Here is a 235,623-nt window from a genome sequence, read left to right as displayed (position 1 = left end):
AAATTCCATCATAGTTATAATGATGAGATCTCACATTAAGATGCTTTTTTGGCTGTGCCAGTTCTTCATTGCAATGCACAGGCTTTCTCTAGTTGCAGGGCAGAAGCTTAGTTGCTCCGAGGCATATGGGATCTTAGTTCCCCCACCAGGAATCAAACCTACATCCCTTGCATTGGAAGGTGGATTCTAAACCACAGGAACACCAAGGAAGTCCCTCACATTAAGATCTCTACCTGTTGGTAATTTTCCTTCTTGAAACTACTCAATTCTTCAGTATTACAACTGGCTCATCATCCAGATTATTAGAAGATTTAACTCTAGTTTATTTCCCTACTCAGCAGGCATTTCAACAATTCCATATAAATTACATACCAGCCATATGCAAGGTTAAAGAGATAAAACAAGATTCTTGAACTAGATATTGACAGAACACCTCACAGCTGGATAAACACCAACTAAAACTTAGTTTTTCTTCTGTAGAAGAGTCCTTAATGACCTCTGTTGTATTTGACCTCTGATGTATTCAACCCCTGGGGTATTTGCCACTTATTTTTTATGGAGAGCTGCATGATGACCCTTTAGAACTCTGAGCAAGTAAACCAATAGAGGTCTGCATGGAATTGTGACTGAACTTCAGAGCTTAGAAGTGTTAGATAATTACCAAACAACATCAGGGAAAAAAAGATGCTATTTTCTTTATACAGTTTAAACATGTAAAATCTAATCTGTTTTATGAAGTAAAACTTCATATACACATTGAAAAAATTATGGAGAGCAGTAACCTATCCAGTTACCAGCGGTTAGCTCAAGGTGGAAGGATAAGAGCTGACTCTTTCTTTTATATGCTGTAGTTTCTTTTCCAGAATTTCTACAGTTTAACATTTGTAATGAGAAAAATAGATTCTTTTCAAAACATTATTTTAGATCTATCAATTAACTATGAAGCTGTTTCTGTTTAAATTGTTGAAATTAAATCTACAGATCACATCTATGTTAAATTTGTCTGGTTCTCATGACAATTAATGTTATACTTATGTAGGAAATAGAGAAGTAAGGCAAAAAGTCCATTTTGTATTTGGTTTCTGTGGCATCTCTAGTTTCCTCTTCCTGAACTGGTCTGTTTTTTATTAGGCTGGCTACTGTCTCCTCCATTGCATGCTCCCAGGAGTTTATAAGAGAGAAGAACCAACCCTGTGGGTTTCCCAAGGACTAAAGCCTATTATGCACTTAATGGACTTATTTCTTTGGTATAACTTTCTGCAAACAACAGAAAATATACCTGAGATCCCTGCTAGTACCCATAACACAAAAATGTTCATTTACAAACCATAATATATAAGGCGATGACTCACTTCTTGGAAAATAACAATGGCTAACATCTACCACAGGCACCTGTCGGCCTGTGTGAGCACCCGTGGTTTCCATTCTCTGAGAATGGCATGGTCCTCTTGCCTCCTCAGCCCGAACAGTAACCCAGGGCCACACGTCTAGTGCTTTACTGACTCTGCTGCACATTGATCTCAACATAGGCCCCTCTGATGGATTCATTACTACTCCTGTCTTTGTGACAGGAAAATATCTGGGGTCAGACTGAGTTACCCAAAGATACACTTGTCCTAACCCAGGGCTTTCTGACTTCAGACCCCAGTAAACCACACAGACCCAGTTCTGGCTAAAGATTAAGCAAGGTCACTTCCTTCACACATGGTTCCCAGCTTAACAAGCGAGTTGCACGAAATCCATAAGCAGCTCCTTACTTTTAAATTTAATGCATTTATTTAATGCCTTATTATCTAGATTCTAAAAATTAACATATGGAAGTAGTATCTTTAAATCATTGTGTATCAAATATTTTAGAGTCACTGAGGAACTTCTAGGTTGATACTTGCTTAAAAATTTATTTAGCTCACACATACTTCTATAACATTTGACAAAGAGAAAAAAAGAGAGCCCTTTTTAGAATTAGAAACAAGACTTTTTCAAAGAAGGAAAAAGCAACATGATTCAGGGAGCTGAGAGCAGAGTAACCAGACACTAATGAGAACTTCGCACATCACTAAAGGCTGAAGATCAGAATCAGAGATATAGGAGACTTCTTTAAAATTCTTCAAAACTGAGTATTTATTTCATTAGCTTCATTTCCAGAGAAATACATAATTTACTGCATTTGGGTTATATACCCTCTCTCAAATAACTATGGCTGGAGAAACTTATCAAATGCTGACAAAGACACACACAGGTCATTTCAAAATACACCGTCGAGGTATTTCAGTATCCTGTAAAGCTATGGGGACACAAAACAGCACTTTTTTTCTAAGGAGAGCAATACATTTGGCTGAAGGACTTTAACATTTTGTCTTGTTGCTCCTGAGAGCAGTCACACACAGAAGGGAGAGCTGGGGGACGAAGAACACCCTCTTCAGACATGGATGAGCCCCTGGCAGAAAGCGGATGGAAAGTCACTTAAAATCTATTCATTTCTGCTGTTTCCTAATGAACTAAGCCAACTGCTACAGATAATTCACATATCAATCATGGACTGAGATCATGACTGTCTCATAGGATAAATAAAAGCCTAGAACCATGTTTTTCCAATTTGGTAGCAGTTTTTATAAAACAGCACTCTAGACAAAATTTGAACAGTTTTAGTCATTTTAGTAAGCAGGCCCTCATTTATATAGTTTATATATGGTTGTTGTTCGGTCGCTAAGTCCTGCCTGACTCTTTGCAACCTCATGGACTGTAGCATGCCAGTCTTCCCTGTCCTTCACTATTTCCTGGAGATTGTTCAAATTCATGTCCATTGAGTCAGTAATGCCATCCAACCATCTCATCCTGTCATCCCCTCCTCCTCCTGCCTACAGTATTTCCCAGCATCAGGGTCTTTTCCAGTGAGTCAGCTCTTCACATCAAGTGGCCAAAGTATTGGAGCTTCAGCTTCAGCATCAGTTCTTCCAATGAATATTCATTGGATGGTTCACATATAATTGAGTCAGAATGGACTCAGTTATAACTAGTGATAGAAGGACCACCACCACACCAAGACTGACCCTTAATGAAGGATCCTAGGACCTTATTGCAGCTCTCAAATTTAACCAAAACCCTTCCTGCTGAGTCTCATCTGTGGGCCACTCCAGGTAGGTCTTGGTGTTCATGATCTTCCGCAGCTTACAGAAGCGCTGGGGGATGGCCTTCTTGTCAATGGGCTCCAGCAGGATCAGAATGGCAGCATCATTGTTCTCATCAAAGAGACGGAAATGGGAGAAGTCCAGCTCATACTTGCACCACTCGCTCTTCACAAAGTTCTCTGAAAGCACAAAGATGGTTTTGTGGCTCTTTTCGATGGAGTCAATGATGTTGTCAATAATCCACTTGCCAGGAACAAAGTCTCGCTTATGAAGACACAGCTTAAAGGGAGGGTTGAAGTGCTCCAGCTTCTGGACCATGAGGTTCTCCACCCAGTAGGAATCCCGCTCACTGTAGGACACAAAGGCGTCGTAGCAGATGTCCCTGCGGGGAGCCTTCCTGGGCTTCCTCTTGGCCTGCAGCCAGGCCCACATCATCTTCATGTACCACAGTCCATGGAGACGGTGACACAGAACCCCTGTGAGCAGGAGCAACAGGAAGAGGGCACAGCACATAGCGGACACCACGGCCGCCCTGTGGCATTCAGAAAGGGAGAGCCGGGCGTCCTGCACCCGCTGGCCCCGCACGTGGGAGGGAGAGTCACAGCGGTAGTCATCCGGCCAGTTGGCCAGGACACGGGCCAGTGCCTGCTGTCCCTGCGTGAAGGCCAGGAAGTCACAGGAGCAAGTGAAGCTGTTGCCACCGGCCTCCAAAGTCTTCAGTTGTTGAAAAGAATCAAGTTGCTCCTTAGAGAAAGTATTTATTATATTTCTGCTAATTCTCATAATTGATAACACGGGTAAGAAGGAGGCATCTGGTAGAGTCTTCAACTTATTTCTGGAAATATAAAGTTCTTTGAGTTGCGGCAAAATCAAAGAAAATGAATCGAGATTGTTATTGCTAACATCTAAAATTTCCAGGGTCTGGGGAAGGCACTGGGTTAAACTGTGTATCCTTGTGCTGGATAAGTTCAACTGTTTCATTCTTCCTGGCCACTGACAAGTTTCAGGCATTGAAAGAAAATTATTCTTACTGATATCAAGGTTAGTCAAATTTTTCAGAGTAAGCAAAAGTTCTCCAGTTTTTTCTAGTGATTTCAAACGATTCTGCCTTAAAACCAAGGTTTGAAGGAAGGGCCAGGCATTCTCACAGGCTGAGTTTTTCAAGGTTTCTTCAGACATTAAGTTTTCACTGAGATCCAGATATTCTAATGACTTTAAATGTTGTGAAAGTAAACAGGGAACCAGAAACACCTTGCTGTTCTCTATTGTGACTCTTCTAACTCTGCCTGTGAGTGAATATATGCTACTCAGATCATGAAATAAGAAAAACTGTGGAATGTGCAACTTCCGTATTGTCAACGTCTCCACGTTCCCTAGGTATCTAATTCTGTCCAAAGCCAGTGTTCTAAAATCGCCAATTCCATCATGGGTACAGTCATCAAACTCTACTTCTAAGATCCCAGAAACATAGTTAAACAGTTTGACAACTTCAACAAAACTTTCGTCGGTGAATTGCACATTTCTAAATATAAGCTTTTTAACCGATGTATTCATTTCACTGATGGATGCTTCTGAAAAATGGAAAGTGTGCAAATTAGTATCGCTCAGTTCTAAATAATCTAAGGAACTTACAATATCTACAAGAATGTCCAGGAGTAAAACAGGCTGCTTCAGATGAAGAATCAGACGGCTAATGTTCTGGATTGACTTTAAACTCTTTGGCACATATATCTGCAGATTTTGAGCACTGATCTCAAGCTCCTCAAGAAAAGTCAGTCCAGCGAAATCCTTTTCATGAATCTCAGTGAAGCTGTTACTATTTCCTACTTTCAGGGTCCGCAGATTTGGCAGATGAGAAAAAAGAGATGTTTCTCCAAGTGTATTGTATAAATTTCCCAGTAAGTTTAAGAATTTCAAGACATAAAGGGACCTGAACCAGGAGGATGATAAGTTAGATAAGCGATTATAGGATAAGTCCAAATATTCAAGACTCCTCAGGTGAAAAAAAGAATCTTCCTCCACTGTATGAATTTCATTGGCCCCCAGCCTCAGAGTCTTCAGGTTCACACACCTCTGCAGGTCTCTGTTGCCGACATAGGTGATCTCATTGTTGGACAGGTCAAGGCTTTTCATACCTGCCGTGAGACCAGAGGGGATGAAGTTTAAAGATCTGGAATGGCCATCGCAGACACCAGCTGGGTCACAAGACAGAGAAGAAGCCTGATCAGAGGCTCCTTCTGTGGACAGGCTGATGACAGCCCAGACCCATGCTGTCCACAAAGCACGTGGCATTGTCCAATGATTTGACCTACAAAGAAAAGAGGTTCAAATGAATGATTGTGTTTGACATCATGGCTTAATTCCAGTTCTTGAGAAATGTTCTGTAAGATATAAAACATGGGACTTCCCCGGGGTCCAGTGGTTAAGAAGCCACCTGCCAATGCAGGGGACTCGCCTGCATCTCAGCTACTGAGCCCATGTGCTGCAAGTACTGAAGCCCACACCCTTAGGACCCTGCTCCACAACGAGAGAAGCCACCACACGCAGCAACAAAGGCCGAGCCAGCCACAAATGAATAAGATATAACACACACTTGCACACACACATCAGTTCAGTTCAGTTGCTCAGTCGTGTCGAACTCTTTGCGACCCCATGAATCGCAGCACGCCAGGCCTCCCTGTCCATCACCAACTCCAGGAGTTCACTCAAACCCACATCCATTGAGTCGGTGATGCCATCCAACCATCTCATCCTCTGTCGTCCCCTTCTCCTCCTGCCCTCGATCTTTCCCAGCATCAGGGTCTTTTCCGATGAGTCAACTCTGCATGAGGTGGCCAAAGTACTGGAGTTTCAGCTTCAGCATCAGGCCTTCCAACGAATATTCAGGACTGATTTCCTTTAGGATGGACTAGCAGGATCTCCTTGCTGTCCAAGGGGTTCTCAAGAGTCTTCTCCAACACCACAGTTCAAAAGCATCAATTCTTCACACACACACACATATACACGAAGAAATAACCAAGAGGGAAATGGAATGTATGAATAGGATAAAAAATGAATTCCCTAACACCTCCCACAACACTAACACAGATAGACCGCCACTGAACAATGACATAAAAAGCATAGTACCACCTGGGAATATGGAGCAGGACCAATCACGGATTGGAAAATGAGTAAATGAATGATAGAGGATGAAAAAGCAAGCAGTTTAAGAAAAGGGCTAGGCTTAACCAAGTGGATTTACAACCTCCTATTTGTACCCTTCAGATCTTCCACTAGAACACACCTCTTATCTGACCTGATGCCCCCAAGTGTTAGAGGGCTCACAAAGCCAAACCACAGCTCTCTTTGACCACCTTTCACTAGAAGCAGCTCCAGGAAGAGTGTGCTCTTTAACAAAAAGAAAAAGGTTCAATGCTTGTCAACCTGTTTTGCACTTATGACTAGCAGACAGGAGGGATGCTGAGAATCCCAGGCAGAGCAAGGGGGTTTGTTGGGTTGAGGGACAATCAGACCATCAGAACTTTCTCTTCCTGAGAAACTAAGTGCAGGAAGCAGTGTTTGACTCAGTGTGTGTGTGTGCACACGCGTGTGCGCACGCACGTATGTGTGCATGTGTGTGCGTGTGTGTGCATGCACGTGTGTGTGTGTGCGTGCACACTCAGTTGCTCAGTCATGTCTGACTCTTTGCAAACCCATGGACTGTAGTTCACCAGGCTCCTCTGTCCACGAATTCTCCAGGCAAGAATACTGGAGTGGGCTGACATTTCCTCCTCCAGGGGATCTTTCTGACCCAGGGATCAAACCCATGTCTCCTATGTCTCCTGCATCGCAAGAGGATTCTTTACCTGCTGAATCACTGAGGAAGCTGTTTGACTCAGTACATTTTTCAAAAGATCGTTTTGGGGAAACAACAATACCACCTTTGCCGATACTCACACGTCCATCTAAGGCTGAGTGTGCCTCCTCAGGGCTCTCTATTCGGATCCGATGTCTACTCACCTATCTCTGTACTGGTAACACTAAATATGTGACACATCTTCATATCCAGAAGAGCAAGGCCTTCCTCCTTGTTCTTCTGTAAGTGAGCCTTGGTTAGTCTTGGCCCTCTGTATATTCTTATAAACTACAGAATTAGCTTAGCAGTTTCAAAAACAAAATCCATTGATTTTAATTGGCAATGCCATGAATCTATAGATAATTTGGGAATTATTGACATCATTACAATATTGAAGCTCTCAATTCATGAGCATGATATATTTCTATTTATTTTGGTCTTCTTTATCACAATAATACCTTATGATTTTCCATATAGAGGTCTTGAGCATATTTTTGTGATATTTATTCCTAGGCATTTGATACTTTTATTAAAGTTTTGAAAATAGTGTTACTCATATGTGGCATATACCTATAGATACAGAGAGAGAGATTCAATTAAATTTTACATATTTACCATGCATTGAGCAACCTTGCAAAACTAATTCAGCAGTTTTCACAGTTTATAAATTCCTGTTTATTTGCTACATACACAATCATATCATCCAGGTATAATGATCATTTTATTTCCTTTTTTCAATCCCAATACTTTATTCTCTTTATTAGTAAATGCTGAATTGTATCAAATTCTTTTTTTCTTCCTATAACTATTGAGATAATATTTCCTTCTTTACTTTGTTAATAAATATTGGTGACTACATGGATAAACTTTAGTGTTAAAGCAACCTCACATTTTTAAAATAAACCCACATTTGTCTGGATGTATTATCCTTTTTACATATTGCTGGATTTTGTTTCTAATATTTTGCTTAGAATTTCTGAATCAGATATAAAATTGCCCTTTAAATTTCCTTTCTCCTAATGTTTTTGTTGTTGAATACATTAAATACATTAACAGTTACAGAATGATTCAGATTTTCTTTTTATTCTTTTGTCAGTTATGCTTTTCAAGGAATATATCAAATTTTCTCCTACTTTGTCAAGCTTACTGACATAGTTACTTATATCCTCTTATTATTTTAATGTCTACAGGACCTCTATTCTATTCCTTAGATGAGTTATTCATGCCTGCTTTCTTTCTCGATTGTCTTGCCAGAGGTTTATCATCTTTACCAGAGTTTTCAAAAAACCAACTTTTCAGTTGACAGAGCCTCGATTTTCTACTTCATTAATTTCTGTTCTTATATTACTATTTCCTTCCTTCTGCTTTCTCTGGATTTATTTTAATGTTATCATTTGAATTTCCTTAGATAGATGTTTCCTTACTAATTTTCAGCCATTCTTCACTTCTAATATCTCCATTTCAGGTCATGAATTTTCATCTAAGCACTAGTTAGCTGTATCATCCACGTCTCTTTCTACTCTGTTCTTTTCATACTTTGGTCTCTTCAAGTTTCAGTCTAAACATTTTCTTCTGATCTATTTTCTAGTTTGTTTTTCTTTCTTCAACTATGTTTAATTTACTGTTAAATCCATCCACTGATTTTTAATTTTTTTATTATTACAGTTTTAATCTATATAATTTCTATTTGGTTCCTCTTCACATCAGCTATGTCATTGTCATAGTTCCAAATTCTCTGCCAAAATTTTCAGCCTTGACTTTTATCACCGTGAGCACAGTATCACAGTCTGAGAAGCTGCAGAGCACTTTTGACAGACTGAGAAGGCAGGGGGTTAAGTGTTACGGTCTGGGACAGTCATGGATTGGATAGGAAAGGCCAAATTAGAGGAAGAGAAGTCCTCACAGAGGCTCCATTGCAGCTCTGATTTATCCGGATGGCTCAGGCAGCCTCACTCTCTGAATAAGGACCAGGATCATTTCTGGAACGCTGGTGCTCACAAGTACCTAGCACTAGGTAGCAAAGGAAAATTTGCTTCAGAAGAAGACAGCATCATCCTAGGCCCCAGATGTCATTATGCAATTTTTCAGATACAACATCCAGTATAAAACAAAAAGCAACCAGGCGCTAACGGAAGCAAGGTAAAAGCACGGAAGAGCAGAAACAGCAGACAGGAGACCCTAACCCACAGAGGCCCTGGATGCAGCACTGTCCCCGCCACAAACCAACAGCGTTAAGACGAGATGACTACTACCGCTTGGGTCTGTCTATCCCAATGTCTTCCTGCTTAATCAGCTGTTGGAAGAAAAATCCTCTTAGTATAACTGTACTGAACAACCAAAATTTACTTGATTTTTGTCCACTGTGTAAGATAGTGCACAAATCTTAAGGAATTTATACCAATTTTTTTTTATTATACTAAGATTTAAGGTCAGATACACCCATTAAAAAATTTTTCCTACCTGTTTTTTCTCTTTAAAAGGTGAAATGTATATGAGTAGAGATCTTGGGCTATTTCATGTAAATATTATATGACACCTATTGCATGATCAGTTTTCAACAAACAATAAATATTGATGATGCTAAAACTATGATTAACAACTTGATGCTTAAGGTCAAAATTACTTGTCTCTCCTCACATTTCCTCAATACATTATATAGCAGGGGGCAGAGAACTCTTCAATGTAAGACACCAGGAAAGGGAAGGGCGATGCTCAAGTTAGATGGAGTGGAGTCACATCTAATGAAGGTTGTGGATCTGCACAAAGTATAAAAATCACGTGGTTAAAGAATTCAGAAAGTTGCCAGAGTGGTGAGGAATTACTGGTCCCAGACTTAGGATAGGATGGGAGTCTGAGGAGTAAGCCTGGCGTTAGAGGCGACCGAGCTGAGAGGAAGCTTAAGTCCTGTGGCTCAGAGTGAAAGCAGGACCAGACATCCCCTCCAGGGCAAGGGCTGAGACGCCAAGGTGAAGCCGGACCGGAGAGGGACAGACTCGTGGCCCGATGCTTGGCAGGGACGTGCAAGTGGGCTCTCCATAAAGCCAAGCGCAGGGAAGAGGCTACGCCTTCTGTGAACAGGGCCCTCACAAATCTGTGCCCTCTGACCCTTGGTCTCCACCTGGCTAGAAGCTAGCCTCCTAGAAATCTCCCGTAAGGTCTGCCACAAACGCTGGTATGGATCCAAAGATTAAAAGATATCAGTTCAGTTCAGTCACTCAGTCGTGTCTGACTCTTTGCAACCCCATGGACAGCAGCACACCAGGCCTCCCTGTCCATCACCAACTCCCAGAGTTTACTCAAACTCATGTCCATTGTGTTGGTGATGCCATCCAACCATCTCATCCTCTGTCGTCCACTTCTCCTCCTGCCTTCAATTTTTTCCAGCATCAGGGGCTTTTCAAATAACTAAGAATTTTTCATAACTAAAGAAAAATTTAAGTTCACAAATTGTAAATGTATGTTAAATCCCAAGCAAAAAAAGAATAGAAATTTCTCATCTAGCCTCAAAACAATGGAATAATAGCCCCAAAGGGCTGAGAAAACATACCTGTTAGTCTAGACATTTATATCCATTTAAATAATCATCTAAGAGTAAAGCAAAGACATTTCCAGCCATTCAAAATCTAAAGAAGAATTTTATGCATAGACTGTTGTTGCAAGTACCCAAACACATATGTTCTTTAGCAACACGGAAAATAAACCTGGTAAGAATAGGCAATTAAAAAAAAAAAAGCATAGGCAACAAGAAGCGACAACTGGATTTTTTTTTAACATAAAGATTTCTAAGGAAGAAGACAGCACTCAGAAACTCAGACATACCGCTGCTGTATGAGGACATAGTGATGTAAATTTTAAATGATATTGTGGAGATAAAAAATCGTTTTTTGACCAGCAATTTACTTAAAGATATTTATGAAGAGGTTACACCAAGATGCCACATATAATTAATTATGCTCGATCACCAAAATCAAAACAAGGTATTTAACCAATCAAGTCAAATTCTTAAGTAACATAATGAAAAAAAAAATTAACTGACAGCTTAGAAACTTTCAAAACAAGTTGTTAAGTTCAGGCAATGTTTGTAAAACGCCTTCAGTACAAAAAGTTTAAAGACACAAATGTTTTCTGCTCAGAACAGGAAGAAACAAAATACTGGTGAATAAGTCCTTTTCAAATAGGATATCTGCCCTTTTTTTTTTTTTTTTTTTTTTGTCTCTACTTTCAAGTCAGGTCATCCTCCCTCCCAGTTGCTTTTTGACGAAGATCTGAGTTAACAACGTTGCAAGCAGTGCAGACCAGGGCAGACGAGACCTTCTACAAGATTACAAGCATCTCACCCACCTGAACTGCTCACACCCGGAACAATTTCTCTCTCTTCTCCCAGATTTTTCCCCCCAAACAGGAAAAATATTTTCTTGCCTGGCATCGAAGTTCTAAAGACAAGTTCTCATTTATAGAAGTTGAAAGGGCGTGAAGCCCACCCCGGGGACAGAGGCCAGGCTCGGGGTGCGGGGAGCGAGAGTCCTGGGCAGCTCCGAGTCCTGACCCTGTCCCACTTCTGAGCCCTGGTGGGAAATCCCAGCCCTAGAAGCTGGGTCCCTGCGGTGAGCAGGGAGCGCAGACGCTTCCACCTGAGCCCCGTCACAGCCGCTCCGAGTGAAGCAGGCGGGAGCGGCCGGGGCAGGCACAGCGGCCGGCGAGAGGGCGGCCCTTCGGGGAACCGTAGCCAGCCGCCCCTCGCCTCTGGGAACGCGGCCGCGCGCAGCGCGGAGCCCCCCTAGGAGGCTGGAGGGCCCTGCGCCCCGCCGCGGCCCGCGGACACCCGGACGCCGAGAGCTGGGCGAACCCCGGCCGCGCCCCCGTCCCTTTCCGGGCGGCCCCCTCTCCTCCGCGGCGCTGCGCGGGCGGGGCTGCGGGAGCCTCGGGGCCGAGGGCTCCACTCTCCCCGGGACCCGCGCGGCACGACGGGGGTCCTGGGTGCCGCCGACCGGGAAGCGGGGATGCCTGGCGCCCGCGTCCGCGCTCGGCCACCCTGGGGCCCTGCCTGCCTGGCCACCCGCCCGGTCTGGGGAGGGCTGCGGAGCGGGGATGCCCGCGGATGCTAATTCCTGCCCGACGTACCTGGGACTTGCGCGGCCGCAGCCTGGCAGCGCCCTCCACAGCCTCCGGCCGGAGCGGCCCCGGAAGAGCGCGCGCCGCCGGCGCCCCCTCCTCGCGGGTGCGGGACCGCCTGTTCCGCGGAGCGCGCGTGACCCCTGTGGCCCAGCGCGCCGCCTCGCTTCCCCGCGGGTCCGGCGGCAACCGTGCCCCAGGTGCGGGCCTCAGCTGCCGGGTGCTGCCCGGGTCGGAGGAAGGCCCTGGGGCCCGGCTTGCGGGGAGACGCTTCAAGCTTCCGTGTGGGATTCCCCCACCACACAGTTAGATTTCGAAACCAACGAGAAGGCTTATTACCCAACCAGTATTTTCCTGAAGCCTCGAGCACCCAAAGCCTCTTATTACCCTGAAACACTCGGTCTTTAAACTCCACCTCTCCATTCTTCTGCACCCTTGGATGCCCAAATTCAGGCTCACCCCTGCCCCTACGCCCTTTTCAACAGTTTCCCCGTCAGCATATCGACACGGTCCACTTCCACTCCCAAGTTTATGCTCTCCGGCATTAAAATAACTCATCCATCACTATCCAAACCACCGCAGCAAGATTTTGCCTGAAGAACAGATAAGGACGACAGGGAGTTTAAAATTTTCAGTCGTGGTGGTCCCTTTGTGGTGCGCTGACTGTCCGTCCGTAGCTGCCTGCCACCTCCCATCCCTGCTCTCATGGTGGAAAGATGTGGACTCCCACTTAGGTCTACGATGTTGAACCTAAGGTCTTCCTTTGTGCATTCCATCCTTATTTCTCAAAGTGAGTAATTCCCCAAACAAACAGCCTAGTTTGGCTTTCTTCTTTGCCACAGAAACTAGTGAAGCATGTCTGTAAGGGAAACAAACTATCTTAATAGTCATAAACTGCATTTTATTTTGGTAATTACATTTGACCTTCCTAAGTTGCGATCGGAGGCTGAGGCAGCGTTCTTGTTCCTCTTTGACGCAGGAGGAAATGCCATGCAAATTCTAGGTGGCAGAAATGAGATTTGAAACCAAAATTTTAATCCGAAACCAAGGTTTCTTTCTTCCCCCTATTCTACATGCCTAGTCCTCATTAAAGGCTCCAACCTCAGGCAGACTAAATCTACAGGCATGAACGTGAACTTGAGAGGGTGGAATCTGGTTTTCTGTAGTGTACTGATTACCTGTGGACTTTTCTCTGCATTCCTGACCATCCTGCTCTCCAGTTGTCTGAAAGACTTCCTTATTACTTCAGAATCCGCCCCTCTCTTCCTCATGATTTCTCAAGTGGATCCTTGGGAAAACTTCTTTCCAATTTTTTTGCCCTGAAACTAAAACATCTGTTCTTTCTCTGTGAATCTTTTCTAGTAGAGTTGCCTAGATTGACCAATGTTATTGCTTTGTAATCCCAAAGTCGATTAGAATATTCTGACAAAGTTAGGTAAAAATCATGTATCTACCCACAACGTATTACCAGTATCATCTCCTTGCAGTGAAGATTTCTCCTACACTCTCAGCAAAACTCCACACATTCTACTCTGGCACATCTTTATAGTTCTTCACATTTTCAAAGCATTTGCATATGAATCTTTTCACTTGAGTCTCCCAATAGCAGGTGAAATAAATAGTTTTTATATTATTACACCTTCCAGTTCAAGTGATTAAAGAATTTGACTCAAGTCATATGGCTCACAGCCAAGTGGCAAAACCCAGGTTAGAGTCCAAAATACCTTAACTTCTTTTCAGCAGGATATCAGACCTTCTCTAACTCAAAACTTATTTAACCACAAAACTTATTTAAAAAAAGAAGAAAATGAACACAATATGAAAATGTATCCACTTAAATATAACTTTCATGGTATCCATATTTTTGAGAATCTGACTGAAATTCTAAAATGAAGTTACCAAAAAACACAGTCTGTGTCTTATTCACATAAAATATTTTGTACTAGTTAAAGAAAATAATAAAAAATAACATCTGTCAAAAATAGCTTAATGAAAATCTGCTGTAATCCTTGCACTAATTAATATACAGATCTTTGTACACAAACACTCATTCTTCAAAATTTTTCTTTGAACAATGTCAATAACATCTGTAATTTTTGAAGAATAGAATTTAATAGTGCCTATGTAAAATGAATATAATCAGATTGATAATATTCTTTGCAGCTGAAGATGGAGAAGCTCTATACAGTCAGCAAAAAACAAGACCGGGAGTTGACTGTGGATTCAGACTTAAATTGAAGAAAGTAGGGAAAACCACTAGGCAATTCAGGTATGTGTGTTAGTGGTTCAGTCATGCCCAACTCTTGCAACCCGATGGACTGAGGCCTGCCAGGTTCCTCTATCCATGGGATTTTCCAGGCAAGAGTACCAGAGTGGGTAGTCATTTCCTTCTCCAAGAGATCTTCCAGACCCAAGGATAGAACCTGGGTCTTCTGACTGCAGGCAGATTCTTTAACCACTGAGCTACCAGGAAATGACTGAAAAATTCCTTATGAGTATACAGTGGAAGTGAGAAATAGATTCAAGGGATTAGATCTGATAGACAGAGTGCCTGAAGAGCTAAGGATGGAGGTTCGTGACATTGTACAGGAGGTGGTGATTAAAACCATCCCCAAGAAAACGAAATGCAAAAAGGCAAAATGGTTGTCTGATGAGGCCTTACAAATAGTTGAGAAAAGAAGAGAAGGGAAAGGCAAGGTAAAAAAGGAAAGATATACCCATTTGAATGCAGAGTTCCAAAGAATAGCAAGGAGAGATAAGAAAGTCTTCCTCAGTGATCAATGCAAAGAAATAGAGGGAAACAACAGAATGGGAAAGACTAGAGATCTCTTCAAGAAAATTAGAGATACCAAGGGAACATTCATGCAAAGATGGGCACAATAAAGGACACAAACAGTATGGACCTAATAGAAGCAGAAGATATTAAGAAGAGGTGGCAAGAATACACAAAAGATCTATACATAAAAGATATTAATGACCCAGATAACCATGTAGTGTGATCACTCACCTAGAGCCAGACATCCTGGAGTGTGAAGTCAAGTGAGCCTCAGGAAGCATCACTATGAACAAAGCTAGTGGAGGTGATGAAATTCCAGTTGAGCTATGTCAAATCCTAAAGGATGATGATGTGAAAGTGCTGCACTCAGTATACCAGCAAATTTGAAAAACTCAGCAGTGGTCACAGGGCTGGAAGAGGTCAGTTTTCATTCCAATCCCAAAGAAAGGCAATCCCAAAGAATGCTCAAACTACCACACAATTGTACTCATCTCACACACTAGCAAAGTAATGCTCAAAATTCTCCATGCCAGACTTCAACAGTACATGAACCAAGAATTTCTAGATGTTCAAGCTGGATTTAGAAAAGACAAAGGAACCAGAGATCCAATTGCCAACATCTTTTGTATCATAGAAAAAGCAAGAGAATTCCAGAAAAAACATCTACTTCTGCACGTTGACTACACTAAAGTCTTTGACTGTGTGGATCACAACAAACTGTGGAAAATTCTGCAAGAGATTGGAATACCAGACCACCTTACCTGCCTCTTGAGAAACCTTTGTGCAGGTCAAGAAGCAGCAGGTAGAACCAGACATGGAACAACGGAACGGTTCCATAACGGGAAAGGAGTATGTCAAGACTGTATATTGTCACCCTGCTTATTTAATTTATATGCAGAGTACATCATGTGAAATGCTGGGCTGAATGAGACACAAGCTGGAATTGAGATTGCTGGGAGAAATATCAATAACTTCAGATATGCAGATGACACCACCCTAATGAAAGAAAGCAAAGAGGAACTAAAGAGCCTCTTGAAGAAAGTGAAAGAGGAGAGTGAAAAAGCTGACTTAAAACTCAGCATTCAAAAAACTAAGATCATGGCATCTAGTCCCATCACTTCATGGCAAATAGGAGGGGAAAATGTGGAAGCAGTGACAGATTTCCCTTCTTGGGCTCTGAAATCACTGTGGATGGTGAGTGTAGCCATGAAGTTAGAAGACGATTGCTTCTTGGCAGGAAAGCTATGACAAACCTAGATAGTGTATTAAAAAGCAAAGACATCACTTTGTTGACAAAGGCCCATATAGTCAAAGCTATGGTCTTTCTAGTAGTCATGTACGGATATGAGAGTTCGACCATAAAGAAGGCAGAGTGCCGAAGAATTGATGCTTTTGAACTGTGGTGTTGGAGAAGACTCTTGAGAGTCCCTTGGAGAGTAAAGAGATCAAGCCAGTCCATCCTAAAGGAAATCAACCTTGAATACTCATTGCAAGGACCGTTGCTGAAGCTGGAGCTTCAATACTTTGGCCACCTGTTATGAAGAGCAAACTCATTGGAAAAGATCCTGAAGCTGAGAAAGATTGAAGGCAAAAGGAGGACAGCAGACAATAGATGGTTGGATGACATCACTGATTCAATGGACATGAACTTGGGTAAACTCCAGGAGACGGTGAGGGATAGGGAGGCCTGACGTGCTGCAGTCCATGGTGTCGCAAAGAGTTGGACACAAGTTGGTGACTGAAAAACAACATTGCTAACATCTAATATGCCTAGTGTCTGGGAAACACTGGGTGTTAGATTCTACTTAATATTTGCATTGGATAAATTTTCTGGCCACTGATGAGATTTAAGTGAAGAACCAAGTGGACACTGATCAAATTCAATGTTAGGTTTTTCTAAAGAAAGTAACATTCTTCAGAGTTTATATATTATTTTGTCTTAAATGCAAATTATGTAGGGAGCATGAGGCATCCTTTGAGCTGACTGTTTCAATTATTCTCCAATCATCAAATTTTCACTGAGATCCAAGTATCCTGTGGATTTTAAATATTGTGAAGGAAGATATGGCCATTGAGTAGACTTTGGCATTTTCAACCGTGAATATCTTTAGTTAATATAAAAAGCATGTCTTTAAAGTTTTGTCATGGTGGAAAATTCTCATAGCTAAGCTCTCGTTGTTACAGTTTCTATTCGGCCTGGTCTCATCATGGAATTTCAGATATCCAATTATCCATTTTCCATTTTCCTGAAGTACAGTCTTCCAGTTCTACATCCACTGACAGATTTTCAAATCATCTTGTTTAATAACTACAGCTTCTTTTACTATTAGTTTTTTCATGGGACTGAATATAAGAGTCTCTTCTGTTACCTATGATCTCATATGAAGAGCAATATTTCTCACTTTTAAACATTTTGGAAACTTGGGAAGATTTACCAAAATCTTCAGAATAAAATTGACCTCTTCATATGTGGTCAAAAGCTACAAATTCTCAGTTATCAGATACATAAATTCTGGGAATGTAATGTTCAGCATAATGACTATAATTAATAATACTGTTATTATAACTTTGAAAATTGCCAAGAGAATAAGTCTTAAAAGTTCTCAACACAAGAAAAAATGATAACTGAAGTGATGGATGTTACTAACATAATGGATATTATGTAAAAAGGTTGTAATAATTATTTCACAATACATACATATATCTAATTATTAATAATAATAATTGCTGGGGTCCAGCCCCAGCGGAGTCCAGGGGTTCCCTTTGAATGAGCGGCGTCAGCGAAGAAAAGAAAGCAAGTCGAATCTTGGTTGAGTGCAGGATCAAGACTACTTTATTCTTTTATATCTGTGCTTATATACCCTAAAACCAATAATCCTTCAAAGAGGTTTAAGGAGAGGGGAATGATAAGATTGTATCAGGTGCATAATCACGGGTTACATCATAAATAACTTTCCAAAACAATCAATACCTACACATAACCTTTAAACAATTCAATGGCAGCAGCTAGTCAACTGTGAAAAGCCATCTAAAAACCTTATCTTGGGAGGCTCACCCTGGGCAGACTTAGCTCTGGTATGTAATCCTAAGGGTCAGAGGTCTCATGAATTCCCTCCTGATCACACCCTAAGGAATCTTCTCAATCTTGTAATGGGCTCTTATCTACTTTTGCTTATGGGATAGATAGGCCTGTTGCTAGCATGTTTGGTTTTGTGCTAGAAGGGTTTTTGTGCAATCATGAGCATTCCAGATTGTAAATTGGCAATCATAATTCCAGCAGAGCCAGCAGAGGCAGGATATTCTGTGTAATATTTTCCTTACCTCTGGCCTGTTTATTGGGGCCCATGTGACCCCAGGGACTGTGTTGCTGCCATGCAAAGGTTTCAAGGAGGGATTTTAGGTAAGAGTCAGACTAGTTTTTAGGGAACGTAGAAGAACACCAAGCATCAGAAGATGAAAGGACGAAGGCCTGGGAGTGGATGGTGGGGCGGTCCCAAGAAACCCGGGAGGTCTGGACGCCTTTGTGTGCCAGCTCCTTGAACCTAGACCTTGTCACGGGCGGGGTTTCTCTCGCCGGCTCCCAACAAATAATATCAAAATAATTATTGTTGTATTATTAAACTAATACAATATTACATGTCAATCATATCTCAATAAAACTAGGAGGTGGGACACATCAAGATACCACTTCATGCTCACTGTTGCTATTGTTGCCAGTTGTGTCTGACACTTTTGTGACCCCATGGACTGTAGCCCACCAGGCTCCTCTGTCCATGGGATTCTCCAGGCAAGAACACTGCAGTGGGTTGCCATTTCCCTCTCCAAGGGATCTTCCTGACCCAGGAATCGAACCTGCATCTCCTGCATTGACAGGCAGATTCTTTACCACTGAGCCACCAGGGAAGCTCAGATGCTCCCTAGAATGGCTGAAAGAATAAAGACTGACAAGACCAAGTGTTGGCTAGGATACAGGACGAAAGTTTCATACATTGTGCTGCAATGCAAAATGACACTCTAAGAAAGTTTGACAGTTTCTGGTAAAATTGTATTAACACCTTATCAATGACTCAGTAATCTCAATCCTAGGTATTTACCCATGAGAAATGAAAAATAAGTCCGCAAAAAAGCATGTACTTTATTCAGAGCTAGAAACAACCCAAATATCTATCAACTCGTGACTAGATATACAAATTATTGTATATCTATACCATAGACTACTACTCAACAATAAAAAGATAGAGGTACTGAAATATACAAGAACTGGATGATCTGAAAAGAATGATACTAAGTGAAAGAAATCAGACACAAGAAAATACATAGTATAGAATCCATTTATATGAAATTCTACACAAAGCAAAATCATGACAGAGAGCAGAGATATCAGGAAACTGGATAGGGAAGAGAACTGACTATAAGGGGTCACAAAGGGACTTTGAGGCGTAATGGAAACGTTCTGTATCATGATTGCAATAGTGGTTGCATGACTGTATGTCTGTGTCAAGCTCATCAAATTGTACTTCTTAGACTGATACATTTTATTTGATATAAATTATCTCAATAAAACTGACTTTAAATAATCCTCTTCTCTCCAAGAGCAAAGAATGGGTATATCAGCCCTCCAAAATAGAGGACCATTTGTCTGCTTTTTACAGAAAGAAGCAGAAAACACCTAATTTCTCCAACAGGTCATTCTGCCTTGCTTATAAAACATGTTTTTACCTTAATAAGTTTACATTAACTTCTCACTTGCAAGAGATATGACTATTCTTGATGGAAAGAAAATTATTTCTTAAGTAGCTCAGGAAGTCTAAACTACATAGAAATATAAATGATAAAGTCTTCTAATATCATATTCAGATGGCTTTATCCCTTCTGGAATGCTCATTTTCAGCTTTCTGTCTTGCCAATACTACTCCATGCATAGTCAGAGCAATTCATCACCCAGATTTTACAAAATCCATTCCATTCCAGGACTAAACTCATTGGGCTACAATGTTTCAGAAATTAATATATTCCTGGACCATTCCTGATGGCCTAAATGTTCATCCTTTAAAAAAAAAGAAAAGAAAGACAAAATTTCTCAGAGTAAAATTGACTGTTTCATCTGTTAGTCCAAGTGACTGATCTACATTGATTTCAAACTTGTTGGTACATATTTCTAAGGATCAGAAGCATCAATCTTAAGTTAATTCAGAGCATAAAGCCCATAAAAGTTTGTGTTTCTTTTTTAGTTTGAAGACTTTGTAAATATTTCAGGAATCTACAACTTGGGAAGATGAAAAAAGAGGGAAAGAGGCTTTTCTTCAATTTCTCTGATGCACTATCCCAGATGCAAAGGGCCAAACCACGAAGATGACATATGAGGTCAGTTGATACGAGTTAGATTCAAATACACAAGAATCCAGGCAAGGCAATAATCTTCTGTTGCAAGACATGTACTAGACAGCAGACAAGGAGATTTCAGATTCACACACAGCAGCTGTTGTGGCTGGATGTATATTTTGTGAGGGCGTGGCCTTTGTGCTCCTCTAAACCATGACGCCTGGCCAGCCCTGAGAACACAGGAGGTGCTGATCAGCTATCACTTGCTGACAGACGGGTTGATGAGCCTTTTCAGAGCGTTAGTCGGGTCTGGAGGAATGGAGTGTGGACAGTACAGACACAGTAAGACTGCAAGGGACAGAAGTGTGACCAGTGCCTTCCTGCACCAGCTTCCTATCCTTGCCACACGATAGCTGACCTTGTTTAAAAACAAGAATGAAGAAATGTTGGTGTAGTCTTTCCAACCACAGAGTCAGATGAAACCACTAGTGAGCAGCTGGCATCATTTTAATTCTGCATGGCCTCATCCATCAGGAAGAATATGGAAAGAAGGCAGAATTTTTATCAATTTCCCAATTCTTTGGAGCACCTGGGGAATTACATTATTTTAAGAATCAGATAGCTGCTAAATCCAACCATGTGAGGTGGCAGTCTGCATAGAAGTTGCTGCCTTCCGTGTGGATAGAAAAATTGAGCTCATGATAACGACTCAAACCCAGGGACATGAACTGTGTGACCACTGCCTTCTCTAACTTCAGCCCTATTACAAAGCAGAAACAGGGCTCAGTGTGTACCAGTCATGGTCACAGACAAGAATATCGCCAGCTTCATAGTCCATATCATTGGCCACCTCTCTATGAACGAAGCTAGTGAAGGTGATGGAATTCCAGTTGAGCTATTTCAAATCCTGAAAAATGATGCTGTGAAAGTGCTGCACTCAATATGCCAGCAAATTTGGACAACTCAGCAGTGGCCACAGAACTGGAAAAAGTCAGTTTTCATTCCAATCCCTAAGAAAGACAATCCCAAAGAATGCTCAAACTACCGCACAATTACACTCATCTCACACGCTAGTAAAGTAATGCTCAAAATTCTCCAAGCCAGGCTTCAGCAATATGTGAACCGTGAACCTCCAGATGTTGAAGCTGGTTTTAGAAAAGGCAGAGGAACCAGAGATCAAATTGCCAATATCCGCTGGATCACCGAAAAAGCAAGAGAGTTCCAGAAAAATATCTATTTCTGCTTTATTGACTACACCAAAGCCTTTGACTGTGTGGATCACAATAAACTGTGGAAAATTCTGAAGGAGATGGGAATACCAGACCACCTGACCTGCCTCTTGAGAAACCTGTATGCAGGTCAAGAAGCAACAGTTAGAACTGGACATGGAACAACAGACTGGTTCCAAATAGGAAAAGGAGTACGTCAAGGCTATATATTGTCACCCTGCTTATTTAACTTATATGTAGAGTACATCATGAGAAACACTGGGCTGGAAGAAGCACAAGCTGGAATCAAGATTGCCAGGAGAAATATCAATAATCTCAGATATGCAGATGACACCACCCTTATGGCAGAAAGTGAAGAGGAACTAAAAAGCCTCTTGATAAAGTGAAAGAGGAGAGTGAAAAAGTTGGCTTAAAGCTCAACATTCAGAAAACTAAGATCATGGCATCAGTCCCATCACTTCATGGCAAATAGATGGGGAAACAGTGGAAACAGTGGCTGACTTTATTTTTTTGGGCTCCAAAATCACTGCAGATGGTGATTGCAGCCATGAAATTAAAAGACTCTTACTCCTTGGAAGGAAAGTTATGACCAACCTAGATAGCATATTAAAAAGCAGAGACATTACTTTGCCAACTAAGGTCCATCTGGTCAAGGCTGTGGTTTTTCCAGTAGTCGTGTATGGATGTGAGAGTTGGACTGTGAAGAAAGCTGAGCGCCAAAGAATTGATGCTTTTGAACTGTGGTGTTGGAGGACTCTTGAGAGTCCCTTGGACTGCAAGGAGATCCAACCAGTCCATCCTAAAGGAGATCAGTCCTGGGTGTTCATTGGAAGGACTGATGCTGAAGCTGAAACTCCAATACTTTGGCCACCTCATGCAAAGAGTTGACTCATTGGAAAAGACCCTGATGTTGGGAAAGATTGAAGGCGGGAGGAGAAGGGGACGCCAGAGGATGAGATGGCTGGATGGCATCACCGACTCGAGGAACATGAGTTTGGGTAAACTCCGGGAGTTCGTGACGGACAGGGAGGCCTGGCATGCTGTGGTTCATGGGGTCGCAAAGAGTCGGACATGACTGAGTGACTGAACTGAACTGAGCTACAAAGGAATTCACAAATTATGTATGATGATATAATGATTTCTTATATGTGTGTATTTGCAAAGCCTGGAGGTTGCTGTCTTCTTGGACATTATATGGACAATCATGCTTGACACAGAAAGTTTTTGGATGCAAACTCTGGAAGACTTTCATTAGTACTTACATTAATATTTTGTGTTAAGGAATCTGTATTTGTTTTTTAAAAACTTGTCACATTTTCTTTTTTTTTTTAATTTGGCCTATTAGAGTCAAGGTCAGGCTTGTAATTCCAACTTAAAATGTAATTCCAACTTAAAATAAAAATTCATATATTGTGATTTTAAGCTGAAATTTTTCATTGTTTGTATAAACATGTATCGAAGTACTTGTCATACATTGAAACATTTAACAGAGTTTAAAGTTTATCATTCTTACAAGTGTATTAGTTATATAAGCATTGTTTAAGAACTCAGGAAAGTTTTACTAAGTCAAACTAATACACTTAAAGAGACTATCGAATACATTACACTTATAAATGCTGCTAAAAGTATTTAGGCTTAATTAGCAAAATTTGTAAATAGGATCAAACAAAAGCCAAGGTCCCTTTTAAAGTGATGGTTAAATTTGGTAGATTTATGAATATTGGAACCTGAACACTTAAGGAAGGACAAAGTTTTTAACTTGGCAAAGTTAGTCATTTAGATATTAAATCATACAGCCAAAGCAAATTTCCAAGTTCTCGCTTACTGCAGACAAATTCTGAAGACCTTTTTTAAAAAAGCCAACGCTGACAAAATTAAATTTGAGTCACTAACTAGTTTGTCATGCCTTTCCTTCCCTTTCTGCTGCCTGTCCCCACGGCTTCCTCTGGGCTGAGTCAGCGGCTCTGACCTCAGATCCTGTGTTCTGGGCTGCTCCTGTGTGCCCTCACAGTGCCCTTCCCTCAGCTGTGGCTTCCCCGAGCTGTCATCACTGGGACAGATCCAGCTGTGTGTACATTAGTCACCGTGTACTGTTAACAGCCTCTTAGATTACTGAGAGATGGTTTGTACTAAATCTTGGTTTATATGATGGGATTCAATCTAAAGGGTTAAATCCACAGTGTCCCCCAAAAGGCATCATCAGATCCAGGAGCTCCACTTCCTGAGCTTGAGAGCCACTGATTCTTATCTCCCCAACTGTTTTTAAGAGAACCATTTCCTCTGAAGTTCCAGGCTCACACACACCATTTGACCTCATGGCCTCCTCTGTCTCACCATCTGCTGACCTCCTGTTCCTCTCCTTTCACTTGGCAAAGGCTTCGGCACTTGCTTGTAGACTTCTTGAGATCTCCCAGGAGCCCAGATTCACTGGTCACAAAGATGACCTCCTCATCTCCTCTGGGTTCCTTTGCCAGCTCCTCCTCAGACCTCCTTCCCCACACCACCTCAGTCATTCCCCAAGCCTGGACATCACCAACGGCTGTCCAAGTTCACAGTGATTCACTTGGCCTCCTGCGTCTTTCTCAGGGTCACTTGTCCTGCCTCTTCCTCCAACTCACTTGTCATTTCTTGCCTTCTCTTTCTTCCTTCTTTAGATTCAGGCCAACACTTGGTGCAAGCTGGAGCTCACAGTGGAAGGGTTAGCAGACCCTAGGGTTCCTATTCTCTAAGCATTCTATGGAGAGTCATACTTGACCCCACATTTCTGGTTCACTAGGTTCTTCCCCCTGTTTTAAAGGAAAATACCAGCCTGGGTGTGGCCTCCAGATGGTCTGAATATGCATGCCCGCTGCACAGGGGCACCAGGGTAGCCAGCAGGAAGCCTTGGGGAAGTTGGGGTGATGCAGCTTTTCTGACTTCAGAATCTCTGAATCACCCTTACCTCCCACACAGACAGGCTCTTTTGTCAATCGTGTCACCAAACACAGGGTTGAAGGAGAGGATTTTCCTTCCCCCTAATCTCCAGAGTCTTCTCTGTCCTTCCATATGAACAATTGGAAGCACCATCACCACCACCAGTTTCAATACTGAGTCAGGAAGATGCCCTGGAGAAGGGAATGGCTGCCCACTCCAGTATTCCTGCCTGGAGAATCTCATGGACAGGGGAGCCTGGCAGTCTACGGTCCATGGGGTTGCAAAGAATCGGACACACCTGAGTGACTAACATTTTCCCTGCCCTTCCATATGAACAGCTGGAAGCACTGTCACCACCTCCTCTGCCAGCACCACCTCCACCATCTCCATCATCACACTATCCCCAGCACAACCTCCACCGTCTCCATCATCACAGTATCCCCAGCACCACCTCCACTGTCTCCATCATCACAGTATCCCCAGCACCACCTCCACCGTCTCCATCATCACAGTATCACTTGCACAATCTCCACCATCTCCATCGTCACAGTATCCCCAGCACCATCTCCACCATCTCCATCATCACAGTATCACCTGCACCATCTCCACCTGCCGTAGAGACTCACTTCTCCTGCAGGTCTCCGCTCACCTTCACTTCCTTACTCTTCAACCTAGATATGTGTTCCCTTCCTTCATAGAATTTAGCTTAGATTGCAGCTAGATTGCAACTAGATGCTCCCATGTGTGTGATTAATGCCCATCTCTCTCATGAGGCCATAAAAAGAATTGTTTGTTTAGCTCACTATTGTATTATTCATGCTTACCCAGTAACTTGTACACAGTATGTGTTCAATAAAAACTTTTGAATAAATCAAGATACTCAGGAGATAAAGAACTACAAAATGGAGCATAGAAAGAAGCTTGAAGAATGGAGAAGTCAGGAAACACTGTCAAACTTGACAGGTAGATTCCAAAAGGAGGATGGAGGAGTGGAAGGTAGTTCCTTCTGTTAAGACCTCATTTTGTGTTGCTATCTCTCCTTGTAGTTTAATGTGTATTTGTTTAATGCTTTAACAAGTCTATGAGGCAAATATGACCTGCATTTTAAATATAAAGCGGCTCAGAAGGGTTCAGAACATGCCAAGTGGCATAGTTAGGATTGGAACCTCAGTTTGTCTGATTTCAAAATCCCTACGCCACGCCTGTCATTAAATCTCTATAAACAACTTCCTATGCTTCATAATCTTGCTTGTCTTAGTAAGAATAATATTATTCAATGAGGATGAACACTCAAATAATAGAAAAGGCTAGAGTTTTTATAGTATGTGTGTATGTGTATACTCCTATTTTGTTGCAAGATTTCTTCAAACACAATATTGTCCATGTGAATTGCACAATTCAAGTGTGACTGCCTCATACGAGACTCTTAAGCAAAACAAACCTTGCCTGAAATGATACCATTTACTATTTTGAGAAGGAAGTTAAGTGATTTTTATGAATCAATATTAATTCCTGGCTTACAACAGCTTTTCACTTATTTTCTGCATACATACTAAAATAGAGGTTCATAAAAACATGCTATTCTGGTTCTAAAGGACTTACATGAATCACTGCCATAAGTCAGCTTCTGAACGGACTTAGGGCAGACACCAACCATGACCCACGCACAGCACAAACACAGATCCAAAGGCGAGTGGACTGGTTTCCAGGACTCAGCACAGCCAGTCACACGCCGCCTCTGCAGCCTTGTGGGGACCGTGCAGCACGGCTTGAGGGGGCAGCTTTGTCTGAGAGACGTGGGCTCAAATCTTGCCTCTTCCGCAAGCTAGCTTTAAGACTGAGAAAATCACGAGACTCAGTTTTTATGTCTGTTACAATGCCCAGAATCCGGTAAGAGCTCAGTGTTAGCTACTGTTTTAACAGAGGCCCCAGTGTTGAAGGGGTTTCCCTGGCGGCTCCGCTGGTGGTCTGCCTGCAGCACCGGAGACCCAGATTCGATCTCTGGGTCCAGAAGATCTCCTGAAGAAGGAAATGTCAGTGTACTCCAGGATTCTTGCCTGGAAAATCCCATGAGCAGAGGAGCCTGGAGGGATACAGTCCATGGGCTTGCAAGGCTAAACCATCACCACCAGCAGCATTTAAGTTGTGAGGATTTAGTTCCTGCTCTAGTTTGCTGTAGGTCGGTCAGTCTAATCGTTATTGATGGATCCAGAAATAAATAATGAGAACATTTGTCCTGGGGGAAAGGACCCTCACGTAGTCACTTGCTCTGCTCACGGCCACCTTTCCATTTCCTGATTCAAGGGGCCACTCCCTGTAATCCGCCCCCTTCCCCCAGAATCTGGGGAACAGGGCATTAGGGAACAGCAGGAATATCACTCACCAATCATGAACCTGCTCTGTGTACAGTGGGGTCTGGTCCTCCCTTAATTGTATCTGGTGGACAATCCAGATTGACTTTTAGAAAGTTAGGATGCCATGACTCTTGTTTGTTATGGGAAACAATATTTAAAAGTGATTTTAAAACATGTCTGCTATGACAGTGCAGTAGAGAGGCAGACAGAGGCCATGGAGTGCGTGATCCTCACCGGTTATCATCTCTGTAGGAGGAACTTTGTAGGATTGTTATGAAGATTAAGCGTGCCTTCTGCAAAGCACAAGCAGGGCCTGACCTTGGAGAGTGCTATGAGCTGTTTGTCAGTAAAGCCAAATGAATAAATGTATTTATTTTGTGGAAAATCAACTGGAGAAATGAAGCTGCCTGTCTGTATATGTACACACACATTCAGCATGTGAATAATAATAATAGCTACAAAAGTATGCAATGATAGGGTGAACGAGAAGAGAAATTGGATTGTAGGTCAATTGACTGAAGAACTCTTAGACACGTGAAAGTGCAGAGTGCAAAGCTGTGTTGGCAGAGAATAAAAATTTGGAGAGAAAATTAAATGATGTGAATGGCGTGGACATCTGGGTGGATATTTCCCCCCACTCTTTCCAAAAAGGCATCTGTTTCTGTTCTTAAACTGATTGCCAGGAAAATAACCATGTAACAGCTACCACTCAAATAACTGGATCCCAAACCTATCTTTCTGGTCCACTGAGGGTAGCAGAAGACCCAGTAGGTAAAGAAAACCGTTATTCAAAGCTGACCAAATATCAAGTCACTGACTCTCCCCTTGTTTCTCTGTGAAAGGCAAAAAGCTATCAAGAATTATTCCTTGAGGGACCTGGAAAGGACTAACTGGGCAGAAAGTCTCCATGAAAGTGGTGCCGTAGAAAGTATTCATGTGGATGAATAAGGCCCTTGGATAAAAGTAAATACACTAAGGAATAAAAATGTTATGGGCTTTCAACTTTAGGATGAATACTGCTTCCTTCTTACCAACTTTGTGAGCTCGGTTTCTCTCAGAAAATGAGGGCGTTGCTGACACGGCTGGAGGTGCAGTTTGTGAGCAGAGGGTGTGGCCTTAGGCAGTTGAGTTGGGACAGTGAAGGCCAAGTGTTGGGGAAGAAGGGGGACCCCGGGCAGAAGCAGAGAACAAAGTCCAGGAAAAGGGAAGGGGCAGAGAAAGGTGTGGGGAGGAACCCACGCCATGAAAACCTCATTTGAGGAAGCGTGTGTGTCTTTGTCAAGGGAGGGCTCCAGGCCAAACCCACAGGCCCAACAATAGCTTGTTGTTCCTGTCGGAGGAGAGAAGTCCTGGGCTCTGGGAGGGGAGGGCCTCTCATTCTCAAGGCTGTGGCCAGCTCTGCCAAGGACACTTCCCCTGGTATTGTGGACACACAGGGAAAGCTGCTGTGCTGAATTCACAGAAGGTTGGGCAACCGAGCCCGCCCCAGCTCTGCCAGGAAGCTCTGTCCTGCCGCAGGCCACCCAGGCAGTCACTGCGCTAAAATTCTGCTCTTGCCTCACACATTTCCAGAAATTTCAGTCTTAGGAAACGAAAGTGGCCGCTCCGGAGAACCTGAACGTCCTATGGTGTTGAAACCGCCCCAGGCTGGCACAAGTCACCGTGCAGGAAGCCAGCCCAGAAAGCGGGGACCTGAAACGGGAGGGTGGCAAGACAGCGGGACTGCCAGGCCCCTCCAGGCTTCCAGGCCTTCTTTTTCTGTCAGCCTTGTTTATTCATCATGTCCTTTCATCAGGCATGGAGCTTGTGGTCAGGGAAACAGCACAAAGTCGTGGCCCCTGCCCTCGAGAAGCTCACAGTTTTAAAAAAGAACAAATACAACAAGACAGACTCACAGATACGGACACCTGTCTCATGGTTGCCAAAGGAGAGAGGTGAGGGCGGCAAAATGAGTGAGGGGAATTCAGGGGTACACACCCCTAGGAATAACATAAAGAAGATATGAGGATGTAATGTACAGCGCGGGTATTACAACAATATTCTATAATAACTTTACATGGAGTATAATCTATAAAAGTGTCAAATCACTATGGTCTACACCTGAAAATAATTTAATACTGTAAGTCAAATATACTTCAGTCGAGAACAAAAATTCACGGTCTTATGAGTGCAAGTAATCCTAAGAGGAACAACATGAACATTACTAGTGAGGCGGCAGTCTCTCAGCATCCCGGTGAGAGAATTATGAACCCCATTTTGCAGATGGGCAAATAGAGACTCATAGAGGTCAGAGAATCTAGTAAGAAACACAGTCAGGATCTGACTTCCAGACACCTAATTCTTTCTGTTAGCTGAGTTGGTCTCTACCACATGCATGTCACTAGGGTGAGCACTTGAATATCTGTTTACACGGGTGAAAAGCTGCACAAATAATAGATGGATTTGCCAAGGGTAGTAGAATGGAAAGTGACAGGAAACGGTGGCCCCACTCTTACGGGGTCGGTGGTCTTGTGGGTGTCAGTGTTTCTGGGCCTCTTTCTTCAGAAAGTTACATTTATGCAGGGTAAAAACTTAGACAAACTTAGATGGTAGAGGTGAAAAGTAGAGGTGAAAAAGGAACAGTGAAAAGCACTGTTCCCATGCTTAATATTCTTACTACGACTTTTCAGCTTTGGAAGAGACAGTGCCTGCCTTGGAAGCAAAGGGCAGGCATGCTGACTGCCCAGTTGGAAAGCTGTGGGTTCCCCGGTTCAGGCTCCTCCATTACACACCCCACTGTGTGTGCGGCCTCCTCAGGCTGCCCTGTGGAAGCTGGGCTCGGTGAGCCGTGCAGAATGCTGCTGCTCTAGCTGCTGCCATTGCTGCGAGAGAGAAGCTGGTCTCCTGTGTTCTGTCAGTATCCGTGGGGCTGTGACAGCCAACTGGTCAGCTTGTGGCTGGGGGAAAATTCAGACACAGTCACTTCAGGACAGTGCTGTATTAGTTTCCTATTGCTGCTTTAACAAATTACTGCAAACTTAGTGTCTTAAAACAGCAATTTTTTTTCATCTTACAGTTTTAGAGGTCAGACACTCAAAATGGGTTGCACTGAGCTAAAATCCTTTCCAGAGAAGAGTCCATTCCTTGTCTGACTTTCCAGAGGCCAGCTGCATCCCTAGGCCATGCCGCCATCCTACAGCTTCAAGTCCTTCCTCTAACCTTATTCTGACACCCTGACCTCCTGCTTTCACTTAAAAGGACACTTACATTTACACTGGACCCACCCAGAGAATCCGGAATAATCTCCTCATTTCAAAACCAGCTAATTAGCATTCTTATGGGCTTCCCAGGTAGTTCGGCTGGTAAAGAATCTGCCTGCAATGCAGGAGACCCCAGTTCAATTCCTGTGTTGGGAAATTCCCCTGGAGTAGGGATAGGTTACCCACTCCAGTATTCTTGCCTGGAGAATCCCTATGGACAGAGGAGCCTGGTAGGCTACAGTCCCTGGGGTCGCAGAGTCAGACACAACTGAGTGAGTAAACACAGCACACAGCATCCTTAATTTCATCTGCAGCCTTAATTCTTCCTTGCCACGTAACATAACATATTCACAGGGTCCAGGGATTAAAACATGGACGTCTTTGGGAGGCCACTACCTTGCCCATCACGAGTTATGGTAGGAGGGGAATCCAGAAGTGTGATGGTTGGCAAAGGGAAGCCACTCTGCAATATAACAATGCCACAAAATATCTACACATCTGAGTCAGGCTGTCTCAATCTCCTGCATTGTTCAGCAGAATTATAACCGTCACCATGGAATAAATCCGTATAAGGTGGTTATGGCGTTCCTTGCTTGAGAAATGGCCCCACTGTAAATCGAGGCCTGTCCTTGTGGCTTTCGTTTTGAGGCTCTTATTTGACAACCAGAGGGACTGTGTGACTTCATGTTCATCATGTAGTCTATGCTGTAAACCAGACTATCCAGACATATTCTCAAAGTTTGGCAAAAATACAATTAGCCATTTTCTCATGACACAGTTAAGACCAATGGAAGTTGATTTATATTATCCTATTTTTTGTTTTAGCATAAATTTAGTTCTACCATGGATCAAATAATATCATCTTCATGCATAATGAAAACTGGAACTCAGTAATAATTTTATGGGGCTTCCCAGGTGACTCAGTTTTAAAGAATCTACCTGTCAATGCTAGAGACACAGGTTCAATCCCTGGGTTAGGAAGATCCCCTGGAGAAGGAATTGGCAACATACTCCAGTATTCTTGCCTAGAGAATCTCATGGACAGAGGAGCCTGGTAGGCTACAGTTCATGGGATCATAAAGAGTCAGACATGATTCAGCAACTAAACAATAACAACAAATAATCTATGACAGAGCTTTAATTGCTTTAGACTTTTCAAAATGTATTTAACATTGTATTTAAATGAATTTATTATGGGTAAGTATCTCTCTTAAGTTAAATAAAACAATTTTTTTCCATTTATTCATTCATCCACAAATATTTATTGAGTGCCCTGTGTGCCAAGCAATGCTGGAGAAACCAATGAAAAAACAAGTCTCTGCCCTCATGGAGCTTCTTCTCGAGTGGGTGGGGAGGCGAACACGGCGGCTTCACTGCATCCTGTGTTCAGAGTCTCATTAGTTTGAAACCCAGAGACTGACGGGGCTCTCATCACTGCCTAAGCCAGGGAAAGTCACTTCTAATATTTCTCGGGTGTTTGGCTGAATGCATTTCCTGAAGCTGTGGGTTGAGGACTTTAGTTTCTTGCTCAAATTCACTGTTGTCTCCTAGGGTGCACCTGAGTGTCTCCAATAGGACCACTTGTTTTACAACAGCTGCTTCTTCAAAGCTGGCAGTAGAGACAGAGTCACTAGCAAGACAGGGGGCTTACACAATGTGACAGGATTAGGGGACTGACACCCCATCATCACCTTCACCACATTCTGCTGTTGAGAAGTAAGTCACTGATCTCGCCCATTCTCAAGAGAAGAATCTTATAAAGGGCATGAGCCCCAAGATTCAGGTATCCTGGGGACCAGCCTCGGCTCTGTCTGCCATCCTGGGACCCAGGATGAGTCTGAAGGGGCCAGTTGTTGTGCACAATGGAGACTCTGGAACATGGCCCCATGTGACCAGCCTACATATCCAGAAGACGGAAAGATGGAAATATTTGGTGAGCAGCATTAATGACCTACGCTTCCTCAGTGACTCAGCAGTAAAGAATCTTCCTGCAATACAGGAGACTCGAGTTTGAGCCCTGGATCAAGAAGACCCCCTGGAGAAGGAAATGGCAACCCACTCCAGTATTCTTGCCTGGGAAATGCCATGGACAGAGGAGCGTGGTGGGCTACAGTCCCTGGGGTCACACAAGAGCTGGACATGTCTGAGCAAGTAAACAACAACAGCAACATATTAATGACCTACAGAAGCAAATGTGTAAATATGCAATGTGTCGATAGAAAGTGAAAGTTTAGTTGCTCAGTTGTGTCCGACTCTTTGCAGCCCCATGGACTGGGGCCTACCAGGCTCCTCCGTCCATGAGATTTTCCAAGGAAGAGTACTGGAGTGGGTTGCCATTTCCTTCTCCAGAGGATCTTCCCAACCCAGGGATCGAACCTGGGTCTCCCACATTGCAGGCAGATGCTTTACTGTCTGAGCCACCAGGAAGTCCTACAATGTGTCGAGTGATGATAAATACTACGGAAAAATTAGAGTAGCATATGGGGAGAGAGACTGACGGCATGTGAGAATGGGCATCAATCAGGACAGCTTAGGTTATGCCGCTATAACAAGTATACAGAGTCCGCCATGGGTCCAGACTAGTCTCCAGGGAATCATTGGTCCAGGTAGTGACTCAGTAACTTAGCTGATGTCAGTTGCACCATCCTGTGGTCAAATCATCTGGAATACGTGGTCTGCCCTGTGACTGCAGAAGAAGGCAGACATCAACGTTTTTCATTGACTCTGAAGTGCTTCAACCCGGGAGTAACACGATCCGTGCTCAAAGTCATCATCTGAAGCTTCCAAAGTTCACAAAACATGGAAGTTAAACCAATGCGACACTTAAGTAGAAATTAGTAACCTCACTTGTTTGTAAAATAAGTTAAACTAAGGTTGTTTGTATGACCCCTCGGGAAATGTTCAAGTCTGGTCTCTCTGTGTTTGATTTTAACAGAAGCAATAATGATGGGCAAGGAAGTACAATCTCCATGATCGATCAGGTGATAGTTGGATAAACACCTCGACAGAGGGAGGGAGTACCATGGGGCCGTTGAGCGAGTGAGTGCTTTGGGTGGTGAGAACAGCCAGGATAGGAGATGAGCAGATGGCAGGCAGGTCCTGCAGGATCTGCAGTGTCACAGCTCTTGGGCATCATGGGAAGCCCCAAGTGGGTAGATAGTGGAAGTGTGATTCGGGCCAGCATGCTGAAAGGACCCTTTTCAGTTGCTTTGTTAAGAACAGACCGTCTCAATACCCACTCTTTCAAACCAAAAGCCCCTGTACCCCATAATGCAAGCTCGGTGGACGGTGGGGCAGGCAGAGCGCTCGTGAATCTGGCTCTCTTGTAGGTAACTTTTACTTGGCCTCTGAGTATTGGCTGTTGCTGCAGTTCAGACACTCAGGTGTGTGCAACTATCTGTGACCCCATGGACTGCAGCACGCCAGGCTTCCCCGTCCTTCACCAACTCCCAGAGTTTGGTCAAACTCATGTCCCTCGAGTAGATGACACCATCCAACCATCTACCTCACCCTCTGCCACCTCCTTCTGCTCCTGCCCTCAATCTTTCCCAGCATCAGAGTCTCTTCCAATGAGTCAGTTCTTCGCATCAGGAAGCCAAAGTACTGGAGCTTCAGCATCAGTCCTTCCAATGAATATTCAGGGTTGATTTCCTTTAGATCTCCTTGCTGTCCAAGGGACTCCTAAGAGTTTTTTCCAGCACCACAGTTCAAAAGTGTCAATTCTTCGGTGCTCAGCCTTCTTTATGGTTCAACTCTCACATCCATATATGGCTACTGGAAAAACCACCGCTTTGACAAGTCGGACTTTTGTCAGCAAAGTAATGTCTCTGCCTTTTTTTTTTTTTTAACAATTCATGGCATTATTTTATATGCTCTTTCAGAATGTATCAATTCTGCATTTCACCTTGAATAATTACTGGGAAGAAGCTGCCTATTCAGTCATTCTCAGAGATCTGATCCCATTTGCAAATAGTCACTTTTCAATGATGTGCTTTTTATGATACCATCAGCTTTGGATATTCTAGAGAAAACAGAGAGAAAACCAGAGGCATTTGGTTTTCTCCTTCGGAATTCCAGGCTGAAAGAGCAGCCTCTTTCTGAGCGTGCCTTCAGTGGTGGAAGGAAAGAGAGCAAGATAAGGGCCACGCAGCACCTGTTCAAGCTTCTCTTGGAAACTAGCACACTAGCACTTCTGCCCATGTCCTGCAGCCAAAGCAGGACGTCAGGCCAAGCCTGACGACATGGAGTGTGCGTGCGTGCATGGAGTGTGCTCCTTCCGCAGGGGCTGCTGTCAGAGTGAGTGTGTACGATCTACCATGGTCTCTGAATCAAGTCAGTCTGGTCTGACATCCATGCAGGAGGTCTCCAGCTTAGAGGTGCAGGTTCCAACCCAGTGTGGGGCTCTCCAGGGAGGGGGCAAGGAGGCTGAGAGCCCAGCCACAGCATCACTCCCTCTCCGAGGCATAGAGGCCAGGAAAGGAATTAGGAGAGGAGGGGTCGTGAGGAGCAGAGGAGAACCTCCAGGTCACAGAGTTTGCAAGAGGAGAGGTTCACCAAGGAGAGGTGGTCTGCAGGGGAATAAAGGATTGGTTGCCTCAATGAGGGGTGACCAATCCCACTGGGACAATCTTTGAGCCACTGACTTCCCGCCTCAAGTCACCGGGATACGGAAAAGAGAGCAAAGCGAGCAAAGCCAAGCCACGCCTGCAGCTCAGCCTGCAGCTCTCCCTGGTGCGGCCTGCTCGGTCCCGTCACAGCACAGGGCATTTTCATGGGTCGGCTGGGAGCACCTCCAGGGGCTGGCGCTGTGCTGAGGAGGAAGCGGGAGGGTGGGATTCAGGCGGGGGCACGAGGCTCCCGCAGCAGCACGTGTGCTGAGAGCAGGTGCCTGGTGGGAAGCCATCCGAGGGTCCTGCTCAGGGGCTGAGGACAGGCGGCGGCCGGCCTCGGTCTCTCCCCGCCCTCAGGTTCCCTGCCCATGCCTGTGTGCTAGGTCAGCTTTTCTCCCAGGAATGACCTGAGAAAAACAAAAGGCAACAAAACTGTAGTCTTTAAACATCGTATTTTAATAACAAGGTGGGGCTATGCCGCAATTTATTCTTTTGGCAACAAAAGACTGGGCTGACTCACGGCTGCTGGCTGGGCCTGGATCAAAGAGCCCCAGTGGTCATGTTTTCACTTCAGGGCGACTGACCAGGATAGTTATCCTGGTGTCCTCTGGACCGTCCTGGTTTCATCCACGAAGTCTCAGTTCCCAGGAAACTACTCCGTCCTGGGCAGTTCATCCTGCAGTGAACTGTGGGATGCTGGCACCGCAAACACATGGATCTCAACATCAGGTGACCCAAGTTCAAACCCTGTCACCTCCGAGCTGTGATCTTAGGGAAGTTACTTCCTATTTCAAAGCCGGGGGAATGTTTGTGTCGCGCGATCTGTTACAAGGTCTAAGTTCTTCCCTAACCAGGCACAGTGTCCCATCACTGATGTTCTCTGTGTCACTGGCCCCTGTGCTTTTCCAAGCATGCAGAGCTCACACTTCCTGCTCCTGTCGGGGAGAACCTGGGTATTCGCACACAGGCCCCTTCTTGCCACCGGCTCCCCACACCTGTTCTCTGCTGGTGAGTCTCCGCTGCCGGCTCACTGAGGCGTCTCCCAGCGACTCTGCTCTTCTCCCCATTTCGTTTCCTTCCTAGTGCTGAGCTTGAGCTGGAGGTGTCTTGTTGCGACACCCCTTGTTGCGACAGGGGCAGGCAACCTTTGAGAATGGCTCCCTAAGAGCCCCACCACCACTTGTCTCTACCCCTTCAGTGGGGACAGGACCTAGGGATGTACTTCTCACAAAGAGAATGTGGCAACGTGATGGCACGCCGCTGCTGAGATTACGTTCTGAAGATGTGGCTTCTTCCTCCCCTTTCTCTTCCATTCCCTCTCTCTCTCCCGCCTCCACCCCTCTCCTGTTCGTCAAGCTTGTGCTGTCCTAACGGAGAGAGCAGTCTGCTGGCAACAACCTGCAAGGTGCTGAATCCTGCCAACGACTATGAGAACGAGCTCGGAAATGAACTTCACCTCCCCCACCGCCCCGCCGCTAGCTTACCTTGGAGGCGCCTGCAGCCCTGCCTGACGCCCCAGCTGCAGTTGTGGGAGAAACTCCAAGGCAGAAGGCACCAAGCGGAGCCACGACTCCTGACCCGCAGAAACTGTGACTAAGAACTTGTTATCTTAAGTCACTAAGTTCGGGCGTCATTTGCCACGCAGTAATCAAGAACTAGTGCAGTGTCGTATTGTTTATTTCTCCCTGTAGCGCCCTGGAAGGAGGGACTCTGCCTGTCTTGTTTACTCTGGTGCGTCCAGAGCAGAAAACGAAGTCTGCAATACAATAGCTGCTCAGTTTTATTGAATGAGCGCATCATGGGGGCACAGACTGCTCACAGGCATGTCAGGACAGATGAAACAGATACGTGCTGAATGCATGCATGATTTAGTGACCGATTAAACACGAGAAGAGTTGGGAAGAGAGTGTCTGGGCAGACTTACTTATGACTATCAAGCGCCCAGGCCCCTATTGTGGGCTCAGAAGATGCAGCAAGGAATATGTTAGTAACTGAACAAACTCAGGCATAGATTTAAGTCAGGGATAGGTAAGAAGCGGTGTTTGGTGTCGACACACCGAATGAGAAATATCAGTAAAACTTCTGATCGGCGTTCAGAAAGAATCTAGCTTTTTACAGAACATTAAATGCGAAAGTGTTTCACAGAAGAGTGTGCATATCCCACTTCTGTAAAAACACACACATACACAAGTCTGGGAGGAAATGGACCGAAATGGCAAGTGCTGCTTGGTGGGTAGCAGGATTACACTGGTTTTCTTTTTTTTTCCCTTTTGCTTATCCATATTTTCTACAACAGACAGAAGGAACAATAAATGTGTTTCCACTTATTCTTAAAAAGGGATGCAAGAGCCCATAGCGATGTTCAGTCAGTACCACATAAGTGCTCAATACCCAGGTGGGAGAGTGACCCAGTGACAGGGAGGGGAGAGGACTTGGTTGCTGTGGGCAAAACCCTAGGCGTTTGTAAAGCAAGATTTCTGGTTGGGCCAGTGCAAAAGCGTTTGGCTTTGACTCTCGGCAGCATCGACCCCTCCTCTGCCAGCCCTACACTCCCCATCTCTGAAACAGGCCTCAGGCCTACGTTTCAAGTTCATTTCTGGCCACCATACCAGCCTAAGCATTCTTTTATCCACACTTGCCTGTCTATTGCCTTATCGAGCATTTGCCCAGCCCTGGAGGCTGTCCCGCATTGGACAGCTAGACTAACATCCAGCATTGTTTTGATCATCCTTATTACAGGCTGGGCATGAAATCATGAGCTTAAGACTGCTTCTGCCTTCATCTCATCCCCAAATGAACCTGACCAGACTTTCACTTCCCATCAAGAAGTGAAACACAGGAAACCAACATGTTCCTTCCAGTATAGCCACTACCTATTTCTCCAAGTTCTGCCTCAGAATTCCACCAGCAGTGCCTCACTTCATGGCTCCCTGGACTTCAGTCCTACGAGTTACTCTGGCAGACTGTTTCTGAATAGCTGCTCAGCAGCTGACATATATTCATGACTGTGATCTTAGGCCTTATTTTTCTGAAGCAGAAGCCCCACAGGGAGCACACACTGTTTGAGGAGTCAGATCGCCATGGGCTGTGAGCTGCAGCCAGCTTCCCCGGGACGTGGGAGCCCGTTGGCCGGGCGCTGCCACTACCCTGGGTGAGTGACTTTGGGGCGCTCCTGGAATGGCGGGGCTGAAAGGCAACGTCTGCTGGCTCTGCGGGACCTCCTCCCCACAAGGTGGCCCAGGCTGTGTTGGCTGCCAGGGGCTTAGACATCACAGATCTCTCCAACTAGTGGGCAAAGAAAGACACTTCTCCAAGACCGTATGGTGCCGTTCAATTTTAGGAATGCTCAGCAGCATCCACTTGCCTCAGCTCTGACACAGGGAAGCCTCTATTTCATCTGGACTGGGACCACGTGACTGGTTCCAGTCAACCAGGGGGCTGTGGGCAGAAGCGACAGCCAGAACACAGTGAGTCTCTGCCGGGCCCGAGCCTGGCAAACACCTGAGTCCTGCTGCCCCTCCTGCGGGTGTCAACAGAGAGGCCGCATGAAGAGCGGGCCAAGTGCCCGGGCACAGCGGCTGGAGGCCGAGTCCCACCGGGGACCCTTGTCCCGTAGCGTCACCAGGCCCTGTTCGGGGATCCGTTCGTTTCTGCAGTGTAACCTAGCCTACCCCAACTGATACACAATCAGTTCTCGATCCTGACCCATTATTGTAATTTAATGACCTTTTTAATTAAAGAAGGCAGGCGCACGTGTGGTTGGTTTCTTTTCAGCAGCACTGTGGTTCCGGAATGCGTGATGGACTGGGGGACGAGGCCTCATCAGCACTGCTTGCTCCTTTGAGACAGGACTTGCTTTTCAGATGAAAACAGACCAAGTGGCCGTGTCAGTGTCGCTGTCCACACGGTCCTGAGATCGCGGCACGTGGCCTGTTCCTTCCAGTTTTGTTGTTGCTGTTCCTTCTATTTTTTACAGGTTGTAAATAAGTTCTTCATCTACAGTGAATAAATAAATACCCAGTAGAAATAAACATCCGTCCAGATAAAATGACGCTGGGTAAAGTTTTTGTTTTGTTTCTAAAGAGCTTTCCTTTGATACACTACATGCATTATGCATACACAAATGACAAATACATTGTTTTACTGACAGTTTCTCTGTACTCCAGTGTATTAAATTATGCAAATATCTGGGTCACACAGAAATAATTATTTTGAAATGTTGAGTTTACATAAACATATGTATTTTAAGTTGTATTTTAACTAATTATAATTAGACTGCATTACATTTGTATGTTGGCTATAGAGTGTTTAAAGACATTCTTACGTGCCTTTAATCCTAGCCCAGGTAATTACTACATACCTCATTTTATAGGATTTTTATTAGGGAATGTTTAGTGAAAGTTTCTCTTTGCCTTTGCCTTTAAATTATGTTCTTTTATAGCATGTAAATTTTATTGACTTTAGCATTTGTTTTTAGCATCCTTACTTTCAACATGGTTAAATAAAATACACATTCCCTTAAGATTTAATTAAAAGTTTTAAGAGAAAGGGGAATAATGGTAATACATGCTTATAATAGGAAATACCAAAAAAAGAAAATGAAAATCACACACAATCCCGCCCACCAGATGGTGCCCCCTCCTCCCCACGTCCAGACGGGCTCATTCTGCTCAGAAACTGCATCCTACCTTTCACTGCCTATCTCTTTCTCTTCCAGTGATCTTAGAGGCTTCCTCATATTCCAACATCTGTATGTACTGTAATTTAAACATATTCCTGTTGTAGAGTGTTTATTTGTAACTCAGCACTGTTCTAAACACTGGAACGAATATACTAATAGATCACAGGCAGAACAATGCCCCCGTCCCAGAGATGCCCACATCCTAAATCTGGAGGCTTTGAATATGTGACTGCAATGGTGAAAATGTGTGACTCTGAAGGTATGACTAAGTTAAGGACCTTGAGGTGGGGAGATTCTCTGGGTGGACCAAATCTAATCACACGGGTCTTTGAAAGAAGAGAACCTTTCCCAACTGTGGTCAGAGAAAAAGATGTAACAATGGTATCAGAGCCAGAGAGAGGCCACATTGCTGGCTTTGAAGAAGGCAGACGGGGGCCATGAGCCAAGAAATGTAAGCCGCTTCTAAAGGCTGGGGAAGTCAAGAAAGGAGCAGATTCTTCCCTGGAGCATCCAACCTGCTCTAGGTGGTAATTCCTAAAGAAATTCCTCCTTGCCAACACCTTGATTTTAGCCCAGCAGAACTCGAGTCGGACTTCTGACCTACAAAGCTGTAAGATGATACATTCATGTTTTTTTAAGCCACTAAGTTTGTGGGAACTTTTTACAGCACCAATAGAAAGAAAACTCATACCTTTTTGTGCATGAATTTTTTTTTTTTACTATTTTCCTTAAGAGTCAATTCCTAGAAGAGTTTTCAAGGTACCTAATACACATTGCCAAACATGGTACCATCTCATCAGCAATGTACAAAGGCTGCCTCACCTGGCCGCTACTCACCCTGAAATTTAAGTTCCTATGTATCCTGTTGTTTAGTGTTCATTTAAATTGATGATAGTAATTATATTGGACACTAATGGTAGCTGAGGATTTACTATGTGCCAAGCACTATCTCAACACTCAACTCATTTAATCCTCAGGCCTCTTTGATAGCTCAGTTGGTAAAGAATCCGCCTGCAGTGCAGGAGACCCCGGTTCGATTCCTGGGTCGGGAAGATCCTTCCCTGGAGAAAGAATAGGCTACCCACTCCAGTATTCCTGGGCTTCCCTTGTGGCTCAGCTGGTAAAGAATCCGCCTACAACGCAGGAGACCTGGGTTCAATCCCTGGGTTGGGAAGATCCCCTGGAGAAGAGAAAGGCTACCTACTCCAGTATTCTGGCCTGGAGAATTGTATAGTCCATGAAGTTGCAAAGAGTGGAATATGGCTGAGCGACTTTCACTTAATCCTCACAACTCTATGAAGTATGTTACCACTGTTATCCTCGTGTTACAGAAAGAGGAAACCGAGGCACAGGAAAGTTAGTTCAGTTCAGTTCAACTGCTCAGTCGTGTCCGACTCTTTCCAACCCCATGGACTGCAGCACGCCGGGCCTCCCTGTCCATCGCCACCTCCTGGAGTTTACTCAAGCTTAACAATGAGAAAGTTAAATATATGATAAGCCTGGAGTTAAGACCCCACAAAGTCTGGTCCCAAAGGGGATGTTTGCTGATAAGTCTCCCATTAAAATCAAAGCTCCTGGAAGGCAGGGTTGGCCTCCTCTACTGCTTCGCTTACTCTGGGGGTCCACAAGTTTCCCAGGTGGTAGTATTATTCAACAAAGAAACAGTTGTCATGAAGAGCTCTGTACATGGGGATGAGCATGTAAAAGCAAGGAAGTCCATTTAGTACATAAAGAACTGTGGTAATTCTCTTGCCTTTGCTTGTGGTCAGCCACAGAATAATGGAATTATTCTCTAATCATTAAGACTCACCTCTTTAGCTACCAGATGACCGTGCTCACACCTGTCCCTCCACTCATTCCTTTCCACACACTCCCGTGATTCAGACGCTACACCAGAGATGGTGAACAGGACGAAAGGGGAGGGCCGTGTCAGCTCCGAGGCTGCCACACAAACCCACAGCAGGAGCCAGACAAGCAGACATGCTGCTGCTTCGAGGCCCAGGCCCCTGCTCTCCTGCGGCTCCTGTTACCAGAGCAAAGGCCAGCCAATGTTCTGTGAGGGACGGGATGAGCATTTCAGACTGTGCGCTGCTGGGCAGACGCGTGAGGAGTCGCTCTGCCCCAGGATGACTTGATCCACACAGCAGTCCACAGGCCGTGATGTGCCACCCACAGCTGGGCATCCTGCCCCTTCTCTCGGAACTGACCCACCCTGCTCAGGTCTGCACGGCCCACCCGCCCCGGGAGATGCAGTGCCCTGCGTGTCAAGGCTCAGGTGCCTGCGGGGGACCCCCAGGCCTGCCTGCCCCCTTCCTGCCCAGCGGTCCCTGCCCCCGGCACCCCACACACGCACGCTCAGCTCCCCTGCGGGCCTTCTCCACGGCCACCTCACCTCCCACGTCAGCTGGCTGCGGCTGGCCTGGCTGAGGGCAGCGGGGCAGTCACAGCCTGACCAGCCCTCGGGCTCCTCGCCTGACCACTTTCCTGTCTCGGCGCCATCGTGGCCGCCGCCTCCCCAGCAATTTCTCCCCAGTCTTCTCTGCTGCTGCTTCCTCTTCCAAACAGGGGCCTTGGCTCAGAGCTCTGGTCCCTTCTCCCAAAGAGGCCCCTCTAGAACTGTCCGGAGGCCAAGGATGGACACCCCCACTATCTCCAGCCCCAAACTCCCACAACCTTCAGATTTCTTGAGGCCACAGTCCCCATGCTATCTGCACATGGGGTACCAGGCCTCCCAAGGCCAGCATGTACCTCCGGGGCCCGGCCCCCAACCAGCCCACTCCCCTCCGCCACAAGCCCCTGGCAACCTCTATTCCACTTCCTGACTCTAACTCTGACCACACTAAACTCATCGAAGTGCAGTCACATACTCCTGGCCCTTAGTAACTGGCTATTGCACTTGGCCTATTTTCTGAGCTCACCCATGTGGCAGCAGGTGTCAGAACTCCCTTCCCTCTGAAGGCTAACTCATACCCCACTGTGCACACACGTTTTGCTCCTCTGTCTTCAATCGATGAACGCTGAGGTTGTTGCCACCTTCTGGCTACTGTGAACAGTGTTGGCTTCAGCGAACACGGCGCACAAGTGTTTATTTCTATTCCTTCGGGTGTACACCTAGAACCTAAAATGACTTTTCAGTGTTATTCCGTGTTAAGGACGGGGTCAGGCATGCCAGGAGGTGCTCCCTGCAGGAAAGCAGTCCCAGATCACAGTCCTCTTACCCTCCTCACCCAGGCGCCACGAGACCATGAGAAAGGAAAACCAAGTGAACCTGACATCCCACTCAAAAACCTCTCCCACTCAATTTCCGACACAACAAAATGTAAAAATAAGCCGTTTTTATTAATAGTTGAAAAGTTTTCAAAGTTTATACATGTAATCAGATAATTCCACCATCACATGAATCTCTAAAATCACTGACAAGCAAATACACGTTGGCCTGGTGAACACACACCAGCTCCACAACCTGCTCAGAACTTGCATGTGGACTCAGCCTGCTGCTGTTCAGGGGGACTGGCCTGATGGAGGTGAGGGAATATCCCTGCCACGTGTCAGCAGAACAGCGCCGGGCTCTGCTCCACCCAGCAGCTGTGCCCACCAGGACCGGTCTGTCGAGGCAAGTGACTTGCAGTGAGGTTCCCCAAACTGGAGGCTTGTTTCAATCAAAGCAGCGCCTGAAACAAAATCCTCCCCACCTGAGCCATGGGCCAATTACGGCAGCATCCCTGGGAATGCTCCCCAATCGAGGTGGCATTCTGCAAGCTCCCAAGGAGCCAATGCTCATGGAGGTGGACCCGCCGCAGCCCCTTCTCTCCCCAGTCTTACCTTCTTAGATGCTGTCCTGGCTCCAATGTAAACAGTCGGCGTGTCGATGCGTTTCTGGGGTCACGATGCTTTGTCTCTATCACCGATTTGTGAAGGGTTAAAAAAATAGAGCATCCAGATTTCGTAAAAAAATTTATTTTCATATAAAAGTGCCAAAATATCCACCAACGTCAATCTATTTCAACAACCAGTTTACACTAGTAATCCAAACACAAGCCTCTTTATTCACATTGTTTAGACTCGAAACCTTTTCACATGTTCCCACAGTAGCTCGAGTCTCTCGACAGTGGGAAGTTTGCATTCCTGTTCGCTGTGCTAGTCCATATGTCCAGGTCCATGTAGGCACGGAATGGGTTAAACCCGGGGTAGTACTCCTTGCACATGACCGCCTGGTTCTCCAGGTGAGCCGAGTGTTCCGTGGTGGGGTTGATGGCGCAGCAATTCTCATACACATCGCTCTGTGGGGCCCAGATGGAACCAAAAAGTCCAGACATTGGAGACAAGCTTCGGGTGCTTGTGAGGTAGGGCTGAGGCATACACAGGGAGGGGGGGAGAAGGAAATATTTAAAGAAATAAAGACGCCTTAGAAAGCAATGTCAAGGTTGACTGCATCCTCGTGGCTACTACAGTGGAATCAACCCAGGTTGCCTGGATGTTACCACACTATTCTCAACCACCCTGGTTTCCCTAACTCCATTTTTCTCAAACAGAAGGTCAAGAAATTCCCATCCAACTAGATAAGCTCATTTCAGGTCTAATGCCCTCTATCTGTAAAAACACGGTGGAGAGGGTGTGAGCCGGGGAAGCCCTCCAGACCCGCGGGTGACCCTGCCTGATCTTCCTGGAAGGTTCATCTCCTCTCCTCCCACAGGCGGAAGGTCAGCGGGGCCACAGGCCCCCAGCCGCCTCCCGGAGGGCTTCCTGGCCCAGGTTCAGCGTCACCGACAACCCTCTCTCCTTGGTGCGTTTTAGGGCATCGGGGCTGCCAACGTCTGCAGGCCCCCGTCCATCTGACTACCTGGGAGGCCCCTGCAGAGAGTGGCTAGTGACCCAGGGGAGCAAGCCAGGCTCTGGCGCCTCTGAACCCGGCCCGAAGGCCCGGGATGACGGGGGCACCGGGAAGAACCCACATGATGCCAGGGCTGGGTGGCACTGACCGGAGAGCTGATGAGACTGGTGTGTCCCCAGGCGGTCGGCACGCTGGCAGGGCTGCCCCAGGCAGACGGGGAGCTGTGGTCAGTGAAGTCCGTCTGAACCTCGGCAGGACAGGCGAAGCTGCTGGGGTAGTTCACACTTTCTGCAAAGAGCAGAGACATCAGCAGAGGTGAACATCTTTCAGGAGAGACTGGAATTCTCACCCTCAGGCCATAAGCTTTCAAGGACTTACTGTGTTGACAAATTAAAGACAGACATGAAATAATTACTCCGTGAGACACAGCACCTGGTAAGCCCTCAGTGAGGAAGTTCTTCCTCTGGGCTTGATTTTCTGTATGTGATGATGGGGGGCGGGGGGCCGGGGGGGGGGAATGTCATACACAGAGTACGCTGTAATACTTAATAGTAGTAAATACCACTGTAGACTTAGAGTGTCATGGTTCTTACTAGTCCTTTTTTCTCTGACTGCCTGTCATGCCAGTGTCGGCCATCTGCACATACACCACATGCATTGATAAAAGCAGGAGGAAACCAAGCATTTCTCAGCTGGCAGTAAGAAGGCGTAAACACAGCCTCACCACAGCAAGAAAGCTACCACAGCACCCCCTTGTGGTTACCATAGAGCACTGCATGGATCAAAGCCCAGAGAAGTAGAAGCATCTGTACATCAACACACTTGAGCACAAGCATTTGCAATCCATCAGCTTCCCCTCCATGCTCTTTCCCTTCCTTCTGCAGCACTATCCAGGGACATAAGAGTCAGAACATGCTGAGGAAAAAGCACATAAATCATTCTACCTCTCCTGGGACTGGTTTGCCTAAATAGAATAACTAAGTTAAGACCCAGCCTCCCGATAGATAATGCACAATTCAGGTTCATGTAGGTCCAAAAGATCCTGTTCTACCTAATCTGAAGGACTAAAGAGAGTAGGGTTATTTGTACATGTCCCCAGACCCCTGGGTCTAGCAGGCTTTTTGAGGCCATATAAAATTACACACGGCAAGTGTGCGGCACCCACATGAAGGCTCAGCACACATCTGAAGATGACTCTGAAAGGCACTTTCTCTGTAGCCAGTGCCTAAGTACACACCCTTTCGGCTTTGACTTTCTGAGAATAGAAGGATGTCACTGGGACTGTCCGAACAGCTTTACCTTCTGGAAAGGCATTGTAGTCGTTCAATTCCAGGGGGCAGTACACACTGGGAAACTGGCCTTCACACGTGGCGTTCCAATCAATGAAACTGCTACAGAAAACAAGGGGTCTAGTTTCAGAAACAGATGTCGACAGAGCAAGAAAGAGGAAAAGGATCTTACTGCCCAGCATCCTCATCACTGCCAGTTCTTCAGTTTTGGAAAATAAAAGAAGCACTTTATCGTCACAGAAGCAAAGACTACCTCAAGGCTCACCAGCACCAACACGGTGCGGCAGGATGGACGGCTTGGACCAGACACCCCTCCTTCCTTCCTTCCTTCTCTTACTGGAATACAGTTGCTTTACAACGTCATGTTAGCTTCCGCTGTGCGATGACGGGAACCTTCCACGCGTACACACATGCCCCCTCCCTCGGGGGCCTCCCCCCCATGCCCCAGCCCACCCCTCTCGGTCACCACGGGGCACCGAGCTGAGCCTCCAAGGCTGCACAACGGGTTCTCTCTGCCTGCCGATTTCACAGGTGGCAGGGTGTACATGTCAGGGTGTACATGTCAGCGCTACTCTCTCGGTTCGTCCACGCTCTCCTTCCCTCGCTGGGTCCACAAGTCTGTTCTCACATGTGTCTCTATTCCTGCCCTGCAAATAGATTCATCTGTACCACTGTTCTAGATCCTACATGTATGCATGAATATACATCTGTTCTTCTCTGACCTACTTCACTCTGCATGACAGACTCTAGGCCCGTCCCCACTTCCTTTAAAGGGGACATAATTAACGCACAGCATAGGGAATACAGTCAGTAACACTGAAACACTGGTCAGAGACACTGACCTAAGACTGTATGTGGTGATCATTCTGTAATGTATAAAAATATCAAATCACCACGCTGTACCCCTGCAACTAACACAATGTTTTACGTTGATTATAATTCCAAAGAAAATCAGAGGTGGAGTTTGATCTCTTGAGTACAGTGAGTATCTGGGTGAAAGGGAGCTCTTTTTAAATGAAACAAAACAAATAAATTACGCATGGATAGCGGAATGGATCAAAACCGGGCTTTCAGTTTGCCAGAGAAGTACTTTCACGCAGACTGCAAGAAGTTCCCACCCCTAGTGAGGTGTGCACCATGTAAGCAGGACTAATATTTGAAAGAAAACTGCTCTCCCTTCTAACTAATAGCTATTATATTCTAAAAAAAAAAACAACCCAGCCAGGTTTGTGAAGTGAAACCAGAGGCAGGACCCACGGCTGTGGCTCTGTCAGCGGGGGAGGCGGGATGCCGCTGGTGGACTCTCACACACCCACACCAACGACTACCTCCACTTGGGGCCAGGCCCGCACTCATCTTGCGTGAGCCGCAACCATACAGAATGCGATCCTTGGTGGCTGCTTTGATCCCAATCGCACACTGGATTTTCATTATAGAAATAAGAAAGCAACGACTTTGTAATAAGCTGGAACCCCTAAAAAACCTCAAATGGATAAAAACATTTGATAAATGTTTTTTGATAAACACAGATATTAACATTTTCTCAAGTTTTCATCATCAAATGATAAATCCAATGGCAAGTCTAAGATGCGGCCATCGTATAACTATTTTTCAATATGCAAGCTATTCGATCTTTAAAAGTTTTAAGTGTGTTCAAGATTAATGCTGTGTAAAACGGAAATTCCTGTTCTGTTAGCGAGGAGGAATTATGAGGGACTATTTTTGTTTTTTCAGTTGTGCCTCTAATACATGAACAGCTCATCTTTTCCATTTAAAAAGGAAAGCGCGGATGTGGTCACTGGCTGGATTGCTCTCTTCCTTCCAGGCTTCCCTCCATTTCTGGAGGCTCTGAAAGGCAGATGGCAACACCCCGGCGAGGGGCTGCGGAGGAAGCTGGGGCCCGGCTGCCGTGAAGACCAGCTCCCAGCCCCGCGCGCCAGTCCCCGGCCGCCGCCGTCCTGGGCAGGAGCACGTACGGTACGGGGGCGGGCGGGGACAGCACGGCCCTCCGCTCTCTAGGGCGCAGCCAGGCTGCCGTGAGGACCGGCTCCAAGGCCTGCGCGCGCTGATCCCCCGGCCGCGGGAGCACGTACCTGCTGGGCACGGGGGCGGGCGTGGGCAGCACGGCCGGCCCGCCGCTCTCCAGGGCGCAGCCGAAGCCGCCGGTCACACACACGGGCTGCACGGGCCACAGGTCCCCCGGGGCACAGACACCTGTGGGAGAGAGCGGGCCTCTCAGCCCCCCTTCCTGCAGGGGCAGCGCACCTCCTCGCCCCCCAGAAAGCGCCCCCACATCACCCACGGGCCTGCCACGCCGGCGCCGTGGATAACGCGGTCATGGGAGTGACTCCTTCAGCATGGAGGGCCTGCTTCCTGCAAAGCCCCGTCAGGGTCCCAGGATCTGGGCGTGAACAGGCTGATGTTCCGGGGAGCAGAGAAAAACAGGCAGGAGGAAGAAGCTGGGGCAACGGCGCCCTGACGAAACACACGCTACTGCGGCAGAGGAGGGGTAGCCCACCTCCACCCGGAGAGGGACCTGTCCTGGCTCGGCTCCCCCGTGCTGTGGAAAGCTTGCCTGCGAGGTCAGCCGACACCTGGCATGTGGTTCTGAACCATCTCCTAAACCTGCCCGGGGACCGAGGCCTCTGCCCCTCCCAGCCAGCACCTGCCAGGACCTCCGCAGGCCGCCACCTTCACCACCACAGCTGCTGCTCGGCCATCTGTGGGGTGCATGGAAAGATGGACGGGCAGACACACGCCACTGGTTGGTGGCACAGATTAGAGACGAGCTGGCGATCTGCACACAGGCCGCACCTCCACAAGACAAGACTAGACTCAGCTGTTGGAAACGCACCAGGGGCCAAAAGATTCACCAGCCAGCTGGCCACACGGGGCCACCGCCTGCCTGTGCTCCTGGCGGAGGCAGGTCCACTGCGGGGGCCCAACCTGTGCACACACACTCACTTTCCAGGCAGCCCGTGTGCCCTTGGGGAGCTGGTGGTAATCACCCGCCTGCAGACCGGAGACCTGCAGCTCAAGATGGTCACAGCGACCCCCCAGCACTTAAAAAAGACACCAGTGGAGAGCAGGTGGCTGTCCCAGCAGGGGGGCCCCTCAAGGATGAGGCCTGCCTCCGAGGGCCGCCCTGGTGCTTTAGGGCCGGCTCAGCGGCTGAGCCCAGACCCTGTGCTCAGTCCTGAAGGGCAACGCATCCTGCCCCGAGTCCTGGTGAGAGCCGCTGGAACCAGATGAGGAGATCTGGTTCCCATTCTGTCAGTCAAATTCACCAAGAATTGTTTCTAGAGTCACGTACTCATGAGCAAACGGACCAGCGGCCAGGACTACGCAGAAACGAGGGGCGTGCGTGCTGCTGTGAGACTGTCTCGGGGTCTCAGGCTTCTCTACGCCCTTGAGAGGGTGCTCTGGACGCCCACATTCTGACCTGTTTTTCCAAGGACAGCCACTGAACAGGCTTGGGAGATGTGGGGAGGGTCTCAGTCTAGAGCAAGGGGCAAGTCTGCTTTGTCTAACGTGATAAAGACGTCATCTCCTATCTATTCTTAAAAACCGAAACACGTAGGTTTCCTAAGCTTGGGGCTCCCTTCCTGTAGCGCAACCACAAACCACTGCAGCTGCCGGTGGGCCCTGGGCGCCCCCCGCATCACTCCCCAAAGCCTGGACACCTGCAGAAGTGTGCTTAGGAGGCTCTCAGGCTGCTCGCTGTGCTGAGCATCCTGTGCCTCTGACCCAAGCCTCCTGCCCTCTGGGAGCGTCCACAGAATCACGGCAGGCAGACCTGAGCTCAGGTGAGCACTGCAGACCCCTCACCGGTCTCCACAGTGACGCGATCTGATGCAGGCCCAACACCACCCTCTGGTTGCAGTACTAAAAACAGACGGTGAGGTGGCAACTCATGTTAACCAGACTCACTGTGGTGACCGTTTGGCAAAATGTATGTATACTCAAACCTGGAGGCGGGCACGGCCACCCCCTCCACTATGCTTGCCTGGAGAACCCCATGGACACGGCTGAAGTGACTTAGCACTCATGCACACACATACATTGAATCGTTATATTACTCATATGCCAGAAACTAATAAAATGCATGTATCAATTGCACCTCAAAAGAAAACAAAAGACGAGACAGGGAGGGGAGGTGAGGGCAGAAGCAAAGACTTGTCAGGAGACTGTGGTGATGCCCACATGAGAAATAATGGTGGCTGAGGAGACGCGCTCAGACTCTGCGTCTATGGGAAGAGAGGTAAGGACAAGCCCCAGACTTCCGCCTGAGCACCACGAAAGCGTGCAGGCGGCTGTGAGGAGCCGGCTGAGGAAGGACGCCCACGGCCCCAAGGACAGATGGCCAACGGCGCAGAAGTGGGGGCCGGCGGGGCTGGAGGGGGACAGCCCACGAGGGGAGCGTGACCCAGACGAACAAGAGAGCGGGGTGGGGGGGTGGGGGGGTGGAAGGGAACTGCACCAGGACCCCAGGTCACAGCCCAAGCAGAAGGGGCAGGGTGGGCATGGAGACCGAGGACAGAGCAGGGTACAGACACACAGGCATCACTGCACAGCCAGCCCATGGCCTCAAGGCAGACGGGAGGCTCGTCAGCAGGCAGATGCCGCTCTGAGCGGCTCCCCGGAGCCTGCCAGGCCAGGGGGGCCACGGGAGAGAGGCTGCTGCACTCAGGCCGGGGGGGGGGGGGGCGGCCTCCCAGCGCTTCTGCTGTGCAGTGGGGGGCGGCCTGCTTGGACAGAGCCCGACAGCGGCACTGAGATGGATGGGCCGCAGCAGAGGGTGGAGGACGGGCGGGCAGAGCATCTGAAGGCCCCCACCAGCCCCTCTGCCCTGGGCGAGCAGGAGGCCTCAGTAGAGGCGCCGAGTGTGGGTGTGGGGAGGTGGGGTCCGCTGCAGGCTGGTCAGTCGTGTGTGCTATTCTCCACTCTCTCAGCCACAGGCAAAGGAGCCGGAAAACTTGGGCAAAAGCACGCGTGTGGTTTGGAGGCGCGTGCAGCACAGGGGAGAAGGCCCAGCGGGGCAGAGGGCAGGGGCTGGGCATGGGGGGTGAGGGGTGGGGCTGGCAAAGGGGCTGGGGACAGGCCTGCGGACAAGGACTGTGGATAAGGGCAGTTTCTGCAGGGACTTTAGGGCCGAAACAAGGATTTTAACAGGTCACCAACAAGTTAAGTAGGCAAAATTAATTCAACATTCAAAAAACTATGATCATGGCATCTGGTCCCATCACTTCATGGCAACTAGATGGGGAAACAGTGGAAACAGTGACAAACTTTATTTTGGGGGGCTCCAAAATCACTGCAGATGGTGACTGTAGCCATGAAATTAAAAGACTCTTGCTCCTTGGAAGGAAAGTTATGACCAACCTAGACAGCATACTAAAAAGCAGAGACATTACTTTGCCAACAAAGGTCCATCTAGTCAAAGCTATGGTTTTTCCAGTGGTCATGTATGGATGTGAGAGTTGGACCACAAAGAAGGCTGAGTTGAAGAACTGATGCTTTCAAACTGGTGCTGGAGAAGACTCTTTTTTTTTTTTTTTTTTTTTGGAGAAGACTCTTGAGAGTAGAAAGAGACTCTTTAGGCAAAGGAGATCAAGCCAGTCCATCCTAAAGGAAATCAACCCTAAATATTCACTGGAAGGACTGATGCTGAAGCTGAAGCTCCAATACTTTGGCCACTTGATGCAAAGAACTGATTCACTGGAAAAGACCTGATGCTGGTAAAGATTTTTTGAAGGCAGGAGAAGAAAGGGACGACAGAAGAAGAAGTGGTTGAATGGCATCACCGACTCAATGGACATGAGTCTGAGCAAGTTCCAAGAGATGGTGATGGACAGGGAAGCCTAGCGTGCTGCAGTCCGTGGGGTCACAAAGAGTCAGACACAACTGTGCAACTGAACAACAACAAAAGTAAATTGCAGATTATTAACAAAGATGAGGAAAAAACGCACTTGAAACACACACACAACAAGCAGATGACAAAAGATTCTCCAGCTGACAACAGAAATACACAAGAACGTGGAGGCGTACCTGCTTTGACGCAGGTTTTCTTTTTCCTCATCATGAGCTAAGTCCTCTCTCCCCTCTATCACCTCAAAGAAAAAAGGGGTACCTCCTAAACCTTTCCAAATCTTGTCTCAGTGAATTACTGAATTTAACAGTATTTTTCTCATTGAAAACACTTATTTTTACTGGACTCACAAATAACTTATTTCTGGTGATAATCGGACAGCAACTCCAAAACGTAACCATAAAGCCGCACAGAGCCGCCTCTTGCACCAGGAACGAAAGCAAAAGCAAGAGGTAGACGGTGCCCCTGAGGGTGCCCACGCACAGCTGGGGCCTGGCGAGGCAGGACGGAGGCCCAAGGAGAAAACAGGAAACGTGAGACAGGGGCATGAGAAAGGAAGGAAGGAGAAGGTAGGAGGAAGAGAGGGGAGGCCTCCGGGACAGGCCCTGGGTGGAGCAGCTTCCTTCCCACCAGCCCCAGGTCCATGCCCCAGTCACTGTCCCCGCCTGTCCCCTACCCCCGTCCCTGCTCAGAGGGGCCGCAGAGCTCAGCACGTGGCCTCGGCTCGTGCAGGGCAAAGACATGGGTGTGCTCCTTGTGGCCAATGGAGGCACTGGACCCTGGGTCTGCTCCCTGCTTTTCTGCCATCTCAGATGAGAAGGGGAACTAAAGGCAGCGGCAGACCCCGTCCAGGGGCCCCCACCCCCTGCTCTGGGGCCACAGGGCACCTGCACCTTGCCCCCCCAGGAAGGAGGCCCTGGGGATGCCAGGACAGAGGGCAGAGATGCTCAGGAGCCCAAGGCAGAGGCCTCGTCCCCCCCTCACCCCCAGACCAGCTCCGTCCACCCTCAAGCTCCCCGGCCAGCAGGGCGGTGTGGACCCTGAGCAGGAGCAGGAGCCACGGGCCTCACCTTGATCTTCAGTGGCGGCAGGCCCAGCGGGGAGGCTGGGGCAGGGAGCGTCCGCAGGCGCGGGGAGGCTGCTCACGTCCCTGGGGGAGAGCAAGGAGAGGAGGAGCCACTGAGTCTCTGCAAACAAGTCTGATTGCGGTTTGACGTAATTCTTCCCCCCACCAAAACAGATAGATGCTATAGACATGAAGGCATACACCCAAAGAAGGGTTGAAGAATATTAGATTCCTAAGACCCAGCAAAGTCTTGCTTTAATAAACAGCAATTGCACAACTTTAACTAAAGGAGCTCAGATGGTCTGCAGTTTCCAGTCGGCCTCCCTGTGGCTGGCAGCAACCTCCCACCCCGTGTTTATTCTCTACCCTGAAAAGAAAGAGCTCGCATAGAGCTTTCCTCATCCCATTTCATTCTTGTGACATCCCCTGTCCTCCTGTGGTGCCTAAAACCTAACTGCCCCCTCACTCTGAAACTCAATCCACCTACATACCTACCCGCCCCCCACTCAGTAAATGGGCTTGTTTGTCTGACGCTGTGGAAATCATCACACAGTGAAGCCATAAACATGACTGTCTACTAGGTCCTTGCACATTTCTAAGAACCATCAACGCTGTTTTATTTCAAGTCCCAGCAGAGTACCTGGCTCCCATTCTTACTATAACTACTGTTTTTCCTACTTTCAGGACAGAGAATTTTCCTAACATCCATATCACTGAAAGGACCAGGGATACCAGAGATGCTCCTGCACGAACATGTTATCTTGGAAGGAATGTATGCTTTAAATCATTAATAAAATCAATTTTACTCTCTCATATCATTAAAAGGTTTTCCTATTTTTAGCCCGCAGAACTGAAAACAAAGAAAAAACACCCAAAATGAAAAAAAACAAAAAAGTGGTACTTGAAACATATAGTCAAAGCTGGAAAACCAAACACGTGGGATTGTAGATGCTATGAAAAAGATTCAAGGAGATGGGAGCTTCAGAGGAAAACCAAACACTTACGTGGGATTGCAGACGTTACGAGAAAGATTCAAGGAGATGGGAGCTTCAGAGGAAAAGTCATTTTGTGAAACACTGTCTCCTGCATAAAAACAAAAAGATGATCAGAACTTTTTATAAGCATAATTTAACTGTATCTATTCTGCATTTTAAAAGATGCAGATTGCTAACATAATTAACCTCTATGAGTGATTTTTCACTTTTAACTGTATTCACACATTCAGTAATTTAATTAAAAAACCTTTTATGTATAAATATATGTAAAATTGGGATCACACTTTAAAAACACTTTCGCTTTTGGTCTTTTACATGATTATTATACTGGGGACAATTTCCTGACATTTATTATGCAATTTCCAAACACACCTAGGCTGCATCTAATGCCCTGCGTCACAGTAAGGCATCAATCACCTTTTCCTCTTTCTTACTGTGGGCCGCACCCCACAGGTGAGAGCCGCTCTTCTGTTCTTGCTGATGTTAAGCACCAACTTAAAAGCACTCCCACTGGCATCAACAGCCAAACTGCCCTCAATGGCCAAGCACACCAAGCCCACCACCAAACAAAATGCTGCAATCTGCCCTGCGCCCAAGCCTGCATGCGCTCCCCACGGGATGGCGTTGTGCCCGCTCAGGAGGGGGCAGGAGAATAGCTGATCGCTATGTGTAAGGCACGGAACAGTCAGAGAGATGCCTGCTCTATGCTGGTGGCACTGAAAGTTTATGGGGGGGGGGGGGGGGGGGAGGGGCGGGTCACTAGGCAAGCAGTGTCTAAAAAGATGCCTGCAGGAGGAGCCAAAAATGAGAAAAAGGCTGAGAAAAAAGACAGAAATCACAAGGGGGTGGCTGTCTTGGTTTTTATGGGCTCAGGGTCCCGGTCCCCCGGACAAGAGCTTCTGTTTGGGTATCACTGTTGGCAGGAGAGAGCACAGAGGTCACTGCGCAGAGCAGGAGGCTGGAAAAGGGGCTGGGCTCTGGGGAAGCCGTGGGTTTCTGGGCATCCAGCAAGCCACGTCTCCACTCTGAGCCAGCCCCACTCATGACCACGCACACACACAGTGAGTGCCCCAAGGGTGAACCCCTGTCTCCCCGCCTGTCCTGGTAACAGAACTCAACCTGTACCACGCCGACTGTAACAGTGAAAAGAAGTGAACTGCATCTTACAAACACAGAGCTAGAGCAAACCATGCCGAGGGAGAAGGCACAAGGACGGCACGCTTACTGAAGCACAGTCTCCTTCATGTACGTTAAAGACCATTCTCTCCTTTGTCGATGGATGTGTGAATGTAAAACAACTCACAGTGGACTGCGAGCCTCTCAAGGAGGGGCAAGCGGAACAGACTATGACTTCTTAAAAAAAAAAATGAGGGTAAATATGACAAAATAAAGAGTTATTCATTCTAGGTGATAAAAATATAGGTGCTTCATTGACATGTCCTATATCTGTAAGGTTTTAAAAAATAAAGGAGGACCACTGTTCACAGCAACATTAGTATAGTACCCAAACGATGAAAAAATCCAGGTGTCCATCAACAGATGAACAGCCAGATAAACTGTGGTATGAAAAGACAATGAATAATAAACTCAGCCTTAAAACAAAGGAAACCCTGGTTCATCACAACGGAGATGAACCTGAAGACGTCACACTAAATGAAATAAGCCATTACAGAAGGCCAGGTATGGTATGACTTGACTTACCAGGTACTAGAGTATTCAAATTCAGACAGAAAGCAGAGGAGAGGTTCACAGGGTTGCAGGGGTGGGGAAGGGAGAGCTGTGGACTTATAGGCACTGAGCCTCTGGGAAGGGGGAAAGGTCTGAAAACGGATGGTGGTGATGGCTGCACAATAATGTGAATGTATTTAATGCCCGTGAACCGTACATTTACAAATGGTTAAAATGGTAAATTTTGGGTTACATGTATCTTACCACAATAAAAACATGTACAGATGAAAAAATAAACATGGAAGTTCTTTGAACTGTTTTCAAGATACAGACTTGATAATGGAGGGAGGAAGAAAGAAAAAGGAAGTGAATAAAATCCAAAGCACAGGGGCTTCCCTGGTGGCTCAGGGGTAAAGAATCCGCCTGCCAATGCAGCAGACACAGGTTCAATCCCCCATCTGGGAATATCCCACCTGCCACAAGGCAATTAAGCCCGCGGGCCACAACTACTGAGCCTGTGGTCTGACGCCCAGCAGCCGAAACTACGGAAGCCCCTGCGCCCTAGAGCCTGCACTCTGCAACAAGAGAAGACACGGGGATGAGAAGCTTATGCACTGCAATTAGGGAGTACTCCCCACCTGCTGCAACTAAAAAAAAGCTTGTGCAGCAAGGAAAACCCAGCACACCCAAAATAAGTGAAATAAATAACAAGCATTAGAACGAAAGCAAAACAAAACAAACACTGGACGCACAGCCTCCTGCGCCTGGGCGGGCCTGGCTCAGGGCGGGTGGGGCCCTGGCCCAGCCGCGGACTTACCCAGCAGCAGGCAGCGCGGAGGGCCCGCGGCCGACTTCCTGTCCCCATCAGAGCTGCTGGCGCTGCTCCAGCTGCCCCAACTGCCCCGGCTGGCGCGCACGCTGCCCGAGGAGCTGCCATAGTCTGAGCCGGAGTCTGAACAGGACTTCTCTGCGCCCTTCTTCCCCAGTTTCGGAAAGTAACCCTCTGCGGGAAGCGAGAGAGGAGCTGGGCCACTTCTAGGAAGAGGAGAGTGGCCGAGTGGGGAGGAAGGCGGGGCTCGGCTTCAGCGAGAAGGAAGACACCCCCTGAGACTGACGACCGGCCGGAGGCAGCCTCGTGCTGACCACGCGTCCCCTCACTCCGTGGCGGCCGGGAGATGCATGCCGTGGGGGTGAGACCGCCAGCACCTGGGGTGACATCAGCCTAACAATGGTTCTGGGAACAGCAAGGATTTCTCTCCAGAAAATCAAGACTACTCTCTTGGATTGGAGACACGGAGGTCACTCTTCTATTAAAATGTCCACCAATAAATAAAACTGAACCACTTTGCTGTACATCTGAAACTTGACACAACACTGCAAATTGACTATACTCTAATATAAACATTTTAAAAAACGTTCATCCCGCATTTCAGAATATGGTTTACGTGTGGGAGAGAAAAAACCTCCAGGCAGACCCAGGTGAGCAGGGCAGGAACGGAAACCCATCAGCTCAGTGTCCTGGGTGCACCATAGTGGGCACATGGCTGGGAACGTGGGTGTTGGTAGGAGGATCGTGACTCCCCGCTCTACACCCCACCCTGGTGCTGTCAAACCCATGGCCATTCCTCCCCAGCTCCCCTCTCTATCCAAGGGAATCCTGTCTCAAGCAAGCACCCACTCTCCCTCCGGCCATCTACAGGACACACTTGAAAATGGCCAGATTTCAGGGGCGTAGGAGGTCAGAGGGGCAACGCGAGGGCTCGGGAGAGCCTCAGCGTCCCGTCCCATCCAACAGCTCTCCATTCAGGCGTGAGGACACTCTGCCTGGGAAGTGGTAACCTCTCACCCCGGTACTTCCCCGAGGAAACAAGCCCAGCAGAAGTGTGGTTCATAGCTCAATGCGGTTCCGTACCTGCCTCTCCCTGCGTGGCAGGTAAGCTGCTTCCAGTGCTGGCACCTGCTTTGCACGCTTCCCCAGGGTTTTCCTGGATACGCCAGTTCCTTACGTTGATGTCACTGCTCAGTTCAGACCTTTCAAACTCACTGCACACCAGCTTTAACTCACTCTGGTCGGAAGGCCTGGAAGAGCCACAGAAAATCCCATCTGCATGGTATTCTGCATACACACATACCTGCTCTCCTGAGCAGCGTAAGAGTGTGAATCTGTGACAACTCAAGCCCTTTTCTCTCTGGGGGTGGTGATGAGTAAGGGACAGAGATCAGGAAAAATAAGCTTTTGCCATTTTAGAACCAGAATTAAGCTGGAGTTCATTTACTCGCTTTGTATTTTACAGTGGGAGTAATACTGCACAGGTTCAATGAGTCACCCCAGGTCAACTGGTAAATGGCAGGTGCAGGACTAAAATCCACAACTCTTGGCGTGTCTTCCTTGGATTTAGTGTAAAATGACTCTGGGTGGATGACCCTGCTTCTTGGCATCTGAGGGAAGGTCTGAGTGTTAGCTGATATCTTTTCTCGTTCATTCATTTAGCAAACTCTTATGCAGTGACCACCACGAGTCACATATTGTTAGGAAAGGTGCAGTATCTACAAAGAAGAATGTTTTTTCCCCAAGGACTTCACAGTCCAACACTTACATCTCTCTAACTAGACCATGAACTTGAGGGAAGACCTGAAATACAAGTCTTATAAATGGAGACACAGAATTGTGCCAGAGAGCACTACAGAAACGCCTCAGTGATTATTTCACACACTCCAACTTCTGTACCTCACGTCAGGGACGACTGCGGGATCTGAGCGTGAGATGGAGTCAGTGGCCTCCCTGGATTCTGAGCGCTCAGGGCAAAGAGTACAGAGACAGAAGCAGGAGCCAAGGGAGCAGAAAGGCCAAGAACCATCAGCTACGTAAGCATCATATTCTCAGAAAACTCTGATTACCTACAAGGTAGTTCACAGTTACTCTGTAATAACTTAAATTTGTTTCTTTCACATGTCAGAAATCTGCTTTTAAAAATATATCTTAACACTCAATTGATGAAACTCCACCCTAACCTTTTATCTTTCTGTGTCCATATCAAGCAAATATACCACTTTAAAGGAACCACATAAGTTCATCAACTTTTTATGAGAATATAAGGGGTGACTTTCCTTTCTACAGGAGACCACATTGCAGCTTTCAAATAATGTAGCATAAGAATAATTACCCATGAAAACAGTATTTAATAATTTAATAGATCAATAATTACCCATTAATTATCTAACAGTGGGTCTCTGTCTTTTTGTTCCTATTTGCAAGCTGCTGATTGCAGGGCACAGAACCAGAGTTTAAAGGCCCCCTGGGGGTGGGGAGGGGACTACCCTAGTGGTCCAGGGGCTAAGACTCCAAGCTCCCAAGGCAGGGGGTCCAGGTTCAGTCCCGAGTCAGGGAACTAGACCCCACATACCTCAACTAAAGATCTCATGTGCTGCAACTTAGACCCAGCGCAGCCAAATAAATAAGTAGCTTTAAAAAAAAAAAAAAAAAGGCCCCCAGGGTCATTTGGCCCGCCTCCCGGTAAAGCAAGACACACAGGGGCGGTGGGGGCGGGGCATGTCACAGGGCTGCATCCCAAGGGTGCAAACCAAGGAGGAGAGATGCCCCCACCCGGGGCCCCTGGCCGCCACAGGGGCTGTTCTGGCAGATTTCCCTCCCAGCCACGAGAGCAGCCAACATGGAGTCTTCTCCCCACAAATGTGGAGCTGCCGAGAACAACGGGACAGACACATTTAACACCTCGCTGAGCTCCAAGAGCCAGTGCTCAACAGAAGACAAACCAGAGGGCGCAGGGCCAGCGCGGGAGAGCAGGCCGAGGCCACCCGGACAGGGGTCGGGGGACCCGCCAGCGCGGGGCCAGCGGGGGAGAGCAGGCCGAGGCCACCCGGACAGGGGTCGGGGGGCCCGCCAGCGTGGGGCCAGCGCGGGAGAGCAGGCCGAGGCCACCCGGACAGGGGTCCGGGGGCCCGCCAGCGTGGGGCCAGCGCGGGAGAGCAGGCCGAGGCCACCCGGACAGGGGTCGGGGGGGCCCATCAGCGCAGGGCCGCTCAGCAGGCACTCCAGGGACGGGCGGAGGGCAGGAGGTGCTCCGCGCCTGGAGTCAGGATGAACACACTACTCATCTAGTGGGGAAAACCCTCGAGCTGTGGAACTAATGCAAAACCAGGTTTAGAGAGCCACTTGTGGAAACTCAAATGGGATTCCCACAAATCCTGGTGGACCCTTCATCTGGCAGATAAGCAAGGTTTACCAACAGGAACGTCTGACTGCCTGGGGTAACATCTGGCTCTTGGCACAGGCCAACCTCGTAGTATCCGCACCTCCCTTCCTGCAATGGAGGAACCTTCCTTCTGCAAGACGGAGCAGAAGATCCGATGCATGGGGTGTTCTCTCTCATTATCAGGACCCCATGCAGCCCAGACAGCTCAGGGTCAGGCTGGGAAGGTGAGCCCAGGGCTTTCTCTACCACCTGCTCTCTGTCACTTCATAGGCAGAACAAAGGCCCTGGTGAGGTGGAATAGCTATGCTTTTCCCCTAAAACTTTCCATGGCTTTTTGCATTTTACCAGCTAAAATTTTTAAAATTTGTTCATTTTAAGGGGCTTTCCAACAACAATAAAAGTAACCAGAAGATATGTTAATTTTAAGAATATTAATTTCAACAATATATTTTCCTCTCAAAATGCAAATATCTACACTCTCACATTATTGTATCCAACTCAACAAAAGTAAGATTGGAAGGTAACAGCTAAATGTAAAATTACAAAGTAAATAACGGATGAAAACTTAAAGGAATTATAAAAATTACACACCTCAAGACCTGGGCAGCACCCCTCTTTTTGTTTTTTCTGCACATTCGATTTTTATTCCAATTTAAATTTTGTACATTTCCTTCTTTCTTCTCCTGAAGCGCCTTCTTCCTATAAGGATCTTCTTGCTAAAGAGGAAAAAAAGAAAACGTTAGTAAAGTCTTCACCTCTGTGTGATTTTAGCTTTTGAAAACGAACCCCATCTTAATTCAGAACATTCCAGAACTAGTGAAAACTGAGGACATATATTTCTCAATCTCTAGTCTTTTCATTTCCTTTCTTTTTCTACCTCCTTCAACCTCTGCAAAAAGAAAAGGAAAAAAAAAAAAAACACAAACTGTGCCTATAAAATTTCTCAGGGGCTATAAAGGAAAAACATCTGTTAGCAATTTATGGTCAGCTTGCTGTTAACCTCAGCAGCAATAAATCCTCTGACCTTCACCTGTTTATTTGGTATGTGCAATTCACATGAATTACTACTGAAGAAAAGTAATGTAAAAACTCAACTTAGAGGAGTAATTTGTGTATTTATGTTTTTATTTGTTTATAAATGAACTTTAGGAGAACAGTCAAAACTCCAGAGAATACTCCAAACTAGTTTAAGCTTTTCAAGTAAATAAAACCAAGAATATGCTTGATGTTTTTAAATATTGTTCTGAAAAACTTAATTTAGCATGAGACATATATATATTATATAATATATATCAATTTTTAAAATTTGGGTTTTTCCCTCTTTCAAATGTTGAAGGGCATGCGTGCTCAGCCGTGTCCAACTCTTTGTGACCCCACGGACTGTAGCCCACCAGGCTCCTCTGTCTATGGGACTTTCCAGACAAAAATACTGGAGTGAGCTGTCATTTCCTCCTCCAGAGGATCTTCTTGACCCAAGGATCAAACCTGTGTTTCCTGAGGCTCCTGCATTGGCAGGCGGATTTCTTTACCACTGAGCCACCTGAGAAGTCCTTTAAATGTGAGGCATGGTCACATTTTTCTGCACATTTTTCTAACAGGCCCAAGGGGAGGAGGGGTCCCCTTGCCCTTTAAATTTTTTAAGTAGCTCATCTTTTTAATGTCCTCTAAAACTTTTTCTTCTTCCTTCTACCACACTGCCCCTTTAAAGCAGAAGGAAAATAAAAGGTTTTAGATACCTGCATGTTACATGTCTGGGGCAGTGAAAGCCTCATGTATCTATCAAAGAAATATGATAGATATCACTACCATAAACGAACACTAGAAATAAAATGATATTTTTAAACTGCATATGTGGTGGGATTACGGTATTTTTGCTATCTTTAACCTGTATTTTCCCCCTCAAAAAAGTATTTTTCCTGATTCTGAGAGTACTTTTAAAACATGGCAAGTCAAACACACAAAGTCCTATCCTATAGGACTTAATGCTAAAAAGTTCTAAACTAGACACACTAAAGATGTGTGGTCAGAGAAGATGCGATTTTAAACATCAAATACAAACCACATTTATTTGAGTATTGTTCTCTTTCCAGCTTTTGGTGGGGTAGGGGAAAAGCCGGCTTCTCCCCACGTCACTCTCCCCCTACCCCAGCATAAGTTGGAAATACACAGCACAGAGGGGATCTGAGCCTTTCTGTCCCAGGGTCACCCACACGTGAAGGGCCAGCTTCTAATGGAGCCAGAAGGGTGAGCGGGGCCGGAGCCACTCTGCCCCGTGGCCGCCTTCTCCATGCAACCTGGGGAGCAGCGGCGTGGCTCACAAGAGGGGAGCGCCGGAGGGCTAGCCCAGAATGGGGGCTGCCTGTGAGCCTCAGGAGAGTGAGCTTCAGGAGAGTGAGCTTCAGGGGAGTGAGCTTCAGGGGAGTGAGCTTCAGGAGAGCGGGGACATGCTGGCCACGGTGTGGATGGAGCGGCACAGAAGCAGGATGCAGCAAACACAGGAGCGGCCGGGGAGAGGGTGAGTGTGTTGTCGTCTGTCTGTCTGTGTGTCAGAGAACCATCAGATGGTGCAGAGGCAGTGGCCAGAGGCAGCTAGGGGAGGACACGCAAGCAGTTGAGGCTGCAGGTGGAGCTGAGGGGAACCAAAGCTACAGACTTGTCAGGAAACGGGAGGAAGACAGGGACAGTGGGTCTTTGGTTTCTGGTGGTGAGGAGGCAGGGCTAACCAGGGTCTGAAGGGTCCATGCAGATCTGAAATTAAGAGTCTCTGAGGCTGAACTGCCTGACCTGAGCCCCACTCCGTGTGACAGGCTCAGTTATCTTGGGCAAGTAGCTTTACCTCCCTCTGCCTCAGTTTTCCAAGTCTTCCAAAAGGCTGTCGTGAGGCTTCAAGTACACGACACGAAGCAGGCAGTGTCCATAGACTGAGCTATCATCGTCACTGTTGAATTACCTGATCTTCCTGAATGAGGAACAACCAACTGATCACAGGGTGGGGAAATAAGGTTTCCTAAGCTTTAATAATGAAGGCAAGGGAAGAAATAAAAAAGAAATCACAGACTGCACAAAGGCATTCTTAAAGCTACTGTACGTAAGTCAAATAAAAGGAGGGAAGGGCAAACTAAGGGAAAAAATCATTTTACTATTTGACAAAGAGTCAACACCTTCACCTATGTTCTCAAAGAAAACAAGGGGGAAAAAACACATCCAACAGAGAAGTGGACAAAGGACATGAAACGCAAGTTCACAGAAGCAACAGAAGGCCAAAAGCACGAAGAGCTCCTCCAAAATATTTAACAATAAAGTGTGTTGTTAGAAAAGACAAATTATAGACCAACTTGTATCTCATCTTTCCATTTTGGCTTTAAAAACACAAGTGTGTTTACACTGTGTGTTTATGCCTGCAAAGACAGGGGCAGACTAGGGGTGGGGCAGTGCGCCGTAACAGCTTGTGTCTCCTCTCTCTCTCAGCAGGGCAAGCAAAACTGGTGTAGACATTCACATATTAACTTAGACAAAGTACATATTTTACAAAACGTCAGTGGTAGGATCTTAGATAATGGTATCTTGTGCTTTTCAGAATTTTACAAAAAGAATGAAGGAAAATCCTTACTTTTCTCTAGTAAGAGATGCAAACTGAAATGAAAAAATGCAATTGTTTACCTATCCCACTGACCAAGATTTTGCCAAAGAACAGTGCTCCTGAGACCGGAGTACAGGACCATCATCACGTACCCTGCATGAAGGGAGACAGGCACCTGCTTTCTGAGGGCACGCTGGAGGCACACAGGGGGGACCCTGACAGCTGATCCTCTTTAACTCTATTTCTAGAAATCTATAGCAAGGATATACCAGCTATACAGGCCAGACTTAGTTCACCACCCTGTTATTTATGAAATAAAAAGCTGCAAACAACTCTAATGTTCAACTGCAGGGAAGTGGTTTGGATTACGGCACAATTCAGTGATGGAATGTTATGTAACCATTGAAAACAAAGTTCCTCATTAATTTCTAACACGAGAAAATTCAAAATTATGACATTACAACAAAGCTCTGTATACACAATAATATAATTATCCCGAGTTTTTCAATGCTTGCACAGAGAAGCAAGAGAATATAGAAAAATGCAAAAAGCGATCCATTCTGGACACATCTTTTCCTCCCTTCTTTATGCTTCTATAATAGTCATGAATTCCTTTTCTAAGCAGGGGGTGGAGATCTGCTTACAAGAAAATAAACAGCCAGGGCTGGGACTAAAATTTGGTTTGTGGCTCCCAAATCTGGGCTTCAACCTCCTTCGCCAATAAATCTGGAGGAATGTTCCCCATGTGCTATAGACAGATTTATACAATCTACTAAGCTGCAAAGTTAGGCCCCAAGAATGCGCAAGAAAAACAAACATTGAGCACTGCACTCGGGGACGTGTTTACTGAGAATGATTTTCTCCAAGCGAACAATGAAATGGAAAGTACACTCAAGGGGTTTAAACAGCAGGCCCCCGAGCCAGCAGAGAGGACCGCCCACAGCCCACCCCCAGCCCCGCTGCCCCAGAAAGCCGCTCAGCGACTGTGAGGGGCCTCGGACTCCCGAGCACAGCCCAAGCCCCCAGACTCTCGGCCCCAGTGCGGCCCCCCGTGGAGCCCACTGCCTGCACGGAGCAGGGAGGGGAGGTGGAGCCGACACAAGCCCTGGACCGGAGTCCAAGGAGCGCCCGGGCTCCGTGCACGCAGGCACCGACGCAGAGGGCGAGTCTGGACGGGAGCCGGGGAAGCTCTGTGGCTGGGGGCGGGGCAGGGGGCACGGCGCCCCCCACGCGCAGACAGGGCCACACCTCCAGCCTGGCTGCCCTGCCGGGATCGGCTCCCCCCACCACCACCCAGAACACACGGCCAGAGGGCAGCGGGGTCGGCAGCCCTTGGAGTCAGCCTCCGCTTCGCCGCAGGGCAGCACAGTGTCCTGTTCCCAGCTGTGTCCAGTCCCTTCTCCCCCAGGTCCACGGACCCGACTTCTGCTCTTGACCGTGCGCCCTGTCCCCGCGGCCCGGCCGGCTAGCCTCTCGTCTGCCTGCTCCGCTCGCCCGTCAAGCAGACTCAGACTGCTGGCCTCCGTGCCCGCGTCCGAGAGCGCACATCACTCTTCAGTGCTAACCCCCACCGGGACAGAGTCCCTCTCGGACACATGCTTCATTGCACTGTAGTGGGCTGGATCCCACTACTATGAGGGTTTGATCCAAATAAAAATAAGTCCATTTGAGAGTATAAATGTTAAATAAAAAATGGATCCAAAACATACAGTTGTGGAAGTTGGGAAAGCTCATTGTACTGACTCAATGAACACAACTTTGAGCAAACTCAAAGGCAAGGGAAACCTAGCATGCTGCAGTTCATGGGGTCACAGAGTCAGACACTGCTTAGCAACAAAACTAATACCAGACTTCAGCCAGTAAGAATTTTCTCAGCTTTACACCATGCTTCCAGGTTATCTTAAAATACAGTAGGTTCAATTCTACTGTTTGGTATTTTTTAGTGAAGTGAAGCTTGCTCAGTCTTGTCCAACTCTTTGCAACCCCTTGGCCTGTACAGTCCATGGTATTCTCCAGGTCAGAATACATTCCCGTCTCCAGGGCCTGCCTCGCAGCGGCGGCTCCAGCTCCATACCTGCCACCCATGAGGCACCGCCATGCCCGTCTGGCCTCCCCTCTGTTGGCAGCGATCACAGTCACACCTGTCACCTCCTTGATTCCAACTTCTGGGCAGTGCTTCCCAAGGGCTGCTGTCCTAAGCACTTACCACTCCTCCAATCCTCGAGACCCTAAGAGGTAGGAATACTATCACTACTCTCATGTTTCATATGAGGAAACTGCGATGTTGAGTAACTCACCCAACGTTAAGGAGTAAGAGTTGGGCTGGATTCACACCAGCTGCAAAAAAACAACAAAAACAAAAAACCCATGCCACTAAACCACTAGGCAACACTGCCCTGAGATGAACATGAACGAATCATGGGGGAAGTCCCAATTCCCCACATTCTAGTTTCCCAGACTTAAAACCCTGGAGCTATTTTTGCAAATGGCTCTGCAAGAAAAGATGGCTCCTCTCCTTCAAGCACTCAGGTCCTCAGAAGTCCTGAGGTCTCTCTTCTACACTGTGCCATCCTGTACCCCTGCTCCTGCCAAGCCCAGCCTTGATTACATCACACCTCCCAGCAGAGGAACAGCCTCCTGGTGAGCACAGAGCCAGTACCCATTCCTGCCCTCCCCAACCTGCCTCCAAAACACCCGGACAGATCCTGCAGAAATGCCCTGTTCACACATTCATTCGAGCACTTGCTTAAACCACCACACTGGCTCTTCATTACAGGCACTTTGCCCAACTTTATGAAACTGAATTTAAAGATACTCAATCACAACCTTCAAGAAGACGGCAGCCTGCAGGTTGTTTTCCATTTGTTATCCTTCCCTCCCTTCCCCACCCCCGCCCCCTGCCCAGGGCAGAACCCTTCAACAGCTCTCCAAGATTCGCAGCAAGGTCCCCAAACGGGCCACCCTCAGGCCAAATCCTCCAAAGAGACTTTTTGTTTGGGCCAGAGTGCTTTTAAAAATTTGATCCTGGAATTCCTGAGCAGGCAAGCATCCCTTCCCAGGGCCTGTGCTCACTTACTTCACTGTCTCCAACTGAGATGCAGGGACTGAAATCTAAACTTTGAGTTGGCCTGAGAGCTCTTGGCAAGCTGGCCAGACTCTGACTCTGCCCTCCCCGCCACTTCCCCTCCTGACTGAGCTGCTTCCGGGTCAGACAGTCCCTCGCTGTGGCTCCCCACCGTGCTGCAGGGTCCCATGTGCCGGGTGCCCCTCTGCTGTCCCCAGCCTCTCCGCACAGCCCCCCACCCCCAACCCCGCACAAGCTCCTTCCTCCTTGGGGCTTCCACAGCCCTGCAGCCTAAGCTGACGTTCCCACCTCTGCGACCCCTGCGACCACACACTGACCTGAGCACTTGACTACATGGAAATATCTTGTTTTTCTCAACAGACCACAGATTCCTGGTTTGGAATGTCTGAGATTTTCTTATTTGGTATCACACTCATTTACTTCAGTGAAAAATTCATGCTTTGTATAGAGTTTAAGCAAAAACAGAATAGCATAAAGAAGGAAAAAAAAGAAATCATGCAAAATCCCACTTCCTGAGAAATAACCCAGTTCTCCCACTGATTATTTAGCAAACCTTATTTTTTAGCATGTCTTTTTAAAACCTATACTTACATAAGGGTGGCAGGACAGATGATGGGAGTAATTTAGAAAACTAAGACCATGCACTGTTTTTAAATAAAACTTTAAGGCTCAATTTTATTTGAACTTAACAGAAGAAAATCAAGTAGAACCAAAGGAATGCCAACTTTCAATAAACGTTTCTTTTCCACGTGATATATTAATTCCCTAAGGATATCTCTAAGGTTAAGAGAAAGACGGTGAAACAGATTTTTGTAGGTTCTCACCCTTTTAAACTACATGCTTCAGTTTTGCACAGATTTGGCTTGCTACCAAGAAAGAGAAAATTAAAACTTACTTTACACTCACCTTTCAATCCCACCTCCTGTTTTTGCTGATTTTATTACTATTTCTGCTTCATTCAAGTTTTAATATTTGATTTCTGTTCTACAATCGTAATTGACAACTGTTCAGCCTTAGTTCTGGATATAAAATGGACAGAAACCTCAAAAGATCTTTAACACAGCTTCCTCGATCCTGAGTCTATCTATACTTTTATCGTGGGTGCCTAAATTTCATTAACTTCATTTTTCAAGCAAGGCTGCCAAGTGCATTTGCATTTACAGATGCATGTTTATTGCCTTTGAGCCTGAGTGCCAGCTTCTCTGGACAAAATGTTCGCATTCACATTTTCACTGTCTCAAGGAGAGAACTCTTCTGCTCTCATATATTAGATGCTTCTACAAAGCCTGAGGCAAACCTAGGTGTGTGCCTGATTTTTCCTGTCTTTTCTTTAAAATTTTTTATTTTTAATTGGAGAATGATTGCTTTACAATATTGTATTGGTTTCTGCCATATATCAACATGAATCAGCCATAGACATACGTATATTTATTTCCCGTCTTTTCTGCACAATTCTTTAAACTTTAAGTTCAACACCTTAACCAGGATGTGCCTATGTTTATTATCACGGATCAGCATTTCTGGTGTACACAGTGTGTCTCTGAATCTTTAAACTCAGTTTTACCGTCACATTAGGAAATTTTTCTTCTATTACATCACTGAATACTTTTCTGATCCATTGTTGGGCCACTTACTAAGACAATCATTCTTTTACATTGGACTATTTTTGTCTTTGTCCCCCTATCTATTATCATCTTTTCCCTAAAATCTTCAATCTCTTAAAATTTTTCCTCCACGTTCACTCTGGTTATCTCTAAGCCTTTCCTTCAGCTCAATAAATCAATTTTCAGCCACTGTCATACACCTCTTCCAACTACATTCTCACCTATTAATTTGCCTTTAAAAGCTTGTGTTTTACTGAATTCATAGTCTACTGTGTGAGGTGTTCTCAAGGTTCCCTTCATGTCTCTGGATAGGATCTGGATTAGAACCTTGGTCTGTTTTTGGTATGTTCTATTCCTTCTCTTCATTTTTCCTACAGTATATCGGCATAGTTGCAATGCTATTTTTTCCACTGTGCTTGTGTTAATACACAGACAGCTCTATTCTGAGGTAAAGCAGATAAATTCTCCTAAATCCCTTTCCCACCTTTATCTGCGAACTTTGGTTCCTATCAGATACAGGCTGGGTTCTGCTTTTTAGACACTTTGCAGTGGTCCACACGGTGGGACAGTACCCAAGCTTTGCTCTTTCTTCTGGGAGTCTGTCCTGCCAGAGCCCACACACTGAAGCTCGACAGGCATCCCTCTCCTGTGGGACACTGGCTTGTGCTTCTAAATCAGCAAGATTTTGCCCTAAAAAGGATGCTGAGTAACAATTAGAGAGAAGATAGATGTGATCTGGTTCTACTCTGCCATTTTTACCCAGCAGTTAACCCATTTTGCTTAAGAACAGCTTCTCTTGCAAATAAAAGCTATCTGATGTCATCAAAAATTATTTTAGTATTTCCTATATAATTAGAAGATAAACTTTCTGAATACATCAACCTCACCAATTATCCATGTGAAATCAAAATATGTAACGATCCTCTTTGAAAAGTATGAAATACAAATGTACAGTTATTACATAGATATTTGCAACTTGAAGTCCTAAAACTGGGTTTTGTTCTAAAAGGCAAGAAAAAAATGAATACAGACCTCGACTGAAGGTATGTCCTGCTTCTCAGAACATCCGTCTTCTTTAGCTGCTTTGTGAATCTTCTTCTCTGAAGAAGACTTTGTGTCAACCTTTTTCAAAGTTTCACAACTGTCTACTTCATTCTTGACAGGCACTTGCTGGTTAGTCCCTTGAATAAATAAAAATGATTCAATTTCTAGCTAATTATTTCCATTCACATTCCCCAAAGTTAAATTTCCTTCCTACACCACACAATCTCATTTGATTTAATGAGGCTTAGACTTAAGGGCTGTTTCTGACATCCACAATGAACGCTCTAAAAATTTATCTTGTTTGCAGGTGAAAAGGCACTTATATTGAGTTCTACAAACAGTCATTAAGAGAGTTCATGGGAAGAGCGAGGAGGGACACGCCATTATTCACTGCAGCATTATTCATAAAAGCCAAAAGGTAGAAACAACCCAAACTTGTGCACGGACAAATGGATGGATAAATATAATGTGGTAAATACCGTGGAACACCATTAGCTTTAAACAGGAATGATTCATCGCACTACAATGCAAATATAACTAGCACTGCTGAACATACAAACAAAAATGGTTAAGGTAGGGGAAAAAAGGAATGAAGTTCCAACATATGACATGACATGGATGAACACTGACAATATTATCAGGTCAAAGTGTTGGTCACTCAGTCGTGTCTGACTCTTTGCAATCCCAAGGACTGTAGCCCACCAGGCTCTTCTGTCCATGGAATTCTCCAAGCAAGTACTAGAGTGAGTTGCCATTTCCTTCTCCAGGGGATCTTCCTGACCCAGGGATCACACCTTGGTCTCCTGCGTTGCAGGCAGATTCTTCACCACCCGAGCCACCAGGGAAGCCACAAGGGAAGACACTACACTGAGTGAAATAAGCCAGTCACAAGACAAATACCGTGTGATCCTTATAGTGCTCTTGCCTGGAAAATCCCATGGACAGAGGAGCCTGGTAGGCTGCAGTCCACGGGGTCACTAAGAGTCGGACACAACTGAGCGACTTCACTTTGACTTTTCACTTTCATGCATTGGAGAAGGAAATGGCAACCCACTCCAGTGTTCTTGCCTGGAGAATCCCAGGGACGGGGGAGCCTGGTGGGCTGCCGTCTATGGGGTCGCACAGAGTCGGACACGACTGAAGCGACTTAGCAGCAGCAGCAGCTACTTGTCTGAGGGAGCTGGAGATGTCAAATTCACTGAGATAAAAAGAAGAATGGTGGTACCAGGGACTGGAGGGAACAGAGTTCGGTGGTTACTGCTTGATGGCTTTATTGGGATGATAAAAAAGCTCTGGAAACCAATGGTTTCCAGTGATGGTTGTACAATGATAGGAATGGACTTAATGTCACTGAGCTTCATAATTTAAGATGGTAACTTTCGGCTTGTGTATTTTACCAAAGCTTTTTTTTGGCTGCATCGTGTGGCTTGTGGGACCTTACTTCCTCGACCAGGATCTAACATGCAAATTTTTTTTAATTTGGAGGAGGAGGTAAAATTCTGGGTTATGGACATGACTCAAGACACTAATCAGTTTTATGATCAGAAGTAGGTCTCTTAAGCTGCCTGAGCTGCAGTTTTCTTAAATATGAAAGGAAACACCTTCTCTGCCTGCCCTGACTGACTGTTATAAAGATGCAACCAGAAAAGACAAAAATATTAAGGGTCATCACGGACAGACACACGAACAGCTGGAGGGCCGGCTGTCTTCCTGCAGGAGGTGCCCATCTGCCCAGGGAACAGCACCCTCGGGGGAGAATTGAGCTCAAGTCACTCACGAGGCAAGGTCGGCATCAGCAGGAACCATCCGTAAGAGGGATCTCTCCACTTTCTTCCAAGTAACCTCATTCCTCAGTGTATTTCTTCTTCTATCCCTGACTTCAAAATAAGCTAAACCAACCTCAACCCCATGATAACTGGCCTCAAGACACTAATATGACTCAGAAAGGATTTCATACCTTCCCCTTTCTTCTTTAAGGAAGAATCCCTCATAACACGGCCATCTGGGGAAGTGTAGATGCCTGCCTGCAAACACATCACAGCAGAGCAGGCTACAGGCTGTCATCTGCTTTGCTGAGGGGCCCGAGGCAGCGCGAGGCTCTCAACACAGACAAGAGTGGTCAAATGCCCTCCAGATTCTGCAACCTTGAAGCTACACATCAACCTCACTCAAAGCAAGATGCATACATTTTATCAATAACACTTACAAGAAGTATTCTTTTGCTAATGGAAAATTATGTAAATATTATGTAGCTATAAACACGCTGGGAACATGAAATCCTCTGCAACACAGATCAGGTGTAAGATACCCACAGGTGAAATATACAGCACCTCTGGGACAACGCAGAGGGATGGGTGTGGAGGGAGGTGGGGGACACATGCACACCCATGGCTGATTCATGTCGATGTATGGAAAAAACCACCACAATACTGCAAAGTAATTAGCTTCCCACTAAAATTAAGTAATTAAAAAAAAATCCCAGCACCACAAAGAAGTTGAGAAAGAGCCAAGAGCAAGGGAGACAGGGTCAAAACAGAAAATAACGTCACAAAGACGTCACTTCAGGTTCCTGAAGCCATCAATGTGCCCAGAAGACAGTTATTCTCTAAAAATGTGCACGAATTTCCTAGAACCTTAATTCATGAGAAAATTATTTTCCTCAAGTTTTCTTCAGGCCAAGGACAGTACTGAAAGTATCAGTCATCAAAGTTTCTTAGAAAGGATCCAAAGGGACAAAGCACAGACTCTCAGAAAATTCCTAATGCCTACTGTGGGGGTTAAGAACCAGGCATGTTAAGTCACTTCAGTTGTGTCTGACTCTTTGTGACCCTATGGAGTGTATCAGGACCAACAATAAAACGAATTCAAATTTAGTCTTCCAGAAACTCTAACATGACAATACGCAAGATTTCAGAAATAGCTGTGAGCATACATGTGGTTCTAAAAATGGAGCCACCCCAAGGCATCCTACTATGAGTGAGGACTCACAGGGTCATACGGTCTTCTGCCACAGCAGGAATGTCTGAGCCACAGAGATAAAAAAGAAAAATAAAAGATAAAAAGGAAGATAAAAAATAAAGAACAATCGGAGAAAAGAAACAAATGAATGGGCCAGAATCCTGCTCAGAGTTTTACTGTATCAAATCTAACTGTATGCTGTATTTTGAGTAAGCCACTAGATTTTCATTTCTAGTTCTTGGTATCTGTAAGTATTAAATAAATGAGATTATAATTCCTGCAAACACTGGTATTTCAGAAATTTTGTAAGTATCTGTCCAATTCATTAAAAACTTCCATGCACTGTTAATTTCAAGGCTTTAGGGTATTAAATTTAGAAGTTCATTATCCCTTATATTATTACAAGCAGAGACAACAAAAAATTTGCCAACTATTCCTCTTTTTCATCACGCTGAGGCCAGGAGCAATTGGTCTCCAGCTTTAAGTCTACATTATTTTGATCATATACTGAAAAAATAATAGTCATAAACATTTGAAAGGAGATATATTTCAAAAGATCACTTATTTACATTACACATAAAACCCTGCTCCTGTCAGACTGTCAAGAGACTCTGGACCATATAACACACGCTTCGAGGGTGTCACTGTTTCACAGCTGTTTGACAGGCTGACAGCAAAAGACAAGTGTGTGAAACCGAGCCCTGAGGAGTCTCTCGACAGACTGCACGTCTATCGCCAAGTTTAATCTGTTATTTACTGCGGGCCTCTCAGGAGGAAGCAGCAGAAAGAGCGTGAGAGGGACGGCCGGCACACTTTGTTACTCAGAAAACACTGTCTCTCCACAACAACGGTGAGCACGCAGCCGTCAACACACAGCTCAGAAGACTGTTCTTACATGGCAGCTACGCTCAGGGAAAGCACGGCCTAGGAGGAAGAGAAGGCACGACGCTCGGGCGCTCCGGAGCCCCACCAGGTTCAGGGCATCACTTTAGGAGCTCTTGGCAGACAGGCCAGCTCCCCAGACCCTCTTCCCAAAGGCTGCCCTGTCACCGGGCGTGTTTCTGTCTATGTGCTTTGGGAGCAACAGCGAGAACGCGGCCCAGATGCTGACTGGTTCCAGCGGAGTGCTACCTCAGTTCCCAAGAGGCTCCTGGGGGCTGAGTTCTGCTCACAGGACTGAAGCTGTTCTTCAGATTCCAGAAAGGATCTTAAGATGGAAACGCAAAGTGAAATCCTTTTCAAGATAGAAAAAAAAAACTGATGCTCCCAAGTTGGAAGTGAAAAGTCAGAAGGGTCTTACACTTCTGGTTTTCTCATTCTTGGTTCTTTATACATGACGACTCCCTGCCTGTCACCATCTGCCAGCTTATCACAAAGCCATCCTTCAATATCTGACAAAAGAACCCTGAACCCTCAGTATTACCATAAACCCCATATCCTATCTTTAAACTACAATTTTCTCACCCTAGATTTCTCAGTCCTTTCTTACTTTTAAAATTCTCAATTCTTTAAAATGCTTAAATCACAAATTAATGGGAGGCCATTTGTTTACTTTATTAACCTCTTTGATATTTTCCTACAATAGCGATGTAAAGAGAACACAGAACCAAATACACATCAGTGAATGGGTTTCCCTGTGAGGAACCTCCCACTGACAGATTAATTCTGGGTAGAAATACAGGCCTGTGAATTAGCACCTTTGACTTTGCTGGTACAAACATGGTGAAAAGCCAAAGTTTGTTCATCAACTCTGATCTGATCTGACCAACAATCACCCTGATACTGCTTAACAGGCTGATGAGTCAGCCAAAGAGCAGTTTCAAAAAATTCTTGAAGTGAGAGATTTGTTTCCATTTAAAGCATCCTAAACAAACCAGTTGAGGATTCTGAAACATTCTGAAAGAGATGGGAATACCAGACCACCTGACCTCCCTCTTGATAAACCTGTATGCAGGTCAGGAAGCAACAGTTAGAACTGGACATGGAACAACAGACTGGTTCCAAATAGGAAAAGAAGTACATCAAGGCTCTATATTGTCACCCTGCTTATTTAACTTCTATGCAGAGTACATCATGAGAAACGCTGGGCTGGAGGAAGCACAAGCTGGAATCAAGATTGCCTGGAGAAATATCAATAACCTCAGATATGCAGATGACACCCACCCTTGTGGCAGAAAATGAAGAGGAACTAAAAAGCCTCTTGATGAAAGTGAAAGAGGAGAGTGAAAAAGTTGGCTTAAAGCTCAACGTTCAGAAAACTAAGATCATGGCATCTGGTCCCATCACTTCATGGCAAATAGATGGAGAAACAGTGGAAACAGTGGCTGACTTTATTTTTTTGGTCTCCAAAATCACTGCAGATGGTGATTGCAGCCATGAAATTAAAAGATGCTTACTCCTTGGAAGGAAAGTGATGACCAACCTAGACAGCATATTAAAAAGCAGAGACATTACTTTGCCAACAAAGGTCCATCTAGTCAAGGCTATGGTTTTTCCAGTAGTCGTGTATGGATGTGAGAGTTGGACTGTAAGGAAAGCTGAGCGCCGAAGAATTGATGCTTTTGAACTGTGGTGTTGGAGAAGACTCTTGAGAGTCCCTTGGACTGCAAGAAGATACAGCCAGTCCATCCTAAAGGAGATCAGTCCTGGGTGTTCATTGGAAGGACTGATGCTGAAGCTGAAGCCCCAGTACTCGGCCACCTCATGGCAAGATTTGACTCATTTGAAAAGACCCTGATGCTGGGAGGGATTGGGGGCAGGAGGAGAAGGGGACGCCAGAGGATGAGATGGCTGGATGGCATCACTGACTCGATGGACATGAGTCTGAGTGAACTCCAGGAGTTGGTGATGGACAGGGAGGCCTGGTGTGCTGCGATTCACGGGGTCACAAAGAGTCGGACACGACTGAGCGACTGAACTGAAACACACCAATCATCTGCACAGGGCAGAAAGGTTTGGGGGTGGGGGGTGGTGGAATAGCCGTCTACAATCTACAATCATACAAGCAAATTCTATGTTTGTGGGCTCCTTTATTTCATTTATTCACTCTTCCTGAGTGCTATTAGATATCACATGGTCATCTAGGCTCAACTAGATATCAACTAGGTCATCTAGGTCATCTAGGAACTGAACAGCCAGAAGTACACAAGGATCCAGGAGCATGGATCTGAATCCTCTGACCCTCCCTGGCACTACATCATTTGAAGGTCCACACCCTTCAAAGTGCTCTGACGAAGCAGAAGGTCCATCCATCCACCTGCAAGACCACAGCCCTTGCACACAGCAGACACATTTACACAGATGTCTGACAGATGCAACGGACCATAGAAGACGCACCTGTGGAGCGACAATCCCCGGAAACAAGTCTGATCTTAAGTTTGTGTGAAGTCAGTCTACGTCAAATACTGTTCTCAGGCCTATGTGACGCATGAAATGAGAAATGCTCAGCTAGACTCACTGCAAAATGTCACCCTTTGCACAGGAGTTTTGTAGCCCGAGCTGCAGAGGACATCTGGGACAGAAATGGAAGAACAGGCACCCACAGCCCCACCATCGGCATCTCAGACAAGCAACGCTGTGCCTTTATGGAGACGCAGTTGAGCGCATCATCCGAGGAAACCCTCACACGCTGGGGCGAGGCCACGGGGACAGGAGTCCTTCAAGCAGACACTGCTGCACGGAGCCCACGCCAGCGGGGCAGACAAGGGGCACCAGGAACGGTGCAAAGTGGCCCAAACCATGTTCTACTCAGGGCACCCTGGCTTCCTTCTAAATTAGAAATACCCTTTGAGGGAACATTTAACATTCAGCTGGGTGTTTTTTCCCCCTGCTAAATGCATAAAGCTCGTTAGAATCAGCCAAAACATGACTTCCTCTATAATATCAAGGAGTGAAAAATATGAATTTATTTATATTCAGATGTTTCAAGTAAGATCAGAGGTAACTAATTCTTCTGGAGTAAAAAGTGTGTCAAAAATTTGCCTCCTGAAGAGAACAGAAATGTGCTTATTAAAATGGTCAAGATGGATACACAAAAATAAGCACACAAGTAGAAAAGAACCAAGGATGAGCAGCATGCTTTGGGGGCAGCTGTTAAACCCAGAAAGTTGGGAAGTTTCATTCTATCAGAAGCATAGGCTGAGTGATCTTTGCAAACAGTCTGAAAGGCCAAGATAAAAGATACTTAGGAATAGGTGTCCAACAATAAAACATGATATTTGCCTCATTCCAGTGAATGTACTAAAAAAGTAAACTTAACCACAAAGCTCTAAAAGCTTGCTGTCCCACCCTACACTTTCCGTCGTGCAAACGGTATTTCAATAGTTATACCTGTGCTAATAAAACTTAGGGCACGAACTAAAAATTCCACAGCCACAATTCAAACTAAAGTCACAGGGGAAACGAATTCCACTAAGAACGCGCTGCAGACAGACGGGACGGAAGAATCACCGAGGAGGAGGAAAAAATTACCGTTACTTTTCCTGGAAACCTCTGGCAAGTCTGATGGGCACTGAGGGGAATTTCTCGGCACATGGTTCTCAGGCAGTCTCTTAAGGGTCTTCATCGGACAGACCTCTCGCTCCTGGAGCTCTGATAGGCCCTCTGCAATCTGAAAGTCCGTTTCCTTGGGAAACATACACGTCTGCACGCCCTCCCTCACGTGACATCCGGAAGAAGGGTGACTGGCAGCAACTGCGCTTTTGGGTGTGTTCTCGTCTTTGCCCAGCAAGCTCTTGGGGAGCGCGAAGCTCCTCTGCAGGTTGACGCCCAGGCCCCCGGCACACTTGAGGCCCGCCCAGGCCTCGCCCGCCCCTGTGGGGCACCCGTCCTCCTTGGCCGGGGCTGGCCTGTCCTCCAAGGGGGCGCCGGCGCTGCTCGCCGCGGCCGCGCTGCCTTTGTGCTTCCCGTAGTACACGGAGCACTTGTGCTTCTTCTGCGAGTGGCCGTAGGTGGCCGGGCTCCTCTTGGTCGCATTCTGGATCCTGCTCTGCGGGCTGCTGACCGGAAGGCAGCTTTTTCCTCGGCCTTTATCGGAGGGGGCGTAGGTATCGAGAAAGTTCTTGCAATTGCTTCTGAATTTAAGAAGAAAAACATTTAACATAAAGGCAAGCTGAATAAACCTCTCCTCTCTAACTCCAGGAGGAAGAGGGTGCAGCCAGTGTGGTGGGGGGCAGAGGTGTACTAAGGACTCCTCACCTTTCATTCAAGCTCCACCTAGGTATAAACTGAGCCCTCACATGAAGTCTAGCATATACTAGAAGGAATGGCTTAGCTGCCATACACTGACTTGAACAAAACTGTACAGATTCTAAAGGCATATCACCTTAACATAAAATCAGAAGTAAGTAATACCAAAGGTGAGACCTGCCACCATCTCCCCCACCCACACGACAAGAATCCTTACTTGTGAGAGTGAGGGCTGATTACGTCCACTGGACTAGTGCTTTGCTGTGAAGAGGAGCTGGCATTTTGTCTCTGTCTCGTTTTCATGAACTCCGTCAGAATGTACTGTGCTTGTTGGAAGGCTATTAGAATCACACCCAACAGGGACAAACTGAGGACAAAAACAACAGGTTCATTACTGCCCGGTTCTGACTACCGTTAAAAAGACAAACTCTACCAGAAGGGAATGAGTGGCGCGCAAGGTCTAAAGAGACACTATTCAGATTCTATAAGATGTACAACATTAAAATTTCTGATGTCTCAAAATTTCAAAAAGCAAAATTTCTAAACAGGTGAATATTTATCAGTCTGACATTTCAATTCAATTTTTATAGATTTTTCCAGGATAAAAATCACATCCGAAAGGGTCATTCTAGTCTTCTAATCTCAAACTGCCAGTGCCCTAAGCTAATAACACCATATACCATAGATGATGTTCATATATCTTAAATGTTATAGACAACATCTATATCCTCCCCTGGGACCGCCAATGAACATACACGGAGCGCAACAGTCTGTTACACTCTCAGATCCTCAAACTCCCCTGCACTGAGCTCTTTCTCCCTTACAGCTCACAGGGACCACTTCCTCTGGTTCCTGTCAGGGTTCTCAGAGCAGCGTGACCCACTCAGTCCCCGTGCTGCGACCGGCCAGGCAGCATCCATTCCCACGCGGCTCGGCTGACAGCGTCCCCCTTGGAGAGGAGGAGCAGAGGAGCGGGGCGGCCTACCTAACGGAGACGACGGTGAGCCTCCAAAACGACTCCTCCCAGCTCGGGCCCGGGACCACGTCCGCACACAGAGGCAGCAGGTGGTGCGGCAGGGTCACGTTGAGAGTGAAGCGGAACTCCAGGCCCGCCGCCGTGACCAGAGTCAGCTCGCGGATGACCCAGGAAGACGTGAAGTCCGGAGTGAACCTGACAGCAGGAGGCATCTTTGTGAACTCCTGAAGGTTTTCACTTCAGGCGCAAGACAAGAGAATCACAGTGACAGCAGAAGTTCTTACCTCCACAAGACAACTATTTACATGAAAACAGCTTAAGACACTCTTACCAGTGACAAAAGTTTTTTCCCCACAATACAGTAAATGCACCCCCGAAATGAAGTTGAAACCCAGTGCTTACACAATGCTGATGTCCCGGGACGTGTTGGGGCCCAAGGAAAACTGATGACAGTCCAGCACTTCGAATCCATAACCTTGACAGTTGTACCCATTAATTTTCAGAGCTGTCACAGTTATAGGAAGTGGTCCAATATTCTCAACCTTAAAGCTCTTTGTAATTGATAAAATTTGCTTGCTGTCTTTCAGTTCTAGTGAGGATGGAAATTGAGATTTTAGTACATATGAACTGCAAAATTTATTTAAAATAATTTCCTGAATCAACATTTACAGAATTCACAAACCATGATCCACATGACTAAAACGCAGAAAAATTCAATATAAGCTCAAAGCAAGATTCCTAACTAATTTCTAGAACAGTTCTAGATGCTGCTATATTACCAAGATATGATAAAAATACTTAACTCATTAAGGTTTTTCTGAAGTTAAATGACCTGCCTAGGTACCAAAAGTAACCAAAGCCTCTTCTGTTCTTTTATTTATAAAAGGTTAAGGTGGAAAATTTCATTCTTCTCAGGAGCCTCCGAGTTTGGATTTACCATGAGCCACCAGGCACCCAGGATCCTTTCACACCCAATATGGCCACTCAGGAAGGTGTGTGTGCTTCTGCGTAAACGCATCACAGACACGAGAAACATGGTTCAAACTCTCATTACGTGAGGGGCAGGAAGCAGCAAAATCTTTGCAAATAAATGAGAGCACATTTCATACTGGGCATTTAAAAAGGGAGGAAGAAAAAAATAAAAAGGGAGGAAGTAACAATTTGTAAAATATTCCTATATATTCATAATCCACAATCTATTCCATATTAGGACTAACATTTTATCTGGTTCCACAGATTTTCTATTCCTCCTTAATTCTAGCTTTTAAGGTCAACTCTAAACTATTTAATAAGTAAGTGAAGGAATGATTTAAAGAACACTCTGATGAAGATTTTGAATGCAAAATGGCTAATCTTTTCAGACAGTGCTCATTTGGCACAGTTTTCTTATTAAAAAAAAAAAATCCAAACAGGCATTAAAATAGTTCTACAAGTTATCCAATGGTTTCACCAATCACTTTTCTCTGTGGGAAATATACTGTTACACTAAAATACCTTCAGTGTGTTCTGAAATTAAACATAGTAGTAGGAAAACAAGACAGAATTCACCAGAAACATTTTATATCTACAGTTTGACTTTTGTCTCAGTTCCTGAGGAAGTTCTTGAAACTAATGTAAGTACTTTAGAAGCATTTATAAATTTAGAAATTTCTAATGGAACACTTAACTAAATTTCTAAATCTGCACAACCTGACACAGTTGCCACCAGACACATACGGCCACTTTAAACCAACTTAAACACTGAGTTTCTCTGTCCCGCGAGCTCTACTTTAAGCACTCGTCACCCACGTGTGGCATGCGGTTGCCGCACTGGACAACAGAGAGCATTTCCGTTACCGCACAACGTGCAAGGGACTACCGGTCAGCGCTCCCTGAGGCCTCTCTCCACTTACATTGGTGTGGTTCTCTATGATTAGGTAACAGATAACCAAATTAAATAGTTTCATACGATTGGGCTTGTATTTTAATGCTATTGGGAACTTAACATTATACTCCCCCCTCCCACCATCTATTATTTAAGCTGGGTTAAACATCTAAACTATTGTTTTGTAACCAAGTGGTACCAGACTACATATGCTCAAATACCTGCCTGATCTAATTACTTGCATCCGTACAATGAATTATTGTAAATTGTTAAAGACTCTGATAACCCTCCTTTTGCTCTCGGCGTTAGTACCCAGCCCCTCTTCCCGAGCGCCGTGCACACAGACCGCGCGCGCGCAGACTCACGTCGCCGGCAGTCCATCAGCGTGGACTCAGGCACCTTAAACCGCAGCGAGCCCCCGGTGCCAGGAAGTCTTCCACCCACTTTCAGGAGCTCTCTCGCCCCGAATCCTTCCACACCAATCATGTCGATAACAGTCAAGTTATTCCTACAGAGAGAGCAGATGCAAACAAAAAGGCAACGCAGGAGAGTTACAGGATACAATGCCTTTGAATTTAAATATTCCTAATTAGCAAAAAAACACTTCTAAAGTTTTGGGGAAAAATCAACTTAAATAGTATGGCATCTCCCTCCATCTCGGAGCAGAGAGGCACCAGAGTCAAGGCAAGCCAATTCGCCAAAAACGAGCAAATGACCATGATCCCTCTCCAATTTCCACCCAAGAATGCAAACCCGTAGTTTTCTAACCAGGCACCAGGATGGTGATCAGACGTTCAAGTGACAAAAGTGAGCAAACTGGGAGCCACAGAAAAATACTAGTAAATATAGAGAAACTGATAAAACTGTTCACAGGGTGAATTAAGGAGTTTCCACAGTAATTGTGACTATAAGCAATTCTTCCTTAGGGATATTTCTAGAAATGAAATGCTACCCTATCTTTTAAACCAAAGACTTAAAAGAGCAGCCTTCAAATAGCAAGTATCTACTCAAGTTCTTATTAATCAAACAGTAAATCAGATTAGCTTTTGCCTTTCCATTAACTGAAATCATGATTCCTAGGATGGAGAAGTGGAAATGATGTTTAAATGATGCAGACTATACTGAAAGGCAATTATCATTAATGTAAACAGTAGAAGCAGACAGAGAATTCATTCCTAGTTATACAAAACACACTGAGGTATCTTTACATCTTCATCTAAAGAACTAAAGCCTTTACTGAACCATTTAAAAGCCTTTAAGTGATGTTGGATGATTGATATTGTTTACAGAAAAATACTGTGTCTCTCAATACAGAAAGTACCAAGAATAAATTAGCCACTATAAAAAGCCAAGACTTTCAAGTCTGAGCGAGTTGAAGCTGGGATAAGGTAAAGTTTAACTCTACACTTTCCATGACCTTAGTTCTTCAACAGAGAATGAGTTTAAAGTGAAACACCTGTCACACAGCACTAAAGTGCTTACTAGAACATCAGTTACCCGTTCCACTAAGCATTAGTTGAGTGACAGTGAAAGTCACTCAGTCGTGTCCGACTCTGCAACCCCACGGACTATACAGTCAGAGAAGGCAATGGCACCCCACTCCAGTACTCTTGCCTGGAAAATCCCATGGAGCATGGTGGGCCGCAGTCCATGGGGTCGCTAAGGGTTGGACACAGCTGAGCAACTTCACTTTCACTTTTCACTTCATGTACTGGAGAAGGAAATGGCAACCCACTCCAATGTTCTTGCCTGGAGAATCCCAGGGACGGGGGAGCCTGGTGGGCTGCCATCTATGGGGTCGCACAGAGTCGGACACGACTGAAGCGACTTAGCAGCAGCAGCAGGACTAAACAGTCCATGGAATTCTTCAGGCCAGAATACTGAAGTGAGTGGCCTTTCCCTTCTCCAAGGGATCTTCCCAACCTAGAGATAACCCAGGTCTCCCGCACTGCAGGCGGATTCTTCACCAGCTGAGCCACAAGGGAGACCCTAGAACACCAGCGTGGGCAGCCCATCCCTTCTCCAGTGGGTAATCCCGACCCAGGAATCAAACTGGGGTCTCCCGCAATGCAGGCAGATTCTTTACCAACTGAGCTACCAGAGAAGCCCTAAGCATTAGTTAAAATGCTTAACAAAACAGAATCTTTTAAGAACTTTATTTTAGTGCATTTTCTTTTTAGTAGCATTCACTTGCAGAAGAATAAACTTATATATTAAACAAAGTCCAGAATAAAAAAAATTAAAAAAAAAAAAAAAGTCCAGAATAAGAAAGTCTAAGGTTGGGACCCCACGCTTCCACTGCAGGGGCGGCACAGGTTCAACCCCTGATCAAGGAACTAAGATCCCTCATGCTGTGTGGTGTGGCCAAAATAAAACATAAAATAAAAAAATATCTAAAACATCATTAATGTAAAATTAAATTTGTATTAGACATCTCACCAATGCAGAGAGAGGTTCAATATAGATCTATATTTACTATAAATTTTTGAAACAAGACTCTCAATAAAGACTAAAGAGGAAAAAAAACTTTAAGAATGAAAAACATGTAGCTGCTTAAATCAGTTGGCAAGTAAAAAGAGCCGGTGGGCTCAACTAGGCACTTTTTTCATTATCTTCTGGTGCTACCAAGAAGTACAGAGGCAAGACAGATGGGTATGATACTGGTATAAATCCAAACACTGAGGAGTGAAAATGCATACAGCAGTACTTCAATTATTCTTCTGAGCTGAGGACAGAAAAGTGCGGACGTGTGTGTGTTCATGTGTGTGTGTGTGTTCATGTGTTTGTGTGTGTGTTCTGCCCTCTGTGATGGTGGATGAGATGCTGTGTGAAGGGAGAACGTGGTACCAGGGAGGAGCCTGACACCCAGGGAGACTGAATGTGGAGCTTGGGAAGCTGCTGTCCTCAGCCGCTGCCTTTCCTGTCCTGAGACACAGCTCATCACTGGGGCCTGAATTCTTGAGAGAGTCAGTCAACAAGAAAGCAACAGAGACACACCTACCGGATTAGGATGAGGGAGCTGACTTTTCCATAATCAGCTGGAGTGAACACTACACCAACCCTTTTCCTTTCCAAAGGCTGCAAATGTAAGTGGAGGATGCCAAATCTGGATTCTTCAGACTGCACACCCTGAAAGTTATTAATAAATGCAATTAATGTATGGAGAGCAAGACTCCATCTTCATTAAATGCATAAACATGACTGCTGTTTCTTTAATGTTGGGATCTGACCATCCAAATCAACCTGTGGACCGTGTTTATCATGACAGTTCACGCCCATCAACAGTTGCTGAGCCCAACTGGGAAGCAGAGGCAGAGGCTGCAGGACAGGCCAGTGTGGACGCTGGAAAAGGGCTGGGCCTCCTGGATGGGATGGGAGCTGGGGCTACAGACCTTTATCAGAAAGCTCATCTGAATGTAAAACATCACCAAGAAAACAGACAACAGCCTCTGCCTGAACACTACAGGGATCTGACCAAAGCACTTCCCACTGCTGGACAACCCTAAATTCTCCGCATTATTGTTTAAAAAGAAACCATCTTTATTACATTTAGTCTCTCCATTCAGGAGAACGACCTATTTATTCACATCCTCCTTTTATTCTCCCCAAGATTTCTAACTTTCTCTGAATAAACTGCATTCTAAATTTAACATTCAAGATTTAATTCTTCATTATTGTGATAAACTTTCCCTCTTTCCATTGTTTTTTCCTAGCTCTTTCTCACTAAAAGAAATTTATTAATTTTCAGAGCTATAACCATGTAATCTGCCTAATATCTCTCTCTTCTGTATTTTTAGTTTTTCAATTTGTTTTATCCCTCAGTTATTACTAGCATTTCCCATACTATCTGAAAGAAGAAACAGTAATGGCATTTGATACATTTTCATTGAAATTATAAACTTCATGAAGGGAGGAATTCTGCTTTATACACATATGGATACTGAAAAAAGCTGCCAATTTAAGTATTAAAAGTATAAGAACAATGCACTAACTATTAAGTAATTCTTATATGCCAGGCACTGGACTATAATTAGGTATATAAAATGCTAAGCATTCTATAAAACTATGAAATTTTCAAACATCACTATAAGTAAGAAAGAGGAGACGTGGAGAGGCTAAATTATTTACCCAGGACCACATAGAGAAGCCTGGATTTGAAACTTTGAATGTCCAATTCCACATGCTCTTAACCAAAGGAGCTACATTTCTAAAAACAAACCAACAAAAGAAAAATGCAGGCCTTTCTGAAACAACAAATGATTCTATTAAGAATTTTAAGTTAAACCTGTGTGTCAAAAGCACTGATATTGCTCAGGAGGGAGGGGATATATGATCCTTATCACTGACTCACATTGTTGTAAGGCAGAAAGCAACACAACATTGTAAACCCATTATCCTCCAATTTAAGTTTTTGAAAGAAAGGAACACTGATACTATCCCTTTTTGTAAATGTAATAAATTAACAATGGTGACAATTTCCTTTGTCACAAAAAGTATAATAATCTATGGAAAATCTTCAATCACAGGTTAAAGACCTGTTCCAAGTGAGTTGCACCATTTGCTTAAGTCTGAATAGAATACTAACATGTAAAAGAAATGGGCATCATTTTTCGAATTTCAAATTACATACGATTAAATGGTCGTGGGGCGAAATATCTGTTAGCATAGAGGACTCACTAGTTATACCTCCCAGCACTCCTGGGAAGCTGCCTGGGTGGACGGGCAAAAAGCAGGACCAGCCCAATAGCACAGGACTCCGCTGCCTGGACCACTGACAAAGGAAAGGAGCACTACTGCTGCGTGCCTCTTACTGCAGATAAGTCTCTGCTAAAAATCCATTTAAAACTTTGCTTTGATTCATTCTGTTTTAACTCACACTGGAGGTTATCTGTGGCCTCCTTCTTTCAAGTTATTCTAGAGCCAACAGTGTATCTCTGGAGGGTGATGAGTAGAAAAAGAAGAAAAAACATCTATGACATTTAAATATGTGTGTGCATTAAAAATACAGTGATATGCACAGGTGTGTCTACATGTGTTTGTATTTTTGTAGGAGAGGCTTCATTTTTTCAATTGACCTCCAGCATAGAATGCCGTGCTGTGCTGTGCCTAGGCGCTCAGTCGTGTCTGACTCTTTGCGACCTTGTGGACTGTAGCCTGCCAGGCTCCTCTGTCCAGGGGATTCTCCAGGCAAGAATACTGGAGTGGGTTATTTTGCCCTTCTCCAGGGGATCTTCCCGACCCAGGATCTCCTGCATTGCACTCGGATTCTTTACCAGCTGAGCTACCAGGGAAGCCCCAAGCACAGAATATCCATAAGTAAAATACTCAGCGACACCAGGGACCCACAGAAGGACTGCGTGAAAACTCAGTTTCCAGGCAAGCGACGTCCTCGCCATGTGACATGCTTATTACTTACTCCCTCTCCAGAGTACTTATGCAAGACCTCATGAGGGCCCAGAGGTGCAAGAATTTCAGAGAAATCCTTTTATATAGGTAAGGTCAATATCACAGAAATTGGGTTATCTGCTAAAAACATGAAGCCAGCCTAGTAAGACTTTAAAAAAAAAACAACCAGTGTTTAATTTTATTTTATCTTGCCCCAAAAAGAATTTGATGGGGCTAAGGAATTTTAAGAGAATTATAAATTCTGGGGTCTCAAGTTTTACAGTTTTCTACAGAGGTCTGATTGAATCGTTATTTCTTCACTCACATGAATCTAAATAATCAAATTAAAATGATTTACAGGCTCACATGAACCCTGGGCTCCTGCTGTAGTAGTAAATTGGAAAAAGCTGCTATGTATACTTAACTCCTAGAATATAAAAATAGAGAGCCACATATATTACGAAAAGCCACTTGAAACATAAATCAGTGAGGCCTGTATGCTAGGAGTCAAGTTTGTCAGCATTCTTTTTTCTGTTTAAAGATGACATCCTACCAGGTAAGGGCAAGCTTTGGTAAGCTGGAATTCACTGGTTGTGAAATTAATCATTTGCATATCGGTGCCAAACCTATAAAGAAAAAAAAAACATTTAAAATAGCATTCAGATCACCAAGAAAGAGCATATGTGTGCATATACATACACATACAAACATACGTGCGTATTTTTACACATATCCAGTTCACCCCGACCTGTCACTCCTGCGCCCAGCTCCCCACACAGTACCTGGCACGGTCTAAGAGCACAGTAAACATTGTGGAATGAATAATGTTGGCAGCACAGAATGCAAAGAATCCTATGGTGACAAAAGCTCCATCTGAAGCAAGTCTTTTCCTCCAAACGGTTCAAAGCTGTGGAACCTGACAGGAGGTGACTCTCAACCAAGGAGAATGCTATCTCCCAGTGGCCATCTGCCCACACCTAGAGACACTTTTGATTGCCCAGGCTGGTGAAGTCTACCGGAATCAACTGGGTGGAAGCTAGGGATGCTGCTGAACAACCTCCAAAGCACGGAACACATCTCGTCTCTCAAACAGAGTCATGCTCAAAACACTGGCAGTGCTGAAGCCGAGACATGGGGGATGAGGCATCACTAAGCCAGAAGGGGAAACGTTCTAAGTGAAACCATGATTTCTGTACAAAGATTAGTTTAACAGACACAAATTCTGATCTCACCTTGTATCACAACACTAGGCTAAGATATACTAAACCTCCACTAAACTCACTGCTTGCGTTGCCCAGGGGTCACGGATTCCAGTTCTAAATTTTAGGAGTGTGAAAAATCACGACGGGAAAGCTTCCCTGACGAGAAAAGAATGCTCTGTCAGGCCCTGAACTTGAGCCAGGACACTGAAGAGCCACACAGCACACGGGATGGCATGAGCCATCGGGTCCGCACGGAGGGGCGGGCTCAGCGCCATGGCTGAGCCCATGCACATCCACGCACAGAACCGGGGGAAATGCAGAGGACGCTGAACAGTTGTGGGTCTTAACAGAACAGGCCCTATCAACTCCTCCCAGCAACCCCCCCCCCGCGAGGGGTCTTCACCGGCTGGGCATTACCATTTATGCAGCAGGCGCGCGGCGGCCTCGGGCTTCGGGTACAAAGAGACGGGCAGGAGCTGCAGGGACACTGGCCACGAGGAGGGGTTCTTCACCACGAAGTACTTCACCTAGACGTGCAGGAAGGAGAGTCAGTTCCGGAGAAGGTCAGCACCCCTGAGACGCAGCTGCAAAGAAAGACTCATCACCTGCATCTCCCCAGGAACCAGCACCTAGGCCATTCCAGGAACGGTCTAGAGAGTGAATGGCCTGCACGCGTCATAACAGCTGCGTAACCTGCGGTGGAGGAGCTGCGGAGGACAGGAGGAGACACAGGCCACCAGGCTGGGCAAGGAGAAGCCCTGGGCTGGAGGCTGTAACGGACGTGTGTGAGTGGGATAAGTGGGAACTGTACGGAGACTGCAGATCAGACAAAACCGCCGTGCTTGATGTTGACATCTTCTGACTTTGACAGTTTGATGTGTAAGAAGATGTCTCGTTCTTAAGAAATTCACATGGAAGTGGAGTTGGGGCATCATGCCCGACCCTCTCTCGTGGCTGATAAAAACACGCATGTGGAAAGAGAGGGGAAACAGCAAGCCAAGCACGGCAAATGTTAAAAAAAGAGACGAATCTGCATGAAGGGCAACTGGGAGTTCTTGGTACTGCTCGTGAAACTCTTTCTATAAGTTGAATTTTTTCAAAATAAAATGTCATTAAACAGCAGTCTCAGGAGGTCCTCCGTAAGTAAGAAGCTCAATGAGTACCTGAGGAAGCATAAATTATCACTCGGATCACAGTGACCTGGCTCTCAGGTAAGGAGACTTTCCAGATGAAACCTCAAGGCTGGTGTCACTGCCTTCCCTCTGCCCTCCTCCTGCCACTCAGCTCAGGAAAAGCTTCCACGCAGGAAGGGAGCTGAGGATGGAACAAGAGACAGAGGCCTCTCCCTTCTGAGCTGCAAACTCACTCACTGCTATGGAAGCCTGTGTCAGCCAAGATCCCCTCGGCGGCTGCAGCTGAATACTGTCTTAGCTGGTGGATTCTGAACTGAACACAGACTCCATAACACTTAAAGCATTTCAGTCTGTTCATGAGTTTATTCCTTATTTTGTTCTTCTGACACCTCCCTCCTAAAAGCGCTGAATGGCAAATATGTGTCACTTAAATTTCAACTAACTTTGACTCTGGAACAGTATCCCAAGGTGGAAATACTTGGTTAACGTGAACACTCAAGAGCCAAGGTGTCATGGACGAAGAAATGAGAAGACGTGGGAGGCTCACCATGCTGTTCCTCAGGGCGGTGGCGCTGAAGTTCAACACCAGGCCAGGCTCGGGGACCAGACGAGGCAGGAAGACAGCAAAAGGCTCCAACTCTTTGGGTTTCTTTGAATGGGCAAACCGAGTCACTCCCAAAACAGTCCTCCTGCAAAATGCGTAAAGAAAGAAATTACGGGAAATAATTTTGACATATAAAAAAGAAATCACTAAATATCACTCCAACTAAAAGGAACAAGAGGCCCTTGGGAAAAAAGGCTTATTCAGGGTATGCATGAATGCTCAGTCACTTCAGTTGTGTCCAACTCTTTGCAACCCCGTGGACTGTAGTCTGCCAGGCTCCTCTGTCCATGGGATTTCCCAGGCAAGAATACTGGAGTGGGTTGCCATGCCCTTCTCCAGAGGATCTTCCCAACCCAGGGATCAAACCTGCCTCTTCTGTATTGCAGGTAATTCTTTACCACTGAGCCACCCGGGAAGCCTATTCTGGGTAGGGGGAAGCAAAGTACAAGATCTTGGAACATCCTGTCTTACTAGAAAGCAAGGAAGTGCTCAAAGAATGATGGGTACACACCAAAGATCCAAAAGCTAGCCTCAACGGGCTCCCATGAGCCAAATCTGGAACAAATTGACATCAAAAATAATAATGATGGTAATGACCAAAGAATTCATGGTGATGCTCAAGAGTGTAGAATGAACAAAATAATTAGCAATATCACCATTTTTGCAGCCATCAATAACTGATCTCAGGCAATGATTATCAGTGGGAGCCAAAATCCTACGGTGAAACGTCCTCAGGGAACAGGCAATGTGTACAGACTCAAACTATCATAGCACATATTATTTATTAATTGTAAATGGAGAGAGTCAAATGATTCAACCAAACAATGTCAATAATGGGGCAAATTGATATTTATGTCCCTCCTCAGGTGACGCAATGGTAAGGACACAAGAGCAACCAAGTAATTAGTACTCTTCCCCAAAATGTTTAACAGGAATTCAAACCTGAAAAAGCAATCCCCAAAAATCCAGAGTGTTGAATGTTCCATAAGACAGCTGGCTATGATGCTTTAAAACATTACTCTATGAAAGATGAGGAAAGGTGGGGCACTAAAGAAAATTAAGGAAACATGATGACTAAATGCAATGCATGATCCTTGAACGCATCCTGGATTTTAAAAAAAGGAAAAGACAGCTATAATGGATATTTTGGGGTCAACTAGGGGCTTTTCTGGGTCCAGATGGTAAAGAATCCGCATGCAACGTGGGAGACCTGGGTTCAAACCCTGGGTTGGAAAGATCGCTTGGAGAAAGGAAGAGCTATCCACTCCAGTATTCTTGCGGAGAATTCCAGGGACAGAGGAACTTGGGAAGCTACAGTCCATGGGGTCACAAAGAGTTGGACCTGACTAAGCGACTAACACTTTCACTTTCACACTAGGGAAATGTGAATCTGGACTGTTTATTAGTTCATATAACTGCATCAGTGTTGTTTCTTGGGTATGTAATGACAGTGAAGTTATATGCAGGAGAATGTTCCTCAGGAAAGAAAGTCTTTCCTAATAAAGTACTAAGGGTTGAAGTATCATGGTATCTACAGCTTACTTTCAATATGTGTGTGTGCATATAGACACAGATGGAGAGAGAAAAAACAGCAAAAGTCGTAAGATGTAAACATCTGCTGAGTCCAAATTAGGAATATGTGAGTACTCATCATACTATACTTTTCAACTCTTCTGAGGTTTGAAATTTGTCAAAATAAAGGCTGGATATTAAAAATTCAGTATTGAAATTTCAACAAAGATCATGTTAAAGTGTCCCCCCAGTGCTGAATAAAAGAAACAAAGAGAGGTGAAAACATACTTGCAGACGTCACCATGTTTTAATTTCTTCCATCTTTCATATAATGTATTTGCAAGTTCGGAATCCACATCCCAGGTAGACTGATCCAGAGAAAGGCTCCCTTCCCAGTTAGGATTTTCTACAAGTTAGATCAGACTTACTGTTTAGATGCACAGGAAACATAATTCACTTGGTAAATAATGCCATGGGTTGAGGGCTAAAACTTCTCAAACCCAGAGGACAGTAGAGTGATCAGTGACTCCTGTCCGCTAATTGCTTTACTATGAGTCCCTCTAACTCAATGGCAAATGAGATATCAAATCAAAGAAACATGTATAAAACAAAACTAAATCGAATTATGTGAAGATAGTAACATAAAAGACACATGGCTCATGCATGAATACAGCCTGAAACAAGGTAAAAATCATACTCAGACCATGTTCAACAGCTTTAAATCTAAAAGGCTAAACTGCATCATGTAAGTGCTAGACATCTCTGAGCTGGGTCACCAGGCTTCAGAAGGCCAACGCGCAAACAGGCATCAGCCCTCACAGACGAGGGCTGCGAGCAGGGCTCAGCCTAAAGGCGCATGTTTACACTCATGAACTGGGCCCTGTCTGCTGGTCTGCCTGCCTTGTCTGTGCTACAAGACAAGGGTGGGAAAGTGGGAGTCAGCCAAAGGAAACCGCTGTGCTGTAGCTCTCTCCCTAGGTTATATATTTTAATAAGTCAACAGGCAGGAAGGGAACTTGGAACAGCTTTCTCCATCAACACCCAGGCCTCCAGTCTCACACGACAATGAGTGCTCCCTATAAGATGCTTATACTCTCCTCAAACACAATTTCAAATTATTATTATTATTATTTTACTAACTTCTAGTCAGCCCTTTTATAAAAGAATCAGAGTCCAATTGTTCCTGGCGACAAGGTTGCTATGATGATCAAACATCGAGTTTGAAAAAATCTCTTACAGAAGTGGAGATTAAGACTTAAGGGGGTATTAATTACACAGGCACCTCAGATGGTTCTGGAGGATTCTTAATAATTTCAAGTCATTCGGTTAATGATCATGCTCTTAAAGAATAGAATATGATGCAATGATGTTAAAGGACTAATTATTCCATCTACAAATGCGAATTTTCCTCACTACCTCCCACCCCACCCAAAACTAGAGTTCTACAGAAAGCCTAAGGGCAAAATACTTACCTGCTTTTGATTTTCCCATGAAATAATGCATGCCACAATGTGCTATCACTTCAAAACCCAGACTCCCTTCCTAGATTGAAAAGTAATATATGAATAACTTAAAACACAACACTCAACACAAAAATCCTAATGCACTCAAATGCATAGCAGACATGGGCCTCCACCTCCACGAACTTCCCTTTAACCAGAAGCCAAACAACTAGGAAGTGATTTCTTGGCCTTCTTTCTCCTTGATTGAGAGCTCTGACTGTCTCTCACAGCAGGGAAACTACAGTGGATTCTGTGCAATAATCAACGCCCACAGCGACACCCCCAGGGTCCTACAGACACCAAGCTGCCTTCTAAATTAAAGATTAAATTAGTCTCAGGATATTCTCAGCAGGGTTTCTAAAACACTATACTCTAATCCATCATAACTCCTAAGATATTCAGGACATTTAACTGAACGTCCCACTTCCTAAGTTGGGAAAGCACAGATCGCCTCTTCCACACATGCCTGTAGCCTGCCTGCTCCCTCCCAGTCACTCTTCTCATATGCAGCCCTTGATGGAAAAAGGAAATTTCTAAGAAACCTCCCCTACTCAAAATACGGATTAATAAAATTAACCTTACATTTTGTTCAGCATACTTTTAGAAGCCCTATCTTTAAGTTTTTAGCAAAACATGAGGCACTTCTATCTATGAAACACCAATGCTAATAAGTGAGAAAAATCATAAAGATGGTTGTATGAATGTCTCATAGTGAAAAATCAGAACCCAGCATTATACAGAAGAGCTTGGATCAAAAAGAAGCAATAACAGTAACTAAATGAAAAGAAATAAACATTAAGAAAAAATGAGACATGTTTAAGATAAGACCTAAATTAAATACAATATATACAAAGACTTTAGAAAGTATTTGCTTAATCGCAAACCCTTTCAGGCTTTAGATTAAGGCCCAGTAAGGAAATTTAAGGATTCTGAGCAGCTGAGTGTCACTTACCAGAGGTCTAAATAAAGCATTTAACAATTTAGTTTGTTTGAAATCACTGCAAATATGTGCTAATGGCACAAATGTGTTTACTATAGCAAGTACATATTCCTTGCTCATTTTGGAAATAAGTGAAAATGAGATCTATCGACTTGTAATGCCTTATTTCACTTGAAAATTACTTCATGTATTACTTTATGAAAACCAGAATCTGTTTTCAAGTACATTTCCATACTAAACAATTTATCATTTATGACTGGCCTGGTAATATCCATTAATTTCTTAGACAGCCTTAGAAAATACGAGGTCAACTGCATCAATAAAATCCAAGCACCATAAGGTAAGCTAATAAGAAGAAATAATAATTATTACAAAAGTTATAACACATATGGAGTGTGTAAACAATACCTTGGTGGGCGGTGAGTAAATCTGAAGAGGTATTGCAAAAACAGCACCTATGTTTGTAGTCAAAAATACATGGGTGAATAGATTTATGGCAATGTCTTTAACAGCAAGTTTCAAAGAAAATATTTTCCAACAGCCTGGAGGTAGAAATAAAGGGCCAGTGAAATTCAGAATCTAAAAAGAAAAGAAGTAAGAGAAATTACTTTCCTAACTAATGCTAATTATGATTAAAATCATCATACTGTGTGATATTAAAGTTCTTCTATACTTTAAGAAATAAAATGTTACTCAATTTTCCCAGGTCAAATATTGACATATTTTTCTATAAATAATAGGTTTCATTTAATATTTAACATGCAACTGTTTTTAAATTTCACAAAAGTAATCTTGACATGTTCATACCCGGTATTTTACCAAAACCTACTATTTTATCATGAATGAGGCTTATTTTTACTAAATGTAATTTTCTTAGGATAAATTATAATTTACAATATTTTCAAATAATGCTAATAACAAATATCTCTAATGGAATATATCCTGGTCCCTTTGAGCTCCTTGAACAATAGTTTGAAAAAATAGAGAGCCTAAAAGTAATTCTGAAAATGTTAAAAGAAACATACTTGCTTTAAAATTTGTAAATGAAAGGGTTTTATAAATAATTAATTTCATAGTATTTGACCTTAAACAAAGCTTAAAATAGGCTAAAACTTGAATAAAAATACCATATGTACCTTTAAAATGTGCTTGGTCTCCCTGGAAACAAACACATCATTTAATACAACACCATGGTCAAAATGGTTGAGGTACCACATTGACCAAAGCCCTGAAGCATTCTCGTGATTCTCTATGTGAAACTGGGTTGCAGAAGGGTCCATTCGAAAATACCTGTGAACACAGGCCAGGCATGCCATCAGTGCCGCGGTAGAGACAACCCGAAGGGTGAGAACGAACCTCTAACTGCAAGGCAGCAGTCGCATGTAACCCTAACCTAACCTAAGCAAAACACAATCGTTGCATGAAAGCATCGCAGAATGAGTGTCAGCGCCTTCTCCAGCCTTCCTGCCCACAAGCGGAGCATCTGAAGGCCCAAGGGTGCAGTGTGGCCAGCACCAGGACAGCTCAGAGAGGCCACCAGGCAGAATCCAGGCCCCGAATGTATCTCAGATATGTGGTGGGAATATGCTTTCCTCCTTCCATACACGGCTGCCTGCCCAGATCCAATCCACCACCTCCATCATTCAGCTTCCCCTTTCCCACCCTGCAAACCACCCTTTCACAGCCTGCTAGCATTGCTAACTCGGGGAAGGCAAGTCTAGGGAGAGAATCACGCAAGTATCACTTATGTTGTTAAATCACCCCTGGGCTGGGTCGGGGCAGGGAACCAAACAATTCCAGGGAAAGAGGAATGAAACCCACCCTTGAACCACAGGGGAGGAGAGGCAAGCTCTTAGTGTTGGAGTGTTTTTTTTCTGTCTGTCGTCTCTCACCCCACTGTCACAGGATGGAGCTGTTGGGAGGCAGAAGGAAATAAAGGTGAAGAATCAGTATCTTTTCTTTCATTTGCCCAAATGAAAATAACTGTTTTATTTATAACATTTTAATTATGCCACACTTTTGTCTCCATTAAAACTGTGCATGAGATATAAATGGTAAAATCCTTCTTGAACACTATCTTTTCTCCTTACTGATTGATTGTCAGTTACCCAGAACACGGTACTACCTCTCATTGCTAAACCAACTTCTCATTTCTTCTTTTGGAGGAAAAGAGAGAATCAATGCTTTGTGGCTCTCCTTTTGTAAAGATCTTAAGAGGCAAGACTGAAGGCAGGAGGAGAAGGGGACGACAGAGGATGAGACGGTTGGATGGCATCACCGACTCAATGGACATGAGTTTGAGTAAACTCCGGGAGTTGGTGATGGACAGTGAGGCCTGGCGTGCTGCGATTCATGGGGTCACAAAGAGTTGGACACGACTGAGCAACTGATCTGAGCTAACAGGCAAGTCCTTAGGTCTGCAGAGACGACAAAAGTGAACAGTCAAGCCCACTAGGGTGTGTGAAGAGATGAGTGTGGAGGTGTAAGCCAGAAATGAACAGGTCAAACAAGATCACGGAGGAGCCTCAGAACCAAAGTGGAACCTCGCTGCCAAAACACTGCTGATTCATCAAGCACCCATATGTGTTCCTTGAGCCAGGTCAGGACACCACCACACTGGTACTGAATTCTTAACTCTGATACTAATACCTGACTTTTTTTTATAGCTGTATGTTAATATATGTTCCCCTCCTAAAATTCAAACACTAACAAAAAGATGTGAAAATACAAGTCTACCTTTCCCTAGACAAGGGAACAAGTGGCAGCAGACTCCCAAGCATCCTTCCAGTGCTCTAACACATGCAAATGCACAGGGACCCTGAGAACCACCCTGCTGACACTGCACGCCTGTGTATGAGTCTTAATACCTAAAAAGGTCTAGTCCCCCATCCCCACGCAGATGAATTACAGTTTAACCAATCTCCTGTTCTGTTGCCACAAACAATGCATATTTCTGTTATTACAATTCTGAATATATACAAGTGTATCTCTCATAAGATACACTCCCAGGATAAACTCCAAGAGAAGTAGAATTCAGGATCAGAGAGCATACATGCACATCTTAAGTTTTCAGAGAAATTGCCAATTTTCCCTCCCAAATAGCCTGTATCAATTTATTCTCATATCAAAAAATCAGTGTTGTTTTCTTTCTAGTCATTACTAACACAGAATACTAACAATCTTTTTAATCTTCATAGACCTAAGTCCTAAGTTATATCTTACTTACTGCTTTAAATTAACATTTCTTTCAATGTAAGTGAGTTGGGTCTTGTTTTCAGATATTTAACATGCATTTCATTCCTTGGTAGAAACCTTCTGAACTATAAACAAGACTGAGGATAGGACTGAGTTAACATTCAATAGATATCCTTCATGGCATTCTATACAAAGAGACCAAACTGGGGATGCACAACCCTACCTGTAAAAGCAGTCCGTCCATCACACATGTACAACCTGGCCTTTCAAACCAACTGAGTTATGATCTATAAACTCAATATCCTACTCACGTGGCATCATAAAAGCAGCACACCACCAGCTCTTCCATCAGGTTACCTCTTAGAACTATTAAGGCTGTGGAATTGAAATGAAGCCCATTCACTTCCTAAAGCATTGCCTAGGCTGTAGCGGAGTCATCACAGAAAGAACTAGAGTCACAAGAACTAAATAACGAAAACAAAAAGACAGTCGCCAACATTTTTAAAATCTGTACCTCTGCAAGTAAAAGAAGCAATTTTTGTAAAGTTCGTTGTGGAAGTAGGTAGGAGCACTGGTTCAAACTGCAGAGACAGGACATCTCTCTGGGAGAAATGATGTACATCCTGTAACAAAAATAATCCACAATACTGCTCTTAGTGGGGTGGAGGCTGATCCAGGTAGAATCAACCCTGTTAAAATGGCTGAGTAGCTCAGACTGGCATAGATAGCAACTGTTCAGCAGAAGGGGTAATGACATGTGCTATTCTGTAATAGCACGAAGGGGTGCACACAACCTTCATCTAAATATGGGCTCAAGCAAGGGAAAACAGGTTTCAATGGAAGCAAAAGGTAACAGAGACAAGTGTTCTCTCACAAATCCTCAAGTTCTGTCATCAAATATACTCTTGTAAGTTTAAACTATGCTTTACACAAGTATTTAAAATTACCTGTATCCATATAAGGCTGTTTCCCGAATGTAATATATACATATTCACTGCCGAATCATCTGTTCAAAAGAATCAAAGTAATGAGACTAAAACAAACGGCCATCTCATTCTCACATTTTAACACTGAAGTTAAAATATCACACAACACACTTCTATTAAAAAATGCAACTCATCTTCCAACACTAAAATTGAAATGAGGAGCTGTTTTCTGTTGGGTATTCTTTGAAGTCACAAGAAAAAGGACTCTGGCAAAAAGACTGACCTGTCAACACAGGCTCTCTAATGATGAACTACTAGCAGAAAAAGTCTGAGTGCAGGGTCACACTCCTAACTCCCTTTAGACGAAACTACCCAGCTGGACAGCTTCAAATAAAGCTGTCTCCTACTGACCAGACAGCTCCTCATTTCCTTACTTGACAATCACACTTGGGAAGAATAAAACCCTGGATCTCAGGATGCAGGCTTCCCTTGAATCCTCACCAACAGAAATGCTCCCCATGCTCTAGGAGTCTTCTCTACACTGATGTCCCCCTGGCCATTCTGGGAACCAACAGAAACTAAGAACCCCAGCACAGGAAAGCTCTCCTGCTGGCCTGCGACTACTATAATCAATTCCGAGGACGGGAAAGCAAACCGTGTCTGATCAACAGTTAAGACAGCCAATGTAAGACTGTATTTTGGTACCAGAACAGTATTGACAACCAATGGATAATAGCAAGGCCGACATGATAAAATTCATGGACCATATGTCCTCTACAAAATCTCTTAGAAACTTAAACTGATAAACAAGGTTATTCTTGCTAACTAGGATGCACAATTTCAAAGGTGAAATTTATAGACAGGACACTGAAATTCACAGTACTCTAACTTGTCAGGCATCCAGAATCAAGCCATACCAGGAACATACCATCAACTATGAAAAATACAAACAGCATGACTTGGTCAACTGAGCTTCTGCAAATCATAAAACAGAACCAAGACACAAGACTTAAAATCCTGCGTGAATATTTATATTAAGACTGTAGTGCCCATTTAATTTGTTCACCATCTTCAAAATGTCAAGAAAATTATTATTTCTCGGGAAAACACAGAATGGTTTGCTGTTGCCACTTAATGTACTGTAAAATAATACACCCTTACTAGCAGACGTACACTGAAAACTAGTCACTACTGCAGTGTATTAATAATGAAAGCAAAATCTCTTTGTCTTGGATTGCAACAATGCAATCTGTGATCTATAAGTAAATGATACAGAAAGATGATGCAGGTGAATCAAAATATATTTTAACAGAAAAGTTTAAAGATTCTGCCATACCTGAGCTCTCAGATTTATCTGTAGCTACATAAATAATAGAGAGATGATCTAACAAATCTTGTGTGTTTTCTTCAAATTCTTTTGAGGTGTTTTCCATTGTTACAATTATGCTCATCTGCAGCCGTAAAACATCATCCGATTCCACATAACAACTCTGAGATTGGAGGGATGGAAAAAAAGGAAAAACTCGGAAAATCAATTGAATTTTTTTATTTCAAATTTTAAGGGGGAGAAGCACTTAGGGGAAAAGTATATGCATTTATGCAAATAAACATGCTGTTTTATTTTTTATTTCTAAACAAAGAGGCAGGAAGGAAGGCAGAAAGAAAAACACTAAATTTTTAATTTTACCTTTAGTTGCTGACACACTTTATTATGTAAACTGCATTCCAGTTGCACCTGCAAGAGGCTAGAATTAGTGATTTCCGCCTAAAAGAAGAAAAAGGAGGGAAAGAAATTACAAGGAAGCAAAAGTCTCAATCTACTATCAATAGTAAACAATCTATCACTTAATCAGAAATTAGATTTCTTCATTCATTTTATTCATTCAACATGTATTTGAGCCTCTGCTAAATGTTAGGCAAAATTCTATTTGCTGGGAATACAATAGTGAATAAAACAGAAAAATCTCTTCTGTCACTGAGCTTATATCTAATGGAAATCACAAGCTCTCCCATGAACATGAAAATTCCTGTTATTGCAATAAGCAGATAAATATGTTCTAAATATACAAAGGAACGCTGTCGCTTGGCATTTCTTATATTTTCTGAACATTCTGCTCCAACACAGGAGCCTGCTCTTATTTGAAAGTAGGTTCACTCAGTTCAGTTCAGTTCAGTCACTTATTCGTGTCCGACTCTTTGTAACCCCATGGACTGCAGCAAGCCAGGCTTCCCTGTCCATCACCAGCTCCCAGAGCTTGCTCAAACTCAAGTCCATTGAGTCGGTGATGCCATCCAACCATCTCATCCTCTGTCGTCCCCTTCTCTTCCCACCTTCAATCTTTCCCAGCATCAGGGTCTTTTCAAATGAGTCAGTTCTTCGCATCAGGTGGCCAAAGTATTGGAGTTTCAGCATCAGTCCTTTCAATGTACATGCAGGACTGATTTCCTTTAGGATTGACTGGCTGGATCTCCTTGCAGTCTAAGAGACTCTCAAGAGTCTTCTCCAACACCACAGTTCATAAGCATCAATTCTTTGGTGCTCAGCTTTCTTTATAGTCCAACTCTCACATCCATACTACTGGGAAAACCATAGCTTTGACTAGATGGACCTTTGTTGGCAAAGTAATGTCTCTGCTTTTTAATATGCTGTCTAAGTTAGTCATAGCTTTTCTTCCAAGGGGCAAGCGTCTTTTAATTTCATGGCTGCAGTCACCATCTGCAGAGCCAATGAATGGTTCTGATGCCTGGCTCTCATCAGTAGAAGGAGCTTAGATGCTGTGACAAAACCATAGGAGAAGGTCCACCATTCAACTGGCTATCATTTTTAATAGGTAGAAGAGAGGAGGATGGAAGAAACAAAAGTATATGAAAAGATCGCAGAATTTCATGAAGTTCAAAGATCTTAACACATGGGATGATATTGAGGAAATGCAAAGTCAATCCAGGCATATGGCCATTTGGGTAGGAGGGTGGGGGCAGCAACAGCGAATACACAGCAATGTCAGGCAGCGCAGCACGTCAATCTAAAGGATTCCTGCTTTTGTTGAGTCTGACATGTCTGGCACAGTGATTATAAAGAAGGCACGTGGCTTGGCAGTCTCGGTCAGAACACCAGAGAATCTCAGCAAGGCATGAAGGCATTCCCCACATCCTTGGCTGACTCACCTGGGGGTACATGTCAATTTACTCCAGGAGGATTTCGTTTTAAATAGAATCACCACAATTATGTTTAATTTGTTAGATTTATAAGAACTATCTAAGTATATTATATAAAAATACATCTTTAACTACCTCAACTGTCATTCTGCAATTAATGTACAAAACGAGAATAAAATACAGCTGATCCTCAGTTCTGAGGAAGCAGACTGGAAGGAACATGAGCATTCTTGAGATTGTGGTCCCTGTGGGGGCTCCTGGATCCCGCCCAGTGCAGACACTGAGGGACCACTGCATATTATACTTTAAAGTATGGTAAAAATAATTAAGGGGTTGAACCAAGCTGGGCTTTCCTTGCGGCTCAGCTGGTAAATAATCCACCTGCAATGCAGGAGACCTGGGTTTGATCCCTGGGTTGGGAAGATCCCCTGGAGAAGGGAAAGCTTACCCACTCCAGTATTCTGGGCTGGAGAATTCCATGGACTGTATAGTTTTCCATGGGGTCGCAAAGAGTCGTACACGACTGAGTGGCTTTCACTTTCACTTAACCAATCTTGTAAATAGGACCAAACATTTAGCCAAGGCTTTTTAAAAAAGTAACTGCTCAAGCTACCAATGGTATTTTTCACAGAACTAGAACAAATAATTTCACAATTTGTATGGAAATACAAAAAATCCCGAATAGCCAAAGCAATCTTGAGAAAGAATGGAACTGGAGGAATCAACCTGCCTGACTTCAGACTCTACTACAAAGCCACAGTCATCAAGACAGTATGGTACTGGCACAAAGACAGAAATATAGATCAATGGAACAGAATAGAAAGCCCAGAGGTAAATCCACAAACCTATGGACACCTTATCTTTGACAAAGGAGGCAAGGATATACAATGGAAAAAAGACAACCTCTTTAACAAGTGGTGCTGGGAAAACTGGTCAACCACTTGTAAAAGCATGAAACTAGAACACTTTCTAACACCATACACAAAAATAAACTCAAAATGGATTAAAGACCTAAATGTAAGACCAGAAACTATAAAACTCCTAGAGGAGAACATAGGCAAAACACTCTCCGACATAAATCACAGCAGGATCCTCTATGACCCACCTCCCAGAATATTGGAAATAAAAGCAAAAATAAACAAATGGGGCCTAATGAAACTTAAAAGCTTTTGCACAACAAAGGAAACTAAGCAAGGTGAAAAGACAGCCCTCAGAATGGGAGAAAATAATAGCAAACGAAGCAACAGACAAAGAATTAATCTCAAAAATATACAAGCAACTCCTGCAGCTCAATTCCAGAAAAATAAATGACCCAATCAAAAAATGGGCCGAAGATCTAAATAGACATTTCTCCAAAGACGATATACTGATGGCTAACAAGCACATGAAAAGATGCTCAACATCACTCATTATCAGAGAAATGCAAATCAAAACCACAATGAGGTACCATTACACACCAGTCAGGATGGCTGCTATCCAAAAGTCTACAAGCAATAAACGCTAGAGAGGGTGTGGAGAAAAGGGAACCTCTTACACTGTTGGTGGGAATGCAAACTAGTACAGCCGCTATGGAGAACAGTGTGGAGATTTCTTAAAAAACTGGAAACAGAACTGCCATATGGCCCAGCAATCCCACTCCTGGGCATACACACTGAGGAAACCAGAATTGAAAGAGACACATGTATCCCAATGTTCATCGCAGCACTGTTTATAACAGCCAGGACATGGGAGCAACCTAGATGCCCATCATCAGGCGAATGGATAAGGAAGCTATGGTACATATACACAATGGAATATTACTCAGCCTTTAAAAAGAATTCATTTGAATCAGTTCTAATGAGATGGATGAAACTGGAGCCCATTATACAGACTGAAGTGAGCCAGAAAGATAAACACCAATATAGTATACTAATGCATATATGTGGAATTTAGAAAGATGGTAACGATAAACCTATATGCAAGACAGAAAAAGAGACACAGATGTACAGAACAGACTTTTGGACTCTGTGGGAGAAGGCGAGGGTGGGATGTTCTGAGAGAATAGCATTGAAACAAGTATATTATCAAGGGTTAAAAAGATCGCCAGTCCAGGTTGGATGCATGAGACAAGTGCTCAGGCCTGGTGCACTGGGAAGACCCAGAGGGATGGGATGGGGAGGGAGGCGGGAGCGGGGATTGGGATGGGGAACACATGTAAATCCATGGCTGATTCATGTCAATGTATGGCAAAAGCCACTACAATATTGTAAAGTAATTAGCCTCCAACTAATAAAAATAAAAGAAAATTTTTAAAAAAAGTAACTGCTCAAGAGAAACACCAATACAGTATATTAACGCATATGTATGGAATTTAGAAAGAAGGTAATGATGACCCTATATGCAAGACAGCAAAAGAGACAGATGTAAAGAACAGACTTTTGGACTCTATGGGAGAAGGCAAGGGTGGGATGGTTTGGCAGAACAGCACTGAAACATGTATATTACCATAGGTAAAAGAGATGCCCAGTGCAAGTTCTATGCACGAAGCAGGGTACCCAAAGCCGGTGCTCTGGGACAACCCAGAGGGATGGGGTGGAGAGGGAGGTGGGAGGGGGGTTCAGGATGGGGTGACACATGAGCACCTGTGAGTGATTCATGTCGGTATATGGCAAAAACTACCGCAATATTGCAAAGTAATTAGCCTCCGATTAAAATAAATTAATTTTAAAAAAGTAACTGCTCATATCAGTTAAGGTTTAAACAGTAATATCATCTGTAAACTGAACCTCAAATCTCAAGGAAGAGCTAGATTTTTAAATTCGTCCTTCTGTGAGCCAAGTCCCACACCAAACACATAAACAAAGCAAGCCCACCTACTCCCTGAAACTGTTAACCAAGCTCTAAGTGACCGCGCGTGTCCCAGTCCAAAAGGAGCCCCTCTTCTGCCCGAGCCTGCTCCCCACCTGGCCATGTCCTGGCATCTCTCTGTGCCCTTTGGCGCGTCCGTTGGCTCTCCCGCCTCCGGCACCGACGCTACAGTCGCTGCAGGTTCGGTCTCTGTCCCCTGCCCTCTCGCCAGACACGCCGCAGCCACCCATGCTTATCTCATTGATGCAGGCTTCTCTGCACGCCCACACGTGAGCCAGGCTGCGGGCCGCGCCTGCACCCCACTCCTCACAGCACTGTTTAAGCCAGAAACCTGGAGACCAACTTCCCCGTGCCTTCTCGCTCAGCCTCCCCACAACCCAGCACCCAGGTGCAGTGAGCGGACGTGTTCACTTCCCTCCATTCCTAACACACACCCTAAGGATCAGGTCAGCGCACTGTGCCCAAAAGCCAGAGCCAGCCCCTGTTTGCAGATAAAGTCCTGCTGGAACATGGCCATGCTCTCTCTTTTGCAAACTGCCTATGGCTGCCTTCAGGCTAGGACGGCATAGTAGAGTCTACAGCCTACAAAACCAAAACGAAAACGCCTGTCTGGGCCTTTACAGAAAAAGCTGATGGCCCTCTGCCCTGGTGGGAGGAAGGAGGAGGGGGCGGGCAGGCTGGCACAGTAACTCCCTTCCTGTCTCTGCGCGTCTACGTCTGTCCTCTCCTCTGCACCGTCCACAATGCATCAGGAATGAGTTTACTAACACACAAACCAGGTCACATCACTACCTGCTCAGAACCCATCAGACTTCCTGCTCAGCCAAAGCCCCAGGTCCTTTACTGCACCTATAAAACCCGGCCACCTGCCTCTTCTCACCTCCGTCTTTATGCTTCAGCTTCATCTACTTTCTGCTCCACTCTGCCATCAACCTCTGAACGTGCTGTTTCTTTGCCTTGAACTCTCATTCCCAGCCCACCCTCTGCTCCACCTAACTAAATCGGATCCATCTTTCATGTCCCAGCAAAAACACTACTCTTAGGGAGGTGGTCCTTGACACCACCACGGGGGTAAATGCCAGTACTCACACTCAGGTCATAGGTCATGACACTAGAGCAACCTGTTCAAGGTCTGCCTTCCCCAGCAGACCGCAAGCACCCTGTCTGATGCTTTTACCACACTGTCTACCACTTAATCTGCACTCAGTAGACAGCTGATGTCGGAAGAGAAGTGGGTGCACAGTCACAAATGCTCGCTGGAAAGGTGCAAGTCTGCTAGCGGCAAGACACTAAAAACAAACAATGGGTCTAAAATAAAAGTGAACCGAAAAAAAAAAAAAAGTGCATCGAAACCTGCTATTTGGCATGTGCTTCTGATCTGAAACTTTCCCGAAAAGATTAAAGAGAAACCCATGTCAACACATTTACGATTAGGTTGGGTTTTGTTTAACTAACCTACAACATTTTAAGTATAGGTCTTAAACTGACAAGGCAATTTTCTTGCCTAAAATATTTCTTCACATGTTGAAATAAAGTTAAAAGTTCAAAATTATTACTTTGAGCATGATTAAAAATCCTACCTGCACAGTGATTTGATGTGATTTTAGAGCCCACTATTTTGTCATTCTTGGTAAATTTCTGGACGAATGAATTTATAATTTACTATGTTAAATAAGATTCGTCCATCAGTTGGAAACATAACAAAAACAAACTATGTCGTTTTACTTGCTGCACAACATATTTCAGAACCCCACAAGGGGGAGTGCCACCACCTCCAAACTGCCCTTGAAGATGCAGACTTTTCTCAAAGAGAAATTTAAATGTTCATGTCTCTTTCCCGAAAGAACAAAAGTATTGCACTCTTGACTTAAAAAGGGAAACTATAACCAAAACATGAGCCACTTGGGGCACCCACTGGCACACTGGGATAATAAATTCTCTCTGAAAGAACCCCAACTGAGAACATTTGTTTTGACCGCTTATGCAGAAGTGTGCCTAGGCAGGTTATAAAAGAAAAACAAAAGCTTATTTTTCTTTTGAAACCGCCCACATTACTTTAACAAATTAGTTCATAAATTTCACAGTTAAAAGAAACAATAACTCCTCACCAGGTTTCACATAAGTGTATGGTATTATTCTCTTTTAGAAGGTGGGAAAAGATGCAGTCTGCAGGACTTAAATGACTTATCAAAGGTCCCCAAAGGTTAGCTAGTGGAAAAACAGGGGGAAAATAAAGGCAGTTCTTTTTTTAAGTCATCAGTACTTTTTCCATGTAAATCTGAACAGGTCATGTCTATTTCTCAGGTACTTGCAAGCCTAAAAATTCTTCAACATGAAAACATGTTTTAGAAAACCACACCAAGAGAGAATGTAACTGTCAAGAAAATAGCTCTGTTAAGATGCCTTTTGTATGGCATGTATTTCCAAGGTTTTGTGGAGAAGTGGTCTAAACTTAGGTAATGAGATGAAAGAGAAAAAGATTACCTCCCTCTACTTGCTTAAAAAACTGGTCTTTGTGTACCAGGCCAGGGGCACAGGGTGATCCTGGGGGGCTGTGTGCAATCAAACAGGAAAGAAAACGATGGGTTGAAAGTTCTAAGTCATTTGAGATGATTTTCATTAACAAGAATAAACCATACCCTGACGAAAGTATAGGAGAGTCTATAATGCATTAATTCAGACAGAATGAACAAGAGACTTGAAATTATAATGTTCCCATTAATGCTCACACATGAGAACTTCTCATTTAAAGAATATGATGTATGAAATATAAAAGAATTACTTGGATAAACGCCAATTACTTAGATAGATTCCCTTTCATGGTTTTTCCCCACACGTATTAACTCTTTTTTAAACATGTTTATTTGTGTGGTTGCACCCCATCTCAGTTGCACCATGCAGGATCTTTATCTGCAGCATCAATGCTTAGTTGCGGCATGTGGGATCTAGCTCCCTGATCGGGGATCAAACCTGGGTTCCCTGCATTGGGGGCCCGGAGCTTTAGCCACTGGACGACCAGGGAAGTCCCCCTTTCACAATTCTGATTGCTAAACTGTAGAGGTCTTACACAGGTAAATCTCTTCTGCCCACATGTGTCTTTGGAACACAGAGCCCACATAAGTCATGTGACCGTTCCAGCCAGGGGCCCACTCACACGCTGCTACATAAAACACATTCCATACATGTGATGATTTTGTATAAAATGAGTACTTTCCTGGCCCCTTCTACACAGCACTCATGTTCTTTAACCAAAATTCTAAATTAGTGTTTCCTATGTAGCAGACAGGCTTAGCTGACTCACCAATAGGTGATGCAGGGTTAACTGACCCTAATATTCATCAGCCCTCACCACTACCACCAACCTGGTTTTCAAATATGTTTCAATTTCAAAATTGAAACAAAATTTACTTACCTTGCCAGGCCCACTCACTAAAATATCTGTAAAATCCTAAGAACTGGCTGAAATGAGTTTTTTATTTATTTTAAGGGAAAAGGGTTCAGCACACGTATCATATTTTTCCTTACCCACATCGTTTTAGAAAAGGCAGTGTGGCCAAGTGACTTTGCAGTCAACACAGATTCAAGATGAAACCCCAGACATGAAACCCATATATTCTCTATGAGCCTTTTCTAGGACTCAGCTTTCTCTTGCATAAAGCAGCAGGAATGGGCTCATAGCCATGTCAGCAGTGTTAAATGAGACACATGTGCCAATCATAGTACACCAGACCCCCAAAAGGGAGCATTTGCTTGTTTATTCACAATTAATGCCTTCAATTAATGAAATTCCACAACAAGTGACTGCAATGCTTCTGGAAAGCATTTTCTCCACGTCCAAGCTGTTAGAAGGGGGACCTCCCTGGTGGCCCGGTGGTTAAGAACCCGCCTTGCAACGCAGGAGACGCGTGTGCGATCCCACAAGCCTCAGGGCATCTAAGCCCGTAAGCTGCAACCAAGACCCAGTGAAGACAAATCAATGATTTTTTTTTAAGTTGTTAGAAAAGAAACTGCTCTCCCCCAAACCTTTGGTTTCCAAGAGAAAGGACTTTTTTTTCCTTAAATGCTTCAAATTCTTCTTGTCTTACCTCATAATTGGTTCAGAACTCAAGAAAGGAGAGAAAAGTCATTTGCTGCACTCCACCTCCCATTGCCCCACCCCTGAGATGTGCCAGGAATCATGGAAGACAAAGCGCAGCGTGGAGAGCAAGCGAACGCGGACCACGAAGACGTCGCGGGGGGGGGGGGGGGCGCCGAGCGCTAGCCGCCTGCCCTGCGCACCGCTCCTGGCCTCTACCGCCAGCAGAGCTCCCGCAGGCGGGCTGGCAGCCTCAGGGCCGCGCTGGGCTTCCACCGCAGCGGGTCACGCGGCTCAACCCAACGGCATGCAGCGACCTGATACAACTGGCTGATGCCGGGCCGTAAGCAAAGGCAAGGGAGCCCCGAAGGCCTAGCCCCGCAAGAGCTAAGGAGCAACACCACACGGCTGTGGCCCAAGCAGGCACGCAGAGGCGGCTGCGAGAGAAAGGGTGTCTCCATGGGAGACGCTACGGTGGTTCCCCAGCAAAGCGAACGCGGAACTGCAGCATGGTCCGGCGGGCCCGCTCCTGGATTCACGCCCGGAAGAGACGGGAGCGCTCCAACAGGTGTTTCTACACCTGGATTCACAGCAGCAGTGCCCACAGCAGCTAGAAGGAGACGACCCAAAACCCACAGACAGGCGAAAGAATACACACGGCGTATACACAGGAGGGAATTCTGACGCCTGCTACCGCACGGCTAAACCTTGACAACACCTGTGCTAATAAAATCAGCCAGTCACAAAAGGACAAACTTTTAAAACAATCTTTACTGTACTTTATTAGAATTTAAAATCCTTTTTTTGGCTGCGCCACACGACATTAAGGATCACAGCTCCCGGACCAGGGATCGAGCCCGCACCCCCGTGCAGTGGACGGCAGAGTCCAACCGCTGACCCCAGGGAAGCCCCCTAAAGGTCAGAAGCCGTATGAATCCACGCGTGCGGGGACACACGACAGTCAAATTCGGGACAGAAAGTGGAATAATGTTTACAAGGGACCAAGGAGGAATCGCTGCTTAATGGGGGGCAGGGCTTCAGTTTGGGCAGACAAAAACGTTCTGGGGCGGATGGTGGTGATAGCCACACAGCAGTGTGAGTGTAATTCATGCCACCGAACTGTACACTTAAAAACGGTTAAAATGGTAAACAAACTGGGGGGAACACCTAGTTTACCACAGGAAAAGGGGGGGGGGGGGCGGGGAGAAAAACAAAACGAAAAGGTATCCAGAGTCAGGGCTCTCTTCAATACAAAGAGAGCTTCCAGAATACGATCTGCTTCCAAGGCATATCTGAAGGAAACTGTGCTGAGTCCAACACCAGGCAGGCAGCACAGACAGGCTGCTCCAAATTCTGCTCCTTTTTATGCATTATCTTCACGGCCAGGAGTCAGAACTGTGAAAGGGTTTGTTTACTTTCATGTGGTTGGTCCACAGACTCAAGAATTCCTGTCTAACTCACTGGCCCCACAGCTAACAACCGTCTAAATGCTAACTGCCACTTCAGATTTTCAAGATCCAAAGAGGTAGATACATCCAGGGGTAGCAGCTCTTATACACAGAGAAGCAGTAAGGGTATTCTTATTAAAGAGACATGCTGTCATCTTGGGTTGAGCCAGAGAAGCAACCTAACAAAAGTATTGCATGTGTGAAGAAGGCAACCACTAAGGGCTGTTCTTAGAACGATCAGGCTCACTCCAGAAATCAGAGAGGTTAGAGAAACATTCTCATTTTCCTATCAGGACAAGAGGAACTAAAACAAAACAACAAAAAAAGGAAGGCAGACTGATGAAGCAGGAGGAAGAGAGGGCTGCCCTTTGGAGAAGGCTGACACCTTTGGGAATAACCAAAGGTAGAAAAGGAGATGATGCTGCCTGGTTCAATGGACAGAGCCAGAGACAGCCTGGAGTCGAACTCAAGTGAAGGAGCTGTATCTTTGTGCTTGCTTGAGTTTAAAAAAAAAACACCAAAACTCCCCTACTAAAGGAAGACAAGCAAGATCTTAGAGGACTGGAATTGTTCCTTCAAAAGGCAACAGGATTCAGTTCTAGGAGATATGGGGAAACACACTTCTAAAGCCAGGTACAGAACCTGCAGTGAGACAACTGAGGACCTATCTGCATCTCTAAAGATGGAGACAGCTCTGCCAAGGACTACACAAACTGGGAAGGCAGTGAGGCAGGGAGACAGGAGGAAGATGCCTGTGCCCTGAGGGAACACGTTTCCAAAGTTTATGGAATCAGGGCTCAGTCTGAGAGAAGGCACAGCATCGAGGAGACCTATTCAAGCGGAACCAGGGAGAACCAGGCAGACTGACCCCAGCCCTGTATTCTATATTGGTCTACTGGGAGGGCGTCTCCAACATACGAGCACCCAGTGTGGGGAAGAGAAGCAAATTTAGCACACCCAGAACCCAGCAACTGTATGTCTCTTGCTTTGGGAGAACTCACAGGAAAATATCTAGAGGAACATCTCGACGAAAAGCTACTTCTAGATCAAAAAAGAAGGAAAAGCTTAAAGGGGGCTGTGGGGTTGCACCAGTGACAGCACACCGCAGGAGCTTACACGTGTTGGGGAAAGCAGCTGGTTAGACAGCCACTCATCTGAGCATCCCTGACAGAAGTGGGGACAGGAATAAGCCAGCACAGCCTGAAGGCAGAGTGGCAGGCGCACAGCAGGAGGAGGGGGCGCAGGACTGGGCCCAGGTGCTAACCCCCCACTGGCCCCAGCTCCCAGAATGGCACCCACACTTCCCCGTCAGGAGACTGCTGCAAACAAGCTCCACCTGAAACCAGCGGGATGAAAAGGAAACACCTCCCCAAAGAGCAGATTCCAGGACTCTCTGTGAGAGGCGGGGGAAACCACATCCCACATCAGGCGCAGGTCTCAAAGTTCCCCCACCCCCCACTCCATCCCGAAGCAGCGCATGGGGCACCACTCTGCATAGCAATGCCTGCAACACGGGCTCCCTGCAGACAGGACAGGACAGACACACGGCCACCGCAAGCCTCTAACGCTGAGCGCAGACCCAGGCCTCCCGGAGTCACTTCCCGAGAAAGGAGGAGGCAGGCGCAGGTGGCTCCACCTCCAGTTCACCTCTGGATGGGCAACCTCTGCCCGTGGAGCTCAAGGGCACACGTCTCGGGACGTCCCTGGTGCTCCGGTGGTGAGGATGTCACCTTTTAATGCAGGGGGTACAGGCTCAATCCCTGGTCAGAGTTTTTTGCCTCGTGGCCAAAAAACCAAAACATGAAAAAGACAGAAGCAATATTGTAACATATTCAATAAAGACTTTATTTTTTTAAAAAAAGGCGGGTCTTGGGCTCAGAACAACTGGCACAAACTGAAACTGAAACCAGAGGATGCTCTCTCTCGGCCTCCCACTCCTCTCTTTGGCAAATGACAAAATACTGGGAACAGTTCTGCTCAGAATTCATGCCATGAGGGCTGGGGGGCATGTTCTCCAAATTTGGTGGCTGTAAGGTTGAGAATGTAATACTCCTACGTGTCAGAATTCTAGATCAAGAGAGACTTGGTGTTGACCTACTGAGACTCCTGAAGCCCCAGGGAACCCACATACCCTAGCGGGAAGGGGTGGGGGCCAGGCTGGGGCTGCTGGAGCTCCCCAACTGCACTCAGGCACAGAGCACCTCTCTAAGACAAAAGACAAAATAAGCAGTCAGGGAGGACTCCAAATTCTCTGCATGTTAACTCACAGTCCAACATAATCTGATACGGGACTAGAGCCTCCAACTTTCATGTTGTGCCAAGGACTGAATCTCTGAATTTTAAATTTCTCCCTGAGAGTTTTCATAGTAGAAGAGAGTTGATACACAAAAACTTTTTAAAGTGATAAATGCATTTTAGTTATGTGCCAGAAACTAGGTTCTAAGCTTTTTTCCATGTATTAATTCATTCAACAGCTATAGCACTCACTCCTAAGAGGTAGCACTATTATCTGTATTATAAACTGAGACATAAAAAGGTTAGGTAATCTGGCCAAGATTACTCAGAACCAAGACTTTAATCCAAGTGGGTTTTAGAATTCACTTTATTTACATTATACAGCTCTAGGATGGGGCATCTGTACAAGGCTGGAGTTATTTTTTTAATTGGAATATCTTAATTCTGTTATTTGATCCTCTTTCAAAGCTCTGGTGAGCTATATTGGATACTCAAAAAGAATCTGGGATGGGAAATATGAGGACATGAACTTTAGGTTCAGGATACAGAGGGGCTTTGGAGCAGATTGCTGATGAATTATCATGATGCATTTGAGAGCTTCCTGGGGCAAACTCAAGTGTGCACCCCAGTGGTCCACAAGGAACAAAAATGAGGGTTGGTAAATCGATGGGAGAAGGAACAGGCTCAGAAAGGAAGGTGTATGGCCACAAGCAGTCAGCTCATCTCTGTATCGGGGGCAGGGTTAGGGGGAGGCTTAACCACAGGTAAGTCCAAAGTGCCAAAGGTACAAAACCGAGGAGCCAATGGAATAAGGAAGTTAAACAGGAATACTCGTGCCCCTCTGTCCCAGCCTGCCTGCCCCTCAAAGCAGAGGCAGTCACCTATTGGTGGGCCAGACGACAGGCAGGCTGACAGGGTGGGGACTCTCGGAAGAGCTGGTTTCTTTCCTCCTCTTCTCTACATCCTGGGGAAGGGTGCTTGTCCTGGATTCAAACATCCCTTCCACAAGAGGAAATGCAGACGGCCAAAAGGCACGTGAACAGATCACTGCTAATCATCATGGGAATGCACATCAAAACCACAGTGAGGTATCACCTCACACCTGTCAGAATGGCTATCCTCAAAAAGACCACAGATAACAAGTGCTGGTGAGGATGCAGAGAAGAGGGAACCCTTGTACACTCTAGGTGGGAGTGTAAATTGGTGTAGCCTCTCTGGAAAACCAGGGCTTCCATGCTGGTTCAGATGGTTAAAAAAAAAAAAAAAAACCCACCTGCAATGCAGGAGACCTGGGTTCAATCCCTGGGTTGGGAAGATCCCCTGAAGGAGGGCATGGAAACCACTCCAGTATTCTAGCCTAGAGAATCTCCATGGACAAAAAAGCCTTGTAGGCTACAGTCCACGGGGTTGCAAAGAGTCAGACACAACTGAGTGACTGTCACATACAACGTAGAAAACAGTCTAGAGGTTTCCCAAAGAACTAAAAACAGAATTACCATGTGATACAGCAATTCCACACCTGGGTATATATTTAAAAATACAAAAACACTAATTTAAAAAGATACATGCATCCCAATGTTCCTAGCAGCATTATTTACGACTGTCAAGATATGGAAGCAACGACAGATAAATGGATAGAGTAGAGAATACTAATCAGCCATGAAAAAGAATGAAATTTTGCCACTTGCAACAACATGGATGGAGATTATTGTGCTAAGTGAAGTAAGTAAGAGAAATACAGTATGGTATCACTTACATGTAGAATCTAAAAACTACAACAAAGCAGTGAATCAGACAAAAAAGCAGCAGACTCACAGACATAAAGAACAAACCAGGGGTTACCAGTGGGGAGAGGGAAGGAGGGTGGGGTAAGACAGAGGTAGGAGGTTGAGAGACAGGAACCATTCTGTCATATAAACTAGACCACAAGGATACACTGTACAGCATGGTGAACATAGCACTATTTTCTAACTATAAATGAAGTATAACCTTTAAAATGGTGAATCACTGTATTCCATGTACACGTGTAACTTACATAATACTACACATCAACCTTTCCTCAACTTTTAAAAAAGTCCCTTCCAGTGGGCCACACCAAGGTCTACCCTTGGGGACAGGGAGTTAGCAACTCTGGCTCTCTTATGTCAGCTGACTCAGGAGAATATGGCTTATCAGTAAAATAAAGAAGGCATTTTAGTGTTCCAGCTTCTGATTCTTATCCACCAGTCAGAACTCGAGGGAAAAAGTGCTATTTATTGGACATGTTCAAACCTTCTAACAAATGCTTCTAGAATATTTGAACATAGTTAATGTTGTCAGGACAACAAAAAAGATTCATTACCTCCCTGGTAACTCATTTCTTAAGAGTCTGCCTGCCAATGCAGGGACACAGGCTCAATCCCTGGTCCAGGAAGATCCTACACGCCTCAGGGCGACTAAGCCTGCGCACAGCAACTGCTGAGCCAGTGCCCTAGAGGACTCGCTCTGCAACAAGAGAAGCGGCCCCACGAGCAGCCCACTGGCCACGATTGGAGAGCAGACCGCGCGGCAGCGAAGACCCAGCACAGCCGAAGGAAGTCAGCTAACCGAGAAAAAAAGACTCCTCTCATAGCTTTGTCAATAGCTGAAATCGTACTTTCTGGCCTTTTAAGGTGATTTATTCAGTCCTTAGGGAGGCCTGGCACACTGCAGTTCACAACTGAACAACAATTCAATCCTCAAGCATTTATTTACTACAAGTTACGTGATGAGGCTCTGTGCCAGGTGATAAGAAAAAAAATACTGATTAGAACATGACTGCTTCTCCTAAGGTGCTTATAATCTTAATGAAGGAAAACACACACAAACAAAATAACTTCCTGCATATTGTTCTTGCTATGATAGGGGTCTCTCAGGTTTTTCAGTAAGGAGTTAGTCAACTCTCCCAGCAGGCAAGGAAGGGACTAAGCAAATGCTGAGTTAATAGAGGGACCAGGAAACTGTTCTAGAACGGTGTTGTGCGCTGCCGAGAGAAGAGACTTTAGAGCTGCATGGGGCTGCTGGGTGGGGCTGGGCGGAGAGCGGGCTGACACCACACCCGCACCTCTGGGAATCTTCCTGGGCTCCACGGGGATCCCTCATGGCTGCTACTCACCAACGCTCTATCTCTTCCCAAACTCCCATCCACTGAATCATTTTCACTGGAGGCTTCAATGAAAAAAAAAATTTTTTTCTAATAAAGCAATCTCTTTGCTTTAAAAGCTATATTCTCAGGTAGGTAGGCAACGGCATATATTTTCCTAACATACAGTAATAACTCTCCAGAGGTGGACAGCCTAATGTTATTTAAAAAAACAAAAAAGATAACTTTTATCAGGCAAATTAGTGTCATTAAAAACATGATTCTACCCAGACTGTTTAGGAATTCTTAACTATCACACCCAGAAAAGCTGTGTATCTCATTTAACTAATTATGTAAGATCTCAGGAAAACACAGCAGCTACTGAGGCCTTCAACCTTTCCCTGTTTTTATTTCCCAGCTCCAGCTCCTGGTTCAGACCTTCGCAACTGGTGAGAGAGAAACCCGCCCCTTTCCACTTCTCTGCCAAACTGTGGCTGGTCCTCCCTCCCCCCAGCACAGCTGACAGCTTCCCTTGCGCCCGGCCACACTCACTTGACTGGATCAGCACCTCGGTGGTGGCGAGGCGCAGGACTTGGGGCGCCCCCCAACCCCCAGCCTGGCCCCGCGGCCCAGCCCACACCTGTCCCGCTGGGGGGGGGGGGGGGGGCGGCCAGGCACAGGGCCCGGCGGCGGCATGCGCCAGGCTTAAGTAGGCAGGAACGCCAGGGCTGAGGTCTATTAGATACCACCCAGAGCATCCAGAAATAATCTCCGCTTTACACAGTGCAGTAAGAGGACACCGTGACGGGGAGGGCGCTCCCATCACACAGGCACAGGAGAGCTCAGAAGGGAGGTGACAGACGTGCCCCTTGCTCCCCTGTGCTGAGGCACACTGGAGACCGGGTGCCTATTTCTAATTTTTCACTTCTCTGGTTTCCTGTGCTTTCTTAAAATCACGCTGTAATTTCTTATCGTCACGATCTCCCTGTGAGAGAATTCCATACTATGATACCACCTCAGGACCCACATATAAAGAAAAAGCACTTTTGGTGGGAACTGTGTGTCATCGGTTTTCCTCTACCTTTAAAGCCTCTCTGTTTCCCATATTGCCTTATAATTCCATCTTTAACAATAAATATTATTTTACAGTGATTCCAATAATAATAATTTAACTCTCTGAGACAAGGTCATTGTTATAGTGACCTTATAAGCCAGATTCTAAGAGAATGCTAATTTTAAATTCTTTTTTACCCAAATAAATCACTAAAATGCTTCTCAAATCTCAATGGCTTGGATCCAAAACAACACTAAAGAAAAATGTTTTAAAAAAAAACTTCTTTGGACTTTCCTGGTGGTCCAATGGTTAAGACTCCGTGCGTGTACTGCAGGAGGCACAGGTATAATCCTTGGTCCAGGAACCAAGATCCCACCTGCCACATGGCAGAGCCGAAAAACAAACGAATAAAAATAGAACTCCTGCTTTTTCGGGAGCCTAACACAACTCTGTTTACATGTTACATCCCAGTATACACTTTATAGTTATAATCACAGAATGCAATCTAGCTTATATTCTGCCATCTGCTTGCAGACTTTTCTACATAGCATCATAACTGTCATTTGGAGCAATGACTTAATATTGTACTATGTTGACACAGTTAAATTTATCAACCCTTTTTCCCACTGTTGAGCCTTTAAGCTGTTTCTACTGTTTTTCCCATTATACAAATGCTGCAAAAATTTTTTATCTGCATTTATCTTTCCTGGAACATGAATTACGAAGTCAACGATATGAAAATCATTACCCAGGGAAACATTTAAAGCAAACTGAGCCGGGACTGCCAATCCTAGCTGTGTCCTCAACCTCCATCAAGTAACCTAAACTCCAAAACCATTCTACAATTTCTAAAATAAGAATTTTAATACCACCTGCCCTGGTAGTAAATCTGTAGAAGGTCATCTGGTTCATGTGGCAAAAAGGTGAACGTACACAAATCTTAGATATTATGTCAAGGTGATGTGCTATTTGGGGCTCTTAACTCGGATGCCCACTGATCCATCTACCTAATAAAAACTCCGGGGGCTGCCCTTAATGTACTAACTACTGAGCTGATGCTGAGATTATAAAAACGAAGGAGAGACAGGCCTGGGCCCAGAGAGCCTCATGGTAGAGCAGGGGAAGGAGGCAGCCCAGAACACTCAGTGTTGAAGCAGGCTTGAACCACATGCCGAGGGACCAGCGCAGACGTTAGCCCAGGGATCTGACAAGGAAGGGATAGTGGAACTGGGCCTCAAAGGATGGAAACAGCAGGAGAGCTGGAGTCAGAATGGGAAAAAAAGCTTGTGAATGGGGAGACAGACTGGAGAAAGGGGAGACTGGCTGGAGAAAGGGATGACAAGGGCTGCAGGCGTGAGCAGTCTGTGAGGCCAAAGCTGAAAAGAGCAAGGTGGTATCTCTGAGGATGGAGAAGACGCTGGATCTGGGGGATGAAGGGCCTAGGGTGCCAAGTCAGGATGCTTGTGCTGGGTCCTGCAAACAACGGGGACCCAGCAGGGCAGTGACCGGGGAGAAGAGCTCTGTCTACGGGGACATCACCAGCCCATGTGGCAGGGGCACTGGAGGCAGGAAAGCCGGACCGGGGCATGATCCAGGTGCCAAACACGGACAAGACTGCAACAGAAGTGGAGTGACCTGGGAATCTCACTGAAACCCACTGTCACAGTGACATCGTGTCCACTAGGAATGCTCACTCAATAGAGGTCAAAACAAATAAAAGAGAAGGACCAAAGGAAAAGGCAACTTAACCCCCTGTGTCGGCCGACTCTCTTCCCCCAGAGCAGACACGCATGTGCAGCAGAGCAGCTGCAATGTACACCCTCCTGTCCCCTGAACTCAGCCACTGCTAGAGAACTCCCGGCCGGCACCAATTTAGATAGAAGACCAATCACACAAACACTCTTGGCTTCAGCATTAGAAAGTGAGCCATTCAATCCAGTTTGACTGAGCCGGAAAAATGCAAAAGTCAGATATGAATGGACACACACAAAAAGGGCCAGAATGAGCTCAATACTACAAAAAAAATTAGATAACCTAACAATTTTTCATGGGCACCCTAGTTTATTCCACAGGATGAACAGATTTTTTTGATATTTCAAAAAACAAACTGAGATCTTAAACTCAGGCTTTATATTAAGAGGGCAGAACCAATTATAATCTATATAACATTATAAATATTCATACTATTTTCCCCCCATTCATAGAAATAAGATCATCAGTTCAGTCGTTCAGTTGTGTCCGACTGTTTGCCACTCCATGGACTGCAGCACGCCAGGTTTCTCATCCATCACCAACTCCTGGAGCTTGATCAAACTCATGTCCCTAGAGTCGGTGATGCCATCCAACCATCTCATCCTCTGTCATCCCCTTATCCTCCTGCCTTCAATCTTTCCCAACATCAGGGTCTTTTCCAATGAATCAGTTCTTCGAATCAGGTGGCCAAAGTACTGGAGTTTCAGCTTCAGAATCAGTCCTTCCAATGAATATTCAGGACTGATTTCCTTCAGGATGGACTGGTTGGATCTCCTTGCAGTCCAAGGGATTTTCATGAGTCTTCTCCAACACCACAGTTCAAAACCATCAGTTGGTGCTCAGCTTCCTTTATGGTCCTACTCTCACATCCATACAGGACTACCGGAAAAAGTATAGCTTTGACTAGACAGATCTTCGTCGGCAAAGTAATGTCTCTGCTTTTTCATATGCTGTCTAGGTTGGTCTAGCTTTTCTTCCAAGGAGCAAATGTCTTTTAATTTCATGGCTGCAGTCACCATCTGCAGTGATTTTGGAGTCCAAGAAAATAAAGTCTATCACTGTTTCCCCATCTATTTGCCATGAAGTGATGGGACCAGACCACCTTACCTGCCTCCTGAGAAAATCTGTATTCACATCAAGATATAACAGTTAGAACTAGGCATGGAACAATAGACTAGTTCCAAATTAGGACAGAAGTATGTCAAGGCTGTGTACTGTCACCCTGCTTATTTAACATATTCAGAGTACATCACGCAAAATGTGAGCTGAATGAAGCACAAGCTGGAATCGAGACTACAGAGAAAAATATCAATAACCTTAGATATGCAGATGACACCACCCTCATGGCAGAAAGCGAAGAGGAACTAAAGAGCCTCTTGATGAAAGAGTGAAAAAGTTGGCTTACAACTCAACATTCAACTAAGATCATATGGACATATTTTATTTGACCATTTTCCCTAAATGCATGCTCTTTTAAAAATGGAGGGCAAAATATCACACAAAACCCTTTTCAGGGTACTTAATTATACTCAGTGAACTGAGGTTGGGCTCTGTCTTGGGGTTTTACAAATCAAGCAAGATACAACGGGCTCAGTGGGGAGCTCACAGGTCTGTAAACAGACTGAAGGAGGGGATAAGCTTCTGCTTTCATGGATTAGTTAAGCTTTCCTCCAGTTTGTATCCCTAAAATAAATCCTTTTTTTTTTTTTTTTTTTTTTAATTTCCCTGGCTGTACAGTGTATAAGAATCCGCCTGGGGACACGAGTTTGATCCCTGATCTGGGAAGATTCCACACACCTTGGGGCGACTAAGCCTGCTCACCACAACTGCCCGGGTGCTGAGACTCCTGAAGCCCATGCACCTAGCGGCCACGTTCCCCAACGAAGAGGCCACCAAAACAAGACACCCAAGTGCCGGAACAGAGAGCTCCCCTGCTCACTGCACCCAGAGAAAGCCTGAGTGCGGCAGCAAAGACCCAGCCCAGACGGAAAGTAATCTGTTAATTTTAAAAATCAAATAAATCCATGATTTTTAAAATTGCATGATTTAAACTTGATTTTGTAATAGCTGACTACATCTTATCTTGGAAGATAAGACCAAGTACTGCCTGTCCCTCTAAGTGAGGCAGCATGTGGTAAGCTACAAGGAAAAGTGAGCTGACGTGTTCTGACTGCATGAAACTTCTGGCTGCTACCTTAGGAAGCAAGTTTAAGTGTGAGCAAAGACCCTATCTGAAAGATCCAGGACATATTCATTTCTGCCTAAACCTTGCTCTTTAGCTTCTTTCCACCACATACGCCATCCCACTCCATCCTGAAGAAGATTCAGTTGTGAGCAATCCCTCCCACACATCCTACCCCTTTGAGCGGAAATGACTTCCCACCCCAGATGATGGTTTCTGGACAACAGGAAGGAAGGAGACAAGAACAGGTGGACAGAAAGAACATCAAAATAAAGACACTCCTTTCTGAGAAAGGACAGCTGGCAACCTTTCAGCCATTTAAAACAATACAAACACATTTTATGTCTGTGGTTCAAATGCAAAAATACTGTAATCAGGACTTTCTCTGAGGAATGCCATAAGTAAGTCTAAATTTTGTAGGCTCTTTTGTTTCCAGGTGTAGTAAACCTTGAAAAAAGACTAAAATTTCTTTTTCCGAATCACCATAAAAATGAAAGAAATTTAGTGATTTTTAAGAGAATTTTTTTTATATTTAGATCTCTGAATACTAGGCTCTAACAAAAGATCAGCCAAAAAAACTGAGCTTTATCTACAAACTCTTGAAATGTATTCTACAGTGTCACATCAGAAGAGCAGGGTCACTGTGCTGTGTTCACTTGCTCTAACATTTCCTGGAAAATTCGAGAATATCTAACAACTGTTTGCTGACCAAAGGAGGAGGCTCAGAAGGTGACTTGACTAAACTCACAGATCCCAGTACAGATGAAAAGGAAGGAGAAACTCTACGGCTGGGAATGGAGCCGAAGCTGACAGATTCAAGGACGAGCCGAGACAACCCAGTGGGGGACGAACTGTCTGTTCACCAGAGGTACTGGGACCACGGGAAATGCACGTGAAAAGAATGAACTCGGAACGCAAGCTCACGTTCCACGCTAAAATGAAGTCAAAATGGGCCACAGACCTCACTGGAAGAGACGAACTTTAAACTCTTAGAAAAAAACATAGGAGTAAATCTTCAAAACCTTGGGCCTCGCTAGATATGACACTAAAAGCATAAATGATCAAATAAAAAATAAGTAAACTGAGTTCATAAAAATTAAAAATAAAAAGACAACCTACAGAATGGAAGAAAATATTTACAAATCATGTCCTGATGAAAGTCTAATATCTATAATATATAAAGAACACTTACATCTCAACAATAAAGACAAAAAACCCAATTTAAAAATGGGCAAAGGATTTGAATACACATTTCTCCAAAGAAGATACACACATTACCAAAAAGCAAATGAAAAGATGCTCAACATCATTAGTCATTAAGGAAATGCAAGTAAAAACCACATGAGATATCACTTCACGCCCACTAGGATGGCCATAAAAAACACAAAACAAAATACAGTAAAAAAAAAAACAAGCCTTGGCAAAGTTGCAGAGAAACTGGAGTCCTCATATATTGTGGTAACATTATAAAACAACGGAACCACTTTGAAAACAGTCTGATGACTCCTCAAAGTGTCAGACACAGAATCATCCTGAGCCAGCAAAGGTTTACCTCTCCACATATACCCAGAGAATAGAAGGCATGCGTCCACACAAACTTGTCTGTGAATGTTCACTGAAACAGTCTTCCTAATAGCCATAAAAACGAAAATGAATTAAATGTCCACCAACTGATAAATGTTTAAACAAACTGTGGTGTATGTCTATACAATAGTGTAGTATTTGGCAATAAAAAGGAAGGAAAGATTGATGACATGAATGAAACTTGAAAACATTTTGCTAAATCAAAGAAGCCAGTCACAAAAGACCACACAATTCATTTACACGAAACGTCCAATACAGACACATCTATAGAGACAAAAAGCACAGTAGTGGCTGCCACGGACTAAGGCAGTGAAAACGCTCTAAAATTAGGTTGTGAGATGGGGTGATGGTTGCGCAGTTCCGTGAGGAACTGGGGAGGCACTTTAAGTGACTGAATTTTGTGGGATGTGAATTATCTTAATAAGAGCTATTAAATATAAACGAAAATGCAAAGAAGGGAAAAAAGAAACAAAGAAAAGTTTCATACCAGCCAGAGCAGAACATAAACCAAGGAGGGCCCCCGCTGTGCTGGCCACAGGGCACGGAGCAACAGCCACCGCGCCTGTGCTTGCGGTGGGGCCTGCAGGGCCTTCCCGGGCCCCTGGGACAGCAGGCTCAGGCTGGGCCGCGGAGAGGCCGCGAGGGCCCCGTCTTCTCGGGGCTTCAGCTGCACAGAGGGAAGGAGACACGGTACGGGATCGTCTCACGGGATATGAGTCCTCACGGGAAAGGGCGCAGCTGTCATTAAGTCTGACCAAGCTCGAACCAGAACGGGAGAGGCAGCAGGGTCCCTGGAGCGCTCAGTGAGAAAGGGTGGTGCGCAGGCGCACCCAGGGGACGCCGGGGAGGGGCGCCGGCGACGCGGCGGGACCGGCGGCGGGAGCGGCCGTGAGAGCAGGGGCGCGGAGGCCCACGCGGGCCGCGGAGGCGCGCTGGCCTCCCAGACACAGCCCGTGCCGCTCGGGAAGGGGCTGCTGTGATGCCCAGATGACGAAGGCCCGCATGTGGGGAAGGGCAGAGGCCGTCAAAGCAAGGCAGAGCGGATGACAGGCAAGCTCTCATCCAACCAAGGCCTCTCTCCGAGGCCCCTAATTCCACGTATCCTTAAATCAGCTCCATTAACTGAGGAAATCTGAACACCCGCCTTGCTTTTAATGCTTTTATCACCATTAACACGGCACCAGGCATTCAGAGCTCTCACTCACAGTCAGCACAGAAACCTGACCCATCATAGCTCCCTCATCTCCGGCCACCGAAGGACGTCCCAAGATAAGGCTGAAAGTGCTCATAGGAAAAGCCTTCGCTGTCAGCACATGCAAACTGAACTTTCTCTAGGCTTTCCAAGCCCTTACAGAATGCAGGTCAGATCAGCGCAGTCTCTGGCCTAAAACCTTTCAGTATAGTCCACTGATTTTAGGACTTAAAGCAAATCCAAATTTGCAAATTAAATCTTCCTTACAATGCTGAGGAAGGGCTATTTCATTTTATAAAAAATGAAAATAGGAGTAATATTTTAAATCCCTAAGAATAACATGTTTGGTGGCAAAGTGCCTAGACATTACATTATAGGTAAATTAATTTTTCTTGTCTCCCCACTGGAATGAGAGCTCCATTGAGACAGAAGTGCCAGACCAATACCTGGCCAAGAGCAGAGGCTCGGTGAGGCAGATGGTGAAGGAAAGCCTGGATACCATGACCTACAGAAGTCCAAGCAGTGGGTTTTATTTATTCACTGAACGAGTAGTAGTAGTGAGCAGTAGTAGCAGTAAGGAAGTAGCAGTAAGGAGTATATAAGTAGCAACATATGTTGATATATATAATATCATATATAATATGTTGAGTCAAGAGCTTTTGGAATGTCAACAGTTGTCCACACAAGGAAATATAAATAATCAAAGGGAAAAATGGACAACTCTATAAGCTGTTCATGAAGTGTACATTAAAAGAATTTTAAGGTACTATTACATATACCTACTAAGACATGGAAAACCTTTCTTTCTGGTGAGCCACACCCAGGCAGGACTGGAGGCAGGTGGGGAGGGAAGATATTTGCAGGAATGTCATTAGTGGTGACCAGGGAGGCTCTGGCTTCCTGAAAAGCACTCTGGCAAGATTAACAAGCTATACAGAACAGTGCAGTCTTTAACTACAGAATCCTTTTTACAAAATACACCCCAACGAAATAGGTAGTCCAAAAGAAAAACAAAGCTGTACAATACGTACACCATCTGATGACAATAATGAAAAACTGGACACACTGCAGTGCCCAACAGGACTATGCAAACTATGAAACAGCAACACCATGAACCACGCCGCCGTCACCAAGAAGTGTACAGACTCCTCTGACACTCTGCACACACATGTTATTTCCGTGTGTACCAGGGTTTTCCCCCAAAGCAGAGCATGTTAAAACTCCCAATTCTGACTATGTGAAAAGAGCTGTTGGTCCTCTCCATCAGACACCAAAATGTAGCGGCTACAAAGCTGGGTGTTTACCAGCATTCAAAATAAACGTACTACTAAAATCACCTGTGTTTGCGAAAGCTGAACGCTCTGGACCTGTGGAAGCAGAAAGTAAGCATTCAGAAGCTGCTCTGCAGACCCTTTTGCAGAGACTCTGCGAGTACCAATTCCAGATACCTGCAGAAAAAGAAAAAAAAAAAAACTGAGTTTCGAAACACATTTGACACAACACTGAAATACTTTTCCAAAGGAAATCTGTGTTCATCAACTTGGCCTTCAAGACTATTTATCCAGTTATTATACTCATCTCTGTCTACTTAAAAAACTGCAACAAAAGTTGCTGTATTTAAGCGGAGTGTTTCTCACTGTAGCAAATCTTTACAGAAATAGATAGCTTTTCTGATATGGGACAACAGTTGAATGGAATTCAGGTAGACTTAGCCACAAAAATGCTAAATCTTGGCACTTAAAGATGTCACAGACACCACTCAAAGATTTCTGACTGTTTTTGTAAACAAAAACAAAAAGACTCCTGTCCCTTGCCCCCCCCGCCATAGCTTTGTTACAACAGGGAGCCCCTGAGGACTGGCCTCCAAGCCCACAACCAGAAATAGTCCTCAGCCCAGGAAAGGAGGGGGCAAGAGTCTCAGAAGCGCTCAGAGCCTCCAGCCCTGGACTGCTTGAGGTGGAGGTCGTGAGCTTTGAAACCCCACTGTATTTTACACTAGAAAACTATACAGCGCGTTTCTCTGTTTTGTTCCAATACCCTTTCGAGATCCAAGGTGCGTTCCAGTCCTGCACTCTACAGGGAAGACAGCTGCCCATGAGCAGTGCAAAGAGGCAGGCTGGTGAGCTGAGCATCAACTAAGCAGCCTTATGTTTGAACGACACAAAACCAGGTGGCATCATTTCCAAAAGGCTTTTTTTCCTTTAATATCCAAACACCTTCATTAAATGAGCAGCCAAATTATATGACCAAAAGAAAAAGCTACTTACATGATAAGAGAGGACTCCATGTGAGGAGGTATTAATAAATAAAGAACTTTCAATGCTTCCTTCTTCAGTGGGTAAGAAAATAATTCTGAAGGAAGTTTTCCCCATTGCTGGAATTACCTGAAAGAAAGGCACTTCTTTAGCCACTTGGAATGGCCCTTCTTTGACAAATTATCTTTCACAGATTTTTTTTTTTTTTTTACAATTCCAGATATTGGCATATTCTTGCACCCTTGATTTATACATATCATGGATCCCTGAGAATATCCAAACAGATCAACACCCAAAAATCTAAAAGAAAATATCAAAAATACCGTGGACTTAGGGCAAGACTGCTCTCAGCCTGGCTGGAGTCACGTGCCCCACATCTTTCCTCTCCCCTTCTCTTCCTCATCCTCGTGTTCGAGGGCCAGTATCTACACGGTTCCACCTCTACTTAAGTAACAGAACCACCAGTGTACAAACATGCTGCTGCTTAATAAAAGCCAGGGACAGCGTTCATCTGGACAGACTGCCCAGATCTGGACAGATCTGTTCATCTGGACAGATACCAGGCTCCCCCTTACACCACTTCCTGAGTCCCAGTATTGATTTTAAGAAACGGTATCACATAAACATAGTAAGGAAAATAAGTAAACTCTACTAGTAACCTGGATTTTCATTAAAAATTAAAGGTAAAGTGAATTACTAAAATTAAAACTATTAGAAGACTAGAGTTTGGAGCTCTGTGTTGATGCAAATAAGCTTCACAAGGAACCACTTGCCCTCTCTTAGTCCTATACTAAGAAAACAGTCTAGTAGGCTGGCCAGGTTAAAAGATCTCCACTATAAACTTGACTAGTTACTACATGCTTCAGCATTTGTAGTTATCATGAGACAAACAATATTAAGTTTCTTTAACTATGAAAAAGTCATATTGAATACACACGCATTACCACCTAGTTTCAACTCTTTAAACTTTTCTTTCCACGTCAGTATCAACAGCCACAAAATTATGAATCTGAACAACTGAAAAAATAAATGCTAAAGCAAACACACAGAAGGAAAGAGCTTGGGTAGCAGAAAACGGAGAGACAGGCAGCAGAAAGTAAAAAAACTGCAGGCCAAAGAAAGCAAGAAAAGCTGGCAGCCCGCCACAGCTTAGCTCCCAAGAGCTGGTCCACACTCACCCTGCAGTGAACGGGAGGCACATGGAAATGTCTCGCGGCTGTAAACACAGAATTCACCACAACCTCACTCTCCCTGCTTGGGTTGTAAGCATAGAGAATCTTTGCTGCAGGCTGTCCCAGAAACCTAGGTGGGGAAGAGAAGAAAATGCAAGGGTTAGAAACAAAATATCCATCCATTCATCCACCCATCAATACATATACACAATCTAACAGAAAGCTGTTGATCTTTATTACAAAGTTAAAAACAATCCTATTGCTAATAGAATAATCCTACTGTTAATTCTATCCACAAAGAGTCCAAAAAACTTTTTTAATTCTTTCTTTTGTAAGACATTTATGCCAGCCCATAGCAGCATGCCACTGATTTTTGTATTAGAAGAATTCAACCCTTCTAGGCCATTATTAAATAGGCTTCCCAGGTGGCGCTAGTGGTAAAAACACCTGCCTTCTAATGCAGGAGACATAAGAGACTGGGGTTCAATCCCTGGATAAGGAAGTTCCCCTAGAGGAGGGCACAGCAACCCACTCCAGTATTCTTGCTTGGAAAATCCCACAGACAGAAAAGCCTGGCGGGCTACAGTCCAGAGTCGCAAAGAGCCAGACACGACTGAAGCGACTTAGCAAGCACAGGCTGTTAAATGCTTGCGAAAAACACCTAGAGGGAACTAGGTACCTGTCTGACATGGGTCTCTAATTTGAATGAAAATATATTTAGAAAAGAAACTGTACTCATAGAAAAATCCAATTTTCTTAGGGTTCATTTACTGAGTAATAAATTTAAATAGACTTTTGGGGGGAATGGATTTTAACTAGCAAAGAGACTTTATTAAGTCTTATAAAAGGAAACTTAATCATTAAACACCATTCTTCTGAGAAAACTGAAAACTCTGCAGCACTTTCAGCTTTGGCTCTTATCCATTTAAATCATGAGTCTTTCAAAAAACTTTAATGAAAGCTTTGGCTCCTCCATCCAAAATATGCACACAAAAGTTTTATATATACTTTCCATGACCCTCACAGTAAGAGTTTCTGTTCTTCAGCAAACACCCTAATCAGGAAACCCTGGTGCCAAATCTTTTCAGCAAGATCTCTGTCTAGAAGGCGGTCGGTCTCTCACAAAGAACTGCAAGAGGAAAGGGACTGTTTTCTGGCCTACCTACCTGGAGCTACCTGCAAGATTTCCTGGAATCATTTACTCTGATCCCTGCCACCCAATACCAAAGTCATCTAGTTAAGCGTTGTGATAAATAGACAGCCAGTAAAAACTTCACCGAAGTCATCTCTCTAGTTTTAACACCCTCAGTGGCAGAGACCCAAATAGACAGTTCTCATCAGTATGGCCCAGAAATAAAACTACATTTCTAAATTCAGCAAAAGACCATCTACATTATACTTGTGCTTCTCTGATTTTGTTCCAACTTCTCTGACATTAAAAATGTGTGCTTTAGGAAAAACTAAATGCATACTCTTTCTCTTACAAACAATGGGGTTTCCAAAATACTGTATTTGCCATCAATTCCTTGAAGTTTTTCTTTCAACTTTTCCTCCTACTTTTCATCACAAGTCTTAACTGAAGGCTTAATATGTTCAATATGTATTTTAAAAGTCCTTAACAACCAGTAACAAATAAAATATATATCAGTGTGATTAAAACTTTGATTTCTTTAGAGTGTTCTTAAATAATGCAACTAAAAATTTTCTGTACTATCATATATAGCAGGTCACCTCAGAAAGCCCTAGGTCAGGAGTACTGGGCTCGTATCTGCCTTTTTCTTCAATTAAATTAAATTAAAACTTCCATGATTTTAGGTTTTTCAGTGAATAATCTGAATCAATCAGCAAAGTTACTAATACTTATCTCATTCACATTGTTGCATATAAGATTTTTAGTTTCAAAAGATACAAATGTCTCCAGAGCAACACAAAACTGCCATGTTGCAGAGTCCAGTAGCTATGTCCCCCAGAAACCTCACCAGACCTAACAGAAAATGCTGGCCAAAACCTAGTTACCACTGTGCTATTTTTATCCTATTTTTTTTTAAACTCTATTTTTAAAAGTGTCATGAGGATAAGAATTTCCTTCACAAGTGACAACTGGAAGATACTCTATTAATTTAATACTACAAAAGAATGATTAAAATTTCTTATGAATGATTAGCACTTTTAATCTCAGGACCAGAAGAGTATTAACCCTTAAAATAAACCCTAAGAAGCAGGCAGAGGGTAACAAAATAACATGATCCTCATTCTGTATCCTAGAGAGAAACCAGAGCTGTGAGAAGGGATGAGGTTTGCTCAAGGTCAAGGTCAAAATAAACAATAGCAAAACTTGACCTAGGGCAGAGAAGAAATGAGGAGAACGTGCTGGTTAAAGTGTGTCTAATGCCTGTAAATTGGGCCATTTGTTAGAAGTAAGATAAAACCTGACTAATTTTTTTAATGCTCTGATTTGGGCTGTATTTTGTTATCATTGAATGACTGTTTTAAACTTTAGCAAAAAATAAGGTTCCCATAACCACATCCTAGATCTCAGTTATGAGAAAAATAGCATAGCACATACTGGCTTAGAAATCAAGATTTACTGCCACTTCTAGTGAAATAACCAATAACCTTGGGGAAAAATGCATTATTTCTCAGCACAAACATATGAGCATCTATAGTACATGCTCAAATATAGAGATATTTGGAAATAAATCTCTCTCTTTCAAATAACACCTATCTCCACTATCCTTCCAGGATTGATATAAGACTCAACTCACAAGAGAGAAGATTGTATTTTAGAACTGTAAACTACTACATAAACAAAACTGAATCATCCAAAGGTGATTCAAGTCTAAAACTTAGTAAAACATTTCTTTTCAACATGACTTAACAGCTATCAAAACCGGAAACTGATGTGCAGAGCTAAGGAACATATGCAGACAACGCATACACCCGTGCATGGGCACTGGCGGCAGGACTTTTATATTGACAGAGTAACTATACTTATAGGCAGCCAGTGTCCCATGAACTGGAATTGCTATCACAGTCTAACTGTATTTACTACTATCCCTCTTACGGTATCTACCAATCTATAATATATAAGTAGGTCCTGCATTAAGAGTTCTCTTAACCATACTTTGACAGAAGCAAAATAATCTCTTGGAAATTGAAACTGATGAGGTTTTATTATAAAATCTCATTCTTTACTTAAGAGTAAAAATATAAGAATTCAAAAACAAAAAAGCAGACGCCTAGAATTTTGTAAAATCAGCAAGTTCCCTTTGCACTTTTTTCACGTCTTCCTTTTAAACACTCTCCTTAAAAAGTTCAACAATGTACTCCTAAATTTAAAATTCATTATTCTTCACTGCAGCTCTGATCTTTTGACGATCAGAAGGAAATGGAAGAAGGAAACCAGATGAATGAAGGACACACCAGGAGAGCACCACTAACTCGCCCCAGATGCTCTCCCAACACCATGGTTACCTCACTCACATAACTTTTTTTTGCAACTCAGAAAAGTTCTTCATAAAGCTGATGTTGCAGGATGCTAAAACAAGCAGAGTTTTTAATCCTGAAACACTCTTTTACTTCCACCTTGAAACTCTACATGAAATTGAATCTATCCACTACAGCAAAATTCTACATCCAGTGAGTCTAACACTTCACATCTTAAACTTCACTACAACCAACATGAGTCCTAACGTTCCCTCCTGAGAACAACTTCATCCTTCTCTTAATTTCTGAGTTCCCAAATCAGTCCCTCAACTGACACTCAGATCACCCCCTTCATCTCATGGTTCTCAACAAGAGGCACTGTAAGGAATTACAGATTCCACTTTGTCTTCCCCACCTGTTCCCAAAACCCCAATCACAATAACTAATGCATGTACAATTTTGAATCCCAAAGCACAAGGATCAGTAAAAACAAGTGAATAAGTGAATCTAATTTTAAAAATTCAGAAACCATTGATATGTAGAGTTTTTCATTAAAAAATAACCTGCTTTGTTTCAGAAAAACAAGGATGTAATACCACTGACTTAAATTATAAGACATATTTATTAAAAACTAAAGAAAGGACTAAAACAACTCTTATACTCTCCTTTTCACAAGAAAGTTCCTTTCAACAAGTTCTAGGAACAGTTATCTCTTGATATTATCTATTTAAAATATATTCAGTATCATACATACATTAAAAATATCCTGAAAGTAAATAGTGTAAGTAATAAATTGCTAAAAATTATAAGGAGAAAATACTTACTGAACTCCAAAATCTAGAACTGATGGCTGAAAATGTAAGCCTTTTCCACTAAATAGCTTGTCTGAGAAGCTAAAAAGAAAAGAAAACACAGATTAACTTTTGTTTGTTATATGCTTTTGTTGAATGCCAAGTTAAGAGGCTATACACTTAGGCTGATAACTCTCACGAGATATAATTTTACCCCCTAAAACATGAGTTTGAGCTAGATCTTAAATGGTAAAATGTTAATAGCTAAATTATTTGAAGTCTAATATAATTCTATAGCTGCAAAAATTTAAGTTGCCAACGTGTGTCTGACTCTTTGCTACCCCATGGACTGTAGCCCACCAGGCTCCTCTATCCATGGAATTCTCCAGGCAAGAATACTGGAGTGGGTTGCCATTTCCTTCTCCAGGGGATCTTCCCGATCAACCAGAGTCTCCTGCTGCACTGGCAGGCAGATTCTACTGATGACTACTGAACCACCAGGGAAGCCCAAGATACTCTTAGATTGTGGTTAATACACAGTTTTTATAAGCATTCAGATAAAAATGGAGATAGATTTAATTTTGAATGGGCTTCATTTCTCGATGAATTCAGGAAACATATCTATTTTCACAAGCCCCAAATCAAGAAAAAACACAGGGATGGGAATTGAGGGTAGGGGGCTGGAGAGGGAAGGAGCTCTGCCTTCTACTTTCATCAGATTAGTTATAACAGGAAAAGGACTGGGAGCAAGGGTTGCCCCTTCAGACTGAAATCATCACCAAGGCTGTATCTTTAAGATTAACAAATCAAATAAAATATCACACAGCAGGTCATATTTTGAGCAGTTGTTAATCATTATTATGATTTCATTTTCCTTCAGAATCAAAACCCAGAAATTAATATACCCAAAAAGACACATTAAAAATAAGCCATAACAATATATATGAATAAAGACATAAAATATAAAAACTACATACAAATATATAACATATATAATATAACATATGTGTGTGTATCAAGAAACTATCAACTGCCATATAACTTTTTAAGTAATTTTTTTTAATCCGTTTTAAATCTAGCAGTGTGTACATGTTAATCCCACACTCCCAATCTGTCCCTGTCCACCACCTTCCCCTCTGGTGTCCATAACTGTGCTCTAAGGCTGTGACTCTGCTTCTGTTTCGTGAATATTAATAAGTCCATTTGCATCATGTTTTTAAGATTCCCCATATATCACATATTTGTGTTTCTCTGACTTACTTCAGAGTCATACAACATCTTAAAATCCATGTATTCCAAAAATACTTAACTTAGAGAAGCTCCTAAATGTAGCACACATAGCTGTTTTCAAAGAGTCAAGTTCTCCCAAATAACAATCTTTCCACTGTCTCCTCCCACCAGAAGCCCAGCACCGAGCACTATCCAGAGGCTGGAGTGGACATTCGCGTCCCACACCTGCCGGCCCACAGCACTGCTGTGACCTGCGGCAGGCCCGGCTCCCGCCCGTCCTGAAGGCGCCAGAGTGCAGAGACCAGAGACCCCGTCCACACCCTCAGCTCCGGGTGAGCCCTGGCTGCAGCCTCTCTTCCCTCCCCTCTTCTGACTGGACCTAAGCTTCCCTTCCTCCAGCCTCTCCCCTTAGAGGCCTGTCTCCGTTCTCTTATCTGTGTCTCCTTTGTTCTACATACAGCATCACCTCTATTAATAATAAAGGTGACACTTTGGTCTCCCCTCTGCCAACTCTTTCCTTGTGTCCATGTCAAGAGGTATCTATTTACTGGGTGCTCTCAAAGCCTAAAAGGCCAGGACTAACTCCATGATTTGCTTGCAAAAACAGGCCACAAACACATCCAGCTGCCTCCAGAAATGTTTTGAAAAGCCACAGGAGGCCAATGGTCATAAAGAGTTGCCAACATCAGATGCACCAGAGTCACCCCCACTACAGACCGAGCTGGCCAGGGCTCAGCATTCAAGAAGGAAAAGAAAACAGGCAACTTCACATGCCAAAAATTACCTTAGAAAAGTCAGGCTAATGTATTAGTAAAAAGTAAAAGAGTCAATGACAGTCTATCTCACGCCTCGTATACTGAAGGTGAATTTATCGTCAGATTTCGCACACAGCTTCTGAATGAAGACGAGCTTTGGAGGATTTAAGTAATTCACCCAAGATCACATAGCTACTGAGGAAGAGCCAAAACTCCAATGCAGATCTGTCTGGCTCAGAAACATGAACCCTGTATGGAGTTCAAGTCTATCCAAGTTCCTGTGACCTCCCCAAGGAACCAAGGTAGTCTCGCCTGCCAGGAGAGGAAGAGGCTTTGGAGCCATGACTATCTAGTACCGAACAAACTGGTCACTTAGTATCCGTAATATGAAAATGACAACAGTGTCTGCCTTATAGTTATCAGGAGGTTAAAATGAAATAATGATGTCTTTACGTCATGCCTGGCACATAACGCAATACCTATCAGATCGTGTTACTAAGAGGATGACTCTCATATAACAGAAAAGGCAATGGCAACAGATGGAGAGACCAGTTGAGCTTGGAGCAGAGAGGACCCTGGGATTTAGAAGTCCCAAATGGAGAAGTAATTACCTGTGAATAGAACAAGTGAAACAGAAACCTGGGCTGTCTTATACCATGAGTTTATGAAAGCGCACAATCAGGAAGTTCTTCACACCCAATAAAAATAAGACATTTAAGGGTCAACCTAAAGCAAAAGCGTAGAAACAGCCATAATTTCTCTAACTTCAAAGAGGTCAGAGATCTTAGAATGGAGAAGTAAAACCATGTCAATATTTCTTCCAAAAGTCACAGAACAGATACATCTTTCTCATTTGGTCAGTTTTAGCTCAACTTACTTTTACAATGTGGAAACTGGATTAAGTTACACAAGGAGATGGTGGGAAAGGACAGCCCACTTTGCACCTATAGCAGGAACACGGCACAGAGCCAAAACAGAATGGAGACTGCAAATCGAGGCGGGGCTCTGGTCATGGGCCCCCTCGTCCACCCCCACTGCTTCTGCAGACGTCCACCCCCTGCAAAGAGCCACCCCTTCCCTCCGCTGCAGGACATGTGGACAAGGAATTCCACACATGCTTTTTTGAAAGAATATCTTTGCCTAAGAGTATTTGACTTTAACTTCTCTCTTTTTTTTAAAAAAACTTTGGCCATCATTTATCTCTGTATATAAAATAAAGAAACACAGTTCAAAAAAGTGACTAATATGAGAGGGAAAAATTTCCCTGGAAATGAGAAGTGAATGAGAAGGTCCCAGCCAAGAGCTCCTATGTGATACAAGGCTTGTTCTCCTCAGTCTCCACCTCAAGGGGGATGGGATGGGGGTGGGGGCAGGGGGAAGGGATGGGTGTGCCAAGATACTTAGAAAAGGGTTTAGATGTAAATTACATCCTAGGAAAATTATACCCATCTGCCAATATCAGGCACACCCTTTAAAAAATTCAGCCCAGTAACAGGTATAAAAATGAATTACCTCTAAGCAACTGTTCTGGCCATTCACAGATGTTACCTCACCAAGGTTCCCGACTTGGGAACGAGCATCAGGGCTCAGGGGCTGGTTCCAGTCTAGCAGCCCCCGGTTCAGAGCACCCGGCTGCATGGGGTGGGAGGCGCAGCCAGCTCAGAGGAGCCCCCCCTCCAGATCATGATGCAGGGGGCCAGGCTCACGTGCCAACAGGCAAAACTCACAGATCAAGCCAGTGCAAAGACAGGGAAGGAGAAACTTCCTGCAAGAGTCATGAAAGGCTTCCAGGCTGAGGCTCCACGGACAGCTATCCTGGAGGTGCCTCCAGCCAGGCCAACAGCTTCAAGAAGCACCGGTCACTCTGGAGAACGCCATCTGAGCAGCTGGGGGCTCCAAGCAAGCAGCAGAGTGCGGAGTGCAGAGACGAAGAGGGGGTGCAAGCAGGGAGGATGGAGCGGGCGGATGGGGGCAGCCCTGAGACGGCTCCTGGACCCCGAGGGTAGGAGAAGCACATGGGGTCTGCGGGGCAGGGGCCTGTGCCTGACCTCCTCCTCCAGGTCTCACTGGTCTCTGGGAAAACCGCCGCAGCCCACAAGCGGGTGGGGGCTGCCATCCTCCCCAACCAGGGAGGAAGGAGCCTCACGTTCCAGCAGGGATCTAAGAAATGGTGACTACGGAAGGGGGGGGGGGGGGGGGCTGCCTGGTGGTCTACACCCCTAAATGGACCAGTTCTCATCTGCTCTGAAGCCCCGCTGACTACAGCCAGCTGCCTTTTATAGCCAAACTCTTTCAATGGGGGGGCAGAGAGAAAGAGCACTTTTTTTTTTTTAGGTCAACCACGACAATGGCTTTAGGCACTGGATGAGGATGAAAAGGTTGCAGCGGTCTAGATGCTGAGGTGTTGAGGAAAAACACGTTATGCTAATGAGCTCCTTCATGAGCCACTTACTGGGCTGTTTTTCTCTTAAGAAGCTGAGCACCTATTCAGATCCCAGAGCTGGGAAACCTCTGGGAAGGTAGGGATCCCTGCACTATTAATCTCGCTGGGCCCTGAGCAGGAAATAGGGCTTTCTGAGTCAGCCACCATCCCCAGGGGTCCTAGAGGAACTCAGTACCGGCCCTCCATGCAGTGGACTGGCACGCGCCCTGTAGGGAAGGAGGAAGCCCCAGCCTCCTGCAGCCCCCAGTCAGACGGGCAGCCTCAGGGCAAGACCTGCCGCCCCTACCAGCACCGCCACCCAGAGGACTCCTGGGACCCATCCGTCCCTATCCGAGGGCCTTCCCTGGAAACACAAATGCCCAGGGCTGCCTGACTGATGAAATGAGTTCTGTAACTACATGAGTTATAACATCATAATCATGGTGCTACCAGTTGCTTTCTGCTTTAAATTTAAAAAATACTTCTCCCCATAAGTTTACCAAAAGGGAAAAATATGAAATACACATGCATGTCTACTTAAGTTAGAAATGTCATTCTTCCTGGTAAATTAATTAACTTGCAAGCAACCACTTAAAAATGGAGGCAGAAACCCACATTCTTCCCCATTAAGTCCCCACAGAGGGAGAAAAAGTCATTTGGTAGAACATGATTTTCCTAGCTGCTTCTTTTTTTAAATATTTATTTATTTATTTGGCCACGCCAGGTCTGAGTTGTGGCAGAGGGATCTAGCTCCCTGACCAGGGATTGAACCGGGCCCCTGCAGTGGGAGCACAAAGTCTTAGCCATTGCGCCATCAAGGAAGCTACCCAGTTTCTTCTACTAAAAGGCCTGGGCTTCACGGTCAAAGCCGAGGGACATTCTTGGAGCAACACCAACAGCGGTGTATCGGAGGCGCCCTCACTGACAAGGCTTCCCTGGTGGCTCAGACAGTTAAGAATCCGCCTGCAACGAGGGGGACCTGGATTCGATCCCTGGGTGGGGAAGATCCCCTGGAGAGGGGAATGGCAACCCAGTCCAGTATTGTTGCCTGGAGAATTCCAAGGACAGAGGAGCCTGGTGGGCTACAGTCCGTGGGGTTGCAGAGTTGGACACAACTGAGCGACTAACATTTTCCCTGACAAGAGATCTGGGGTTGTAAGCCACCTGGCTCATCGATGGTCAAGCCCTCCAAGGCCAGGACCAAAGTCCTCCACGCCATTCTGTACCGTGAGCTGCTGATGACAGTCTCCAGCCACAGAGGAGGTGTTCTTCTCTCAGGGATGACCCCCGGCTCCCAGCCCCATCCTGCCCTGCCCGCCCCAGCGTTTTCACTGTCCCCTTGCCCGCACCTCCTCCTCCGCTTCCACACATGGAACTCACAGTCCCCCACTTGGGCAGACGCCCGGACGCTCCACACCTGCTCCAACCCCTCTTCGGCCCTTCGCAGTCAAGGTGCCGGTGAACGTACCAGCGGCAGCATGCACATTTACTGAGCACTTACAGCATACAGGATGCTGAGCCAAGCACCGGGGCATCCCACGGATACCCGTGCACCCAGTGGAGACCGTTACTACAACCTGCGAAGGCCCATTTGGTGGCTGGTGGCTGAAGGGGCCTGTGAGCAGTGCCCAGAGCCCCTCCCCATCTGCCTCCCACCCCACTTCTCTCCCACATCCCGCCCCTCCCTCACTGAGGCTGCTCGTGCCGAGGTCACCAAGGGTAACAAGCTGGGACCTGAGTGCTGAGCTGGCCCGCTCCCTCCGCCAGCTCCTCCTTCCCGAACTGCCCTTCTGTGGTTTCTGGAAGTCTGGCCCAGCCTTCCCCGTCCCCCTCCCCCGCCGTGGCTGCTCCCGCTCTGCCCCCTCCAGGCCCTCTTCCCCTGCTCACCCCTCCCAGGCTCACCCATCACCAACAGTGTGACGCTCCCATACAGACATCTGGGTTCTTCTCACTGTGCCACATCATCAGAGCTTCCTTACCCCGTTCACAGATTTCACCCCTTCTGGGCTATTTGCACAAGGGCCAGTTCCAGGTGACCCTGGAACAACACTGGGGCTCTGGGGCTCCGCCTCCACACAGTCACAAGTCTGCATGTAACTTTACAGCTGGTCCTGGGGATCTGCTCCACATTCTCAGTTCTGCACCAGAGTCAACCAACTGTGGCTCATGGAGTCCGTATTTATAGAAAGAAAGCACGTTTAAGTGGACTTGCGCAGCTCAAACTCGAGTTGTTCAAGGGTCCGCCGTCCTAGTTTCAGTGGCCCTGCTTGCAGCCAGGGGGCCAGCATACAGCCCAGACTTGGGCGGATTCACCTGCCCAAGGCGGCGCAGCGGGCGGTGGGAGGCGGGCGGTCCGGGGTAACGAGGACCACAGCCACGGGGTGGGCAGGGGGTCCCGGGGTCATGAGCACATGGCCAGCGGTGGGCAGGGGTTCCCGGGGTGACAAGGATCACGGCCAGCGGTGGGTGGGGGTCCCGGGGTAACGAGCACATGGCCAGCGGTGGGCAGGGGTCCCGGGGTAACGAGCACACGGCCAGCAGTGGGCAGGGGGTCCCGGATAACGAGCACACGGACCGCAGTGGGCAGGGGGTCCCCGGGGGAATGAGCCCCACAGCCAGCGGTGGGCCGGGTCCCGGGTAACAGGCACACGGCCCGCGGTGGGCAGGGGGTCCCGGGCAGTCTCCTTCCAGGACACACTCTGGCTGTGGGTCTAGGTATTAAGGCCCCTTTCTGCTTGTTTGTTTTCTGAGCCAGGTTCTTAAGACTTCCTCGAGATTCTGTCAGCTGCCCAACATCTCTTCAATAAATTCCTTTTCTGCTTAAATCAGCCAGAGCCGGTTTCTGTGGTCTGACTGATTCATTTCCCAAGCCTGTGCATCTGTGGCCTGGACTCCTCTGAGCTTCTGACTCTTGTTTCCATCTGAGGCAAGGCTATCCTGCAGATGCCCCCACCCTGAGCTCAGCATCTTCCTTGGTCTCCCCAGCAGTTCACAGCACTGTCTGCCCATCCTGGTGGGCGACAGCCAACCCGCCCAGCCCAGAGCTCCGCAGCAACGGCGACATCGCCCCACTTTCTAACTCCACACAGCCAATACTGACAGATACCCTGGGACCCACACGCTGACTCCATGCAAAGCGGTCCCCTCCTTCTGGTCTCACTAGCAGGACCTTACATTCAAAAGTTGTTTGATTTGCACATTAAAGAATTTTAAAATCCATAATTGGATTTACACATTTAATCATATCACAGTCCACATGCTGTAAAGAACTCCTTTAGTCAAGTGGTTAAAGAGCCTTGTAAAAACCTATAAAGGAAAAGGCTAGTAATTAGCTCATGTTTCCTATCCCTGGTCCAACTTTCTCTTTATGGCAAAGCATGGCTTCTCATCTATGATTTGAAGATTTTCCATCTTTTCCCAGACTACTATATGTTAAAATAATTAAACATTATTTTTAAACCTGCAAAATACAAAATACATTTTGCACTCTTTTTCAGCTCTAAGACAAGTTAGCATGAAAAAGTAATTCAGTCCTAGATGTCTCCAGCAGTAACAGTCTTGACCAAACGCTACACATGAGCCAAAGCAGAAATTCACACAGACGATAAGTGAATTGGAGACTGGGAATGAAGGTCTTCTCCTCCTCCATCACAGGTGGACCAAATACGTTTATGGAATACAGTAGCTATTTTCCAAAAAAAAAAACTGACTTCCCAAAGTGCCCAGATAAATTCAGATATTAGTAATCTGAACATGAACAAGCTGTTTTTTCTTAACTGAACTACTGTTGACTTACAATACTGTTAGCTTTAGATGTACAGTGAGGTTATATATATATACACACACATTTTTTTCAGATTCTTTTCCATTATAGATTACTACAAGATACTAAGTATAGTTCCCTGTGCTGTTCTGTAAATTTTTGTTATCTATTTTATATATAGCAATGTGTATCTGTTAATCTCATACTCCTGATTTATCCCCTGCCCTTTCCCCTTTGGTAACCATAACAGAAACAGACACATAGACACAGGGAACAAGCTACTTTTTAAAGCTTATCTATGAACTAAAATGGACAGGAACGGGCGAATTTAATTCAGGTGACCATCATATCTACTATTGTGGGCAAGAATCCCTTAGAAGGAATGCAACAGCCTTCAGTCAACTAGAGAGTCAAAATGCAGTACTTGGGTAGAACCTCAAAAATGACAGAATGATCTCAGTTCATTCCCAAGGCAAACCATTCAACATTACAGTAATCCAAGTCTATGTCCCAACCTACAAGACCTTCTAGAACTAACACCAAAAAAAAAAAAAAAAGATGTCCTTTTCATCATAGGGAATTGGAATGCAAAAGTAGGAAATCAAGGGACACCCAGAATAACAGACAAGTTTGGCCTTCGAGTACAAAATGAAGCAAAGTCTAGCAGACTTTTGTCAAGAGAACCCACTGGTCATAGCACACACCCTCTTCCAACAACACAAGAGAAGACTCTACACACGGACATCACCAGATGGTCAACACTGAAATCAGATTGATTATATTCTTTGCAGCCAAAGATAGAGAAGCTCTGCAGTCAGTAAAACAGGACCTGGTGCTGACTGTGGCTCAGATCATGAGCACCTTAATGCAAACATTCAGGCTTAAACTGAAGATAGGGAAAACCACTAGACCATTCAGGTATGACCTAAATCAAATGCCTTATAATTATACAGTGGAGGTGACAGATAGACCCAAGGGGTTAGATCTGGTGGACAGAGTGCCTGATGAACTATGGATGGAGGTCAGTCACACTGTACAGGACACAGTGATCAAGACCATCCTCAAGAAAAATAAATGCAAGAAGGCAAAGAGGTTGTCTGTGCGACTTTACAAATAGCTGAAGAAAGAAGAGGCGTGAAATCAAGAGAAAAAGGGAAAGATATACCCAACTGAATGCAGAGTTACAGAGAATAGCAAGGAGAGATTAGAAGGCCTTCTTAACTGAACAATGCAAAGAAACAGAGGAAAACAGAATGGAAAAGACTAGAGATCTCTTCAAGAAAACTACATATCAAAGGAACATTTCATGCAAGGATGGGCATGATAAAGGACAGAAATGGCCAGGATTTAACAGAAGCAGAAGAGATTAAGAACAGGTGGCAAGAGCACATACAAGAACTATACAAAAAAGGTCTTAATAAACCGGATGACCATAACAGTGTGTTCATTCACCTACACCAGACATCCTGGAGTATGAAGGCAAGTGGGTCTTAGGAAGCATTATTACGAACCAAGCTAATGGAGGTGACGGAATGTCAGCTAAGCTATTTCAAATCCTAAAAGATGATGCTGCTAAAGTGCTGCACTCAATGTGTCAGCAAATTTGGAAAACTCAGCAGTGGCCAGAAGACTGGAAAAAGTCAGTCGTCATTCCAATCCCAAAGAAGGGCAATGCCAAAGAATGTTCAAACTACCATACAATGCGCTCATTTCACATGTGAGCAAGGTTTTGCTCAAAATCCTTCAAGCTAGACTTTGGCAGTACGTTGAACTGAGAACTTCCAGATGTACAAGGTGGGTTTCGAAGAGGTAGAGAAATCAGAGATCAAATTTCCAACATTCATTGGATCATGGAGCAAGCAAGGGAATTTCAAAAAAAATCTACTTTATTTCACTGACTACATTAAAGTCTTTGTGTGGACCACAACAAACTAGAAAGTTCTTAAAAAAGATGGGAATATCAGACCACCTTACCTGTCTCCTAAGAAACCTGTATGCGGGTCAAGAAATAACAGAACCGAACATGGAACAACGGGTTCAAAACTGGGAAAGCAGTATGTCAAGGCTGTATACTGTCACCCTGCTTATTTAACTTATATGCAGAGTACATCATGAGAAATGCTGGGCTGGAGGAAGCACAAGCTGGAATCAAGACTGCCGGGAGAAATAACAATAACCTCAGATGTGCAGATAATACCACTCTAATGGCAGAAAGTGAAGAGGAACTAAAAACCCTCTTGATGAAAGTGAAGGAGAGTGAAAAGGTTGGCTTAAAACTCAACATTCAGAAAACTAAGATCATAGCATTCAGTCCCATCACTTTATGGTCAATAGAAGCAAAAAAAGTGGAAGCAGTGACAGATTTTCTTTTCTTGGGCTCCAAAATCACTGCAGATGGTTAATGCATGAAATTAAAAGACACTTGCTCATTGGAAGGAAAGCTATGACAAACCTAGACAAGCATATTAAAAAGCAGAGACTTCACTTTGCTGACAAAGGTCTATATAGTCCATGCTATGGTTTTTCCAGTAGTCATATACGGATGTGAGATCATAAAGAAGACTGAGCGTCAAAGAACTGATGCATTCTAACTGTGGTGCTGGAGAAGACGCTTGAGAGTTCCCTGGACTGCAAGGAGATCAGAACAGTCAATCCTAAAGGAAATCAACCCTGAATATTCATTTGGAAGGACTGATGCTGAGGCTGAAGCTCCAATACTTTGGCCACCTGATGTGAAGAGCTAACTCACTGGAAAAGACCCTGATGCTGGGGAAGAATAAAGGCAAAAGGAGAAGACAGGCAGATAATGAGATGGTTAGATACCATCACCGACTCAATGGACATTAATTTGAGCAAACTCCGCAAGACAGTGGAGGACAGAGGAGCCTGGTGGGCTGCAGTCCACAGAGTCACAAAGAGTCAGACACGACTGAGTGACTGAACAACCAACGACACTTTAAGCAACTTGGGGGAACAGAGGATGAGAAGGCTGGATGGCATAATCAACTCAATAGACATTGAGTTTGAACAAACTCCAGGAGACAGTGAAGGAGAGGGAAGCCTGGCATGCTACAGTCCATGGGGTCACAAAGAGTCAGACACAGCTGAGCGACAGAACGACAATAAGGAACTTGGTATATAAACATCATTTCTTTAAACAAAATAATTTTATTTCCTAACACATGGAGAAACACAGATATCCAATATATACTTATCTTACACATTTATTCACAGACGACTTCCAAAATACAACTGTCTTGATATTTAAGCGAGAATTAAATGTTACCTTAGTTGACATGAAAATGCTTTTGGATGGATAGCAGTATGAATATACTGGATTGATCACAACAGAATTTGATTAATTAGATTGGTTCTATAAATTTAAAGCTTGCAAAAGCCACTACTTTCACATACAATGATTTTCAGACAAATAGCATGTAGCAATTCCAGCTTGTATTCCAGAGAAACGTCCTTAGTTTTTCTGGTGATGGAACTACCATCACCAGAAAAAAAGCAGCAACATCAAATCCCACGCCACCAATGTCTTCATTTGAGCTGCACTAGCCGTTACACCTCAACCAAAGCGGTCTGAGCCAAGAATCCAAAGAAGACTAAGGCCGCCTAACTCCCACGGCTGACAGTCTCACATCTCACACAGGGAGCACAGCCCGTGCGAGGGAAAGATGCTGCAAAGCAGGTTCAGAGAAGCTTTCTGGAAGAGGCGGTGTCTCAGGGGGGTGAGAAGGCTGGACATGCTGCGTTCAATTGAACAGCGAGGAAGTTTTCGACCAAGGGAAAAACAAAGATGAAGGCACACAGACTTCAGGAACGTTGGTGACACCAAAACAGATGGACCCAAGGTGATCCTTCAGAGTTTCTTTGTAGAATGAAAGAATAATCCTATGTAAATTCATGGTCCAAAATTTTAATTCAAACACAATATACTGGTTTTTTTATTTTAATCCCAATGTGAGCAAGTATACCAAAACAATCTTCGGGCCACTACAAAGAACATCAGCAATGTTACAGGGAAATCGGACGAGAACTGCTCCAACTCTCTAACTGTCCCGTGCACGGCCCACCCCCAGCCACAGTGTGAGTGCCCTGGGAAGAGCAAGGACGCCAGTGAGCCGGCGCCCCAGCCCCTCCGGCCAGCTGGACAGCAGGCGCGAGTCAACAGTCTCAGGGCTCTCCCCTGCAAAGAAAAGGGCAAAACAAAATCCAACCTCCGAATGCAGACCTTTTTTGAGAACAGGAATAGAGGAGAAACTCTTTTAATTAGTCTGTCAGTGTCCCCGTAACACACTGGCACAGACCACACACCGGCCCGCAGAGCAGAACTCACTGCCGCCAAGCTCCTGGCTTGCTGCTGCTGCTGTTTAGACGCTAAGCTCTGTCTGACTCTTGGCGACTGCATGGACTGCATCCCGCCAGGCTCCCGGGTCCATGGGATTTCCCGGGCAAGAATGCTGGAGTGGGCTGCCGTTTCCTTCGGCACAGTTCATGGCTTATATGATATAATCCCATCACCAGAATGGCTTCAATGCTGACTTTCCTCATGTGAAGCCCAAGGCTTTCTGACACTGGAGAAACCGTCTGAATGTGCCCAGAAAAAGGCCTCCTGAACACAAGCCGCAGGGGCCAGGGTTTTCTCTTAGGGGGTGGAGCAGTGGTGATTTTAGGATGTGCTATCCCTTGGGAAATAATGGTCGCGGTTTCCTCTCCCCAGAGCTGTGTGACAAGACTGTTCTCTGGTCCTTCTGCATCCTTTTTGTCTGGGCTCCGCATCACTTCCCAGACTCTCCTGCAGCTGGGTATGGCCATGGAACCAGGCTCCAGCAAATGGGGAGCAGGTTTCTGACATGAACCCTCGGGCCCTCCCTCCACCCTTTCTTCCACCGGCTGCCATGCACACAAGGCCGCCACCTCACATCCTGAGCACCAGGCTGGTACATCCCGGGGAGGGGGGATCAGGGAGGAGCAGGGCTCCCTGAAACCTGCCTGGAACCAGAGGTGGCGCAAAGTGCGAGAGGAAAAACTACCTTGTTGTAAGGTGTTGGTATTTTGTAACTCAGTTACCTTAAAGCTTAAGTCTAACTGAAACAGCTCTCACCAGAACGGCCAGTGGTCACTGCTCCACAGAACTCACACTGTCCAAAAGCCCTACCCTCCAGCCGCGGCTTGCCCTGGGGAGGTGGGTTCCCGCATGCCAGCCTTTCACGTGGCCCAGAACCAGAGCTTCCTGACAGAGGAGGCGGCGAGATGGCTGCAGCAGTAAAAGAGTCCAAACCTGACCGCAAAACAACGACAGTTCTCAGGCTCTGCTGCCCCACGCGGAGACCAGCCCCCGTGACGGCGGGGGCCCCACACGGAGACCAGCCCCCGTGACGGCGGGGGCCTCTGGTGGGTTTGGCCAACTGACAAACGCCTGCACTAGAGCTGCCCCCGGGGGAGGAACACAGAAACCGCCTTCTGGTTCAGAACCTGCTGTCCTGCCTCGTAACTGCACATGCGCAAGTCCCATCCCATGCAGGGGACTGCCAGGACCTCTGTCAGGCACTACAGGGAGCCCAGAGTTGAGTGCCAACACCAAATACGCTGCAGGGAGGACAAAGAGCAAACATTACTCTCCTCTTGAAAGACTGCTTGGAAATTCCTCAGTTATTGATACATGGCTCCTTCCCAGGACTGACTGAAGGAGCCCTACAGCGGGAAACAGCCATCTTCCTGCCCTACCCAAAGTCCTTCACACGGTGACAAGGGCAGAGCTCCTGCAAAACCAGAAGAGGGATATCTTCTCTCAGTCATGCTTTGCGCTGCCTCTGGTTCCAGACTGTGTCCTGCTTCCTAGTCAATCCTGGGAGAAAGGAGTCCAAAAAGGTTACAGCAGTGGACGAAAGAAATCTGCTAAATTCCCAGGGCCTAGAGTCACTGGGGGAGAAGGCAATGGCACCCCACTCCAGTACTCTTGCCTGGAAAGTCCCATGGACAGAGGAGCCTGGTAGGCTACAGTCCATGGGTAGCTAAGAGTCGGACACGACTGAGCGACTTCACTTTCACTTTTCACTTTCATGCATTGGAGAAGGAAATGGCAACCCACTCCAGTGTTCTTGCCTGGAGAATCCCAGGGATGGGGGAGCCTGGTGGGCTGCCGTCTACAGGGTCGCACAGAGTCGGACACGACTGAAGCGACTTAGCAGCAGCAGCAGCAGCAGAGTCACTGGGACCCCAGCTGAGATCAACCCTCAAAAGGTGGAGTCAACTAGCTAGATGAGGACATAAGATCATCTAACAGTCATGCGACCAGAATTTCAGTTTCCACTACTGTAAAATTAAGATAACGCTCCTAGGTCCACTGTGAGGATTAAAACATAGGTACAGAGCTATGCAAAGTGCCTGGGGAAGCAGGAAGAGGACGGGGGTGTCAGCTCTAAAGGCAGAAGAAATGGCCAAGATTCATGTTCTGATTTCCACAGACTCTCCAGAAGCAAATCAGGGCAAGACCAAACAGCGTTCCAGAATTGTGTGTATTTAGGAGGGGGTGGCGGCAGAGGCTGAACTGCTTCCAAGGGTCCCGGGAGCTGACAGCTCCAGGCTGTTAGCAGCAGTGCCTCCCTTTCAGTTCAGCCCAGGGAACTTAATTGTTCTTAATTACACAGATGCCACTCACATGCAAATAGTGCATGAACGGCTTTCCTTTTAAATTGTAATTTTTCTTTCAAACCATTGAGGCACTGAAGTGTTACTGCTGAAGACATCAGAGAAGAAAGAATGGCCCAGAGGTGCCCAGGCCCAGGGGGCAGGCCCCTTTGTGCAGCCCTTGGGCTGGGTCCCTCCCACTGGCGGGCCAGCGTCTGGTCTCTTCTCTAACTCTTTCCTCTCTCCTCGCCGCATTCTCCAGCCCAGACAAAGCACTAAGAGAAGCCCACAGAGGTTCCAAAGCCCAGTGGAGATGGAGGGGAAGTCAAGATCAGCAGACCACAAGGTACCTTCAGCCAGTCAATCCTTCTATCAAAGAATACCAACTGCAAAAGGAGAGCGCGCCAGGAAAAGCTGTTCTTAAGATAATAATAGCAACCTGGGAAAAAAAGAAAGCTGTCAACAAGTAAATAAAAGGAAACACAACTGTCCTGTGCAATATGATTACAACGAAAGACTTACCAAGGAAAATGAGCAGGCGATTACTGAAATACTAACCGGCCATGTTAGGATGGGGGAGTATCAGTAACATTTCCCTCCCTCCACCCCATATACCAAATTTGTTACATGGAGCAGTGTCTTTGAGAATATTAACAATTTTCAGTTATGTGCTTTTAGAAAACTCAAGAGCAATAGGAAGGTACATTCTTATAAAAACAACTTTTTTTATATATAAAAAATTACTTTTTTTCATTAAAAAATTACTTTTTCTTATCAAGTAACATATTTCTACCTTCACGAGCTACTGAAAAGCTAACAAAAGTTTCAACTCCCAGTGTCCTGTTACTTTGCTCCACTTCCCTGTCTCTCAAGGCCTCTTTCAGGGACCCCCAGGCTTCAGCTACTGGCTTTCTTCCCCATCTACAATCACCCACTGGCTTATCTGATCCAGTCTCCAAGCTCTGTCACCTGAAATTTACATCTCCAGCCCAGCCCTCCTCTCTCCAACCCCAGCATTCCAGCTGCCCACCCACACACAGGTCTACTACTAGCAGGAGTAGTTTAGTAACTAAGTCACCCTCTTGCAATCCCATGCCAGGCTCCTCTGTCCACAGGATTCTCCAGGCAAGAACACTGGAGTGGGCTGCCTTTCCTTCTGCAGGGGATCTCCCTGACCTGGGGATAGAACCTGGGTCTCCTGCACTGCAGGGTGATTCTTTACCACCTGAGCCACCAGGCAAGTCTTCTGAGAATTCTCAAAGACATTAAAAAACAAAACCCTCCACTGCTGCATGGACAGCCATCCTGGCTCAGCTGTTCCGGCCAAGAATCTTGAAATCGTCCTTGACTGCTCTCTCTGCCATACACTCCACATCAATCTACTGGAAACCCTGTGAGCTCTGGTGCAGAACAAATCCAGAACCACACCACCTTCCCAGCTCCACCAGGCCTGGACACTTGACCACTTACTGCAATCAAGCAACCTTAAGCGGCCTCCCCACAGTGCAGGTCAACGCCAGCCAGGACGGCCTTCCAGAACCTAACTCAGAGCTTCATGGTTCTGCTCAAAGGCCCTGTGACTCCCCATTCACTGGTTTCAGGAAATAAGTCCACAGAGCCATCACCCTGTGACCCACCTTCACTTTGCTCCCTCCTTCGTACGCTCTGCTACAGCCCACGGTGTTCTGGCTGCCCTGTGACCACTCCAGGCACAAATGCCCATCTTAAAAGGCCTGTATACTGGCCATTCTGTCTGGAACATTCTTTTCTCAAGTAGCCTCATGGCCATCTCCCTCACCTCCTCCAAATCTTTGGAAAATCTCACCTCTTTAATAAGCCCAGACACCCTGTTTATAATGACAGCTCCCACCCTTTCTCTTTTTTTTTTTTTCACCCCACTTTTTCCACTTTCTCCACACTACATATCACCTTCCAAAAGCCATACAATTCAGCTATTCCCTATATTCAGGTTCACTGCCTTTTTCCCACACCCAGACTGCAAGCACCACCAGGACAGGGGTTTTGGTCTATTTTGTGTGGAACTGAACATTCTTAGGCATTGCCTTTCTTTGAGATTTGAATGAAAACTGACCAAAGAATGCTTAAACTACCGCACAACTGCACTCATCTCACACACTAGCAAAGTAATGGTCAAAATTCTCCAAGTCAGGCTTTGACAGGTGAATCAAGAACTTCCAGATGTTCAAGCTGGATTTAGAAAAGACAGAGGAACCAGAGATCAAATGGCCAACATCTGTTGGATCATAGAAAAAGCAAGAGAGTTCCAGAAAAACATCTACTTCTACTTCATTGACTACACTAAAGCCTTTGACTGTGTGAATCACAAGAAACTGTGGAAAATTCTTCAAAAGATGGGAATACCAGACCACATTACCTGCCTCCTGAGAAATCTGTATGCAGGTCAAGAAGCAACAATTAGAAGTGGACATGGAACAAGGGACTGGTTCCATATTGGGAAAAGAGTACGTCAAGGCTGTTTATTGTCACCCTGCTTATTTCACTTACATGCAGAGTACAGCATGCGAAATGCAAAGCTGGGTGAAGCACAGGCTGGAATCAAGATTGCTGGGAGAAATGTTAGCAACCTCAGATATGCAGATGACATCACTCTTATGGCAGAAAGCAAAGAGGAACTAAAGAGCCTCCTAATGAAAGTGAAAGATGAGAGTGAGAAAGCTGGCTTAAAATTCAATATTCAAAAAACTAAGATCACTGTATCTGGTCCCATCACTTCATGGCAAATAAATGGAGAAACAATGGAAACAGTGTCAGACTTTACTTTCCTGGACTCCAAAATCACTGCACATGGTGACTGCAGCCATGAAATTAAAAGACGTTTGCTCCATGGAAGAAAAGCTATGACCAACCTAGACAGCATATTAAAAAGCAGAGATGGAGAAGGAAATGGCAACCCACTCCAGTATTCTTGCCTGGAAAAGTCCATGGACAGAGGAGCCTGGCAGGCTGCAGTCCATGGGATTACATGACTGAGCATGTGTGCACGAGGGTGGAGGGAGATGGGTTGGTAGCGATAAAGTGGTAGAACTAAAAATAAATAAATAAAAAGCAGAGATATTACTTTGCCGACAAAGGTCCATCTAGTCAAAGCTATGGTTTTTCCAGTAGTCATGTACAGTATGGTCCAGAGAGTTGGACTGTAAGGAAAGTTGAGCGCTGAAGAATTGATGTTTTTGAACTATGGTGTTGGAGAAGACTCCTGAGAGTCCCTTGGACTGCAAGGGGATCAAACCAGTCAATCCTACAGGAAATCAGTCCTGTATTCTTTGGAAGTCCTATATTCTTTGGAAGGACTGATGCTGAAGCTGAAACTCCAATACTCTGGCCACCTGATGTGAAGAACTGACTCACTGGAAAAGCCCCTGATGCTGGGAAAGATTGAAGGCAGGAGGATAAGGGGATGACAGAGGATGAGATGGTTCGATAGCATCACTGACTCAACAGACATGAATTTGAGCAAGCTCCAGGAGTTGGTGATGAACAGGGAAGCCTGGCATGTTGCAGTCCATTGGGTCGCAGAGAGTCGGACACGACTCAGCAACTGAACTGAACTTGTACAGAACTGTGTCTCACAAATTTAGCAAACAGTTGCTCAAAAGCATTTATTACACAGGAGAAAAAGTCTTCAACCAGTGTCATGGATCTTTAAAACCACAATCCAAGCCTCAGAATATCTTTTTAATTATCCAGTTAAAGTCAGCCTCACCAAAATATACCAGAGACCACAGGAAATGTCATGAAAAAAGATTTCTCAAATTTCTACGTAAGCCTTGACCATATCAAATTTTCAATGTGTGAGAGAGGGGGGGAAAAAACTACGTATAGAATAGTTTTAAAAACCAATGTCAGGTAAGTTACATTTTTATTCACCTTAAAAAGAAAAAAAAAGATCTAATCAAGCCAAGAGTATACAAATTACAGTGACTTACTAAATTACAAATGCTATACTTGTTAATAAAATGCTGAGACAACTAAGACACTTTTTAAGAAGAAAGGATATCGAGTCTATTGAGAAAAATAAGGCCTTGAACCAGGCACTGCAATGTGGAGAGATTAAGCCAGGACTGTAAGAGGTCCCATCTGTTAACGCCCGGCTTGGGGAGGATCTCTGGGAAGCAGCATCCCAGGCCTGGACCTGTTAAAATTGTCTGACTAAGCCCCCAAAACAGCAAGAAGCCTGAGATGGCAATTCTGCTTCCACTGTTTGAATGAGTCAATTCATAATCCTAGAATGAAGTGATAAATCAAAACTGACACTGTTGAGGGACTTCGTTACGCCTCCACACTCCTAATGCAGGAGGCCTGGGTTCCACCCCTGGTCAGGGAAGGAGATTCTGCAAGCCCCAACTAAAGATCTCACGTGCCCCAACTAAAAGTAACAAACTAAATGAAAAAGGGATTCCCAAATGGAGCAACTAAGACATGGCACAGCCAAATTAAAACAAAAAGCTATAGACAGCAGGTACACAAAAATACGGGCAAGCTGAAGTGAGCTCAGCACCATATCCCCAGCCACACTTCTGCTACGTAGGGTGCAGCCCAGGTTCAAGCCCCAGTGGAGAGATGTGTCCCCCAGAGCCACATCCAGTCCCCCAGCTACCATGGGGGCAAATGTGGCCAATATGGGGATCAAAAACCTGAAGGATGGAGAGAAAGTCCCTGACTCTGCTTATTCCAGAAGCCATCATCTGTCCTTCTTTAGGCTATGAGAACTAACAAATTCTTTGTAATTGGAATCTGTCACTAGAGACTAAAAAGGTCCCAGCTAATCGTTAGATGAGCCCAGCAACTAAAATCTAATTTATGAGACTGGTTCCAAAAATAAAATGCAGGTAACCTCTGAAACATTAAAATGCATTTTATTGCTATTTATGAAAACAAATGCTTTCTGAGAAATAGGGTGACTGTGCAAAAGGTCTAAAAAACAAAACTGCATCTCGATCCAAAAAAAGTGTCCCTTAAAAAGTACAAACTATATTTTCTCTATAAAAGCACCACAGCTTCTTTTGAGCGACAAACATTGCAAAATTAGATTGTGGTGGTGGCTACCTAACCCTGTAGATGTACTAGAATAGCTGCACATTCTAGATGGGTGACTTGTAGGCTATGTGTATTGTATCTCAAAGCGGTCTCAGAAAAAAAAAAAAAAGGCAAGTACAGACATTAGGAGGCAAGGCCAGTCTCCTAATTCCACCTTTCTGTCAGGATTCAATGTAGGAAGGGAAGGAGGTCATTTCGGCAGACGCATCTTCTCAAACACAGAAGCCCCACAACACAAGCTCATTTCCTCTCTGCGCACACAGATGCCGCCTATACAAAATGAAAATACCATATGCAGATGCCTTTGATTAGCACGTCCACGTTTCCCATTATTATGCAGCACTCTGTAACAAGCTGCAGTTAATGCCTGCCTATTATCCAAGTGCAAAATCATTCTGCCTCATTTCAAGCAGCCTGACAGCTGCAGGGGAAGAACAGCCTTGCCCTTCAGTGGAGGCCATCTGACACACAACCCCTGCTGCTGCAAGGACCCCAATTATCTAGGGCTCATCAATTGCAATCAAGCAGGCACTCTCAGACTTCATTTGTTGTCACGGACCTTCCAAATGCCAGCATGAGAAGATGAAGAGAAAGGCAGAAATTAGGACTGGAGCAGTTTGGGGGCACAGGGGTTGTTTTTGGTGGCCCTTTTTTTTCTGGTGTGGGGGCAGGTGGGAGGCACAGGTGGTGATGAAATCTAACAAGAACAGAACAAGTGCTTCCACCGAGAAAGGACGTCCCCTGCTGTGTGCACCCCCATTCTCATCTTCACAGGCCTGGGAGCCGGGTCTTCCGCCGCCTGGCCTCCAGGGCCCAGTGAAGGCCAGCGCTACTCAGTGCCTCTGAATTTGCCAGTTTCCCAAATAATCCCATGACCTCTCCCCTCTGAGGAGGCATTTCCGTATTTCAGATAGTCTCCGTATTTCAGATAGTCTCCGTTGTGGTTTTCCTTTAACTATAAACAGAGATAAGAAAAAACACTAACAGTACTTTACACAATGAATCGGGGATTATACCGTGACATGCGACATTTACTACAATAACTACACTGCATATAAAGTATTATGCTTTTAACTCTCATGACAACTCAATTTTTATTCTGTGTTCAGGCACACTCTTTCCAAAATCTGTATTTCTTTACTTTCTTAGTAACAAAAAAAGGAAATCCTGTATATTCCACACTAGAAATACTGCCACATTCTGGCAGTAGTTACAAAATTAATCCCTGTGAATCCAAGAGAAGGTAAATCCCCTGCAGTAGAATTTAAAAATGTGTAGTGGAATTTTAAAATGTGTAGCTCCTGAACACTTCCTCCCTTTTAAGAAGAATCATTGTGAGCACCGGCTCATGGAGTGAAGAAATTATTTAGTCCACTGGAATTCAACCTGGCCACCTCTCAGGATAACCAGGAACAGCTTTTTAAAATATGGATTCCAGAAACTTCCCCAGTGGACCAGCAGTTAGCAAGTTGCCTGGTCAGGAAGCTAAGATCCCACATGCCTGCTGGCCAAAAAGCCAGAACTTTAACAACTGAAACAATATTGTAACAAATTCAATAAAGACTTTAAAAATGATCTACATTTAAAAAAAAAATTTTTTTTTTAAATAAAATAAACTACGAATTCCAGGAATCCACTACTTCCTCCTGAATCAGAACCTCTTGGGGAAGTAACAGTCCCAAGCAATCCACTGCCCTTGCACCCACTAGGAGAGCAGGAGTCGCGCGTTTGCAAACCACAGATTCACGCACCCGTCTGTCTGTGGCTCATTCCAGAACCCACTCGGTGCACTTCTGTTTCCAACGGTTCGTTCCCATTATATTGATGGAGTATTTCCATCTCAGCAAAAGTCAGGTTGCAGGAGACAAGCTGGCTGTCTTACGCAAAAAGGGATTTTAACGCAGGGAATTAAGTGCTCATGAGATCACTGAGAGGTTCGAGAGGGAAGGCTTGAGGCTGGGCTTCCAGAAAGGAGCCCCAGAGCAACATGGAACTGCCCTGCCATGGGCGCCGGCCTCTGTCCCACAGGGAAGGCGGAGCCCCTCTCGGGAGGCTGTCCTGGAACCACGGAGTCAGGGGCACCCAGGACTTGACCACCACCAGCTGTCCTGCACCTGATGGCCACTGAGTCGGAATGTGGGAAGAAGCACTCACTCGAATGCTCCAGAGGTTGAACTCACGTGAGTTGGACACAACTGCACTCAGGGGTCCCCAGAATTGCATCCAGCAGGCCAGCCCACTCTGCAGAGGCCCTCACCTCTGACACACAGCAGTCGCCACCAAGCAGTCTCCCCCCTCCTGCAACCTCCACAGGCCTCTCTCCTTTCCATTTCTCCCGCCTGTGGGGACAATGCTCACTCCACTACTGTACCTAATGATATCTTTTGAATTTCTCCTTCTAAGATTCAGCTCATAATGCCGTCAGTCTAGATCTTTTAGGGTTCTGATTTTTATCATTCAATAGGCTGACTATTTGTCCCCAAATTCTGTCATGCAACAAATTAATGATACTAACATTGAAGAGATAGAATTAATTTTTAAAATATACTAACACCACTTTCACTGGGAAATTGTAATAATCGCATTATCAAGATCTGCCCGAATTCAACCAGGCTTTTTTACATGGTATTTTCTGGACCATATGTCCAAAAGAGTATGAGATGCTACAAATGCACAAAAGCCCCTGACCACAAACAAGGAGTTGCTATTCTTAGAGGAGCAGCAGAGACTTAAAAAAAATAAGAGCAGAAACAGCAAGAATTTTAAGTGCTGCAAACAGAACATCTGACACCAATGTGAACCATGAACTACTCAGACTTGAAATAAGGATGGTGTTTCTTTTCTTAAAGCATGGTTTCATGAAATGAACATATGGTAACATCTTGTGTAACAGCCCACAGAGTCCATTTTTGCAATCAGATCTTACTTAATTCAATACACCATGTGAATTCAAAACGTGGACACATGTCAAATTCGAAAACTCTCCCACAGTTACCTAGATGGGGTGAGGAGGCAAGGGAGGTCTTCTGAGCAAATGAAATCAATCCTAACTCAGGCAGCAAGCGTGAGTTATGTGCGTGTTAAATTCTAATCTGTCTTCTCTAATGAGTAAAATTAATTTGGTACCTTATTTTTACCCTCATTAAGATTTCCCCCCTGAGGATTCAGTCTCTTCTCACTGGCTTTTCACCTCTTTCAACCCACTCCCTTCCAAAGCAGCAGGCTGTTTCTAAATGAGTCCACACAGGTCTCTTACTTCACATACTTATTTCCGGTAAGTGGAAACACACACAGGAGGGTTCTCTTCAAGGTGTGACTGAAGAGGAGGAAGGCTCACACCCACATACGTTTGCTAATTTAAGTGGAAATTTTACTTTCGTTTCTTTTGTAAATGGATTCCATCCCACCTACCACACTTTAGAAGCACGCTGTATGCGTGCTTAATGTCCTTAAATAGAAAATTCAAAGTAATCAATCATTTCTTTTACTACTGGCAAGTACCACCAACTCTATGTGGAACATTTCCATTTTATACAGATGAAAGTCAAAGTTCGCAGATGCTAAATTCAGTGTAATTTCTCATAAGCACCAAGGTAAAAGTAATCACAAAATATCCTGGAAATCGGGCTTCCCAGGTGTCACACTGCTAAAGAATTCGCCCACCAATGTGGAGATGGAAGAGACACAGGTTTGATCCCTGGGTTGCAAAGATCCCCTGGAGTAGGAAATGGCAGCCCTCTCCAGTATTCCTGCCTGGGAAATCCCATGGACAGAGGAGCCTGGCAGGCTACAATCCATGGGGTCACCAAGGGTCACACATGACTGAGCAACTGAGTGCACACACATCCCCCAGAAATCACAAATGATCCCGGAACAGGCCACAGCGGTGTCCGAGCCCTCTGGACAGTGGGGGGCAAAGGTATGCCTCCTCACCTCCCAGACCACACGAAACAGAGCCTGCCCGCAGAAAGAGCTAAAGTGCAGCACCTCCTGTGACCCAGCACACACGGCAGGGGAGAACCGGGCCGCACTCTCCCAGGAGGGCTGGCTCCCCAACCCCCTCTGAAGTGCAGCACCTCCTGTGACCCACTGCACACACGGCTACGGGATCCAGCCGTCTGGGCCGCACTCTCCCAGGAGGGCTGGCTCCCCCACCCCCTCCACCCCAGGCCCTCAGCCCCCTCCACCCCCAGCCCAGCTCACCCTCTTCTCCCTGCATGCTACTGGGCTCAGAAACCCTAGACCTGAGGCCTATGCCGTAACCGAACTTTGATACAAACGCTCTATTTGACAGGCCCAGGAAGTGAGCCAAGAGAAAAGACCAGCGTTTCCAAAGAAAGAGGGGAACACAGGAATGGGCAGGAGAAGGGTATCTCCTCGCGCTCTGAGGTCAGGCTCCCCCTCCTCGACCTGCTGTGAAGCCCACACTTGCTCTCACTGGCCATGGCGCTGCTGTTCCCCACCAGAGGCGGCCCCTACCTCTGCACAGGTGGATGGTGCGTCAGCGTTACTGCAGCCAGCCTGCACACTCTATTTTTAAAACCAGTCCTCTTTCCTCAATATTTTAAAACAGCCACATGGTTTTCTCCAGTCCCTGGAAAAGGATACACTAAATATAAAACTGAGGTTTTTCAACCCACGCAAATCTACCGAAGCCAAGTGCTAGGAGCCCAAGTCCTGATTTATTCTCTGTTCTGTTTTCACAGCCTAGGTTCTGTCAATAAATTTCCCATCTTTACAACTAAATAATACACTCTCTGAAGAGGCAAGTTCCAACCTGTTTTACATTATCCAAGGCCAAAATCTGAAAGCAAGCAGAGGCTGACTTCTTTCACCCCCAGCTCTAAAAATCCACAGGTACCACGCTGCCGCCGGTGTCGCAGACACAGAGCCCGTGGGAAGGGCCCGTCCCGGGCACGGCAGGCGGCGGCCACAGGGGCCACGGACACCCAGGACAGACCGCAGGACAGCGCAGCTGCTCACACACTGCTTCAGCAAACGCCTGAAACACACGGGACCAAAACCCAAAGAAGCCTCTCAAGTTGCAAAACTATGGGGCCAAAGAGATGAAGCTAAAGAGCAATAACTGTAGGATGTCCACGAAGGCGGGACAGGTAACACAGGGAGAGTGGCGCGCGCCCGTCCGTGCAGGGACTCAGGCAGCCCAGGGAGGGCGGCACCCCGCCCCGACAGCTGGGCTTAACAAGGGCCACCCTCCCCGGGGACAGTCCCCGCCTCCCCCATGGCACATGCCCAGAAACCCAGAGGAACACAAAGCCAAACATCTCCCACAGGAACTACAGCAGTAAAACAGTACCAAGAGTCACAGCCTGGCAAAGGCAGCGAACACAAACGCATGGCGGGGCTGCACGCAATCCTCCACACAGCTACCAACCCTCTGAGTAACACGCAGCGCTGAAGATGGAGCCACTGAAATTCTGTGCCAGACTGGCTTGACACGCCCCAGGGTCTGAAGCTCTCCTTTGCCAGGCCAGGAAATGGAAACGCAGAGGGTCACTTGCCCAGAGTCAGGAACCCAGGCCTCCTGCACACCCGTCATATGCAACTAGACAAGCTCATCCTCTTTACAGAAGTCCCTGGAGACAGGCAGAACACACACACACACACACACACACACACACACACCCGTTATTGTTTATGCTGTCTCTGTCTCACACACACACACACCCCGTTATTGTTTCTGCTGTCTCACACACACACGCGCGCGCGCACACACACACACCCTGTTATTGTTTATGCTGTCTCCAAAACAGGACACACGTAAATGAAAACATGATCCCCGCCTAACATATGTCCCCTGCCAACCACGTCAGCCGTTAAAAATTACAGATCTGTGCGCTTGTTATTAGCTACCGCTTTCTCCTTGGGACAGTTTTGTAAAGTTACAGGGTACTGGGAGAAGGCACGTGCAGAGCAGCCCTGGCTTTCGGCCATTCCTCCTGCCGGGGAGAGCTGCAGCCTCCCCAGGACCTGCCTGTGAGCGGAGGCAGGGCCAGCAGAGCCCTGGGAGGGAATTCTCGGGAGGCGAAGCTTTGAGAGAGGTAGCCTGGCACAGCCAGCGGCCAAGCTCCCCACCAGAGCTTCCGCGGGAGAGACTGAATGGTCAAAGAGAAGCGAAGCATACGGAGGGAAAGACAGTCCACACCTAGAGTAAGGCGTGCGGTTGGGCATGTTAGTGAGGAGCGTTAACAGGGCAATTTCTATCCCTGCGGTTCTCTTCTGAGTTACCTAATCCTGTTACAACAGACATGACTTCTGTAAGGAGAAATGCAGGGAGAACGCTCTGTCACGAAGTAAGGGCAGGGCTGACCCTTGACGGGGCTGGCCTCTCCTTCCAGATTGCCTAAGACCTGCTCTGATTGGCTGGAACCCTGGGTCTCTCAAGGGGTAAAAAATGAAACTTTCCACATAATGTTGGCTGCCGGACCCTGAGGACGGCTTCTTTGCTGGGTGTGGCGCCCATTCAGACATAAATTTTAATGTTAACACGAGCTAACTGCAGACCTTTTCCCACAGTGCTATTGGTAATAGTATGTTAACTAATGATCACCTGGAAATTCAACTATAACACTTGAGGCTAATTAGAAGCATGCAACCAACCTCCTTTCTGACTGCTCCCCTCAGAGCACCCTCCGGAGCAGGGAGCCAACTGACCCTGCAAAGGTCGGACTTTGCATTTCTAAACCTCAGTTCCTCTCCCTCAATTACTTCCCCTTCTTTTTACACCAAGTCTTACCTTTGGACTTGCATCAGATCTGGGTTCCTCCTACAGAAGGAAGGGATGCTTTTCCTTCAGATTTTGAATTTTTTGCTTACTATCATGCCTCTCTCCCAGCTCACTCCTGAGGGTACCGAGCCCTTCTCCAGCCTGAGGCAAACTGCCTAACCTCATGTCTTACAGAAGGAGTCCCATTCACCAGACAGCAATGGAGACGCACTGAAGGAGATCCCTAAATTTCACCAACATTTCTACTCAAGCAGCATCAGCACTCTGGCAGTTTTAATTACTGTAGTTTGCCAACAACTGACATAGTATTTGGGAATGACATTCACAGGAAACTACTTCAGGTGTTATTTTGACATGAAACGCTAAAGAGACAACAAATGTCCAAGGCACAAAATACAGGTAATGCTACAGTCACACAGTCTTCAGTTTTTTTTTTAGACCAAAGAAAACACAGTACCTCAGAAATATTACACAATGGTTAAGTCAACAGACAAAGCCACGAAAACCTACTCAATCCTTCAGTCCTGTAAAGTCTAACCACCAAGTACCAGAGCGGGCTAAGGGGAAACCCAGAGCCCGGAGCCCTGGCAGAGGCCCCGGGGATTCCCTCTGATTTTTCTAAACCACCGAAGGCAACTAGAGGCAGGGCCTCAGGCAAACCCAGGGCAGAGACGGGTCCGTGGGAAGTGGGAGCCACAGGACGGGGGAGGCCCCGTGGTGGGGGAGATGGGAACACGCTGAGGAGAAAGGGGAAGCCGTTTACCATAGGCTGGGACTTCAGCCCACGTGCTGGGACTCGACCAGCCAAAACCCACAGTACCTGGTTTCAGGACCTAAAGCAGCTCATCACAGAAAGAATTCAGGGAGAGACAAAGTGACAGGTAAGAAGCAAATTTATTCAGATTCAGAGAGAAGCGCGCTCCACAGACACAGTGTGAGCCATGGCAGAGGGCGAGGGCAGCAGCTGCAAAACATAGCGGGGGTCAGTTCTTATAGGCTGGGCGATTTCACACGCTAGTGAGTGGGGAAGTTCCAGAAAAGAGAATTCTAGAAAAATGTCTATTTCTGCTTTACTGACTATGCCAAAGCCTTTGACTGTGTGCATCACAATAAACTGTGGAGAACTCTGAAAGAGATGGGAATACCAAACCACCTGACCTGCCTCTTGAGAAACCTGTATGCAGGTCAGGAAGCAACAGTTAGAACTGGACACGGGAAAAAAAAAAGAACTGGACATGGAACAATGGACTGGTTCCAAATAAGAAAACGAGTACGTCAAGGCTGCATATTGTCACCCTGCTTATTTAACTTATATGCAGAGTACGTCATGAGAAACGCCGAGCTGGAGGAAGCACAAGCTGGAATCAAGATTGCCTGGAGAAATAACAATAACCTCAGATATGCAGATGACACCAACCGTATGGCAGAAAGTGAAGAGGAACTAAAAAGCCTCTTGATGAAAGTGAAAGAGGAGAGTGAAAAAGTTGGCTTAAAGCTCAACATTCAGAAAACTAAGATCATGGCATCTGGTCCCATCACTTCATGGCGAATAGATGGGGAAACAGTGGAAACAGTGGCTGACTTTATTTTTTTGGTCTCCAAAATCACTGCAGATGGTGATTGCTGTCATGAAATTAAAAGATGCTTACTCCTTGGAAGGAAAGTGATGACCAACCTAGACAGCATATTAAAAAGCAGAGACATTACTTTCTCAACAAAGGTCCTATGGTCTTTCCAGTGGTCATGTATGGATGTGAGAGTTGGACTATAAAGAAATTTGAGTGCTGAGGAACTGATGCTTTGGAACTGTGGTGTTGGGAAGACTCTTCAGAGTCCCTTGAACTGCAAGGAGATCCAACCAGTCCAACTGAGTCCTAAAGGAGCTCAGTCCTGGGTGTTCATTGGAAGGACTGATGTTGAAGCTGAAACTCCAATACTTTGGCCACCTGATGTGAAGAGCTGACTCATTTTTGAAAAGACCCTGATACTGGGAAAGATTGAGGGCAGGAGGAGAAGGGGACGACAGAGGATGAGATGGCTGGATGGCATCACCAACTCAATGGACATAAGTCTGGGTGGACTCCGGAAGTTGGTGATGGACAGGGAGGCCTGGTGTGCTGCAGTCCATGGGGTTGCAAACAGTCCGAAGACTGAGTGACTGAAGTGAACTAATGAGTGGGAGGATTATTCAAACTATTTTGGGAAGGGGCAGAGATTTCCAGGATCTGGGCCTCCGCCCACTCCTTGGTTTTGTAACAGTGCCTTGGAACTGTCATGGCGCCTCTGGGTGTGTCATTTCACTTGCTGATTGAGGATCAAGGTCTAGTCTTGTCTGCCATCTTTGGTCCCATTTGATTCTAACTGGTTTAAGTTGTGTCCTTGGGCTATGTCATTCTTTCAAAAGTTGTGCCCTGCCCCTTTCTCTCCTGTTACAAAGGATGGAGGAACAGAAGTGGGCGTGGTTGTTAACCAGGAAACCTGGGATCAATGACCTGGGCAGGCTCTCCCATCACTGAAAAAACATCTGTTAAAGGCACTCAGAGAAGGGTTGAGGATATAAAAATTTTAAAATAACAGAAGGATCTTGCTCTGAAAGACCTTCATCTAGTGGGTGGAGGCAAGCCAGAGACTGACACTCAAGCCGGCGGGAGGCAGAATGTTCCAGCAGGAGTCAGGGGCTGTGGAGGCCACCCCCAGGCCCCAGAGAGCAGCCTCAAGCCAGCGGGAGGCAGAATATTCCAGCGGGAGTCAGGGGCTGGAGGAGGCCACCCCAGGCCCCAGAGAGCAGCCTCAAGCCAGCGGGAGGCAGAATGTTCCAGCAGGAGTCAGGGGCTGGGGGAGGCCACCCCAGGCCCCAGAGAGGAGCCTTCTTGGCACCGCATCCACCTCGGTTCCATCATCCCGGGCCCCTTCCTCGCCCTGGGGTCCAGCATGAGGTCTTGCTCCCCAGCCCGCCCCCTCTTCTGAGGCCTCCTAAGACTCACACATAGTGAAAGCCAGCACATCTCTTTACTACAAACTCATGAACTTAGAAAGTTGAAATTAAAGGGCACAAAACAGGAACTCAAAACCCACAAGCTGAAGCTTCAAAGGTGAGAACGTCCCATTTCATACAAGGCGGCTGAGGGTTCCCACTGCTCGGCTCCACATTCTCCCCGCCGCCAACACACACTGGATTCCCCCCTGTCCTCACGACTGACGAGCCCACGACCCTCGTGGCCCCCCGTCTGACGGGGGCAGGGCCCCCAAGCGTGCAGGAGGCGACTCGGCTGCTCTGCTCTGAGACACAGCTCAGCGGAAGCGCACACACCGACAGCCAGGCGGGGCAGGACAGGTATGGTATGCTTTCTCCTTTGCATGGTTGAAAAGCTGAAATAAAGCTGCATTTCTTCTGCAATAAAACTAAGAAAGAACAAAAGGAGGCCAAGAGCAAAACAAAGCACACGCACTTCAGCTCGGATGAACCCCGAGGAGAGACCCCAGGCCGGGAAGGGTAAAGGCTGCTGACTGAGGTACCTCGCGGCGCTGGGTGTGGCCACACTCATCGAGGCCGTTGGGCTGGGGCCGGGAATGGCGGCCAGCGTGGATGAAGCGGGGCTGCAGGTCTGCAAGAAGCAGAGAGTCCCATGGACGGATGGTGGTGACGGCTGCTCATCAATGGGAACAGACTTAATGCCACTGCATGATCACAATGGCAAACTTTATATTACATATTAAATATACTATACCACTACTAAATGAATTTTGAAAAAGAACAAGCTTCAGGAATTTATTGTATCTGAACTAGAGTCCATCTGAATTTAATATATTTGTCAAGTAATGCACAATGCTTCTAGCAGTTATCAAGGAGAGTACCTAATTCCTAACCAGAACATCAAGGGTGGACGTGTGTACTGAGAGAGGCCTGCTTGAAGGGCCAGGACCCAGAGTCTTCCCTGAAGAAGCGACCAGCCCTTTCCCCCCAAGGACACGGGCACCATCACCCTCAATACGGCCTCCACCACCATTTGCTGAATCCCCAATACACAGGAACCTGATACAAGTTTTCTCTACACCCAAAATCAGTGAGGAGAGCAGGCACGATCCCCAGTCTACACGTGAAGGAATGAGGCCTGAGATGACACAGCCAGAAGAGCCTGCAGCCTGGGTACTGCCCACCTGGGGCCAGCTGCTTCCCCGCATGGACCCCCAGCACCCCCGTCACCCCTGAGTCACACACAGAACTGGCTTCCCAGGGCAGCCTGCAAGGCTCTCTACCCCCTCCTCCCACACACACGGAAACTGCTCTATACCTACAGGAAGCCGTGGACGCGCTGGATCCAAAGACTTCAGCAGAAAAAGCAGAAGCCATGACCACACCCAGGAGGTTCCACAGGCCTTCCCATTAACTAACTCCAGAGCGAAGGGAAGGGAGAGGTCTGCATGGGGTTGAGCTCTTCTCCGGCTCCCACCACTGCTCCCCTCAGCTCCCCAACAGAGAACACTCAACTCTAGGAGCCTGAGGCCTCCAAGGTCTCCTGCCTTAAATGTGAGAACTAATTAAAGGCTATAGTTGTCTATTTTTAAAATGGGTGAAAACTAAGCATTCCATCTTTAGGGTTCATTTTAAGATTCAAACAAACAAACAAAAAAATCTCCCTTCCAAATCTTAAGTAAAATCAGCACCTAGAAAGACGGACCACGGATGATGCCCAAAGCCTCCAGAGACCCCCACACCCCAGTCAGCCCAGAGAGGAGGAAGCTGACCCAGCTGTCCAGCAAACGGGGCGCCCTTTCCAGGCCTGAGAGGAACCCCTGGGCCGGTGCTGCTGCCTGCATCATCCGTGTGACCCACGCGCACAGGCTTTACCCCACCAGTTCTGTTTTCACACGCATCAGTGTAAACTCCCCATCGTCAAGGGCCATCAAACTTCCCTATTCAGCCACGGCATCGAATACTGTTTCCTACACATAAGAGAGGCTTGGCATTGCCGGTTCCGCAAAAGGCCTTGTGTGAAAGCACAGTGTCACAGGAACCAAGAGGCCGCCTTCCTGGAGGCTCGGGGAGAGTCTGTCTCAAAGCCTGCTGAGCCGCTTGGCTCTGACGGGGACCAAGGAGGATGCACCTCACCAGCGAGGAGGGCCCTCCTCCCTGCGTCCCTGCTGCTAACCTGGCCAGATCATATACGCACTGCATTCATGTATCTGACTTTTTCTGAGATTCAGTTCAGTCACTCAGTCGTGTCCAACTCTGCAACCCCATGGACTGCAGCACGCCAGGCTTCCCTGTCCATCACCAACTCCTGGAGCTTGCTCAAACTCATGTCCATCCAGTCGGTGAGGCCATCCAACCATCTCATCCTCTGTCGTCACTTTCTCCTGCTGCCCCTAATCTTTCCCCGCATCAGGGTCTTTTCCAATGAGTCAGTTCTTTGCATCAGGTGGCCAAAGTATCGGAGTTTCAACTTCAGCATCAGTCTTTCCAATGAGTATTCAGGACTGATTTCCTTTAGGATTGACTGGTTTGATTTTTTCTTTTTTTTTTGAGATATTCTTTATTTTTGGCTGAGCTGGGTCTTTCTCCAGTTGTGGTCATGGGCCTTCCCCGTTGTGGAGTGTGGGCTCTAGGGCTAGAGGGCTCAGAAGGTGTGGTACATGGGCCCTGTTGCTCCTTGGTAAGTGGACTCCTCCCGGAGCAGGGATGGAACCCGCAGGTAAACACTCAACCACTGGACCACCAAGGAAGTCCATGTATCTGCTTTAAAATTACATTTGCCTGTCGTTTCACTCCTTATGCACACCCAAGAATTAAAGTTTCAAATTTCTCATTTTCCATACTGTAAATGTGTTCACCAATAGGTAAAGATGGCCAATCTAAAGTGTCTACTCCTGCTTGTATCCCAGCTTTTCTCCCTCTATGGTGTTACTGTCACCTGAAGTTTAAGTAAAACTTCAAATTTCTGTGGCATGAGTAAGAAGTGATTGGATTTGGGTACAAAGTCTTCAGCTTCAAAAATTTGTACACAGGGCCACCAACATTAATTTTCTATCACAGCTTCTGTCACTTCAGCAACTTTTACTGAACGCCCGGCCCTAAGCAAGCGACTCAGAAAGACGATTTTTTTTTTTCTTTTCATTTTTTATTTATTTATTTATTTTTTATTAGTTGGAGGCTAATTACTTCACAACATTTCAGTAGGTTTTGTCATACATTGCAGAAAGACAATATTTACACAAGACATCAGACCAAGTGTTGATGAAATCCCAGAGAACTTTCTCCACCAAATCTCTAAGCACACAGCAGCAGCACTGTACACCTCTCCCCCATCTCTCCAGCTGGCCAGCACACCCAGGGTGCCCCCTGCAGCTGCTGGCTCACACCACCCACGTGCCAGGTTCCTCACACACACCCACCCCGCCCCACCCGTCCCCGCCGCTGGACGGCCAGGGGAAAAGCTCTGCACGTGGAGACAACACGCCGATCACAGGACATGTAAGTGGCTGGTGATTAAGAGTTGAAAACACAGCAAATAAACCACTGGCTCAAGTCTCTCAAAGTCTGTAAGGCCCCAACAAGCAGGATGTCCAAGACAGTCCCTGTCCTGACGCGGGGGCAGAGACAGAAGAGGAGGCCCCGCTGGTAACAGCTAAATGATCAGCAAGGGTGCCACACCAAAGAGCTGAAACCTAGGTCTGATACATCTTCGGGGGGCGATGGGGAGACCTCAGCTAGAGCCTGGGCACCAGGTCAAGACATCGGGTTTTAGAGTAAACATGCTTAATTAGTAGTCAGTCACTCAGTCATAGCCAACTCTTTGCAGCCCCATGGACTATGGCCCACCAGGCTCCTCTGTCCATGAGATTCTCCAGGCAAGAATACTGCAGTGGGTTGCCATGACCTCCTCCAGGGATCTTCCTGACCCAGGGATCGAACCCAGGTCTTCCACATTGCAGGTGGACTCCTTACCAACTGAGCCACCAGGGAAGCCCATAGTAAACACATACTAACATATACCAAAGCCTGTCATTCTTTTCTGAAACTGTCACACATGCTTTAATCAATAGGAAATTTCTCAATGCCTGACCAAATTCTCCCTTTGCATACTGGAGTCATACTAGAGCCTCACCAGTCAGCACACAGACACAGACCTTCTCTCCAGGGTGAGTTAATGCTGAGACAAACTCAGTTATTCACCATGTTTTCAGCTTTTCTATTCCATTAACAGTTTCTCAGCTAATTAGCCCTGCTTCTTATTTTCAGAGACCTCAACACTGGGCTCAGTCCGTTCTGACTCTGTTTTCTCTTTGGGTCTGCTCTGGGGCATCCTGCCTCAGCCCTGGCCGACATAGCTTTCCCTGAGACCAAAAACCCCGCTTTCTGAAACACTCAGCAGCATCCAGCAGAGCTCGCCAAAAGTGAAGCTGCTCAGGGGACAAGGCACTTCTGCGGTCGGGATTCAGTGCGACACCCGTGGTGCAGAGCACATCGAAGGAGCTGGCAAGGAGCCAGACACCTGCTGACCGCCTCCGTTCTAAACGCGGACCTGGTGAGGGCCAAACTACCGCCCCCCGCGTGCACCCCATTCTCCACACGGGTCTCGGCGCTCACGGAAAGCCAGTTAACAAAATGTTTGTGGGGTTCTCACCCGGTTAGAAACCCACACACAGTAAGTTTAGGAAAATACGCAAAACTAGTGATAAACAAATCACCTTGAAACGCCACCACTCAAGTTGGGCAAATTTCCAAGATAAAAATAGGGTTCCAAAAGACTCCTACTCCATGCAAAAGGCAAAAGAGGTGACTCACAGAGTGAGTTTAAAAAGAGGCTAGAAGGGCAGTGAGTAATGTGACCCGGTTATCACAGGAAATCAGTAATGTACCAAAATAGATGTTCAACTTCTGGCTAACAGAGTCTGGGAACACACGATTGCATAAATACACACACTGCACACAGAATTATCTTAACTGTTGAAAACCTTCATAGAGCACTTCTTTTACTGCTACCACAAACCTACCAGGAACTAAGCCTCAGACAAACAAAAGGTTCCTTACCTAAATGCTAAAAAAGCTAACAAGCTCTACACTTCATGGGTTCAATTCAATTCAACTCTGTGTTGAACACCAGATGTGTCTCAGGCAGGAGAAGATCTGCTTTCATGGGGCCTGAAGCTTATTGCTTGGGCAGTAGGAAGGGTGTTGTTTAATGGGAAAAAATACACAATGTATTTTACTTTCGAAAATTTAATAAAAAGCGTAACCATGTGAAAACATTCCTAGGCTCCTCCCACAGTCTTGGAAACGACTCACTGGAATGGAGAATGACTGTGTGTTTCTGCAGGTGGGGGAAGGGGCAGGAAAGCCTTCCTAGACTAGGGGGTGTCCAAGGAGAAATCAACCTGGAGGAGATACAGGAGGAAACCTCCAGGCTCAGGAAACATATCCAATGGTGGGAATAAAAAAAAAAAAAAACACTTCAACTACTCTCATTAGCAAATGAATGCAAATTTAAAGTACATAATACCAATTAGGGCCTCTTTAAAATTAAAATTAAAACACGAGTCTCTAGTGGCTCAGCTGGTAAAGAATCCACCAGCAATGCAGGAGACCTGGTTGGATCCCTGGGTCTGGAAGACCCCCCCAGAAGAAGGAAATGGCAACCCACTCCAGGATTCTTGCCTGGAAAATTCCAGGGAAGCCTAGTGGGCTATAGTCCATGGGGTCGCAAGACTTGGACACAACTTAGCAACTAAACCGCAACCACAGATTAAAATTACTAAGATTAAGAAAATATTGGTGGGCCTTCCCTGGTAATTCCGTGGCTAAGACTTCACAGATGCAAGGGGCCCAAGTTCAATCCTTGGTCAGGGAACTAGATCCCACATGCCGCAATTAAAGAGTTCATATGCTGCAATTAAAAAACCCATGTCACACAACTAAGACCTATGGAGCCATATAAATAAATATGCATTTTAAAAAAAGAAATGATTGTTCAAAGACACACATGCAGTGTGGCAGATACAGTGTGGTTGGATTTTTTTCCCCCCACTTAAATAAACCTCTTATACAAAGTATTACATTTTAAATTATGGAACATTCATACAATGTACTACAAAGCAGTCATTAGAAGCAATATTAACCTTAAAAATCAAGCTACATTAACTCAAAAGATATCTGTACCCTATGTTCACAGCAGCATTATTCAATAGCCAAAAATTGAAACAGCCTAAGTGTCCACCAATGAATGAATAAAGAAGTCATGGTGCATATAAACAACAGAATATTACTCAGCCATAAAAAATAAGGAAATCCCCGCCATTTGCAACAGCATGGACAGACCCTGAGGGCATCATGCTAAGTGAAATAAGTCAGAGAGAGAAAGGCAAATACTGTATCATCTCACTTGTATGTGGAATCTTTAAAAAAAAAAAAAAAAACTCATAGAAAAAAGATCAGACACGTGGTTACCAGAAGCAGGGGCTTAGGGAAGCGGGAACTGAAGGAAGGTAGTCAAAAAAGGTACACGCTTCCAGGGACTTCCCTAGTGGTCCGGGGGTTAGGACTCCAGCTTCCAATCAGCGCTAAGACCTCACAAGCCACAGGACAGTCACTGAGCCCGACCACTGGGCCACAGCCAGAGAGAGGCCTGCGAGTCACAGTGAGGATCCCACGTGCTGCAACTAAGACCCAACACAGCCAAATAAATAAACCCTTTCTAAAGAGGTACAAGCTTCCAGTTATGAGATGTGTAAGTACCATGCATGTATGTACAACATGATGACCACTGGTAACACTGCCGTACGATACATAGGAAATTTGTTAGGAGAATAAGCCCTGAATTCTCATCACAAGGAAAAGAATTTTTTTTTTTCATTTTTTGCTTTTTCTCTTTATTTCATGTAAATGAGATGATGGGTGCTAACTAAATTTACTGTGGTAAGCATTTCACAGTAAGTCAAATCGCTACGTAGCACATCTTAAACTTACACAGTGATATCTCAATAAAACTAGAAAAAAGGGGAAAAGTCAGGTTACAAAATTACATGTCAAATAATCCCATTAATAAGTATATAATAAAAATAATACAACAAAAAACACAAAAAAAGTGCTTTATTAATAGAAAAAAGTTCTGGCAGGATACATTAAAATGCTACAATACACAATTAAACAGAGACACAAAGAATCTAATTAAAAAATAGGCATAGGATTTGAACAGGCATTTCTCCAAAGAATACAAACAAATGGCCAATAAGGATGTGAAAAGATGCTCAACATCACTAGTCTTTAGTGAAATACAAATCCAAACCACGAGATGCCACTTCACAGACACAAGCACAGCTACAATCAAAAAGTCAGCTCATAAGTGCCGGTGAAGATGCAGAGAAATCAGAACCCTTGTTCACTACTGGAAGGAATGTAAAATGATGCAGACGCTTTGGAAAACAGCTTAGCAGCTCCTCAAAATGTTACACATAGAGTTACCATAGGAACTAGCAAATCCACTCAGATATATACTTAAAGAATTAAAAACATATGTCCACACAAAAACCGGTACATCGATGTTCACAGCAGCATTATTCGTAAGAGTCAAGAGCTTGAAATATCCCAATGTACATCAACTGATGGATGGACAGACAAAGACGATACACCCACATAAAGGGACATTATTTGGTGACACAAAGGAGATGCCCTGAGAGATGCCACAACCTGGGAGAGCTGGAGACCATCACGCTGAACCAAAGAAGCCACTCACACAAGACTGAGCAGACAGCACATGACTCCATTCACATGAAGTGTTCAGAACACAAGTCTTACAGGGGCAGAGAGCAGACCAGTGAGTGGTCGTCAGGGGCTGGAGTGGAAGGTGGGAAGTGACGGGAAACGGGTGTGAGCCTTCTTCTCAGGGTGACGAGGATGTTCTAAAATTAGACAGTGGCACTACCTGCACAACTGCTAATGGTCCAAAACCACTGGACTACACCCCGTAACAGGGTGCATTTACAAAGCATTGTGTGAGCTATATCTCAATAAAGCTACTTTTTACAAAATGTTTAAGTTTATTTTTTATTGAAGTATAGCTGAATTATGTGTTAATTCCTGCTATAGAGCAAATTCCACCCTATAGAGCAAAGTGACTCAGTTATACACACACATATATTTACATAATATATTCTTTTTCATGTCCTTTCCCATTCTGGCTTATCACAGGAAACTGAATATAGTTCCCTGTGCTATACAGTAGGACCTTGTTCTTTATCTGTATCTATATATACCATCTAGTATCTGCTAATCCCAACTCCAACCCTCTCCCACCCATTTCCACTCATAATTGATTTAAAATGTTGTGTTAGTTTCTGGTGTATAGCAAAGTGTTTCAGTACATATATATTATATGTATATATATATATATATATATATATATATATATATTCAGATATCTCTGTCTATATATATACAGTTGCTATTTTTAAAAATACAGTAGTTATTTCCATGGCTGTAATTTTCTTTAAATTTCCTAATATTTTCTAAGAAAAAATTAACACCAGGTGGGCAAGCTTGAGTTAGTACTAACTTTAACTTTGGTTTCCTATTATTAAATGAGGATAGCAGCAGTACCCATTTTAACAGCATCTAACTTACAGCTTTTTCAAAGCAGTAAATGAGATTCCAAATGTAAAGGGCTTGCTTCCCAGGTGGCACAGTTGTAAACAATCTGCCTGCCAACGCAGGAGACACAGGTTCATTTCCTGGGTTGGGAAGATCTCCTGGAGAAGGAAATGGCAACCCACTCCCGTATTCTTGCCTGGAGAATCCCGTGGACAGAGGAGCCTGGCCAGCTACAGTCCATGGGGTCACAAAGAGTTGGACACGACTGAGCGACTAAGAACGGACTCACTCGCACAAACATACCATGAAGCAAGCACTTAAAAATCAGCTATTGACTCAATGAACATGAGTTTGAGTAAACTCCGGGACCTGGTGATGGACAGGGAGGCCTGGCGCGCTGCAGTCCACGGGGTCGCGAAGAGTCAGACACGACTGAGTGGCTGAACTGAACTGAACTGAATGAAGTGAAGTGAAAGTCCCTCAGTCGTGTCCGACTCTTTGCGACCCCACGGACTATAGTCTGTGGAATTCTCTAGGCCAGAATACTGGAGTGGGTAGCCTTTCCCTTCTCCAGGGGATCTTCCCAACCCAGGGACTGAACCCAGGTCTCCCACATTGCAGGCAGATTTTTTACCAGCTGAGCTACCAGGGAAGCCCAGCCATTATTATAACCTTTAAAATTAAAAATAACTTCCATTTTGAAAATGGAAACATGGCCTCCTACTGACGTCAAGATTGCCAGGAGAAATATCAATAACCTCAGATATGCAGAAGACACCACCCTGATGGCAGAAAGTGAAGAAGAACTTAAAGAGCCTCTTGATGAAAGTGAAAGAGGAGAGTGAAAAAGTTGGCTTAAAGCTCAACGTTCAGAAAACTGAGATCATGGCATCTGGTCCCATCACTTCATGGCAAATAGAGGGAGAAACAATGGAAACAGTGAGAGATTTCATTTTTCGGGGCTCCAAAATCACTGCAGATGGTGACTGCAGCCATGAAATTAAAAGATGCCTATTCCTTGGAAGGAAAGTTATGACCAACCTAGACAGCATATTAAAAAGTAAAGACATTACTTTACCAACAAAGGTCCACCTAGTCAAGGCTATGGTTTTTCCAGTAGTCGTGTATGGTTGTGAGAGTTGGACTATAAAGAAAGCTTAGCACCAAAGAACTGATGATTTTGTTTTATTTTTAGAATTGATGCTTTTAAACTGTGATGTTGGAGAAGTCTCTTGAGAGTCCTTGGACAGCAAGGAGATCAAACCAGTCAATCCTACAGGAAGTCAGTCCTGAATATTCACTGATGCTAAAGCTGAAACTCCAGTACTCTGGCCACCTGATGCGAAGAAATCAACTCATTGGAAAAGACCCTGATGCTGGGAAAGACTGAAGGCAAGAGAAGGGGATGACAGAGGATGAGATGGTTGGATAGCATCACCGACTCAATGGACGTGAGTTTGAATAGGCTCCAGGAGTTGCTGATGGACAGGGAAGCCTGGCGTGCTGCAGTCCACCTGCGTGGACACAACTGAGCGACTGAACTGAACTGACATCACTACACATTCTTGACTTGTTTCTCATCATTTAAGAAGCAGTGCTCACGTTAGCTGAGACAAATGCCAAGAGCAAAGTAAACGAGGTGCGAGAGTAACAGGGCACTTTCTTAACGACAGCCTCCAGCTGAGTGCACTGCATGCATTTTGCATTCTCAGCACGCTCTGGGAAAGGTATCAGTAGTCCCCTCTCAAATGAAGGAAATCAAAGCTTGCAGGGATTTATTTGACCAAGGTTGCCCAGGGCAAGTGGCTAAACCAGGATTCAAACCTGGGTTTATGCTTCCAAAGCTTATACTTTGCCATATCCAAGGGACAACAGATACCTGGGGGAAGAAAAAAGCTCAAAGGAATCCATTTAAAGTCCACAAAAGTGAGAGAGAAAAAATAGACAGACTTATCTGGGACTTTAACCTTCAAAAAACTAAGCTATAAAAATAAACATTTCATATTTAACAAATTCTGTTATAATTCCAACCATGCCCTAAATCTCAGTAGAAACAAAGTCAGAAGCTGAGAATTTTCAGTATAATTCCTGACAAATACTAGCATGATATGACATAAGTAATTTTTGCTAAAACATTTAAGGGCTGTACTAATTTTCATTAAACATTATTTTCACTAAGCATAATTTTAATTAAACATTAAGGGCATGCCTTAATGCTCTGACATTTAAACCACCCTCTTCTGAAGCATCAAACGTATCATCTATGTCAATTTTCTCTTCTTCAGTTGTGAACTCAAAGACACTGGCTACCAATCAGAAGGGAACTTGATGGAACACAAGCTAGTATTAAGCAGGAAGACATGTTTGAATGGAGACCAACTTTACAAGTGTTACATTTATTATTAAATAGTTTATGTTATGACAGCTTCCGCAATACTATGCAAACTCAGTACTGAAAGTCAGAGAATAAGCAAGAAAACAGGCTTCCCTGGTGGCTTAGACAGTAAAGCGTCTGCCTGCAATGCGCGAGACCTGGATTCAATCCCTGGGCGGGGAAGATCCCCTGGAGAAGGAAACGGCAACCCACTCCAGCACTCTTGCCTGGAAAATCCCATGGACACAGGAGCATGATAGGTTACAGTCCATGGGGTCGCAAAGAGTCAGACACGACTGAGCGACTTCACACGGTCATGGTCAAGAATACCTATGCTGTTTTCCCAATACCGGATCTGCTCACATAATGTAACCAAATGTGTTCTGCCCTTTTTCAATCTTCAATTTACTCTTTTATTAAGTATATTTTGATTATTGTATCTTTTCAAATTATCAAACAATTCAAAAAAGACAGAGATCCAATCCTACCTACTTGAGACCTAGAACCAACAGAATTAGCATTTTGTAGTCAAATCTCACAGCTCTCTCTAATGAGCACACAAGCGTGCTCAGGTAATGGCGTCAGGAAAAGGCACACACCAATTCCCTCATATTACCATGACACAGAATATCTGTACACGCAAACAGCTTGCAGCAGGAGGTCCCAGCGTACCCTGACTTTCTCCAGGGCCACATCTGCTGCTTCAGGCATTCCCAATCTGTCTCGACTCCCTGATAATCAGAACCAGCAGATAAAAATGAAAATTAGCAAAAGATAAAGGCATACCTGAGCGTGACAAACTGGTGAGTTAAAACCCCAGCAATATCTGCTGAAAAATGCAAAGTGCCTGCATATCTAAACTGGAAGACATTCTCTGAGCAGGAAGGCAGAAGACAGAGCGATATCAGGAATGTTACCGACAAAGGCTCAGAGAAGACTGGGCCTGGAAAAGTTAAGCGATCTTTAAAAACAAAAAAGAGCGAGCATTTTTGGACACCATATTAAAATTTGGCAACTATCCTTTTTTGTTAAAATACTGCTGACACACTCAAAAATACTGAATCGTGTCATCTTTCCAGGTATTTTAACTAAAGGAAAAATAAGCAAATAAATGACATCTGTCTTCCTCCTCATCCTTGCCCCTGTGATGGGCCTTCACATTTGTGTTTGCATAATCCCAAAAAGGATGTGGAAAAGCTGTGTACTCCACACATTTTGAAGTTAACATTTAAAATCTCACATTGTTATTTTAAGTGGTTGCAGAGAAGATAATTTCTTACTTATTGTAAATATTGTTTTAAATAAAACTATTATATCACTTTTAAATAAATCTCTTCCAGTCTAAATTCTATCTTCTAATTACCAAGATATACCTAAAAAGTACACGAAATAACTAAGAGTTGGCAACTGTACCTAATTTTCCTTTCTCCTTGAGTTTATCTCCCCATTCCACTCTCCCCAGACTTCTGAATCTCAATACACTTTCATGCATTAAAGTCCCTCACACCTCAAAAACGTGTAAATAATTTGAGATTTACATATCTAACCATAAAAATCAGTCTTAAAAGTTTCCTCTAAACTGAGGTAAATACAATTAGTATTGTAAGGACAAAATTGACCAAAGAAATATCACAAATGATTCTAAGTAAAATTTTATTGGAAATGTACATCTGAATGACATGGATGGCACTCCCCCTCCCGTTAGTTTAGTCCGTGTAGAAGATTATTACTTATTACTGGACTAAGACAAGATGCCGCATGCATTTAAGATTGTGTTTAGTTCTTAGAGATGCACGCACTGAGAAAATGAGCGCACATCAACAGGCAGATGGAAATGGAAAAAGACTTTTCTAGCAAAGGAAAACACTACACATCCATGACAGTGATATTCAAATTCTCTCAGCTGACCACCCCATGAGCCTCCCTTCAATTTTACTGAAAGTAAAGGGGAATTTATCTGCAGAGGACCTTCCACCCAGTGCTTGGAGTCATTCACTTTCAGCAGTCACACCAGTTTTTTAACCTTCCCTTTGCTGGGCATCAGATGGTGAGAGGTGGTAATTCTGAAAGGAGAGGTGTAAAACGGGACCCAGCAGGCCACCTGGGCCACAGGCATTTCCTCAGCCAGGTCAATTTTAAGGCTGGTCACTCAAGACTGAAGACTCTGAAGTGGACTCCCCTTAAACGACAGGTGCCAGTGTATACGGGGAAAATGCTTCACCAGGCATGTATCCTCCCGGCTCTGAAGGCCGCAGCTCTAAGAAGCACAGGACAGAGATTGAGAAAACGTTACCCCAAATCTGATTCTAATCTGGGCTGTTTTACACACATATTCTTTGATAAAGGAGAGTCAGGTATCGAAACTACAACGTAAGGCTGAGTGTTCTCAAATCCTCTCACATCAGACATGCTGTCAACTTTAAATGAAAATGTAGCCTTCTACAAAATAAACATGTGGTCCCTTTCCTGACAGATCAGATTCCAGTTAGCAAGAGGAGAACAAGGGCACCGTGAAGACAGCCACCGGTCTGTTACAGAAGCAATCCTGGGGCAGCAGTTTCAACTCTGGCTGCCCATATCCTGATTCAGTCACTTTACCATGTGGCCAGTAGCATCAGTGTTGTTTTTTTTTAACTCCCCAGGTGATTCTAAAGTGTGGTCAGGATTGAGAACCACTAAACTAATTAATACCAAAATATCAAAATTTATTTTGTGTGATGTATATTCCTGATTTATAGATTAATGCAAAAATTAATTTGTAGATTAATCCAAACATTCATATATCATAAATTTTAATTTTTATGATGTATTATTAATAATTTAAAAAGCATGACAGTTCTACACAAAGTTTTTAAGTTATTTAAAAGAGGCCATTTAAAGTAAACATTATATCAAATCTTTAATTCAAGGAAACCTATAGGAGACATCTTTAATCAGTGTGTGCTGGGAATGTATTTAGTGAATAATATTATCTTCAATATAGAGGGGAGAAGAAAGGTGTTAAACGAGAAAACATTTACAAAACTTAGCACATCATTTGATGCACAGAGGAAACTCAGTAACTGTGCTTTACAAGTTCTGAATCTAGGATTCAAATGGGAGGAACATCGATATAATTTTCTAACTACACAATTCCAGTCTTCATTGCCTTCTTTCATTTGACTTCTCAGATTAAAAAACATGTTAACATAGCATGCTCAAAGAGAGGTATAATACACAGATCAAAATTTGATACTTTCACACCCCAACTTTTCTAATCCAGCTCAAACCTCAGAGCTCTCTTTGTTAAAATTATGAAAATACTGTAAGCAAACAGTCAACACAACCCATGGCAGGGTAAAAGCTGAAAACTATGTCTGCCTCCCTGTCACTTACATACACCCAAACATCCCCATCACACCCAAATCCAATCCAGAGAGGCAATGCTGAATGCTATCTGATTTTTTCCCATCAATTTCTTATCTAACCATCATTAAATGTGACTCATTGCTTCTGTTATACTCTCTTAAATCCACTCAGGTTCTACCAAGTCCATCCTAGATCAGGCCTTTACCAGTTTCCCCTGGACTGGGGCAGTGTCTTTTGGCTGACCCCCTGCCCCCACGCGGGCTTCCCCACAATCCGCTGAATGCGTGTGTCAGGCTCTTCGCTGCCAATCACAGAGTCCATTCTGCATGTTCCACAGGCATTTCTGCAGCAGAGGACAAAGCTGTCACCCCAGGCCCAGGATCTAGGCTGAACCACATTACAGGATTGGTCCTGTAAGGGAGCCAGAACACCCAGCTCTACTGAGAGCAGAAAGCTACCTATGAAGCCACCCCAGCATCAAATGGGTATTTCCAGCCTCGCCAGCGTTCCTCATACTTCAGTTTCAAATCCAAGTCTTGCCAGGGGCTCACACTCTAGCGGGTAGCACTCAGGTCAAATGTCTGCAGCCTAACAGCAAGAGAGGTTGGTAATACAATGCAAGAGGTTCTTCGGTTTGGGGGTTTTATTGTGCATCCTCAGGGAAAGGCAGAATTCACAATACAGAGAGATACCCAGATATGAAGAGGATGTTCAAAAGATTCAGGGAAACCACAACAGAACAGGGGTCTACGTCAATGAGAGGAATTGCATCTCTCTAAATGATCACTTTGACCGCAGTCTTCTACGAAAGAAAAAGGATGGTGGGCATGGAGATGCACAACCAGAGGGCGATGGGCAGACAGTCTCCAGGGTCTTCAGGGTCTGCCTGGATCACCCATCAAAAACAGGCCCTTCAAAGGGCAGGCCACACCCAATGACTGATGGAGATGGGGTACAAGGGCCCAATTATTTCAGCCCAAGCCTGGACCACTGTGATGGGCCATAAACACTCTGAAGCTCCCTGGGGTGCCGGCCAAGACTCCCGCAGACCCACTGGGCAGCTGGCTCCTCCCTCTACCCCACCCTGCTTCTGCCCCCTCCCTTCCACAGGCGTTAATCCTTCATAAATATCCCTCACACCAAACTCCAGCTCAGCATCTGCTTCTGGGAACCCACAGGGAGACAGAAACCACTGCCAAGAGCTTCCAGTTACAGTTATGAGGATGGCTTTTACTCTCCCATCCTGTCTCTTCCTCCATTTCATTCTTAAATCTGCAAATACGATACAAAATGCTCACCCTCAATCATCTTAGTAAAACTTCCCCAGACACTTCTTGATTAAATGAAGTTCATTCTCTCACAAACTCCTCCACAAGGGCATAAAGATGCAGAACCTCCTGAGGTTGTGTATGTTTAAAACTGGTTTTCTAGCTTTGATACTTGAAGGACAGCCTGTCTGGATATAAATCCATGATTATCATTTTAAGATCTTCTGCAAATGCTGGTCCACTGTGGCCTTGCTTTCTATGCGTCATTTTGAGGAATGAGATGATGAGCAAATCCTTATTGCCCCTGTGCCTTATTCAATTTTTCTGCAAGGAGTCCTTGAGAATTTTTTTTTTCTCTTTTCTTTGAAGTCTAATGCTTTTTCTTTAGAATATTGTCTCCACATTGATCTTTTAGGGTTAATTTCCCCAGGTTAATTTCCTTGATAGGCTCTTTCAATTCACAAATTCAACTCTTGTTTTATTTTTGGAAAGTTTTCCTGGATTTTAAATATTAGTACCACCAACTTTGTTCTTCTCCTTCACAGTCCAATCATACATGTTCCTTTGCTATTATCTTCTACTTCACCTTTTCTCTGACCCTTTTTGCTTCATGAAAAAGTGTTAATTCCTCACACAAGAATTCAACCTGCCCTGGTGGCTCAGTGGTGCAGAATCTGCCTGATGAGACGGGAGACACAGGTTCGATCCCTGATCCACAAAGATCCTGCAGGTCTTGAAGCAACTAAGTCTGTGCGCCGTTAGCGGCTGAGCCTACGCTCCAGAGCCCTGAAGCCCCAGCTACTGAGGCTGCAACCACTGAGGCCCGCGCACCCCAGAGCCCGTGCTCCACGACACAAGTCACCCCACAGAAGCCCGCACACCGCAACTAAAGAGCGGCCACAACAGGGAAAATGCCCACAGCAACGAAGGGAAAACGCCTGCAGCAAGGCCCCGGCACAGCCAACAGTGAGTGAGGGCTGGAGCTATTGAAACCTGGTGTCACACACCCAGACCTTTGTTTGCCACACCAAAAACCCCTCTGCTCTGGCCTGTGGTGCCCCGGCAGAATTCCAGGTCTTGCTTCCAATTTGATGCCCAAATTGATTTGATTCCTCTCAAGTCCTCTCCTGCTCACTGATGAGTCTCTCTCTTGCCTCCATTGTTCTGAATCCTTATTATTTCATTGTTCACTTCATTTTAGTAGCATGAGCTCTATCAGCGGGCAGTAACCTTATAGCACTCTCTTATACCACTGATGTGTCATGGGCTTACCACTCATTTTTCCAAACAGAATGAGAGCCTGAATACTGAGAACTATGACTTAACATTTTTCTTTTCCTTTTCAGTACATAACATGCTTTCAAGTTCTAATTCAAGTGATACACAACCGTGTGTACACTTACATTATAATTAAAGAATGAGTTTAGAGTTTAGGAGTTGATTACAGACAGGTATTACTTACAACTATTTATGGACAAAAATCCATGTAGGTTGTGCTGATCCCCTCTTCAAGGTCCGCGGACACTTGTTCTACACACTACAGTGCACACCTGGCCAGCCCCAGCCTCCCCTCTCACAGGCCCCCTGGAACCCCAACCTCTGTCACTGCTCAGCAGCGCTGCGTACTCTGGAAGACAAGCGAAGATTTAAGTGAGCACATCTATCCTTGACAAAGGCATCTTGTCAGGGTGAAGTGATGAAAAGGCTCAGAGTCAACAATTCTGCTTTTCATATACCCTAAATGTCATTCATTTGTAGAAAAAGCCTTTTGACAGGAGAAAATCTGATAACTTGGTTAAAAGAATTTTTTGCTAGTTCATGGAATGAATGAAAACACAAAAAATCATCACTTATACTATAAGCTAGTATTACAACTCAGATTAACCAAGCCACAAAATCATTATTCTAACAAGTCAATTTTTTACTTGCTTAGGATAAAATACAACCAACCAATGCATTTAGCTTTCGTTATTCACTTAAAAGCAAAGACTTCTATATATATATATATTACTGAAAAGCAGTGTGTTTTCTGTTCTCTCTTCCTTATTAAAGATTTGCTTCTAAATCTCAGCTGTGATTCTTCCATTAACATAACCTTAAACTCAAGACCCTCAATCATTTTCAAAGCACTTCCATAGCCAGCATAGTATTAAATTCTTAGTGAGGCTGGCAAGGTGCACAATTAGTCTTATTTTGCTTGTGGTGAAGTCAACTCAGCAGTCAAATGACTTGCCCCAAGTCACACCACTAGCAAGGGGCAGGACCCAGGTTCCCTCAATCCTTGTCCTGGCTCTGGCCACGAAACTGAATTAAAGCATGAATCTAATACACGCCTAATGCTTTTTCTTAACTATTTAGTATTTAGATTTATCCTATATATATCCTAACAATTCTTTCAAAGCTATATCCTAGTACTTGCTTTAAATAGAATTTAGTTATAAATAGTGACTGAATTTGAAAACGGCAGTCACTGAGACAGAATCTACTTATTTTGCTGTGTTTTAAATAGCCCTCCATTTGCGCCACTTAGCCTACTCCAGTCTACCCTACTTAACATGGTTAGTCCTGTCCCGGCTTACGTTTAAAAGCTACATTATGCTGCTCCAAGGGCAAGAAGGAATAATAACCAAGTCCCTGAAATGTGAAAATTCCCTTGCATTCTAAAAAGCTGTAAGGGAAAAAGTGAACTGAACAAGAAAGTTATAGCAATGGAAAACATCACATGAACATTTGCTACGTGTTAACAGTTCCTGAGAAATTTCCTAAGTGAAAAAGTACTTTTCGAGTTAAGTGTAAGAAAATGAAATTAGGTCTTTAGCTTCAATATACAGTATATATAGTTTAAGATGAACCTTGAGGCATCTCTTGAGTTTTTCCAACTAAAAAGAAATCTCAAGTATTTGGGTCAAGAGAAATAAACATAACCAGGAAGGCTGGGGAAAAAAAAAAGAAAGAACATCCTGCAAGACCAGACTTTGTAGTAACTGGCTTTCTAGACATTTCATCTCTAGGAACAGGGTCATGGACCCCATGGTCACCCCCCTAACACATGGGAATAACGTGAAAAATCTAAGATGCGGATTCCCCAGGAGTGATGATGGATACGCAGAGCACTCCCAGGGCAGAGGACCAAATCACACGAAGTTAACAACCACAGACCACTGTAAGCGCCTGTCAGTCCAAGTCATCTATTCAGACTGCCTTCATACCAGGAGGACAGCGTAACTGATATCAGCTTCACAAGACCATCTCAGTCATCTCCAGTGTGGTCCTTACCAGTAGCTCCCTTCAAAAGTAATGCTCAAATGAACTTTTTCAGGGGAGCTCATTTAAATGAATTTCAGCCATATTAAAAGCTTCTGTGGTTTAATGCCTGGCTTAACACATAGCTCATAAATAAACCGACTTTTAAGTTAATATGTCAATGAAGTTTTGTGTGATGTCCCAAAGAGGTGAAATCAATCTTATATTCCAGAAGTTTGGGATTTGGTTACTGACAAAAATTTACGACAAGATGCTGGCTACCAACAGCTATTTTTTCCTTCCTCCTTAAAAGAAATGCTTAACTAGGCATATGGCTGTAGAAGACTCCTTTCCCCAGCCTATCCTGCAACTGAGATGCAGTCATATGACTAAAGTCCTGGAAATGAGATGTGTGTTGAAATCGGGGGACTACCTCCAGCAAGTGACCTGGGGGAGGGGGTAGCCAAAAGATACTGCAGCACCTTCCTCCTCCATGCGACAGATACGAATGGGACCCACAACATGGAACCATCATATCAGCCCTGACCTGCCCACTGGGCTCTCAGATAAGCAGCCTAAAGGCGAGCGGCTGTCCTGTTTACCCCACTGCTATCCTGTTTACGCCACTGAGATGATCCTGGCCCTAATACACCACTTCCCTAGGGAGCAGAGCAGACACAGGGATACTAAGATCAGCAGTGACATCTGCAGACACCCCCGGACAGCGCTTACCACGCCCCAGGAAAACACAGTGGATGTTCTGCACATACTATTTAATACTTTCAACCGCGTGAGGCGGGCACCCTAAGTCCCGTGTCCTCATTAGTGATCCTGCATGGGTTGACCAGCAGTCCCCCTGTGGTGTCTTCACTAGTGACCTGACCTGGTCCCCAGTGGTTTCCAATGCCTCCCAAGAGAAGCCTTCAAGAATCATCCTTTTCTTCTTGCTGTTCTGAAGACCCACAGTAAACTCGGCGGATCCCTTCAGAGCCAGGTTGTAGGCTTTTCTTGGTCTCCTTCACCAGTCACCATCTTCATCTATTTTCAATCTTCCTGGATTTTTTTAGAAATTTCTTATCAACTGGCAACTCCTCCCCCAAACACTTGTATACTGTGGCCTTTTTCTACCTTTTAAATTTCTATCCTGTCATATTAAATGAGGTCTGGGGAGAGAGAGGAGTCTAAGTCACATGGTCATTTGGGACTCAACTTTCACAACTAGGGGGAAAAAGTGCCTCTGTGTGTGTGTGTGATTTTCTTTGGGCTCAACAGGCTAAACCAACAGGATGAAACCTTATAAGACCCAATGTAAATACTTACATTTAAAGTGTTTTTATTTTTTTAAAGAGGGCAGTTGACTACCTAAGAATATATTAAGAAAGAGAATTGGCAAAAAGAAAAAGGATACAAGAAAAAGACAGGATTAAAGGCTTTTCTCTAGTTTTGCATTTGTTCCTGTTTTCATCTGGCCGTAAGATCAACATGGTCTAAGTGGGAAGAGACTGCAGAGGTGCTAATGAAATTCTTAGGCTTCATTAGAACAAAGAGAGTCCAGGCAAAAATGAGTTCTCTCAATGTGACACCATTTGGATCTCAACTGGATCCCTTTATCCAGGACCGGCCAAACTCTCAAAAAAAGTTCTGATCGAGTTAACACCAGAGCTGAAAAACAATGAGGAATAATTTAGCCTAGAGATGTTCAACCAAGAGATGAGATCTGACGACTGTCTCTCAAGTCCTTGAAAAATTCTGTCCTCCAGCAGACAGGGCTGCCTTGCTCTGCGTGGACGCAGCTGGTGGAGGCCAAGCCAGTGGATGGAAACCCAGCTCAGGACAGCCCAGCAATGAGACCCTCAACCATGGGAAGTCAGCCTCGGAGGAGGTGCGCTCCCCATCACCAGGAGAGGAGATGAATAACCAATCAAGTGTAGAGGACACTATAGCAGGACTGACCTCTTCACTCCCATCAGGCCTGAGACTCCAGAGGACGGGCCTCGGCCCGGTAGTAGGAGCTGAGGGGGCGGCAGGCGATGGCGGCTGCCACACCTCCCAGGGGCCTGCAGGGACCCCAGCATCTGCATCTCCACATCACCAGCCCTGGGAAAGGGACCAGTGCTCACAAGGCATAAGGCGTAGTCTCAGAGCCACAAAACAGTGCATTTAGGCCTGGCCCAGCCCTAAATATCATACTCACAGAAGAAAGAAAAAACGCCTAAGATAAGCCAGATAAAGGTTTTGGACAGTCAGAGGCAGCCCAAGTTCTCTACTAAAACTGCATTCCAAGAGAAAGAGAACAGTAACAGTGCAGGCTGCCACACTACAACGCAGAGCTGGGCTGGCTGTGCAGGCCTGGGACATTTCTCTGAACTCCAGAGGGCTTTTTTTTTTTTTTTTTCCCAAGAAGGGCTGGCAAAAGCTCCAAGCTGATACAACTGCAAAGTTTGGAAAGACTCTCTTGCATATGCTGTGTAAACTTCCAAATGGCAACTTCTTGATTTCCAGCTTCTAACTACTAGTTTCCAAAGTGACTGAAAGAGGAAAGCAGGAGGCCAAATGGGAGCCCCAGCCTCCCCCAGAAGGAGCCAGCGAGAAGATCCCAGGGTCCCAGGGGACCACGGCAATTCAACTCTTCCTTGCTTGCACTCTGCATACATACGAAGGCAGGAAATAATTTGCATCTTGTGAAGACAGAGTTTAAAAGGACTGTATTCACCGTCTACCTCCTTACCCACCTCAAAAATACACACACGCTTCTCTCTCTCTCACATAGGGCAATGCCCATGTATGCTGTGCAATACCCATACTAAAGAATGAGCAGCCTCTCTTTCAGAATCTTGCAAAAAACATTTTTACGAACCAATTCACTAACACACATGCTCTGAGATTTCAAATGAAGCAGCCGGAAACAAGGGGGCGGGGAGGGGAGAGAGAGCGAGCTGGCTCATTTGAAATGAGCCGGAAACAAGAGAGAGGGGGGGGGCGGGAAAGCTGGCCTGGGCCCGGCTCTGCGGCTGCAACCTTGCTTCTCTGTCCAGAGTGGACTTTGAGGAACAGCTCCGAGCAGGGCAGGGCCTCTCACCATCTCCCTCACCCTCTTTGGGCAAAAGATGATCAAGGGCTGGAGGGAAAGGGCTTCCTGTACAGGCTCCCAGGGACCCTGTCTCTGCCCAGGACCCACTGAGCAGGGCGTGTGGATAAAGCAAGATGCTCTCCCTCCTCTCTCCTCTCCCAGCAGCCCCCTCAAACGTACACAGACTTGGAGAACGGCAGGCAAACAGAAAAGGAGCTTTGCCTTAAATCTGAAAACATGAAAAGGCAGGGAAGGCAACACAGTGTTTTTTTAATTTAGCCAGCAACTTCGAAATGCTTAAACACTGGCCTCTGCTATCAAAAGCTTTAAGGATGCCAACAGAAGCTGCATCTAGGAAATACGGTGCTGCGTGTGCATTCTGCAATGTGCCCACATTTCCTTTACGTTTGAAATGTGTCAGGAGAAGAAATTTCTGCATTTTGAGAGGCATCTCTGGGAACACAGATGAAATGGTAAAAAGTGGAAAAGAGCAAAGCCTGTGTGATAAAGATCTAGGCGCTGATGTTTGTCATCACTTCCTAATTTCAAGGCTGTGAGTTCAATGCCCAAGTTAACTTTCTTTCATAGAACAGGACACGTAGGCACCAGCAGACGTGTTTCAAACTATAGCGTGGAAAATGCTCTGAGATACAGACTTCAAAAATACATCTTTAAAAACATGGATAACAAAATATAAGGCCTAATTTAATCAAATTAACTCTCTAGGCAGACGATTCTATGGAGCAAAAAGTTTCAAACTGGGAGAGCGTCTCGGGTTTGTGATCTGTTTATTTCAAGGGCTGGAGAAGAGACACCTAAAACACAGGTGTAACAGGATGTTTTCAGCTTCAGGCAGCACGAAGCCAAACTCGAAACAAGGTAAGACAAGAGCGTTTCTCTCACGTGACTCATAGGACCCATCGTCCCAGAGTACACAGTCCCTGGCAGTCGGTCTGGTTCAGCAGCTCAGGGACACCGCGGGACTCGTGTAAACTTCCTGCCCGGCATCACAGCCTCAGCAGCGCTCTCAGTACGTGGGGAAAATGTTCCTCCAAGTCCCCAAAAGTGTTCCCTTCAAAACTGTCCTCATAATGTCCAATCTCCAATCAGTCCCGGACAAAAGTGAGGGGACAACCGTGACACGGCCGTGGTCCCTGCACGCACATCCACGCAGATGCGGCTGGACTCAGGCTGACTGCGCGCTGCCTCGGGGGCTAGGGGAGGGGCGGCCCCAGCTGAACGGTGAGATGGGCATTCATGAGAATGAATGAATGATGGTCTTGAAAAGAAAAATACCCCTGTGCCTCGGGGAGCCTCCCCAATCCCAGGGTAACAAGGCAGCCTGGGTCTATCATTTGTCTACCTGACTTCTACAGAAAATTCTGCTTAGGTAAAGCATTCAGTGATTTAAATGCTTTTCAAGTGATTTACAGTTTTTTAAAACTGTACTTCAGTCTCAGCTTCTAGCCAAGCATTATTTGATATCATTCTAAAGAATTCTTATCCATTAAATCCAGAGCCTGTTGACACCCTGACTCCAAATGGTCTTCTCTTCCACGCCCCCAGAGCCCGGGGCCCCGCTGGTCCTCAAGGGAAGGGATTCAGCTTCAAGCTTCTTCTCTGGCCAGGGCGGCATCCACTCCCTAACCTAAGGCACAGCCACATCCTCTAACAGGCCCTGTCTCCCCTGTCTGATAAAGAGCTGCCACCCCCACCCTGGTTCCCCTCACACGTCCCCAGGATGGAGCAAGGACAGGACAGACAGCTGGCAGGGTAGAGCCGGGTTCAGAGCACTGCCCTCCCCCGAGGCCACGAGCTCTCCCGCCCCTCTGACAGCCAGCTCCCGGTCACCAAGCAGCTCTGCAGCTGGAGGGAACCACCTTCAGGAGGGGACCACGGTTAGCTCCTCAGTCTGTTTCCCCTCTTCACTGTGAGTTCCCTAAGCCAAGGTGCCTTACTTTTTAATGTACCTCCTACTATAATATGCAAAACCAAAATAACATTTCACTACCAAATGAAAACACTGTAACAGCTTCAAGTATATTCTTCCGGACGACACAAGTGCTTCTGCCCAGCGTCACACAGGCAGTTCGGCCTTTGGGACAGCAGGCCCGGGAGCTGTCACAAGAACACAGTAACACACCAGGAAGTTTATCCCAGTACCTGGCGCAGACCCACTCAGCCAACATCACCGTCCAAGACAGACGACTCCATGACTGAAGCACAACTGACATACAACATTATATTAGCTTCACGTGTACAACACACTGACTTGATATTTGTATATATTGCAAAATAAGCAGCATAATACGTGCAGTTAACATCTGTCTGTAATTTTTTTGTATTAAAAATTCACTATCATGAACCTCTTTCTCTTGCAAACATTTCACGGCAACCTATACGGATGTACTGTTGGACACATATGCTGTTTCTAATTCTTTCCCAATATAAATTAGGTTGTTCCTAATTTTTTCTCACCATAGAAAGATGAATATCATTTTAAGTATGTCTTTGTAAAATAGCCTGCTGTTTATTAAGACACATAGTATAATGTCTTTGAAGTATGCACACACTCTGATAGGTGCTGCATATTCCGTGCTGAAGAGCCTCTCTTACACAGAACCCCTTTAAGCCTCACTAGATCCCGTGACTGTCCCAGTTTCACAGATGAGAAAACTGAGGCTCAAGATCTCACAGCTGGTTAAGCCACACAGACAGGGTTCGAGCTCTGGGCCCAGGGCCTTAGCTGCTCTAGTGCTGACTTCTCAAACGCAACCATTCCTTTAAAAAGCATGCTGCCCTGGAGAAGGGACGGGTGCAGCCAGAGCAGGGTCCCTTGGTATCAGAGGCAGCCACAACTAAAGCGAGGATGACCGTCTCCACCTCGGAGCAGGTAAGACTGGAGCTCTTCCACGCACGGCACTGTTCCAAATACCATACTGTACTTACTTCTTACAACAGACTCTGCAGAAGGTATTATTCATAACACCCACATTTGAGAGAAGGGGAAACTGAGGCAAGGAGAGTTCTGGCAACTTGCTAACAGGTCAGATAATAAGTCAGATCCAAACCCAGATGCTCTGGCTCCAAGCACAGCTTCAACCCTACCTGGAGGGTTGGGAAAATGTCCTCACCCCCGTTTCTGCCTGAGCTCACATCTTCCTACATAGCTCTGCCCACAACCACCAGGGTGCTGACACAAGGACAGGGCCGTGACCCTGGCTCTTGGCTTACCATCCTGGCCCCTCTTCCCCATCTGTCTCCTCCACTCCCAACCACAACTCCTCAACCTACCCACATCACACTTTCTCTGTTCCTCCCCCGCTGGCCCTAAATCAGCGTCATAGGAAGCCCAGGGAAGATGTAAATAAAAAGAACTAAGCTGACAGCCCAGGGCATAAACACACATTAATCCATGTGTCCTCAAAGTCATGTGTTCCTTCCCTTAAAATGATGCACAATCCTTGGGAGCAGATCCTGCGTTCATAACGTCCTAGTTTAACCAGCACATTTCAGGGCTTTCCAGAAACATGAAATTCCAGCTTCCTATTACTGGCATGTTATCTTTTAACCACTGAGTACGGCAGAATAGTCGTTTTCCCCAGGTACAATTTAGAAAATTTGAGCTATTTTATGCAAAACCTTAAAATTCAAACAATAATTTAAGCAAAGTTTTGAGCACATCTATTAATGTCTATTAACAGTCATTTATTAATGACTATTCAAAATAGTCGTTGAAAACATCTCCAGCAGAAACATCATTAAAATTTGTAAAATGTAAAGACTTGAATAAGGGTGGATAAAAACGCAGATCTTCAGCAAGCTCCCTCTATTTTTAATCCAGGGTGAACTCAAGAGAAAAATAATACTACACATTTAATTATTAAGAATTACCTACCATCCAAACAACAGGCTAATTTGTAAGTCACCATCACGGTGGATATTGGATCATTTCCCTTGGGCTAAATTATGTATTTTTTCACTGTTCTTTTAAACGTTAGGTCAAAGTTCCCATAACTCAATGCTGCATTTTCCCAGCTTACATGGATTAACATTTCAATACATGTAAATAAATGGCACTATTCCATCTTGTTTTTCTTATTCTACTCATCTTAGAATAGAAGGAAACTATAGAAGGAAGACAGAAACAAGAGCAAGTAAGAATTTTCTAATTCTATTAATCATTGATATCACACCTGTAGATGGGAGAAACCTAAGTCTGGTGGTTTGACAGCTGGACTCCCATCTCAGCTCCACTCCCCTCGGCTGCGGGAGAATCCAGACCTCTGGAGGCACAGCAGGATGGAGGGACAGCCACGTCCTCCTGGGAGGTATGAGTTAAACACGATGATACTTACAAAAACCACCAGAAATGTTCAAAAAAATGTCAGTTCCCTACACACAGAATCTTGGTGTCCTTACCCCATTTTCCAGATGGGGCCTCCTTTACAAGGCTATGGACCAAATGCGAACACAAAGCCATGTGCTTTACACTGGAAAGTGCTCAGGAAAACCAGTAAGCCAAAGCACGCTTAAAGAATTCACATTCTAATTAATGTCTAAGTGAATTTTTAAGGCTACAAAAGGAATAATGCTCAGTATAATAAAAACTGTAGCAAGAGGAGCCAAGTTCAGGACTTGCCCTTATGGTGCTTTCGTGCAAATTCTGAATGAGACACCCCCTCTGGAGGTCACAGCTCCTAGGGCAGCGGGCCGGTCTGGCAACCGGTGTGCAGTGGCATACACAACGTCAAATGATCACATCAACCTGCCCCCCAGCCCTCCTCCCTGAAGACCAGAAATGACTTAACTTCTCAGGTCTTTTCATAACAAATAAAAGCTAAATATTTACTTACTATAATAAGTTTGCTAAAGTCTTCATCAGGTTTCTATTTTACAGTAGAAATTACATGCGCTGAGCACCACCAGACACATCTAAAACTAGACATTACAGGGAAATACTCCAAAAGCTACCTAAGTTCAGAAGGCTTACATACTATAATAGCCTAAGTAATTTTCAGATACTGAGAATCCTTATTTGGGAAACCAGAAAGAAACATTTTAAAAAAAAAAGTACAGAAGTACAGATGTTCAATTCACCATGAGGCTACATCCAGACAAACCCATAAGTTAAAAATGCATTTAATACACCGAACCCACCGAACACCAGCTTAGCCTAGCTTACTTTAAAGGTGCTCAGAACACTTGCATTAGCCTACAGTTAAGCAAAGTCATGTAATAACAAAGCCTACTTGATAATAAAGTATTGAGTATCTCATATAATTGATGGAATACTCCACTGAAAGTGGGGAGCAGAATGGCTGTCAGTGTATCAGCTATTTCCCCTTGTGATGGCGAAGCTGATGGGAGCTACAGCCACCCCACCCAGCATCATGAGATCGGATCCCACCTCCTATCACTAGCCTAGGAAAAGACAAAAATTCAAAACTCCAAACACAATTCCTACTGAATGTATATCACTTTCACAACACTGTAAAGTGGAAAAATTGTAAACTGAACTATCATAAGTCAGAGACCAACTGTACTACTAAAAAGTAACACAGAGATAAACTATATTAAATGTGTATGGAGAGCTTTTACTATGTCAAAAAAAAATGCAAACTATACAAATTGGAATAAAATGACTAGTGTGACAACATAAAGTTGTTGCTAAACAGGAATAAAGCGATTTTTACCAACCACCTGAAGGATTTTACTTATAGAGGAACAGAAAACTGACATGGATCACTAAGAAAACAATACAAAAGACTGCAGATTTAATTTCATGACATTAACACCTATAACCACCATCTACCTGATCAAAATTCCAAGTTGCAAGGAGGGCACAGACCCAAAAATGCATGCAATCCAGACCCTCTATCTAGCTGGGTTTTCCTCTATCTAGCTGGGTTTTTTTTGTTTTTCTTGTCCCAGTTTCTTATTCCATTTACTTCCCCCTTCCCTCCTTTCATTCGTCAATATTACAGGTGTGCAGGTCTCTGGAAGCATCTCTCTCCTTCTCCAGTTTCCCCTTGAACCCCCAATTCAAAAGCAGAAATAAAAAGAAAATGTAAATAGTGTGCATTTAGTGAGAGATGCTCCTTAAACTCAGCAAGAGACCAGGTTACTTGAGAGGTGTGCGTCCACGAACTCTACACCACATGCCACAAACATACTTCCGAACTGGGTTTTGTTTTTCTCATGCCTGTTTCTTCTGGTTGTCTGCTCACTTTTTCAACCTGGAATTTCGGTTTCCAACAGGGAGCAACACATTTTTGATGGATTCTTGCTGTACCCAAGGTAACTTTAAGGAGTTTAGGCAATTAGGAATAACCTACCTCCCTTAATTATGGTCTAAATGTGATGAATTAAGGAAACCTCTTCCCAGCTACCTAAATATATCTCAAATTAAAAGGAAGCCTGAATTTACAAACCAGGTTAACTGGATTAAAAGATTAAGGGATAGAGCACAAGGGCTTTCTCCACCTCTTCTCACATTTCAACCTCAAATTACCCCGGCCCTCTAATGACTGGAGGAGTCGCTGCAAAGGCGCCTAATTACCCGTGAATTATGCCAACCGTAACCAATTTCAAGATCACAGATCAGATGTTCCCAAAGCATTAATCTACTAATTAAAGTTACATGAAAGTCAAACCAACAGGCAATTTGGATGGAACATCCATCCACCTGAAAGGAGACTGCTAGATGAAGTATTAAAATCTACAGTACCAGCATCAGTGCCTCACTGTTGGCACTCTCAGACACCTGGATAATTGCAATCCAAGTATATGAAGGCAGAAAAAGACTCATACTGATTCAAGCATTTCCAGAGAACAACAAAAGGATTCTCCCTTCAAACTGATGAATGGCTCACAAGGATCTACTTCAGCACGTGCGTCAACCCACACGGATTCACTTGCTGGGTTTAAACTGGGAATGAAACCTGTTTAAGATACGTCCACACACCCCAACACAGCACACACGGCCAGGCAGCAGTTTCAGCAGCTGTGTTTTTCTGAATTCTAACCTAAGGGCTGTGGTTTGATTGCAAGGCTTTACCTATTTGCTAAGCTTCGGTGTATACAGAAATATTCTTCCACCTTCCCACTTATTTCCACCGAATTAAAAAAAATCATAAAAAAAAAAAAAAACTTGTCCCCGGTGTCCACAATTTGGTGTAAAAACAATAAAGAATTCCCGTGTATGTGCTCTTACAGATAAAGCTGCGTAACTCTAAGTGCAGCTCTCAGAATGCAAACGCCCAGCCCAACACCAGTCACCTCCTAGGAGCCCCAGAGTCAGGGGAGGGCCGGGGAAGTGGGTGAGCAGACCCTCGGAAGGCTCACAAATGAGCCTCTGTACCTAACAGGTTGAACTGTTTCCCCCCAAGATGGCACGCTGACGTCCTAGCCGCCAGGACCTCAGAATGTGACCTTACTGGAAACAGGGCCGCTGCAGACATGACGAGTTAAGATCAGGGAATACGGGGGTAGGACAAACCCCCGACTGTACGTTGCTGTCCTAAGACAGCCATGTGCAGTTCCGGAGACAGCGCAGAGAGCAGGCACGCGGGGCACAGGCGGAGCCGGGGGGATGCAGCCGCAAGCCAGAGTGGCGACGCTCACGGCCAAGCAGCAGAAGCCAAGAGGGGAAAGGAGGGAGTCCCTGCGGTTCCGGAGGTAGAGCGGCGCTGCTCTGACTCCTGGTCTCCAGGACTGAGAAGAAATTTGTTCTTTCAAGCTACCGCTAAGTCCTTTGTCATGGCCGCCCTAGGAAGCGAACACAGCACGCTGCAGCTTGGGCTTCCGCCTCCTGCCCCCTCCGCTGGGACACGCCCCCACTGCGCCCCGAAAGAGCCCCGGGAATCCCTGTCTGGTCTGGTCGGGGGAGGCCTCCTGCCTCCCAAGGCTCAGCCGCCCCAGCCCCGGCCCCAACCATCGCCCTTCTCTCCAGCTCCCCCTACCCGAGGGTCCCATCCGGCTCCTGCAGCCAGGCCGGCACCCTGACCGCGGCTGGGGTGTGAGGCGCAATGGCCAGGTGCCCCCCAGAGTGGGCGGCGCCCCTGACACTCCCACCCACCCCAGGTCCTCAGAGTATTTAGAATATTTCTCTCAGTTTTTACTTAATATCCTCCTGCCCCAACAAACCCCCCATAGTCGTGTGCTCACGCTCTCTCATACACACACACACACACACACACACACACACACAGCCACGTGCCTAGAGGGAGCTGGGCCAGGAGGCAGATCCGCGCTCACACACACCCTGTTACCGCCGGTGGCCACTCCCCTCCCATAACTGAGACTTTCTGTTACTGGGCCAAGGTTTTCTGCCAGACTCACTTCCCTTATAATGAATGAATTATCCCCGAGAAAGCTCCTCCCTCCTCCCGAGAAGCCGAGCTCGACGGCCTGCGGGGACACGGGGGGCCCGGGTAGGGGGCCCGCCCTGCCCATCACCAGGACAGCACTCCTTTAGGACAGCCGCATCTGCCGGCGAAGGCTGGCACCATGAAGGGCGTGCAGGTATCCGAGGTTTGCGCCCACCGGGGCGGCCCGTGCTCTGAGCGCAGGCGGCCTCCCAGCTTCACCTCCGAGACCGCCTCCGCCGCCCATCATTCCACCTTCAACCAAAAGTGTGTCTTGAAATGTGCCTTCTCGGAGGCCTCGGCTGGACCTCTCCGCGCCAGAATCACCCGGAGGGCTGTGAAAACAGCTCGCAGACCCCGCCCCGGAGCTTCTGATTCAGAAGCCGGGCCGGGTGGGGTCCGGGAACCGGCCTAACAGGTTCCCAGGTGGTGCTGATTCTGCTGGTTCCAGGACTGCACGTCCAGAAACGCCGCCCGGGCCTCTCACTGCGCACTTGGCGCAGGTGATGAGCTGCGGGCACCCTTGCAGCCAGCCTGCCCTCCCTCCCCTTCCACCCGCCCACCTCAAAGCCAAAGCCTGCGCCGCGCAGCGAGCACCCTCCCAAGCCTAGCGGCCCCACCGCGCCCGAGGCCCGGGAGGAGGTCAGGCTGAGACGGATCCATTCTGAAGTGAGGCGTAAGGGGAAGTCACTGGGGGGTGCTCCCGAGAAAGCCGCCCAGGAGGAAGGCGCTTCACCTGCCCACGGATGTTCACCAGGCAGCGAGCGCGCTGGGGCCGGGTGGGGTGGGGGGCGCAGCGGGTGGCAGCAGGTGGACGAGTGGGAAGGGCCTGGCTGCCGACGCTCACTGCTCAGCAAACCCAACCAGCACCACCCTGCCTCCTGGCTTCTTGTTAGGTGACAGAACTCCTTCTTCATTGTTTGAGCTGGTTGAGTCAGGACTTTCTGTTACTTGAAGCTGAAAATACCTAATCGCAAAGCAAGCTAACAGGATAACACGTCCATCCAGGACAGAGGGCAACCTCTCAGCATGTATTGGAACACACTGGCATGTGTTCCACCAAGTAATCCTAAAATTCCAGATATGCACTTTCCAGACTATTCCAAAAGCTACGCAGCTGACAGTCAGTGCATGAGCAGCCCCTAGGAATAATGTAAACTGAAGAAGCTATCTAGCAGCCCGTAAAGGCTGACTGAAGACCCAGCTCTGGGTCTGTCTTACAAGTGCCATGCTCCTTTTTTTCAGGGGGTTTGCCAGGTACCCTACACTACCGAAGCTTACTAGAGAGTTGAACTGCTTTCACCCATCAGTGCCGGCACCAGTACATCTATCTGGGAAGACAGTCATTCCCCTTTCCTTTAGAGAAAAGACAGACAGGCGTATCTAGAAAGAGGACACTCCCACTTATGGGCCTGGCCTGCCACCACACAGCTCCGTGGTCTTCAACTGTTGGGCTTTATGAACTCGTTCCTCATCTATAAAATGGGAAAACCAGCACACACCCACCTGGTTTCCTAAGAACAATTCATGAGAAAGGACTCTGCAAACCCTAAGTACAAGGGCAATGACTTAAATCTGATTTTGAATGGATTAATCGGATTGACATGGCCTGATTTTAAGAGAGAAAGATGAATCATGTTCCCAGAAGAATTATTTCACCAAAAATTCACAGTATGTGCACACACACCTGCCATAACTTATCACCTGGAACACTGCTGCAATGTTATTTAAGCTGGACTTCACCTATTATCAACAATTTAGCGGCAGCTAAATAAAGGAATGAACATTCACAGGGTCGCACAATCCTGAAAGTCACCATTGTACAAGGCATGACATCAATGTGAATTAATGTGCATGTTTTCACAAAGGTCAACTCAGGAGGTCACACACGGTGTCTTTGCTGTTCCCTGGGAACGACTTCAAGCACAGCAGTGGGCACTTCCAGACATTCCACAAATGGCAAATCATCTTTCCTACCGGACAACGTAGTTTTAGACCAACAGCCACATGCTCTGAAGGCAGAGCTGTGTTTACTTGAACAAACTGGATAGAAACAACAGGACATACAGTAAGGGAAAAAGCAGGAACGCACTAAAGCCGCGCTTCTCAGACTGGGGTAAGCACCTGTGTAGCAGAGAAGAGATGATGCCAGAAAGTACACAGGCTATCTGTGTTCCTGAAACATGGATTTTATTTAATGATTTCTGAAGGAAAAAAAAGGAATGATCAGTGAGTAATTTTTAAATGACTGAAAATTCTCAGTAAGTTGTTTAATTTAAAAGACTTTCCAAAAAAAAAAAAAGAATTTCTGGGCGCAGGCGCAGCCGGGGGCCGGGCGGCGACTCCGGAATCTCGGTGATCCCCAGTCTGCGCCGCATCCCGAACCGCAGCCACGGCCGCCTACAAGCTGGTGCTGATCTGACATGGTGAGAGCGCATGGAACCTGGAGAACCGTTTCAGCGGCTGGTACGACGCGGACCTGAGCCCAGCCGGGCACGAGGAGGCGAAGCGAGGCGGGCAGGCGCTGAGAGATGCTGGCTATGAGTTTGACATCTGCTTCACCTCAGTGCAGAAGAGAGCAATCCGGACCCTCTGGACAGTGCTGGATGCCATTGACCAAATGTGGCTGCCAGTGGTGAGGACTTGGCGCCTTAACGAGCGACACTACGGGGGTCTGACTGGCCTCAATAAGGCAGAAACTGCTGCCAAACATGGTGAGGCGCAGGTCAAGATCTGGAGGCGCTCTTATGACGTCCCGCCACCGCCCATGGAGCCCGACCATCCCTTCTACAGCAACATCAGTAAGGATCGCAGGTACGCAGACCTCACTGAAGACCAGCTGCCCTCCTGTGAGAGTCTGAAAGACACAATTGCCAGAGCTCTGCCCTTTTGGAATGAAGAAATTGTCCCCCAGATCAAGGAGGGGAAACGGGTACTAATTGCAGCCCATGGCAACAGCCTTCGGGGCATCGTCAAGCATCTGGAGGGTCTCTCTGAAGAGGCTATCATGGAGCTGAACCTGCCGACTGGCATTCCCATGGTCTATGAATTGGACAAGAACTTGAAGCCCATCAAGCCCATGCAGTTCCTGGGGGATGAAGAGACCGTGCGTAAAGCCATGGAGGCTGTGGCTGCCCAGGGCAAGGCCAAGAAGTGAGGGCAAGCAGCAGATTACTTTCCCAAGGATTACCCTCCTCCCCTGCCCTGGCCCACCCTATTCCTCTGCACTTCTCCCCGGCACATGTCCCACTGATGACATCTGTAGGCATTGTAAGTTGTAGCTGCAGGTGGGGACCAGCGGCTCCCAATTCTCACATTAGCCATTTTATCTCTTGCACCCACTCCCTTCATACAGTCTAGTCAGAATGGCACGTCTGGGGCATGGTCCTCAGTCCAAGCCGAGGGAAGACTTATCCAGAAGCATTGAGAGGTCATCACTGGGGGGTTTGATGGTGGTTTAGTACTAAGGAGCTGCTTGAGTAGGGGACAGGGAGAAAACCATGCTGAGGTGTGACCAATGAGGAGGAGTAAGAGCCTATTCGTGTCCCCAGAGGCCAGCTGGGCACTATTCTGTTAGGTGACTCAGGGCTCTAGTCATTCCAGTGGAAGATGAATGTAACCTGCATGGTGATTGAATCAAATATTCCTCCCTGACTCTAAAAGGCTGGATCAATCCTGAATGTTTTTGTGTTGCATTTACTTAAAAAACAAAAACAAAAAATTATATATAAATACAAAAAAAAAACAAAAAACCCCTTCTGGGGTTTTTAGTGGCGGTTGAAATATTCCCACATGTGGTCATCAGCAAATAAGTCATTCCTTACACCATCATGGGATAAGCTCCTTGACTTCTAAGGTGTAGGAGTTCATCCTGCTGTGTGTTTTAGAATCCCTCCCCTGCCTTACTGTTTTATGGCAGCGGAATGCCTCTTGATCATGTCCAAGTGTGTCTCTCACTGTGCCTGACTTCTGAATCATGTTCCAGTTGCTTGGCCCAGCACTTGGGCCCAGTACTCATTTGAGCATAACTGTACTAAAACTTTTTTCCAGATCAGTATAAAATAAAGGAGTGATGTGCAATAAAAAAAAAAAAAAAAAAGAATTTCTGTACCCACAGCAGACTTTTCAAAACTACATCCCCAACTACTTTGGGGGAAAACATTGGGAAGGACTACAGTTCACAAATGAGACTTTTTCTCACATCATTTACAAGTAGATGCAATGGTAAACCCTAAAGCAGTGGTTCCAAAAACATCTTTATTGAGCACCTCTATGAAACACTGTCCAGACTAACTGCAGTAATTATTTGTAAAGTGGCAATGTTCTTTTGTCACATTTATTGGGGAGGAGAGATCACTATTACTCTGGAGTCCTATTTCCTATGTGGAAGACTCTAACAACAAACTAATAATTTGATGACAATTCATTTAAAACGAGAGTAACAAGCTCCCAGGAGACCCCATTATCTCATTACTGGTGTTCCCAGACAGAGAATACTGCTTTGGGAAATTATATTTCTTCTTTGAACCTTGAAATCCCAGGTTCTGCCACCGTAAGCAATAAGAGGCTTGATGTCACAACACATCTCCAACATCTTTACAGGACTAATCAACACTGCTGCCAATACACTGGGCTCCATCTAGGATACCTTTCTTCTCATCGATCCAAAGCACAGTAAAGAAGGGATAAATGGCCAAAATGTCAGCTCATCTCTTAAGACCTAAGCTGGATTCCCAGCAACAAAACACCCAAGCCTCTCTCTTGCTCACAGCACTCACTACCTTCTTTCTTGTCTAAAATAAGCTTCTCTGAGTCTTTTACATACTTCATATGTGCTCAGTCCAGTCCGACTCTTTTGTGACCCCATGGACTGTCGCCTGCTAGGATCCTCTGTCCATGGAATTTTCCAGGCAAGAACACTGGAGTGGGTTGCCATTTCCTAATCCAGGGGATCTTCCTAACCCAGGGATCAAACATGCATCTCCTGCATTGGCAGGCAGATTTCTTACCACTGCGCCACCAGGGAAGGCCCATGCACATTTTAACCATGTGGTAATTTCCATAGCCAGTCTTCCTGGGCTGTTGACACTGCCTCATCCTTTGGTCAGAAGGCCTGACTGAATGGATTCCATCGTTACTCTGATGATAAGCACGGTGACTAACGTAGTGAGTACCCAGCCAGGCCCCGGGACAGCTTGTGGAAGGACGCTGAGAGGCTGGACTTTCAGTACTGAGTTAAGCCACTTCTCCTAAAGGCGACCCGACCGAGTCTAATTTAATGGACACAGAGGTTCTTCTGAAACACACCCAAGCTCTCCAATTCCCCCTTTTTTGTTTCAGGATCTCCAATTCCCCTTTTTTGTTTCGGGACTATCAACATTAATGACGTGTTTTGTCTGTTTTTGTTCTAAACTAACCCTTCAAAATACACCTGGAATCATTAAAGCTGACTCAAATATTCTTTTTAATTAAAGATACAAATTAGCGCAAGTCTAATCACGCCAGTGTCGTATCTTTTTGCCTTTTCATACTGTTCATGGGGTGCAAGAAGATCAAACCAGTCCATCCTAAAGGAAATCAGTCCTGAATATTTACTGGAAAGATTGATGCTGAAGCTCCAATACTTTGGCCACCTGATGTGAAGAGCTGACTCATTGGAAAAGACCCTGATGCTGGGAAAGACTGAGGGCAGGAGAGGGGATGACAGAAGATGAGATGGTTGGATGACATCACTGACTCAATGGACATGAGTTTGAATAAACAAACAGGGTCGAAAAGAGTCAGACATGACTGAGTGACTGAACTGAACCGAATCACCCCAGAGTGTGTAAAAAATACATATTCAAGAAAAGCAAAACTTTCAGTGAAAATCAGTATAAGATTCTGATCCTATTATACCATTATCCCAATTGATTTCACTTGAGGCCTAAAAATTATATGTGTCAAAAAAGCTTTGCTAGAAATTTCACCACCTAAAACAGCTGAAAAGGGTTTTGTGGCTTAAAAAATTTATTATGTACAAAGAACCCTGTTTAAAAGCTTGTAATTCTAAGGCCAATACCCAAATTATGAGCCCTATTACAGTCTAAGGAAATTCACTTCACACTGTCACAGCCACGAAAATCATGATTGAACACATTCACTCTGCACCCCCTCAGGCCCCACGACCCTGCAGAAGACACTGCAGGGTGCAGGGACAGAGCTAATAACCCATTCTCATTAAAAACACACCAACGGCTACAATCCAATCTAAAAACCACAACCCCTAATAGGAATATCAGTACTGTGGTTTCAATGACATATATGGTTTGTGTGCTTGGATATGAAAGGCACATGAAGTATGACAAGCAATCAATTTCAAAGACTTAAAGATAGGAGGGTTTGTCCCTTCCTTTAGCAGATCATCTCCTAGGTGTCAGGCAGTGGTTAGGTGCTGGGGGATCCGCTGGCTGAGACTCAGACAGGTAGGTGGGCATCCTGAGGACTTTAAACACAAAAGTAAGCACTGGAGCCAGCAGGACAGAGTTGGGTGAGGGGCTGGCCGGGGAAGAGAAGAGAGTCCCTGCCAGGCAAAGGGGCCACGTGCCCGAGAGGAAGCAAGAAGCGGGGGAGGAAGGCTGGAGAGGAGAGCGGCACCTACATCACAAAAGGCCTCTGTGCCAGGCTCAGAAGGCAAGGGGCCCCCAAAAGGCCGCTTGGAAGAGGCATGGAGGCAAGGACGCCCAAGTTTTAGATACATCAGGTGGGTAGGGACGTGGAGAACAGGCTAGGGTAGCTGTAAAACCGAGGCGGGAGACCGTGAGAAAAAGATGCAGCCAGACCTGATGACCCCCTGGGTGCAAGGGGTATGCCAGGAGGCGAGGGGAGCCCTGATTTCGGGCTTGTGCAGACGCAGGCGCGGGTCGGCAGAGGGGCGCGCTCCCGGGGTGGCCCCCGAAGGCGGAAGCTGCTCCCCGACTGCACAGTGCGCCCTGGGCAGGAGGTGCCACCGGATTCAGGTCCCTTCTCCGTGAAAACCCAGGAGAGGCAGAGGCAAGCTCGGGTTAGAAATGCAAGACCCTATCAACAGTTAAGGAACTCCAGGGTTGTGCTAAAAACATGCCTTTCAGTTTCTGAAGGAAAACAAAGACGAGCGGAAAGTAGTTCCGTTCCCCGTGGGAGCTCTGAGACCGATTCATTGCCAAAAGGAAGCTTCCCTGAAGATTAAGCCGTTACTGTCTGCAATTACATCTTTCAGATTGTTGCTGAAAGGTTAACGAGATTTTCTTCATGTTCTGACTCTTAGGATCGGCCTCTAACTGATGGAGATGGTTTCAGGAGAACACATGTTGCTGCTGCTACCAGACAAAAGTACATTAAAAACCACCACCACCTTCCCTGGACACCCCAGAGCCAGTCAGTATGGATAATTTTTACAGAACCATTTTAAAAACGGAAATAACATACTATTTATACTCTGCCAGCACTTAAATTTTTCACATTCTAACAAACTGACCCCAAAAAGGCTTTTCAGAGATGCATCCAGAGAGCAGCCAGTTCTAAGAAGGGCTGAAGTCAGCCAGCTCCCCTTTGCTCCCGCCACTGAATCCCCAACAGCAATCCTTCTCAGCAGAGGAGCAGATTACTGCTGATATCTGAGAACACCCAGGAGAAAAATGGGGATGGAGAAGAGCGAGGGGAGAAAGTTTTTCAAATATTGCTTTTCTGGCTTTCAACCAAGTACAATTACATAGCATTCACAGAAGATGAAGTCAAGATAATATAAACAAAATCTTCAATGAGGCCAATTATCCTAAAAGCTTTCCCAAACTCTGTCTGAGATCACAGGCAAGCTGCTCTAGAAACCCCCCACCCCAGAATCCACAGTAGTCAGCGAGGACCCACCCTGGCTGGTCTGGAGGAGACACAGGGCCCCCTTCTCTTTCTGCACTCTCTCCAGTGCCAGAGGTCAGGGCCGCCGCCACTCTTTCGAGAACGTACTGAGGCTGTTCTGTGGTCAAATCTATTGCCCAAGTTAGCAGCTGTTCCTCTGCACAGGTTCTCTCAGAGACACAGCATTCATTCTGTGGAGTTCCCATGTGCTGCCTCCACTGACTTCCAGTTCACCTTGATGTCATTAATGTTGGCACAGCAGGGTAGTAATTAAAATGAAAATCACAAAAATGTTTGAAAAATGTGTAAGGACACACTGATGACTTTATATATAAGGTTAAGAATAAATGGCGTTAAAATAGCAGGGCAGGGCTTCCCTGGAGGCTCAGTGGTAAAGAATCTGCCTGCCAATGCAGAAGACACAGGTTCGATCCCTGATCTGGAAAGATCCCACACGCCTATGCGCCACAATGACTAAGCCTGTGCTCGAGAGCCCCGGAGCCACAAATACTGAAGCCTGAGCACGTTAGGGCCCATGCCCTACAGCAAGAGCAGCCGCCACAACGCAGCCAGAGGGCAGCCCCCAGTCACGGCAACTAGAGAAACGCCCGAGCAGCAATGAAGACCTGGCACGGCCAAAAATAAATAAAATAAAAAGTCAAAATAGCAGCACAACCCTAGTGCTGGACTATCATCCAAAGTGTAAAATAAACATCCATGACATAAACAAAGGACTGAATAAATCAATAAGTGAGAGAGAACAGACATATCTCCCGAACGGAGGAATTCTAAACAATTTATGTAAGTGGAGCTTATCCTACTTAATGACTTGCCTCCAAAGAGGGCGGTGTGGAAAAAGAAGAAGTTTCCAGTCGACAGAGCTGACAAACAGCACCTCAGCCAGGTGGTCAAGGTCAGCACCGAAGCGGTGTCACGTTGACAGCCAACACCCCTGACATATGACAAGAACGGCAATTTGTACTGAGGTCTTCCTCCCCCATAACCTCAATCTAACCACGAGGAAAAACCTCAGACAACCCCAAATTGAAGGATGAACTCCTCAAAACTGCCATGGTTTCAAAAACAAGGGAACTCTGACCGACTGTCACAACGAAAAGCACCCTGAGACACAACTGAAAGCCACGTGGGTTCCTGGATCGGGTCCTGGGACAGAGAACATTAGGGGAAAACCAGGGAAACCCGAATCAAGTGTGGAGTGTAATTCACAGTAACGTACCCACAGTGGTTTCTGAGCTGTGATCAATGGACCACAGTAACATAAGGGATTTTCCAGGCAAGGATACTGGAGTGGGTTGCCATTTCCTTCTCCAGGGGATCTTCCTGACCCAGGGATTGAACCCAGGTCTCCTGCGTTGCAGGCAGACACTTTACTGTTTGAGCCACTAAGGAAGCCCCAACATAAGGGATTAGCACTAGGGTAAACTGCGCAAAGCGTAGACAGGAACTCTGTACCATCTTTACAGCTTTCCCATAAACCTACATCTCTTCTAAAGCAAAAGGCTTAATTTAAAAGTAGCAAGAGGGACTTCTCTGGTAGTCCAGTGGTTAAGACTCTGTGCTTCCACGGCATGGGGACACAGGTTCCATCCCTGGTTGGGGAACCAAGATCCCTCATACTGCAAGATGCAGCCAAAAAAATTTTTTTAATTAAAAAAAAAAAGGAGCAAGAGAATCTATGAGCTTTGAAAGTACTAAAAATCTTCATTTTTAAAAAAGTTCCAACTGCCCAGTAGAAGGTAAACAAACAGTAAGTACTTAGGTGACTGACCCATCACAGGATGTGAGACTTATAGAGAATTCATGGCAAAAACACCAGAAGCAACACTTTCAGAAAATGGACACAGAGAAGGTTTTCTGATTGCAGCATCCAACCTTCATCATGATCTTGCCTTTACACAAAAGGAAAAAAAACAACAACAACAGAAAAACCCAAGAGGCTTGGAAGTCCTGCTAAAAGGAAAGCAACTAGGGATAAAGTAACAGCAAAACACTGGAATATTGGTCATTGAGAAGATTATAACATACAAATCAGGGTTGAGCCAACAGTGAATCGTGATTAAGGAGTTCTGAAATCAATTCAGCAGTGGCAGCCGGTGTTTTTTCAATGAAAGAGAATGAAACGAGTTCTGTGGGCTGACAGCTGCACGACCATGTGAATGTACTCAACACCACAGAACCGTACACTTCAAACTGGCTGAAGCGGTAGGTGTTAACGTATTTGCCACAATTTTTAAAAATGGAAAAGAAAATAGAGTACACCAGAGGTAGCACAGGTTAAGGGCTACTTTACAAATAAATGAGCAGGAGTACATAGTCATACATCCCCATTAACTGCCTGTGGTAACAAATAATCATGTAAAAGGTGTAAAAGGTCTCTCACCGAGTTGCTATCCGTAAGTCTGACAGCCACTGGACTCAATGCCCCCTACACCCTCACTCCAGTCATCCACGTCAAAAGAGGAAGAAGGGCAAAATCTACTCCGTATCTTTAAGTGTGGTGGGAAACTGGTGAGAAGAAGCTAGTTCTTATTAATAAGAAAGAAGTATCTGTGAAAGCAGAAAACCAGCGCCAAGATACAAAGGACAAGGCCCCCGAAGACGCAGCCTGGCCTCCCTAGCCCACACCCTAGCTCACACTCACTCCTAGCTCAGAGCAGCTCACACTCACTCCTAGCTCACAGCAGCTCACACTCACTCCTAGCTCACAGCAGCTCACACTCACTCCTAGCTCACAGCAGCTCACATTCACTCCCTAGCTCACGGCAGCTCACACTCACTCCCTAGCTCACACTGCCTCCTGTCTCTTCAAGTCTGAGATTCCTAGGAGGCAACCAAGCAGAGTTCCCAGCTGCCCTCCGCTAGACCTTTCCCATCACATCATCACTGCTCCAGGCTTCTCTTCATCTCCACAACTGAGCCAACCAAAGCTCCCCGCAGAACTTTCCACGTCCTCCGTCCCCACTGCTGCCAACCAAGCTGGAACCACTGTCAGCACTCAGCTAGTCTTGCTCCCAGACAACAGGGTTGTGACAAACTTCCAGCTTTGACCCATATGTTTGAGTAATCTCAAACACGTAAAATGTTATATATACCATGAATCTAAATGTTTGCAAAAAATGTAATTTCTGACATACTGTAAATACTGGCAATTTTAATCAGACTCACACTTTTAAAATTACATTCAAAGGAATCTAAATACCACTGCAATAACTTTCATCATCATCCATTTTTTTAAATATACAGATGGACTTTCCTGTATTGCTGGATATTCTCTCAAAAGGATTTTAACCTAAAATAGCTTTATGTACAAAGCCTCTTTCAACAAAACTATGGGCTCAAATTGAGATTTCAGGATTTTTAAAAAATCTTATGACCACAGGATCTAAGTGTTCATTTTTTTCTTCTGAATTATCATTATAATTTTATTAGCACACAACTGATCAAACCAAGAAATTTTACAAATTTTCATAGGTAATTGAACATAATTTTATTGAAACTGCATCCTTTAATGAGATGAATAAACTGTCTTTTCCCTCGTAATTGATTTATGTGAATATTACTGTTAGAATGAGATAAGTTTAATTAGCACCAATTTGTTATTTTCCTTGTCCTTTTTTTTTTTAATGTAAGCACTGAGAAAGTTTGCTCACATAGATGTGAATGTAAGAACCTTTGTTACAGCACTGTCCCTACATGTTCTAAACTCCCTCAGCATTTTTGCCACAAGTCTATCATTAAAAAGAACTTTTAGGAGAAAGTATTTGCAAACAAAGCACCTGACAAGGGATTAATCTCCAAAATATACAAACAGCTCATGCAGCTCAATATCAAAAAAACAAAAACCCCAATCAAAATATGGGTGAAAGATCTAAACAGACATTTCTCCAAAGAATACATACAGATGGCCAACGAACACTTGAAAATATGCTCAATATCACTAATTATTAGAGAAATGCAAATCAAAGTTACAATGAGGTTATCACCTCATACCAGTCAGAATGGCCATCATCAAAAAATCTACAAACAATAAATGCTGGAGAGGGTGTGGAGAAAAGGAAACTCTCTTACACTGTTGGTGGGAATGTAAATTGGTACAGTTGTTGTGGAGAACAGTGACAGTTTTAGTTTTAAAAAACTAACAATAAAACTATCATATGACCCAGCAATCCCACTCCTGGGCATATACCCAGAGAAAACCATAATTCAGAAAGATACATGCACCCCAATGTCCACTCCAGTGCTATTTACAACAGACAGGACATGGAAGCAACCTAAATGTCCATCAACAGAAGAATGTGGTATACACACATACCATGGAATGTTACTCAGCCACAAAAAGGAACGAAACTGTGCAATCTGCAGACAGGTGGATGGACGCAGAGACTGTCATACAGAGCAAAGGAGTCACAAAGAGAAAAACCTTGTACAGTATCGTTAATGCGGAAGCTAGAAAATTGATACAGACAAGCTTATCCGCAAAGCAGACACAGAGACACAGACAGATCGTACGGATACCAGGCAAAGAAGGGGGAGTAGGAAGAACTGAGAGACTGGGACTGACATATATATACTGCTGTGTATACAATCCGGAGGAGGGCACGCAACCCACTCCAGTGTTCCTGCCTAGGGAACCGGGTGGACAGAGGAGCCCAGCAGGCTGAAGTCCACAGCGCAGCTGAGTCGGATACGCCGGAAGTGACTTAGCACGCATGCGTGCATGTATAAAACCGGTAACTAATGAGGACCAAACGCCCAGCACAGGGAGCTCTACTCAATGCTCCATGGTGACCTACACGTGAAGGACGTCCAAAAAACGGGCATATATGTACACGCTTAGCTGACTGACTTTGCTATTACAGAACACGGTGCAGCAATGTTCTCTACAGCGTTCTAACACAGCATCATAAAGCAACTGTACTCCAGTAAAAAGTAATAAAAAGAGAAAGAACTTTTGATAGTCTAAACAACTGCCAATTTGATTGGGTTCTCCTTCAGTTTTATAGAAAGTGAAGACGTGAAAGACGTCTTCTTTAAAGAAGACATGAAAACCACTAGTTACAAATGACTCTGTCATCCAATCAGAGTTCAGTCATTTTCTCAGAACCAGTAACAGTATTTTAAACTGTCCCTTTGCCCACGGTGAAGCACAGAGCAAGATGAGGCCCTGGTAAAAGGCATGCCTTTCTCCGGCAAAGCGGAGAAGTGAGACTGTGAGAAGAGAGGAGGAAAACGGTAAGTTGTGATCTCAGATCAGTTTCAGGACAGGACATGGATGCTGGGAATCCAGAAGCTGATTCTCTGAAATGCACGCCCTTGCCCGGCACCACTTAAAGGGTACTGAGGTCCTTCCAAGGCACCGGACATCCCAGTTTGACAACAGTGAACCACACGAGCCCTGGGACCAAGGCATTCTCCTCAAAAAGGTAGTTTACATCTTTGATTTGCTGGCCACTTTTAACCACTCACCTCACACTTAAAAAATAAAGCTGCATCTCATCGCTTTGGTCTGCTCTCAGGTCGCGCCTCACCCCTTGACCCTACAGAACCACACTGGCCGTCTCCAGGCCCCTGCGCTGCCACCAGCACCCCACCGCACGGCCCTGGCACCCTCCCTTCCTTCTGCCCACCACATGGCTGCCCCCACGCATTCCCACACTTCAGCTCCAGCGTCACCTCCGACCACCTGTCTGCGTGACCCACCTCGCTCATCTCTCCCACAGCAGCTGAATTACTGATAGTTCTTATTATAAACATAACTATTTTGCTTTATTTACAGTAATGTCTGACTTCCCTACTACACACAAGCAGGTCTCATTCAAAGTGTTATGTCGGCTCGCAGCACCACGATGACCCACAGGTGTGTGCAGACAGAACAGAGGGTGTACAGGGCGGAGTGTGCAAGGACAGCATGGGAGAGTGAAGCTGGGGTGGGGGATGTCTCCAGAGCTTTCCGTGCAACTTCATTTAGAACAAAACCGTATTATTAGAGTCCAGATACCCCAAATGTCAGAAAGAAAGGCTTGTCACAGGTAATATTAAACACATAAACACATATTCCAAGACGTCAGAAAGCACCCAAAGTGGGAAGGGAGACTTAGCCCAGATTTGCCCCCATCCCTTCCTTACCTCTGTTCTTGAGACTGCTCCTCTGTATCGTCTTCAGAATCACCCTATTGAGAAAAAATATGCTTTAACAGTTGTTTCAGAGAAACACACCATCTCCCAAAAAACAAAAACTTCTTCAAATCCCACAGGGATGATGAACTTGTCTAAAACAGTGCCTGCCCCACAGCACACACTCAATAAATACTTACTGAAAAAAAGATTGACACTAAAATGGCACCACTGACAGCCAGAGCCTGCCAAGTGATCCCTTAGATGTGCACTACAAGTAAACATTCTACCTGTTTCAAACTACCACCAACACGGTCTCAAAGCTGGCTGGACACCACTCTTCTCTCCAAGAGCCTTTTTCTGATGTTCAAGTTTAATCACACAAGACAAAGTTTAATGGTAATTAAAATCCCCAAATATAAAAACTGTACTGAATAGCTCAGAATCCCCTATATGAACACCCAATATATGTTGACGTCAACATAAAAAAGCTGATCATGCTATAAGTGGCATAAACATTGCACTGCAACCCACTGCCAAAATCTCTGAGACCTACCATGCCACACTGTGCCCAGGAGACACACACCAAGAGTGTAAAAAGAGAAGGCACTCAAAACAGAAGCAAAAGGGCAGATCCAGTTAAACGCTGCGTGGGCACGTGCAGGCACTCATGCTCTGGGTTTCTGTCCGCTCCCGAAGCCGCACCGCGGGCTGCTTCCTACCCAGCCTTCCTCCTCCTCCTGCTCCGCACCCCCACCCCCAGCCCACCGCTCTCCCGGCTGCCCTGCCTCCCGTCATCCGTCCTCCTGTGCCCAGAACTCCAAGCACTAACGCCCTCTGACTGTTAACCTGCTCCTGGAGCCACAGGGCCCAAACCCCCGTGTGTAGCCCCAAATTCTCACTCAAGCACATTTAGATCAATGCCCGCCTTCCTATGAGAGCTGAGGCTCAAACAAGGTGGATCAGAACCCACAGGACAGCAGTACCAGTTAACTTAGTTGCAGTCCCACCACCAAACAGCTTTAGGGTCTACACACTATCTCTCCAGAAACAGCCACACCAGACTCTCGTCAGGGGTCCCTGCCAAGGGCCCACTTACATCCAAGGGGCCATCACACTCCCTGATCCCTGGGCAAACCTGTCACCCCCAAGCAGTGGATCAGTCCCCTCAGCAGACCTGTCCTTCTCCACCCCTTCTGCCAGCAAATGAGCCCAAGCCATCAGCGCCCAGGCCTACATGACCACTGCGACAGGCTTTCCCGGCCAAGGAAGGCTGCTGCCCTTCCGGGACGTGGAGAAAAGGAAACCCTCCTCTACTGCTGGTGGGACTGTATTAGGTGTGGCGTTACAGAGAGTATTACAGAGGTTTCTGAAAAAACTAAAAAGCAGAACTACCACATACCCAGCAATGAAAATAAGACAAAGACAAATTTGGTATGATATCACTTGCATAAAAAAAATACAACTAGGGAATAAAAAAAAAAATGCACTGATTTAGAGAAGAAACTAGTGGTCAGCAGGGGAGAGGGACAAGACAGGGGGAGAAGAATCACTTCAATTTATCTAATACTGACATTAGTTATGCCTCATTAAAAATAAAGTTAAAGACTGCCACTGAGTCTGCATACAAAATCAGACAGAAGAAGAAAAGATGTCTATGTTAACACATACGTTGGATCTAAAACAAGGGTGTAGGTGAACCAAATAAGCAGAGCAGGGACAGAGATGCAGACATAGAACACAGACATACGGCCATGTTGCGGGGGGAGGTGGGGGGAGGAATCGGGAGATTAGAACTGACAAATATATATACTACCATGTGTAAATCCGATAGCTAGTGGGAAGCTGCTGTACACTCAGGAAGCTTGGCTTGGTGCTCTGAGATGACCTAGAGAGGTGGGAGGGTGGGAGGCTCAAGAGAGAAGGGCTGCATGAATACATATAGCTGATTCTTCACCATTGGAGACACGGGTTCAATCCCTGGATCGAGAAGATCCCCTGGAATAGGAAAAGGCAAGTGGCTGCAGAGGAGCCTGGTGGGCTACAGTCCATGGGGTTGCAGAGAGTCAGACATGACTGGGCAACTGAGGACGAAGACACACAGCTGATTCACTGCATGGTACAGCAGAAACTAACACAATACTCTAAGGCAATTATACCCCAATAAAAAATAATAATAAAATTTTAACAAATAAAAAGACTGCTGCATTAAACCCATCCTGTGTGTCAGTCACTGTGAGGCCCATCTTCATCAACATCAGGCATTACTTACAGACCCAGCAGTCAAGGTCACCACATTAATCTCTGCTCAAGAACCTGGCTCCAAGCTCCTGACTGGGAATTGAGCAACCGACCCTTGACTTTGACACACTCACCCCAATCTCTACAGCCACACTTCAGCAGAGCTCTGGCTCCCATTCAAAACACTAGCATAAAACACTCCCCCTGTGACAGTGTTAATGCAGGCTCTAAGTGGACAACTGCAAATAAACAGAGGGAAAAAACAGAACGGGAAAGACCAGGGATTTCAAGAAACTTAAGAGATACCAAGGGAACATTTCATGTAAAGATGGGCACAATAAAGGACAGAAACAACAGAGGAGATTAAGAGGTGACAAGAATACACAGAACTATACAAAAAAGGTCTTATGATCTAGATAATCAAAATGGTGTGGTCACTCACCTAGAGCCAGACATACCAGAGTATGAAGTCAAGTGGGCCTCAGGAAGCATTACTACAAAGTTAAAGTTAGTGAAGGTGATGGAATTCCAGCCGAGTTATTTCAAATCCTAAAAGACGATGCTGTTCAAGTGTTGCACTCAATATGCCAGCAAATTTGGAAAACTCAGCAGTGACCACAGGACTGTAAAAGGTCAGTTTTCATTCCAATCCCAAAGAAAGGCAATGCCAAAGAATGCTCAAACTACCGCACAATTGCACTCATCTCACACGCTAGCAAAGTAATGCTCAAAATTCTCCAAGCCAGGCTTCAATAGTACACTGAACTTCCAGATGTCCAAGCTGGATTTAGAAAAGGCAGAGGAACCAGAGATCAAACTGCCAACATCCACTGGATCATCGAAAAAGCAAGACAGTTCTTGCTTTTTGTTAAGTCTACTTCTGCTTCATTGACTACTCAAAAGCCTCTGACTGTGTGGATCACAATAAACTGGAAAATTCTTAAAGAGATGGGAATACCAGACCACCTGACCTGCCTCCTGAGAAAAGTGTATGCAGGTCAAGTAGCAACAGTTAGAACCGGACAAGGAACAGACTGGTTCCAAATCAGGAAAGGAGTACGTCAAGGCTGCATAATGTCACTCTGCTTATTTAACTTATATGCAGAGTACATCATGCAAAATGCCAGGCTGGATGAAGCATAAGCTGGAATGAAGATTGCCGGGAGAAATATCAATAACCTCAGATATGCAGATGACACCACCCTTATGGAAGAAAGTGAAGAATTAAAAAGCCTCTTGATGAAAGTGAAAGAGGAGAGTGCAAAAGTTGGCTTAAAACCCAACATTCAGAAAATTAAGATCATGGCATCCAGTCCCATCACTTCATGGCAAATAGATGGGGAAACAATGATAGACTTTATTTTGGGGGGCTCCAAATCACTGCAAATGGTGACAGCAGCCATGAGATTAAAGGATGCTTGCTCCTTGGAAGAAAAGCTATGATCAACCTAGACAGCATATTAAAAAGCAGAGACATCACTATACCAACAAAGGTCCATCTAGTCAAGGCTGTGGTTTTTCCAGTGGTCATGTATGGATGTAAGAGTTGGACTGTAAAGAAAGCTGAGCACAGAAGAATTAATGCTTTTGAACTGTGGTGTTGAAGAAGACTCTTAAGAGTCCCTTGGACGGCAAGGAGATCCAACCAGTCTATCCTAAAGGAAATCAGTCCTGAGTGTTCATTGGAAGGACTGATGTTAAAGTTGAAACTCCAGTACTTTAGCCACCTAATGCAAAGAACTGACTCACTAGAAAAGACCATGATGCTGGGAAAGATTGAAGGCAGGAGGAGAAGGGGAAGACAGAGGATAAGATGGTTGGATGGCTCACCGAGTCAATGGACATGAGTTTGAGTAAACTCCGGGAGCTGGTGATGGACAGGGAGGCCTGGCGTGCTACGGTCCATGGGGTCGCAAAGGACATGACTGAGCAACTGAACTGCCACGTCCATCCCAAGCTCCCTAACTATCCCTTCCCCTCATCCTTCCCCCTGGCAACCATAAGTTCATTCCCTAAGTCTTTGAATCCCTGTTTTGTAAATAAGTTAATTTTATCATTTCTTTTTAGATTCCACATATAAATGATATCATACGGTATTTCTTCTCTAACGTCACTCGATGGCAATTTCTAGGTCCGTCCATGTTGCTGCACATGGCATCATTTCACTGTTTTTAATGCTGAGTAACTGGACACCGCATACATGTAGCACATCTTCCTGATCCACTGCTCGGCTGAAGGACACCGAGGCTGCGCCCAGGTCTTGGCTATTGTAAACAGAGCTCCAAGGAGCACTGGGGAGCACGTATCCTTTCAGATCATGTCTTTCTCTTGATACTCGCCCAGGAGTGGGACTGCAGAGTCATACGCCTACCCTGACCTCTTAAATTAAAACTGTGATTCCTCTTGTCCAAATCTTCCTCCAGTCTGCCACCACATTATCACTACAACTTTTTCTACTTCTCATTTCTCATCCATGTGCCTCCAGTAAACGGGCAGCTCAGTGAGGGCAGTGCTGTTCCTTCCTGTTCCCCGTGACAGCCCAGCACCTCAAACCGTGCTCAGCCCATGGTACGCGTGCCATGAATGTCTGCAGGCCTGAGCACAGTCTGTTTCCTAAATACTAGTGAGAACTGCCCCATACCCGTCAGAACGCTATTATCAAAAAGACAAAAGAGCACAAAGGTTGGAGAAGACGCGGAGAAAAGGGGACCCTTGGGCACTGCTGTGGACTGTGACGGCTGTGGCCACGATGGAAAACAGTACACAGGTTCCTCAAAGAGCTAAAAGCAGAATACCATACGATCCAGCAATTCCACGTCTGAGTGTTCACCCAAAGAAACTAAAACACTAACCTGAAAAGATATATGTATATGTGCATATAAGTTCACTGCAGCATTATTTACAGTAGCCAACACAAAGTCGCAACCTAAGTTGTAATCTAAGTGTCCACAGATAGATGGATGGATAAAGAACATGTGGTATGTATATACACTGGAATATTACTCAGCTAAATAAAAAAAATGAAATCTTGCCATTTGTAACAATATGAACAGACTTTGAGGGCATTATGCAAGGAGAAATAAGTCAAAGAAAGACCAGATACCTATGGTCTCACTTATTTGTGGAATCTTTAACAAAACAAAACAAAAAAACACAACACCAAGTTCAAAGATACAAGGAATAGATTGGTGGTTCCCAGGGGCAGGGGGATGGGGGTTGGGCAAAATGAATGAAGGATGTCAAAAGATACAGACTTCATTTATAAAGTGAGCAATTTGTCTCAGGGATATAAAGTACAGCCTGGTGACCACAGTAAATAATATTGTACAGCATATTTGACATTTGCTGACAGTAAATCTTAAAAGTTCTCATCACAAGAAAAAAATTTTGTTACTATGTATGGTAGTAAATCTTAACTAGACTTATTGGGCCTTCCCTGGTGGTCCAGTGGTTAGGACTCCAGGCTTCCAGTACAGGGGGCATGGGTTCAATCCCTGGTTGGTGAACTAAGATCCATATAGCATGGCCAAAAACTAAAAAATAAATAAAAATTAACTAGACTGACTGTGGTGATCATTTTTCAGTATCTCCAAATATAGAATCATTATGGTGTAAACCTGAAACTCATGGAACATTCTATGTCAATTATACCTCAATAAAATTTTTTTCCAATTAAAAAATGTTAATAGGAGTAGATATAACTATTTTTTAAAACTCAATTAAGCAAAATTTGAAAATTTGAAACTGAACATCCAATTATTTCTCTCAGACACAGGCACTTTCATCACCACCACAGTATTTTTCTGGTCAGACCGTGCTAAAGCTCATACAGGAGCAAGGGGGCCAAAAGCCCAATCTCATGCTGACCATCTCTGTGGTTCAAATTCCACGACTGCTGCGCGCTTATCACCTTGGACAAGTTACTTACCTGCTATGTGTTCTCAATTTCCTCATCTGAAATCAGCTCTCAACACTTCATGGCTTTTGGATGAGCTAGCATTCGAGGGTGTTATAGAATGCAAAAGCCTAGAGATCTCTTCAAAAAAATTACAGAGATACCACGGGAACATTTCATGCAAAGATGGGCTCAATAAAAGACAGAAATGGTATGGACCTAACAGAAGCAGAAGATATTAAGAAGTGGTAAGAATACACAGAAGAACCACACAAAAAAGATCTTCACGACCTAGATAATCACAGTGGTGTGATCACTCACCTGGAACCAGACATCCTGGAATGCAAAGTCAAGTGGGCCTTAGGAAGCATCACTACAAACAAAGCTAGTAGAGGTGATGGAATTCCAGCTGAGCTATTTAAAATCCTGAAAGATGATGCTGTGAAAGTGCCGCACTCAATATGCCAGCAAATTTGGAAAACTCAGCAGTGGCCACAGGACTGGAAAAGGTCAGTTTTCATTCCAATCCCAAAGAAAGGCTCAAACTACTGCACAATGGCACTCATCTCACAGGCTAGCAAAGTAAAGCTCAAAATTCTCCAAGCCAGGCTTCAATACTACGTGAAACCAAGAACTTCCAGATATTCAAGCTGGTTTTAGAAAAGACAGAAGAACCAGAGATCAAATTGCCAACATCCACTTGATCATAGTAAAAGCAAGAGAGTTCCAGAAAAACACCTACTTCTGCTTTATTAATTACACCAAAGCCTTTGTGTGGATCACAACAAACTGTGGTAAATTCTTAGAGAGATGAGAATACCAGACCACCTTACCTGCCTCCTGAGAAATCTATGCAGGTCAGGAAGCAACAGTTAGAACCAGACATGGAACAACGGACTGGTTCCAAATTGGGAAAGGAATACAGCAAGGCTGTATATTGTCACCCTGCTTATTTAACTCATATGCAGAGTACATCATGTGAAATGCCAGGCTGGATGAAGCACAAACTAGAATCAAGATGGCTGAGAAAAATATCAATAACCTCAGATATGCAGATGACACCACCCTTATGGCAGAAAGCGTAGAAGAACTAAAGAGCTTCTTAATGAAAGTGAAAGAGGAGAGTAAAAAAGCTTGCTTAAAACTCAACATTCAAAAAACTAAGATCATAGCATCCGGTTCCATCACTTCATGGCAAACAGATGGGGAAGCAATGACAGACTTTATTTTCTCAGACTCCAAAATCACTGCAGATAGTGACAACAGCCATGAAATTAAAAGACGCTTGCCCCTTGGAAGAAAAGCTATGACAAACCTAGACAACATATTAAAAAGCAGAGACATTACTTTGCCGACAAAGACCTGTCTAGTCAAAGCTATGGTTTTTCCAGTAGTCATGTATGGATGTGAGAGTTGGACCATGAAGAAAGCTGAGCACCGAAGAACTGATGGTTTTGAACTGTGGTTTTGGAGAAGACTCTTGAGAGTCCCTTGGACTACAAGGAGATCAAACCAGTCAATCCTACAGGAAATCAGTCCTGAATATTCATTGGAAGGACTGATGCTGAAGCTGAAACTCCAGTACTTTGGCCACCTGATGCAAAAGAACTGACACATTAGAAAAGACCCTGATGCTGGGAAAGATTGAAGGCAGGAGGAGAAGGGGATAGCAGAGGATGAGGTGGTTGGATGGCATCACCGACTCAATGGACATGAGTTTGAGTAGGCTCCAGGAGTTGGTGATGGACAGGGAAGCCTGGTGTGCTGCAGTCCATGGGGCCGCAAAGAGTTGGACATGACTGAGTGACTGAACTGAACACTTGAGAGTTTTTAAACAATGCCAGCAGTATTCATCCCATGTTAGTATTTTTTGACATTAACAGTGGAATCTGATGCAACCAAAAATAAACCTCTATGACAAAAAGCTTTCCAAATACGAGGTGGTGCTTCCTGGCCTGGAGCAAGAGGCTATTTCCTTAGTACCTGAGATACTCACTCTGTCATTCCTGTTTCACTTTCCACCAATTTCCGTTATCTACACGCTCAGGCTCAGGAGGGTAAAATAAACAAGCTGTGGGATTTTTAAAGGCAGAAAAGTTTCTTATTCAACACTTTACTATCTGAACCCAGGTCAGCTGTTTGCTAGATGGACCAACCAGGCCAGAAGAACATGGCCTCCCCATCCCATTCCATCCCAAGCCATCCCAGACCAACACGCTTCTGGACCAGGTAGCAGCTGCTCCTCCTCAGCAGTCACGTTCACGGCTCAGACCCTTAGGAGTGAGGCTTCTCACCCCAGCAAGATCTGAAGAAACTAAATTAATAAATTCTAGACTGCCCTTCTTGCCCCTAGAACTAATATAGAAATGTGATTATTAATAATAAGAACTCAATGCGTAAGATAGTCCATCGGCCATCTTTGAGAAAGACTAACCTCCTAAACAGGGAACTAGACAAGACACGGACCACTCTCCTCTCTCAGCAGGAAGAAGCCCTGAATGCCTACTGCAGACACAACATCGGCACCACAACGGGGCCACCAGGCGTAGGGGAGCCCAATCAGGGCAACAAGGCACACACGAGACCAAGAAAACAAATCCATACACTCAAAGAGGGAAGAGAAACGGAGACAGTGCCAATGCCAAGGCAGGGGTCAGAAGGACTGGTCCTGGATAAACCGCAAGGCAATAGGATTCGTGCTTTCATTCAACAGACCCATGTCAGGCCTGGCTAGCCAAGGGGCACGAGTGTCCCCGAGGACTGAGAGGCCGTGGACAAGGTCGGATTACAAAAGGCCTCAGGCCCAGAGGAGGTCAAACGGTTCACAGGGAATCCCAGAAGCTTCTGATCTTGGAGTAAGAGTAAGAAGGTGCACAAAGCAGTGTCTTGCACACATGCAACTACTTCTTGACAATAAAATATCTGACGAAAGCATCTGCTTGGGAGTTGGCATGGTGAAAGCCTGGATGAAGCACAATCAGGGGAGAGGGAAAATTCTGTAAATCTAATCGTAAAATAACGTGTTTTCTTCTTCCCTTTTGTTATCAACACAAATCAAGTTTTACTGTCCTTAGACCAAACTATTTTACAAAACAAAACAGTATATAACAAAAGGATATGAATACTATAACTTATCTATGCAACTGCTGGGCACATAATAAGTGTGAGTTGCTCAGCTGTGTCTGACTCTTCGACCCCATGGACTGTAACCTGCCAGGCTTCTCTGTCCACAGGAGTCTCCAGGCAAGAATACTGGAGTGGATTGCCAGTCCCTTCTCTAGGGAATCTTCCCAAACCAGGGATGGAACCCAGGTCTCGTGCACTGCAAGCAGACTCTTGCAATAGTCTGAGCCACTATGCATTTGCTGGGCACATACTATTACTCAGTTATCTGCACTGGCTCAGCCCCTTCAAAGCAGGAAAGCTGTTCCACACTCTCCAGTGACTAAATATAGGGGTCGGATGAGAATACTGCCAAAATAATACGAAACCTTTATCAAGCACTCACTAAGTTCAAGGCACTTAAGCGGCACAAAATCCTGAGATCAGCACCACGATTAACCCCGTTTTGAGGATGAAGAAACAGAGGACAGAGAGGTGGCAAAGGATGGAGCTCTGAGTCAAATCCTGAAGTCTGGCAGTTTGTAACAACTCAACTGTATCTGTTTTTACCAATGATGCATTATTCAAGTTCTTGGTCCGTTAAGAGAGCCATTAGAAAAAGAAAAAAAGAAAAAAGGCCCAATCGACAAAAAACATTTCCAAAAGAGATAACTGTATAAATAACAAGTGTTGGCCAGTGTTAGTATAACACCACATCTTCAGACACTCCTATTTTACCAATCACTGACAAATCTTAGGTTCCGAAGCCATCTTTATGTCTTCCTGAGAGCAACCCAACTTACAAATTCATTAAGCAGAAAACCTTCAAATTTAACTAACACCTATAAATAGCCTACTTTGACCAGACTCCATAACACATGAGGGAACTTTTTCTGAAAAAATTCAAACTACTTTGAAAAGAATTCCCTAAAAATAACTCTCTTTAGAATTCTCTGCAGTTTACACTTATACTCACAAACACACACACACGTGCCATTTAGATGATATGCAGCTTAGATACATAAATATAAATAGACCCATACCTCTCCTTACCCCTACCCAGGTTTATGCACGGTAAAACAATTTCAAAAAAATACACATATACACGGAGATGAAGTATTTAGAAAATGATTTTGAACATCAGTTTCACTTTCATTACAGCTTTGATTAAAATAGCTTAGGTATAAACGCTTCTATAGTGAACATTCCAGAGACACAGCTTCTAAAATTCTAACAAATTTTTTCACCAAAACAAACTATATTATACATATAAACAAAATCAGAAATTAAGAAATAAAATCACTTTTGAGCCTATAAATAAAATCATTCATCATCTCAGAGACTGACATTTCCACCTCTGAGGACAGTGACTGAGCCTTCAACTACTGCTGTAACAAATGAAAGTCTATAATTTACTTTCCTTTCAGTCTGGGTTGGCTTTCAACACTAACCAGTTAAGAGGTAGAGGGTACAATTGAGCAAAAATGCAAATATGTATAGATATACACCAGTGCTTCTCAACCCAGGCAATTCTGCTCCCGAGAGACACTTGGCAATGTCTGGAGACATTTTTAGCTGTCACAAATGGGGGGGGGGGTGGTGAGACAAGGGGGAGAGAGAAGAGCCACTGGTATCTAGCGGATAGGGGCAGATGCTGTAACTGCGTGACAGCAGGACAGACAGCCCCACAATAAAGAATTCTCCAGCCCCGAATGTTACTAACACCTCTGTTGAAAACTCTGATATACACAAACATGACCATACTTTATTTGTTAAAAGTAAATATGTCAAATGTTAAGTATGATTCTTTCATCAGGAACTGAATGATTTTTATTTTGTTCTTTTTTATCTTATTGCATTTTTAAACACTACACATTTGCCATTTACAATGGGGGGGCAGGGATCCATTTGGGAATAAACTTTTAAGAGAAGGACAAACTGATCCCCATCCCAACAGGACTTTTTCTCCAAGGACTGGTCTTATTCAGCACCCTGGCCTTCAGCGAAGGGTCAGGAAATTTTTCCTCTAAAAAAATTACCTCTCCACCTTGAAGCTGTTATTCATGAGCCCTGTATTCAAATGAATATTCCAAATATCTAGCAGCACTCCGAAATGTAAAACTACACAGCCTCACCAGTCCATTTCCAGCTACACACCCTGTTTTCTAAACAGCCAGAAGAGACAACATAGAATTAAGTGCTACCACCAATGAAGGAAGTAATGAACATCCTCAAAATTACCACACACAAACTGACTATTCCCTGAGGATTCAAACCACTCCCCCACCTACCCAAAACACGCATCTCCCATGTTGTGCATGCAAACTGTCGCTGCTCAAAGACAGTCAACAATATTATATTTAAAGGTGTGTATCTGCAATCAATGAAAATTTCTCCTAAAGTTAAAAAACCTTAAACACAAAGGCTTTGCAGTACTCTATGGCAGTGGTAAACCCTGGATGATGCCAAATGTCCCACCAATCTTCACCAACGATTTTTCCACGTGCCATCCTTATATCGCATGGGGTGGGGTGGGGGCCTTAAATTCAAGTTCTTAACAAGAGGCTGTATTTTAACACAAATTAAAGGCACTTGGAAAAGATCCAAGATCACAATCCTTTAAAGTCCCATCTTCATCCAAACGAAGATACTTAAGGCCAATGGCAAGGACCACTCAGTAACATTTCCGAAAGCAACACTGCATCTTCCGGTGGTCCTCAGGCACACAGCCTGGCGCACCGAGAGATCAGGGCACGGGCCCCTCGCCCACCCTGGACCACAGGCGGCCGAGGGGCCCGCCCTGTCCCTGGGCACCGGCGCCGCGGGCCGCGGCCCTGCTGAGGTGGCCTCGGCTCCCACCTCCTGAACTTGGGGCCGGCGTGACTCACGCCCTGTCACATGGCGCGGGAGGCGGCCGCGCAGGCCACCGTGGCCAGGTGTTCAGGCTCGGCCCGACCGTTTATTTGTCTTGCAAAGTGGCCCGAGCACCGGAGTCGCGGGGGGACCGCGGCCTCGGAGCCTCCCCCGCCCCCCGCAGCCGCCCTGTCACCTCGGCCGTCCTCACCTGAGTGGGCAGCAGGAGTTCCCCTTCCTCCGCCTGCCACAGCTCCACCACGTTCGGCATGGGCTCGATCGCTGCACCAACACCAAAAAACACACGGCGTTTTTAATGCACGGAAAAGAAACGCTTCCTGTTTCCCGATCGTCTCCTCCGTGCACCCGCCTCACCAAAACAAGCCTCCCTTCCCCTCCAGAGGCGGAGGCCACCCGAGGAGCCAGCCGCGGATCAGAACACAATGCACCCGGTGCGAGCCGGCAGCCCCTCGGACTGTGAGGCGACGGCGTGCGGGCTCGCGGGCTCTCGCGCTGGGGGGAAGGCAGGCCACCCCGCGGGACCCCGCGCTCCGCATCCCGCGGCAGCTGCGGCGGGCGAGTGCGGGACGCGGCCCTGGAGGCCGGGCTCGGGGAACAAAGCTGCAGGAAGCCGGGCCGCGGCGGGGCCCCAGCGCGCGCCACACAAAGCGGGGGCTGCGCCCGGGGCGCCCGGGGCCCGCGCACAAAGGCTCCGGGGCGCGCGCGGCTAGCGGTCCGCGCAGCGGTCCCTGAGCCCCGCGACTTGCCCAGCTTTCGGGTGGCCGTGGCCGGAGGCGCGGGGGCGCGGGAGCGGACGCCGCGGGGAGCGGAGGGCACTAGCCCGGAATTGCCGCCGCTCTCCTTCCCCCTTTCCCGTTCCTCCCCTCGCGCTCTTACAGATCTCAGCGGTTCCCCCAAAAGAAAGAGAGGGGGGCGGGGTGGAGCAGGGAGCCCGCGGAGCGGCGGCAGGCTGACCTTGTCCCTGAGCCCCTCCCGGGCGGCCGCAGGGCAGGAGGACGTGGAAGACGCCCAGCAGGAGGTTCACGGCCGCGGCGGTGCGGCGGTGGCAGCCGGGCTGCGGGCGTCGGGGCCCCGCCATGCTGCTGCTCGCGCTCCTCTCGGCTGCTCGCCGCGCTCGCCGCCCGCTCGCTGGCGCCCCGGCCGCCTCGCCCGGGCCCGCCCCCGCGCCGCCCGCCCGCCCCGCCCCGCGCCGCCGCGCCGCCCCCGCCCCCGCCCCCGCCGCCGCCGCAGCTGCTGCCTGCCCGCCTCGGGCGCGCCGCTCGCTCCGCGCGTGTGCGGCACAGATAGGGAGGGACGGAACGCCGAGGGGCGCGGGGAACGTGGACAATGCGAACGCCGCGGCCGCCGCCCCGCCCCGCGCGGAGCGCACGGCCGCGGGCCCGGCGCGAGGCCCCGAGGCGGGGGCGCCGGGCATTTTCCGCGACCGTGACAGGGGCGCTGAGAGCCGGCGGGAGGGCTCCCGGGCCACTGTCGCCAGGAACTTTGGGGTGGTTTCCGCTTGGTTTGAGCACGCGGGCCACGATCGCCTTGTGACCCACGGGGACGCCCGGTGGTGGTGGGTGGTGGGATGCGGAGTCACCCAGCGGGAGGCCCTGGGCAGGATATTAGTGGAAATAATGCACTGCTTGTCCGGAAAGGCGAGTGCAGCCACATGGCTACTGCCAGTCTGCAGCGAGGGTATCCGGTGGCTGCGAAGTCTGTAATTTAGCATAAGAGCTCCCCCAAGACCCGAGCGGCTGACCTCAGCGCCGCGTGGCGGGGGCGCACCCGGCATCCTCCGCGGAGACCTTCCAGTTGTGACAGGTGGGGAAGCCTCTTCGGAGAGGATTTACAGTTTCAGAGACCCTGCACACACTCCTCTTCGGATTCCTATTGCAAAATTTAGCCAGCCTCTTCTGAAATTTGGCTGGGGTCTGGGACGTGGTCAGTTGCCTGTCTAACATTCCCGCGGAAATATAAGTGATACTCGGAAATGTGTTTTCCCGCTCCGTTTTTTGCTGCCCTAGAACCAAAAAGTACACATAAGATCGGGGATGTCTTTTAAGTTAACGCTGTGCCAACGGTATCAACAGCAAGGGTTTATTCAGGAATCCATTTACATAAGCTGGAAGTATTGGCAGTCTTAAGATATTTTTAGTTAATTTGCTGCTTCCAGAGTAGCTTGTATGAAATTCAGAAAGTAAGAGCAATGTAAAGAGGGGAAGTGACCGGGGCACACCTGTCTACTTACATTGATCCTCTGTTTAATTGCTTCTGGTGCCTTAGAGTCTAGACAATGGCAAAGCAGTGGTCGAATAGCAGGACAGATGCAGAGAAGAACTAAATCAATTATGGATCCTCTCTTTCCCAAGGACATAATACAGTACTGTAAACCCAGCCTCACACTGTCTGGGCATAACTCTAAACAAGGTTAAATAGCCTAATTGCTTGGTCAGAACTTAACATTTAAGAAGATTAGCATAAATATAAAACCTCCATGTTAAAAATAAAAAAGCGTGTTGCATTATCTACTCTCTGGTATTCTCCCATGCCTTACCTTTTCCCCACGTTGCCTGCCAGCATCTCCCTTTCCTTAGCAATAATCTCCAGTCCCAAACCAGCATGTCCCTTTTTTCTCTTCATTTCACTTCTCTAGATTTGCTCTTGCCCCTTTGGCTCTGAAGGTCTATCTTCTACTGTGTTAACGAGGCCTCTTAAGACAAGAATGCTTGCCTAGTCCACTTAAGTAGTAACTGCACCTTCAAAGTTTGTTTTTACATGAAAGTTCCCTCATTGACCTGTTTATTTACAATCTATATTTTTTCTAAGACTTTTTTGAAGTAAATCATTTTTAAAGCCTTTTTTGAATTTGTTACAATATTCTGTTTTATGTTTTTTGGGTTTTGGCCAAGAAGCATGTGGCATCTACCTGACCAGGGATCAAACTTCCACCCCCTACATTGGAAAGTGATATCTTAACCACTGAACACCAGGGAAGTCCCTACAATGTGTATTTATGTCTTCTGACCATGCTACTTAGAAAGAAAAGCAAGCAAACATCGGCAACCTAACAGGTTTTATTAAATAGTTTAAAAAACAGTCACAGGCAAAAACTTTTTTTTTTTTTTGCTAATTTCTAAACTGTTTTACTTTTTACTGAAACTTTTTCACACCAGCCAATACCACAGAATCAATGAAAATGGCTTAACAGAGAGAAGAAAATTGCTATCGACAGTATATAAATACAGCTGTATTTTGTATTTCTACTGAAGCTTTTTAAAAAGGTCAGCTTAATTTTTCAAGTTGTGGTCTTGTGGACTTTATGGGGTTGGTAATGCTATTTGACTGTTGTTCAAAAGCCAGAAGTATGTCTGCAGTGCCATGGGGTTGGAGAGGGATACAGGATTACACAGCTGTCTTCTTAGATAAATCTGACCTACTTAGCCTTCTCTGGAGGTATTTTTCATGCTGACTCATGAACAACAGGAAAGTTACGGCCCATCAAGTAGCATCCCTGTTTTGAAGTAAACTTCCCCAAAAAAGCCTCCTGTGCTATTCATGCTGTATTTCTGTTATTCCCTGTGATAATAGGGATCCTATTAGAGCCAGAAAAACTTTGCTATTAAATAGTAGCCTAACTGCCTCATTTTACAGAAGAAACTGAAGCCCAGAAAAGGTGAGAAATGTTCACTTTACAGTGGCATGGTTATGGAGAAGTATGTATGAAATAATGGTAACTGAAAAAAATTAATGTAAACATGATTTAACTTGATATGCAAATTATATACAGGAGATTAAAGCATGGAAGAGACATAGGAGGTAAAAAAAGAGACATTTTACCAGAGTATATCAGTTTTAAATTAGATCTATATATTTTTTTAAAACCACATCTAAGAGCAACTAAATCTACCTTTACTTTAAACATGCAAGATATTGGCCATGCTTTTGACTTACTTTACCCTTCCTTGTTCTTTTTTTTTTAACGAGTACAGATGAAAACCAAGCAAGTTTATAAATATGAGTTATATCTCATCCTACAGAAAATTGATGGGGAAGGGTCAAGCCCAAATCATTTATCTCTAATCCAGAGAAGATTGAACACAGCAGGTTACAAGGTGGTTGTGAAGGTTAGATGAGATACTGTGGGGTGAGCATCCCGTGGATGGGCTCAGTAACGCTGGCAGTGGTATTACTGTATGCTCGCACTGTGGGGAGGTACCAGACTTTCATGTACATGCTAAGTTTGACACTGATGTTCAGTTACTTGCATTACCTAGTCATTGCCATTCGCTGTCATCTCTTATCACTCAGACATGCTGGAAATGGGAATGATTAATGAAATGTACACGAAACAGTTGTTTTCTAGTTCATCTATTCATTTACATTTATGGCCTCACCCCAGTGGAGACAACAAAACTAAGTCTCCTATCAAATCATCACTGCAGTCACTGCTGGGACACAAGTCTCTTCCTTGCCTGGGAAGAAAGGCACAGAAGGGATGGTTCTTGAACTTAGCAGAAACCTAGGGATTATGGTCAGGAACTCTTAAGGTACAGACTGCCCCCATGACTCAAGAGGACCTTTCTCACTCTTTATTCCACTTTATCTCACCCCTGGAGTTCTCTACTGCTACATGTTTAGTTATGATTAAATGAATGAGACATGAATTTTTTAAAAAAGTAGTCACCTTCCCAGCCTCCTTTGCAATTTGGCATGGCTATTTGGCCAACTACTGGTCAATGTGATGTAAGCAGACTTCTACTGGCATGGCTTCAAGGAAAGTTATTGTTTTCCTGATGAAGCGGGATAGACTCAGCTAGTACAAGAGTTTTGCTCTGTGTTCTTCTTCCTGCTGGAATATAGATGTGATGCCCTGAGGTTTGGCAGCCTTCAGATAAGCCTGAGGAAGCAAACACCTGCTGAGGATGGTGCATTGGAAAGGTGAAGTGTTGATCCTAGAGGATTTCTAGAATTGCTGGATTGTCTACCTTTCAACAACTTGTTTGTAAGCAGAAATAACCCCTTCTTATTATAGTCAAGTTTTCTGTTACTTCCAGTCAAAAACAATCCCAAGTGAAGGAAAGAAAAAACTCAATCAATACAAAAATGGAAGTGAACCATAATCATTTACAAGAACCAGTCTCAAAGATATTAACAGAATGCTCATATAACAAGAGGAAACAGCAAAGTAATACTTGGTTTGTTTTACAAGTGCAAATTAAAAGAACCATCATATCATTTATGATATCAAATTAGCAAAATAAATAAAAGCAACAGAAATAAATACTGATTAGATAGCTGCAGAGAAACTGTTTATTACTTAGTAAACTAGTTTATTCTCCAGAGAACAGCCTGTTCCCCCCAGGGCCGTCCCTGTAAGTCTGTGGGAACGACACACCCAGCACATGTGGCAAATAGCTCTTTATACCATCCATGAGGCTGTCCTCACCTCCTCAACCTACTTTGCAGCCATTTCCTCCTAAGCCCAACCCTTGCAAGGAAGAAGACCCAGGGCTTGGTCCTGTATTCTTGCTCTCTCTCTAGATCCAGCCCTGTGTCTTTAAATATTCTTTATAAGCTAAAAGTCTCAAGTTTAGAATTTTAGCCTAAACCTAAGGTTCCACACTTACATATCCAACTGCCTGCTTGCCATATCCATTTGAATGGCTAAGAAGTGTCTCAAACTGAACATGTCCAAACTCTTGATTGCACCCGTCCAAACCTGTTACATCCCCGCTCTTCGTAACCTCCGGTCCACGGCAGCGCCATCACCTGTGCACGTCTGCTCAGTTGCTGCAGGCGTGTCTGGCTATTTGTGACCCCGTGGACTGTGGCCCGCCAGGCTCCTCTGTCCACGGGATTTCCCAGGTAAGAGTACTGGAAAAAAAAAAAAAAGAGTACTGGAGTGGGTTGCCATTTCCTCCTCCAGGGGATCGTCCCGAGCCAGGGATCAAGCCTGAGTCTTCTGTGTCTCCTGCATTATAGGCAGATTTTTTACCCGCTGAGCCATCAGGGAAGGCATCTACCTAGTTGCTGAAGCCAAAAGCCAAGGAGTCATTTTTTTAAAAAAGGGTATAGTTGCTTTACAATGCTGTGTTTGTCTCTGCTGTAGAACAAAGTAAATCAGCTCTCTGCGCACATACACCCCTGCCTCTTGGGGCTCTCTCCCGCTCCACCTGCCCCGTCCTCCCAGCCCCCAGGTCATCACCCAGCACTGAGCTGAGCTCCCCGCACTACACAGCAGGTTCTTACCAGCCCCCTGTTTTACACGTGGGAGCATATATGTGCCAATCCTAACCTCCCAGTTCATTCCACACCCCTTCTCCCACTGTGTCCATGTCCATTCTCTATGTCTGCATCTCTCCTCCTGCCCTGCAGAGAGGTTCATCACCGCCATTTTTCTCGAGTTCACATGTGTGTTAATATGCGATATTTGTTTTTCTGATGTACTTCACTCCATATGACAGACTCTAGGTCCATCCATGTCTCTACGAATGACCCAGATTCGTTCCTCTTAATGGCTGTAATATTCAAGATGAAAGTGAAAGTTGCTGAGTTGTGTCCAGATCTTTGCAACCCCATGGACTGTATGCAAGGAGTCTATTTAATTCCACTTTCCTTTATAGCCTCTAACTCTCTGAGCAAGTCCTGAGGCACTCCCCTCTCCTTTATTCCTCAGCCACTAGCCCGACGTCTGAATCTCAGGACGTCAGCACCCCGTCACTCACAGAGACACCAGCGATTACCTTCTACTGGTCCCTCTGCTTCCACGCTCGTCACATATCTTGGCTGTACTGTGGCCAAAATGATCTTTGTAACATAGATTTCATATCATCTATAGAACCCGTTGGTGGTTTCCCATATAATTAGAATAAAATCTAAACTCCTGTCCTCGTCCTGCAGGGAACTGAGCAGTCTGGCCTTGCCTGCCTTTCTGACCTCACCGTCCACAGGTTCCCCTTGATAACTGCTCTTCAGCCCGGGGACTGTATATCCCCCGAGCTCACCAGGCTTGATCCCTATCCCAGGGCCTTTGTACTTGCTGTGTTCTCTTCTCAGAAATCTCTCTGTCCTTACGAGCACACGTCTGGCTCCTTCTCATCACATACACCGGGCTGCCATGCATGCTCATGTCTGGGGAGCCCGAGGACTGGACTCCAGCTCGGATGCACCAAGCCAGGCCCTGCCTCCAGGGTGCCTGCAGTGAGAGGAGCCGCCTTCTGACGCCGTAGGGGCACTGACAACCTGAACCACAGGCCCAGGACACTGCGTCCTTCCATCCTCCCGGAGAAGGCAGCTTTTTCTAATCAAAATATTCTTTTTTAATTGAAGTATAGTTGATTTACAACGTTGTGTTCCTTTCTGCTGTGTATCAAAGTGATTCAGATACATATATGTATATATATAAACTTCCTTTTTCATATTCTTTTCCATGATGGTTTATCACAGGATATTGAATATAGTTCCTATGCTGTATAGTAGGACTTTGTTGATGTTTATCCATCCTGTATATAATAGTTTCCCTCTGCTAATCCAAAACTCCCACTCCATCCTTCCCCCACCAGCCCTTTGGCAAAACCGTCTGTTCTGTATGTCTGTGAGTCCGCTTCTGTTTCGTAGTTGAGTTCATTTGTGTCATATGGCTCAGATGGTAAAGAATCCACCTACAATGCAGGAGGCCTAGGTTGGACCCCTGGGCTGGGAAGATCCCCTGTAGAAGGAATGGCAACCGACTCCAGTATTCTTGCCTGGAGAATTCCATGGACAGAGGAGCCTGGCAGGCTACAGTCCATGTGTTCACCAAGAGTCTGACACAACTAAGCAACTAACACTTTCACTTTAGATTCCACATATAAGTGATAACATAATGTATCTGTCTTTCTCTGTCTGACTTACTTCACTTAGTGTGATAATCTCTAGGTCCATCCATGTTGCTGCAAATGGCATGATTTCACTCTTTTTCATTGCCTTGTATTATTCCATTATATGTGTATACCACTTCTTTATCCATTCATCTGTCGATAGACATTTAGGCTGTTTCCATGTCTTGCCTATTGTGAACAGCGCTGCTATGAATATAGGGGTACATGTATCTTTTATAATTATAGTTTTGCTTGGATCTATGCCCAGGAGTGGGGTTGCTGGATCATCTATCAACTCTATCTTTAGTTTTTTGAGGAACCTCCATACTGTTTTCCACAGTGGCCACACTAACTTACATTCCCACCAGTGTAGGAGGGTTCCCTTTTTGCACACCCTCTCCAGCACAAAATATTATTTCTTATGTCTAAAGAGAGAGGAGGGGCTTCCCTGATGGTCCAGTGGTTAAGAATCAACCTTGCAATGCAAGGGACGCCGGTTCAGTCGCTGGTCCAGGAAGATCCCATGTGCGGCCAGGCAGCTGAGCCTGTGAGTCACAACTACAGAACCCACATGCTGCAACTACGGAAGCCCGTGAGCCTGGAGTCCCTACTCCCCAGCAAGAGAAGCCGCTGCAGTGAGAAGCCTGTGCATGGAAACTAGAGAGTGGCCCCCACTCACTGCAGCTGGAGAAAACCCACATGCAGCAGCAAAGACCCAGCATGGCCACAAAGTGAATCTTTAAAAAATATAGAAGAGAAGAGAGAATTGTCACTGGGCACTTACTTTATATGTATGTCTTACATAAACCTTGCAAAAATGCGATGGGATTAGCCTTATCGTCCTTATTTCACATGCTAGAAACGGAAACTGACTGGGTAAGTTGTTACTCTGGAGTTAAAGTTGGACTCCAATTCCACTGCATCATACAGTCTCCAAAGATAAAGAAGAACTCACTTGGAAACTTCCATTCTGCACCCTCCCCCCCCATGTTTTAATTCTACTTATTTTAGGATGCTTGTAGGAAGGTCTAGAAAAGTCTATGAAGGCCCAGTTATAGTCATTAAGAATGAGTTACTATTGTATGTATAGCTACAAAACATACCCCATCCATACACCTGCCAGGTGATAAATTAAGGTCAAGATGAAATCCAGTAAAAATCTCTCATTTTTCTTTAGAGACACAACACTTTTAGACTTACCGGTCTTGTCCCTTTACTGACCTTTGTACATACTATCTTATAGTCTATTTGAGAAGGTTATTTGTGTAAACCTCTAAAATAGTGACTGCATTAACTTTTTTGTTTATATGTGCTATTAAAATGTTCTACTTGGGAATTCAAAATGTAGAACAAAGAATAGAATTTATTTTTCTCTTCCTTTCTTTCTTGTTTGTTATCGGAAAAGATAGAGACAGAGATTTCATTTAAAAGGTTGGCAAGAATTCCAGTTCTGTAAATTCAGTCAATTTCCTAGTAGATGATCTTGGAAAAACTATTTTTTTAAGGTCTAACTTAAGCTATAATAAAATAAGGCCCAGCCTTCATCTGGGAAGCAGAAATAGTACTTTTTCAGCTCCATTTAACAGTCTGAAGTGATTCCATTATAATTCAGCTTCCTCTTCTAGAAATAAAGATAACCTTCATATGGTGCTTATGTCAAGCCCTATCCTAAGAGTGTTGCATATACTAAGTCACTTAATCCTGCCATCAACTCTATGGGGTGTAGGTACTATTATTATCCCTATTTTACCAATGGAGAAATTGAGGCACATAGGTGAGGTGGAACTAGCAAAGACCTGACTCCTTGGAAAAGACCCTGATGCTGGGAAAGACTGAACGCAGGAGGAGAAGGGGACGACAGAGGATGAGATGGCTGGATGGCATCACCGACTCAGTGGACATGAGTTTGAGTAAACTCTGGGAGTTGGTGATGGACAGGGAGGCCTGGCGTGCTACAGTCCATAGGGTCGCAAAGAGTTGGACCCAACTGAGTGACTGAACTCAGCTCAACTAGCCCAAGGTCACAAAGCAATAAGGTGCAAACCTAGGCTGATCTGGAAACCACAGTTTTCACCATCAGGGAAAAACCACCTTTATCCTCATGTGAATGGGCAGTGAAGGAATGGTAATAGTATAAGCAACACTTTTAGGATAGGGCTTGACATAAGCACCGTATGAAGGTTATCATTATTTCTAGAATAGTAATCATTCTAATAGTAATCATTAGAAATGTATGCAAAGCACATGGGAATTGGAAACACTGAATAAAGGCCATAATGGCACCAAGAAGACTAACAAATTGTCTTTAAGAGGATGTTGATACTGTGCAACCAATTTCTGGACCTTGAATGTGTCATGGTTCCAGAAACAATGGCATGCTTAGTGTTGAAAATGGATCTGTCTGTGTGAGGTAATCTTGATATAGGATATGAATTAAGTCATAGGAACCCATGTTGCTATAGGAACTCCCCGAACTAATACCATCAATCGAGTTCCTTAACTAGATAGCATCCTAATAGTAGCATTTCAGCAACACTTAGCTGACTTACCCATCTAAACAATCTAACTGCAATTCTGGAAAATGTGTTTCATGACCTTGAACAAGGCACTTCAGCTCCCTGAGCTTTTTTTCTTGACTTTAAATGAAGCCATAAAATATGACCTCTAATGTCCTTTACATGTTATGTAAAGAATGTTGAATGATTTTCTGTCCAGACTTGATGACTTGAGAGCAGGAAGCCTGCTTTTTTTTTTATATTCATCATTTCTTACTATTCCAAAATCCACTGAGTAAAGCAACTTCACAGCTTCCTGAATCTGCGTGCTTTCAGATTACAATCATGTTAAGTTTGGCCCATAAAATTCAAATAAAAAAACTGCCAGGTCAGCAGCAGGGAGCCAGATGTTACAATTCTGACATGATAAGGGGGACTCTTCTTTCTGCAGCTTCAGACCTGGACTGCCAGGCTGGGGCCACTGGCTAAGAGAACAGCCAGTGGAGTCCGGGGTCCTTGCTGGGGAGTCCAGGCAAGTCACCTCACTTCTCTGCACCTCAGTTTCTCACCTGTAAAATGAGATAAGAATCATCCACCTCATCAGTTGCAGCAGAAAACTGAGCTCCTATATACAAGCCCTTAGCAGAGTGCCTGGCACATGATGGTTGGTTGTTGTCGTTTCCTGTATTAAGAAAAACAAAACGGGAGCTCGAAGGAGGTCAGGTGGAAGCGTGGGTAGGAGCACATCAGGGGAGCTGCTCAGGTGATGGCCTGGAAGATGCTTCTAGCAGTCAACGTTAGTGCCAGTGTGAACCGAGTGCCCTCGTGTTGTGAAAGGGCCCCACTTCAGTTATTTTATTGTGACTCGTGTTTCAATTCCCAGCCGCCCAAGGCAATATAGGACTTCCTTATTTTTCCTTCAACTGCAAAATAAAACTACCCACCCACGGGAAAAGGAACATCTGATCTGGATTCTGGAACAGTTCCCGCTCAGGGTGCACAAGGACTCCATATCCTGCTAAATGCAGAGCACCCACACCTCTCCCTAGGGAAAGGAACTGAGACAGGCAACCAGGGAGGGTCTTCACAGCGCACAAAATCAGTTCCCCGCACCTAGCCCTTATCAGGATCCCCTGACCGCCAGTGGCGCGGGAGAGCAAGCCCCAGAAACCAAGCAGCAGACAGACAAAAGGCGGGGAGCACAACCTACGAGTAAGCCGGCGCCAACGACAGCTTGTGGTGGGAGAAGGAGCAGCCCCAGCTGGGGCGCAGCTCTCCGGGGCAGTGAGAGGCCAGGGGCAGAACCGCACGGCGGCGGGCGAGCCTCGCACAGAGCCTCCAGCATCGGCCGGCAGCTCTTCCGAGGCATCCGGATTCTCAGAAAGTGGGGAGAAGCGCAAGGTGCAGGAGGAAGGTCGCAGACAGGCTGTGCCCCGACCCTCCCCCACCCTATCGCTGTGAGCTCTCTAAACTGGTGGTGGTGGTTGGTGCCCAAGTCATGTCCGACTCTGCGACCGCATGGACTGTAGCCCGCCTGGCTTCTCTGTCCACAGGATTTTCCAGGCAAGAATACTGGAGTGGGTAGCCATTCCCTTCTCCAGAGGATCTTCCTGACTCAGGAATCCAACCCAGGTCTCCTGCATGGCAGGCAGATTCTTTACCAGCTGAGCCATGAACCAGAGCTGTGGGTAAAGGACTGGGAGGGTAGGAGGTGGGTGAATTGGTTAAGAGACTTGGGCAGTCACCTGTGAGGAGAGAACAATCTGGACCAGAGTGGTGGTAGCGATTTTGGCTAACAGCCATCAGGAGTTCTTCCCTGCCAGTGTGTAGGCCAAGTCTTCTGAGTCAGCCTGATACCTTTGAAAATGTGACCCGCTCCCCTCCCCTTGGAAGTTACGTTTGCTCTACGTTAAATTATCATTCTGCTCTACATTTCAGTCTTGACATGTTTTTATTGATAGGTCAGCCTCACGTAGAATTGCAATAACTCCACAGTGGCATTTCATGGTGGTTGAATGAATGACAATGACAAAGCAAATTATTATAAAACCCAGCATTTGGAGGAATTCAGAGAAGCCTGCTCTTAACAGTGCCAAGGGTAGGACAAACTGGTACTTCTTCTTGAGGGTAACCTCAATACAGAACAAGAGCTGTAAAATGACTATATCTTTTGATATAGTAATATTCCTGGAAGTTTGTTTTGAGGAAATAATTTTAAATGAAAGATATTTTACAAGATATTTACCATGTTATTTGTAATAGCTCCAAATTGGAAATACCCAAAATAAATCCACTAACTTGGAAATGGCAAAGATAACTATGATAGATTCTGTGAAAAGCTACTCAGTACAATGACAATATATAAAAGATTTTTTAAAAGACTGTACAAAGAAAAAAAGTACACCTGTGTAGTTGGAGCAAAAGGGACTTCTAGGCAATAAAGCCGGGAAAGGGTAGAGAATGGTGTTTCATTTGGGCAGAACGTGGGGCTTGTGAAAGGCGAAGGGGGATGTGACTCCACTTGGAAGGGTGTGAGTGCCAGGATCGGCAACGACGAGGCCTGTGGACTTAAACCACGGGACGTCTCTGGTGGCCCAGTGGGTGAGACCTATCCCTGCCGGGACCTATCCCTGGTCAGGGAGCTAGATCCCACATGCTGCAACTAAGAGTTCATATGCCTCAGCTAAGACCCGGCACGGCCAAATAAATAAATAAATGTTTAAAAAATAAACACAAACCAAGACCTGAAAACTCAGGAGGTCCTGAAGTGAAGTGACAGTCACTCAGTCATGTCCAATTCTTTGCAACCCTGTGGACTATACAGTCCATGGAATTCTCTAGGCCAGGATGCTGGAGTGGGTAGCCTTTCCCATCTCCAGGGGATCTTTCCAATCCAGGGATCAAACCCAGGTCTCCCACATTGCAGGTGGATTCTTTACCAGCTGAGCCACAAGGGAAGCCCAAGAATACTGGAGTGGATAGCCTATCCCTTCTCTAGTGGATCTTCCCAACCCAGGAATTGAACCGGGGTCTCCTGCACTGCAGGCAGAGTCTTTACCAACTGAGCTATCAAGGAAGCCCAGGAGGTCATAGTCATAAACAATTGGAAGACTGCAGAAGAGGAGGTGGGTGAGGAGTGCAGTTGATAACCTCAGTGGGCAAGGGGCTCAGTGGTCGGTCCTCTCTCTGCCCCTCCAGTGAGTGGCTAATGAAAGGCAACCCTGAAGCCAGAAGCCAGTATGCAGGTCAGTGGCTTAGAGCAGGCAGGGCTCTGAACAGGAAATGGCTAAGACAGCCTTTCTAGCTGTCAAAGGAAGTTGACGTAATGAAGATGGGGCTCTGGGAAGATGTTGCTCAATTATTAAGACCTAACACTTGAGATCACCTCTGAAAAAAAAGCCCAGGTAAGAAGCAGGTCGAGAGGATTAGATAAAATAATACAGGTAGAAGCCCTGTGCCAACTGGGGAATGCTTTATGAATACTTTCTCTGGAGACTAGGGAGTTACCCTATGAAAAAGGCTGCAAAGTTAGCTGGCGTGTTCTTAATTCTAATCCTACATGAATAGACGGCTTTATAAATTATTTCAGTTCTAGTTTTGAACAAGTAGTGGTAAAATTGTATGCTTGTATCTTTGACTCTTTTCAAGAGATTTCTGGTGATCTGTAAGCCAGCCTATTTATTTATTTATTTTTCATTTATTTGTATTAATTCAAGGCTAATTACTTCACAATATTGTAGTGGTTTTTGCCATACATTGACATGAATCAGCCATGGATTCACATGTGTTCCCCATCCTGATCCCCCCTCCCACCTCCCTCCCCATCCCATCCCTCTGGGTCTTCCCACTTGTCTCATGCATCCAACCTGGGCTTAAGCCAGCCTATTTAAATGAATCAATTGAATTAGAAAAAACAGTTTAAAACACCAAATCAGCCATGATTGGCTCCATGAGGTTTGTATTCTGAGTATTTTAATCATAAAACCATTCCATTCATCATTCATTTATTCAGGGCAATCTGGAGAGGAGTAAGTAGGATAAAGTGTAAGGAAATAGAAAGGTACAGAACACTACAGATGATAGAAATAGAGAAATATGAAAGTAGGGTTATGTTATACAAATTGTCCTTCCTGCTGATCACAGTGAGTAAATAACTTACCTCTTTGCAAAGAACAATGTTTGATCTTTCTTGTCTAAGTTCATCATGTGGCTTCGTGAGGCCTGTACATTCTGCTGGCTGCGTACTTGCACTTACATGCCTCCTTAATGTTTGGCTCACCAGGCCAAGACTCCGCTTCTACTTCACGCCTCAGAGAGATCAAGTTTCACTTCCCGTTGTTTGAATCATCTGTACCTCCCCCCAACCCACCCACCTTCTGTGTCTTATAAAAATGAACACTTTCTTTTGATTTTCTTCTTGTAAACACTGGTCTAAGGCTGTTTTCTCTCCCTACTGCTGTTAACCATCATGTGTGGCATTAAGCCCAGTTGTCTGAAGGGATAGAGCAGGACTTCGAGCTGAGAAACATAGTCATCTTGACTTGATGCCGGTTTATCCTTGTGATGAAACTACCATTTCGTTTTTGATGGCGTTAATTTAGCATTTATTCTGGGGGCTGGGTTTTGTGTTGTCTTTATAAACACGCACGTGCGCGTGCGCGCACACACACACACACACACACACACACACACGAAGAACCTAACTCTTTTTAGGCACTTCTCCAGCTGCGAGTTTAGCAAGCCTTTCTGGTAATGGGGAGACAGACAGAATTACTGCTCCAAACATTCCCTTGCCACTGATCCAGAACATGTGTTATCATATCACACACTGTAAATTGATTCCGAATTCTTGCCAATGGGGCAGACTCTATATTCCAAATACCTAAGACCCTTGGACAGTGAGCTGGAAAAGAGAAATATGCCATGCTTCCTTCTTTAGTTTGATGTAAGCACAAGTAAGTTTGCTAAACATATTTGAGTCTCAGAATATGTTATTTTTTTCCCGAAAACATAGAACAAGCCCACGAAATCCTTATACCTCAGTGAAAATAGACTTTATCCTGAAAGCCCCCAGTTCCCCTGATTGTTAATGTCACTTCCAATCTCTTGGTGAAGGGTGGTGGACAGGAAGTAGGGCAAGATGGAGGGGGGTTCACATTTAAGATAATAAAATGACTCTCATTCAACTGGTGAGAGACATAAACAGTCTGACCATGATGGTCTCCTGGGAGTAGAGGTCTAGGGTTTCAAATGGTTTATAAACAGTTGCAGAATCTCTGCAATTACTCTGGAAATTAACTTCTAGCCCAGATGGCAATGTGAGGAATAAACATCTATTTTCAGTCCTGTGCTGTCCTGTGTGAATGCCCTGAGCTACTCTCAATTTATTTCTTGTTCATAATAATTGTAGATTATGGAACAAATATCTCCAAAACTTCTCTTGATTTTTGTGACTCTTGAGGACTGAAGGGTGGGAACTGGGAGAAGAGAGTATAAGTGTCACTAGGAACTTGGCATTGGGAACAGCCTGGGGATAAGCAGGCAGGCTGGTTGATCTTCTCAGAAGTTCAAAGTCCCAACTTGGTTACCATGGTGATACCAGTCCACTCCATAATTTCACCTGACAAGGTCTCCATTGTGTCTTCACTCCTGAAGACTAGCCCATGCCACTCTAGTTTGATCCAGGTCTTCCTCATTAGATCCTAAGAAACAGTCACAAATGCACACATAGGTACAGGGAGTTAATACTTGTGACAAACGAGTTCATGCCACGAGTGGGTGAATCACAGATCAGTCACTCAAGCTTCATAGCAGTGGCTTCTGCATATTCTCAAATCTCATTGTGCGTGGAAGCGTGGTGGTGTCGTGGTGCATGGCTTGGTTTTCCCGGCGTGTAACAGCTAGTGCTAACGAATAAAATCTGGCTAGCTGCATAATTACCCCAGTTGATTTTCAGGTTGGTCTGGTATAATAAAGACATTATCTATTATCTGCCAGTCTTGGGGAGGCCTGGCTTCCAGAACCAGTTTGTGGTCAGTGAGCTGACGGATTTCAACTCACACTCTTGAGGGCTCTATTTCTTTAACAGTAAGGTGGAGGAGTCAAGCTGGTGTTGCAGCCTGAAGCTGTCCCGTGGGTCTCAAGTCCAATGATTCCTTCCCTTATTGTTTCTTTCTTCTCTGAGATTAAAGCTTTTACTGTACATTTCTCGGCTGATTTGTTTGATCTTGCTAATTTCAAACCTTTAGGAAATGAAAACAATAATGTTTGAAGGAAGAAGTGTATATTCTCAAAATAAAGGAATTTGAACCTTATTATACAATTTTTAAAGGTGTAATTATGTTTGTTTGGGAGAGGCAATATATAAGATTATAATAAAAAAGAATGATTCAAGTCTGCTTAAGTATAATAGGTGTTTACATTGCCTGAAAAGTCAAGTTGTGAATCATGTTTATAAAACTAGATTTAAAGTCTATAGCAACATAAGTGGATTCTTCTTAGGTCAAGACATGTCTATATATTAGAAGTCCCTCTTGAGGAATGTTCTCCTATGTTTATTTCTTTGCATCTTGACAGAGGGCTTCGCTGGTGACTCAGCAATAAAGAATCTGCCTGCTGATGCAGGAGACATAAAGGACTCGGGTTCGATCCTTAACTGGGGACGATCCCCTGGAGGAGGGCATGGCAACCCACTCCAGAACTCTTGCCTGGAGAATCCCATGGACAGAAGAGTCTGCTGGGCTACAGTCCATGGGGTCGCAAGGAGTCAGTCACCACTGAGGTGACTTAGCACACACACATGCACATCCTGTTACAACATATGTCATGGGCAGCATTTTGCTATAAAAGCCACTGACTGTAAGGACTTGGATTCGTTGACCTGGGTCCCACCATAGAATGTTGGGGCTCTCTGGATGGAAGGAGGTCTGCTCTAGTTGGCTGTGAGATGAGAATATTTAAGAAGCATTTGTAAAAAGGGCTGGAGGAAATTCTCCTCTGTGACTTGGAGGAGGAGATGATTGTTGGTGGTGTAGTGGCACGCAGGAATGGATCATTTTTAATAGGGAGTAAAGGTAGGCCTCCTTTAAAAGATGACATTTGAACAGAGTTAACTTGGCAACTATCTGGGGGAGGAGCATTTCGGGCAGAGGACGGCCCAGGGCCAGGGCAGGGGCATGCCTGCAGGAGGCCAGAGTGGTGTGAGAGAGAGAGTTTGGAAGATGAGCTCAGAGGCTGAAGAGTTGGGCGGGGCGAGCCTGGCCTCCTGGGTCGTTGTCAGGGCTTTTGCTTTGCAAAGAGATGGGGAGTCAGGAAGGGCTTTCAGCAGAGTGACCTGATCTGATGGGCACTTTGGGAGGTCCTCCTGGCGGCAGTGTTGAGGGCAGACTGTCTGAGGGCAAGGATCAGACAACCCACGTGAAGTCCCAGTTGAGCTGGTCATCTAACTTAGAGGTTATAGTGACTTGGAGCAGGTGTGAGCAGGAGGGGACTCAGAGAGAGTCAGATACCAGATTTTAAAAGAAGAGTTTGTGGGATGTGACTTTTAAAAAGTGAAGCCAAGAATGATTCCAAGCATCCCAAAAAGTGGAGTCACCCTCACTTAAGATGGTGATAATATGAAACTTCCAACTCCCCCCACAAATCTGTATTTTCCCATTTTAAAAACGGTCAGGGGACCTTCCCTGGTGGTCCACTGGTGAAGAATCTGCCCAAGAATGCGGGGGACACAGGTTCAATCCCTGGTCCGGGAACTAAGATCTCGCATGCCACGGGTCAACTTAGCCCCGTACCCCATGACTGCGGAAGCCCACGTGCCCTGGAGCCTGTGCTCTGCAACAAGAGGAGCCCCCACAATAAGCCTGCACACCACAACTAGAGAGGAAACCCCCGCCTGCTGCAGCTAGAGAAAGCCCTCATAGCAACAAAGACCCGACACAGTCAAAAATCAATAAATACAATTTAAAAAATAATTTGTTTTTGTTCAGTCGCTCAGTCGTTTCTGACTGTTTGTGACCCCATGAACTGCAGCACGCTAGGCTTCCCTGTCCTTCACCATCTCCTAGGGCTTGCTCAAACTCATGTCCATTGAGTGGATGATGCCATCCAACCATCTCATCCTCTGTTGTCCCCTTCTCCTCCTGCCCTGAATCTTTCACAGCATCAGGTTCTTTTCTAATGTGTTGGCTCTTCGCATCAGGTGGCCAAAGTATTGGAGCTTCAGCTTCAGCATCAGTCCTTCCAATGAATATTCAGGACTGATTTCCTTTAGGATTGACTGGTTGGATCTCAGGTTGCTGAAATAGCCACTTTCATTTCAATTATCACTTCAGTTTATACACAAGCTTGTTTCTTTTGTTCATGCCATTCTGTGTGAGAACCCATCTCTTCCCTTCTCTCTCTGCAGGCCCCTAAAGGACTAGTTCAAGTTCCACATCCTGGAGAACGCCTCCCCTGACTGCATACCCAGCAAGATATTTCTGCTGATCTCTTCAATGTGCTTATCTGTAAAGGCTTATTTTAATCAAGTAATAATATTCATGGGATGACTGTTGAGTCTGTTTCCCCAATAGCTATTTTTCCCTCCAGTTTTTAGTCTTCCGCTTCTTTTCCCCCACTCCCTCCATTTATTGACATACAGTTGACATGAACTAAAGCAGGTTAGACATAAGAGACGCAGGTTCAATCAGGTCGGGAAGATCCCCTAGAGGAGGGCATGGGAACCCTCTCCAGTATTCTTGCCTGGAGAATCCCATGGACAGAGGAGCTTGGCGGACTACAGTCCACAGGGTCGCAAAGAGTTGGACACGACTGAAGCGACTCAGCACGCACACAGTATTAGTTTTGGGCTTCCCTGGTGGCTCAGATGGTAAAAAATCCGTCTGCACTGCAGGAGACCAGTTCCCAGGTCGGGGAGGTCCCCTGGAGAAGGAAATGGTTACCCACTCCAGCATTTTTGCCTAAAGAGTCTCATGGTCTCCTGTCTGACAGGCTATAGTCCACAGTGTACCGAAGAGTGGACATGACTGAGTGAGTAAGCACACTCACAGTATTAGTTTTAGGTGCACTATAATAGTTCATGTACGTGTACATCGTGAAATAAGTTTAGCTAACATTCATCGCTTCACGTAGTTGCAAATTTCTTTGTGTGATGAGACCTTTAAGACCTACTCTTAGCCACTCTCATGCAAGTAATATATTGCTCCCTACAGTCACCATGCTGTACATTACATTCTCAAGACTTATTCATCTTATGACAGTTCAGTTCAGTTCAGTCGCTCAGTCGTGTCCGACTCTTTGCAACCCCATGAATCACAGCACGCCAGGCCTCCCTGTCCATCACCAACTCCCAGAGCTTACTCAAACTCATGCCCATCGAGTCGGTGATGCCATCCAGCCATCTCATCCTCTGCCGTCCTCTCTCCTCCTGCCCCCAATCCCTTCCAGCATCAGGGTCTTTTCCAATGAGTCAACTCTTCGCATCAGGTGGCCAAAGTATTGGAGTTTCAGCTTCAGCATCAGTCCTGCCAATGAACACCCAGGACTGATCTCCTTTAGGATGGACTGGTTGGATCTCCTTGCAGTCCAAGGGACTCTCAAGAGTCTTCTCCAACACCATAGTTCAAAAGCATCAATTCTTCAGCACTCAGCTTTCTTCACAGTCCAACTCTCACATCCATACATGACCACTGGAAAAACCATAGCCTTGACCAGATGGACCTTTGTTGGCAAAGTAACGTCTCTGCTTTTTAATATGCTATCTAGGTTGGTCATAACTTTCCTTCTAAGGAGTAAGCGTCTTTTAATTTCATGGCTGCAGTCACCATCTGCAGTGATTTTGGAGCCCAAAAAAATAAAGTCTGACACTGTTTCCACTGTCTCCCCATCTATTTCCCATGAATTGATGGGACCAGATGCCATGATCTTAGTTTTCTGAATGTTAAACTTTAAGCCAACTTTTTCACTCTCCTCTTTCACTTTCATCAAGGGGCTTTTTAGTTCCTCTTCACTTTCTGCCATAATGACAGGAGTTTCTAATTACTGACTCTCTTCACCTGTTTCACTCACTTACCACCCCCGACGTCTGGCAGTCACTGATTTTCCTGTCCATTCTTCAACTTTCTTTTTTTTTTTTTTTTTAACATTTTAAAAATTTATTTATTTACTTGGCTGTGTTGGGTCTTAGCTGTGGCTGCGGGATCTTGGTTGCGTCGTGCAGGATCTTTTGTTGCGGCTCAAGGATGCGGTAGTTGCGGTGCACGGCCTTAGCTGTTCCGAGGCATGTGGGATTTTAGTTCCCCAACAGGGATCAAACTCGCATCCTTTGCTTTGCAAGGCAGATTCGTCACCACTGGACCACTGGGGAAGTCCCGTTCTTCAACACCTTCTTCTTTTACTCCTCTCGCTCCCTGAGAAGTCCCTTGGCAGTGGCTGCCACAGTCTGCGTCCCTCAGACTTTGTCACTGTCCTGCTCCAGGCCTGCACTGCGCCTTCAAGCCCGGCCTCCTGCATTCCGCCCAGCGTGTCTTCCTTCGGTCGCCTCTGGAAACCCCTGGGACGGCTTGTCATCACAAAGTCTTCAGACGTTTCAAGACAGTTAGTGATGAGGGCCCTGCTGACTCGCTGCTTGGGCTCCTGGCACGGGGCTTGGAGTGGAGGTGTTTCGGGGCTGAGCATGTTGCACAGGGGTGAGCAGATTCCACACAAGAGCTGCCTTACTGGTCCACACAGCACTCAGCTCCCAGAGCAACATCCCGGAACCCGGAAGGGCCCGTCACCTGTCACAGAGCAGGAGGTAAAGAACTCTGGGGAAATGCTGGTCCATTTCCACTCACTTGACCTGCTGTTTAGGTGTCTGTATCACAGGGAGCAAGGCAGTGAGCTTTACAAAGTGGGCAGGGAATCTCCATTTCCCAGGCTCACTGTTTCTCCTTTCCCTCCAAGTAAAGGTTCTGGGCTCCCCATCCTGTCACATGCTTCTGACTCCCACCCCCGACTATGTCTCTGGGACCAACTTCTCTTCTGAGCATCGTATTACTGACCACAAACCCACGGCTGTCCCTGGAAATGTGTAGGCTCCTCAGACTCCAAGTATTCAGAAGCGAATGAGTAATCTCTCCTTCCCCGGCTGCTTCTCTTCTTCGATTACGTCTCTTGGTTTTTAGCTCAGTGTCAAACTAAA

At 45.4% G+C, this 235,623-nt stretch overlaps 3 protein-coding genes across 5 annotated transcripts; 1 reads left to right on the top strand and 2 right to left on the bottom strand.

Annotated features, from left to right (window-relative positions):
- Positions 1 to 1,842: 1,842 nt before the first annotated feature.
- On the bottom strand, positions 1,843 to 12,348 carry TLR2 (toll like receptor 2). 2 transcript variants are annotated; one of them, XM_061142539.1, is made up of 2 exons: positions 11,305 to 11,492; positions 1,843 to 5,436 (listed from the first exon to the last, which is right to left on the bottom strand). In XM_061142539.1, the coding sequence occupies exon 2, from the start codon at positions 5,418 to 5,420 to the stop codon at positions 3,066 to 3,068; it is 2,355 nt and encodes a 784-aa protein (XP_060998522.1). In that variant the 5' UTR covers positions 5,421 to 5,436; positions 11,305 to 11,492; the 3' UTR covers positions 1,843 to 3,065. The 2 variants fall into 2 exon arrangements, with proteins under 2 accessions (XP_060998522.1, XP_060998521.1); XM_061142538.1 differs by lacking the exon at positions 11,305 to 11,492 and adding an exon at positions 12,085 to 12,348 and having other exon boundaries at positions 1,844 to 5,436.
- A 30,792-nt stretch (positions 12,349 to 43,140) lies between these two features.
- TMEM131L (transmembrane 131 like) lies at positions 43,141 to 215,220 on the bottom strand. 2 transcript variants are annotated; one of them, XM_061142535.1, is made up of 35 exons: positions 215,063 to 215,220; positions 214,299 to 214,369; positions 202,009 to 202,052; positions 128,131 to 128,199; positions 123,887 to 124,010; positions 122,721 to 122,837; positions 121,791 to 121,901; positions 97,516 to 97,593; positions 97,165 to 97,318; positions 95,850 to 95,908; positions 95,417 to 95,525; positions 93,529 to 93,619; positions 92,844 to 92,997; positions 92,116 to 92,286; positions 90,738 to 90,807; positions 89,554 to 89,671; positions 87,697 to 87,838; positions 86,434 to 86,543; positions 85,368 to 85,440; positions 82,431 to 82,558; positions 79,795 to 79,937; positions 77,968 to 78,154; positions 77,575 to 77,760; positions 76,807 to 76,956; positions 75,873 to 76,474; positions 68,433 to 68,581; positions 59,723 to 59,847; positions 56,830 to 56,996; positions 55,735 to 55,920; positions 53,259 to 53,337; positions 52,259 to 52,338; positions 47,413 to 47,533; positions 45,330 to 45,421; positions 44,179 to 44,318; positions 43,141 to 43,548 (listed from the first exon to the last, which is right to left on the bottom strand). In XM_061142535.1, exons 1-35 carry the CDS (start codon positions 215,184 to 215,186, stop codon positions 43,273 to 43,275), a joined length of 4,800 nt encoding a protein of 1,599 aa, XP_060998518.1. In that variant the 5' UTR covers positions 215,187 to 215,220; the 3' UTR covers positions 43,141 to 43,272. The 2 variants fall into 2 exon arrangements, with proteins under 2 accessions (XP_060998518.1, XP_060998519.1); XM_061142536.1 differs by lacking the exons at positions 45,330 to 45,421; positions 47,413 to 47,533.
- LOC133056788 (phosphoglycerate mutase 1-like) lies at positions 190,308 to 191,204 on the top strand. The gene has a single exon (XM_061142534.1). It carries the CDS (start codon positions 190,610 to 190,612, stop codon positions 191,144 to 191,146), a length of 537 nt encoding a protein of 178 aa, XP_060998517.1. The 5' UTR covers positions 190,308 to 190,609; the 3' UTR covers positions 191,147 to 191,204.
- Positions 215,221 to 235,623: the final 20,403 nt, after the last annotated feature.

This window comes from Dama dama, chromosome 5 (assembly GCF_033118175.1).
Source record: "Dama dama isolate Ldn47 chromosome 5, ASM3311817v1, whole genome shotgun sequence".
Taxonomy (NCBI): Eukaryota; Metazoa; Chordata; class Mammalia; order Artiodactyla; family Cervidae; genus Dama; species Dama dama.
Note: the sequence above shows the minus strand (reverse complement) of the source record. Positions and strands in the feature narration are given on the sequence as shown.

What these genes read in the sequence shown, in the direction of transcription:
- LOC133056788 (XM_061142534.1), top strand. Translation starts at nt 190,610, where the DNA reads ATGTGGCTGCCAGTGGTGAGGACTTGGCGCCTTAACGAGCGACACTAC.
- TMEM131L (XM_061142535.1), bottom strand. Translation starts at nt 215,186, where the DNA reads ATGGCGGGGCCCCGACGCCCGCAGCCCGGCTGCCACCGCCGCACCGCC. An exon ending in GGGAGGGGCTCAGGGACAAG is followed by an intron (nt 214,370 to 215,062) that starts GTCAGCCTGCCG and finishes GTGTTGGTGCAG; the next exon opens with CGATCGAGCCCATGCCGAAC. An exon ending in TGCCACGCAGGGAGAGGCAG is followed by an intron (nt 55,921 to 56,829) that starts GTACGGAACCGC and finishes CGCTTCCCGCAG; the next exon opens with AGGGTTACTTTCCGAAACTG.
- TLR2 (XM_061142538.1), bottom strand. Translation starts at nt 5,420, where the DNA reads ATGCCACGTGCTTTGTGGACAGCATGGGTCTGGGCTGTCATCAGCCTG.